Source organism: Phoca vitulina, unplaced genomic scaffold (assembly GCF_004348235.1).
Source record: "Phoca vitulina isolate PV1807 unplaced genomic scaffold, GSC_HSeal_1.0 scaffold35, whole genome shotgun sequence".
NCBI lineage: Eukaryota > Metazoa > Chordata > Mammalia > Carnivora > Phocidae > Phoca > Phoca vitulina.
In genome coordinates, this window is record NW_022589738.1 from 18484235 (window position 1) to 18759686 (window position 275452).

The 275452-nt window shown below is 43.2% G+C and overlaps 2 protein-coding genes, 1 non-coding gene and 1 pseudogene across 5 annotated transcripts; 1 reads left to right on the forward strand and 3 right to left on the reverse strand.

Moving 5' to 3' along the window:
• The first annotated feature begins 58593 nt into the window (after positions 1 to 58593).
• On the forward strand, positions 58594 to 110551 carry CHST7 (carbohydrate sulfotransferase 7). 2 transcript variants are annotated; one of them, XM_032426455.1, is made up of 2 exons: positions 58594 to 60301; positions 110041 to 110551. In XM_032426455.1, the coding sequence occupies exon 1, from the start codon at positions 58797 to 58799 to the stop codon at positions 60255 to 60257; it is 1461 nt and encodes a 486-aa protein (XP_032282346.1). In that variant the 5' UTR covers positions 58594 to 58796; the 3' UTR covers positions 60258 to 60301; positions 110041 to 110551. The 2 variants fall into 2 exon arrangements, with proteins under 2 accessions (XP_032282346.1, XP_032282345.1); XM_032426454.1 differs by lacking the exon at positions 110041 to 110551 and adding an exon at positions 83562 to 84640.
• LOC116645962 lies at positions 79991 to 80309 on the reverse strand (annotated as a pseudogene).
• Positions 85080 to 217087, reverse strand: SLC9A7 (solute carrier family 9 member A7). 2 transcript variants are annotated; one of them, XM_032426452.1, is made up of 17 exons: positions 216723 to 217087; positions 158682 to 158881; positions 155232 to 155309; positions 149600 to 149676; positions 146629 to 146741; positions 136554 to 136659; positions 136092 to 136233; positions 134266 to 134371; positions 132719 to 132807; positions 132513 to 132626; positions 129749 to 129860; positions 125708 to 125861; positions 116622 to 116681; positions 112464 to 112527; positions 102905 to 102987; positions 95037 to 95142; positions 85080 to 91211 (listed from the first exon to the last, which is right to left on the reverse strand). In XM_032426452.1, the coding sequence occupies exons 1-17, from the start codon at positions 217045 to 217047 to the stop codon at positions 90960 to 90962; spliced, it is 2181 nt and encodes a 726-aa protein (XP_032282343.1). In that variant the 5' UTR covers positions 217048 to 217087; the 3' UTR covers positions 85080 to 90959. The 2 variants fall into 2 exon arrangements, with proteins under 2 accessions (XP_032282343.1, XP_032282344.1); XM_032426453.1 differs by lacking the exon at positions 116622 to 116681 and having other exon boundaries at positions 216723 to 217085.
• Positions 217088 to 273635: 56548 nt separating this feature from the next.
• Positions 273636 to 273739, reverse strand: LOC116646193. The gene has a single exon (XR_004302090.1). It is a non-coding gene; the product is annotated as a U6 spliceosomal RNA (small nuclear RNA).
• Positions 273740 to 275452: the final 1713 nt, after the last annotated feature.

Genomic DNA, 275452 nt, shown 5'->3' on the forward strand with positions numbered 1-275452 from the left:
CCCTTCAGCTCGTCGCAATAAGAAACGGTAGCGGCGCCTGCTGCGGTCCTCAGCGGCACATGGGCGCGGCCATCTTGGGGGCGGGGCCGTTCCCTGGGACCCGTGCCCTTCCCAGGCCCAGGGGTCAGAGAGCAGCAGTCCGGCCCAGGCGGGGGAAGTGGCCCCGAGGAGGGTCTGGTAGCCGGGCTGGAGGGCCGGTCACACCCACAGACGAGGAAAGCCCGCTGCCTCATTCTCCTGAAATAAATCGGGTTGCTCGCGTTTCGGGGACCCCGGGCGTCCTGGGAGAGTGGTTTTGCTTTCTGACGACACTGCCTAGAGAACGAGAGAATCTTGGTCTCTGACAGTGGCAGCCCCTGGTAGCTTGGCCTGCTAAAAAAGCCTGCAAGTGCCCTTGAGCAACGTGTGTGTTTCCGTAGGGTCTGGGAAAAAGAGGCCAAGTGTGTGCTGCCCTTGTAGCTGCCTGGTCACCAAGCAGAACCCTTCGGGCGGGGCGTGGTCGGCTCTCAGCTCAGATGCACCCAATTCCTTCTGAGCTAGAGCCAGCAGGTGCCACGCACTGTGAGAGAAGCCTGTGACAAAAACCATCATGCAGTCCACCAGACACGTATGGAGGCTTCCATTTGGAACATACTGCTCTCTCCCTGTCCTTCCCTTTCCCCTCTATGAGTTAACGAACATTCCCCGGGTGGTTTGGATGATTCGTAGCCCAGATCTCCGGCGCAGAGTTCTGGGAAGTGACTGTCCAAGCCTTGAGTAGGAGTCCGGGGAGAAGAGCCCGTTCTCCCTCAGGCGTGTGAGTGAGTACTGCTCCCCACTGCGAATGCATTCTTCGTGCGTTTGTAAGTGATGGCCCGGCTTAGAGATGCTACCTGTTTGTTTCTAGAGGAGAGGTGACCTGCTAATCTTCTTTTCGGAGATCACTATCAGGAGGCAGGAGAAGGTTAGTAGAGTTAGTATGCTAGTGTCCCAGGGACAATTGAGAAACCCCCAGTTGCAGAAATACCTGGTCTTTGGCCCTGGTGGGACTCTCCCCAGATCCTGATAAGACAGGGACAGGTGCTTGCCGAGAAAGAGAAGACCTAACGGTTTGGGTGGGGCCCGGGGAAGGACGCAGATTTGTTAGTCATACAACGCCAGCATTTCTAGTGTGACTTTGTCGTTTCGGAACTGAGAAACATGCAAGGTGTTCTTCCAGTCTATCCTCTGCCCGGGCTGTTCGGATGTATTAATCCATAGGGGAGAAGGCTTGTCCCCACCACCCTCTGGCCCCTCGGGTCATAGCTGAAGACCACCTGCCTAAAGGGCTGTTGTGACTGATGTAGGGTGCATCTTAGAGCCCCCAGGATTTAGCCCAGGGCAGGCTCCCGGTCTGTGGTGGCGGTTTACATTGTTTTCTCATACACACTCGGTAACGTGCTGGTGCCATTGCTGTACCTTCCCATAGTGTGGGCTCCCCCTTTGCCGCCTCCTTGCGCGAATGTGCCCGTGCCCGGTTCCAACCTTACCCAGGATTACCACTCATACTCAACTGAAAACATTTTTTCCGTCGGCCACTAAGCCTTCTAATTAAGTGAAAACGAATTGTAAAGGGTAAACCTAGGAGGCCTGGATTGCTCAAGGCCCGTCCATGCCCCCGAAAATCCCATTTCAGGAGGACTGGTCCTTGTCTGGCTCCTGGGAGACCACCACTAAGCCCCTGTCACATTCTGCCTAGTGGGAGGGTTTTTGTGTTCCAAACATCGCTGTTCCAAGTTGGCCCGGTGGTTTATGCAAACAGGGTGACTTACAGTGAACATCTGGTTATGTCTGCGTGCGGCCTCGGGCCGTGCTGTATCAGTTTGACATCTGGAGGGCTGTGGCCTGAGTAGCTAAAGTCCTCACAGGGATGCTGCATGCTCGCAGAACCTCCAAGAAAACCCCTGGCCCCTAGGCCTGGGTGAGCTTCCCTGGCTCGCCGAGCTTCGCAGGTTTGGGCGCACAGCAGTCCTGGCCGACTTAAGCGTTGACCGTGGGACCCCTTTGGGAGGAAACGAGTGCCGTGTCATGCCTGGTTGCTACGGGGCCTCCCCCCTGCCCCTTTTCCCTTTACTGCTTCCACTCTGCACACTCTCCCTGCAAGAAGTCCTAGCCGCGGATCAAAGCGCTCAGAAGGCCTCCCGGGCCTCAGAAGTAGAACCGCTCTTCTGAGGCACGAGTCCTGGGGAATCCTCAAGCCTGCGGGTGGTCTTGGAGACCCGCGTTGCTGCAGATGCTCAGATGGCTACCCGCTCCACCGTGTGTTTGTGCCATCCCGGGAGGTGGACCTTCTGAACCCAGTTCGACTGTGCCCTCAGCAATAGGCGGGTCGCAGCCCCGAGCAGCGACATCCGGAGGGCGCGGCTGTGCTTTTCCATCGCTGAGAAACAGAGGTCCTGGGTGCGTGCCCTGCCTGAGCAGGAGCTGAGCGAGCTTGCTTTCTTGCTGCATTCTGCCGAGGATCCCCGGTACCTGCCTCTTCCTGGAGTTCTTCCCCACAATGGCCCAGGTGACAGGCCTGGCAAACTATGCCTGGATGGTATTCTGCTCTTTGAACTGCATGAGTCGTTGTCAAGAATGGAAGGCCACTTGCAGGCATTCTCCTGGCTAGACCGCCCTGCCCTCTCTCCGACTGACCCTTCAGATTGCCACAGGCAGGAGCGGACCAAGAGTGAGTGGTGCTGCTATAGTCAGAAATGAAGGTCTTCAGGGCCAGTCCCTGTACTCATCTGTGCTTTATAGTCCCCTCCTCTGTTGAAGTCACTGTCTCCTGTGACTTTATCAGTTGTTTCTGCCAGACATCTTTTCAGTAGGTAACTTTTGGTGTAATACTGGTTCATGTAAGAAAGTTATTGCCTACAATCAAATAGATTTTTACATTTCTACCCGCTTTGGTTATCTCTATATGGGTTTCCTATTGATTAATGTTGAAGCACGGAACAAAATTCTTAATATCCATCTCTAGTGTGAATTTCCCATGCTAAGCCAGGGATGACCCATGAATTACAATTATTTTAATTTTATTTTGTTGTCTATAATAAATTAGCTGTTGATGACTAAAGTATAAGCTTTGGGTAAAAGATCATACCGTAGATTCATATTATCTCTATTTTATATGAATTCTCTCGTGCTGAGTAGGAGATGAACACATTCCTTCCTCCCTCCATTTATTACATTCATAGGGGTTTCTCCGAGATGAATTCTCTAATGCTTGCCAACAGTGCAACCATGTCTGTATTTGGGATTTCCCAAATATAATACATTTGTAGGATTCTCCCCAGCAAGAATTATCTCACATTGATGAGGGCAAAGTCATGTCTAAAGGCCTTTCCTCATTCACATCATTTATATATTTATATATATTTATTTCATTTATATTCATCTCAGTATGAATGCTATGATGTTGAGTAAGATGTGAGGATTGGCGAATTCAACACGTTTGCAGAATTTCCCTCCAATATGAATTCTCTTATGTTGAGTAAGCTGTGGGTATTGGCTAAGGCTTTTCCATGTTCCTAACTTTTTTAAAAAAAGATTTTATTTATTTATTTGACAGAGAGCACAAGCAGGGGGAGCGGCAGGCAGAAGGAGAGGGAGAAGCAGGCTCCCACGGAGCAGGGAGCCCGATGCGGGGCTCGATCCCAGGACCCTGGGGACCATGACCCAAGCAAAAGGCAGATACCCAACTGACTGAGCCACCCAGGTGCCCCTTCATGTTCCTAACTTTAACAAGGTTTCTATTCAGTATGAATTTTCTAATGCTGAATAAATTGTAATCCAGAACTAAATGCATTTGCGAATTGATTTAAATCGTAGGCTTTCTCTGCGCTCTCTGAATTCTCTGCATTCTCTGATGTTACATAAAGTCTAAGCATTACGTAAAAGTCTGTCTTTTCTCCAAAAGACAATCTCTGTCCTTGAGCAAACGAGTAGAATTCTTTTCACGTCCATTTCATTTCAAGGGGGTTTCTTTTGCATAAGCAGCTTGCTTTATTGTAACTAAATTTATTTGGGAATTTTTGATCATACGTATACTCTTGTGGTTCTCTAATTCCTTTTGTGAAAATGCTCTTGTTTAACAACCACTGACTTCAAATGGAAACCTTCACCAGTTACATTTGCCTCTTCTTTTCTCAGTGTTTTTCTTTAGTATGGATAACTCTCTTTTACCTGAAATGCTTCCCTTTTCCCCTCTGCTTCTCAAATTAACCTTTGCATTGTCACTTTTTTTTTCTGAAATGAAAATTGTGTCATTCTCAGCATGCATGGACCTCCTAGCTAGATACCGACTAGGGACTTTGTAGAATCTAGATTAGCCATCAGGTACATGTTGGTGATAATGAGTAAAATATATATACTAGGAAGAATGATGCACATCAAAAAGCAAAAATACAACTCTAAATAAACCTAAGAAGATTGCACATCATCTATATAAAAGAAAATAGGGGAGCCTGGGTGGCTCAGTCATTAAGCATCTGCCTTCACCTCAGGTCATGATGGGATCGATCCCCACATCGGGCTCCCTGTTCAGTGGGAAGCCCGCTTCTCCCTTTCCCACTCCCCCTGCTTGTGTTCCCTCTCTTGCTGTGTCTCTCTGTCAAATAAATAAAGTCTTTAAAAAAAAAGAAAATAAACTGTATTTCTGAATGTAAATGCAATACTGGAAAAACCCAATTGCCCATAAACCTAGTCCATGAATTTCAGGCAATTTGAATCAATATCCTCAGTAGGATGGAGGGCCTATAGGACAATCTTTATTTTAATTGGCAGGGAAAAAATATATATATATGAAAACAGCCAAGAGTATTCTGAGGATAGTTGTAATAAGGGAAGACTTATATTATACTCCGTTATAAACTACACTAAATAAAACGTGGCACACAAAAAAAATTTAAAAATATAAAACGTGGTGTAGAGCAGAATTAAAGAGATCACTGAAATAGAATAAGAAATCAGAATCAAGTATATGAAACACTAAAAGTCTCAAGTTTAGCTAACAAGAGTATGAAAAAATAAGAAATTGAGAGGGGAATTTGACTTACTATATATAAAGTTTCTATAAATTTACTTAATGCTAGGTTATAATGGCTGACAAAAAAGTAGAAGATGTCCAGTGTATATTCATGCATATATGGATAATAATATATGATAAAAGTGTTGGGTAAACAAAACCAAACTGGAAGCCATAAAGTAAATCCTAGACTTCATTAAAACATCTTTAAGGAAAACCTGGGTGGTTCAGTCGGTTAAGTGTCTGCCTTTGGCTCAGGTCATGATCCCAGGGTCCTGGGATCAAGTCCCACATCGGGTTCCCTGCTCAGCGGGAAGCCTACTTCTCCCTCTGCCTCTGCCTGCCACTCCCCTCTGCTTGTGTTCTCTCTCTCTCTCTGACAAATAAATAAAATCTTATAAATAAATAAATAAATAAATAAATAAAACCTCTTTAAAATCCAAAAGAAGGGGCACCTAGCTGGCTCAGTTGGTAGAGCATCTGACTCTTGATCTCGGGGTTGTGAGTTTGAGCTGAGCACCACATTAGGTGTAGAGATTACTTTAAAAAAAATTTTTAAATAAACATGGATATTTCTGATATCCAAATAGAACAAACATAAAAATGCAAAAGAGAACATATGCCACAAAAAAATCAAAAGACAAACTGTATATCGGGGAAAATATTTGCGACATTTGTGACAAAGAGTTAGTATCCCTGATAAACAATGTCCCCACAAACTCTTATGTAAAAGAGAATATACAAATAGAAAAATGAAGAATATGAAGAGGCAAATCACAGAACAAGAAAAAAGTTGTAATTATTTTGAAATTAGTTTTGTTTTTCTTTTGAATGGTACACTGTGTTTCAAAGGTGGAAGAAAGGAAGTTCATATTTGAGGGGGAAGTGTGATGAATCTCATATCCATATCTCTAACTCTGACTTTTTTCTAAGCTCTAATTCTACATTTCCTGCTGCCAACTGCACTTAATGCTTGGAAACCAAATTCACACCTCAAATCTATTAAGACCCAAACAAATTCATCATCATATTTTTAATCACATGGTAACATACAATCATTGCATTAAAATTACAGAGAAGAGGGTGCCTGGGTGGCTCATTCAGTTGAGTGTCTGCCTTTGGCTCAGGTCATGACCCCAGAGTCCTGAGATCAAGCCCCACATTGGCCCCCCTGCTCGGTGGGGAGTCTGCTTCTCCCTCTACCCCTGCCCCTGCTTGTGCTCTCTCTCTCTCTTATGCTCTCTCACATTTTCTCTCTCTCTCAAGTAAATTAAAAAAAAATTACTGAGAAGAAACTGGAACCCTCCTACTTTGCTGGTGGGAATGTAAAAAGGTATAGCCATTTTGGAAATCAGTTTGGCAGTTCCTCAAAAAGTTAAACATAGAGTTACCATAGGGCCCAGCAATTTCACTCCCAGGTGTATACCCAAGAGAACTGAAAACGTGTTCACACAGAAAGAAACTTGTACATGAATGTCTATAGCTGTGTTATTCCTAGTAACCAAAAGTGGAAATAAACCAAATGTCAATCAAGTGATGAATAAACAAAATGCGGTATATCCATACAGTAAAATATTACTTAATCATAAAAAGAAATGAAGTACTGATACAATAAACAATTATGGATGGACCTTGACAAAATCACAAGTGAAAAAAGCGAGACACAAAAAGCCACATATTCTATGATTCCATTAATTTTTTTGAGATTTATTTTTTTAAAAGATTTTATTTATTTATTTGGCAGAGACAGACACAGTGAGAGAGGAAACACAAGCAGGGGGAGTGGGAGAGGGAGAAGCAGGCTTCCTGCAGAGCAGGGAGCCCGATGCGGGGCTCGATCTCAGGACCCTGGGATCATGACCTGAGCCGAAGGCAGACGCTTAATGACTGAGCCACCCAGGTACCCCTTCTATGATTCCATTTATAAGAAATATCCAGAATAGAGGTGCCTGGGTGGCTCAGTCCGTTGAGCGTCTTACTCTTCATTTCGGCTCAGGTCGTGATCTCATGGGTCATGGGATCCAGCCCCACACTGGGCTCCATGCTCAGGAGGGAGTCTGCTTGAAGATTCTCTCCCTCAGCCCCTCCCTCCACGCGTGCGAGCGCGCATGCGCTCTCTCTCTCTCAAATAAATAAATCTTAAAAGAAGAAATATCCAGAATAGACAAATCCTTAAAGACATAGATTAGTGGTTGCCAGTGGCTGAGGGGAAGGGGAAATGGAGTGACTGTTAATGGTTTATTAGTTTGCTAAGGCCGCCATAACAAAGTATCACAACTGGATGGCATAAACAACAGAAATTTATTGTCTCACAGTTCTGGAGACTAGAAGTCTGAAATCAAGGTGTCACCAAGGCCTATGCTCCCTCTGAAGGTACTAGGGAAGGATTTGTTCTAGACTTCTCTCCTAGTTTCTGGTAGTTCCTTGGCTTGTGGCAGCCTAAATCTAATCTTCACTAGTATTCTCCCTATGTGTGTGTCTGTTTCAGTGTCCAAATGTCCCTTTTTATAAGGATATCAGTCATATTGGATTGGGGACCAACCCTACCCCTCTGTGAATTCATCTTAACTAGCTTCATCTGCAGTGACCCTATTTCCAAATAAGGTTGCTTTCTGGGGATTAGGGCCTTAAACATGAAATCTGGGGGACAAACACAATTCAACCTGTAACAGATGGGTGTGGAGTTTCTTTTGAGAGTGGTGAAAATTTTCTGGGAGTTAAGAGAGTGGTGATGGTTGCACAACATTGTGAATATACTAAAAACCACTGAATTGAACGCTTTGTAATGGTGAATTTTATGTTATGTGAATTAAATTTTAATTTAACAATTACAAAAACACACCTTAAATCTTCTGGTAAGGTCGTCTTTTTCAGGCATGGATATGCTATTATTCTCCACCACTTCTGTAGAATATAAGCCCCCATGAGGACAGGGATTTTTGTATATTTTGTACCTCAGTGCCTAGAATACTGTTGGGAACATAATAGATGCTCAATAAATAGTTGTTGAATGACTAGATAAATAAATGGGAGGTTTTATACCTTGTCTTAAATTTGTGCATTTGAGAAGTAATATCTTAAATATGTAACCCTTAAAGTTAATCTGCTTTTAGGGCACCTGGGTGGCTCAGTTGTTAAGCATCTGCCTTTGGCTCAGGTCATGATCCCAGAGTCCTGGGATCAAGCCCCTCATTGGGCTCCCTCCTCAGCGGGGGGCCTGCTTCTTCCTCTCCCACTCCCCCTGCTTGTATTCTCTCTCCCGCTGTCTCTCTCTCTGTCAAATAAATAAATAATAAAAAAATCTTTAAGAAAAATTAATCTGATTTTAAGTACTACAGTCAAACCAGTGCCTTAATTGTCTTCTCACGGCAGAAATCTCATTATGACCTTAATAGAGAGGGATGACAGGTCTAATCCAGGCTCATAACTGCACAGAGAGCTTTTTTAATGAAAAAAAAATTTCTCTGAGATGGAGTTTTTTACTATCTCCCATGTTCCTACTCTGTTAATAATTGCTTTTGGATTCCCATTTTCTCAACTCCCTCCTGCCTTTCATGTAGCCTCTCTGGATGGTTCCCCCATTGGCTGAATCCGACTAGAAACCAGAAGGCAAGAGAGCCTGATAGATGCAGAGGCCAGCCTCCTTAGACACACAGGCAGGATAGAGAAGGTGGTGAGTGGATCTGTAGAAGCAAAGAGAAATATCCAGCTCAGATATAAGGGGATAAATTTTCTGAATTGAATTGTCAAGCTTTGGAACCCTATGTTAATTGGTGAATTGTATAAAGTCTTCATGGATTTGGAAATGCCCTTCAATGTTATCCTTAATTGAGGCAAAGGGGGCCAGACCTTGAACCCCACATCTACCAGTTATTTGGAGGTGGACTGCCCTTGGAGATGGTACATAACTTTGGTCAGTAACTTTCTTCATCCTAGGGAAGTGCCTAGACAGAGACTCAGATGAGAGTTATTAGCTACCTGAGAGAATGAGTTACTTAATTCTGAAGGAGACATCTGAGAGGCACACTACTGCATATACTATATGCTTTATTACATTACTTATCAAGGCTGTATGATGCTTTTGAGATGGAGGGAATGGATGATGGTAGGAAGTAATAAAACTGGAGCTGGAGTGAGGGCCAAGGGAATGATGGAAAGAGAAGGCTAGAAGAGTTAAAGACTGAAGAACAAGTGATGGGTTCTTTAGACTTTCAGTGATCAATGAGATCTTTCCCTTACAGTAACCTCCTATGAGTGAAAATGGTGTGACTTCATATCCTCACCCACTGGAGTACATGGGCTCTATTTTGAGTCCAGATAAACAGACAAGAAGAAAAGCCTGTGAAAGGAACCTGAAGGAGAGAATTTTTTCTAAGGCAAGTTTTGTTTTGTTTTGTTCTCATCAGTCCCTCTCATATCATTGTCAAATGCCTCCGTCATCTAACACAAGTCAAGCCCTCGTCAAAAGGATGAATTCCTAGTTTGCTAAGGACTTTTATCATAAATGAATGTTGAATTTTTTCAAATTTGTTTTGCATCAGTGGATCTTATCAAGTCATTTTTTTTAGAATGTTAATATGATGCATTACATCAATAGATTTCTCCAAATATCAAACCTTCCTTGCATTCCTGGAATAAGATATATCTTTTTATATATTACTGGATTCGATTTGCTAATATTTAGTTGTGGATTTCTGTATCCCTTGTTCATGAGGGATACTGGTCTGTACTTGTCTGTCTGTCTTTCTTTCTTTTTGAAGATTTATTTTTTAAAAGATTTTATTTATTTGAGATAGAGAGAGACAGAGTGAGCACAAATGCAAATGAGAGGGGCAGAGGGGGAAGAAGAAGAAGAGAGAATCTCAAGCAGACTCCCAGCTGAGTGCTGAGCCTGACGCAGGCCTCCATTTCATGACCCTGAGATCATGACCTGAGCCAAAACCAAGAGTCAGACGCTTAACTGACTGAGCCACCCAGGCACCCCTAAAGATTTTATTTTTAAGTAATCTCTACACCCAACATGGGGCATGAACTTACAACCCCAAGATTGAGTCGCCAGCCAGACACCCCTATACTTTTCTTTCTTTATAATTAATTCAGTTGCCTGGGTTGCAGTGCTCACATCTTACATTTCCTTTCTAGGAGTTCCCAACATCCTTGTGCTGCTACCTCAAAGCAACTTCATGTCTCTTGCCCAGTTCCAAAGTTGTTAGACCAACACCATGTACCTATCTCTAGAGTTCCATGACAATTAGCCTCATGAAAAGGGAAGCCTAATTAAATGCTTTACTCAAAATGAATTTTCTCAAAACCAATACATAAAAAGTAGGAAATACTTTCAACTAGGTTTATAAAAAAAGATCTACCTGACCTACACTCTCTTTTCTCCCTATCACACATAAATAATCAATAAATAAAGCATTTATAAGGAATATATTAACAATGCTTATTTATGACACTGACAACATCTAGTCCAACTACCAGCCTCACTGGTACACAGCCAAGGGTTGTATTCATTTTCTTCTCCTTGGCATCAGTCTCTGTATTTCTCAGATCCAAGGGGTATTCTTCCATCTTGGTGATCTGGTCCTGTCTCAGTCAGACTGCAATGAGTTCCTTGTCTTCCTAAAAGTCATCGTGACACAGTGATTAAAAGCATGTGCTCTGGAGCCAAACTGCCTGAGTTTGAAGCCTGCCTCTGCCACTTATTAGTTGTGTGGTCTTAAGCAAGTTAATTAACCTATCCGTGCCTCAGCTTTCTCGTCTGTATCATTATAGGAATAATAAGTATACCTACTCCTTAGCGCTATTGAGTGGGGACTAAATGGAACTAATATCAATAAAGTACTTAGAACAGTGCCTTATCTGTATTTAGATAAGATCTGTATTTATCTAAATAAATCAGTGCCTATTTGTATTTAGATACAGAGTAAGCACCGTATAAGGGTTAGCCATTATTGTCAGTATTCCAAAGTGACTGAGATCCTCTTGAATTCAGTGTTGCTGGCCTTTGCCAACTTCTTCATGGGTCTATGATGTTCACTGACATTTTCCAGTCCTGGTTTCTCTTCATAGTAAATCTTTCTTCTGCCTTCCCAGTCCCCTGCCAAAAACAAAACTATTGGGACACGCAGTATCATCTTTCAGTCTTTTGATTCCCACCTGGCCATATAAGAATGGGTCTTGGGGCTGGAATACGTCCTTACCAAGTGGTGAAGAGCCCCATTCAGCCTGTGCTCATGTGAATATCTTTCCCTGTTGCAAGTTCAATGTATGTGCCTTTGTTCTGCTTAAGTATGTGTGTCATATGACACCTGGCCAACCCCACTGCTGGCCAACAAGGGGAAAGGACAAGAAGGGTGTTCATAGGCGAATTGCCCTGGTTCAGCTGTGGGGAGAGACCCGCTGGCCATGGGGGACCAACACCCACTACTGAAGCTGATCTTGCTCTGTCTTTTATCTATGTAAGAAACACGCTGTTCCATCCAGTGCTTGGCTGCATTGTGTTTTCCTTGGTGACTCCAATACCAAGATGTGGTGGACTGAGATGTTTGGAATTCTCCCCTGTGGTGGTAACTGGTGCACAGCGTTCTGCTCAACAAAAGCAAAGCAAAACAAAACAAAGCATCCCACTCAGGAAGTTCATTTGCAAGAATGACAGGTAGGCCTGGTGTCACGAACTCCTGGCATTAGTTCCAGTCGATGCCACCAGGAACTAAGTCACCCTAACCTGGTCATTGACTCTCCTTAAGGTTACTCTCTGGTGTGGGAAAACCAAAAGAGCAAGGGTAGAATGCATGTCTCAGGGATTGAACAAAAGTTAACTCAAAAAACAAGCAAAGATACATGCACCCATGTCCTTTCTGGAAATGTTCCTTTGGAAATGTGGATTTTCTTTTCTTTTTTTTTTTAAGATTTTATTTATTTATTTATTTATTTATTTATTTATTTAATTTTATTTTATGATGTTATGTTAGTCACGATACAGTACATCATTAGTTTTTGATATAGTGTTCCATGATTCATTTTTTGCGTATAACACCCAGTGCTCCATGCAGTACGTGCCCTCCTTAATACCCATCACCAGGGTCACCCATTCCCCACCCCCCCCCCAAAACCCTGTTTGTTTCTCGGAGTCCGTAGTCTCTCATGGTTCATCTCCCCCTCTGATATCCCCCCCTTCATTTTTCCCTTCCTTCTCCTAATGTCCTCCATGCTATTCCTTATGTTCCACAAATAAGTGAAACCATATAATAATTGACTTTCTCTACTTGACTTATTTCACTTAGCATAATCTCCTCCAGTTCCATCCATGTTGATGCAAATGTTGGGTATTCATCCTTTCTGATGGCTGAGTAATATTCCATTGTATATATGGACCACATCTTCTTTATCCATTCCTCTCTTGAAGGACATCTGGGCTCTTTCCACAGTTTGGCTATTGCGGACATTGCTGCTATGAACATTGGAGTGCATATGGCCCTTCTTTTCACTACATCTGTGTCTTTGGGGTAAATACCCAGTAGTGCAATTGCTGGGTCATAGGGTAGCTCTATTTTTAACTTTTTGAGTAACCTCCATACTGTTTTCCAAAGTGGCTGTACCAACTTGCATTCCCACCAACAGTGTAAGAGGGTTCCCCTTTCTCCACAACCTCTCCAACATTTGTTGTTTCTTGCTTTGTCAATTTTTGCCATTCTCACTGGTAACGTGGTATCTCAATGTGGTTTTGATTTGAATTTCCCTGATGGCTAATGATGATGAACATTTTTTCATGTGTCTCTTAGCCATTTGTATGTCTTCTTTGGAGAAGTGTCTGTTCATGTCTTCTGCCCATTTATTGACTTGATTATTGTTTTTTGGGTGTTGAGTTTGAGAAGTTCTTTATAGATCTTGGATACCAGCCTTTTGTCTATAGTGTCATTTGCAAAAATCTTCTCCCATTCTGTGGGTTGCCTCTTTGTTTTGTTGACTGTTTCCTTTCCTGTGCAGAAGCTTTTTATCTTGATGAAGTCCCAAAACTTCATTTTCGCTTTTGTTTCCCTTGCCTTTGGGGATGTGTCTTGAAAGAAGTTGCTGTGGCCGATGTCGAAGAGGTTACTGCCTATGTTCTCCTCTAGGATTTTGATGGATTCCTCTCTCACATTGAGGTCTTTCAACATTTTGAGTTTATCTTTGTGTATGGTGTAAGAGAATGGTCAAGTTTCATTCTGTATATAGCTGTCCAATTTTATCAGCACCATTTATTGAAGAGACTGTCTTTTTTCCATTGCGTATTTTTTCCTGCTTTGTCAAAGATTATTTGACCATAGAGTTGAGGGTCCATATCTGGGCTCTCTATTCTGTTCCATTGGCCTATATGTCTGTTTTCGTGCCAGTACCATGCTGGCTTGGTGATCATGGCTTTGTAATATAGCTTGAAATCAGGCAACTTTGTTTTTCTTTTTCAACATTTCCTTGGCGATTCAGGGTCTTTTCTGATTCCATAGAAATTTTAGGATTGTTTGTTCCAGCACTTTGAAAAATGCCATTGGAATTTTGATTGGGATGGCACTGAAGGTATAGATTGCTCTGGGTAGCATAGACATTTTAACAATGTTTATTCTTCCGATCCATGAGCATGGAATGTTTTTCCATCTTTTTGTGTCTTCTTCAATTTCTTCCATGAATGTTCTGTAGTTCCTAGAGTATACATCCTTTATCTCTTTGGTTAGGTTTATTCCAAGGTATCTTATGGTTTTTGGTGCTATTGTAAATGGAATTGATTCTCTAATTTCTCTTTTTACAGTTACATTGTTAGTGTATAAGAAAGCAACTGATTTCTGTGCATTGATTTTGTATCCTGCCACATTACTGAATTGCTGGATGAGTCCTAGTAATTTGGGGGTGGAGTCTTTTGGGTTTTCCACATAAAGTATCATGTCATCTGCGAAGAGAGCGAGTTTGACTTCTTCTTTGCCAATTTGAATAACTTTTATTTCTTTTTGTTGTTTGATTGCTGTTGCTAGGACTTCTAGTACTATGTTGAACAACAGTGGTGAGAGTGGGCATCCTTGTCGTGTTCCTGATCTTAAGGGAAGGGCTCTCAGCTTTTCCCCACTGAGAATGATATTTGCTGTGGGTTTTTCATAGATGGATTTTACGAACTTGAGGAATGTTCCCTCTATCCCTATACTCTGAAGAGTTTTAATCAGGAAGGGATGCTGTATTTTGTCAAATGCTTTTTCTGCGAGAGGACCATATGGTCCTTCTCTCTCCTCTTATTAATGTGTTATATCACATTGACTGATTTGCGAATGTTGAACCACCCTTGCATCCCGGGGATAAATCCCACTTGGTCGTGGTGGATGATCCTTTTAATGTACTGTTCGATCCTATTAGCTAGGATTTTGTTGAGAATTTTGGCATCCATATTCATCAGGGATATCTGTCTAAATTTCTCCTTTTTGATGGGGTCTTTGCCTGGTTTGGGGATCAAGGTAATGCTGGTCTCATAGAATGAGTCTGGAAGCTTTCCTTCTGTTTCTATTTTTTGAAACAGCTTCAGGAGAATGGGTATTATTTCTTCTTTGAATGTTTGGTAGAATTCCCCAGGGAATCCATCAGGCCCTGGACTCTTGTTTTTTGGGAGGTTTTTGATCATTGCTTCCATCTCGTTACTGGATATTGGTCTATTCAGGTTGTCTATTTCTTCCTGTTTCAGTCTTGGTAGTTTATAGGTTTCCAGGAAGGCATCCATTTCTTCCTGGTTGCTTAATTTATTGGCATATAATTGTTGATAATAATTTCTAATAATTGTTTTTATTTCCTTGGTGTTAGTTGTGATCTCTCCCCTTTCATTCATAATTTTATTAATTTGGGTCCTTTCTCTTTTCTTTTGGATAAGTCTGCTTAGTGGTTTATCAATCTTATTAATTCTTTCAAAGAACCAGCTTCTAGTTTCGTTGATCTGATCTGTGTTTCTGGTTTCTAATTCATTGATCTCTGCTCTAATCTTAATTGTTTCTCTTCTAATGCGTGGCTTAGGCATCATTTGTTGCTTTTTTCCAGTTCTTTAAGGTGTAAAGACAGTTGGTGAATTTGGGATTTTTCTATTTTTTTGAGTGAGGCTTGGATGGCTATGTATTTCCCCCTTAGGACCGCCTTTGCAGTATCCCATAGGTTTTGGACCGATGTGTTTTTGTTCTCATTGGTTTCCATGAATTGTTTAAGTTCTTTGATTTCCTGTTTGACCCAAACATTCTTGAGCAGAGTGGTCTTCAGCTTCCAAGTGTTTGAATTTCTTCCAAAATTTTTCTTGTGATTGCATTCCAGTTTTAAAGCATTATGGTCTGAGAAAATGCAGGGAATAATCTCGATCTTTTGGTATTGGTTGAGACCTGATTTGTGACCCAGTATGTGGTCTATTCTGGAGAAAGTTCCATGTGCGCTTGAGAAGAATGAGTATTCTGTTGTTTTAGGGTGGAATGTTCTGTATATATCTATGAGGTCCATCTGGTCCAGTGTGTCCTTCAAAGCTCTTGTTTCCTTGTTGATTTTCTGCTTAGATGATCTGTCCATTGCTGAGAGTGGAATATTGAGGTCTCCTACAATTAACGTATTGTTATCAATATGACTCTTTATTTTGGTTAACAGTTGGCTTATGTAGATGGCTGCTCCCATGTTGGGGGCATAGATATTTACAATTATTAGATCTTCTTGTTGGATAGACCCTTTAAGAATGATATAGTGTCTTTCTGTGTCTCTAACTACCGTCTTTAGTTTAAAATCTAATTTGTTTGATATGAGAATTGCTACCCCAGCTTTCTTTGGAGGTCTGTTGGCATGGAAGATGGATCTCCATCCCTTCACTTTCAGTCTGGATGTATCTTTAGGTTCAAAATGAGTCTCTTGTAGACAGCATATGGCTGGGTCCTGTCTTTTTATCCAGTCTGCAACCCTGTGCTGTTTTATGGGAGCATTTATGCTGTTTACGTTCAGAGTGATTATTGAAAGATATGAATTTATTGTCATCATATTGCCTGTGAAGCCCTCGTTTCTATAGATTGCCTCTGTAAATTTCTGTTCTATATCACTCTTGGGGTCTTTCTCCTTTTATAGAACCTCCCCTTAATATTTCTTGCAGGGCCTGCTTCGTGGTCACATATTCTTTCAGTTTCTGCTGGTCCTGGAAGCTCTGCATCTCTCCATCCATTCTAAATGAGAGCCTTGCGGGATAAAGTATTCTTGGCTGCTTGTTCTTCTTATTCAGTACCCTGAATATGTCTTGCCAGCCCTTTCTGGCTTGCCAGGTCTCTGTGGATAGGTCTGATGTTATTCTGATGTCCCTTCCTCTGTACATAAGGAATCTCTTCCCCCTAACTGCCCTTAAGATGGTTTCTTTGGTTCTAAGATTTGCGAGTTTTACTATTACATGCCGGGAGGTTGGTCTGTTTTCCTTGATATTGGGAGGGGTCCTCTCTGCCTCTAGGACATGAATGTTTGTTTAATTCCCCAGATTAGGGAAGTTCTCAGCTATGATTTGCTGAAATATATCTTCTAGTCCTCTCTCTCTCTCCAGCCCCTCAGGGATCCCAATAATTCTGACATTGGAACATTTCATGGCATCACTTATTTCTCTAATTCTGTTTTTTGTGGATTTTAAGCTGTTTCTCCCAGGCCTCCTCTTTTTCCTTCTTTTCTTTTAGTTTGTCTTCTAGATCACTAATTCATTCTTCTGCCTTGTTTACCCTAGCTGTTAGAATATCTAGATTAGATTGGATCTCATTGATAGCATTTTTAAGTTCTGCCAGTTCAGCTCTCATTTCTGCCCTTAGAGACTCCATGTTGCCATTAATCGATTTCTCCATTCTAGCTATCATCGTCATAACTGTTACCCTGAAGTCTGTTTCCAACATCTTGCTTATATCAATATCCATTAAGTCTGCAGGAGATGCCATTGTCTCTGGGACTTTTCTTTGTTGGGAGTTCCTCCTCCTAGTCATTCTGTTGAGTTGTGGTTGAGGGGATGTACAGTCAAAAATATCAACCACAATCCAGGCAAGGTGCACCCTCTTGACTGATGATCCTCTGCCCCCATAGAGATCCAGACATATAATCTTACATCTCAGGCTAATTTTGTGGGTGTTCAGAGTGGCTTGGTAGATATCTAGCTAAATTCAGGGGACTGGTTGAAACGGAGTCCCCACTCTTCTGCCATCTTGCCCAATCTTGGTAATGTGGATTTTCTGCAGAGTTATTGAGCGTTTCCTGGCTGGTATCTTGAATCCAGCCAGAGTCCTTGTAGGACTGACACTCATAACTGCAGTAGGAGAAGAGGAATTCTGTTATATTTTCTTGGTGGGTAGCTCAGGGTAATGAATTAATATTTATTGAGTGAGCATACACCTCTACTACACTACTGTGCCAGGTACTATGACAAACAAAAATCAGACAATGGGCTGTTGAGCATAAGACAATGCTCTTGCCATAGAGAGGCTTCCAGTAGAGCAGAGGGACTGGAACCTGTCTAATTTTAACAATGCTACATAAGCAGGAGGATAATAAATGCATTTCAGGGACTTGAGAAGAACAAGAGAGAATTTCCAACTGAAGTTGGAAAAGGCTTCATAAAGGAAGTGGCGTTTGAGGAGGTCATTGAAGGGTGGCCAGGGTTTAGCATGCAGAGATGGAAACGAGGGTAAGAGGAGGGAAGGGCACTGCAGGCAAAGGAAATAGCTTGAATAAAGTACAGAGATAGAAAATGAATGAAGGGCATATGTGTAGGAAATACTGAATTGATATCAAAGGAATGGGTATCAAAGGAATAGGGTGGAAAGATGGCTTTGACCAGCCAGATTTGAGAGTACTTAAATGCTGGACTAACTTGGATTTTGGTTTTAAGATATTGGCTACAACTAATGGATTAAGAGAGAGGCAGGCCAAATTGAGTGTTTCACTTTTTTTTTAAATAATTTTTTTATTATGTTACGTTAGTCACCATACAGTACATCATTAGTTTTTGATGTAGTGTTCCATGATTCACTGTTTTCATATAACACCCAGTGCTCCATGCAATACATGCCCTCCTTAATACCCTCATTGGGCTCACCCATCCCCCCCACCCCCCGCCCCTCTAAAACCCTCAGTTTGATTCCTGGAGTCCATAGTCTCTCATGGTTCATCTCCCCCTCTGATTTCCCCCCCTTCATTTTTCCCTTCCTTCTCCTAATGTCCTCCATACTATTTCTTATGTTCCACAAATAAGTGAAACTATATGATAATTGCCTTTCTCTGCTTGACTTATTTCACTTAGCATAATCTCCTCCAGTTCCATCCATGTTGATGCAAATGTTGGGTATTCATCCTTTCTGATGGCTGAGTAATATTCCATTGTATATATGGACCACATCTTCTTTATCCATTCCTCTGTTGAAGGACATCTCAGCTCCTTCCACAGTTTGGCTATTGTGGACATTGCTGATATGAACATTGGGGTGCATATGGCCCTTCTTTTCACTACATCTGTGTCTTTGGGGTAAATACCCAGTAGTGCAATTGCTGGGTCATAGGGTAGCTCTATTTTTAACTTTTTGAGTAACCTCCATACTGTTTTCCAAAGTGGCTGTACCAACTTGCATTCCCACCAACAGTGTAAGAGGATTCCCCTTTCTCCACAACCTCTCCGACATTTGTTGTTTCAACCCACAGAATGGGAGAAGATATTTGCAAATGATCCTACAGATAAAGGGCTGGTATCCAAGATCTATAAAGAACTTCTCAAACTCAACACCCAAAAAACATAATCAAGTCAAAAAATGGGCAGAGGACATGAACAGACACTTCTCCAAAGACATACAAATGGTTAAGAGACACATGAAAAAATGTTCAACATCATTAGCCATCAGGGAAATTAAAATCAAAACCACATTGAGTTACCACCTTACATCAGTTAGAATGGCAAAAATTGACAAGACTAGTGTTGCACTTTAAAAAAGTTAACCAGCTGACAAGAGATTCATTTTAGACCTAAAAACACCTGCAGATTGAAAGTGAGGGGATGGAGAACCATCTATCATGCTAATGAACATCAAAAGCAAGCCAGGTAAAAAGAAAGCCAGGTAGCCATACTTATTTCAGACAAACTAGATTTTAAAACAAAGACTATAACAAGAGATGAAGGGCATTATATTGTAATTAAGGGGTTTATCCATCAAGAATATCTGACAATTATGAATATTTATGCCCCCAACTTAGGAGCACCCAAATACATAAATCAATTAATAATAAACATAAGGAAACTCATTGATAATAATATAATAATAGTAGATGACTTTAACACCCCATTTACAGCAAAGGACAGATCATCTAAGCAGAAAACAAGGAAACAATGGCTTTGAATGACACACTGGACCAGATGGACTTAACAGATATATTCAGAACATTTCATCCTAAAGCAGCAGAATACACATTCTTTTCAAATGCACATGGAACATTCTCCAAAACAGATCACATACTGGGTCACAAATCAGCCCTCAACAAGTACAAAAAGATGGAGATCATACCATGCATATTTTCAGAACACAACACTATGAAACTTGAAGTCAACCACAAGAAAAAATTTGGAAATGGGGCGCCTGGTTGGCTCAGTCGTTAAGCGTCTGCCTTCAGCTCAGGTCATGATCTCAGGGTCCTGGGATCGAGCCCCGCATCCGGCTCCCTGCTTGGCGAGAAGCCTGCTTCTCCCTCTCCCACTCCCCCTGCTTGTGTTCCTGCTCTCGCTATCTCTCCCTGTCAAATAAATAAATAAAATCTTTAAAAATATTTTTAGGAAGACCACAAATACGTGGAGGTTAAAGAACATCCTAATAAAGAATAAATGGATTGGCCAGGAAATTAAAGAAGAAACAAAAACATACATGGAAGCAAATGAAAATGAAAACACAACAGTCCAAAACCTTTGGGAGGCATAAAAGGCAGTCCTAAGAGGGAAGTATATTTCAGTACAGGCCTACCTCCAGAAGCAAAAAAATTCTCAAATTCACAACCTAACCTTACACCTAAAGGAGCTAGAAAAGGAACAGCAAATAAAGCCTAAAGCCAACAGAAGAAGGGAAATAATTAAGATTAGATCAGAAATAAATGATGTAGAAACAAACAAACAAACAAAAAACACAGTGGAATGTATTAACAAAACTAAGAGCTGGTTCTTTGAAAGAATTAATAAAATTGATAACCCCCTAGCCAGACTTATCAAAAAGAAAACAGAAAGGACCCAAATAAATAAAATCATGAATGAAAGAGGAGAGATCATAACCAATACCATAGAAACTCAAACAAAAATAAGAGAATACTATGAAAAATTATATGCCAACAAACTGGGCAACCTAGAAGAAATGGACAAATTCCTAGAAACCTACAAACAGCCAAAACGGAAACAGAAAGAAATAGAAAATTTAAACGGACCCATAACCAGCAAAGAAATTGAATCAGTAATAAAAAATCTCCCAACAGACAAAAGTCCTGGGCCAGATGGCTTCCCAGGGGAAATCTACCAGACATTTAAAGAAGAGTTAATACCTATTCTTCTGAAACTGTCCCAAAAAATAGAAATGGAAGGAAAACTCCCAAACTCATTCTATGAAGGCAGATTACCTTTATTCCAAAACCAGACAAAGACCCCCCACAAAAACGAGAATTAGAGGGTGCCTGGGTGACTCAGTCGTTAAGCGTCTGCCTTCAGCTCAGGTCATAATCCCAGGGTCCTGGAATCGAACCCTACATCGGGCTCCCTGCTCAGCGGGAAGCCTGCTTCTCCCTCTCCCACTCCCCCTGCTTGTGTTCCCTCTCTCGCTCTGTCTCTCTCTGTCAAATAAATAAATAAAATCTTAAAAAAAAAAAAAAAAAGGAGAATTACAGGCCAATATCCCTGATGAACGTGGATGCAAAAATTATTAATAAAATACTAGCAAGTTGAATTCAACAGTACATTAAAAGAATTATTCACCACAATCAAGTGGGATTTATTCCTGGGCTGCAAGTTTGGGTCAATATTCGCAAATCAATCAACGTGATACACCACATTAATAAAAGGATAAGAACCATATGATCCTCTCACAAGATGCAGAAAAAGCATTTGATGAAGTACAACATCCATTCCTGATAATAACCCTCAACAAAGTGTGGATAGATAGAACATACCTCAAAATCATAAAGGCCATATATGAAAGACCCACAGCTAATATCATCCTCAATGGGGAAAAACTAAGAGCATTTCCCCTATGGTCAGGAACAAGACAAGGATGTCCACTCTCACCATTAGTATTTAACATAGTACTGGGGGTCTTAGCTTCAGCAATCAGACAACAAAAAGAAATAAAAGGCATCCAAATTGGCAAGGAAGAAATTAAACTTTTACTATTTGCAGACGACATGATACTCTATATAGAAAACTTGAAGACTCCACCAAAAAATTACTAGAATTAATACGTGAATTCAGCAAAGTTGCAGGATATAAAATCAATCTGCAGAAATCCATTGCATTTCCATATACCAATAATGAAGCAGCAGAAAAAGAAATCAAGGAATTGATCCCATTTGCAATTGCACCAAAAACAGTAAGATATGTAGGAATAAATCTAACAAAGAGGTAAAAGATCTGAACTCTGAAAACTATAGGACACTTATGAAAGAAATTGAAGAGGACACAAAGACACGGATAGCAGGGGAGCCTGGGTGGCACAATTGGTTAAGCATCCAACTCTTGGTTTTGGCTCAGGTCGTGATCTCAGGGTCAGGAGATAGAGACCTGGGTTGGGCTCTGTGCTCAGCGTGGATTCTGCTTGAGATTCTCTCTCCCTCTCCCTCTACCACTTCTGCTCATGCTCCTTCTCTCTAAAATAAATAAAGAAATCTTTTTAAAAAAATAAATGTAAAAGCATTCCATGCTCATGGATTGAAAGAACAAACATTGTTAAAATGTCTGTACTACCCAAAGCAATCTACACATTTAATGCAATCCCTATCAAAATACCACCAGCATTTTTCACAGAGCTAGAACAAACAATCCTAAAATTTGTATGAAACCACAAAAGACCCGAATAGCCAAAGCAATTCTGAAAAAGAAAAACAAAACTGGAGGCATCACAATTCCGGATTTCAAGCTATATTACAAAGCTGTAGTCATCAAGACAGTATGGTACTGGCACAAAAACAGACACATAGATCAATGGAGCAGAACAGAGAACCCAGAAATGGGCCCATAACTATATGGCCAATTAATCTTCAACAAAGCAGGAAGGAACATCCAATGGAAAAAGACAGTCTCTTCAACAAATAGTGTTGGGAAAACTGGACAACAACATGCAGAAGAATGAAACTGGACCACTTTCTTACACCATACACAAAAATAAGTTCAAAATGGATCAAAGACCTAAATGCAAGACAGGAAACCATCAAAACCCTAAAGGAGAACACAGGCAGAAACCTCTTTGACATTGGACATAACATTTTCTTACTAGACACATTGCCGGAGGGAAGGGAAGCAAAAGCAAAAATGAACTACTGGGACTTCATCAAGATAAAAAGTTTCTGCACAGTGAAGGAAACAATCAACAAAACTAAAAGGCAAATGGGAGAGGATATTTGCAAATGACATAGCTGATAAAGGGTTAGTATCCAAAATCTATAAAGAACTTATCAAACTCAATACCCAAAAAACAAATAATCCAGTTAAGAAATGGGCAGAAGACATGAATAGACACCTTTCTAAGGAAGACATCCTGATAGCTAACAGACACAAGATGCTCAGCATCAGTGAAATACAAATCAAAACCACAGTGAGATGCCGCCTCACACCTGTCATTGGCTAAAATTAACCACACAAGAAACAACAGGTGTTGGCGAGGATGCAGAGAAAGGGGAACCTTCTGGCACTGCTGGGAATGCAAACTGGTGCAGCCCCTCTGGAAAACAGTTTGGAGGTTCCTCAAAAAGTTAAAAATAGAGCTACCTTACAGTCCAGCAATTGCACTACTAGGTATTTACCCAAAGATACAATAATACAGATTTGAAGGGGCACATGCACCCTAATGTTTATAGCAGCATTAACAATAGCCAAACTATGGAGAGAGCCCAAATGTCCTTTGACTGATGAATGGATAAAGAAGATGTGGTATATATATACAATGGAATATTACTCAGCCAACAGAAAAATGAAATCTTGCCATTTGCAATTACATGGATATAGCTAGAGTGTATTATGCTAAGTGAAATATGTCAGAGAAAGACGAATACCATATGATCTCACTCATGTGGAATTTAAGAAAGAAAATAGATGAACATATGGGAAGTTGGAAAGAAAAAAAGGAGAGAGGGAAACAAGCCATAAGAGACTCTTAATGAGGGGGGTGGAGCAAGATGGCGGAGGAGTAGGAGACCTGGATTTCGTCTCCTCTCAGGAATTCAGCTGGATAGGGATCAAACCATTCTGAACACCTACGAACTCAACAGGAGATCGAAGAAAAGAAGAGCAACAACTCTCTGAACAGAAAAGCGACCACTGGGGCGCCTGGGTGGCTCAGTTGGTTAAGCGGCTGCCTTCGGCTCAGGTCATGATCCTGGAGTCCCTGGATCGAGTCCCGCATCGGGCTCCCTGCTCGGCAGGGAGTCTGCTTCGTCCTCTGACCCTATCCCCTCTCATGTGTTCTCTCTCTCTCATTCTCTCTCTCAAATAAATAAATAAAATCTTTAAAAAAAAAAAAAAAAAAAAGAAAAGCGACCACTTTCTGGAAGGTAGGACGTGCGGAGAAGTGAATCTGAGGCGATATTCGGGAGGATAGACGGCGGGGGAGGGGCCTCCATCGGCCGCTACCGGCAAGTGATAGAACCACGGAGCACAAAATCGGAACTTTTAGAGTCGGCTCCGCTGAGGGACGTCGCTCCGGTGGCTAAGTGGGGGGTGGAACCCTCGTGGAACAGTGTGGTCTCAGGACCCTCGGGGTCACAGAAAGACCGGGGGTGCCTGAGTGCGGCAGAGCTCCCAGGTATCGGAGCAGGGAAGCCGGCTGCAGAGACGGAGCCCAGGCGCGGGCTCTCAGCTCCGGGTGGCCATAAACCGTGATCTGCGGCATAGTCGGGCCACTGCTCCTCCAGCAGGGACCCAACAAGCGGCAGATCCAGGGAGACTCCCCTTCCTCCCCCAGGAGGAGCGGCGCGGGAGCGCACCGCAGGGATCTGCTGGGTTTGGAGACTCCACACGGGGTCGGGTGCCAGAGATAGAAACCCTCGGTCACAGGCTGGGTGAGCACGGAGTGCGGCCGGAGACCGGGGAGACGGGAGTGACTGGTGGCTTTTCTCTGGGGGCGCACTGAGGAGCGGGACCCTGAGTTCTCGGCTCCTCCGGGGCGGAGACTGGGAGGCCGCCATTTTCACTCTCCGCCTCCAAAGCTGTACGGAAAGCTTGCAGGGAACAAAAGCTCCGGAGAGCAAACCCGAGCAGATTACTTAGCCTGGACCGGCAAGGGCGGGGCAATTCCGCCTCCGGCAAAGACATTTGGGAACCACGGCAACAGGCCCCTCCCCCAGAAGATCAGCAAGAACAGCCAGCCAAGACCAAGTTCACAGATCAATGAGAACGGCAGAACTCCAGCGCTAGGGGAATACTGCACGTAGAATCCATGGCTTTTTTACCATGATTCTTTAGTCTTTCAAAGTTAATTTTTTTTTTAAACTGTCTTTTTTTTTCTTTTTCCCTTTTTCAACCAACATCTTATCAATCCCTTTTTTAAAAAAAAAAATTTTATTTTTCATTTTTAGAGTCATATTCTATCCCTTCATAGTAGTTACCCGTATTTTTGGCATATATATATAAGTTGTTCTCTCTTTAAAATTTTGAGATAGTTTCTTCTAACAGATCAAAATATACCCTAAATCTCTATTGTATGGTTTTTTTCTACTCCCCTGCCTGATCACATTCTCTCCCTTTTTTTTCTTTTTTTAAAATCCTCTTCTTTCTTTTTTCAAACAACTTCTTATCAATTCCTTTTATAAAATTTTTTATAATTTCCATCTTTACAGTCATATTCCATCCCTTCGTCATATCAACCCTTATTTTTGTACATATATAAATTTTTCTTTCTTTAAAATTTTGGGAGGCACTTTCTTCTAACAGACCAAATACACCCAAAATCTAGTGTGTGGCACTGATCTATATACCAGCCTGATCATATTTGATCACATTCTGTTTTTTTGTTTTGTTTTGTTCTGTTTTTGTTTGTTTTTATCTTTATCTTTTTCTTTTCCTTTTTTTTTTCTTTTTCTTTTTTCTCTCTTTCCCTTTCTTTTCCCAATGCTTCAGGTCTTTTCTGATTTGTTTAGAGTATATTTTCTGGGAATGTTGTTACCCTGTTAGCATTTTGTTCTCTCATTAATCTAGTCTCCTCTGGACAAAATGACAAGACGGAAAAAATCACCTCAACAAAAAGAACAAGAGGTAGTACCGACTGCCAGGGACCTACTCAATATGGACATTAGTACGATGTCAGATCTAGAGTTCAGAATCATCACTTTAAAGATACTAGCTGGGCTTGAAAAAAGCATGGAAGTTATTAGAGAAACCCTTTCTGGAGAAGTAAAAGAACTAAAATCTAACCAAGTAGCAATCAAAAAGGCTGTTAATGAGGTGAAATCAAATATGGGGGTGCTAACTGCTAGGATAAATGAGGCAGAAGAGAGAATCAGTGATACAGAAGACCAAATGATGGAAAATAAAGAAGCTGAGAAAAAGAGAGATAAACAACTACTGGATCACGAGGGCAGAATTCGAGAGATAAACGATACCATAAGCCGAAACAACATTAGAATAATTGGGATCCCAGAAGAAGAAGAAAGAGAGGGAGGGGCAGAAGGTATACTGGAGCAAATTATAGCAGAGAACTTCCCTAATTTGGGGAAGGAAACAGGCATCAAAATCCAGGAAGCACAGAGAACCCCTCTCAAAATCAATAAAAATAGGTCCACACCCCGACATCTAATAGTAAAACTTACGAGTCTCAGAGACAAAAAGAAAATCCTGAAAGCAGCTCAGGAGAAGAGATCTGTAACCTACAATGGTAGAAACATTAGATTGGCAACAGACCTATCCACAGAGACCTGGCAGGCCAGAAAGGACTGGCAGGATATATTCAGAGCACTAAATGAGAAAAATATGCAGCCAAGAATACTATATCCAGCTAGGCTGTCATTGAAAATAGAAGGAGAGATAAAAAGCTTCCAGGACAAACAAAAACTAAAGGAATTTGCAAACACGAAACCAGCCCTACAAGAAATCTTGAAAGGGGTCCTCTAAGCAAAGAGAGAGCCTAAAAGCAACATAGAGCAGAAAGGAACACAGACAATATACAGTAACAGTCACCTTACAGGCAATACAATGGCACTAAATTCCTATCTTTCAATAGTTACCCTGAATGTAAATGGGCTAAATGCCCCAATCAAAAGACACAGGCTATCAGATTGGATTAAAAAACAAGACCCATCGATATGCTGTCTGCAAGAGGCTCATTTTAGACCCAAAGACACCCCAGATTTAAAGTGAGGGGGTGGAAAACCATTTACCAGGCTAATGGACACCAAAAGAAAGCTGGGGTGGCAATCCTCATATCAGACAAATTAGATTTTAAACCAAAGACTGTAATAAGAGATGAGGAAGGACACTATATCATACTTAAAGGGTCTATCCAACAAGAAGATCTAACAACTGTAAATATCTATGCCCCTAACATGGGAGCAGCCAATTATATAAGGCAATTAATAACAAAAGCAAAGAAACACATCGACAACAATACAATAATAGTGGGGGACTTTAACACCCCCCTCACTGAAATGGACAGATCGTCTAAGCAAAAGATCAACAAGGAAATAAAGACTTTAAATGACACACTGGACCAAATGGACTTCACAGACATATTCAGAACATTCCATCCCAAAGCAACGGAATACACATTCTTCTCTAGTGCCCATGGAACATTCTCCAGAATCGATCACATCCTAGGTCATAAATCAGGTCTCAACAGGTACCAAAAGATTGGGATCATTCCCTGCCTATTTTCAGACCACAGTGCTTTGAAACTAGAACTCAATCACAAGAGGAAAGTCAGAAAGAACTCAAATACATGGAGGTTAAAGAGCATCCTACTAAAGAATGAATGGGTCAACCAGGAAATTAAAGAAGAATTAAAAAAATTCATGGAAACCAATGAAAATGAAAACACAACTATTCAAAATCTTTGGGATGCAGCAAAGGCAGTCCTAAGAGGAAAGTATATAGCAATACAAGCCTTTCTCAAGAAACAAGAAAGGTCTCAAGTACACAACCTAACCCTACACCTAAAGGAGCTGGAGAAAGAACAGCAAATAAAGCCTAAACCCAGCAGGAGAAGAGAAATAATAAAGATCAGAGCAGAAATCAATGAAGTAGAAACTAAAAGAACAGTAGAACAGATCAACGAAACTAGGAGCTGGTTCTTTGAAAGAATTAACAAGATTGATAAACCCCTGGCCAGACTTATCAAAAAGAAAAGAGAAATGACCCAAATCAACAAAATCACTAATGAAAGAGGAGAGATCATAACCAACACCAAAGAAATACGAACAATTATAAGAACATATTATGAGCAACTCTATGCCAGCAAATTAGATAACCTGGAAGAAATGGATGCATTCCTAGAGATGTATCAACTACCAAAACTGAACCAGGAAGAAATAGAAAACCTGAACAGACCTATAACCACTAAGGAAATTGAAGCAGTCATCAAAAATCTCCCAAAAAACAAAAGCCCAGGGCCAGATGGCTTCCCAGGGGAATTCTACCAAACATTTCAAGAAGAATTAATACCTATTCTTCTGAAACTGTTCCAAAAAATAGAAATGGAAGGAAAACTTCCAAACTCATTTTATGAGGCCACCATTACCTTGATCCCAAAACCAAAGACCCCATCAAAAAGGAGAACTACAGACCAATATCCCTGATGAACATGGATGCAAAAATTCTCCCCAAAATACTAGCCAATAGGATCCAACAGTACATTAAAAGGATTATTCACCACGACCAAGTGGGATTTATCCCTGGGCTGCAAGGTTGGTTCAACATCTGCAAATCAATCAACGTGATACAATACATTAACAAAAGAAAGAACAAGAATCATATGATCCTCTCAATAGATGCAGAAAAAGCATCTGACAAAGTATAGCATCCTTTCTTGATCAAAACTCTTCAGAGTATAGGCATAGAGGGTACATACCTCAATATCATAAAAGCCATCTATGAAAAACCTACAGCAAATATCATTCTCAATGGGGAAAAACTGAGAGCTTTCCCCCTAAGGTCAGGAATGCTGCAGGGATGTCCGCTATCACCACTGCTATTCAACATAGTATTAGAAGTCCTGGCCACAGCAATCAGACAACAAAAAGAAATCAAAGGCATCCAAATTGGCAAAGAAGAAGTCAAACTCTCACTCTTTGCAGATGATATGATACTTTATGTGGAAAACCCCAAAGACTCCACCCCAAAACTGCTAGAACTCATACAGGAATTCAGTAAAGTGGCAGGATATAAAATGCACAGAAGTCAGTGGCATTCCTATACACCAACAACAAGACAGAAGAAAGAGAAATTAAGGAGTCGATCCCATTTACAATTGCACCCAAAACCATAAGATACCTAGGCATAAATCTAACCAAAGAGGCAAAGGATCTGTACTCAGAAAACTATAAAATACTCATGAAAGACATTGAGGAAGACACAAAGAAATGGAAAAACGTTCCATGCTCATGGATTGGAAGAACAAATATTGTGAAGATGTCAACGCTACCTAGAGCAATCTCCACATTCAATGCAATCCCCATCAAAATACCATCCACTTTTTTCAAAGAAATGGAACAAATAATCCTAAAATTTGTATGGAACCAGAAAAGACCCCGAATAGCCAGAGGAATGTTGAAAAAGAAAAGCAAAGCTGGTGGCATCACAATTTCAGACTTCCAGCTCTATTACAAAGCTGTCATCATCAAGACAGTATGGTACTGGCACAAAAACAGACACATAGATCAATGGAACAGAATAGAGAGCCCAGAAATGGACCCTCAACTCTATGGTCAACTAATCTTTGACAAAGCAGGAAAGAATGTCCAAGGGAAAAAAGACAGTCTCTTCAACAAATGGTGTTGGGAAAATTGGATAGCCACATGCAGAAGAATGAAACTGGACCATTTCCTTACACCACACACAAAAATAGACTCCAAATGGTTGAAAGGCCTCAATGAGAGACAGGAGTCCATCAAAATCCTAAAGGAGAACACAGGCAGCAACCTCTTCGACCTCAGCCGCAGCAACTTCTTCCTAGAAACATCGCCAAAGGCAAGGGAAGCAAGGGCAAAAATGAAGTATTGGGACTTCATCAAGATAAAAGGCTTTTGCAAAGCAAAGGAAACAGTCAACAAAACCAAAAGACAACCGACAGAATGGGAGAAGATACTTGCAAATGACATATCAGATAAAGGGCTAGTATCCAAAATCTATAAAGAACTTATCAAACTCAACACCCAAAGAACAAAGACTCCAATCAAGAAATGGGCAGAAGACATGAACAGACATTTTTCCAAAGAAGACATCCAAATGGCCAACAGACACATGAAAAAGAGCTCAATATCGCTCGGCATCAGGGAAATCCAAATCAAAACCTCAATGAGATACCACCTCACACCAGTCAGAATGGCTAAAATTAACAAGTCAGGAAATGACAGATGTTGGCGGGGATGCGGAGAAAGGGGAACCCTCCTACACTGTTGGTGGGAATGCAAGCTGGTGCAGCCACTCTGGAAAACAGTATGGAGGTTCCTCAAAAAGTTGAAAATAGAGCTACCATATGATCCAGCAATTGCACTACTGGGTATTTACCCCAAAGATACAAAAGTAGGGATCCGAAAGGGTACGTGCACCCCGATGTTTATAGCAGCAATGTCCACAATAGCCAAACTGTGGAAAGAGCCAAGTTGTCCATCGACAGATGAATGGATAAAGAAGAAGTGGTATATATATACAATGGAATATTATGCAGCCATCAAAAGGAATGAGATCTTGCCGTTTGCAACGACGTGGATTGAACTGGAGGGTATTATGCTGAGCGAAATAAGTCAAACAGAGAAAGACATGTATCATATGACCTCACTGATATGAGGAATTCTTAATCTCAGGAAACAAACTGAGGGTTGCTGGAATGGGGGGTGGGGTGGGAGGGATGGGGTGACTGGGTGATGGACACTGGGGAGGGTATGTGCTCTGGTAAGCGCTGTGAATTGTGCAAGACTGTTGAATCTCAGATCTGTACCTCTGAAACAAATAATGCAATATATGTTAAGAAAAAAAAAAAAGAAGAAGAAGATAGCAGGAGGGGAAGAATGAAGGGGGGAAATTGGAGGGGTAGACGAACCATGAGAGACGATGGACTCTGAAAAACAAACTGAGGGTTCTAGAGGGGAGGGGGGTAGGAGGATGGGTTAGCCTGGTGATGGGTATTGAGGAGGGCACGTTCTGCATGGAGCACTGGGTGTTATGCACAAACAATGAATCATGGAACACTACATCTAAAACTAATGATGTAATGTATGGGGATTAACATAACAATAAAAAGAGACTCTTAATGATAGAGAATAAACTGAGGGTTGATGGAGGGAAGTGGGCGGGGGATGAGCTAGATGGGTGATGAGTATTAAAGAGGGCACTTGTTGTGATGAGCACTAGGTGTTGTATGTAAGTGATGAATCACTGAATTCTATTCCAGAAACCAATATTGCACTGTATGTTAACTAAAATTTAAATTAAAGACAAAATAAAATCAAATTAAAAGTTAATCAGCTGACATGTAGACCAAAGGAACAGAATAAAGAATCCAGAAATAAACTTTCACATTTACGGTAGTTGATTATCAACAAGGGTTCCAAGACAAGTCAACGGGGAAAGGAAATTATTCTCAACAAATGGTGCTGGGAAAACTGGTTATCCATATGCAAAAGAATGAAGATGGGTTTGTATCTTATACTATAAACAAAAATTAACTCAAAATGGATCAAAGACCTAATTATAGAGCTAAATCATAAAATCTTAGAAGAAAACATAATGGGAAAGCTTCATGACATTGGGTTTCTCAATGATTTTTGGATATGACATCAAAAGCACAGGCAATAAGAAAAATTAATTGGACGACATCAAAATTTTAAAAAGCTTTTGTGCATCAAAGGACAATATTAACAGAGTAAAAAGGCAACCCACACTATGGAAGACAATCTTTGCAAATCATATATATGATAAAAGATAATATCCAGAATGTATAAAAACTCCTATAGCTCAATGATGTCAAACAAACAACCCAATTAATAAATGGACAAGGAACTCAAATAGACATTTCTGTAAAGAGGATATACAGATTGTCAATAAGCATGTGAAAATATACTCAATATCACTAATCAGGTAAATAGAAATCAAAACCACAATGAGATACCATATCTTACCCATTAGAATGGCTATTATAAAAAAAAAAACAAAACAGAAAATAACAAGTGTTGGCTAAGAATGTGGAGAAATCAGAACCCTTGTGCATTGCTGGTGGGGATGTAAAGTGATGTGGTTGCTGTGGAAAACAGCATGGTGATTTCTCATTTAAAAATTCAACATGGATTACCATATGATCTAGCGATCCCACTTCTAGGTGTATACACAAAAGAATTGAAAGCAGGGACTCAAACTGACATTTGTACACCATTGTTCATGACAGCATTATTCACAAAAGCCAAAAGGTGGAAACAACCCAAATGTCCCATCAGCAGATGAGTAAACAAAATGTGGTATATACACATAATGGAATATTATTCAGTCTTAAAAAGAAATGAAATTCCAGGGTGCCTGGTTGGCTCAGTCACCTTAAACGTCTGCCTTCGGCTCAGGTCCTGATTTCAGGGTTCTGAGATCGAGCCCCGTGTTGGGCTCCCTGCTCAGTGGGGAGCCTGCTTCTCCCTCTCTCTCTTTCCCTGCCCCCACCCCGCTCATGCTCGCTCTCTCTCAAATAAATTAAATCTTTAAAAAAATAAAAAATAAAAATTAATGAAATTCTGACACATGCTACAACATGGATGAATTTTGAGGACATGATGTTAAGTGGAATAAGCCAGACACAAAAGGATAAATTCTGTATGATTCCACTTAAATGAGGTACCTAGAGTAGTCAAATTCACGGAGCCAGAAAATAGAGAAGTGTTTTCCTAGGGTTGAAGGGAGGGCGAAATGAGAAGTTATTGTTTAAGAGGTACAGAGTTTCAGTTGGGGAAGGTGAAAATTTTCTGGAGATGGATGGTGGCGATGGCTGCCTTACAGTGTGAATGTACTTAATGCCACTGAACAACGTACTGAAAAATGGCTAAAATGGTAAATGTTATGTATATTTAAACATAATAAAGAAGTTAAGCTGGCAACAGTGTGGGTGCGGAGAGAAACTTGAGACAAGTAGTTCTGCCAGGAGGAAATGGCCATGCTCCAGATTTGACACAATGAAATCTGGACTACAACCATCTGAATGCAGAGAGGAACCCTCTGGTCCTGATGGATCAGACTCAGAAATTCTATGTTGGCGGATTTTCACTCCTGCCCACATTTCTCAATCTGAAAACATTTGGAGGCTGATGTTTGGACATGTAATATTTGTTCACGGCTGTCTGGTGAAGGAATAGTCTGAAGTCAACCCACACATGATTACTTCTGCTTCCTGGACTGGATTTACTTTTGACTGAAACAACTTTGACTCAAAATTCCAAGTGTTATCATCACAGTAGCAAAAATGTGTTAAGCAGCTTCACTGAGGTATGATATACATTCTGTAAAATTCACCTGTTTTAAGTTTACTTCTTCCTTTCCAATCAATATGCCATGTATTTCTTTTTCTTGTCTTATTGCCCTGGCTAAAACATCCAGTACAATATGGAATGGAAGTGAGAAGAGTGAACATCCTTGTCTTGTTCCCATTTAGGGAGAAAACTCTCAGTCTTTCACCGTTAATTTGATGTTAGTTGTGGTTTTTTCATAGATACCTTTTATCAGGTTGAGGACGATTCCTTCCATTCCCAGTGTGTTGAGTGGTTTTATCATGAAAGGGTGTTAGATGTTGTCAATTTTTATCTGCATCTATAGAGATAACCATGTGGTTGTTGGCCTTTACTCTGTTAATATGGTGTATTCCATTGATTAATTATTGTGTGTTAAATCACAAACTTACATTTCTGGGATAAATTCCCACTTGGTCATGACATGTAATCCTTTTTACATATTGTTTGATTTGGTTTGCTAGTGTTTTGTTCCAGGTTTTTATGTGTGCCTGTGTTTATAAAAATATTGGTCTATAGTTTTATTATGATGTCTTTGTCTGCTTTGGGTATCAGGGTAATACGAGCCCCATAAAATAAGTTGGGAAGTATACCCTACTCTTCTATTTTTTGGAAGAATTTCTGAGCTGTTCATTCTATAAGTGGCAGAATTCACCAGAGAAGGCATTTGGTCCTGGGATTTTCTTTGTGAGAAGTTTTTTATATTACTAGTACTAATTTAATCTCCTTGCTTTTTATAGGTCCCTTCACATTTTTTATTTCTTCTTGAGAAAGTTTCAGAAGTTTGTGTCTAAGAATTTATACATTTTGGGCACCTGGGTGGCTCAGTTGGTTGGGTGACTGCCTTCGGCTCAGGTCATGATCCTGGAGTCCCTGGATCGAGTCCCGCATCGGGCTCCCTGCTCGGCAGGGAGTCTGCTTCTCCCTCTGACCCTCCCCCCTCTCATCTGCTCTCTCTCATTCTCTTTCTCTCAAATAAATAAATAAAATCTTTAAAAAAAAAGAATTTATACATTTCATATCAGTTATCTAATTTGTTGGCATATAATTTTTGTAGTGTTCCTTTAAAACATCCTGTTTCTGTAGGATCAATAGTAAAGTCCCCCTTCCATTCCTGATTCAATAATTTGAGTTTTCTTTCTTCTTTTCTACCTAAAGGTTTGTCAATTTATTGATCATTTCCACAAACTAACTTTTGGTTTGGTTGCTTTCCTATGATGTTTTTCTGATCTCTATTTTATTTAGTCCCCTATTAATGTTTATTATTTCCTTCCTTCTACTTGCTTTGGGTTTCATGTGCTCTTTTTTTTTTTCTAGTTTCTTAAGGTGGAAGGTTAGGTTGTTGATTTGACATTTCTCTGGAGACTTCTTCTCTGACTTGTGTGTTATTTAGAAGTGGGTAGTTTCATCTTCAAATATTTTAGGATTTTCCAGCTATCTCTGTTTTTGGTTTCTAGTTTAATTCCACTATAATCAGAGAGCATACATCACATGATTTCTATTCTTTCAAATAGGTTAAAGTGTTTCTAGAGCCCAGTATGTAGTCTTATCATGGTGAATGTTCCATATGAGCTTGAGAAGAATGTGTATCCTGCTGTTGTTGGATAAATGTCAATTAGATTCAGTTGATTGATGATGCTATTCATTTCAGTTATATCCTTACTGATTTTATGCTGGCTGGACCTGTCAAGCATTGATAGAGGAGTGTTACAGTCTTCAACTATAATAGTGTATTTATCTACTCCTCCTTGCAGTTCTATCACTTTTTGCCTCAGGTATTTTGGTGCTGTGTTGTTAGGTGCATACACATTAAGGATTCTTATTTCTCCTTGTTCTGAAGTCCACTTTGTATGAAATGTATATAGCTACTCCAGATTTCTTTAAATTACTGTTAGCATGGTATATATTTATCCATCTTTTATTTATTTATTTATTTATTTATTTATTTATTTATTATATTCAATTAGCCAGCATATAGTACATCATTAGTTTTTGATTTAGTGTTCAACATATCCCTTTATTTTTTAGAAATATTTTTTCGTGGTAAAATACATATAATGTAACACTTTAACCATTTAAAAGTGTACAAGTAAGTAACTTTTAGTACATTGAAAATGTGCAAACATGACCACTATCTACTTCCAGAACTTTTTCATCACCTGAAAAGGAAATCCCATACACACTAATCAGTCACACTCCACTCCACCTTTCCCCTCAGTTCCTGGCAACCACTAATCTGCTTTCTGTCTCTATGGATTTGCCCATTCTGAATATTTCATATAAATGGAACCAATAACATATGGCATTTTTGTGTGTCTGGTTCTTTTCACTTAGCATGATGTTTTCAAGGTTCATCTGTGTCGTACAATTTATCAGTACTCCATTCCTTTTTACAGTTGAACAATATACCACTGTATGGATAGGCCACATTTTGTTTATCCATTCCTCAGATGATGGACATCTGGGTTGTTTCCTCCTTTTGACTATTGTGAATAGTGTTGCTATGAACATTCACATAGAAGGGGTGTGTTTTTTGGGCACCTGTTTTCAATTATTTTGGGTATATACTGGTCTTAGTCTGCTCAGGCTGCCATAACAAAATACCACAGCTGAGATGGCTTAAACAAGAGAAATTTATTTCCTTGCAGTTCTGAAGGCTGGAAGTCTGAGGTCATGGTGCCAGCATAGTCAGTTTCTGGTGAGAGCTCACTTCCTGGCTTGTAGATGGCCACCTTCTTGCTATATCATCACATAGCCTTTCTTCATTGCATGTGTATGGAGAGGGAGAAAGAGAGAGAGAGAGCTTTCTGGTATCTCATCTTGTAAGGACACAAATTTTGTCAGACCCCACCCTTATGACCTCATTTAAAGCTAAATACTTTCTTAAAGGCCTCATCTCCAAATACAGTGATGTGGGGGGGGGGGTGGTTTAGAACTTCAACATATTAATTGGTGTGGGGGAGGTGGGACACGAACATTCAGTTCATAACAATACTCAAGAGTAGAATTGCTGGGTCATATGGTAATTTTATGTTTAACTTACTGAGGAGCCACCAGACTATTTTTCACAGCAGCCGTAACATTTTACATTCCACCAGCAATATATAAGGGTCCCAATTTCTCCACATCCTCACCAACACTCGCTATTTTATGTTTAAAAAAAAAAAAAGATTAACCATCCTAGTGGGTGGTAAGTGGTATCTCATTATGGTATTTATTTGCACTTCCCTAATGACTAAGCATGTTGGCATCTACTCAATTGCTTATTGGCAATTTATTTATTTTTTTTTTAAAGATTTTATTTATTTATTTGAGACAGAGAGAATGAGAGAGAGAGAGAGCACATGAGAGGGGGGAGGGTCAGAGGGAGAAGCAGACTCCCTGCCGAGCAGGGAGCCCGATGTGGGACTCGATCCAGGGACTCCAGGATCATGACCTGAGCCGAAGGCAGTCGCTTAACCAACTGAGCCACCCAGGCGCCCTTGGCAATTTATACATCTTCTTTGAGCTATATCTGTTCAAGTCCTTTGCCCATTTTTAATTGGGTTGTCTCCTTTTGGTAAAGTTTAGGAGTTTTTTTATATATATATTATGGATAAGAAAACTTTATCAGACATATGATTTGAAAATACTTTCTCCCCTTCTGTGGGTTGTATTTTCACTTTCTTGGCTGTGTCCTTTGATGCACGAAAGTTTTAAATTTTTATGAAGTCCTATTTATTTTTTATTTTCTTGCTGTGCTTTGCTGTCATACCTACGAAACCATTGCCAAACTGTTATGAAGATTTGCCCCTATGTTTACTTCTAAGAGTTTTATGATTTTAGCCCTAATATTTAGGTTTTTTTATCCACTTTGAGTTAGTTTTTGGATATGGTGTGAAGCAGAGGCAGTTTCACTCTTTTGCATGTGGATAGCCAGTTGTCCCAGCACAATTTGTTGAAAAGCCTGTTCTTTCCCCCATTGAATGGTCTTGGCACACTTACCAAAATTCAGTTGGCCATAGATGTATGGATTCATTTTGGACTCTCAATTTCATTCTGTTGATCTATATGTCTATCCTTATCTGCATTGTTTTTATTGCCATGGCTTTGTAGTAAGTTTTGACACCAGGGAATGTTAGTCCTACTATTTTGTTTCTCTTTTTCAAGACTATTTTGGCTATTCTTGGTCCCTTGAAATTCCATAAGAAACTTAGGAACAGCTTTCTTATTTCTGCAAAAAATAAAAAGGCCATTGGGATTTTGATAGGGATTTTACTGAATATAAGTATAATATGAGTATAAATTTCTTTGGTTGACTATTGCCATCTTAACAATATTAAGTCTTTAAAGCCAAGACATGAGACATTTTTCCATTTATTTAGGTCTTCTTTTTTTATTTTTTTATTTTTTTTTAAAGATTTTATTTATTTATTCATGAGAGACAGAGAGAGAGAGAGAGAGAGGCAGAGGGAGAAGCAGGCTCCCAAGGAGCAGAGAGCCCGATGCGGGACTTGATCCCAGGACCCTGGGATCATGACCTGAGCCGAAGGCAGACGCTTAACCATCTGAGCCACCCAGGCGCCCGAGGTCTTCTTTTTTTAAAAGATTTTATTTATTTGAGGGAGAGACAGAGACAGAGACAGAGAGAGCCCAAGTGGGGAGAAGGGCAGAGGCAGAAGGAGAAGCAGACTCTCCACTGAGCAGGGAGCCCTACGTGGGGCTTGATCCCAGGACCCCCAGGATCACGACCTGAGCTGAAGGCAGAAGCTTAACGGACTGAGCCACCCAGGCGCCCTTATTTAGGTCTTCTTTAATTACTTTCAATGTTTTGTAGTTTTCAGTGTACAGGTCTTTCACCGTTTTGATTAAATTTATTCCTGAGTATTGTATTCTTTTGATGCTACTGTAAATGGAATCCTTTAATTTCCTTTTTGTATTTTTCACTGCTAGTATATAAAAATACAACTGATTTTTGCATGCTGATAATGTGCCCTGCAACTTTGCTGATTTTATTAGCTCTAATAGCTTTTTTGTGTGGGGATTCTTCAGGATTTTCTCTATTACAGGATGATGTCATCTGTGATTAGAGATAGTTATACTTTTTCTTTTCCAATTTAGATGCCTTTTATTTCTTTTTCTTGCCTAATTGCTCTGGTTAGAATTTCTAGGACAATGTCGAATTGCAGTTACAATAGGAGACATCCTTCTCTAGTTCCTAATCTTAGAGGGAAAGCTTTTAATATTTCACCATTGAGGAGGTTGTTAGCTGTGAGTTTTTCATAAATGCCTTCTATTATGTTAAGGAAGTTTTCTTCTATTCCTGGTTTACTGACTATTTTTTTTAATAATGAAAGGGTGTTGGTAATTTCAAATGCTTTTTTGCATCCATTGAGATTATCATGTGGTTTTTCCTTCATTCTATTATTGTGCTGTATTACATTGATTGATTTTCTTATGTTGAAACATCTTTATGTCCCTGGGGTAAAACCCACTTAGTCATGGTGTATAACCCTTTTAATATGTTGCTGGGTTTGGTTTGCTAATATTTTCTTGAGAATTTTTAATTTATATTCATAAAGGGCCTTAGTTTGTAATTTTCTTTTCTTGGAGTTTCTTTGTCGGAGTGAATTTGGAAGTGTCACTTCCTCTTCTATTTTTGGAAAAGTTGGAAAAGGATTAGCATTAATTCTTTAAATGTTTGATAACACTCATCAGTGAAGCCATCTGGTCTTCGACTTTGATGGAAATTTTTGATTACTGATTGAATCACTTTACTTGCTATACATCTGTTCAGACTTTTTTAATTTCTTCTTGAAACAGTTTGTTAATTTCTGTTACTAGGAATTTGTGAATTTCATCCAGGTTATCTAACTTTTTGGTACAATTGTTTATAGTATTGTTTTACAAAACTTTTTATTTCTGTAAGGTCAGTAGGAATGTCCTCATTTTCATTTCAAATTTTAGTTATTTTCATCTTCTCTCTTTTTTTCTTCTAGTCTAGCTAAAGGTTTGTTAATTGTGTTATTTTCAATGAATCAATGTGTAGTTTAGTTGATTTTCTTTACTGTTTTCTCTTTATTTTATTTATCTCTGATCTAATCTTTAGTATTTCCTTTCTTCTCCTAGTTTTGGATTTCACTTGGGTTTTTTTTTTACATTTTTATTTAAATTCCAGTTAGTTAATATACTGTGTAATATCAATTTCAGGTGTACAGTTTAGTGATTCAACACTTCCATACAGCACCCGGTGCTTATCACAAGTGCTCTCCTTAATCCCCATCACCTATTTCGTCCATACCCCCACCCACCTCCCCTCTGGTAACCATCAGTTTGTTCTCTATAGTTAAGAGTCTGTTCCATGGTTTGCCTCTCTTTTTTTCCCCCTTTGCTCATTTGTTTTGTTTCATAAGTTTCACATATGACTGAAGTCATATGGTATTTGTCTTTCTCTAACTTACCTCACTTAGCATAATACTCTCTAGCTCCATCCACATCATTGTAAATTTCATTCTTTTTTATGGTAAGATTTCATTCTTTTTTATGGCTGAGTAATGTCCCATTACACACACACACACACACACACACACACCCCACACCTTCTTTATCCATTCATCAGTCGATGGACACTTGGGCTCTTTCCATAGTTTGGCTCTTGTAGATAATGCTGCTATAAACATTGGGGTTCATGTATCCCTTTGAATGAGTATTCTGTTATTCCTTGGGTAATACCTAGTAGTGCAATTGCTGGATCATCAGGTAGTTTTATTTTTCACTTTTTGAGAAACCTCCATACTGTTTTCCAGAGTGGCCGCATCAGTTTGCATTCCCACCAACAGTGTTAGAGTGTTCCCCTTTCCCCACATCCTCACCAACACCTGTTGTTTCTTGTGTTGTTGATTTTAGCCATTCTGACAGGTGTGAGGTGATATCTCATTGTAGTTTTGATTTGTATTTTCCTGATGAGTGATATTGAGCATCTTTTCACATGTCTATTGGCCATCTATATGTCTTCCTTGGAAAAACGTCTATTCAGATCCTCTGCTCATTTAAAAATGCAATTAAAATTGGATTATTCTTTTTTGGGTATTGAGTTTTATAAATTCTTTGTATATTTTGGATACTAACCCTTTATCAGATGTGTCATTTGCAAATATCTTCTCCCATTCTGCAGATTGCTTTTTAGTTTGTTTATTGTTTCCTTTGCTGTGCAGAAGCTTTTTAGTTTGAAAAGGCATCCAAATCGGCAAGGAAGAAGTCAAATTTTTACTATTTGCAGATGACATGATACTTATATAGAAAACACAAAAGACTCCAACAAAAAATTGCTAGAACTGATACACGAATTCAGTAAAGTCAGGATACAAAATCGATGTATAGAAATCTGTTGTGTTTCTATACACCAATAATGAAGCAGCAGAAATGGAAATTAAGGAATCAATCCCATTTACAATTGTACCAAAAACCATAAGATGATCTAGGAATAAACCTAACCAAAGAGGTGAAAGACCTGTACCCTGAAAACTATAAAACACTTATGAAAAAATTTGAAAAGGACACAAAGAAATGGAAAGACATTCCATGCTCATGGATAGGAACAAATATTGTTAAAATGTCTATACTACCCAAAGCAATCTACACATTTAATGCAATCCCTATCAAAATACCACCGGCATTTTTCACAGAGCTAGAACAAACAATCCTAAAATTTGTATGGAACCACGAAAGACCCTGAATAGCCAAAGCAACCTTGAAAAAGAAAAGCAAAGCTGGAGACATCACAGTTCTGGATTTCGAGTTATACTACAAAGCTGTAGTGAGCAAAACGGTATGGTACTGGCATAAAAATAGACACAAAGATCAATTGAACAGAATAGAAAACCCAGAAATAAACCCACAACTATATTGTCAATTAATCTTCAACCAAGCAGGAAAGAATATCCAATAGGAAAAAGATAGTCTCTTCAACCAATGGTGCTGGGAAAACTGGACAGCTACACGCAAAAGAATGAAACTGGACCAACTTTTTTACACCATACACCAAAATAAATTCAAAATGGATGAAATACCTAACTGTGAAACCTGAAACCATTACAATCCTAGAGGAGAACCAAGGCAGTAATGCCTTTGACATCAGCCATAGCAACTTCTTACTAGATCTGTCTCCTGGGGCAAGGGAAACAAAAGCAAAAATAAACTATTGGGACTTCATTACTTGCTTTTTTTTCTCTGGTTTGTTAAGGTGTGAAGTTAGGTTATTGATTTGAGATCTTTCTTTTTTTTTAAAAAAGATTTTATTTATTTATTTGACAGAGAGACAGAGAGAGAGCACAAGTAGGCAGAGCGGCAGGCAGAGGGAGAGGGAGAAGCAGGTTCTCCACTGAGCAGGGAGCCCGACGTGGGGCTCAATCCCAGGACCCTGGGATCATGACCTGAGCTGAAAGCAGATGCTTACCCGACTGAGCCACCCAGGCGCCCTGAGATCTTTCTTTTTTATTTTTTTATTTTTATTTTTTTTAAGATTTTTTATTTATTTATTTGACAGAGAGAGACACAGCGAGAGAGGGAACACAAGCAAGGGGGAGTGGGAGAGGGAGAAGCAGGCTTCCCGCTGAGCAGGGAGCCCGAGGCGGGGCTCAATCCCAGGACCCTGGGATCATGACCTGAGCTGAAGGCAGTTGCTTAACTGACTGAGCCACCCAGGCACCCCAAGATCTTTCTTTTTTATTTTATTTTTATTTTTTTTAAAGATTTTTAATTTATTTATTTGACAGAGAGAGACACAGCGAGAGAGGGAACACAAGCAGGGGGAGTGGGAGAGGGAGAAGCAGGCTTCCCGTGGAGCAGGAAGCCCGATGCGGGGCTCGATCCCAGGACCCTGGGATCATGACCCGAGCTGAAGGCAGACGCTTAACGACTGAGCCACCCAGGCGCCCCTGAGATCTTTCTTTTTTAATGTAATCATTTACAGGTACAAATTTCCCTCTGAGCCCTGCTTTTGTTGCATCTCATAAAGTTTGATATGCTGTGTTTTTAGTTTCATTTAGCTCAAAAATATTTCCTAATTTTTCTTGTTATTTCTTCTTTGATCCATTGGTTGTTAAATATCCACGTTTGTGAATTTTTCAGTTTTCCTTCTGTTATTAATTTCTAGTTTCCTTCCATTGTGGTTTTAAAAGATATTTGTATTATTTTAATCTTTTTTAATTTATTGAGATTTGTTTTGTGGCCTAGAATATGGTTTATCCTGGAAAATGTTCCATGTACACTTGAGAAGAATGTGTACTCTTCTGTCAGATGGACTGTTCTGTAGATGTCTGTTGGGTCTAGTTGGTTTAAAATGTTCTTTTTTTTTTTAAAGGTTTTATTTATTTATTTATTTATTTGACAGAGAGAGACACAGCGAGAGAGGGAACACAAGCAGGGGGAGTGGGAGAGGGAGAAGCAGGCTCTCTGCTGAGCAGGGAGCCTGATGCGGGGCTCGATCCCAGGACCCTGGGATCATGACCTGAGCCAAGGGCAGATGCTTAACGACTGAGCCACCCAGGCACCCCTAAAATGTTCTTTATGTCTTCTCTTTCCTTGCTAATCTTCTGTCTCATTGCTCTATCCATGATTGAAGTGGGATATTGAAGTTTCCAACTATTATTTCCCCTTTCAATTATATGTCTATTTTTCCTTTCAATGTTCTCAATTTTTAAACAGATTTTATTTTTAAGTAATCTCTACACCCAACGTGGGGCTCGAACTCACAACACTGACATCGATTTAATTTACTTATTTGAGAGAGAGAAAGAGAGCATGAGTGGGGGGAGGGGCAGAGGGACAAGCAGACTCCCCACTGAGCAAGGAGCCCAATGTGGGGCTCGATCCCAGGACCCTGAGATCATGCCCTGAGCCGAAGGCAGATGCCACTGAGCCACCCAGGTGCCCTTCAATTTTTGATATATATATTTTGGGGCCCTGTTTTTGAGTGTGTATATGTTTATACACACTATATCTAATCTATAACACACTAATCTATATCATCTTGATTGACATTTTATCAATATATAATGCCTTCTTTGTCTCTTGTAACAATTTTTGACTTAAACTGTATTTTCTCTGATATTAATATAGCCATCTCATATCTTTTGGTTACTATTTGCATGGGATAACATTATCTAACCTTTCACTTTCCCCTATATGTAAGGTTTTTTAAAAAATATTTTATTTTGGGGCGTTGCCTGGGTGGCACAGTTGGTTGAATGTCCGACTCTTAGTTTCAGCTCAGGCTGTGATCTCAGGGTCATGACATTGAGCCCCATGTCAGGCTCTGCACTCAGCGTGGAGTTGGCTTGAGACTCTCTCCCCCTCTCCCTCTGCTTGTCCCTTGTGCACCCTCTCTCTCTCTCTCTCTCAAATAAATAAATAAATAAACAAATCTTTTAAAAAGAGATTTTAATTTTTTTTATCTTTTTTTTTTTTTTTAAAGTAGGTTCCATGCCCGGTGCGGAGCCCAAGATGGGGCTCAAACTCACAACCATGAGATCAAGACCTGAGCTGAGATCAAGAGTAGGATGTTCAACCAACTGAACCACCCAGGTGCCCCAAAGATTTTATTTTTAAGTAATCTCTATACCCAACATGGGGCTCAAACAATCCCAGAGATCAAGAGTCACATGTTCCACTGACTGAGCCAGCCAGGCACCCCTGGTTTTTTTTTTTTTTTAATCTAAAATGATTCTCTTGTAGATAGCATATTGTTCTGTCATGTTCTTTGTTTGTTTGTTTGTTTGTTTTTAGCGGGGAGAGTGGCAGTGGGAGAGAAAGAATCTTAAACAGGCTCCCTACTCCACTGTTTTCAATGATGTTACTCCCTCTAGCATTAAAAAAAATTCTTTTAGGGGCTCCTGGGTGGCTCAATCATTAAGCGTCTGCCTTCAGCTCAGGTCATGATCCCAGGGTCCTGGGATCGAGCCCCGCATCGGGCTCCTGCTCAGCGGGAAGCCTGCTTCTCCCTCTCCCACTCCCCCTGCTTGTGTTCCCTCTCTCGCTGTCTTTCTCTCTCTCTCTCTGTCAAATAAATAAATAAAGTCTTTAAAAAAAAATTCTTTTAGTTCCCATTTCTGTGGTGATATTACACATCTGGTCTCTCTGTTGTGTAGTTTTTCCATTAGAGCTTTCTCATCATAAACTTTAATCATACTTCTTTTCCTGATAACAACTTTATTTTTTTATTTTATTATGTTATGTTCGTCACCATACGGTACATCATTAGTTTTTGATGTAGTGTTCCATGATTCATGGCTGATAACTTTACTGAGGTATAATTTATGTACCACATAATTCACCCATTTAAAGGTGTGATTTAATGGTTTCTAGTATGTTCACAGAGCTGTGCAAAATCATCCGAAATTAATTTTAATACAATGTTATAAACACAAAAAGAAATCTTGTACCCTTTAGCTGTCACCCTCCCAATACCCCACTCCCTTCCCCAGCCCTCAGCGACCACTAATCTGCCTTCTGTCTTTATAGATTTTCCAATTCTGGACATTTCATAAAAATGGAATCATACAATATGTGGTCTTTTGTGACTGATTTCCTTCACTTAGCATAAGGTTTTCAAAGTTCATCCATGTTGTAACATGTATCAGCAATTCACTTCTTTTTATGGCTGAACAATAGTCCATGTATGAATATACCACATTTTGTTTATCCATTCATCAGTTGATAGACATTTGTGTTGTTTCCACTTTGGGCTAGTATGAATGATGCTGCCATGAATATTCATGTGTAAGTTTTTGTGTGAACATACATCTTTACTTCTTTGGGGTATATACTTAAAAGTGAAATTGCTGAGTCAAATGGTAACTCTATGTTTAAACTTTAAGGAACTGCCAGAATGTTTTCCGAAGTGGCTGCACCATTTTACATTCCCACCAGGAGTGTATGTAGCTTCTGATTTCTCCATATCCTCATCAACACTTGTTAATATCTGACTTGGTAATAGCCATCCTAGTGGGTGTGAATTGATATCTCACTGTGATTTTTGTGTTTCCCTGAGAGATAATGATGTTGAGCGTCTTTTCATGTGCTTATTGGACACTTCTATATCTTCTTTGGAGAAATGTCTATTCAGATCCTTTACCTGTTGCCTTTATTTTTGAAAGATAGTTTTTGCTGGATATGGAATTCTCATTGACATATTTTTTTTCTTCTGGCACTTTTTTTAAAGTAAGCTCTATGCCCAATGTGGGCCTTGAACTCAAGACCCCAAGATCAAGAGTCCCATACGCTACCAACTGAGCCAGCCAGGCTCCCCATTCTTCTGGCACTTTGAACACATCATACCACTGCCTTTGGCCTCCACTGTCGAGAAGTCATTGTGAACCCTTTGTATGTGATGTGGTTTCCTTGTACCTGATGAATCATTTTTCTCTTGTGGCTTTCAGGATTTCATCTTTGGCTTTTAATGGTTTGAATATGATGTGTTTAGGTTTGGAGCTCTTTGTGTTTATCCTACAGGGAATTCATTGAACTTCTTGTGTGTGTAGATTAATGATTTTCATCAAATTTGGCATGGTTTTAGCCACTATTTCTTAAATGTTTTTTCTGCCCCTCTCTCTCTTTCCTCTCCATCTAGTCAATGTCCAGAATCCCGAAGTGGTTGTTTTTGCACCTTTGTCAGTTTTATCATTGCTTTTTGAGGAAGGGATTTGTTGAGTTTCTCACTAAGCCATTTTGGAAGTCCCGCCTCTACAGTAGCTGATTTTAATAACTAATACTTCCATATTAAGTGCTAACTACGAACAGCTGAAAATAGAAGGCCAGTGGTCCTGAGAAATAGCCGCTTGTTAAAACATTTTAAGGGAGACTTGGTCTGGGATGCCTGGGTGGCTCAGTCGGTTGAGCGTCTGCCCTCAGCTCGGGTAGTGGTCCCAGGGTCCTGGGATCGAGTCCCGCGTCGGGCTTCTTGCTCAGCGGGGAGTCTGCTTCTCCCTCTGCCTACAGCTCCCCCTGCTTGTGCTCTCTCTCTGATAAATAAACAAAATCTTTAAAAAAAAAAAAAAAAAAAAAAGGCGACTTGGTCTGAATTGCCCATTGGAGAAAGCATATCTTCAAATACAGTGGTGAGTAATATTTGCCTATGTGATCTGGTAATTCTTCACTGGCTGAACTAGTATAATCATCTTGCTAAAAGCAAAGTTATATCATTCTAAGTAGTTAATCACGTTGACTAGAAATAACAGTCACACAACAAAGTTGAATTGTACGTATTTTCTTCCTCCAGCAGATGGTGACATTTTATAGAGTATGGATAAATTGTCCAGCTGAACCAGCGAGCTAAGTGACTAAAATAGAATTGTCTTTATTTCATTTCTCCTTTATCTATATCTTGAACTCCTCTACAAAAAAAAAAAAAAAAAATTCATCAGGAAGTTACATCTGTAACAGGAAACTAAGAACAATAAAAAAATCCTGACTAATACAGACAGTAAAAATTTTTGACTTCTTCAATGCCTAGTTGCATAGTGTTTTTACTAGATATTTTCTCATTTGGCATCAGGTCACATCAGCCTGCCTATATACAAAAATTGAACAGTGAGGACAAAATGCTAAAGGGGGCAAATCTGTCTTTAAATAATGTCCACCTTTGATTTCTCTTCATTTCTTTCTTCCATGCAGCCCCCTCATCCCTCTCTGTTTTCCAAATAAGTTCTTTAGAATTATTTCTCCCTTCTTTTAAGTTCAACACATTCATGTTTGCTTCCCTAGTTTCTAACCTAGAGTACAGCATCTAATTTAAATTCCTTCTTTGGTGTATGTAATTAGTAGTTTCCAATTAATGTGCTAGCTATACCAGGGGCATTAAATTCATGAGTTCACACCAAACATCAGTTGAACATCTATTATGTTTCAAGTTTAATTGCAGAGCTCCGAGTCTGTCTAGTAAGGGAAACAAACTCGAATGATGTGTAAGAGGTATTTCAGTGCAAGTTTGCACAAAATTCCATGGGAACTCAGAAAATGAATTATTAATTCTGTTGAAGGAACTTTATATGGGGGCTTCAACTCTGAGTGGGATATCATAGACTGAGATGTGCAGAAAGGGCATTTCAGGTAGAAGGAACAACTTGAGCTCAGATTTAGAAGTGTCAAACTATTAGGCATTTTTGCTGAAACTGGAATAGTCTGGGTAGAGTGTGCAGCATAAAACACACCACGTGCCAACAGAGCTGGAATGGAGGATGGAAGAGAATGAGGAAGGAAGTGGGGGGAAGTGAAAACATAGAGATAGGTTGAGGCCAGACTGTGAAACCCTTAGAAGGCATGCTAAGGAGTAACGTCAGCACTATGAAAACCCTTATGAGGTGTGCTGAGTATGGACTTGATCTTGTAGGCCTCAGAGAGCTGTCTTATAAAGGTGTGGAGGTACTAAAAGATGAGAGCGGAGAGTCCAATTAAGAGATGATGGATCATAGGGCGCCTGGGTGGCTCAGTCGGTTAAGCGTCTGCCTTCGGCTCAGGTCATGATCCCGGGGTCCTGGGATCGAGCCCTGAATGGGGTTCCCTGCTCCGCGGGGAGTCTGCTTCTCCCTCTCCCTCTGTCTGCTGCTCTGCCTACTTGTGCTCTGTCTCTCTCTGTCAGATGAATAAATAAAATCTTTAAAGAAAAGAGAGATGATGGATCACACAAAGCTAGAGAGGAAAAACACAGTGTGGATTGATGAATGGTGACATCTTGCAGGGGGAAAAGGCTAATGATGGAGGCATAGTTAAGAGAAATTCACATGGTAGACTGTATGGGCCAGGGTGAACGACTGGATGTGGAGCCTGAGCAAAGGGGAGGCATGCACAAAGATGACAGTGAGCGGTCTAATTCTGGCATCTTGGTGTGTAATGATTGGATTACTCAAAACAGGAAATTCACGAGGATAGTAGATTTATGGAGGGTTGTAAAGAATTTGGCTTGGGATGAAAAGAATTTGAGGTGCCTGGGAGGCATCCAGGTGAAGGTGCTGAGAAAGAAATGGAAATGAAAGACTAACTGGAGTTCAAGAAAGAAAGCTGAGGGGCGCCTGGGTGGCTCAGTCAGTTAAGCATCTGACTCTTGGTTTCGGCTCAGGTTTTGATCTCAGGATCGTGAGATGGAGCATGGAGTCTGCTTGAGATTTTCTCTCTGCCCCTCCTCCTGCTCTCTCTCTCTCTCTCTCTGATAAATAAATAAATCTTAAAAAAAAAAGACACTCTGTCCAGAAAATGTTTGTTTGCTGATTTGTGTTTCTATTAGAAAATACAAAGGGACCATGAGTCATAATTGAATTTCAACAGAAAGTCACCATTTCTGCCCTTTGGGAGATAGTAAAGAGGATTGAAAACTCTGGTTGTCCCTGCTGTCTGGATGGTGTTGCCCTCCCCTGCCCCATGTCTTTGGGGTCCGCTTGTTTGTCTTTTCATTGTTTTTTTTCTCTATAGTAAAGCACCTTGCACAGCGCCCACCCTCCATCCCTAAACTGCAGTTAATTGATCTGTCATTAAAAACAAGGCTGCTCAGGGGCACCTGGGTGGCTCAGTCGATTAAGCATCTGACTCTTGATTTCGGCTCAGGCCATGATCTCAGGGTCGTGAGATCGAGCCCCAGTTGGGCTCCATGCTTAGCAGGGAGTCTGCTTAAGATTCTCTCTCTCCCTCTGCCCCTCTCCCTCCCAAATAAATAAATCTTAAAAAAAAAACAAACCAAGGCTCTCTGTTCCAGCCTCTTCTTCTGCCATATCCCTAATAAAATATGGAGGCCCCTCCCTGAAAAAAAAAACTTTGAAAATGTCAGAGTGTGGTGGATACTGTCCAGATTCTCCTTCAGGAATAAGGAAAATGTTCCCCAGCTGCTGGGAGTGGTGCCCACAGAAAGCCCTCAGCTGTCAGCCTCCTCAGGGATTGCCTTGGCTGAAGAGAGCAGCCTCACCCAAAGTTACATCCCTCTACGGGTCAGCCTGCATCTAATAACTGAATGACATGGGGCCTGTTCCCCCAACTTGGGACAACTCTGAATAGCCGTTACATCTGCAAAGGTCCCCATGTGGTAAACCAAAAGTGTTGCTGGGGTCCTATTGCAACCCAGCTTCTCCCTCCGCCCAGTCCTGCATCCTTCCCTTCCCTTTAACAGGTGTTGATCTCAAGAGCCCTCTCTAATAAATCTCCTGGCTGCTAATCTCCATCTCAGAGTCTGCTTCAACAGAGAAGTCAGCCTATAACAGAAAAAAAAAAAAAAAAGTAATGGGAATTCCCTCAGTGTCTCTTCAGACAGTAGGGGCACTGGACTTTGTGATATGTCTGAGGAAAAAAAATCTTCCCTAGACCTAGGCAAGACCCAGAGCAAAAGGCCACTCTCTCCTACGGTCTTTGGCAATAGTAACATAATTCACCTCAGACAACTGCTCTGAGAGTTGACCACTGGCTTGAGCATTTACTTTGTAAAGGTAGTGATGGGGGGTGAGGCAAGGCTGTGATAATTCTATACATTATTTATTTATTTTTTATTTATTTATTTTTTAAAGATTTTATTTATTTATTTATTTATTTGACAGAGAGAGAGATAGTGAGAGCAGGAACACAAGCAGGGGGAGTGGGAGAGGGAGAAGCAGGCTTCCTGTCGAGCAGGGAGCCCAATGTGGGACTCGATCCCAGGACCCTGGGATCATGACCTGAGCCGAAGGCAGACGCTTAACGACTGAGCCACCCAGGCGCCCAATTCTATACATTATTTATTAGCCCTTTGGACTGTTTACTGCAGATTATCATCTGGCAGACTCTGAAATGGCTATTATCTTGCTGGAGTTTTATGAAGGATCATTCTTAGGACCAACTTCTGTGGAAGGAAAGAGATAGGAAGGTAGTAGGATTGGGCCAAGAGACAGGTGGGGCTATGATGCAGTCTCAGCTGATCCTGTAGGGAACTCTGAAGGTGGGATGGCCATTTAGAGCTGTCTGAAGTTGAAGTGAGAGGGCTGGGGTCTTACAATCCTGCGTTAATCAGTCACTGGGTGTGGGCCACGCCGAGTGGAAGCATGACTTTAGGTAAGGCAGGTCCTTCAGCTTAGGCAATCCCAAAGGGGGCCGATACCTGAGGGCTGTCTACCAAAAGCACTCCTAGCAGCTGAAGTAAAAAGTGGCCTGAAGGGGGATTTGAGCGGTTCCTTATTATATCCACCACCCTGTTTAAAAAGTGAGTAACCACAGCAATCCCCTTTATAAAGCAAAAGTTGCAAGAGATGCAAAGAGAAACTGATGTAAATTCACTAATGATAGGAAGCTTTTAACATACCACTTTCAGCACAAGGCAGATCAAAGGGACAGAAAGTAAGTAAGAATACAGAAGACCTAAATGACAAATTAATAAGGTATATAATTGTGGCTATATCAAGCTTGGCACCATGATAATTAAGAATACAACCCCTCCAGTGCACATGACACGGTCATAGACATTGATCACACATTAAGGCACAGAAGGAGTACCAGTAAGTTGTGTAAGATAGAACTATTACAAACAACTTTCTCTGATCATAATGCAATAAAACCCAAAATTCTACCTGGAAATTTAAAAATCTGTTAAAGAATTCTTGGGAGGAAGGGAAATAAATAATGAAATTAGGGAATTTTAAAAAATAATGCTAATGAAAACACTACATATCAGAAATTATTGGATATACTTAAAGAAGTGATCGGAGGAAACTCCATACCTTTAGACATTGTTAGCAAATGTCAACAAATAAATAATATCAATATCAATAAAGATGAAAAAATAACAAAATAAAAAGGTATGGACTAAATTCCCAACTTAACACCAGAAAGAGAACAGCAGAGTAAAATAAAAGCATAGGGAAGGACAAATAAAGATAAAAGCAGAAATTAACGAGATAAAAAAGAAAAACAGTGCATGTTTTTACATCTACCTAGTAAGCCAGAGTCCTGTTTTCTTGAAAAAAATTAATGAAATAGACAAACCACTATTGTACTGACTAGTATCTCCAGTTTAACATTAAACAGTTGTGGAGGGATCGTGGATCACTACATCAAAAACTAATGATGTATTGTATGGTGACTAACATAACATAATAAAATTTAAAAAAAAACAGTTGTGGAGATAATGGATATCCTTACCTTGTTCCTGATCTTAGCAGAAATTTCTCTAGTGTTTCAAGAATAAAAAGGGTGGCAGACATATACAAAATCAGAAATGACATGAGGGAAGTGATCACTGAAACACAAGAAAAATTTTAAGTCGTGAGACCTTTTGTAGACCTCTATGCAAATAAATTTGAAAACATAGATGAAATGGATAATTTCCTAGGAAAACACATTTGTTAAAATTGACCCCATTAGAGAGACAAGGACTAAACAAATCAGTTTCTCTGAAGTTATAAAAGAACTATCTCACAAAAAAGCATTGCCCCATATGGTTTTACAGGAGAAATTTGCCAAACATTTACAGACAAGATTGTCCAAATAGTATATAAGTTATTCCATGGCTTGGAAAAATTAAGGAAAACCTGTATCTTCTTTTTAAGACACAAGTATAATCTTGATACCTAGACCTTATAAAGACAGCATGAGGGGTGCCTGGGTGGCTCAGTTGTTTAAGCATTCGACTCTTGATTTTTGCTCAGGTCATGATCTCAGGGTCGTAATGTCAGCACCTTGTCAGTCTCCGTGCTCAGCAAGGAGTCTGCTTGAGATTCTTGCTCCCTCTCCCTCTGCCCCTCCTCCACTCACACATTTTCTCTCTCTCTCTCTCAAATAAATAAATAAATCTTAAGACAAAAACAAAAACAAAGACAGCATGAAAAAGAAAATTACAAACTAAATTACTTATGAATATTGATGCAAAAATACTAAATACAAAATAAGCAGACAGAATCCAACATGACGTTAAGTAAATGATACTCCATGTCTAATTGGGATTTGCTCCTGAAATGGAAGGTTGGCTCAATATTATGAAATGCGTTAACATAATACACCATATTAATATATCTGAGGAGAAAAATCATATGATTATCTCCTTTGGTGCTAAAAAAATGCCTTGACAAAATTTAACTTTCTCTCCTAATGTTAAAAACACACAAAAAAATAGAAATTGATGGATACTTCCTTCACATGATAACATATGTATGTCTGAGTGTATACACCTTAATCCTAAACCTAGCATCTTACACAATGAGAATCACTAGGAGAATTTTTGCTAAGATCAGGAACAAGGTAAGGATACCCATTATCTCCATGACTATTTACCATTAAACTGAAGGTATTAGCCAATAGAATTAGATGAAAGAGATTAATTAGTGACATAAGAACTTGAAAAAACAGAAGTAAAACCATTTCTATTTGCAGGTGACATGATAATACACCTGGAGACCCTTACAGTCAATAATAAAAACTAACTCAAACAACGAAAGAATTCAGTAAGTTAGCAGGATATAAAATTAACATATAGGAATCAGCTGCCTTATGTACACAATAACCAGGTAGCAGATGTAATCTTGGAGAAAAATCCATTTACAATAGCAACCAAGAAGATAAAATACTTAAGAATAAATTGAACAAGAAATATCCTAATCTATACCATGAACATTTTAAAACACTCCTGAAAGGCACAAAAGTAGTCTTAAACTAATGGAAAGTTATTCCTTTAGCACGGACAGGACAAGCCAATGTTTTAAAGATAACTCTCCTCCCTAAGTTATTTTAAAAATTTACCATGCTCTCAATAAAAATACCTATAAGCTTCTATTCTGGACCTAGACAAGTTGATACTAAAGTTGTACGGAAATATTAATTTGCAAGAATAGCTAAGTGGCCTAAGTTTCTTGAACTGGTTAAAGCTGGTCTCCTCTCTTAGGCTGGAAAGGTCTCGAGAGCAGGGACAGGGACTGTTTTTGTCCCCATGTGTCTCCTCAGCCTAGCACAACCCCAGCACGTGATTGCATTTGATGCATATTTTTGAATAAATATCAAGATATGAAAAAAAAATGCAAAGGAAAGTTCCAGCCACTTTTGAGGGAGTTTGTTGTCCAGGCCCAGGGTTTTTAAAGTATTAAAGACGTGATTTTAACACCCCTGTTTATAATGTTCGAAACCTCATGAAAAACAGAAAAGGTACCAGAATAAATGAATCAAAAGGAATATATATTTTTTCTTTTTCCCAGCCTAAACCCTCATTTCTTCCTCAACGGAGCCTGCAGATTCTGCCTCCTCAGGCTCTGTCCCTCTCTTCCTTTCCCACTGCTATCCACTTCCGATTCTCCTCTCCTTCTGTCCCAGTAGGTCTTCCTGCCTCGACCCCCATCCACCAGATCACAGCAAGATGGTTTTTGGAAAGTCATTGTGGTTGATATTACTTACTCCCTCAATAAAAATAGTCAGTGGTTTGCTTTCAAGGACCAAATGTTTAAAAAAGTGCTTCCTCCCAGCAGTCAGGCAGACAACAGATACCTATTAAGCATCTACTATATGCTCAACACCATCACAAGCTCTTGCATTCAAGACCCCTAATGACTCAATTTACAAGCCTTCATGATTGTCTTCAAGACCAGTTGGAAGCCATGACGGATTCCAAGCCGAGGAGTGACATGACAGAAATAAACCATTGATTCCAAATCAGAGGAAGGCAGGGGTGCCTGGGTGGCTGTCGGTTAAGTGCCCAGCTCTTGATTTTGGTTCAGGTCATGATCTCAGGGTCGTGAGATGGAGCTCTGCTCCACATCAAGCTCCGAGCTCAGTGGGGAGTCTGCTTGAGATTCTCTCTGCCCCTGCCTCCCCACTCTCTAAAATCAATAAATAAATCTTTAAAAAAAATCAGAGGAGGGCAGAGTAGAAACAGAGACAGGTTAAGCAGTTTTTAGAGACAGGACAGAGGATGGTCACCTGGGCTAGGGTGGTAATACTGGCAATGGAGAAAAATGAATGGATTAAGGGGACATGATAAGGTAAAACCAACCTGACCAAGGAGAGGTCTGGGCAGGAAATGTCAATCTGGGCTTATTGAAGGAAAAGGGTCTAGGGCTGAAACTGAAGTGAGAAGAAAAAGGATCTAGGGCTGAAACTGAAGGAATTCTAATATTTTAACATTGAATGACCAAGTGGAGGAGGATGAGCTTCCTGCAACAGCAACAGTAACTCATTTTTGAAGCTTACTTCATCTCATGCACTGTTGTTGGCTCTATCTATCTATCTAGCCATCTTATAAAATTTAATTCTTCCAAGAATCCTGCAATAACCCTACTAGTAGGATCACGGTTTCACAGAGCCTGGTCTCCCAAACGCTTTGCTCTGAAGGTGCAGCTCTGAAATGGGAGGAGAATGGGACCAGTGTGATGTCCTAGAAATTGAAAGAAGAGAATTTGGAGGCGGGAGCTGTCAAGCGTCAGGTGCTATGGGAAGGTCAAATAAGATGAGACGGGAAAAGGTCCTCTGGATTCAATAACACGGAAGCCACTGATAAGCTTAGAAAGGGCTGTTTATGTAGCAATACGGGGCCGGAATCTAGACTGGAGTGTGCTGAGGACTGAGTAGGACATGAGAGCAGGGAGAGAACAAGTAGAAACAGCTCCAGCAAGAAGCTGGCCTGTGAGGCTCGGGCAGAGGAACCCGCGGCGGTGGGGCAAGGGCACGGCGAAGGGCCCGGCAGAAGGATGCAAGTCCGGGCCGGAACCCAGCCAGGCTCCGCATCTGAGCTGTACACTTGGGCCTGGAGCGGTGGCCCGAAGGAGGGGGCGGTCATTTTTTCAAGGTGGTCAGCCCCGTTTTTGAACTTCATGTGCCTGGAGAGGACACCTTCTGATTCCCATAAAGGTGTCAGCAGCAGTTGCGCTAGAGGAAGGTGGGAATCAATGGGATTTTTTTTTTTAAGATTTTATTTATTTGTCAGAGCAAGAGAGAGAGAGAGAGAGCACAAGCAGGGGAAGTGGCAGATAGAGGGAGAAGCAGGCTCCCTGGCTGAGCAGGGAGCCCGATGCAGGGCTCGATCCCGGGACCCTGGGACCATGACCCCAGCCGAAGGCAGACACCTAACTGACTGAGCCACCCGGGCGCCCCGGGATTTTTTTTTTTTTTTTAAGAGAGAGAGACTTGTAACTATGTTCAGTTCGAACTGGTGAGGATACTCTGGTTGAGAGTATGTGATTGAATTAACAGGAAGGAGAAGTGGTGATGGATAGCCGGGGCTGGGGCTTCTTCTATCGTCCCAGAAAGACAAAAAGGGGTAGCAGGTCTACTAAGTTAGGTGTGATAGAAATCACTTTACAGAAAACACCTTTTTTTCTTTAACTGAAGTATAGCTGATACACAATGTTACATCAGTTTCGGGCGTATGACACAGTGATTGACAACTCTTACATTACACTATGCTCCCCATAAATGTAGCTACCATCTGTCACCATACAACACCATTACAATACCATTGACGATATTCCTTTTGCTGTGCCTTTCATCCCTGTGACTGATTCATTCCATAACTGGAAGTCTGGACCTCTCAGAAAACAACTTTATTTCTGATTGAGCTTTCTGCTGGGCTGGTAATTTGCCTTGGTAATTCCTAGGGTTTCTCTACAAATAGGGCTGTATCATAGATCTGGCATCTTGGGATCATTGGGTTTGGGGCCACATAGTTGCCCCTGAGATGTCACCAACACTGTCCCTGTGATCCTTCTGCTGCCTCCAAGTTGCGTCTGGGGCCCAGGAAGGTTCGGGATAGTGCCTCTGTCAAGGTACTATCTGTCAGATAAACCATATAGCCACTTCTTGAGTTCTGCTCTTCTCTGACTCGTTGCCAGGAAGAAGGGCTCAGGTGATCTCTGCTGTGGGGCCCATAGCTTTCACTCTCCCTTCAGCCACCCCCAGCCTAGGGGAGGAGCCAGTGGAGTGCTGCTCTTTCCCTCAGCTTCTCCAGGACACTTCGTCTAAGCCCTCACACCTTCTTTGTATCAGCTAGCTTTTGCTGCATAACAACCACCCCCAATTTAGTATCTTACAATACACATCTATCATTTCTCACAATTCTGTGGGTCAGCTGGGTGGTTCTTCTGACCTGGGTCAACTCGACTGGGGCTGGAGAGTGTAGCATTTTTCTTTTCCAAGTGTGGTCCTCAGAGCTGCAAAGCCCAGGAGCTTATTCGAAATGTAGGTTCTCTGGCCCCACGCTGGGCTTAATGAATCCGTTTCTGCATTTTCGCAAGACCCCCAGGTGGTTTATGTATACATTAACTTTTAAGAAACACTGGTCTCGGCTATCCTCTCTCACCTGTCTGCCAGTTGGCAGGCTGTGTGGTCGGCGGGGGGGGGGGGGGGTGCTCAGCTGGGACAGCTTATTCCTGGAGCCACGTGGCTAGCCCAGGCTTCTTCAACTGGTGATCCCCGGGTTCCCAAGGGCAGCGGGAGGGCAATCCCCACGGTGGAAGCATTTTCCAAGCCCCCGTTTGTGTCATGTTTACTACTGTCCCATTTGCCCACGCAAGTCACGAGGCTGTCCCAGAGTCCGTGTGGGTAGGCACTGCCAGAGGGCGGCGAGGGAGGAGGGGGAAATTTTGTGGTTATTTGAAAAACTGACCACACCCTCCACGACTGGAGTTTTGGCTTCTGGAAAGAAACACCAGTGCCTTTTTTGCATTCTGCTCAGCCACATCCCCTCCCTTCAGGTGCACAGAGAGCCTTCTACTTGTTTTAAAAGAGGAGAGGAGGGAAAGTGAAAACATGGGGAAGGAAAAAGTTATAGCTTAATATTGGAAAGTAATATCCCTGCCACAAAGGAGAAGATGGGTACAGAGGTAAGTGGATATATGGCTCTGACAGTGGAAAGTGAGAAATTGCCTAACAGTTTCATTTTCTCTACGAAGTAGGAGGTAAGTTCATCTGTTGAAAACAGGGAGGCGGGTGCAGAGAGGGTTGTCAGAGGTCTGGGGAGAGCAGAGCTGGTTTGAAATCGTCATCATGGAACCTGAGACTGGGAATGGACATGAAAAGTATAGGATTTCAGGGACCATTTGAGGTGGATGATGATAACTTTATCTGTCCTGTGGGGAAAACTTCCTGCAACAGTGTTTGCAGGCAGGGAGAAAGCCCAAAGCAGGGTTTAACAGGGGGATGTTGCTAAATGAGTAATGAAAAGACAAAGTCAGGGAACTTAGGTTATTGGCAGAACTGTTATTAAAATAACGGTCTGGGGTCTCTTCGCCAAATATGAAAAATTAAGAACAAAGTGGCGGTAGTGGTCAATGAGGTTGGAGAATAGAGAGGATTTGAACAAGTGGCCGAAAGGCCAGAGAATTGTGGACAGATGGCAGGATGCTTCAGCGAGTGATTTCAGAAGTGGGGTAGTTTCTGTGATGAAAAAGACCGGAGATCTTTGTGGAGATGTTCTCATTTTTCCCATTTGAACACCTTCCCCTGGTGGAGAGGAGTAGATTTGCTTTCTATCTTCTGTTAACCTTACAACACCTTCCTCTAAGGGGGTGTTCATTATCCTGTTCATTATCCCTGCTGAAACAGAGCAAAAATTATCTTTTTCCGTTCTCTTTTGGACTTCAGCAACTTTAAGCTTAATCTGCCTCTTGGACTTCCTGTCACTTTTTCATCCAACCTTGAGTACATATCCCTGCTTATGGGTCCTTTTAAACATTGAGCTCCTGAGAAAGTCCACCATCCTACCACTCTAGTTCTGTAAATGTCTTAAAAAAAAAAAAAAAAAGATTTTATTTATTTGTTTGGGGAAGAGAGAGAGAGAGAGAGAGAGAGCGCACAAGCAGGGGGGAGGGGCAGGGGGAGAGGGAGAAGCAGACTCTCCGCTGAGCAGGGAGCCCGATGTGGGACTCGATCCCAGGACCCCGGGATCATGACCTGAGCTGAAGGCAGACGCTTCACCAACTGAGCCACCCAGGCGCCCCTGTAAATGTCTTTTTGCTCACGTGTCAGAACAGGCTAGGTTATGCGGTGCTAACAAACGACACCCCCCACCCCATCTCACACAACGACAGGAGGTACGGAGGTGCTAAAAATTATCTGCATTTTACAAATGAGTAAACTGATCTTCAGGGTGTCTAGAAATGTGCATAGCCCTCGGCGGGCAAAAGCCCTAAGGGAGGCAACACTTGAAAGTTCACATTGATTGCCCTGCGTGAATGCATCAGCGCTTCCAATCCCTCGGGTCCACCACGCAATGTGCAACTGCGTATCTTTATCTTAGCGGAGGAGTTCTCCCACCCAGAGCTCAGTGACACCCCCCCGGGGCTGATGGGGGCGCTGGACGTGGATAGGGACCAGGAGCCCCGCTCTCAAGAGGATGGAGGCGAGCCTGCCAACGACAGAGATGACCAGGCAGGGGACATAAAAACAGGAGAGGCGGTGGAGTCCTCCGGGTGGGGTCCGTGTCCAGTCACTGGGTACATTCCGTACACACGAGCCCCTCCCTAGCTTGAAGTCGATTCATGAACACTTGACTTCACGACGGAGGGGTTGGGGAAAGGTGGGGTCTGGCTCGGTGCACCCCAACCATCGTCCCCACCCCGCGGCAACCCCGCCCAGATCTGGCGGAGCCGTGGGCGATGCCGGGCGGGTAAAGAGGCGGGGAGAAGCGGCGAGGTTGAAGGCGGGGCGGGCGGCGGCCAAAGCAGCCAATAGGCGACTCTGCAGCGGCTGAGCCGGGAGAGGGCAGGGGCGCCGCCACCAGCACCACCGCCTCCTAAGTTCCCCCTGGTGGATGCACGGCCCGGTCGGTCGCTCCGCTCCTCCTCCCCCCTCCCGGCGCAGAGGGGCCCGAAGAGGCCGGAGGAGCGGGCTCAGGACGGGATTTCTGAGGAAGGGGAGAGGACGGGCGCCCCACCCGCTCGGAGGGTGGGGGGCTCGGTGAACGATGAAGGGCCGGCGGCGGCGGCGCCGGGAGTCCTGCAAGTTTGCGCTGCTCTTGGTGCTGTACACGCTGGTGCTGCTGCTCATCCCCTCCGTGCTGGACGGCGGCCGCGACGGCGACAAGGGCGCCGGGCACTGCCCGGGCGTGCAGCGCAGCCTGGGAGTCTGGAGCTTGGAGGCGGCGGCGGCGGGCGAGCGCGAGCAGGGCGGGGAGGCGCGGCCGGCCGCGGAGGGGGACGCGGGCCAGCCCCCCCGGCCCCCGGGCAACCTCAGCGGCGCCGTCGGGGAGGCGGTGTCTCGCGAGAAGCAGCACATCTATGTGCATGCCACCTGGCGCACCGGCTCGTCGTTCCTGGGCGAGCTCTTTAACCAGCACCCGGACGTTTTCTACTTGTACGAGCCCATGTGGCATCTATGGCAGGCGCTGTATCCGGGCGACGCCGAGAGCCTGCAGGGCGCGCTGCGCGACATGCTGCGCTCGCTCTTCCGCTGCGACTTCTCGGTGCTGCGGCTGTACGCGCCGCCGGGGGACCCCGCCGCGCGCGCCCCGGGCGCAGCCAATCTCACCACGGCCGCCCTCTTTCGCTGGCGGACCAACAAGGTCATCTGCTCGCCGCCGCTGTGCCCCGGCGCGCCCCGTGCCCGCGCTGAGGTCGGCCTCGTCGAGGATGCCGCCTGCGAGCGCAGCTGCCCGCCCGTGGCTCTACGCGCCCTGGAGGCCGAGTGCCGCAAGTACCCGGTGGTGGTCATCAAGGACGTGCGCCTCCTCGACCTGGGCGTGCTGGTGCCCCTGCTGCGGGACCCCGGCCTCAACCTGAAGGTGGTGCAGCTTTTCCGCGACCCGCGGGCCGTGCACAACTCGCGCCTCAAGTCCAGGCAGGGGCTGCTGCGCGAGAGCATCCAGGTGCTGCGCACCCGCCAGCGGGGCGACCGCTTCCACCGCGTGCTACTGGCGCACGGCGTGGGCGCTCGGCCCGGGGGCCAGGCCCGCGCCCTGCCCGCCGCACCGCGCGCCGACTTCTTCCTGACCGGCGCGCTCGAGGTGATCTGCGAAGCCTGGCTGCGCGACCTGCTGTTCGCGCGCGGCGCGCCCGCCTGGCTGCGGCGCCGCTACCTGAGGCTGCGCTACGAGGACCTGGTGCGGCAGCCGCGCACCCAGCTGCGCCGCCTGCTGCGCTTCTCCGGGCTGCGCGCGCTCGCCGCGCTCGACGCCTTCGCGCTCAACATGACGCGGGGCGCGGCCTACGGCGCCGACCGACCCTTCCACCTGTCGGCGCGCGACGCCCGCGAGGCCGTGCACGCCTGGCGCGAGCGCTTGAGCCGGGAGCAGGTGCGCCAGGTGGAGGCGGCCTGCGCTCCGGCCATGCGCCTGCTGGCCTACCCTCGCAGCGGAGAGGAGGGCGAGCTGGAGCCGCCCGTGGAGGAGGAGAAGCCGCTTGAGACCGAGGCCGACGGCGCCACGTAGCCCCTGCCCGCCCCCCCCAACGCGCGCCCCCGGGACGGATCCGGGTAAGGTGGCCCCGGGCGGGTTGCGGGCAGGGAAGGGTCTTTGGGGAGCTCAGACCAGCCTGCAGGGGGAAGGGGTGGGGGGTGGATGCCGTCCCAGATCTCACGCTGGCTGAATAGATCCGAGCGGGTGGGAAAGCGCGGCTGGTAGAATTTGGAAGAGACTCGTCGCGATCGCCAGCGTAGCCACCTGCCCCCTCAGAGGAGGGCCCTGAGACGAGCGGGGTTAAGTTTGGCTGAGGCGGAACCCAGGTCTCCGCACTCCCGGTCCCCCCGGTGAAGTAGGAGTTAAGGTCGGTCACCTGTTGGGAGACTGGGGCGAGGAGAGGGAGAGAGAAGAGGGGCAGAGGAGGGAAGAGGTCTGAGGAGAGTGAAGAAGGTTCGGGAAACAGTCATCATGGAACTTGAGACTGGAAATTGACATGAAAAGTATCTGATTTTGGGGGCCATTTGAGGCTGATGGGTTTTATCTTGACACCAATCTGTTCCCGTGGGAAAACTGTGCAACAGTGTTAGCAGGCGCGGAGAAAGCCCAAAGCAGGGTTTGGTGCAAAGTTATCGACTCTTATCCTCCCTGCCCCTAATCTGTTTCACACTTACTCTCTGCCTCTGTTTCCCTAAAGCGCAGCTCCAGGCCGTGCCTTCTAAGTTACCAAGCATTAGGTGTAGACAAGGCCTTACTCGCGACGGTTTTTGCACACGTGTGTGTCTCCTGCTGTGGGCTAGCCGCATCGAATGGACTTTGCTTTCCCCTGGCTCATGGAACATCTCCCTGCCCCCATCCCCCTCCACGGCTGGCGTTGGCAGGATATTGGACCATATCCCATTCACATCAGGTCACAAGAGCTGCCTAGTCAGCTTCCTCTAGTGCCGACAAGACCCGAGGGCTGGGCTTTCTGCACCTTGCCCCATCCCTCTGGGAGAGGGAATCTTAGAGTGGCAGAAACAGCTTCAGCTGTGGAAAGACACCCCCCCCCTCCCAGTTTTTTGTGTCCTTTCTCTATAAAGCATCCATCCGAAGATGCTAAGATGGGGCGTAAATGACCTCGGCGTGTGTTCCGTGTCTGGGTCCGTGTCTGGCCTGTACTTTGTTCTGTACCATGCTGACCTTAGGAGTCTAGTTAGCGGTATGGGAACGCGTTTTCCCAAACTCTGTGTGACTTGGAAGGGGGGCAGGCTTCTGCCCTGTGCAGTCCAGAGGAGGAGGAAAAGCCGGGCCGGGTGGGCGGAAGTGACTTAAGTTTCCATTCATTATTTTATAGTGTAATCCAGTATTCCCCTGGGATGAAGCTCTGAGGACAAAGTTGAAGATGTTAATGAGGATGGATTTGGTTGTTGTTTCATAGACCAGGGCTGCAGATGCTTTCGGAAGCTGACTGATTTTTCTCCCAGTAATCAAGGGGTTTTCGTGGTTGGTTTCTGTAATTGCTAGGAAGTCTGCGTTCTTTCCTGATTTCCAGAGCAAAGGAAGGTAAGGCACAGGGTGACTTGTCACATCTTAACAAAAACATCCTTTCATCTGCTAATCCTGTTTTTGCAGATGTAAGTAGCATAATGGCCCCTCACCCTCCCTCCCAGGCCTGGGGGAAAGCCTCTCTGGGACGAATTCTGCAGCATTTTTATGGCTTTAAGAACTGACGACCTCCCAGAAATCTTCATTGTTTTTATTTTTTACTAGCATTTGCTGAGCTCAGACTGGGGTGAAGTAAGAAAGAGAATAGAGAGGAGGGTAGAGGGTACAATCTGCATCCTTCCCTTAGGAAGTTAGAATCTGGGTGCGTGACATTGGTGCCGCTGTTCCGAAGGCCAGTGAGGCTTCCTTTGCAGGGCTGCAGGGACATCTGGGAGCAAGCTCTAGGCTCTTTCCGTACGTTGGTGACTGAGCCCTTCTTCCCACACTTCTGCTGGAATTATTGGGCACTTACCATGTCGCCATCAGCCAGTGGATTCATCATAATGCGTGTATTCCTGGTTCCTAGAAAGATAACCTTACTGATCCACTGAGGGGTTGCCAAGAAATCTGCCCCACTCTCCTCTGCGGAAGGGGATGGATCCCCCTGTGCCGCGCGCCGAGGTAAGCATTGTACAGGTGTCATTACTTTGACCTAGCATCGGTTTTACAGATGAATCCAGGACTCAGAGCTCTAGGTCAGGTAACCTGCCCAAAGTCACACCTGGCCTGGCGAGGGTGGGGCAGCGTGGGTGTTAGAGCCCGGCGCTCAGCATCTCTCCTTACCCGGCCCCCTTCGTGTCCCCTCGCAGCACCTTTGGCACCTGGGCCAGGCCAAGAGGCTAGGCTGGGGTGGAAAACACACTTAGCCTTATTATGCATAAGCTCCAGCTGCTGAGCGAATCAATAAAATACCCCTGAGCTGCCGGGAGCACCTGCGCAGGAAAGCCGGAGACTCGGCAGCCGCCCTCCCCCGGGCTGGCCTTCCCGCGGGGCATCATCCACACCCGGTAACTGAACCCACGACGGGAGTTGGCTCCTTGGTGAGTCACAAATACAGCAGGTGGAGTTGCTGCACAAAGGAAACTTTATTTGCATCAAATAAGATCATGGGCAATAACTTCCAATAAGATCACTTCCAATAAGATCACATCAAATAAGATCACGGGCAATAACTCCCCGAGCAAGGGTGAATGGGTTCCTTTTGTTTAGGGTTAGGATGAATATTTAGGTAGGGGAGCCTTGGGATCACCTGTAGAGGCGGGCATGAGGCCGCGCATGCGCCTTAAGGACACCTGCCTATACACACCTGTTATGTAAGGGAGGCTTGTGCTCCTCCTTGGGCGGAGATCTTGGTATTACAACGAGGTACAAGTAGTTGTCGGTCATTCTAGAGGTCACTCCGTGGTCATCGGCACAGGTGCGAGTGGGGCTGGGGGCCGGTTATGCTCAAAGTGGCCTAGGCAGTCTTGTCTGGCTGGAGGTCTCGTCGGGGTGGTCGCTATAGTTCGAGGGGTGTTTTTGGTCTCCATTTGCCTGAGTTAAGAGAGAAGCCTGGAAGAAGAGCTTAAGGAAAAACGTGGGACAAGGGTCAGTGAGTACAAGCAGGTGGCATTCAACGTCAGGCCTCGGGGGTCTAGCTGGTGACACCCCCAGCCCAGCGGGGGGGTGCTGCCCCTGAGTTAACCAGATCAGCTTATGGCCGGCGCATACCTGACAGCCAGGATATGGCAGGGAAGGAGTCAGGGCACCATTCTTCAGGCCTGGGTGGGGACCACAGCACCCTAAACCGAGTCACCAAGGACTCAGGCCCTTTGCTGTCTTTGCCACCTTCTTGGCTTTCCTTCAGCGGCCTCTCCTCCCGCTGTCACAAGATGGTAGCCTCAGCTGCAAGCATCACTTCCTCACATAGCTATGCAGGGCTGTTAAAACGCAGGAAGGAAGGAAGCTGGTTAGTGAGTAAGGAAGGGGCGGAGGAGTTTTCCCTCGTGTGTCTCGCCTTCAATCTGGTTATAAAACCTTCCCAGAACCGCCCCCCCCAGCCGACGTCCTTTTATTATTTCTCACTGGCAGGCACTCGTTCACATGGCCCGCACGAGCCCAGTAATCGGCAAAAGGGAAAACGGGATGGTCAGTCATTGGCTTAGAGCCATGGTTCTCAGCCCTGGCTGAGCATTACATTCACCTGAGGGGCTTTTTTTTAAATTAATGTCAGTGCCTGGGCTCCACCCCCCAGGGATTCTGGTTTCATTGGTCCGGGGTGGGGTCCAGGCATTGGGATGGTCCAAAAGCTCCCCAGGTGATTGTGCGGGCCGGCCGAAGTTGAGAACCGCAGACCTGACCAGTCCTGGTCCGTCGCCCGGGCGGGTTTGTTGCCCCTGGAATAAGATCCAGGTGGGGGCCTGGAGGGCTGTGGGTGAGCAGCGAAGTGTGTGCCACTGCATTTTATGTAAAGGAACTTGGAGCTGTGAGGCTCCAAGCAGCTGGAGGGTGTTAATATGGAAAGGGAAAAACTGTCTTCAATTATCCACGGCTCCACTTATCACCCTCTCACATTCCTTTAAATGCTTTGCTGTCCTGGCTTCTTACCTAATAATCCATCATTGTACACACTATCCAAACAGATGGATGTGCTGTCCTGTCCTTTTCAGCATGTCTCCCCTTGACCTCCCCCTGGGGGAGGCCCCAAGATTTCATCCCGGTAGGCATTTAAGACACCTTGGTCTTTGTCCTTGACAAGATAAATGGACCCCCCCCGTTTTTAAAGATTTTATTTATTTATTTGAGAAAGAGAGAGAGCATGAGAGGGGAGAGGGTCAGAGGGAGAAGCAGACTCCCCACTGAGCAGGGAGCTTGATGCAGGACTCGATCCCGGGACTCCGGGATCATGACCTGAGCTAAAGGCAGTCACTCAACTGACTGAGCCACCAGGTACCCCAGATGGACCCTTTGAACGAATTGAGGAAAGGAGGTAAGTGCACTGTAAACTAATAACCCAACGATCAGAAAGCTTTCTTTCTAAGGAAACCATCCAAACAGAAAAAGAAATGACCAGCTACCACCAAATCCCCACCAAAGCGTTTTCAAAGTCGTTCCATCTTAATCAGGATACTATGCCCCAAACGGCTTATGCATAAATATCACTCAAAGGAGAACCTCTTGCCTAAACACAGAACAGGCATTCGTTAAACACTGTCCCCACATAGAATTTCTCATTCAACAAAATCCATTTAAACCCCTGGTCAGGGGTGCCTGGGCGGCTCAGTCAGTTAAGCGTCTGCCTTCAGCTCAGGTCATGATCTCAGGGTCCTGGGATCAAGTCCTGCATCGGGTTCCCTGCTCAGTGGGGAGTCTGTTTCTCCCTCTCCCTCGGCCCCTCCCCCTGCTCTCTCTCTCTCTCTCTCTCTCTCTCAAATAAATAAATAAGATCTTAAAAAAAACTGCCGATCGTAAGTCGAGGCAGGTGTTGTATTCAAGCCAGAGGGCTGGAAGTTAGGATGGGGTATGTTTTTTTAAAAAACACACCCACATCCGGGGCGCCTGGGTAGCTCAGTCGTTAAGCGTCTGCCTTCGGCTCAGGTCATGATCCCAGGGTCCTGGGATCGAGCCCCACATCGGGCTCCCTGCTCGGTGGGAAGCCTGTTTCTTCCTCTCCCCCTCCCCGTGCTTGTGTTCCCTCTCTCGCTGTGTCTCTCTCTGTCAAATGAATAAATAAAAAAAAAATCTTTAAAACACACCCACATCCAAATCCTATTATCCCCTTGTGGGGTTAGTGCTGCCTTTGATCAAGACGTAATTGGAGCTCCTCTGTGGGGCTGCCTTCCTGGGCAGGACCCCCTCAGTTGCTGGTGGATTTGGTGTTTAGGGAAAAATCAAGACTCCTCCAGTCTGGTGAGTGAGGCCAGGAAGGAGGCTGGCCCTACCAAAGTGAGGTGTGGCCACGAGATAGTTACAGAGTCATTCCTTAGGGCATAGGAAATCAGTTTTTATGTTAGGGGGTGGGAACCCAGGCTTTAGGCCTGACTCTCTTGGTTACTTCTTGATTGACAAGAAGTATCTTGTCAATAGGCAAGCCCCTAAACCTTTTTGACTTTAGTGTTCTTGCCGGTAAGAACGGAAGTTAAGAGGATTCTGGGGTTTCTTGGAGCTAAGGGGAGGTGACGTTTATTGCATGCCTGTCTTGAGCACTGTGTTACTCGTTCCACGCGTGTTGTGTGGAGTTAGTCCTCATCGCAGGTACATGAGGTACGTAGCATCCCCGTTTGCAGATGGCGAAACAAACCCAGAGAGGTTGGGTAATTGTCAAGGCTAACACAGCCAGTGGATTGAAATCAGGTGCTATGTTGAAACTAGCACCCCCACTTTTTTTTTTAGAAATAATATAAACACATGGTGGAGAAAGAGTTTAAAAGTTATATAAGGATATAAAATACCCACCCGTCTTACTTTCCAGAAGCAGCCACATATATTTCCTAGAAGAAATAACATTTCTTGCGGTATTTGTCTAGAAACGTTTTCTGCAAATTCAAATGTATTTTGCCCTCTTTGGGATAGTTAAATCTTTTCAATTTTAATTCCTTAAAAATGTTTAATTGAGATAGAATTGACTGAGGACATCGTGTTAGTTTCAGGGCCACGGCATAGCGATTCCGTATTTGTGTTATTGTGAAAGGATCACAGCCTAGTTAACCCGTCACCGCGTGCAGTTACCATGTTTCTCCTTGTGATGAGGACTTTTAGGATCTACCCTCTTACCAACCTTGAAATATGCCATACAGTATTATTAACGACAGTCACCGTGCTGTACACCACATCTCCATGAATCCCTCATTTTAGACCTGGAAGTTTGTGCCTTACGACCCCCCTTCACCCGTTTCTCTCCATGAGTTTGTTTTTAGATTCCACATCTAAGGAAGGTCCTACGGTATTTGTCTTTCTCTGACTTATTTCATAGGCATAATGTCCTCAAGGTCCCTCCAGACTCCCACAAGTGACATGATTTCCTTCTGGTTTATGGCTGACTGATAGCCCACTGTATATAGACGAGCCAAGTTGTCTCTGTGCATTCAGCCCTTGATGGGCGCTTGGGTGGCTCCCACGCATTGGCCATTGTGAATAATGCTGCAGTGCACGTGGGGGAGCAGATCTCTTTTTGAGTTAGTGTGTTTGTTTCCTTTGCATAAGTACCCAGAAGTGGAATTCCCGGATCACATGGCAGCTCTATTTTTAATTTTTTTGAGGCACCGCCACACCATTTTCCATCAAGTGGCCGCACCAATTTCCATTCTCCCCATTTGTAGGCAGTCGCGGTGCTTGGCTGTACTGGATTTCTGCTCCTATCTACTCAAGTCCAGAAACCTGATAGCGACGATGAGATTATCCAAAATGTGACTTTGAAGAAGGTGGTGAAGAGAATTCACAAGTTCCAGATTCTCAATCACTATTTTGGTTTTTTCTTTTTTTAATATTTTATTTATTTATTTGCCCGAGAGAGAGAGAGAGAGAGAGAAAGAAAGAGAGAAAGAGAGAGAGAGAAAGCACAAGCAGGAGGAGTGGCAGGCAGAGGGAGAGGGAGAAGCAGACTCCCCGCTGATCAGGGAGCCCGATGCAGGGCTCGATTCTGGGACCCTGGGATCACGACCCGAGCTGAAGGCAGATGCTTAACCCACTGAGCCACTCCGGCGCATCTAAATCACTGTTTTGGAGAAGTACTTGAAGTCGGTCAGGCGCTGCGGAGAACACACCCAGGGAACTTGTTCGCTGCTTTCTGGCCCCCTCACCACCAGTTCCTGCCCACCGGCCGAGGGCCCGAATAGCACCTGTGTTTAAAGAGTCTCCGGACGGACTGCATTTAACAACTAATAAGGGCATGTTTTTCTTTCCGTAAACCAGTTAGTTAGATTTTTAGGAACTTTTTCAGTATTTCTGTGCCTGTTAAAGAGGGGAGGGGAGGTTGCTCTAAAACTTTAATTTTCAAAAAATGTGGACTTTTTCTCAACTAAAATTGTATATGCTCTTTGGTAATTTGAAAGTCTGAGAATACTGGCTGCTGCTTGTTGCCATCCTCTTCTCACAAAATTATTTTCCATTTTTCTATGGAATGTTCCAACAGCTAACAGTGTCTAAAGTGCTGCCGAGCTCAAGCATTTGTCCTTTAGAAGGATCGGTAATGTTTAGGGAAAGATTTATGGGCTTAAGCCTGGAACTGAATGCCTGCTCACTGTAATAAATCTGTACCTGTTCATACTAAACTTAGTGATGAATTATTGAGCTTTTGCTTAGGGGTTTTTCTGATGGTCTTTTATGAATAATCTTTTCTAAGGCACTGTTCCCTTGCCTTTTTTGTACCAGTGTTTCAGAAAATAGTGGACTCGATTCCTCTGCTTCCACTAAATCCAGTTGTGACAAAATCTTATTTGTGACGTATGATCTAAAGGTTATAGAAATAGGGGCGCCTGGGTGGCTCAGTCGGTTGAGCGTCCGAGTCTTGATTTCGGCTCAGGTCGTGATCTCAGGGTCGTGAGATCGAGCCCCACGTCAGGCTCCGTGCTCAGCGGGGACTCTGCCGGAGATTCTCTCTCCCTCTTCCCTCTGCCGCTCCCCTCCTCTGAAAAATATAAATTAAATAAAATGTATTTAGTTTTTTAAAAAAAATAAAGGTTACAGAAATAAAATAATGAAACCTAGTAAAACACCATAGGAGTGTATTATAACATATTTAACTAGTTCCTAGTCCCAACATTTCATTGCTACATTTTTAATAGTGTCGTGTGCACACATGTAAGTATCTCTCTGAGAAAAACAGCTACAGTAGGGTGACCCTTATGTGGCAAAGGGTGGTGTACATGTTTTGCATTTTGAGAGGTGAAGTTCTTCAAGGTTGTACCAGTGTTCAACTCCCCGCAGCTGTTTCTGGGAGTGTCTGTTTCCCAGACTTTCCCCAGCGTGGATTTTGCCGAATGGTTTCATTTCGGCTAGTGTGGTGGGTGGAAAAGCGCTTCCTCCCCGAACCCTGCCTCTCTCTGACCCCACAGCGCGTCTCAGACGGTGAAGGAGCGCCCATACCTTGGGTTGTGGTGACCAGGATGCCCAGCTGAAATCGCCTTCTTAGCCCTCCTGCAGCCCCCGTGTATTTGGCAAGCGGCATTCCGGTGATCCTTTTGAAGGACTGGATACACTTTGAAACAAAAACGATCACCTTTTTATGAAGCCACACTGATGCCCGCCGGCGGCTTTAGCAAGCTCCTTGTTCGGATGGCCTTCTGGTGCTGACGCCGGGGGTCGTACCTGTGGACTGGAGCTTCCGCTATTTCAGGACACTCTCACTGGGGGAATGTGGCTGATTTTCAATAAGGTTTAACCCTTGCTCCATTTTTCTCTGTGCTCCTGAGAGCCCTCTTCGTAGTCTGGGGTGGGGGCGGGGGTGGGGGGCAGAAGTGCCCATTTGCAGTTGTCGAGACAGGATTCAGAGGGTTTTCGAGGAGGTTTTTTTTTTTTTTTTTTTTAGCCTCGGCAGAGATTTTCTTCCCATGAATACAAATGTAATATAAATAGTCCGCGCGATGCTTTTAAAAAACATTTATAAGAACCTGGCTTAAAATTCCTCAGTCTGCCTTTTCTCAGGCTGCCCTCTGCCTGAACAGCCCAGAGAAGAATAGAAACTAAAAAAGCTAAGCTGGTCTCGCTTTTGTGGCCCCGCTGGCCCAGTTGAACAAGGTGACTTAGAAATGAACCCCTCTGTGCCTCTCTGCCAGGTCTCCTGGCTCCTCAGCCTCTTACCCCGGAGTGGAGCTGAAGGAATCTGCTCTGTTGAAAGAGACATTTCTGCCTCTGTGCGGTATGGGATCAGCACAGTAAGGACTAAGAAACAGCCCTGGCCCAGGTTCAAGAGCACGGGGAAGTGGAGAACCGTTTGGGAGCTGAACAGGAAGCAGTCTCAGTTGGAGAAAAGTCGCAGAGCTCAGTGATGCCTTCATGAGAATTGGAGCCCTTCAGCTTTGCTCCCCGCCCCCCCCCCCCCCCCCCCAGCCTGCAGGCACCACGCCAGCGTCCGGGTGTGACATCTGCAGCTGGCCTCGGTCACATTAAAGACCGTCGTGCGGGATGCCGAGCAGAAACGGGCATCAGCCGACAGTGGATAGTTTTCAGTTAGGGGGTTAAGAGGCGGTAAAGGACGACCACCACATTTGACCTGGAGGACCACCGTGTTCAGGGTGAACAGACTCCCCTCCCCTGAAATCAACGCGAGTGGCAAGGAGCTTTGCCGTAGAGCGACATTCTGGACACAGCCACTGAGGCAGACGGGTTTTTGCGCGTGGAATGGAAGCCCTTTCTGTTAAGCCTTTCAGGCAGGTGTTCAGAGGAGCCCCAGAAGGCACAGGGCGCGCCGTGAGGACGCAGGGCAGTCCCCGGGCCCTGCCAGCGAGAGGCCTCAAATCTGGCCTGACATGCAAAATGTCTAGAGGGCCAGTTGGGAGAGGTGAATGTTGTGTGATGGATGTCCCTTGGTCATGGCAGCCAGCAGGCTGGAAGCAGAGAAACCAGCCGTAACAGAAAGTCAGAAATAGAACAACGACAGAATCATTTGTGAGGTATGGGGAGCAGGTAGGGGCTCGAGACTGTGCGTTCTTTTGTAGAGATGACAAACTGAGGGACGGTAGGAGCAGCCCCCACATGAACTTGGGGGGCTAACCGAAGCAGTTCTTAGAGAACATACAGCTCAAGGGAGCAGTAGGGAAAAAGGCCCCAGAGCTTTTGAGGTCACTCTCCCCCCATGACTGAGACCAGGCTTGACGGGAGAGGGCTTGTCACGGCTGCAGAGAGATTATGGGAACCGTAAGCCAAAAAGACTAAAACCAAGATAATGTTTTTAAAAATAGGACTTCTGAGACTCTTAACTCTGGGAAACAAACTGAGGGCTGCTGGGTGGGTGGGGAGGTGGGTGGGGGGCTGGGGTAACGGGGGGATGGGCACGAAGGAGGGCACGGGATGGGGTGAGCACTGGGTGTGATACACAACTGATAGTTTAGTGAACACTGCACCTGAAACTAGTGATGTACTATCAGTTGGCTAATTGAATTTAAATTAAAAAACCAAAACAGACAAAAATAGGACTCCTTTCATACAGCCCAGAGCTGGCATATGTTGAATATTCGGATTTTAAGAGCAATAAAAATAGATGCTGTTTCTTGCTCTAATAAAGGGTATCACCAACAGGGATGTAATAAAGGAAAATAATACATTTTTCAGGTTCTGCAAACAATTGTTGACTTTCTGTGCACTCTGCCCCCCTCCCCCCGCCTCCCCCAGCTAGGGATGGCAAGGGGGACTGTTTTGCAAAGAAGAGATATGGTTGGCTGAAAAGAAAGAAGCACACACAAACACACCCTGCCAAAGAACAACAGAATTCCTAGCATTATTGAATGCCTTTTAAATTTATTTTTGTTCTATTTTTATTTCTCAGCAAAGGGAAAGTGAAATAGTTTCGAGCTCCAGAGAAATTCATGCCCTGGTCCTAAATATGGCAATCTCTGGCGGTCCTGCGGGCCCGGGAGAGGACTGGTTTACCCGCTCCGATCTCCCATGCCAAAATGAACCTGCTCTCAGCTGCTGTGCCATTTGCTTTTTAAAGATATATTTATTTATTTGGGAGAGAGAGAATGAGCGAATGAGCAGGGGTGGGGGGTGCAGAGAGAGAGAGGGAGAGAATCTCGAGCAGACTTCCCAGCTGACTGCAGAGACCCACCCCAGTGACCCCCTCCACCCCCCAACCTTCATCCACTCCATTAACCAATAGCCCCTGTGGGAGCCAGAGGGCTGCCTGAATGACAGATCCAAGCTCCGGCACTTCCTAGCCCCAAGCCCCCACTAACTGGGGCTGCCCCCACTTGGTAGATGACAAACATCTGCAGGTGGGCGATCAAATGCATATTATAAGATACTGACTCAGTTCCTTTATTTGAGTCAGGAACGACTTTACTCACAAAAGCAATTATGTATGCCAATTAAAATTATACCTCGGAGCAGCTCAATAAAAGGAAAAAACAAAAGCCAACTAAGCAGACTCAGCTGTTTCCAAGTTTCATAAATACTGGTTTGGAGCATATTCATTTTGATCTCGAGTGAGCTCAGAAACTTGGGATGTTTTTCGCTGGGGGTGGGCATGATCAAACTGGAAGCATGTTATTATTTTATCCTGTCCTATTGAGGAAATATAATGGCCATTTAATTTTGGCCCTGGCTGACTCTGGGGCTTGACCAATGAATGACTCGCATGGGTTGAGGTTTTCCTTGGATTTCTGGAGCAGAGAAGTGAGTCCTTTTCTCTCCCTGTGAGCGGCGAGGGGGTGGGGGGCAGCTCAGCTCCACCTGGGCTGCCCAGGTCCCAGCAAGTGGCTTCTCCCCTAGTTTCTCCCCCTGCTCCCCAGGCAAGAGTTCTGTTTGTGGGTTTTTTCTTTAACTCCGTTTTCACCTGAAGTGAGAGTTGTTTTAAGTAGTAAGTATGACTAGTGCAAATGTACTGGTAACACCCCCCCCACTTAATTTTTCACACGGAAAGTCTGGAAATAATTTATAACATTTATGCTATTTAAGTGCATTTCTAGGCAATTTGGGGGGTGCGGTTGCATGAGCTAACTAAATGTTTCCTATGACATTTCGCTTGAGAGTCACAGTGAGGGAATGCCCGCACTTTGACATTTCTGGGTTTTCAAGTATTATTTTCACATTATCCCCAAGCAGCTCCCTTAAAAAAGAAAAAGAAAAAAAAAACAACCCAACAACTTGATGGCCCCATTGTCGTAAACACTGTCAGTCATTTCCGTTTTCCTTAGCACCGCATTTCACCGATTTGAGGTGAAAACAGGAAGGTTAAGAAAGCTTCGCGGGGGTTAACAGATGATCTTGGGCAGGAACCTCATCCCCAGAGGGTGGGGCCGGGGGAGGATGTTGGGAGAAGCCCCCGCGAGGAGCCGTGGCCGCCGAAGAGGAGGCTAACCCCCGTGGCTCGGCCCGCTTGTCCTGGAGTGGGGCCAGGAGGAAGGCCGTTACAATGGGCTGGAGAGCAATTCGCCCGCGGTAACGGGCCCGGCTGAATACCCGGAAATCTCAGCCCAAGCCCCAGGGCCCGGCCCCGGCTTGGAGCATCTGCGAAGCGGCTTTCGGCCGTCCACGCCGGCTGCCTCACCTGGCACAAGTGTGTGGGCAGCGGCGGGGGGCGGGGGGGGGGGACCTCCGGAGGCGACGCTGAGAAGCACTTGCAAGAAGGGCGGCTGAAAATCTCCAAGTGCAATTGGAGGAGGGAAGTGAGGTGTCCGTGTAAAGCTGGCAGATGCCCTCGGAGGGGCTGGGACGGGGGCCGGGTTCCTGCCTCCCAACGGGGTGAGGGAGGCCGCCGAGAGCGGCGGGGCTGCGCGTTCCTCCGGGCGACTCGAATGTTCTCAAACTTGAAGGCCAGCAGGAAGGCGATTCTTCCTCCTCCCCCATCCCGGCCTCGAAGGTCGACAAAAGTGTGATTAAAATGCCCCGAGTGTCTTCCCGAGTTACTGCACCGTAGCGCCCGGAGCCTCCGCCGAGCCAGCTGCCTGCGGGGCGCAGTGGGGCTCCGCTCCCTTGGAGGGCAGCCAGGCTCTCGGTCGGGCAGCCCGCCGCCTTTAGGGCCCGGCTGGTCATTTCAAGACCAGGGGAACTGTAGCAAAGGAGGTCAGATACACCCAGGTCTTTGGAGTATGACTTTGAATCTTTAAGTACATGATCGGTTTTGTTGTTGTTGTTTTAAAGTGCAAGCGAATTTGTGAATTGAGTATTAAGGAAAGACTTCACGTGAAACGTCAATGCCACCTATTTTGAAAACAACCCTTTTCGTGTGCTTCACCAAACAGTGATATACTGAAATCTCTAGAATTCTGTAAATTGATTGCACTAAGACTTTTATTATCTGTTTTCTGTTATCATACAGGATAGGTCTTTTTATTTTTTTTAAAGATTTTTATTTTCTTATGAGAGAGAGAGCACAAGCAGGGGGAGGGACAGAGGGAAAGGGAGAAGCAGACTGCCACCTGAGCAGGGAGCCCAGACGTGGGGCTTGATCCCAGGACCCTGGGATCATGACCTGAGCCGAAGGCAGATGCTTACTTAACCCACTGAGGACCCAGGCGCCCTTAATCTTGAGATTCTTAAAGATTCTCAGCAGTGTGTAGGGTAAGCCTCCTTCCTTGTCTTGGCTGTTATAAATGATGCTGCAATGAACATGGAGATGCGTATATCTTTTTGAGTTAGTATTTTCATTTTCTTTGGATAAATACCCAGAAATGGAATTGCTGGATCTCCTGCTTCTCCCTCTCCCTCTCCCTCTGCCTGCTGCTCTGCCTACTTGTGCTCTGTCAAATAATTAAAAAATTTTTAAAAAATCTTTAAAAAAGAATATCCAGAAGGGTCTACACTCATTTCAGGTGCTGGAGGCAGTAGCAAACATTTTTATTTTCCCCAGATTCTGGGTAAATGGGAATTGTTTCAACCAAGAAGTTTAGTAGCTTCAAATTTAATTCTTCATTGTCAAACGCCCAGCAGCTGAAAAAAAAGGGGGGGAGCAATGCTAGGTACTTGGTCACTGTAGCTTGCTGGTAAACCAAGGGTCTGGTTTTTAAATTTGCCCACAAAGTTGAATACTTCATAGCTTCAAATGAACAGGGCCCCAAAGTAGTACGAAGAGTGAGATCTGGAGTGAATTAAAATTTTAATCCTGTATCTAAGACACTGGGGCTTAAGAATTTGGGGGAACATCACATTAAGAATTCATGGGTATGCTTATGTTTTAAACGCAACCCAAGGGGCACCTGGGCGGCTCAGTCGGTTGAGCATCCAACTCTTGATTTCCGGCTCAGGTCATGATCTCAGGGCTCTCTGTTTGGGCTCTGCGCTCAGTGGGGAGTCTGTTTAAATTCTCTCTCTCCCTCTCCCACCCCCCCACTTTTGTGCACATACTCTCCCTCTCAAAAACAAAAACAAACAAACAGAAAACCAAACAAAAAAACCCAAAACCCACAACCCGAAATAATGAGAAAATGTTAGGAAATTAACTGAGAGGTTTTTTAGGTTCTACTTGGGGGGCTGTAGGCTCCATGGAGGCAGACGTCAGAACTGGAAGGTATATGCTGAGCATCCCCGCCCTGGTTCAGTGACGTTCAGGAACTCTGGGAGGACAGGAAGCCATTTCCGGCGTGAAGAAAGAAGGGGCCTTGTCAGGTTGCTGCGGGCACACTGTGGGCTGCCCAGCTTGGATTAGCGGGACTTCAGCACAGTTGTTCACGGACCCCCGAGAGGCAGTCACAGAGTTTTCAGAGCTCCTCTCCTCCCACCTTCTCCAGCCGGTGATTTGATTAAAAAAAAAAAAAATTGAATGTGAGTGAAAAGCAGCTTTCAGGTAGAGAAAATGAATTTTTAAAAAGATTTTTAATAAAAGGATTTAGAGAGCACTTTGGGGTCCAGAGGTCGGGCTGGTACTATATCTCCATAAACGGGACATTTGTCAGGACATGGGCTCTGACCAGGCACCATTTCGCACTTGGCGAGCTATTGACAGAAAATCGTCCCGAGTTACTGCCACGTTGTTGCTGGTCTTTAAAACAACCCAAATGGAGAGCTGAACACATGGCACAAAGAAACGGTGGCAGAGGACCATTTTTTAAATTCGAAATAATTATTGACTCCTAGGAAGTTGCAAAGACAGTAAAGGGAGGTCCAGAGCATCCTTCACCTAGCTTTTCCCAGAGGTCGCATCTTTCACGTAGGTCACTATCAACACCAGGAAGTTGACCTTGGTACGACCTATAGACCCCAGTTTTCAACGGTTTTTACATGCACTCATTTTGTGTGTATGTGTGCACACAGACCTGTGGAACCTGGTCACGTATAGATATGTGTAAACACTACCACGATCAACATACAGAACTGTTCCACCAGCATAAAGAAAATCTCTTGGGCTACCCCTTTATAATCATAGACCCCACCCCATCCGACCTTTCCTTGGCAAACATTAAGCTCTTCACCATCTCTATAACTGTATAATTTCAAGATTGTTACATAAATGGAATCATGCAGTATGTGACCTTTTGAGGTCATCTGTTCTCCGCAGAATTCTCTGGAGGGTCGCCAGGTTGTCACGTGCATCGATAGTTCATTCCTTTTCATCGCTGAGTAGTACTCCATGGTATGGATGTGCCACAGTTTGTTTAACCGTTAACCCACTGAAGGACATTTGTGTTGCTTCCAGTTTTTAACTATTACAAATAAAGCTGCTGTGAATATCGGTGTATAGATTTTTGTGTGGACATAACGTTTCCTTTCTCTGGGATGAACGCCCATGAGTGCAATTGCTAGATCATATGGTAAATATATGTTTAGTTTTTATAATAAACTACCCAGCTGTTTTTGAGAGTGGCTGTACCATTTGACATTCCCACCAGCAGTGTATGAGAGATCAAATTTTTGTGCAGCCTCACCAGCATTTGGTATTGTCACTGTGTTGTGTTTTAGCTGTTCTATTAGGTATGTAGTGGTATGTCCTTGTAGTTTTCATTTGCGTTTTCCCAATGGCTAGTGATACTGAACATCTTTTTGTTTGCCTATTTGCCATCCCTCTCTCCTTTTGGTGAAATGTTGGTTCAGGTGTTCTGCCCATTTCCTAACTGGATTGTTTGTTTTTTACTCTTGAATTTTGAGAGTTATTTATATATTCTAGATAAAAATCCTTTGGTAGATACGTGGTTGCAAATATTTTCTCCCAGTCTGTGTCTTGTGTTTTCATCCTCTTAACAAGATCTTTTGCAAACCAAAAGTTTGTAAATTTTGATGAGGTCCAACTTAACAATTTTTTCTTTTGTGGACTGTGCATTTTCTGCTGTGTCTAAGAACTCTTTGCCTAACCCTAGGGTCCTGAAGACTATCTCCTATGTTTTCTGATAAACATTTTGTATGTTTTGTCTTTCCTTATAAATTTTAGGATAAACTTATCTCTATATACATTTAATTCTATGATTCATTTTGTGTTAGTTTTTGTTTAAAGTGTGAGATTTAGGTAAAAGGTTAGTTTTTGCCTGTGGACGTCTAACTGCTTCAGCACCATTTACTGAAAAGACTGTCATTCCTCCAATACATTGCTTTTTCATTTTTGGTCAGAAATCAGTTAGCCGTACACATAGGTAGGTCTATTTCTGGGCTTTTACTGCTCCATTGATCTATGAGTCTGTCCTTCCACCAATACCACACTGTTCTGATTAATGTAGTTATATGTATCTTAACACTGAATAGAATGATTATTCCAAATTTATTCTTTTCCAGAAAGGTTTTAAGCTAGTCTAGTTTCTTTGCCTTACCACATAAATTTTAGAATACGCTTGTCTATATCTACAAAAAGCATTGATAGACTTTGATAGGAATTTTCTAAAATCTCTATATAGGTCAATTTGGGGGAGAATTGACATCTTTACTATATGGATCAATTTGAGGGAAAAATTGACATCTTTTACTGTTGAGTCCTCTGATACATGAACATGGTTATGTGTCTCTATTGATTTAGATCTTGTTTGATTTCTTTTATTGGTGTTTTGTAGTTTTTAGCACATAAGTCCTTTACTTGTTTTGTTAGATTTATATCTAAGCTTTTCATTTCTTTTGAGTGATTGTAAATAGTATGAGTTTTAAAATTCAGTTTTAAAATGTTCATTTCTGGTATATACAAATCATATAGATATTTAATATTGATCTTGCATCCTGCAAACTTGCTGAATTCACTTGTTAGTCGTGTGTGTGTGTATTCCCTGGGATTTTCTATGTATATAATCATATCACCTGCAAATAGGGACAGTTTTATTTCTTCCTTTCCTGTAACCATGGCTTTTATTCCCTTTTCTTGCCTTATTTCATTGGCTAGGACTTCTAGTATTATGTTGAATAAGAATAGCAAATGCAGAGGTCTTTGCCTTGTTCCTGATCTTGGGGGGTGGGAAGGCATTCAGTCTTTCACCATAAAGAATGAGGTTAGGTGTAGGTTTATGTAGAATTTTTAAAAATCAAGTTGAGGCATTTTCCTTCTATTCCTAGTTTGCTGAGAATTTCTATTCTGTATTTCTATAATAGAAATTCTAACATCTGAACAGATGTTAAATGCCTTTAACGGATGGAAGTGCTTTTTCTGCATCAATTGATGTGATTGTGTGATTTTTCTTCCTTAGCTTATTAATATGGTGGATCACATGATTGATTATTGAAACTGAACCAGCTTTGCCTTCTGGAATAAACCCCACTTAGTCATGATATATAAATTTTTTCACATATTGTTGAATTTGATTTACAAATACTTTGTTGAGGATTTTTGCACCTAAGTTCATGAGAGATATTGTTTTCTTTTTTTGGTATTTGTCTAGTTTTGGTATCAGGTAATACTGGCCTCATAATTTTGTGGAAGAGATTGTGTAGAATTAGTGTTAATTCTACTTTAAATATTTGGTAGAATTCTCCATTGAAAGTATATAGGCCTGGAGATTTCTTCTTTGGGAGTTTTTTAACAATTAATTACATTTTTAATAGCTATCTAACTTCAAATTATCTACTTCATATTGGATGAATTATGGTAGTTTGTGCTTTTTGAGGAATTGGTCCATTTCATCTAAGCTGTCAAATTTATGTATGTAGAATTATTTTTAGTGTTTTTTATCCTTTCAATGTCTGTGAGTTCTGCAGTGGAATTCCCTGTTTCATTGCTGATAATAGTAATTCGTGTCTTCTCTTTTTTTGTTTTTAGCCTTGGTGTAGAGATTTATCCAAGTCTTAATCTTTTCAAAGACCCAACTTTTTGTTTCGATGATTTTTCTCTATTGTTTTTCTGGTTTCAATTTTACTGATTTCTGCTCTTGTTTCCCTCTGATTGACTTGTGTTTATCTTCTTCCAGTTTCTGGAGGTGGGTGTTTAGATTATTGATTTGAGACCATACATCATTTGTGTCAGCATCTAATACTATAAATTTCCCTCTCAGCACTGCTTTGGTTGTGTCTCACAAATTTTGATATGTTGCGTATTCATTTTAATTCAATATATTGTTGTTTAATATTCCGTGGATTATTTAGAATTCTGTGTGTTCTTTAATTTCCAAGGATCTGGAGAATTTCCTGCTATCTTTCTGATATAGATTCTTAGTTTGATTCCATCATTAGTGAACACACTCTGTATTATTATTTCAATTCTTCAAAATCTGTTCAGGTTTGTTTTATGAACCAGGATATGGCCTGTGCTGTGAATGTTCCATGCATGCTTTAAAAAAATGTGTCTCGGGGCGCCTGGGTGGTTCAGTCAGTTAAGCATCTGCCTTCGACTCAGGTCATGATCTCGGGGTCCTGGGATCGAGCCCCAGGTCAGGCTGCTTCTCCCTCTGCCCCACCCCCCACTCATGTTCTCTGTGTGTGTGTGTGTCTCTCTCAAATAAATAAAATCTTTAAAAAATGAACGTGTTTCTATTGTTATTAGGTTGAGTGTTGTATAAATGTCAGTTCGGTCTTGTTTGGGTGATGGTATTATATAGTTCCTTCTATCATTGTTAATTTTCTGTCTAGTAATTCTATTAATTGTTGAGAGAGAGGTATTAAAGTTTCCAAGTATAAATGTGGACAGGTCTACTTCTCCTTTCTGTTCCTTCAGGTTTGCTTCAGAAAATTGGAAGTTCTGTTGTTTGCTGCATATGTAGACATTTTGGATTGCTACGTCTTGTTGGTGGGTTGAGCCTTTTTACCATTATGTACTCTCCTTTGTTGTCCCTGGTAATTTTCTTTGCTCCAATGTTTATTTTATCTGATATTAATATAACCGCTCTTCTTTTTTCTGATTATTTTGAGAGAGAGAGAGAGCATGAGGGGTTGGGAGGGGCAGAGGAAGAGGGAGATCGAAAATCTTAAGTGGGCTCCACACCTAGCACAAAGCCTGATGAGGGGCTCAGTCTCATGACCCTGAGATCATGACCTGAACCAAAATCAAGAGTCAGATATTTAACCGACTGAGCCACCCAGATGCCCTTTTTTCCTGATTTTTTTTATTGAGATATAATTCACATACCACAGAATTCACCCTTTAAAGTGTTTGATTCAATGGCTTTTAGTACATTCAGAAAGTTGTGCATTGATCACCACTAATTCCTGTTTTTCTGATTATTGTTTAAAAAATGGAAAAACCAAAATTCAACTTTCATTCAGTAAATATCCTTTGGTCCTTATGCAGTTTTGTTGCAGAAAGTGAAGCCCGTGATTTTAGAACAATGATAGCAATTTATCAACCAATCAGTTTTCACACAGTTTCAATAATCGTAGCAATTTCTTTGAACTGCCTGTAGAAATTCTGAAATTGTCATTTCAAAGGACTTGTTCTTTACTTGGCCTGAATGATCTGCCACTTTTAGCATCACTGCAACATAAGGACACTTAGTGATCTGCAACTGTCTGAGCTTACAACCATGCCCAGTTTCAACTGCAAACCTATAAGCTGGTTGGTGACATCAGACTTAGCATATGGCAGTAGCTCTCTAGACCCCTTCATGACAAGTGTCCAAGACTCACACCACCAACTCCTCTTTCAATTCATGTTTATATGGCACATTCTTTTCATCCTTTTACTTTCAACCCACCTATATCATATTTGAAGTGAATTTCTTGTAGACAGCATTTTGTTGGGTCGTGTTTTAAAGCCATTCTGCTGGTCTCTTTTTGTATATTTGTGAATTTAGACCATTTATATTTAATGTGACTATTGATCTTATAGGGCTTAAATTTGCTATTTTTAAAACTTGATTTCTGTTTGTTCCCTCTGTTTATTGTTCCCATTTCCCTGTTTGTGTTTTCCTGTGAGTTTTGTGAATAATTTTAAGAACTTCATTTTACCTGCAGCATTTTAAGGTATTTTTGTTTGTATGCTTATTTTAGTGCTTTCGCAACTAATCGCAATCTACTGGTCTCAACATTTCACTACCTCAAGTGGAAGTATACAAACTTCATGTCCCTTTAGGTTCCTTTATCCTGTCCTCTTTGTAATTCTCTAGTATTTTTTTTTCTATATATGTTGAGAACTACGTCATACAGTGTCATAATTTTTGCCTCAACTATCAAATATAATTCTTTAAACTCAAGAGGATAGTCTGTTAAATTTACTCCTATTCTCTGTTGTTCTTTCTTCATTTGTGATGCTTTGTTTCCTTCTTTTATCATTTCCTTTCTGTTGGAAGAACTTCCTATAGTGGTTCTTTGTACTACAGCAGTTCTGTTAGCAACACATTCTTAGTTTTCCTTCATCTGAGAATGTCTTTATTTCACCTTCATTCCTGAAGGATATTCTCGTGGAATATAGAACTCCGCATTGGCGATTATTTTCTTTCAGCACTTGCAAAGTATTGTGCCACTTCCTCTGGCCTCCATGTTTTCAGATATGAAATCCACTGACATTCAAAGCCTTGTTTCTGTAAGTAATGCATCAGTTCTCTCTAGTTGCTCTCAAGATTTTTTTGTCTTCCCTGAAGTTGGATTATGCTGTATCCTGGTGTAGATTTCTTTGTGTTTCACTCAGCCCCTTGAATTTGTAGGTTTACATCTTTTGCCAAATTTGGGAAATTTTCAGCCATATTTCTTTGAGTACTTTTTTAAGCTTCAATCTCTTGTCCTTCTCTTTTTGGAACTCTGATGAAATGAGAATAGGTCAGTTATTGTAGTACCACAGGTCCCTGAGGCTCTGTTCATCCTTTTTCACTCTATTTTCTCTCTGCTATTCATATTAGATAATTTCTATAGCTGTCTTTTCAGATTCACTAATTCTTTACTCTGTCATCTCTATTCTGCTATTGAACCCATCCAGTGAGGTTTTAAAATTTTGGTTATTGTACTTTACAGTTCTAAAATTTCCATTTGGTTCTTTTTTATATATATATTTCTTTGCCAAGAATTTCTATTTTTTAATTTGTTCCAAGTGTGTTCCTAATGGCTCACGGAAGCATACTGATGAGAGAGGATAATTTCAGAATCTGTGTTGTTTCAGGGTTGGCTTCTGTCACTTACCCTTTCTCATTCAAGTCAAAATTTCCCTGGTTCTTGGTTTGACAAGTGATTTTTTTTAATGGTGTCCTGAATATTTGGGATACATTTGAATCTCTGAATTTTATTTAGATCTTCTCTTTTAGCAGGCCTCCAGCGACACTGCTGGTGGAGGAAGGGATGCACCCCTGGTTACTGCCAGGTGGGGGTGGGACTCTAGAAGTCCTGGCTTCCCGCTAGTCCTCTGCTGACAGGAGGGGGGGGGGGTTGTGTGTGTGGTGCTTCGTTTCTGGCTTCTAGGCTGACCCTTTCCCCTGTCCTTTGGCTAGAGATAATGGGCTTTTCTTGGGGCTTTTTGGTCGGTGACCATTTGCACATCTGGCCTGCTGGCATCTTCGGTGTCTATTCCAGGATATGGGGGAGGCAGAAAGAAAACTGAGGGAACTCACAGGTCTGTTGTCCCTCATTTCCCAAGGTCTGCAGTCAGTCCGCCTTCTTTTCCCCACCCTCCAGAGTCTTATCTTTGCCATATGTATCATGTTTGGGGATTCTAGTGACACTTTGTGGAAGGAATAAGGAGAAATGCATTTGCTCCATCTTATCTGGAACCAGAGTTAGCCCTTCTGGAACTTGGTTTTCATTAGACTAAATTCTACTGAAATCTGACATGGTGGCTCTTTCTCTATGCAAATAACCTGCACTAACAATACTAAAGGTTCATAGAAAGGCCTCGGGGCATTTGTGCAATTAGCTGTTTAATGTGAATCTTGACTGCACACTTTCCATCATCTTGAAAATGCTTCTTCCCCAAACTCTGCATCGCTAGTCCTCTTGAGCTGATGGACAGTTTCACCGCATTAGAAAATAACGTCCAGCTTGGCACAGAGCACAAGAGGAAGGGTCACAGGAAAGCAAGAACCTGGCGGGGGAGCTAGCACAGACATGCCGAGTCGGCCCGCCGTCCTGCGGCTTCCGTACGCTGACACGAGCAGTGTGTCTTAATGAAACAAGAAAACCGTTCAGATGCCCCAGAGGTAGGAAGCTGGGGTTCTTGTCGCTTACAGGCAGCCTCCGCTTTACGAAACAGCCGACCATCGTTGGCTCGTGATTCATTTGGCACATGTGACCCAGAGCGCAGAGCCAAGGAGGGGGGGTTACACGGTCAGTGCCTGAAGGTACGCCCTCGATCCCAGCTCTTCCCCCCACTCGGCCCAGCAGGTCTCAGAACGTTCTGTTCTCCTCACCCGCCCCCCCCCGCACCCCAGCAGCAGTTGCAGAAAGCGCAGTTATCCTGGCAGAGGTGCCCCCATCTTTGTCCCATCTTTATCCTCACCAAATCCCTCTTGGGTCGCATTTTCTCCGGGCCTGTCCTCACAGAGCAGAAATGACAGTCCCTGATTCGGGATGGACTTCCAGCCCCAGAGGATGCAGCTTCGAGAAGGAAGATTATATACAGGCTTCTTGGGGCGCCTGGGGGGCTCAGTCGTTAAGTGTCTGCCTTCGGCTCAGGTCATGATCCCGGGGTCCTGGGATCGAGCCCCGCATCGGGCTCCCTGCTCAGTGGGAAGCCTGCTTCTCCCTCTCCCACTCCCCCTGCTTGTGTTCCCGCTCTCGCCGTGTGTCTGTCAAATAATAAAATCTTAAAAAAAAAATAAATAAATGAAGAGGCCTTCCATTGGCAGAGTGCATCAGGCTTTCTATCTTGGGCTTTCTGTGTTCTGAGGTTCAAACCGTGCTTTGTCCCTTCCCTTCCAGGTCAGCCAGCACGCAGCGGGGCACTCAACATGTCACCCCAGCGCGGGGGAGGCAGAGATGGGGACTCGGCTTGGGGACCACCCGCTGTGCAGCTCTGCGGAGCAGGAATGGCACCAGCTATTAAATGACGGCCGACACATTGGTTGAAAGGAAGTTTCCAGTAAGGAAGTGACAGTACGATGGATCATTAGAGCCGTACAGTAGGAAACGCTTGCGTCCCCAGCCTGCACCTACCTCTGCTGGGCCTGTTCCAACGCGGTGTTCTCAGAACGCAGAGGAGACGCGATCGCGTACCGTGTCCCAGCAGCAGCGGGTGCCTGGACAAATCATCAGTGTGACTGAGGGCCAAGTGCAGTCCCGTGTACCTTGATTACATTACTTAATATTAAATAAGAGGTCTGAGTGCCACTAGTTTAAACCGGACTCGTTCAGCTCTTTTTCAAAGAGCTCCCCCTATACCTGCCCCTAAACCAATTTTTAAGAAGTGATTTCTCTCCCTGGGGTGGGAGAGCCCTAACGAGCTGACACGAATTTTCGCTTGCAAGTTCTTCTGTCTGGTGTTTTTGTAATTATACTATTAAAGGACTCCGGAGTCAATGTTAATGACAAGATTCGTTTTGTTTTGCTAGGATGATTTTTTGATGACGTTCAGTTGCGTGGTTCGGGGAAAAGCCAGTCTGCCTACAAAGGAATTCATGAAGACGATCAAGGAAACTGTATTGAGTTCAAGAATCTTAGCAACTATCCAACACTCAAAGTCTGTTCACCACTGTTGTAGGCCAGAAGTTACCACACAGACCAGATTTAAAGTGTTTCTCTTAATCCCAAGGCACATTTAAATAATCTCAGAAGTCTGCTACTGTGATTTTTAGACCCTATTTTGAAACTCAAGTTTTTCAAGCACCTAAAGCAGGGTTTGGCAAAATCCTTTGCTGTAGAAAGTCAGATGGTCCAGGCTTTATGCGCACATTGCTGCTCACTCCTGTCACAACTACTCAGCTCTGCACGAAAGCTGTCGCAGACATTATGCAAATGAAGGAGCCTAGTGTATTCCAATAAAACTTTATTTACAAAAATAGGTGCTGGGCCGGGCGCCTGGGTGGCTCAGTTGGTTAAGCGACTGCCTTCGGCTCAGGTCATGATCCCGGAGTCCTGGGATCGAGTCCCACATTGGGCTCCCGGCTCAGCAGGGAGCCTTCTTCTCCCTCTGACCCTCTCCCCTCTCATGCTGTTTCTCTCTTTCTCTGTCAAATAAATAAATAAAATCTTAAAAAAAAAAAAAAAAAAAATAGGTGCTGGGCCGGATTTGGTCTGGAGGGGCTAGCTAGCCTTAATTTTTGTGGGTCCTGGATCTAGGGGAGCTGGAGAGCAATAGTTTCCACCCAGAGAAAAAACCTCCCAGTGAGGGAAAGAAACAGACTAAGAAAAGGATCGCACTGCATTCTTCCTACTAACAAACAGACGATATTTTAAAATGCAAAAGAAGATTAGCTCAGCCAGTTAATCTTTTTATTTTGAGTTTTGTAAAAAAAAAAAAAAAAAAAAAAAGCTTTGGGAAGAAATGTGTTAAATATCAGTCAACGGCAGGAAAACATGTAGCTAGCTTTACAATATCAATCTAAACATATACACAAAGGCGAACATGAAGTAAAATGCTAGGGTAAGGTAGCACTTTGGGGGCCTAACTGCAGTTTTCCTTAAGGGCACATAAAGGTTGCTGATAACTCCAAGTCTTCACTTTTTCACAGTTCAACATACTTTTATTTCATATAACGTGTTTATTTATATAACATACTATAATGTTAACTTTATAAAACCACCGGTTTGCTACTGATGAATGGACATAGAAGACAAAATTCTCCCCAATTACATTATGTGAGCTCTCTGTAAAACGTTCCCCAGAAGGGCATATCATCCCAGGTTAAATTCATCCTATCCTATTTTTAAAAATTGCTTTTTACCTATTAAATGGATCTTGGTGGCCTCTTCCCATTTAATCATGTTATGGGACAGAGTGAAACTTCCTAAGAAGGACCAGATGCAGTTTATGTAAAAAATCAAAAGTCAACCTACGAGGAGGTGGTCCGGCTCTGAAGTCGCGCTTTGAACAAGTGATTTCAGCGATAAGTCCCAAATCCCCAGACGTGACCCCCCACACACACCCGGAAATCATTCCTCTGCTTCCCCAAAGCCCACCCCCAAATGTCCAAGTGCTGGGACAGTCACCCAAGAGCCGGGACAGTCACCCAAGAGCCCTGGGGCCTGTCTTTCAGTGCTTTGGACAGCACATGTAGAGTTCTTCGTGCTGTCCAAAAGCCCCTGCGGTCTGAGTTCCTCCCGCATCCACCAGCCCCTGGAAGTTTCTCCTGACCCTGACACGGGGCAATTCCCTTAACCCTTTCTAAAAGGCGGCCGTCCTGAAGAGAAGGAGGCCTCTCTCCGGGGCTCTCCTGTGCATTTCAGGGCTTTTCAGAACGCGGCCGGACAGGCAGACCTTCCTTATCTTCTCCCAGGCTCGTGTGGCAGACGACCGGCAGCCCGCGTGTTCCGTGTGGGCCCTGGTTCTACCCCGCCTTACAAAAATAAAACTAACATCAAAAACTTTGGTTTTGCTCTTTACGAGTTCTGCTCGCACTGCGTGACGAGACATGTTTGTTCGTTTAAAAACAAAAACACACACCAAAAGCCCTACTTATGAAAATTAAAACTGGGTAAAAGGGGTTGATTTCTAGGTCTGGTTTTGAAAAGATTGTCAAAGAGCCTATTTGCTTTTCCTAGAGACTAGCATCGCTTTCTGGAGTGTTCCTCTGTATACTGTCCTTACTGGGTTTTAGAAAGGCGGAAGGTCTCTTCAAGGTACCAGAGTGAAAGCAGCATTCAGATGGGTTGCTCCTAAGTCTGGGCCACTAGATTTCCTTCAGCTTCACTGTAGCCGAGTACAGCATCTGACACGTGAGGAAAGACCAACAGAAGACACCAGAACTCAGTGGTACCGCTTTGATGCACGTGGACAGACGCACTCCTACACGAACTCATCTACAGAATCAGCATCGAGAGGCGGGCGTGAAACTCGTCAAGTTCCCCATTTCTGAAGTGGACTAAGAAGTCACATACTTACTGAATCAGCAAGCTGACTTTCCAGAAGCCCTCGTTCCAGATGACATCTTACAACAGATGGGCAAAGCAGCTTGGTGGTGCACCTCTGAGAACTCACAACGGGTACCAAGCTAGGGGCCCGAGGGGATGAGTCTTCCCTCTGTTGAGCTGCTCGGTGGCCTCGCCCGCCGCCAGTCTCCCCTCAGTGCATCAGTGCCGTTTCCACGTTTGGAAATGGTTCTGTTCATATTAAGGTACCTGACACGGTGACATGGACTTCCCCTGCGGGCAAAGAGAAGGAGAGAGAGACCTGGGGGGCAGGGGGGTAGGGAATGTGTGTGTCATGAAACAGCTCTCTAGTCTGGAAGGAAATCGCCCTCGACTGACATGTTCGTGGACAGCTGAGAGAACCTTTTTCATGTTTTCTAAAGAGACTTCATTTGTCCCCCAAACCACGGAGGACATTTTCAGGTCTAGAGAGCACAGCCTGAAAGCTCCTTGCTGTTTGCCTGATGAGACATTTGCTGTCGCAGTGTGGGTTTTGGGCTGCAAGGCGTCGGGGCTGGTTTGGCCGCCCCAGGGAGTACCCTGGATGGGCAGAGGTCATGGAATCGCATCTGCCCTCTTCCTCTATTTGCAGCCTCATTTCAGTGGCGCAGATTTCCTTCTCCAGGAGACAAAGTTCAGGTCTCCTTGTAGTCCCCAAAGAGAATATGAAAAGGCACGGCTGGAGTCCGCACCGCCCCGCTGCCGGCCCCACGCAGAAGTCTGCCGACACCACTGTCTCGTGACCTTGAAGTGGTCATGGGCTACCCCTTACCCCGAGGCCTCTACTCTGGGCATTAAATGGGCCCACCCCTCTCCTGAGGAGTCCAGCAGGGATTTGGGCCTGGGGACAAGCTAAGTGTGACAAGAAAGCAAGCTGACTGGACTGCAAAGGGGACTCCGTTTAATCCCAGGTTATACTGAAAAGACAGCTTCTCCAAAGCCTTCACACTTGATAGTCAGCTACTCTGTTAAGACCCAACCCCTTTCTTTCCACGAAAGGGGGCAAAGAGGACAGTTTTTAACCCCTCGCCCCGCAACAACCCAATCCATCCACTCAAGTCACCCGTCTCTCCCTTTCCTGCATGAAGGTGTTCAAATGTGACGTTTTTGGTTGTACTTTACGGAGTATGTTCTAGAGTTCTGCAAAGATGATGTGCATGAAACTCTTTCACAGCTGTCCGGGCTGTATTGATTGATCAACACTCGGTTTGTTCCAGAGGACTAGCAATGAAAGGAAACTTAGTTTGCTAGGCCATTCTTTAAGGTTCCAAACAGGGTCCGCTGCAAGTTCTGGACTAAAAGGCTCTCAAGCCTGGCTGCCCACTAGAATCCCTGAAGATCCACAACAGAGCATGGAAGCCAGGCCCCACTCCAAACCTACTGGGTATGAATCTCTGAGCACAGGGCCCTTGCACTGATATTTAAAAGAAAAAAAAAAAAAAAACTAGCCAGAGAATCCTACTGTGCAGCCAGGGTTGAGAACCTATGCTCTAGAACATCCAGCTCCGAACCCTCATCCCCCCCACCCAACCCGGAACGGGTATGTTTAAGAGGTTAAATTGGATGCACTCAGCAGTTTCAATCTGATTTATGCCAGACTGACAGCAAAGAGCCTTGAGTTAGATGGTTTGGCAGCTTTGTGACACCTACTTTTCCCCTCTCAGCATAGGCATAAAGCTTCTAGAAGGTGGAAGCATTTCGATGAACAGACTCCTTTCCTGGGACCCCCTGGTAAGGTCAGGATTATTCTCCGTATCTTGCAAACAAAAATTAGGACCACAGGTCGTGACTTACTCCGACCCACTGAATAAAAAAATCCAACCAAATAACTACAACCCTAGCAAAATTTTGATCTTGGCAAATCTCCATTTACTTAGATTTAAGTAGGTCCAAATAAAACTTTTGCGGTCAAGACTACAAGACCCTTTTGGGAGAAAACACAACGATCTATGGATTGACTTAGGACGAGGCTGGAGAACTCTGGTTATTTTTCCTCCTCATGAGGGTAATTTCTTATTAATTTGCTGAAAGCTTCCTGGAAAACCAAAATGACAACAAAGCCTTGACTTGAATGAAGAGAGGGTGGGTCCTACCCGGTTGGCTCTTTTCAAGAACCCTGTCAGGGTTTTTCTGTTAGCTTCTTCCCTCCAAAATGAAGTAAGTAAGCAACATAAGAGGTAAGCAAGGCTTTATAAAGACCCAGCCAAGGAGCTGACCAGCCTATCCCTCCACCTCTGCAAATAACAGACACACACAAAAGCCTCCTCACCTTTCGAGTTTATAGGCATGACTGGTCGTTACTGAGATTAACTCTACTGAATAAAACCTGTGCTGGTTCTGGGCACATCTGCCAAGCCTGAGAGCCGCTCTCTGCACTCTGACCCCACGACATAATGACCTCCCGTCCAGGGGCTCTCTAAAAAAAGCTGTTTCTCTGGCTCTGGCTCAGAAGTTTTCATAAGTCCTTCACCAGCCTAGGGAATTCGGAGGCTCATGGGGTTAGATGGGTGGTTTAGCTCATTTACAGAGCCCACGGATGCCCATGATAAAATCAAAATGGACTTTAGGGTACATAGAAAGGAAAGAGGGGAATAAAAATCATTTAATTATATTATCTCGAACCATACAAAACTGCCATTTCTGTTTTTGAAAGCTGGTTCAATATCGGCAATTTCATATGGCTCAACTTAATTTTTGCCTGTTTTGCACAAATTATCAATTCAAAAAGCAAAGTGTAATGTCTTATCTAAATATTAACCATTAAAAATGTGAGTTAAACAGATTAAATGGCTGGTTTCATTATGGGTGTACTCGACTGGGCCACTATTCTGTCTGCCACAAGAAGAAAAATGCCCACATTTTATGAAAGCATTTTTTTTTTTAGAGATTGGGTTTTCAAATACACCAGCACTGAAGCATAGAGACACAGGGAGAATCTCAAACTTGGTTTCCAAGAGCTCTCTCAGTATTTTAGCTACCGCAGGCGTGGGCAGTTAGAAGAGCTCACCCAGAGAACCCCAACTCAGAACCTACATTTCAAACCATGCTCACATGTTAGGCTGGTACAAGCCTCCCCAGATACCAAGAAAATGACCCTTCTCTACATGGCACTCAGTGTTAAGACATCTGGATTCTTAATCTTACAGCAGACGGAACTGTCCACTGGACTGAATAATGCTCAATTTTCCATTGACTTGCCTCTCATGCCTCACCCGGCCACGGAAATCTCATGCATTTAGTAGCTCAAAGTTTGGACTTCTACTCGGTCTTTAGAACAGTATCTTGTGTTTTGTGGTTAATTTTTTTGCAGTGTGGGTTTTTTTTCCCCCTCTGAACACTAGCCTATTGCCTTCTAGGCTCCTTGCTGCTCTCTCGTCCCCAGATAGAAGCATCCCACAAATTTTGGTGTTATTCCTAAACCCCGCAGTAGGTATCTCCGTGGTAGCCCTGAAGAACTGACTGATTTTTGTCATCAGTCTCTAAACAGTTTCTCCTATCCTCGGATTAATTTTAAAAACCCAACAGTAAAACACGATTTTGCTTTTGGTTTTAAACATTTCAGTAGCTCCTTCTTTCTGGAGATTTCCAGAGAAGGAATTCTAATTCTTTCCCCATGTTGAAATGCTCATGGATAGAGTTCCGATCTTCAATCAGGAAACCCAGGTAGTGCACAAAGTCCAGAAGCCTGATCATGTCAGATGATGGTCCTGCAGCCCTCGGTGCGAGGGCCTCGGCGCTCAGACTGCTTCCTCCTGAGTTCTGTCCCCGTGACCACGGGCTTCCCATCATTTTCGGAGGTCCAATCTCAGCTGCCTGCCTTCGGGATCCTTCGTCTGGCCTGCTCTCCCCGCCCCCACCTCGCTATTCCTGCGGCCAGCTAGGTTTGCACTGCTGTGTACGGACCTGAAACCTCTCCTGGGGGGGCCTCCCCACACCTGCCGCAGCTTGCTCGGACTCTGCAGGTGAATGAGTCAGACCGTTAAAGCATGCTATTTGTTTGTTTGACTCTGAACAGCACTACTATGTGAAAAAGTGGGAATACGTCTGCGTTTGTCTTGATTGAGAGACACTTAAGCCCCACCCTCTGCCTCTTGGGTTAAACTTTAAATGTTAAGAGAGCTTCAGACCTCAATAAAACAGAAGCATTAGTTCCACTCAGTCAGTGCCCCGAGTTGGACAAGCCTGGGGCTTGCAGCCGTCCTCACTGCACCCCCATCTCGGCAGGCTGGGGCTGGGTGGGGGGGACGCGACAAGTCACGCATTATCCTCCAGGGGGAACACTAGGCGCGTGCCCCGGCTCGACACCGGCTGGTCCCCTGCTCCCAGGGCTCGGTCCAGCACCTCCTCCGAGCTGCTCTTGGTTCTCCGGCTGCCCTCGAGGCTCGTGGAGGCTGTGTGGGAGCCTGAGGAGCCGTTCGCAGTCACTGTGCTGTCCCCGTAGGTCAGGGTGAGGTCGCCCTCGGTCAGGATGAAATCCGAGTCTTCCTCTCTCAGCGGCTCTTGGTTCTGAAAAGTGCAACGAACGACAGCGGCAAATGGGAGACTGATCTCCTCTAGGCTGGGAGCCAAGCCCAACCTCAACTGCTCACCTGAAAACTGGGGCCCGTGAAACCCGCCTGCCTTGAGCCTCCAGCGTGGATACTGGATGCCAAGTGTCCAGGGCTATTCAAGGGAAGGCACCGTTGCCCGAAGCAAGGCTTCGAGGCCCAGGAAGCAGTTCTGATTTTAAATGCCTGACGGCTCGGGGTCAGTGACAAAAGGGAAGAAAGGGAGGCCAGCCTGGGCCTTCAGCTTCCCAACCCTCAAAAGAAGGAGGGGGAAGGTCACTGGGCAAACATGCAAAGAGGTTTCTCGGGCCCCTCTCTTTTCGGGGCAGCTCTTCTGAGAGGGCCTCCCGCCCCACAAGAACCACCCTAAACCCACCCGGTTTGCATCTGAACTACTCTTTATCCTAGTCAGCAACGGAGGGACAGGGGACGCATAATTAGGATTGCCTTCCTGTCCCCACGGAAGGACCCCGACGGGAAGCCCTCTGGTAGATGCAGTGAGACATCGAGAGGGAAGGGGCACCTTCTCGACCACGTGTTTCGGGCCCGCCAGGGCGGTCACAGGAGCTGGCGACTCACCCTCCCCCCTCCCTTCTCCTGGGTCCGAGGAGGAGGCCTGAGCGCAGAGAACCTGTGGAATGTGCCCCAGGCGGCCCAGCTGGTAGGAAGCAGAGGTGGGGTGTCTGCTGCCTCCGGACTGGTTCGGCCCACAGGAGGATGTGAACACTCCCCGGGTCAGGGAGAGGACCGGCCGGCAGCTCATGCTAAGCTGCAGCTGCAGCAGAGCGGACTGAGCAGGGCCAGGCAGGGCGGGAGCCGAGCAGCAGCCTCTCGAAACTTCCAGACCGCGGGGAGAGCTCGGGAAGCAGCGCGGGGTCAGACACAACCCTTCACCCTCTAATGGGTTTCACCAGCAAAACAAGGGGCGCTTGGCTCCCCTCCTGCCCCCACAGCACGTCTGTCAGGCACGGTTCCAGAGTGCTCCGGCTAAAGTGCTCTTGCTCTCCTATTGCCCATCTGGTCTTCAAAGTGCTTCTGGAGTCCTGCATTGTCTATGCGGCAGGGTGTCCTCGGTGCGGGGCACGGAACCCGCCTCCCCGACAGCCTCCTACCCCCCCCCCCGCAACCCCCACCCCCAGTCACGCTGTCCAAGGCCACGGGCAGATTCTCCCTGGCATGCCTGCACCCCCCTCTAGGTGAGAAACCAGCAAAGCACGGTGGCCGCCTCCTCTTCCTGGTGCCCTTCCCTGAGGGGCTTAAGCCACAGCAGGTGCTAGAGGAAGGCCTGTTCAGCGCCCAAGGAGGACGCGTGGGTCCGCCGACCTCCTCCTCCCGTCCCAGCCTGTCTGTGTGCGCTCACTGGTGACAAGCTCAAGCCTGCTTTCTGCATCACTCCTCAGTGATGTCGACTTCTCCACGCTCCAGAGCATGACTCCTCTTAACCCAGCACTCGGGCTTTTTTTTTTTTTTGACAGGCGAGCACGCAACTCTTGTTGCTTGCGGCCTCAAATCCTCACTGGAATGAGGCAGCGTGGAAATGTGCAACCGAGTAAGAATCCTCTACTCAGGCAGAGCGTAATTCCAAAACTCACTCCAAACTCCCCAAATTCCTCCTCACCATCAGTATTTAGAAAGTCCCGAGGCTCCATCTGTCCCGCGATCGTTTTCCTAACAACAAATGAGATCATGTTCCCTGTTTTAGCACGTTCCATTTCTCCTGTGCCTGCGAGCGCTAAGTAATAATGTCAAAATACCGCAGCCAGGGTTCTTAGTTCCCCCTTTTCAGGGGGAGACTCTCCTGGCACGCATTATACTCTTTCGAGGACAGAGAGGAATGTGAAGCAACTGCTTGGAGGGAAATGCTGCAAATGTAGCCACGCCCCCTACTGCAGCCCAGTTGAGGCCCCCCCCCATCTCCCACCTTCCCCCCTACACCAGCCCGTGTGTGGCCCACGCTGGCTGACCCGAGGCAGTGGGAAGCAGGGCTCAAATTCACCGACAGGAGAAGGCAAGATTGGATGTTGACCCATTCCATTACGAAACTCACAAGCCCGGACAAATAGTACCCGAAACAAGGACATGGTAAAACCCAGTGGACAGGGATTTCCAAATCAGAGCTTAATGAACGTGATACGCAGATGATGAAACCGACCCACTTCCTCGAATTCTAGATGATAGGATTGACAAAAGTTTTGTTAAGCTGGAGGTTTGTAAAATTATGCAACCAGCTGTCCCCTGAAGGCTGCCGTGAAGATGCTGTTGAATAACCCTGCAAACGTGTGTTGCAGGAATGTGCCCATTTTAAACAACCAGAGGTCACTTTCATGAACGGAAGAACCCTGTTTTCTAGGTGGATATCCAACCTGAGTGGTTTAGAGTTAGTGCAAAGAGTGAATAAGGAACATCTTCAACATGGCCCAACTAAACCAAAAGTACAAACGCCCTCTAGGTGATGGGTGAGAACCACAGAGTGTCGAACAGCCACGCGAGAGCGGCCCGGCCCGAGACCCTCACTGGGCTCCAAACCCCACCGGGGGCCCCTCCGCTCTCTCACCTTGGGCTTCCTCAATTAATTTTTCAAAGACTCTATGCTCCCACTCTCTCAACAATTGCAAGCCTCACTGTGTCTGCAGCTGACTGAGACCCTGGTCAGGACCCCAGCCCAAAGTGACAGTGGACAGATTCTTGCTTCTTGACCAAGTCGTCCCATCTCTGATGAGGCTGTTCCTTAGCATGCCAGACCCCAGCGCCCCCCGCCCAGCCATGCCCCCTGCCCCTCTGTACCACCTGAACGCAAACAATCGTTCCCAAGGCCGCTGCCCCGCCCCGTTAGAACTGACCTGGTCAGGGGCCGTCTCTCCCAGCTCCGGCCTTTGCATTCTGCTTTCTCAACGCTAATCAAGTCAATTGCAGGTTATTTGCGAATTCTCTGAAACCTGCATTAGGGTCTCAGCTCTGCCAATTACTAATCCTAGGACCTTGGCACTTTCTTCCTCTGTAACCCGGCAGTAGCTGCTTATTTACAGTATGGCCAAGAGAATAAACTTGGCCTTTGTGAGCTGTAAAGCTCTACACAAATTTAAGGAGTTCTTCTCTCCTAGGGTATAATGGTTGTGTTCGTGACCGGATGATGAGGGTGGCAGAGTAGAGAGGCAGAAGGGCCTTTTCCCTCTCCTCCAGGCCTTCTATGTGGGTAGCTGCTTGTTCTCCCCACCCTTTTGCCCAGCAACCCACATGAGGAGCTCGCAAGTCAGTCCCAAAGCTCAGATGTCCACCAGTGTGGATATTCTTTTCATACTGTGCTAAGTCTGAATCTGAAAACGGCAAGGACCTAACCATATCAATGTAAATAGAGCATTCACAAAAAGAATCCTCACATTTGCTAAATGCTTTGTGGTTCACAGTGTTTTTCTCTACCTTAGCCTTTAATCTCACAGCCAGCCTGTACAACTAGGCCCACTTTACAGACAGGAAAACCAAGGCACAGAACACTTAAATGGCCTCAGGGCTTGGCTTTGAATCTAGTTGTTCGGATTCCAAATCGAGTGTTCTTTATACTACACCACAGCTGCAGATGTGACGGGGCCCCACAGCCCGGGTAAAAGGTTTCCCTCTTACTGGGCAAAACAGATCAACATATGTAAGTTGGCCATTTCTAATCATCTTATTTAGAGATGCAAAACCCGTGGATTTGGAGGCTTGCGAGCAACAGGTTTCCTCTTCCTGGGGCAGACACTCCCCAGACCCAGTGAGCAGGACAACGCCCCTGACGCGCCGTACTTACGTCGTACACCTGGGGACTGGTCAGACACCGAGCAAGCAGGCCACACCAGGCTGGGAGTGTGGTGGTCAACGGGGGGCCACTGTGTGTGAGGATGGGCTTCAAGTAACTTTAAAAAGAGAATTAAGGAAAAAAATGTCTGCAGAGAAAACACACACCCAACACAACGTGTTTAGAAATCCCCCAGAGTAAATCAACCAGGCTGCTACCCACAAAAGGCCTCCTCCCCCGCATTTTACCAGTACGATACAGAAAATCCTTGGGGTCTACAATAATCTGAATCAAAGATTAAACCATCCTGTCATCCTTAAGCGTTCACTGTTAACTCTCAAGTTGGCGGTTCCCGCTTTTCAGGCAAAAAGAGTATTTGATTAATTAGAGCATCCTTCTCCCTTCCTTGTTATGTTGAATGAGAATTTTGGTTTCAATCAACATTCCAGCTTTGGACACACAACCAGCTCACGCCTTGAAAACAGGAGACAGCGTATCGGCTTCTCAACCTCGACACTACCGACATTGGGTGCCAGGTCATTCTTGGTTGTAGGGGACTGTTCTGCCCTGTAGGGACAGTCTACCCACCAGATGCCAGGAGCACCCCCGACCCCTCTCCCAGGTGTGACAACAAAAATGTCTCTAGACGGGGCACCTGGGTGGCTCAGTTGGTTAAGCGACTGCCTTCGGCTCAGGTCATGATCCTGGAGTCCCTGGATCGAGTCCCGCATCGGGCTCCCTGCTCAGCAGGGAGTCTGCTTCTCCCTCTGACACTCTCCCCTCTCATGCTCTCTCTCTCATTCTCTCTCTCTAAGAAAGAAAGAAAATCTTTTTTAAAAAAAGTCTCTAGACATTGTCAAATGTCCCCTGAGAAGCAAACCTGCCCTCGGTTGAGACCACCACTCTAAGGTGAAGGTCAGCGGCCCTGGGAGCTCCGGATTTGTCAGTCTGTGGATATCTGTGCCGTCAAATGCATGAGCCTATGTGGGAAGCACCACGAAGCACGCGCGCATCATGATATGACAGCGCCTGGACCGTTTCTGGTACCCACAGCCCCAGCAATATGGAAAAGGTGGAGACTCACACAGCCACCTCCACGGCGGAAACGGCCAAGAGAATTTAAAGGAAGGTGAGGAGGTATCCTAGTCATCTGTGTCCCAGACGATGACTGCTCTGAGCACCATCAATATTTACTGCTCAGCACAGGAGAAAAAAAGGCTTCTTCTCTGGGAGGACACGGAAGGAAGACCCTGGAGTATCCTTCTTGTAGGGAATTACTCCATGATGGACGAGGTGTGGGCTCTGCTGAACCTCTTTACGAAACCGAATAAGCCCCCTCTGACCACTGTCCTCCAACCACATTTCTGGGAATGGCCCCTGCTGGCCCATCGGCTACTTTGAGTCTAGCTGTGAAGCTGACAGCAAGGCCGGATTCTAGAAGGACTAATACACAGGCACATGGGAACCCCAAGGCTACCTTTCAGTGGCCTGCCTCGGGTAGTTCAAAGCCAAGTTCTCACAGTCCCCAAATACAAAAGGCCCTCTAACTACTTCTTTAAAAGAGAGAAGAAAGCTATTTACAGATAGATTTTTAAATATGCAAGTTCTTTGAAGGGCCAAAATGAAATATCAAGTCTCTGTCCCATCCAGTTGTTCCGGTAATTACCACTACAACTTCACCAAAGACCTTTTTTTTTTTTTAATTGAGGCATAACTGACATACAATATTATTTTCGTTTCAGGTGTACAACGTAGTGATTTGGCTTTTGTACCTATTGCAAAATGATCACCTCAATAAATGTAGTTACCATACAAAATTAATACAATATTATTGACTATATTCCCCATGCTGTACATTATATCCCCATGACTTACTTATTTTATAACTGGAAGTTTGTACTTTTTTTTTAAGATTTTATTTATTTGAGAGCTAGAGAGAGAGAGAGCATAGGGGGGGAGGGTAGAGGGAGAAGCAGACTCTCTGCCAAGCAGGGAGCCTGATGCAAGGCTTGATCCCAGGACGCTGGGATCATGACCCGAGCCGAAGGCACTTAACCGACTGAGCCCCCCAGGTGCCCCAAGAAGTTTGTACTTCTTGGTCCCCTTCACCCATTTCACTCCACCAACCTCCTTCCCCTCTGGCGACCACCAATCTGTTCTCTGTATCTATGAATCTGGATTTTCTTTGTTTTGTTTTTTAGGTTCCACATTTCAGTGAAATCAGTGTAGCATTTGTTTTTCTCTGATTTATTTCACTTAGATAATAGCTTCAAGATCCATCCATGTTGTCACAAATGGCAAGATTTCATTCTTTTTTATGGCTGAGTAGTGTTCCACTCTGTGTGTGTGTCTACACCAGGAGAATAAGTTTTTTCTCCTATTTCTTGATTTATAAACTTTAGTCAGAGGCTTTTAACTCCCTCCTATGAAGGATGGTACATTTAATTCATTTATACTCCTGCCTCTTCAAGTTTTTCCTAATTTTGATTACAATTAATTTTATACTGCAGATATATAACATTTGCATTCCATTTTATAACTGATAAGTAAATCTTCTATACTTTGTCTATGAATTGAGTCTAAATGTTAAAAACCACTAAATAGCATTTGTAATAATATTGTTATATGAATATTATTCCCTGTAACCAAGTAGAGTGGTTAGAACATTATTTTTTTTAAGTAGACTCCATGCCTAGCGTGGAGCCCAATGAGGGGCTTGAAATCATGACCCTGAGATCAAGACCTGAGCTGAGATCAAGAGTCAGACACTAGGGGGTGCCTGAGTGCCTCAGTCTTAAAGGTTAAGCGTTCAACTCTTGATCTCAGCTCAGGTCTTGATTTCAGGGTTGTGAGTTCAGGCCCTGTGTTGGGTGTGGAGCCTACTTAAAAAAAAAAAAAAAAAAAAGAGTCAGACACTTAACCAACTGAGCCACCCAGGTTCCCCGTGGCTAGAACACTATTAAAAGAAATGTAATACAGTGTCATTTAAACTTTGTTAGTGAGAAGAGAAACCTGAGTGTCTTGCAAAATACAAGATCTTCTTTTAATTTTGTTTTGATCTTGTTCACTTCTGGGTTATAAAAAATGACTTCTTCATTGTTGTCCCCTTAGTTGGATCTGATTTTGGTTTTATCTGATCCTTATGTTGTTGTTGGTTTCCCCCCTCCTTCTTAGAGAGTCTGCACAGTGCTAAACTTCCTCAACTCTCGCATGTCTGAAAGCCACCCTCCTTTTTTTGCCCACTCAGCTTGGGTGTAGAATTCTAGGCTCAGACTTTTTCTTTTCATCCTAGAACTCTGACAATACTACATGGTATTCTAACATTCAATTTTGTTAATGCCCCCTCGGATTCTTTCTCTTTAAAGGCTGCCAGTCTTTCTCTTTGGAAGCCATGAAGAGTCCTGCTTTTCCTCTTTAGTTATGGAATGCTCCAATGTATCCATTCATGCTACTCACACCAGGTGGGCCCTCCCACTCTGGAGACAAGAATCTGCCCTTAGCCAAGGGATTTTTTTTTCTTCCATTATTTCTTTGGTTCTTCTTTTCCTCCATAGTCTCTATCTTCTCCTTTTAGATTCTGTTAAAGGACTCTGGACCATCTGGCTCTGACCTCTTCATCTCAAAACTCTTCTCTTGAACATCTCTGACTTTGTGCTCGAATTCTTACAGGTTCTTTTTTCCTCAGCTTCATCTCCCAGATCAACAGTTTGGTTTCCACCATGTAATTAAACTATCCATTACATTTTGGGGCTTCATTTCAGAAACTTTATGTTTAATTTCCCAAGTTTCTTCTTGTTTGCTTACTCCTTTTTCTAATAGCCTGTTCTTACATTGTCACTGGAAAAGCCTTGCAACTCTAAGGCTTTTATTAGAAAAATTAAAAAACAAATATTTGGCAGGGCACCTGGCTGGCTCAGTTGGTAGAGCATACAACTCCCGATCTCAGGGTCATGAGTTAGAGCCCCGCATTGGGTGTAGGGTTTACTTAAAAAAAAAAATATATATATATATATATATGCATATATGTACGTGTACATATATAGGACATGCAGGTACATATATAGGAATGAATTACTTTGGCATGCCCCCCATGTCTTCATTCAGTTTCTCAGTTCATCAAGCAGGTGGGGAATCTGACCACGCCAAAGTTGGGTGGGTGGGGGGGGAGGTTACTCTAGGGAGAAAATTCTTTGGTGGCCTCAAGATCTGTTTCTCTCTCAAGCCCTCCCCAGGTAGTATGTCTATTTTCTTTAGAGAGCTTCGGCCTGAAGAGAAAATGAACAGCTACCAGTTGATCTGTGGACACAGGGGGTGCCTGGTGCAACTGTTACGGACAACATTCTTTAATACATCACCTAGACAAACCGGCTCAAGACTCTCTTTGGTCTTGGGCTATGGTTTTCTCTGCTACAATTCCCTCTATCTTTGGTCTTGCGAGTACTCCAAAATATCTCTTTTGTGATTCCAAGGAGGCCCGGGAACAACGAGAGAGCTATGTGTGTGTGCTGAGCCTCTTATCTTAAACTGGAAGCCCATTTTTTCCATTTTCAGGCTTGTTCAGTGAAGGAGGTACCACACTTGCTCTTCCTGGCTTGTGGGGATCATTCCCATCCAGCCAAACCCTCTTGTGATGCAGCCAAAGCCCACATTTTCTTGTTTGATCATCTCTGGAGCTATAGAATGAGCTGTGGGCACCTTCCTCATCTAATTCTTCAGACACTTTATGCCTGCTTCTGTTCTTAGTTTCTCTCCTCCAAACTAAACAAGTAGAAATCCTTGTCACTAAAATTTATATTCAGAGACTTCAGAGATCACTCCTGTTGCTCTTTGAGGAATAATTTCTTCCCCACTCAGCTTCATTGAAGTATGACTGACAAATAAAAAACTGCATGTATTAAAGGTGTAGGAGATGTTTAGATACATGTATATTGTGAAATGATTACCACAATCAAGCTAATTAACATATCCATCATGTCACACAGTTACCATTTTTCTGTGTGTGTGATGCAAAGACTTAAGATCTACCCCCTTAGAAAATTTCTAGTATACAATACAGATTATTAACTATAGTCACCATATTGTACATTAGGTTTCCAGAACTTATTCATCTTACAACTGAAAGTTTGTACCCTTTGACCAACATCTCTCCATTTCCTCCACTCCCCAGCCCCTGGCAGCCACCATTCTATGCTCTGTTACTATGAGTTTGACTTTTCTAGATTCCACCCATAAGGAAGATCATGCAGTATTTTTTCTTTCTGTGCCTGGCTTATTTCATAGCATAATGTCCTCCAGGTTCAACCACATTGTCCCAAATGGCTGAATTTCCTTCATTTTTAAGGCTGAATAATATTCCACTATATACACACACACTCGCACACATCTTTATCCATTCATGCACTGATGGACACTTAGGTTATTTCCATATCTTCGTTACTGAGAATAATGCTGCTATGAACATGGGAGTGCAGATATTTTTTTGAGATAGTGATGTTATCTCCTTTGGATATATACCCAGAGGTGGGACTGCTGGATCATATGGTAGTTCTATTTTTAATTTTTTGAAGAACCTCCATACTGTTTTCCACAGTGGCTGCACCAATTTACATCCCACCCAACAGCATATAAGTGTTTCCTTTTCTCCACATCCTCCCAACACTTGTTATCTTTTGACATTTGGTAACAGCCATCCTAACAGATGTGAGGTGAGATCTCATTATGGTTTTGATTTGCATTTCCCTGATGATTAGTGATGCTGAACAACTTTCCATGTATCTGCCAGCCAAGTGTATGTCTTCTTTGGAAAAATGTCTATTCAGGTCCTTTGCCCATTTTTTAATTGGGGTCTTTGGGTTTCTGCTGTTGAGTTGTAGGAGTTCCTTATATAATTTGGATATTAACCCCTTATCAAATATAGGATTTGCAAATATTTTCTCCCATCCCACAGGTTATTGTCTTTTCATGTTGTTGATGGTTTCCTTTACTGTGCAGAAATTTTTTAGTTTGATGTAGGCCCCTTTGTTTATTTTTGCTTTTGTTGCCTATGCTTGTGGTGTTAAATCCAAAAACTCATTGCCAAGACCAATGTCAGGAGTTTTCCCCTATGTTTTCTTCTAGGAGTTTTATGGTTTCAGGTCTTGCATTTAAGTCTCTAATCCATTTTGAGTTGATTTTTGTGAGTGGTGTAAGACGGGTTCCAGTTTCATTCTTTTGCATGTGGATATCCAGTTTTCCCAACACCATTTATTAAAGAGACTGTCCTTTCCCTATTATGTATTCTCAGCACCTTGGCTGAAGATTAGTTGATTGAACATGTGAGGGTATTATTTTTGGGCTCTGTATTCTGTTCCACTGGTCTGTGTATCTGTTTTAATGCTAATACTATACTATTTTGATTACTATGCTTTTGTAATATAATTTGAAATCAGCAAGTATGATGCCTCCAGCTCTGTTCTTTTTGCTCACAATGCTTTAGCTATTCAGGGTAATTTGTGCTCCATACAAATTTTACAATTGTTTTTATTTTAAAAAACACCATGAGAATTTTGATAGAGATGAACTGAATCTATAGATTGCTTTGAGTAATATGGCAATTTTAACATTAATTCTTCCAATCTATGAACACAAATATCTTTCCATTTATTTGTGTCTTCTTCAACTTCTTTCATCAGTGTTTTTTAGTTTTCAGTGTATAGATCTTAACCTACTTGGTTAAATTTATTCCTAAGTATTTTATTGTTTTTGATGGTATCATAATGGGATTGTTTTCTTTTCTTTTTTTTTAAAAGATTTTATGTATTAATTTGAGAGACAGAGCATGAGCAGAGGGAAGGAGGCAGAGGGAGAGGGAGAAGCAGACTCCCCGCTGAGCAGGGAGCCTGACGCGGGACTCAATCCCAGGACCCTGAGATCATGACTCAAGCTGAAGGCAGACACTTAACCAACTGAGCCACCCAGGGACCCTGGAATTGTTTTCTTAATATCTTTTTTGGATAGTTCATTGTTAGTGCATAGAAATGCAACTGGTTTTTGTATGTTGACTTTATATCCTCTGACTTTACTGAATTTATTAGTTTTAAAACAGTTTTTTGGTAGAGTCTTTAGGGGTTTCTATATATAAGATCATGTCATCTGCAGGGGCACCTGGATGGCTCAGTTGGTTAAGCATCTGACTCTTGGTTTCAGCGCAGGTCATGATCTCATGGGTCCCAGATCAAGCCCCCCATCAGGCTCCACGCTCAGCGGGGAGTCCACTTGAGATTCTCTCTCTCCTCTCCCTCTGCCCCTCCACCCTCCCTGTGCTCACTCTCTCTCTAGTAAATAAACCTTTAAAAAAAGATCATGACATCTGCAGAGACAATTTTAATTTAAATTTAATCTGCAGAGACCATTTTAATTCTTCCCTTCTGATCTGGAGAATCAAATTTCTTTTTCTTGCCTACCTGCTCTGGCTAGGACTTCCAATACTGTATTGAAAAGAAGTGGCAAGAGTGGGCATCCTTCCAGATCTCAGAGGAAAGCTTCCAGCTTTTTGTCATTGAGTATGATGTTGGCTGTGGGCTTGTCATATATGGCCTTTATAATGTTGACATACATTCCATTTATACCTAATTTGTTGAGAGGTTTTCTTTTTATCAGGAAAGGATGTTGGATTTTGTCAAATGCTTTTTCTGGGGGAGTCTGGGTGGCTCAGTCAGTGAAGCGTCCAGCTCTTGATTCTGGTTCAGGTCATGAATGATCATGGCGTGTGGCCCAAGAGAGGACTGACTGTACTGGCACCAAGCACACATCCTCCTTACTCATCAGAAGCCGTTCACTGACAGTAAGAGCATTTCATCGTCCATGTTTCACAAATACAGGGAAGCCACCGAAAAGGATACTTGTGGTCAAAGCTGTACCACAGCCTGAACAGCCACGCACTCTCCTGCTTTGTCCGGTTTCCTCTGGCAGAATCTGGACCATCCTAGGAACAAACAAGGAGACAGATGTTTAGTTGCAGAAAAGGGATTGAAATGGGGTGTGGGGGGGGGGAGGGGAGGGGGAAGCTTCTTTTTTAACCAATAACTTTTAGAGATTTTGAGCTCAGAGTCAAACATCCTGTATCACCAAAGTTTCAGATATACTGGGAGGGACTACCTTGAAAGAAACCAAATAAATCCAAAAGGCAGACAAATCAACCCCCAAAGTAAAAAGGCTCGGTTATGTCTGTGGACAGATCAACCCAGTGCAGTACAAAATTTCTTTTGGCATTCTTATTGTAATTTTCCTCAAAGTGCCTTTTAGCAGATTGACGACGCTAACATAGTGTAGATCCTAACGGGCCAAAAGTTATCTATAGGGAATATTAAAGAAGGCTTCTATAAAACCAACTTTCCAGGCCTCCCCAAAGTTGGCCTGGGGAAGTCACACTTGGTCGTTCCCTGACGGCTCAGCCTCGGGCTCTTGATGGTCCTTACGGAGGCACCTACATTGCCTTCCAGGTGGTGCAGTCACTCGTTGCCCTGGCAGCTTTAGGAAGATGGGGGCAGTGAGCAAGGGAAATGGGGTCAGAACTAGCATTTCTATTATTTTTAAAGACTCATTTATTTCTTTGGAGAGAGCACATGAGTGGGAGGGGGAGAGGGAGAGAGAGGGAGAGAATCTCAAGCAGACCTCATGCTGAACATGGAGCCCCAACGTGGGGCTCAATCTCATGACCCTGAGATCAGGACCCAAGCCGAAACCAAGAGTCGGACGCTCAACCCACTGCGCCACCCAGGGGCCCCGCATTTCTGTTATTTCCGCTGCCCTCAAGTGGTTATTCCTCCCATTCCTTTCCAACTCAAACGTCCCCGTCATTTAAATGGCAAAATGACTTGCAAAATCAAACATTCATTTGAGGCTTGGGCCATCTGCTCTGTGCAAATAGTATAAGCAGCGCAATTACTATTAAAGAGCGGACGGACTGTGGCAATCGGAAGGCGTTGCTGGAGTTCTGCGTCGTCGGATGACAAGCCCTGAAAGTACAGACTGCTTGGGAGGCGCAGTCATTTTTGCCATCACCCCCTGGAATGGTACAGGGAGAGGCAAGTCTACAGGCGAGGTGCCACTGACGACAGCCAAACGCAAGATGAGCCACAGTTCCAAGGAGCTCCACACCGCTGCGGGTGTGAGCCCCACCTGTGACTGAGATAGTGCGGGTCGGTCAGAGTTCTCCGAAAAAGGGGAGCGCAGGGACAAGTAAAAGGAGGGACATTAGCAAGCACTATTTAAATTTCTAATGTTTCCAATAACAAAGGTTATTTTTACAAACAGAGTCCCTAGGGTATCTGAAGGATATTTAGGGACACATGTGGAAATGGCTTGGTTAAATGAGCCCTTCTGGGGATGAGGAAATTAAAAAAAAAAAAAAAGAGAGAGAGAGAGAGAGTTCCCAGAGACCAACTGCATTTCATATTTTTATAAATCTTGTGGAAGAAAGAGGGCACAGAAATGTCTCCATCTGCAGAGCATGATCGTTCCTTTGGGTAATTAGTTGGTGACCTAATGCCAAATTGAGGGAGGTTTCCGAATGCCCCTCGACTGAGTGGAAAAGTGGTAGGTGAGCATTCCTTTTTTTTTTTTTTTTTAAAGATTTTTATTTATTTTTTGACAGAGAGACAGCGAGAGAGGGAACACAAGCAGGGGGAGTGGGAGAGGGAGAAGCAGGCTTCCTGCTGAGCAGGGAGCCGGATGTGGGGCTCGATCCCAGGACCCTGGGATCATGACCTGAGCTGAAGGCAGATGCTAAACGACTGAGCCACCCAGGCACCCTGGTACGTGAGAATTCTCAGGGGCAAATATCTTCATGGAAAAATTAAATGGTTCTTTATAAAGTGATAGGCTCTAAGCTCGTGGCTCTAAGTGCCTGTAGAATCTTACCAAAGAAGAAACTAACACGGTGACACACCTCATCAGGAAGGATACTGTAAGCCATCAGGCACAAGACAAGTCCCCCCAAGTCAATTGCATCTGCTCCTCCCCTGAAACAGCAATAAAAACGACAAACCCCGACTCTATCGTCCTAACCTCCGCCAAACCTCAATGTGATATCATCACCTGGAATGCTTCAGTTCCCGCCACCTTGCCTCTACAAAGCTACAGGAGATTTCAATAAGCCCCAAGAAGGACGATTACAATGAGGAAAGCAAAGGAAATGTTTCTTTTCGAAGGCAAACTAACAAAAGGTCTTCACAGGCGACAGAGAGCTGTGCCTGCAGTCCACAAATAAGAAAAAGGGACCTCAGAAAGATAAGAAACTAAAAGACAGTCCCGAAAGGTTACCAGGGGTAAATTCTGAGCAAATAAAAAGTGCAGCTTCATAACAGGGGTGTTCAACAACTTCTTATTCTAAGAGATGGTGCCAGAAGCATGACTAGGTACAGGAAGAACATGGAGAAATCCACATAAGGTGGCTTTGGAGAAATCAGGGAGTATCTGTGGAATGGGACTGATTTTTTAAGCTGACCTGGAAGACAACCAAAGCTGCTTGCCGACGGGATTTGGGGGCCCCCTTCCTGCTCCAGGCAGTCTAGGGCAGAGCAGGGGTCAGTGTGGGTGCAGGCTGATCCTATAATAGGCAGCCCCCTTCCCAGGCTGCATGTGCAGACCCTTGGATTTCCATTCAAGCGCTGCCCACAGAAAAGGTGGGGACCTGCTCCCCCAAACCTGCATTCCCACAGGAGGGTTTATGCCCCATGTCTTTAGCTCAGGCTGCTTTTAGAACTTGGAGCATCCTTTCAGACGGTCACCTTCTCCCACCTACAACACCTACCTGGCCAATCCCTATTCATTTTTCAAGGCTGGGTACAAGGTTGGCTTCTCTGAGAGATGTTTCAAAGGCAACAGAGCATGCCAAGAGGTATAGGTATGAATATCACAGGCTTTCTCAACAAAGTATGTGGGTCCAGATCCTAGCTCTACTCCTGGCTGGGCCACTGTCTTGCAGTATGACTCTGGGCAAGTTTAAATTGAGATGTAATTGACATATAACATCGTATCAGTTTCAGTTTACAGCATAGGATGTGTTGGTTTGATATATTTCTCTGTTGCAGTACGATTACCATGGTAGCATGAGCTGCCACCTGTTTCCCTTCACATAATTCTCATTTCTTTTTTTTGGTGAGAACAATTAAGACCTACTCTCTCAACAACTTTGTAGTTTATAATAGAGTACTGTTGACTATATTCACTATGGTGTGCATTAGATCTCTAGAACTTATTTATCTATTAGCTGCAGGCCTGTACCCTTAAACATCTCCCCAACTCCCCTAACCCCCAGCTCTTGGTAACCCCCATTCTACCCTATGTTCTTATGAGTAACACAAGGGATTTTTAAACTTTTTGTTGATATTATTAATAGGGAAGCCCCTTTAAGAAAATATCGCCGACTTTCCTTATCCCCATATTTCAAGGATGTAACCATGAGTGTATATATTTTTTTCTGCATTCATTAAGCACCTACTGTGTGCCAGGCACCATGCTGGGTGCCAGAAACACAAAGAGGAATGAGACTAGCACTTGCCCCTCAAGGAGCACATTTCCAGAGGGCAAGACATAGATACGGATACGGTGACATATGCGAAGAAGACAAAGAAAGCAGATTAAAGAACTGAGGAGTGACAAAAGGTCCTATTTTTGGAATATTTTTTCTAGAACTAATAAATAATGATTTCTGGGCAGATTTATATTTCATTCCATTCTTATTGTTAAAAGATATAAATTTTCAAAGTTAAGGTCATTACAGTAATGAGAGCAGCTTATGGTATTTTTCAGAGATGGAGCAGAATACTCCCTTCTGCCCCCTCCCCGCCCCACCGCAAAGATTTCTACGTCCTAATCCCAGGAGCCTGTATGTTACGTTACATGGCCAAAGGGGCTTTGTAGATGGGCTTAAGGTTTTCCAGGGGGACCGATGCAATCACACAGGCCCTTAAAAGTAGACAAGGAGGGCAAAAGAGTCAGAGAGTTGCAGTGGAAGACGAAGCAGGAAAGATGCAAAGTGTGACAGGGACTCGCCCCACTGTTGCTGACTTTGAAGACAGAGGGGGCCATGAACCAGGAAATGCAAGTGCTTCTAGGACAGGAACTTGACCCTGGGCGAACAGTCAGCAAGGAAATAGGACTTTAGTTCTACAACCACATAACTGAATTCTACCAACAACCAGAATGAGCCTGGCAGTGGGTTCTCCCCCAGAGCCCAACCTCGCCGACACCTTGATTTTGGCCTTGAAACAGAGAAATCAGAGGAGCCCACCAAACTTTTAACCTACAGAATATAAGACCGGTGTCTTAAGCCACTGAGTCTGTGGGAATTTGTTATGGTGGCCCTAGAAATCTAATGCAGAGCAAAAGAGCAAGTAAGTGATGTGACCCAGTTTGTGCCTTTCTTTTTCCTGTCCCTGGAATGGTGGAGCCAATGACTCTCAGAAGGGAGTAATAACAGGTTTTAAAAACAGGGAATCAAGAGCTCCACAATGCCTACTCCAGGGTTTTTCAAATTGTGAATGGGCACACGACCCTCGTGGGAAACCGTTAAAATGCGGGTTCAGAGTCAGTGGGTCTAGGTGGAGCCTGACAGTCTGCATTTTTGTAAGATCTCTGGTGATGCCCAGGCTGCTGGTTCGTGGGGACACTCAGGGCAGCAAGGACAGATCTACTGATCTCACCTCTGGCACTCTCGCCCTTACCCGTCCCCTTCATCACACTGTTACCACACCCTTAAGGATGGAGGTTCATGCGTCTTGTCTGCAGATGTAGCCCCTGAGCCTGAAAGATTGTCCAAAATATAACAGGTGCTCAGTAAGCATTTGTCAAATGCATGAATAAATTAATGTGAATTTTGCATTTTTTATTTTTAATTTTTTTAAAGTTTTTTTTAAAGATTTCATTTACTTTTTTTTAAAGATTTTATTTATTTGACAGAGAGATACACAGCAAGAGAGGGAACACAAGCAGGGGGAGTGGGAGAGGGAGAAGCAGGCCTCCCGCTGAGCAGGGATCCCAGGATCCTGGGATCAAGACCTGAGCTGAAGGCCGATGCTTAGCGACTGAGCCACCCAGGCGCCCCATGAATTCTGCACGTCTAAGAAAAAAAAAAAAAAAAAGAATAGCCAGCAGGGAATTCAGGGACCAAGGTGGGGGAGATCAGAAGAACAAAAAAGAAAAGCATGGTGGTAGGGGGTAGGGGGAGCAAAGAGGAGGAATTTGAGAAAAGGCCCTTTAGCAACTGTTTGAAGTCAAAGATTTAAGTGACTGGGTATCAGATTTCAGCCTGGAGAAAAACTGAGGGAGGACCCAGAAAGTTATATGTCAACGCAACTATAAACAGCTGATTTTCTGTGTGCACGCGCGTACTTATGCGCGCACACATGCACACACGCACCACAAGCCCAGTGGTTTCCTTTCCTCCACATTCCACTAATATCCTGCTTGTGACCCGGTCCTGCTGAGATGATAAAGCCAGGATAAATTCGGTTGCGTGCTCCTAGCTACTCCAAAGCAGCCCCATCATGAGTGCTCTTCTTCTTCTTTTTTTTTTTAAAGATTTTATTTATTTATTTGACAGAGAGAGAGACAGCGAGAGAGAGAACACAAGCAGGGGGAGTGGGAGAGGGAGAAGCAGGCTTCCCGCGGAGCAGGGAGCCCGATGCGGGGCTCGATCCCAGGACCCTGGGATCATGACCTGAGCTGAAGGCAGACGCTTAACGACTGAGCTACCCGGGCGCCCCGATGAGTGCTCTTCTGTAAACTTGGGGAAGGAAGTGAATGATGTGTCTGTCTGGCATGAAAAGGTCCCCCTTGAATGGGGTGGGAGGCCACCCCCAAGCCCAGGCAGCCTGCCTCCAGCTGGGCTTGTTTTTGTTTTGGTTGCAGAGTCACCAAGACCTCTGGAGAAACAAAGCAACTGAGTTTTTTGTTTTGTTTTGTTCTAATGAGTCAAACTTGCCAGGGACATGAAGCTCAAGTCTGCCCACAATATTCTTATGCTTCCCTCACATAAAGTCAGAAGTTCTAGCCAAAAGCTCCTTTCCTTCCCCCACATGAGCTATTATTCTGTAGCTCTGTAGCCATAACTCTTAGGCTTCTAGACCCCACGAGGAAAACCATGCTGTCCTAAGAAATTCATTCCCATTAAATATCACTTTCCTGTTTGTTTTTAGGGAGCTCATTTAGAAAATGAGGTAAAGAGAACTGCCCTTTCTTTTCTGATGGGGAACAAACATCTGGACTTTCAGTTTCATGACATCACTGAGCGTGTGACCTGGATCTATTTCAGGGGAAACTGCAAGAACCCAGGATTTTACCCAAAAACGAGAAGCCCATTTATTTCTCTGTTTTATTGTTGCTCATGACCACCGAGTGCTCCCAGCCCTGCTGTTAGTGGCTCACTGGACCGAGAAGGTCTGGCCAGGAGGACTGAGAGATATAAAGCCCTTTAAGTACAAGGGCATGAGTCCTTTTTAAGAAGGTGCCCTGGGAAACCAAGCTTGAAGTTCGCCTTTTTTTTCCCCCCAGTCTGACAGCAATCTTGAAAGACTTTCACGATGCCAGTGGAACTGATTCCGAGGGCCCTCTGCAGGACTGTGTGCGAGGCTGGGGAGGAGGGAGGTTATGGGGAAGCCATGACACCAGCTCCTGGCTAGGGCTGGCCACCAGGTGCCACTGGGAGTCCAGCAGAAGTCACCCCCAACTGCACATTCACAACTGGCCCAAAGGGCCCTCCAGGGAGCCATCCGGAGACACCGATGACCCCCCCAGGCCCAACTAGGGAGGTTTCAGGGAGCACTGTCTTAGCTGTCACTGTGCAGACTAAATGCACTGCTCGAACCCTTAGCACTTAGGACACGCTGCTTTCCCAAACATCTCCATGGAACAGTGACAGCAAGCTTGTGACTTAGTTACAAGCCCTGTGTCTCCATGTGAAGTTCTTATGAGATGAATGGTGAGTTCGGCTACAGGAAAGCAACCAAACCATTTCATGCGTTTCCTTTTACAGATGCTTCAATCCAGAGGCAGCAGCAATTACAGACAGACAGACAGCAAAAGGGCCGGAGGTGTCTGACTGGTCTGGAACTGACAAGATGACATCCGTCCAAACCCTGGCTATCCAGCTGGAATCAGCTTGTTTTTCTTACAAAATTCATCTGGACCAGCTGCGGTCCTGGGGAGGAAGCTGTGGAGTAGGGCAGTCGTATCCTAACAGAGCCCTTCTTTCCCTTCCAGTGAAATAAAGACAGGTCACCCAGGTTTTCTCAGGGTGAGTTTCAAGATCTCCCTGTTAGACTCTAAATTAGCTTCCAGGTGCACAATTTCCGAGCCCTTGGTTTCTAAACTCCTTAAATCCAAGCTAGAGTCTGATGGCAACTTTTCAAAAAGAATTTCTCATGGAAATCACAAGTTCCCAACACAGTGGCCGCTTCTAATACAATCTCAAAGGTCTTCCGGGGCACTGTTATTCCTGTTTTAATATTTTATTTTTAAGTCATCTCTACACCCAGCGTGGAGCCCGAACTCACAACCTCGCGATCAAGAGTCGCGTGCTCTTCGACTGAGCCGGCCAGGTGCCCCTCTGGAGCACCATTAAAGTGGACATCCTATCATCTCCAATGAAGCTCATTGAAAACTCTTCCTAAAACATCCCGCTCTTTCAGAGGTCATGGCTTTGTGTCCCTTAAGGGGCACTGCCCCCAAGATGCGACCACCCTCAAAGAGAAAGAAATCAGGAAAAGCTGTAGCGGTGCTCCCCGGCCCCGCAGAGCGCCACCGTCTGCGACACCTGTTCAATCTGAGTCAGGGGCTGGAGTCATTTAGACGGTCCTCTGGCATCTGACATATGTAGACTGGGTTTAGGATGGAGAGCAATTCCAAGCTGACTGGAGAAAAACAAACGCCCGACACAGTGTCATGGACCACGTGCATGCGTGTGGTCAGTAAGGCTTTCCGCCAAGCTGTTGCTTCTCCCGCCCCCACCCCCCACCCCCCGTCTGCCCATCAGATGCCTGTCGAGTGCCCCCAGGTGCCAGGCACTGTGCTCAGCACTTCGGAGGCCATCCTGCACAAAAGAGTTCTTGACTCCGGGGGCCCATTAGTAACATTTGGGTGACAAATTTCTGCTCTTAGCATAAGCCCTCCCTCCCCCACCCTGCCCGCCCAGGAAATGCCGGCCTCGGGAAGGAGCAAACCTGGGGACGTAACAATGGTCACGTGGCAGCTCCAACTCACGTCTGCCACTTGGCTGATGCTCTTCCCACAAAGAGGTTGTGGTCTCTCTCTCCCCTCCTGCTGAATCTGGCCTGGCTCGAGCAACTCAGTGTGACCACCGGCAAGTCACAGAGCTGATGCCCTGAAAACTTCAAGGCCGGGGCAGAAAGGGCGATGTGGCTTCCACCTTGCTTGCTTCGGTGCTGGCTCTGGGAACCCTGAGTCACCGGGGAAGAAGCCCAATGCCCCCAGGTGCCAGACGTACGAGCCAATGAGTCTCTGGACGACCCCAGCCCCCAGCTTTCTGCTTGGAGCAAAGGCAAGCTGGCCCTATCGTGCCCTTTCCAAACTGCTGACCTAGAGGATCCGTGAGTGAAAGAGACTGTTGCTCCCTTCCCTCTGTTTGGTGCAGGTGGTTATGCAGCAACAGTAACGGGAGCAGATGGCAAAACCGCAGGCCAGAACGTTCCTCTGTGCCCCGCAGACTCCATCGGGATTCTCTGCAGCAGCGGGGCCTCTTCCCTGCTCAGGGCTCCTCTGATCACAGCCTCTACAGCTTCCCTCCCCAGCACACTGTCCCAGGCTGTCACTGCTGCCACCACCCTGCCTAAGCCTTAGGGGTTCGCCTGGCGGTGACCTTCCGCCCCTGGGGGTGGAGGGTGAGGGCCCCTGCTCTGCCATTCCTGGGCTTGAGAGGAACTCGGCTGTAGAGGATCCCAGGCCCTAGAGGAGCAGGAGGGCCTGTAATCACCCACATCCTTCCTTTCTTCCTCAGATTCCCCGGGCTGGAGAGTCAGACCCCATCCCTCTCCTTCCCCTGCCTGGGCACCACTGATAGACTCTGACCCAGTGACAGTGAGCCAGTCACCAACGTATCCAGTCTATCCATTCTTGGAAGGCAGGCAGTCAGGGACTTAGCTCCAACACTCTTCCTGGCTGGCCTACTCCCTTAATATGTTGTTTTAAGAATGCTGACTCTGGGGTCAAACCCCAGCTTCATCACTTTCTAATCCTCTGACCGTAGATGACTCACTGAGACTCTCCAACTTCAGCTTCTAATCTGTAAAATGGGGATAGCAGGACCTACCTCATAAGGTTGTTGTCAAGCTCATGGTGAGGGAATCCATGTAAAGATGCCTGGCCTATAGTAAGTGCTCAATAAATTTTAGCCCTTTATCACAGTGTCTTCCCCCGGAAGAAGCATCTCTTGTGACTTACCCCTTGTAAGACTTGAAAGCTGTCGTTGTTGGGTGGTGGGTCCTGATCTGGGTCAACACCAACTCTGTAAGTCAGCAGGGAGAAAGACAAGGAGAAAAATGGAGAGTATTAGCTCGGACCATGGCAGCCATGCTGGCTGAAAGCAGCCAAGGGGCCAACCATCTTCCGGAAGCGGAAGGAGTAGTTAGCTAGAAGAAGAGGAAGGCTGTCATGCAAAAGTTGTGAGAAAGAGGTCATGTTCCATGTCAGATCCCAGGGGGCAGGAGAGGCAAGTGGTGCTTACATCCTATTTGAGGTCGCTGGCTGGCGACTGTCCTTCTGCCTTCCTGCACCAGACGGTCCCAGTTATCCAACCATGGGTCTCGATGCCCCACGCCTTTTCCTTTCTGCTGCTTCCTCACGTCTGCCCTGACCTGCTCTTAATTCCCTAAACTTCTGTTCCGACATTTTTCATATATCCAGGGCGGTGCCGGAAGAATTTATAGTGAACATTTTGCTGGAGTTTATCGCGTATCTATCCACTTCTCTACCACCCATCGTACTTTTTAGATGCATTCAAATAAAGTTGCAAACATCAGTACTTGTCCCCTAAATACTTGAGCATGCATATCATTAACGTTTTGTCCTGGTGCCCCCACATCCTCCCACAGCAGAGATGACCTGAGAAGTGACACTTTTAAGATCAACAACTGAAGACAGAAAGAAAAGGCAAAGTGGCAAAATCCACTTACAACAAATCCCATGCTTTGACTAGGGTAGTTGTCTTGGCTTAGTAACACACCAACTGTTGTTTTGTGCACCTGTTAATTCTTCATCCCTGTACCTTCCTCGCTCTGAGGAGGAGAACTGTGACCTTGATCACAGGGGGGTGGGGGAGAAAACAAAGAGGCCAGGAAAATTCTCTGTCTTCCCACACTCCCTCCAGTGTTGCAAAGACCTATAAACAGAACACGATTTCTGGCAGGTCTGACCCGAGCTGGGAAGGGAGGTGCCGAATGGCCTCAGCCAAGAGTCTTTGGCCGTCCGGTACCGGGGTGCTGACTCCAATGAGTAGACAGCAGACTACAAAACCCCACGTGTGTGCACCTTACTTTTCTTCCTCTCCCTCCCTCTTTCCTACCTATGATGCGCAGGTTATTTCTTGAAAAAAGAGACTAATAGAAAAGGAAAACAGAAGACAACACAGATGTGCCTACCCTCCCAAAGCCAACCTCTACCCTGTCTTATTGCAGGTTTGTCAAGCACTAACCCAAGGTGTGCGTCCCTGGAAAGGGGGAACTATGGAGGGAAAGGAAACAGATAGCCCGTATGTTGCTGAGGGCAAAGTTTAAAACCACAAGACGAATTCATATATTCAGCAAATATTTACTGACTGCCTATGATGTCAGGTACTGTTCTAGTTAAAATCTAGCGTACCTGACACCAGATTTCCTCCCTGCGGGCCTGGGGTTTGGTAGGATCTTCGTAGTGAGTTCGATGGACTTTGCTATGTGTCCAGGGACTGCTTCCAGGCTGGAGATTCTGAGGGTTGGAGGCTTGTCCTCATAACTGGACATTATTCAGGGATCTTTGAACAACAAATCTCACAGAGATTTTCTTGACATGAAATCCATCCAATTCAGGGGCCTTTCAGGGCTGCCCCCAAAAAGTCCCACCAGAGCCTCAATGCATCTGAAGTATCAAAGTGTTAAGAGGAGAGGTCACATATGAAATTCCCAGCTCTTGGGAATTTTGAGCCCTCACTCGTTTTAGAGACTCTTAACACACATTCCCCAGAGAAAAGTCCTCTATAGGGTAGCTCGGTCAGCATTTGTAAGATCAACAGCTAGGAATCCAATCTTGGGCCTTGTTCTGTGGGTTCTATAGCAGCAGACTCGCTTACTCAGATGAGCTTCCCAGTGCAGACACAGAGTGCCGGTTACCCCAGTGTTTCTCGGACAGCCTACCAGAATGCCAGGTGATACAGCAGCCCTCGACCTAGCCACAAGGCCTGGCCAGATTGTGGGGCAGGAGCAATGAGATTATGTGATCTGAAGGGCATGAGGCACAGTATGGCCAAGAATATGGCAGTCCAGGTCTGCCACTAATAATCTCTCCTTTCTATACTGTGAATTTTGAAATAGGTGTATAGCCTTCGTAAGTGGCTTCCATGCCAGCAAAGATAAAACAAGTTGACTTTACTGTCCTAGATGAAATAGGAAGACTAGGGGTAGGAGAAAAGGTTAAGAATGCCCTGTATTACAATAATGAAAATAAAACCAAACATGATAAAAGCTGCCAAATGAAATTTAGCCCCCTCTATTCTTTTAACTAATTTCTATTAAAAGGAAAAAAAAAAAAAACTTTGGTTAACAAGAATTAAATTTTGTTCAACCAGAACTGCTTAGGAAGACTAGGTTGTGACTATTTTCATTCAAGTTCTGGCAATGTCGGAGGAACTCATCCATTTATCCTGGGTCTGTGTGGCCAGGCCAGAATTCAAAACAACAAAGCACAAAACGGTGAAATAACTTGATACACTCACAAAAGTAGGGCCACCCTAACCTCATCTCAAACTCGTAATGTTCAACATTTTGTCTGGGAGAACTTGGGAACGATTCTAGACCCACGCTGTCCAGCAGAACTTTCCAGATCTGCGCTGTCCAACGTGCTAGCCACGAGCCACAAGTGGCCAGCCACTGAGCAGTTGAAAAATGTGGCTAATGTGACTACTGCTGTACTTTACATTTCATTCAGTTTCACGCCAAGTGAGAAAATAAAGCAATCAAACTAATGTGCTCATTCTGGAATGAAAAAATATAGAAAGAACATGAATAATTTCCCTTCTGGTATGAGTGTAAGTACATTCTGATTAGCTGCCATCTAAAATGCCATGAAATCTCAGGAATTTTAGAAGTGTTCTACTTCAATTGATAATTTTTCAAAAATGTGAATGGCTGAGGCCCTAAATAATTGGAAGACTATGCAACACACACCTACATGTAAAACCCTGAACACCAGATCACGGTCTGAATTCTCTCATGTCCCAAGTGTAATAACTTGTACTGTGCCCAAAGGACCTTCCTTCCTGAAGGTGGGATATTTCAAAAGAAAGGGTTTCCTCTGCCACCTACCTGCTACCTAAAGTCAGACCTCCAAAAAGTGAATGTGTGTGTGTGCGCGCGTGTGTTTTAAACAGTAGGAAAAAAGTGTATGATTAACACAACATAATAAAATAAAATTCAAAAAAAAGCGTGAACCCAGGGACCTTAAGAGCTTCCATTACTTAGACACACATCGTTAGGGTACATCTGGAGCCTGGTGCTATGGCAGCGCCTATGGCTGGTGAGCAGCATCGCTGTTCTCTCCACTGCCCTCAGACAGTGACGTACTTTGATGGTGGCATGAACAGAGCTCAAGCCTGTTCTGCACTGATTTATCTACCGGCACTGAGAATCAGGCCAGGAAGAATGCGTGCTGATAAAGACGCAGAAAGGACAAAAGAAACATTAAAGTCTTTGTTCTCCTGCCCCCCACTGCCCCCCTTAAACCTAATCAAATCATAAACTTGGGTGGACACTGAGAACCCAACTGCATTACAAGAGCCTTTATCTTGTTTTTTTTTTTAAAAAAAACAAAACTGTTTTTGTATCTTCTGATTCACCATAAGGTACGAGGACACAATTACATACTTTAAAAACTACTCAAAGAGCACTGGTGCTTAATTAAGATGGTATGAGCCCTACCCCAGTCATGGCAGACATATCAAATCCTAAGTCTCTTTATGAGTTTGAAAAGCCTTGTTTACTAGACCATAAACAAGACTTTGTGGAAAAAGTATCTGCGGCTCTGAAAACGGACTGCTCTGGACTCTAAGCTCAGTTGTCTAAGAGGGGAGACACTTGCCAACTCCGGCTTTGGTGTTGACACACACTGTCCAATATGCGGGGACAGAGAACAGGCTCTGAGGAACACCGACACAGCAATCAACCCAGAGACAGGGTGGAAAAGCGGTTAGACTTGACCTGACCTCTTGCCCCTTTGGCTGAAAGGGGCAGGGGGTTGGCGCACACAGGAAGGAAGGAAGAGACGAAACGGCATAAAGAGAAACATGTCAGGTTAGAAGGAGGAGAAAAGCCAGGCCCAGTTAATTTGTTTCTGAGGATTTCCTTGTGTCACCTGATGTACCGCCAGCGGTGCTCGTTCTGGTCCTCTTCGGACAGCTCCTCGACGCCAACTCTGGGCAGCAGAAGAAGGGAACGTGAGTGTGACGGGGCGCACAGGGGAGCCGGGAGCTCTGGGCACAGCACCTGGACCACGCCCATCAAGGGAGAGGTGGGCTCCCTCTGAAGAGAGATCCGTACCCTCTCTTAAACTGTCCCCATTCTCTAAAACCCAGAGAGGCAGAGAGGCTGCTAAATTTAAATTTAAAGCAGCCATGTTAGGAGCGAGGCCAAGTGAGGATCAATTGGGAATGAAGGTAAGCCTCTCAAAATATCATGTAAGGAAATCAGGAATGCATGCAGCTCACGGAAAATGATTTTATACAATTTTTTCAGGAATTCACCTGTTTCATAGAGCAAGGTACATCCATACGAAAAATAGAAAACAGAGTTGTTACTAAACACGTATCTGAAGTGTTTACACATACTTTGACACATATTTGACAGAAAGAGCAAAAAGCACCATATTGTTGAAAACAGCAACAATACTTAAGAAGACAAAGATGGCCTTTTTTTTTTTCTTTTTTCAGACACAAGTAAACCATGTTGTCTAAGGGTTCCTGAAGGTCAGGAACCCAACTTCTGCTATTCTCTTTCTCTTGCGCCTTAGAGTTGACACGGTCCATTTTCACCTGCCTTAACAATTTCTGGGTTGTGTTCAGGGTGCATTTGAACTTTGCCATCAAACTAAGAGCAGGGTTTCACAATGTTGGCACTACTGACACTTCGGGCCCTGGCCTCTACCTACAAGATGCCACCGGCAACCCCCCACGCAGTTGAGGCAACCCCAAATATCTCCAGACATTGCCAAATGGCCTCTCGGGGGCAAACTGCCCTCAACTGAGAACCACTGCACTTAGATCATGTATTCTCAGTTGGGGGTGGTATTGCCCCCATGGGTGTGAAGATTGGTTCTTGTGAGGCAAAAAGTTAGGTATTACAATGGTTTCTAGCCCTCTAAACCGTGATACTACATAAACAAGCATATAGCAGATCTGTGGTATTAAAATTTCACTGGAAGAGGTAATGGGGGGGAGAACATTTTTGAAGGGCTCCTTGGGGGGGGGACAACAGTGAAAATAAGGTGGAAGAACACTGTGCTAGACAATGCCCAACTTCTCATGCTACTGATATCCCCTGGAATATGCAAGCGAGAACGAGATATGCTTCTTAAGGTGGTACTTCAACAAGTCACATGCTCAGAATGTGACTCTATATTTTACCATACTATTGAAAAATTGTAACACATTCCAGAAAAGCAAGCTGGACTCCATTAATGTAAGATTCACTGATAATAATAATAGCAGTAGTAGCACTACTGATGCTATGATTAGTAATGATAATATAATAATATTTTATTATATATGATATATATTATATATAATAATTAACAGCTAGGGCGCCTGGGTGGCTCAGATGGTTAAGCGTCTGCCTTCGGCTCAGGTCATGATCCTGGGGTCCTGGGATCGAGTCCCGCATCGGGCTCCCTGATAGGCGGGGAGCCTGCTTCTCCCTCTGCCTCTGCCTCTCTCTCTCTCTCTGACTCTCATGAATAAATAAATAAAACATTAAAAAAAAAAATTAACAGCTAAAAGATCCTAAATGCTTACCATGTGCCAGATGGGACATTTCTTTCTTTTTCAGATGGTACGTTTAAAGAGAATTCTTTATCACATTTATTTATCATCACATTTATTTTATCCTTACACTATCGTCCCCATCTAAACTGGTGAGGAAACTGAGTTGAAGAGGCTAAATAAGTTGCCCAAGGTCACAAAGGTAAAAAATGGTGGAACCAAGACTGCGGCTGAGGTTCTTAGACCCCAGAGCCCCAGTTCTTCACCTCACAGTATCCACCTTTTTTTAAAGATTTATTTATTTATTTGAGAGGGGGAGGAGGGGGGAGGGGTAGAAGGAGAGGGAGAGAGAAACCCAAGCAGACTTCATGCTGAGCACAGAGCCCAACAAGGGGCTTGATCCCTCGATCTTGAAATCACAACCCAAGCCGAAACCAAGAGTCGGACGCCCAACCAACTGAGCTACCCAGGCGCCCCAGGATCCACCCTTTGATTACACGCTGGTGTCCTTAAACTCTTTTAAAATATCCAGTTACAAATGCTATTACATAAAGAGCTCAGGGCTGCTCCCTGCCTTTTTTCTTCAAGTTATCTGGCAAAGAGCTTTGTCGTAAATTCTCAGTCTAACAGGATTATACTGAGCAGAGTGTCCTCCTTGTCCTGGAGTGTTTGCATGACTGCGCTGTGGGGTGTGAAGGGTGCCTGTTCATCTGACTGCCTGGGCACGTGCCATTCCGCCCCCACCATCACCACCACCTCATGTGTGTGTCACCTGAAGCTGGGGGCGCCAAAGAGAACGGCCACCATGCTGCCCAAATGTGCTCTGGACCCATACAAGGCTCCTCTGCTGAAATAATCCTGTGGTCATTTTCTTAAATTGCCAAAATTACGTCCTTTGTGAATAACAACACCTGCTCAAGGGACTAAGAAAAATATGTAGTGTGTGCATTAACAGAAAACAATTTGAGCGTCTTGCCATCATGTTTTAAAATATCAGTCACAACATACCAATTTTAAAAAGATACGTTGGATTTCTGGAAAGCAGGGACCTGGCTTTGGATTTAGGTCACATCCATTTTTATTTTATACACAGACTAGAACATAGCCATGGTTAAAAATCACAACTAACTCTTCATTATTTATGGTGGAACTTGGAATCCTACCCTGGGTTTCTGACTTCTGAGCAGCTACTTAACATCTCATAAGGGCCTCTGTCAGTAGCCTGGAGAAGTAAGGATCAGGTAGGTATTGATTTTACTTAGGGTGTAGAGGTCAAAACACCACACTGAACTTCAGGGGGTTTCTGAAGAAATTTAGAATAAGAAACTGGTTCACATAAATGATTCATGGTCATGAAGTAACATCAGAAACCACAGGCCAGAAAAACCAATGAATCTCATTACTTTATTTCCAAGGGAATTTCTTTCATGTAATCTCTATAAATGTCAGTTTCTACACTTACGTAATCACTATTTATACATATGTGGAAAATGCAACGCACTAACACCATATGTATTGTTTACCTATTTGCTTCATTACGCTGTCTGGGTGGAGTTGGACAGAAAGAAGGAAAGAATAAAGATAGGAGCAGAAACCAATGAAATAGAAAACAGAGAAACAATATAGAAAATCAGTGAAATAAAAAGCTAGTTCTTTGAAAAGATCAATAAAATTGACAAACCTCTGGCAAGACTGAAAGAAAAAAAGAGAGAAGATACAAATTACCAATATCAGGAATGAAACAAGGAGCGTCACTATAGATCTCACAGACATCAAAAGAATAATAAAGTAATGCTACAAACAACATAAATGTGACAACGTAGATGAAATGGACCAATTTCACAAACTACCACAATTCACCCAATATGAAACAGATATTCTTTTTTTTAAAAGATTTATTTATTTATTTGACAGAGGGAGAGAGAAAGAGAGCATGTGAGTTGGGGGGGGTGGAGAGAGAGAGAGAAAATCTCAAGCAGACTCCCCGCTGAGTGTGGAGCCCAATGAGGGGCTCGATCCCATGACCCTGAGACCATGACCTGAGCTGAAATCATGAGCTGGATGCTTAATCGACTGAGCCACCCAGGTGCCCCATGAAACAGATAATCTTAACAGCCCTATAACTATTAAAGAAATTGCCTTTACAATTTAAAAACTCTTGAAAAAGAAGTCTCCAGGACCATACGGTTTTACTGGAGAATGCCATTAAACTTTTAAGATGAGTTAACACCAATTCTATACAATGTGTTCCAGAAAAGAGAAGAGTAAGGAACACATCCCAGCTCATTTTGTGAGGCCAGATTACTCTGATACCAAAAATAGACAAAGGCAGTGTAAAAAAAAAAAAAAAAAAAGAAAGAAAGAAAACTGTAAACCAATATCCCTCATGAACACAGACCACAAAAATCTTTAACAAAATAATAGCTAATAGAATTCAGCAGTATGTAAAAAATTTATACACCATAACGAAGTGGGGTTTGTTTTAGGGAAGTAAGGCTGGTTCGATATTTGAAAATTAATTTTAAAAAGTGGGGGGTGCCTGGGTGGCTCAGTCGGTTAAGTGTCTGACTCCTGATTTCAGCTCAGGTCATGATCTCAGGGTCTTGAGATTGAGTCTTGCATCGGGATCCACGCTGGGTGTGGAGCCTGCTTGAGATTCTCTCTCTCTCTCTCCGCCCCTCCCACCCCCGCTCATGTATGCACGCTCTCTCTCTAAAAAAAAAAAAAAAAGAAAATTAATCAATGTAACCCACCATATTAACAGGCTAAACAAGAAAAATGTGATCATATCAATAGATACAGAAAAAGGATTTGATAAAATTCAATACCTGTTTATGATAAAAACAAAAACTCTCAAAAACCTAGCAATAGATAGAAATTCCCTCAACTTGATGATGACGAACATCTACAAAAACCCTACAGCTAATATTACACTCATTGGGGAAAGACTGAATGCTCTCCCCTTAAGACTGGAAACAAGGCAAGGATGTCTGCTCATGTTACTGTTACTCAACATCACACTGAAAGCCTTAGCCAGAGCAGTAAGTCAAGAAAAGGAAATAAAAGGCTGGAAAGGAAGAAATAAAACTGCCTCTGTTTGCAAATGATGTGATGGTCTATGTAGAAAATCCCAAAGAAGTTACAAAACAAAACCCTCCTAGAACTAATAAATGAGTTGAGCATGGTCACAGGATACAAGATCAACATACAAAAACCAGGGCGCCTGGATGGGTCAGTTGGGTAAGCATCCAACTCTTGGGTTCAGCTCAGGTCATGATCTCAGGGTCATGGGGTCGAGCCCTGCATCAGGCTCCATACTGGGCATGGAGCCTGTTTAAGATTCTCTCTCTCTCTTGCCCTCCCTCTGCCCCTCCCCCTCCTCCCTCTCTAAAAAAAATACGAAAACCAATTGTATTTCTGTATCCTAGCAATGAACACATGGAGACTGAAATTAAAGATAGAATAATATTTATAATTGCTCAAAAAAGAAGAAATACTTTGATGTAAATCTAACCAACCATGTACAGGCATTGTGTGCTGAAAACCATACAACAGTGATGAAGGAACTCAAAGACAATCTAAATAAATGAAGAAACATGCCACGCTCATGAACTGAAAGACTCAACATGATAAAGATGGCAATTCTCCCCAAACTGATATATAGGTTTAACACAATTCCTGTGAAAATTTCAGCGAGATTTTTTTTTTTTTAGAGCTAAACAAGCTTATTCTAAAAAATATATGGAAAGAAAAAAATTAAAAAAAATAAAAAATAAAAAAAAAAATAAAATATATATGGAAAGGAACCAGAACAGCTATGACAAATTTTGAAAAAAGAATAACATGGGAGGGCTGGTTCTACCTGATGCTAAAGCTTATTATGTAACTATAGTTATCAGGACAGTGTGGTACTGGTGGAGGGCTGAACGCATTCATCAGTGGAGCAGAACAGAAACAGACCCATGTGTATACAGCCAACTGATTTTTGGCAAAGGAGCAAAGTAATTCAATGGAGTAAGACTATTTTTTTTTCCTTTAAGATTTTATTTATCTATTTGAGAGAGAGATGGAGCACAAGCAGGGGGAGCAGCAGAGGGAGAGGAAGAAGCAGGCTGCCCGCTGAGCAGGGAGCCTGATGCGGGGCTCGATCCCAGGACCCCGGGATCATGACCTGAGCCGAAGGCAGACACTTAACCGACTGAGCCACCCAGGCACCCCAAGACTAGTCTTTTTAACACATTGCCAGAACAACTGGATGGTCTTAGGCAAATAGAATAAGATAAAACCTCAACCTAAGCCTTGCATCTTATATAAAAATTAACCCAAAATGGACCACAGACTTAAATGTCAAGCAGAAAACTAAAAAACGTTTAGAAGATAACACAGAAGAAAATCTTCAGGACCTAGGGCTTGATGGAGAGTCCTTAGCTATAACACCAAAGGCAGGATGCATAAAAGAAAAAATGATAAATGGCACTCCTTCAAAATTGAAACTTCTGCTCTATGACAGACTCTACTAAAAGGATTAAAAGACAAGCTACAGGGCGCCTGGGTAGCTCAGTTGGTTAAGCAACTGCCTTCAGCTCAGGTCATGGTCCCAGGGTCCTGGGATTGAGCCCCACATTGGGTTCCCTGCTCAGCGGGAAGCCTGCTTCTCTCTCTCCCTCTGCCTGCCGCTCCCCCTGCTTGTGCTTTCTCTCTCTCTGTCAAATAAATAAATAAAATTTAAAAAAAAAAAAAAAAAAAAGACAAGCTGCAGCCTGGGAGAAAATATTTGCAAACCACATCTCTGACAAAAGACTAGTATCTATAATAAATAAAGAACTCTCAAAACTCAATTTAAAAAACCAAAACAATCCGATTAGAAAATAGACAAAAAGTCTGAACAGGTGTTTCACCAGAGAAGATATATGAATGGCAAATATGCACACGAAGAGATGCTTGACATCATTAGTCATTAGAGAAATGCAAAGTAAGGCCACAGCGAGGTATCCCCACACACCTATTAGAACAACTACAATGAAAAATAGTGGCAACACCAAATGCTAGCAAGGATGTGGAGAAACTAGATTTCTCCTATACCCAGTCACACACATCGTCATTTCCTGAGCCCTCACTGTGCTAGCTGCTATGGTCTAGGTGTTATCTACATGTTACATCAATATTTCCACAACAGTACAGTTGTTATATTTGTATATACAGCCGTGTGCCTCAGGGAAAGCTACCCACACTCTCAGTTCTGGATAGGACAGTTTTCATGGCCCAATTTTGAAAAGGGTTACCAGAAGTGCAAAAAGTCACAAGTCAACTCTCCCCTCTTGGTGGGAAATTATTTGGTCCTATATATGTGTGTAGTGTGTGGGAGGGCTCATAAACTAGCATGAAAAACAAACATGATTTAATCAGGCTCTGAGGATCTAGGGTGCCTCCTGAGAGACCAAATAGGAGCAGAAAGTAATCTCAGAAGTCAATCTTGAGATTCTTTTGTTTTTAAGATTTTATTTATTTATTTGAGAGTGAGTGAGAGAGCAAGCATGAGCAGGGGGGTCGGGGGAGGGGCAGAGGGAGAGGGCAAAGCAGGCTCCCCGCTGACCCTGGGATCCTGACCTGAGCCAAAGGCAGATGCTTAACGGATGGAGCCACCCAGGCGCCCCTGATCTCGAGATTCTTAAAGATTCTCAGCAGTGTTCAGGGTAAGCCTTTTTTTTACCGTTATTCTAACACAGAACAAAGATGGTACCATTGTATGTGTCAGGTTTAGAGCCAAAAATCTGTCCATTTTCTTCTCTAGGTTCATATTCCCATGATGAATTCGTTTCCTCAACACAAATCTTGAGATTCATATCAGGAACTCAAAGTTCTGATCATCCCAAATTTCACGACACAGAGGCAGTCGCTAACACCGTCAACCTTCTCAAAGGTGGTAGAGCACAGTAGTTCAGACTGTGGACTGGGTGGCAAGACTGCCAGGCCCCAAATCCCTGCTCATCCACCTAAAGCTCTGTGATCTGGGCAAGTTATTGCTCTGTGCCTCGGTTCTGTCAACTCTACAATGAAGATAATAGTAGTAACTCCTCCATAGGAATGTTGTGAAGATTGTCTTAATATAGGTGTGGCATCTTGTACAAGGCCTGCCTCACACAAGTGTTAGCTATCATGTGACTGCCACTGATCAGCCCCACGTAGTAGCTTCTGCAGACCCACAAGGATGTGAGGCTGAGACTTGCTAGCCTGGAAATGGTGCGGCTGGCAGAGGACAAGCCCAGGAATCCCTGCTGTCATCAAGACAAAAGTCCCTGATGGGGTTGGGAAGGGGGGGACGGGGCGGGGTGAAGACTGTTCTTTCCAATTCCAGTTTTCTCCCAAATTTCAGTACCCCCCCACCCACCGACTCTAAGGATGACTACGAGATCTTCATAGGTTCTCTCTCCTCCAAGCTAGGTATGCTCTGCAGCTGTCAGTCTGGGGCATTCTATACTCCAGAGAAGGGAATGTGAACTGAAAGCCAGCGGAGAAAGGAAAAAAAAAAAAACAACCAAAAAACAAAAAACACGGTGCCACCTTGTGGCTTCTCGGAGAATTCTTCTTCACACCCACGCACGCCCGGAGCCCTGTCACATTCTGATCACGTTCATCCTCCGCAGACCCCACACTGAGGGAGGTGGTGGGGGCGCCTCCAATGAGGCAGAGCACACACACTGGGAGCTGAAGGGGCCTGCAGAAGATCTGACGGCATGCTTTCACTTAATATTAGGGGAAACTGAGGCCCAAAGACAGGAAGGGCTTGCCTTGAACCAGAGCCAGAGTTAGGCTCCGGGACTCCTGTCCTCTGTTCTAGTGTCCTCCTTATCCTAAGGTGCTGGAGCTCGCCAGCACCCCGTGGTATTCAAACGCTCTTAAAAAAAAAAAAAAATCAAATTTAGGTCAGCGCTCTCCGTGCTGACCCAGCTGCAAAACCACAGGCAGGGGACGTCAATGAGGCTATAACAAATGAGGGTGACGCAGGAAATGTCACCTCTTTTGTACGCTCGAGCAAGAAGAGACAGAGCAAACAGTTTCCTCCCAGAAACAAAACCCTAATTGTCTCTTTTCATTTCTAGCGGATGAGCCTGTTTCGAAGGCTGGAGTTGTGATTGCAAAGGAACATGAAATGCCAGGCGTTGCTGGCAGTTACCATCTGTTCTCTTGCCTGCAGCCTTAAGACTTTGGAATTCCTGCCCTAGTGTCACTGTTCTAGCAAGGTCCAGGTGTTTCTAAGGCCTTGTGTTTTCGCACTGACAGAAATTTTCATGCCCACCTTTTTTTTCTTGTGGAAAAGTCAATATTCTGAAGTGTTACTTACTGCTTTTTATTTTCAATCCCACCCCCAAACCAAACCCAACCCCGTAAGAACCTTCCACTCACTAAGCTGTCTCCGCCCCCCCCCCCGTGTTAGTCGCAAAACTGGCCGCGGTTTCAAACCTACCTTATGTTAAGCCATGACAGCATGGGGGTCGTGCCTCCACCAATGATCCAGACAGTGAAGAAGACGATGAGGAGCGTGGTTGTGAACATCATCTGGCGAGCATAGGATGCGGTGTCTCGGATGGCCAGCGCAAATGCCATGGCCCCCCTGAGGCCTGTGGGGACCGAAGAAGAAGATTTGGTTCTAAGGCCAAATGACAATGTGTCCTCGGATCCACTGCTGCCACTCGGGGCTAATAAACTGGATCCGCGTGTGCTGCGGGAGTCACACTGTCTTATTCAGAAAGGAGAAACTTACGGGAATACGGTTTTCTCCTGTTGGAAGTTTTCATTTGTAAAATACCCCAAACGTAATGAGAAAAACACCGCACTACCTTGTATGGCACGTTCTAGGACAATAGCAATAGTTCTCCAGCTAGTAACACGAAGTAAAAAGAAATGTAAGTAAGAAATAACAACATAAGCTCTCCAGGTCTGTGATCCAAGCACTATACAGTCATTATAAACTGAAGTAACAGGCTAGGTATGAATATGGCAAGTGCATATTTGTGGTTTCTGTGCCATGAGCCACAGAACAGTTCAGCAATTCCTCAGCAAAGCCACACAGAGAAGTAACAGTATAACCTGATCGGTATCAGGGGCTGGCAACTTTTTCTGTAAAGGGTCAGATATTAAATATCTTAGGCTTTATGGGGCAAGGAGGGAAAATCAAGGATACTGTGCAGGTACTGACAGATAAGAGAAAAAACAAATTTCCACAAAATCTTATCGACAAAAACCAAGAGTGGAGTAATTAATAACCGAGTACAATTTGTGGTAATATAGGTGGGATTAATTAATGAAAACAATGGGATTCTTGGGGCGCCTGGGTGGCTCAGTTGGTTAAGCGTCTGCCTTCGGCTCAGGTCATGATCCCAGGGTCCTCGGATCGAGCCCCACATCGGGCTCCTGGCTCAGCGGGGAGCCTGCTTCTGCCTCTCTCCCTGCTCATGCTCTCTCTCTCTCTCTCTATCTCTGTGTCTCAAATGAATAAATAAAATTTAAAAAAAAGAAAAAAAGAAAGAAAACAATGGGATTCTTTCCGGAGGAGGAGATTTCACTTAATTGGATTTCAAAGTTAGTGTCCCCTAACATCACACAGACTGTAGATGCCCATCTGTAAAAGCCATCGTTAGCCATGAAGTATATGACAACAGGGCCCAGGGACTGTACCCACATTAATGGGTATTAAGATTAAGCACCAAATACTTACAGTGAGTACAGCATAACCTATAGAGAAGTCGAATCGCTATGTTGTGCATCTGAAACTAAGGTAACATTGTGTGTCAACTGTACTAAAAAAAAAAAAGAAAAAAAAACCTGCGAAATAGAAATTAATGTAGTTAAGTATATTCTTACTCACCTTTAATTTTAAGAGCGTATGTTTTTTTTAGGAGCATATGTTTTGATCTACATCGTGCAACACTCACAAAGGAATTGAAACAATTGTGAATATTTTTAATATATATTCACAAATATTTGTTCTTCTTTTATGTGAGTTCTCATATTTTCATCTTGTATTAGATTTTACTTATGTTATATTTAATAAAATGTTGTTTGTTTAAAAAAAAGATTAAGCACCCACATTTTAATGTTTGCCTTTCTAAGCTCTTTTGTTCCTTCTTCAAAGCAAGCTCATCATTTGTTTTATAGTAAAGACTGAATCCATGGTCCTTAATAGATACGTGGTGTGAGTTCCTGTTCACCGAGGGTGGGGAGGATGGGGGGGATGGGGGGGTGGGGGGGCAGACTACAATGACTGTGTACATTGTATGAGAGAATGAAAAGTTATACCCACTATATCTGTTTGTATAGTTTCCTACCTTTCCTGATAATTTTGCAAATTCACTAATCTGAGAACTTCACAATTCACTACAGAATGATTCCAAAAAGTGACATGAAAATACAAAGTTAACGTTTTCTATCACTCGGTGCCAGGGAGACACTTATGCACATCTAGACCACCCAACAGCCAGCTTTGTCGACGATCAATATTTAAGCCTCTAAAGGGATGCTGTCTCAAAGAAGAAAACTTGGGGGTCGGAGAGAGACACTGTGTGCTCCATTTGTCTTTATTTTATTAGGTAAACGCTGTGAGCAATATGATAGAGAAGCCTTGGGTTTTTCATCACTCTGAAGAACTGAGTTCCTTTCCATGGTGAGGTTGCTCCCGGCAGGAAATAATTTTTACAGGAGATATCTTTAAACAGCTCTGTGTACTTCTCGGTCTTTTAGAACAGGAAATAATGAACATACTTTAAGTTTATCCAGGTGACTGAGTTATCTCCACCTGGTCTTGCTCTTTTCCAGCAACACTTTCTTGATATGGAAGGAGGATCTTCGCGTGACCTCCTCAGAAACCTCTAAAGCGGCCCAGCTGCTCTTGAGGCAAGCCCAAATGCTTTGGCACAGCCCTGGGGCTTCTCTGTGGTCCAGACTCCAACAGTGGTTCTCAAACCACCACCAGCGGCAGCAGCTGAGAATACGTGAGAAATGCCGATTCTTGGCACCCAGCCCGTACCTGCAGAATCACTCTGGCAGTGGGGCCCGGCAAGGGGCTCTAACCAGCCCAACAGGTGGTTCTGATGCCGCCTGAAGGCTCACAGCAGCCTAGATGCAAATTTCCCGTCCAACCTCACCCTCTTTCTGCATTAGCCCCTGTGTCTTACCGCGAAACCACGCTGCTGCCCTTCCTGGCAAAAGCCACCCCTGGCAATGCTCTCCTGCTTGTCCAACCTGCTGCCTCGTGAGACCCACGTCTGGCAAGCCCAGGTGGAAGGCTGCCCCCCTGGTAAAGATGGCCCCAGGCCCTCCTCTTCTCCACCCTGATTCCAAACCTTTTATGTGCAACGTGTCACCCTCTCTCCAGAGGAAGCTAGCTCTTTGCACACCTGCCTCCCCCACAGTGGACTGGGAGCCCTGCAAGGAGGCGGTCTCTGTCTCCTCCAGAACCCAGAACTGTGGCTTATAAAAAGAGGATGCTCCATGAACATCTGCCAGAGGGAAAGGCTGCCTATTTCAGTGCAGTTGTAAGCAAGTACTACACAGAGCAACCGCTTCGCCAAGCAGTGCCTGTTGCTGAGTGTTCAGGAAGACTCTGAGGCCCCCCGAGAACTACGACGTCACAGTCAAGGGCTGCTACTCCCTCTGCCTCTTGTGCAGCCCCACCCCCCCCAAGAGGACAGCGGTACCTTTAAGGATCACTGTGGCCTTCTGCCCCACTATCTCCTCCCTCTGCTCTGCAAAGACCCTCTGACTTGGGTCTCGTCTATAATGCCTGACGCTTACTGCACCGTCAGCTCCTGCCAACTGCTCTCTCCTTCCTTTACCTCCGCATATTTTACTGTCCTTTGTCCCCTCAGTGGCTTCTGCATACTTCTCAGCTTTATGGTGGAGAGGGGGGCATCTGGGAGACAGCATGAATCAAGCAGAACTATCACAGCGTTAACTTCCGGTTTGGGGCTCATCTTGTTTATGCAAGTGGTTTTTTGTCGTTGTTTTTTTTTAATGCTTCAGAGAAAGTTGGAGCTAGGAGGAACCTCAACTCAATTAGCTCAATTTTATTATTTTACAAGAGTGGATACCGCAGCTGGGAGGAACTGAGTGACCTGGCCTGTGTTCTTTCTCATTAAAGGCCTACTGCCCTCCTAGTTTTAGGTCTGGAGCCCTTCTGGAAGATTAAGGGTTATGAACATCTATCAGAAAATCATCAAGCACTTTAAATACTTAAATATCTCCAGGTCCCACAGGTGGTAAAGATAAAAATGAAGATGTGGATATTTTAAGGGAGAATGTTCACATTTGGTAGTTTAGTTTGCAAAATCAATATTAACTCTAACATGTACATCAGTCTACTCAGCATTGCAGGGGATACAAAAGAACCAGGAATTTGAACTTCTGTCCCTTTATGAAACTTATTGATGATATTTTAATCATGCTAACATTCCTGCCGAATAAAGCTCATTTTCTTTACATGTATGGTTTTGTTTTGTTTTTTTTTTACCTGAAAACATCATCATGTGTTGAAAGTTCCAGCCAATCTTATGCCTTCTGCCCAAGTTGAGGAAGAAGGAGAGCGGGTAGATGTGTGCAGCTCTGCCCAGGAAGATGGCGACCTGACCATCGGGCGGAGGTTAAGGAACCAACAGGTTTCCAGAATGGCACCTTCCCACGGCCTCTGGTGGAGCAGAGAATTTTAGGGATGCTCTGACACCTCACGACCAGGAGATAACCTGCACAAAGATCAGGAGGGTTGCATAAGGCAGCCAGGCTGTCCAGGCTCCCTCGAAATGCATCTGAGCAACAAGTGGGGATTCAACTAGACAACTTTCCCAACCTCCTGGCTCCCACCAGAGGTAATTTCTAACCTGTTAAACGTGTGCTGCTGTAACTTCTTTTTTTTTAAGATTTTATTTATTTATTTGACAGAGAGAGAAACAGCGAGAGCAGGAAAGCAAGCAGGGAGAGCGGCAGGCAGAGGGAGAAGCAGGCTCTCTGCTGAGCACGGAGCCCGATGTGGGGCTTGATCCCAGGACCCTGGGACCATGACCTGAGCCGAAGGCAGACGCTTAACCAACTGAGCCACCCAGGCGCCCCTGTTATAACTTCTTGATTTAATTACTCTGGTGTGGACCAAGTCTGCCATCTCTCTAAAAATGAGTCCAGAAATAAGCTCAGGCACCGTGGCAGGGGCTGGGGGGTGCGCTGAGAGGAGCAAATAGTGGCTCGGGTCCCGTGAGAAGGAAAGTCACAAGAAGAAGGAAGGCCTAACCTCGGGGTCAAACGGTGAAGAGCAAGTTTCCTGGGTACGAGCTCATAAGCTTCAGCCGGAAGCCAACAAGGAGGGGCCCGACGTGACGAGGAAGCCGCTACAAGTGAGAAGCTTCGGGGGGCGCACTGAAGCAGCCTTCCTATCCGTCACAAGACTCAATGGGAGGGGGAGACTTTTCTACCTCAGAGGCTCAAATGCCTTCCGGAGGGGTGAGGCATGGAGACAGGGGCGTGCGGAAGGCGCCGAAGTCAGGGAAACGTCACTTGCGGAGTCCGGACGAGAGCCCAGCGGAGCGCGGAGCGCGGCCCGCGGCCCTGGGCACAGCCCGAGCTGCAGCCATCTCAGACACAAGCGACGGTGGGACTGTCTTCTGCCTGCCCCGGGGGTACAGGACTGACTGTTTTTCTGCTTTTAGCTGGCTTCCGCCCCCGGCTCTGTGTTGTGTTGTTTTGTTTTGAACAGAAGGAAACAGGTAGTTGCTTAGGAAGCACATTCTATCCCAGCAGCCATGCAAAGGTCGTCAAGTGGGTAGGCGGCCTTCGGGATTCCCAGGGGGCCCGGCTGGCCCTCCCAGCAAGGCCCTCCTCTGTAAACAAGGGCTCCCGGGATGCCGTGCTAGGAGTACAAATCCACAGGTCATGCAAGGGCTTTCTGAATCGAGAGCGATAACGCCGATCCCCCAGATTTTTAGCTGTTCATCTGGCGAGTGTGCAAATCCAACAAAAAGAGCCCCAGGTGAAGCGGAGAACACTCTAACCGGAAGGCCTCCACAAGGCAACAGGCCACGGTCACTATCAAGCTGCTTGCTGAGTGTCTCCTAGTCCTGCACCATAAATGAAAAGCCCAGAAGAGAAAAACATTTTTTTTTTTTAGGTTACCCATGAGGCCTGAGAAAAGGCAAGAGTAAATGCCCAGCAATAAGGGACGCCGGCTCAGTATTTTGAAATCTAGGCTGAGCTGGACTGCTACTGTTCCAAGCCCCAGAGAAGTTCACTTCGATGAAAACAATAGGATATGAGGCCAAGCGAGCAAAACTCTGAGCTCTCGATCCACTGCTGGGCATTCACGTGCCTCCTTTCTTGAGAGAAGCCAATCCCTAAAACTGTGTCTCTCTTCCAAAAACTGCACTCACAATGGAACTAAGTCAGGGAACCAAGTATTTTTCCATTTTGTCTTTTCTTCCTCTCCTTTTTCTTTCTTTCTTTTTTTTTTTTTTTGGAAAAAAAAAAGGAGTCTTTTCCACTGTGATCTATCACAGCACGGACGCTCCAGTGAAAGCGTGCTCACTGCCTACAGGCTTCTCTGGGCAGCGTGAGGAAGGGCTGCCTGCCCCAGTGTGCAGTCGAGAACAAGAGTAACAGAACCTTCAGGTCTTCCAAACTGGGAACCTCCTGGATTGGAATTCATAGAGCAATGAAACAAAAATGATTCTGGGACTGACACAGTTGCCAACTTGTAGATCTGCTAATAAGAAGGGTGCTTTACGGGGCACCTGGGTGGCTCAGTCGGTTGAGCGTCTGACTCTTAATTTCAACTCAGGTCATGGTCTTGGGGTGCCAGGATTGGGTCCATGTCGGGCTCCGCACTCAGCGCAGAGTCTGCTTGTCCCTAACCCCCCCACCCCCGCTCCTCCCACTGCATGCATATGCACATGCGTGCTCTTCTCTCTAAAATAAATGAATAAATAAAATCTTAAAAAATAAATAAAAAGAAGGGTGCTCCAGAAAACAAGCTACCACCTGCCAAGCACCAGTGTAACAGAAAAATCATCTTACACAGAACACACCGAGAGGACAACCTTAGATCAAGGCTAATCCTTAAATCAAATACATTTAGCTTTACGAACCCCGTAAACCTTCTTGTTCTCATCATGAAAACACCACCACGAACTAGCGCTGGCTCAGTCACCCACCCAAAACAGAAATTCTTCTTATTCTAGCTTCCCCAGCAGTGGTCACCTGTCCACAGAGAAAACGGTAGAACCAGAAAAGGATACAAAAGCTCCAATGATGAACACGGGGCTGAAAACGTGCTTCTGGAAGGTAAACAGTGCCAGGCCCATGTAGGAGAAGATGAAGTTCTCTGCCAGGAAGTGTAACACCTCAAAGAGCTGCACAGGATGGGGAAAGGAAGCCGTAAACCCTGTGGGTCTCCTCCCTTGTATTCACAGGTAACTCGTGAGGACCCAGAGCTCGCTCTCACCTGCTTTGTTCGACTTCTTGATTCCACCGACAGATTGTTGTAGGTGTAATGAGCCTGTGTGATCCCGCAGAAAAGGACAGCCACAACGCCTGGTGAGAGATTTTTTTAAAAAGAAAGAAAAAAAAATCAATGGAGAAAAAAAAAAAAGAAGCTGGAAAAAAATCCCCGCTGAAACAAAAACAAGGTAGGCAAGCCCAACATGTACAACTTCCCGACTAGTTTGGAAAGTTTCCTATTGCTGAAAGCTCCCTCACCCCCACCACTCATATCAACCTTTCCTTCTTCTGACTGCCTTCCTTCAAAGCCAAGGTCCCTGACTTCCCTTCTTGCTCCAGTTTTAAGGGCATTCTCTCCTCTCCTCTAAACTCCCACTGATTTTGGCATTTAGCATTCACTCTTTCAAAGAGGCTGTGGGGCACCTGGGTGGCTCAGTCGGTTGAGCGTCCAGCTCTTGATTTTGGCTCAGGTCATGATCTTGGGGTCGTGGGATCGAGCCCTGCGTCGGGCCCCACACTCAGCGGGGAGTCTGCTTGAGAGTCTCTCTCTCTCTCTCTCCCTATGCCCCTACCCCCCCACTCTCTCTCTTAAATAAATGAATCTTTAAAAAAAAGAGGCCATGAGGGCCCATCATATCCTTTTGTCATATTCCTCTCTGTTCTCTGTTCTTAGAAGCAATGAATTTAATTGCAAGCAAATGCTTTCTATTTTTGCATGGTCTAGGGCTTCAGACAAAACGGATCCAGAGTACTGTGCCATTTATCCAAGCCTTGGTTACCTTGGTTTCTGATTAATGGTAACCATTTTGTTGTGCAAGACAACTGACGCACCTGGACTGTGCCTATACATTTACAGGTAATTGCCAAGTTTTAAAGAAGTGGGGTATTTTATAATGCTGCATACAAAGATATGTTGCAGTATTTTGAAAAGAGGATAAAAGGGCTTCCCAACTACCTGGATTATGTATAGCAATTGTACTTGAGTTTTCTAGTGGAAAAATTCAGTGATTTTTTTTTTTTTGATGAGAGAATGTGAAGAACTAAAACCACAAGTTTACTCACACTAATAATACATGAAATTGGCATCATAAAAACATAGTATTGAAAAACAATGATTAAATAGACCAGAGCCAAAACAAGGACAAACTGTGTTCACATTCATCTGAGTTGATACAAAGTTACCCTTACAAGGATACAGATTTTGTCTGTTGTTTGTTACTGTTTGTGAGAGAAGCAGTAATCTAGGGGATGATACAATTAAGAGGTTAATAAATTCAGTAACCTTTGCAGCTAAACATCTGCTTACAGTTGGAATGAGTACTCAGAGACAACTGAGCCTGAAACAATAAATTTCATCCTTTAAAAACGTGTAGCTCTGGGAAACAAAATTATTCCTAAGGTGGAATACTAGCCTTGCCCAGCAATCCTCCATATGGACGCTCTGTGAGCAGTGTATCAACTCCATGCGGCTGTTCCACGAGCTCCCCTCCAGCTCGCACAGCCCCGGGCTGCAGGGAGGGAAAGGGTAGCCCAAGGGTAGTGAAAACCCACCTGTGAACCCACAGGCTTCTGCCAAAAGGAAGGTGCTCCAGGACATCAAGAAGAAGAGTGCCGTCTCCAATAGAGGGAAGCAGTGCAGCTTGGTAAACTTGGTCACGTGGGCCCCTGTCAAGGAACTTGGCTCCGGGAACAAGTTATCGGGGCTACCAAGAACCACACATGGTGAGCCCAGGATCCCCCCTCTTCCCTAAGGGTGATCCCTTCCTTTCAACTCTTCTTTTGGGGGCCCCAAAGCTGCTGCTCGGTTTTTAAAGTAACAGAAACTAAGTTTTCGAGTAGAAACAAGGTTTCCAAGGGCTGGGAGAGAGGAGAAAGGGTGATATTGTTTCTGTTTGGGATGATGAGAAAGATCTGGAAACAGTGGGGACGGTTACACAATGTGGATGTACTTAATGCCACTGATTTGTACACTTAAAATGCTTAACATGGCAAACTGTGTTGTATGTATTTTACCACAATTTAAAAAAATAATAATGTGACATACCCAAAGCCATTTAATTATACACTTCAAATGAGTGAATTGTACGGTATGTCAATTTTACCTCAATAAAGCTGTCTTTTAAAAAAAATGGAGCTTTCTAAAGCAACCGGAAATAGGTTTTCTGTGCTCCCTGCAATGCCCGTGGCTCTGAGGGGCTCGGTCTTGGCCTGAGGGGTGACTGGCAGGTTAGTTCTTGCAGTGCAGGGGGTGCCTCAGGCAGGCCTGGGGAGGGAGCCTAGGCCCGTGAGACTCTGACCTCTGTGGACTGCTATGACCTGAGTCCAACAGCAGGTGCCTCATGAATGCATGAGAAATGAAGAAATAAAATGCACAACTCCAGGGGCTGGTGCCACTTTCGGGGACCAGAGAGTCCCCTCGTAACACTGCCCTTCCACAGTGGGCCAGCATGGAACCATCTCACGCGTGCTTTCACCGAGCAGTGCAAGCCCCCAGAGCATCACAGGGGCCTCTGTGGAGAAAGCAGCTGGGTCCATGCTGTCCAGTATGGTAGTCGCTAGCCACGTGTGGCTACTGAGCACTCGAAATGGGGCTAGTCCGAATTGAGAGATGCTGGAAGAGCAAAATACGTGCCACGCTGCAAAGATTTATTATAGAAATTGCGGGTATAAAATCTCCGTGATAATCTGTATACTGATTGCAGGCTGATGACGTGGCTGGCATCTGTGGCTTCCGTGACATCATACTAGATGGCAGGGATCTAAATGCCATCGAAAGGACAGTTGACGAAGGGCTCGGCACACCTGTCGAGGGGTGGCCTGCCTGTCCCACACTTTGCTTTAATGTCGGTTGGTTGGATTTTTAACTAAGTGGGATACAATCCTTCACTTAAGGAAGGCCACCTCGTGGTAATTGCCACTGATGGCCCCAGGTAGTTACGGCCACGTTAGCCCGCGTGGCCCACAACAGCCGAGGGCAGGCTTGAGGCTCAAGTACTTCCCAGCCTGCCCCCTCCTTAGCCTCCCGTGCGGCGGCCCCTGCTCCCCAGCCTCCTCCTGGCTCTTTCCCCTGCTTCCAAAACCAATGTCCTCCCCCAGCTGGTTCGCCGGAGGGAGAGAATGCAAAGGCACATGCTAGAGTCACACTCCCAAACATTTTCTCAGACTCTTAGTTAGCTACGTACTCGACTGTCATGTTTCACCAAAGGGCCACATTTCAGGAGTTCCCCCCCCCCCCACCCCAGTGGAAACATCGATTTAAGATTCATTTCTGGAAAAAAAAAAAATCATTTCTGAGAGGAAGAACCGAGACCTCGTTCTTGCAAGTGTACTAGCACACAATCCTACCCAGGCGGGGGCAGAAACCACAAAAAGGATATTAGAGCAGTCACAACGCCCGTCACAGCTCCCATGGTGAAAGAGCCACTAAATATACCTAGAAAAATGCCCACTGATTTAAAAAAGGCAGCAGCATCAAAGGCATGAGTGTTCAGGCCTGCTGGCTGGTAGGCAACAATAGACCTGGGGTTTAAAAAGAAGAGAGAGTTAAAATAGAGCACGCTGTTGTTATACCGTGGTACCTAAAAAGATCGGCAAACGGAGGTATCTACACTCTGCCTAGCACTCCCCGTGCTGTAGGCCTTTAACCTGCTGCCATCAGCATTCAGATCGCCGCCAAGTGGACAAAGCAACATCACTTTATCAACAGAACTGATAAACCTCATTTAGAAAAACACCCAGTTCAATCTTTAACACTTTTGAGAGAAGCCTCTGAATTGAGCCCAGAGCATGCTGGAAGCCAGAGGCTCTCTTCCCTGGGCAGAAATACCGTTGTTACTTACGAGGACAGGACAATGGCAACAGCATCATTTAGGACGCTTTCCCCAAACAGAAGTGCGTAAAGATCCACGTCTGCGTGCAATTCGTTAAATATTGCCAGTACAGTCACTAAAAATGGGCAGGAAGCATATCAGTTAGTTTCAGCCTAAGCCACTGGTGACAAATGTATAGAGGCGATTCCTACCTCTGGCGGGACAGGGTGGTTTGGGAGACAAATGAAACGAAACGAAAGTGACAAATCTTCCTGATCTGAATGAGGTCTGATAGGAGGCTCGGTTCTAAGAACACCACAGGGCAACCCTGCGCTCTCCACTGCAATGCCATCACACTGGGAAAAGACCTCTGTTACAGAACCTTCAAAAATAATCACACTGAATGTGATTTGGCCCCACTGGCAGACTGAAATCTCTCTGAAGGCAGAAACCGTTTTCCCACTGACCCCTGTGTTCCCAGGACCCAGCACAGGGTCAGGGCACCGAGAAGGCTTTAACAAAGGTCTGTGAAATGATGAAAGTCTTCTTTTAGGACAGACCAGACATAATTCCACGTCTCTTCGTCTTCACATTTCTTAGATATTGAAAAATCAGCTGTTCTCCAGATGAGCAGTTCTCAAACTTTTGGTCTCAGGACTCCTTTATACTCTTAAAAGCCACTGAGGCCCCTAAAGAGCTGTAGTTTTTGTGGGCAATAGCTATTGATATTTACTGTATTAAATAAAACAAAAAATTAAATATTTATGCATTTAAAATTAGGAATAAACCCTGTCATATGTTAATGTACTTATTTTTTAAAAGATTTTATTTATTTATTTGAGAGAAAGAGAGAGCGTGTGCGAGTGAGCATGAGTGGGGGGAGGGACAGAGGGAGAAGCACACTCCCCGCTGAGCAGGGAGCCCGATGCAGGGCTCGATCCCAGAACCCCGAGATCATGACCTGAGCCGAAGGCAGATGCTTAGCCGACTGAGCCACCCAGGTGTCCCTTTACATATTTTTAATGAAAAATAATTATATTTTCCAAAACAAAAAAAAGTGAGAAGAGAGCCATTTGTTTTACAGTTTTTCACATCTCTTTACTATCTTGATTAATGGGAGACAGATGGTTCTCTTATCTCTTTCTGCATTCGACCAACAGACAGTCAATATCACATGTTATGCAGCCTCTGGAAAACTCTACTCCACTGCACATTCGTGAAAAACTGAAAGTAAACAAGACAAATAATGGGGGCGCCTGGATGGCTCAGTCAGTTGAGCGTGTGACTCTTGATTCTGGCTTAAGTCCTGATCTCATGGGTCGTGAGCTTGAGCCCCACATCGGGCTCTGCGCTCAGCAGGAGTCCGCTTGGATGTTCTTTCCCTCTGCCCCTTTCCCTACTCACTCTCTCGCTTGCTCTGTCTCTCAAAAATAAATAAATATATTTTTTAAAAAGACAAGTAATGTATTACTATTATTATTGAATCATTAAATTAGTTTGGACCTTATGGTCTCCCTGAAAGCATTTTGGAGTTTCTCAACTTCGGTACCACTGACATTTTGGGCCAGATGATTCTTTGTTGTGGGCGGCTGTCCTGTGCATTGCAGGATGTTAAGCAGCATTCTTGGCCTCTATCCACTAGATACCAGTAGCACTGCACACTCCCTGCCAATTGGGACAACCAAAAATGTCTCCAGACATTGCCAAATGTCTCCTGAGGGGCAAAATCACCCCGCAGTGAAGAACCACTGTTCTAAATATGTGCATGCAGGCAGGCTCCTCTCCACACTCACGTCCAACTCCCTTCTGCTTTGTTCGTTTCTACCATAAGGACCTGAACAACTAAAAACTTGCCTCCCCAAGTTCCCCTGCAATGCGTGTCACCTCTTCCTGCCTGGAGGAGACTGGGGAGGCTGGATGTATCCCAGTCATCTTGCCTCCACCAGGCAGCAAATGTGTATCTGAAACACAAGGGCAGTGCCCTGGAAAGACAGAGTGCCCGGATGCCCGATTGTAGAGGGAGCCCTGGTACCAGCTGAGGGCCATCAGCTAAGACAGACAGCTATTTGTTTAAACTCACGTTCGCCAGGTTGTTCTGCTATTGGCAACCAAAGGCATTACTAACGGACACAATTAGAAAACAAAACCAAACAAATATTTACCTTTGTGAGTTATTACAAGCCAACCCCTCTTGTAGCCATCACCCAGTTCAGGCAACGGAATTTTGCCAGCCCCCCTGGAAGACCCCCTCTATGTTGCATCCTAATTTCAAGGCCCTTCCTTCACCCAAACGTAACCACCAGCCTCATTTTATAGTAATCGTTTTTCCTGCATTTCCTTACAGCTTGATCATCTAATGTATACTCCCTGACACTACTGCTTGGTTTTGTCCATTTTTAAATTTAGTTTTTGAAATGCTTTTTTTTTTTTTTTTTTTAACATCTTGTTTACTGCCTGGATTCCTCGTCTGTTCCTTTCTGTCAGCTCTTTCCACAATGCCTATCGTTTACTCCTCTCATTTCTAAATTTTCCAGTCCTGATGTATACAGTTCTTTCCTAACTTCTATCATTTTCGGAGTTTTTTTTTTTAAAGATTTTATTTATTTGAGAGAGAGAGAGCGCACAAGCGAGTGAGCCAGGGGTGTCGGGGGGCGGAGAGGGAAGAGCAGAGGGAGAGGGACAAGCAGACTCTGCGCTGAATGCAGAGCCCGATACGGGACTCCATCCCATGACCCCGAGATCACAACCCACACAGAAACCAAGAGTCCGATGCTCAACCAACTGAGCCACCCAGGCACCCCCTGAATTTCCTTTAGCTTCTACTGGAATATTAGTAATATTCTGCTTTGTACCCTATTTTGCTGATGTTACTTAATTATATGCAACTTTATTATTCAGAGGGGCTATCCTCATTTTTTCTTACAATATGCTTGCATGAAGTCCGATCTCAATCTACTTCTGCTGCTCATTTTAAGTGAGGTGGGGAGGGGAAGACCCAGACTAGCTTTCCTCGTTTCATGGCTCTAGGGCTCCCTCTGCTGGTTTTACATTGAAGTACTGAAAATGTGGCCTCTGAGTGTAGCCACCCCCTCAATACTCATGAAATCTACTTCCTCTGGTCTCTTCCTCCATTGGTATCTGAGCTTTCTTTCTCCTCTAATGCCCTGTCACTGCAGGGTCTGTGGTCCTTAGCAGTTTATTTTTAGGGAGTGGCTCTGTCCTTCCAGAAAGGTTTTCGCCAGGTATTTTTTGAGAGCCCTGAGGGCTCGGGCCACCTTGGCAGCCTCGCACCTCCTCCAATGTCCTCGTTGTCACCCACAGATTGGAGCCTGTAAAGTGCCTCCCAGCTTTAACTGTTGTTATCCGATATGCCTACAAAGTTCTTTACTCCAAGTGGGGACCCCTCCTTTTGAATGTGAATACTTGGGGGGAAGTTCCCTGGCAGTCAAAATGATCAGAGGGCCCCCCTCTTCTCCCCTCTGTTTCCTCCCGCACAGCTGCTGTATCCTACCCCTGAGTCTCGCCACTGCTGGTGGTTTGACCCCAGCAGATAATATTTGGGGACTCATAGGTACTCTGTCAGCTAGCTGCATTTCTGTGTTTTTTCTTTCGCTGCCCTGCTTCCTCCATTTCTGTTAGGGATTAAGGAAAATTCTAAAACTACACTGTCCCCCTCATGCTTTCCTTCTCAAAAGTTTAATTCATTTATTGAGAGGAAGCAAAGAACAATTTGGATAGGACAGATGTTGACTCTATCATGAGGCTGCTCCATGTAATTACACATCCACTGCTCAAATCACTATGGGGAGCAATGCCAGAAGCTAGAGTTCCTGGAGGGCACGTCATCTTCATAACACAAGACACAAGGTCAGTCTCTTTCACCCATCCTTAAATACAGCTTATCAGGTAACACAACAGGAAAAACCTTTAGGGATTTGGCTAAAAAATTCTTATTTTCTGGATTATTTATTACATAAACAGTATCTGGGGTGCCTTCCAGAAAACTTGTGAGGGTAAATTTTATCTGTCAAAGATGAATGGATAAAGAAGATGTGGTATATATATACAATGGAATATTATGCAGCCATCAAAAGGAATGAAATCTTGCCATTTGCAATGACGTGGATGGAACTGGAGGGTATTATGCTGAGCGAAATAAGTCAATCAGAGAAAGACATGTATCATATGATTTCACTGATATGAGGAATTCTTAATCTCAGGAAACAAACTGAGGGTTGCTGGAGCGGTGGGGGGTGGGAGGGATGGGGTGGCTGGGTGATAGACATTGGGGAGGGTGTGTGCTATGGTGAGCACTGTGAATTGTGTAAGACTGTTGAATCACAGACCTGTACCTCTGAAACAAATAATACAATATATGTCAAAAAAAAAAAAAAAAAAAGAAGATGATAGCAGGAGGGGAAGATGAACCATGAGAGACGATGGACTCTGAGAAACAAACTGAGGGTTCTAGAGGGGAGGGGGGTGAGAGGATGGGTTAGCCCGGTGATGGGTATTAAAGAGGGCACTTTCTGCTTGGAGCACTGGGTGTTATACGCAAACAATGAATCATGGAACACTACATCAAAAACTAATGATGTAATATATGGTGATTAACATAATAATAAAATTTTATCTGTCAACTTGACTAGGCCAGGGGGGCCTCAGATATTTGATTAAACATTATTCTGGGTTTGTCTGTGAGGTTGTGGATGAGATTACCATTTGAATCAGGAGACTTAGTAAAGCAGATAGCCCTGCCCAAGGTTGGCGGGACTCATCCAAGTCAGTTGAAGGCCAAGTAAGGAAGAATTTGTGCTTGCTGCCTGTCTTTCAGCTGGGACAATGGTCCCCTCCTGTCTTTGGACCCAGACTGGAACTACACCATTGGCTCTCCTAGTTTTCAGGCCTTTGAACAGCAGATCTTGGGACTTCTCAGCCTCCATCATTACATGAGCTAATTCTTTATGTTCACTGAACCTCTTCTCTTACTTTCTTGCTCTCTCTCTGTACACACACACACACACCTATTTATTCTGTTTCTCTGAAGAACCCAGACTAATATAAAACCTTTATTCTAGTAGTTTATCATTATGTGACATAAGAATTATCTTGTTTGGGGGCACCTGGGTGGCTTAGTCGGTTAAGCATCTGACTTGGCTCATCTTGAGGGTCCTGGGATAAAGCCCCTCGTCGGGCTCCCAGCTCAGCGGGGAGTCTGCTTGTCTATCTCCCTCTCCCTCTGCCCCTCCCCCTGCTCGTATATGCTCGCTCTCTCTCAAATAAATAAAATCTTAAAAAAAGAATTATCTTGTTTTAACCCAATGTTGAAGAAAAACTAAGCATGCTAATAATAACAACAATTACTAAGGACTAACCATGAAGCAGGCACTATGATAAACATTTTACTTAGTCCTCATCCCTAGGTGGGTAGTACTATCATTTCCCCTAATTCAGAGATGAGAAAACAGGCCCTGTCTGATAGGCTGCTTTCTGCCGCAGCATCAAAACTCCTAAAATCTCAGTGGTTGAACCCAAGCGAAGTTTTAGCCATTACTCATATGACATGTCTGCTGGGGGTTGGCACCGGAAGTCTCTGGTCACATCAGTCACTCGGGGACTCCAGACTGGTGGAGGCTAATCTCAAAGAACAGAGCACAGGGCTGGCAGCCCAGGAGACATAGGAGCCCAGGACTTTATCACAGGGTCCTGGCAGGAAAGAGATAACACCCTCCAACTGAGCAATTTGAGAAGTATTTAGTGAAGGGATTGTTTATAGAAATGTGGGCAGAGTACGGGAAAACCACAAGAGAGAGGACAGTACGTGCCGCTGAAAACAGGGACTATCCTATACTATCTCTAAGCCCAGAGGGTCCAGAGAAGGCGAGGCTGCCTGAACCAGGAGCTGTGTAGAGAGGGTCACCTGATGGGATCTATGTCCTTTGATCAAGGGACACAGGCAGCCCACAAGATCCTGCATCTCCACCCTCCTTCCAGTCTTCCACTGGTGCTCCCCTGTGGACAAATCCAATGGGAAACCAGAAGGCAAAGGAACCTTTGAAATCTTCCATACAAATCAGCCTCCTGGCGCCCAAAGGAGGGCGGAGAAGGGTAGTGAGTAAATCTGGAGGGGAAAACAGAAGCCAGCCCACATAGCCACCAATGGGTTATGAGAACTTAGCACACAGCCAAGTCCAAAGATTTAGTGAAGCGGGGGGTTGAGCGCCATGATTTTCAAGAGCCCTTTTGACTTTAAACACCGTTTTCCTGAAATACTACAATTAGCAGTAGTAAAACAAAACAATAATGTACAGCTAACTCACTTACCTATGACAAGAAAGGCTAGCTTATACAGTTAATACTAATAATAATTAACACTTAACATGGCCCCGGTCTGAATTTGGCTGCTCTGACTTCCAATTTCTCATTCTCCCTGCCCATCACTTTATAAATCAAGGCAGGGACCCCCATGCACCCCTCCTGAGCCAGCCTGTGCCTAAGCAAGAGGAGCAGCATGGGTGCGGACAACCGGAAGATGACGGAGGGGGTGACAGACTGGGTGAGTGGCTTCTCAAGGTGGAGAGTAAACGGACTGCTCCCCCCACAGTGGGACCCTTGAAATCAGGGAGAGCAGGGTCCCAAGGGCTGTCTCTAACCGGACACGGACTAAGAAATGACAATTAATTGACTGAAGACCTCTGGTATAGGCATCTAAAAAGTAGTGGGGGAAAATAAAATGGCAGATGTAGGAAGAAGGAAAATTCAAGAACCTGAATTTGCTCATTCAACGAACGAACTTAGCCTGAACACTTCATCTGTGTACTAAAGAGCACTTAGCACTGGCAAACACTCAGTACAAACTGGCAAGTATTGTTATGTACAAAACAGGCTTAACTCAAGAGCTGTGGGAGCGAGTAAGTGAAGGAGTAAGGGCAGAGTGTGTAGGCAGGTGGCTTACTGGAACTGAGTCTCAAAGGACAAGCAAGAGACTGAGCAGCCTGGGTGATGCAACTAAAGAATTACTCTCTGACAAGACCAATCACAGATTCTGAAGCCTGTGAGTAGGCCTGATCGACTCAAGGGGTGTAAAAGTGACAGAATTAAAATGAGAGGAATCAGTTCATAATGGTTCACGGGAAGGAAGAGCAACTCATTTTCTCTGGTAGCTGCTAGAGATGCGCTCTGGGTGGGAAATGTACATTGTCCTTTGCTGAACTATGGGTCCCTCTAAAGTAACGGTCCACGTGGCACCCTTGACACCAGAAGGGAGATGGCTGCAGGTCACAGAACGGCCTACACCACCCCACACATATGGTGTCCCCTTCCACGGCAAGACCGGAAGACTGGGGTCTCGAGCCAAATATGATGTAATCAGGGACAAGGACTCGGATTCCTTCATATCAGTCAAGACCGCTACATATCCTGATACTGGAATTTTGGTTTGATGCACCAGGCACGAGAAGTCAATTTGGTCTTATGGTCCCTTCTAACTCTGCACTTAAGTTTTTATCTCTTTTATAGCCCAAGTTTTCAAATAACAGATTTTTAGGAAGCTGGTAAAAGACTTTTAATTTACAAAAACAGTTTACATTTCAGAAAGATTTCCATTAAAAAGCAGTTAAAGTTAATGTCCTGGTGTTTAATAAGTTTAAACTTTCAATTTTCTAGAACTTTCATTTATATAAAACCCTTACTGTGCCAATCTTCACAGGCCAAATAACAATGGTGTGTCATGGTGATGCCTTCCATTAATTTCTACCACAGCATGGATACATTAAAGTGAAGTAAACAATTAGGAAGATAATCTGAAAAAATAAGCCTTTCTATCCAATTAAATGAAGCAACACTAATAGGTCAGAAAACAGTATCAATGAACTTTATATTACACTAACCTCCCTTTGCTTATTGGTGGTAGTAGTTTAAGAAGTTAGTGATAAAGTTACAGATGAGGGGGCACCTGGGTGGCTCAGTCAGCTAAGCATCTGACTCTTGGTTTTGGCTCAGGTCATGATCTCAGGGTCATGAGATCAAGCCCCACATCGGGCTCCATGCTCCGCGGGGAGTCTGCTTGAGATTCTCTCTCTCTCCCTCTGCCCCTCTACCACCCCCTTGAAATAAATAAATCTTTTTTTAAAAAGTTACAGATGAGTATAGTTAGTAATATATTTTCAGAGAGACTAAACACCTTTCTTAGACTTATGCTGAATCTTTTTCTGAATAGACACATATTTGGAGATAGTCATAGACATTGTAGTATGAAAATAATAAAGCTATTTTTTGGAGTGCTCTTTAGAAACATGCTTGAATTAAGTGATGACCTGTTAGTTATTTATTACTATTTCTTTAAAGATTTTATTTATTTATTTGAGAGTGAGAGAAAGATAGAGAGAGAGAGAGCACATGAGAGGGGGGAGGGTCAGAGGGAGAAGGAGACTCCCTGCTTGTTCCATTAATTTCTTCCTGGGACTCGATCCCGGGACTCCAGGATCATGACCTGAGCTGAAGTCAATTTGGTCTTATTTCCCTTCTAACTCTGCACTTAAGTTTTTATCTCTTTTATAGCCCAAGTTTTCAAATAACAGATTTTTAGGAAGCTGGTAAAAGACTTTTAATTTACAAAAACAGTTCTCTCCACTGTACCATGCCTCGTGGGAGCCCTCCAGATCAGTGCGATGATAGAAATGTTCTCTGTGGGGAGAATCTTAGTATCTTTAAAATCATTACTGTCCAGAATGTTAGAGGGCATCATAGATGTTGAGAAGACCTTTCCACCTCCACTACTGGGACAGCACCCTCTCTTTCTCCGTAAGTTCTTTGCTGACGATGTCCTCTCAATGGTTGACATCAGAGGAAGGAAGAGCTGTAACTATTTTATGTGAACTGATTTAATTATAGGTTCCAACTTGGAAAAGGGAGGGTTTTCTTGTTTGTTCTTGAGCTACAGAGCAGGGCGGGCATATAATAATTCCACTTTTAAGAAGTGGCTCGACTGACACTCGAAAAGTACAAGGTAAGAGATTTATGAATAGGAACCAGGTCACAGTGTGCTGTTATGCGGGAACACTGAGCAAAAAAGGAGGTTACAAAGGACAGTACATTCACTGCAGGTACCGGTGTGCACTTCCACTAAGAAAAGGTCTTGTTTAAATGAAATGATATGATTTCCTAAATGAAGGAGAAAGCACCACACCGAGGAAGAAGACGGGCTAAGTGTAAAAATTATGGCCATATTAGACATTCTAAAATGAAAGACAACAGGGAAATACAGGCAGAAGCAACCCAAGTGTCCGCTGTGGACAGATGCGTAAACAGAATGTGGTGCAGGTGCAGGGGAATATTACTCAGTCTTGAAAAGGAAGGAAGCTCCAACACCGTGCTAGCACACAGATGAACCACGAAGACACTACGTGGAGTGAAATAAGCCAGACACAAACAAACACCATATGATTCCACCTTCTATAAAGTAGCTACGGTAGTCGCACTCAGAGACAGGAAGAAGAATGGTGCTCACCGGGGGCTGGAGGGAGCTGGAAATGGGGGACTTATTGTTTATTGCATACAGAGTTCCAGTTTCGAGAAATGAAAAGGTCTGGAGGCTGGTTGCATGACAGCATGAAGGGAGTTGACACTGCCGAACTGTACACACTTACAACTGATGAAGATGCTAAAATTTGTGATGTATTTTTTAGCACAATACGAAAATAATAAGGGGGCGCCTGGGTGGGTTAGTTGGCTAAGCATGTGCTTTCGGCTCAGGTCATGATCCCGGGGTCCTGGGATCGAGCCCCACGTCGGGCTCCTTGCTCCGCGGGAAGCCTGCTTCTCTGTCTCCCCCTGCTTCTCCCCTGCCCATGCGCACATGCACACACGCACGTCCTCTCTCCCCCCTCAAATAAATAAAATCTTAATAACAAAAACAAAAGGGAAATGCACACCTTTCTTCGAAAAGCCCTCTAACTCTGTTAGACCACTTCCTGATCTCTTCCTCCATCATTCCATGCTGACTCTACAATCTCCGTCTACTGCAACCAAAGTCGCTGGTTGCTCTGAATGTTTTAAGACTGAAATAATGGAATGCCATGGTGACAAAGCCAAATATGCAAAATACCTGGGTCAGTGGCAGAGATAATCGCTCCAAAGAAGAGACAATCTGTGTAGTAAAATTTATCCGAGAGCTGCCCCACAATCTTCATGAGCTTCACCACACCGTACATGAGGTTTCTGTAAGGAGGGAAGATAAACTGTGTGAGAAGAGAAAACGAAAACCCTCCTGAGTAGGCTGGCCAATGTGCAAGCAGCGTAGCCCGGAGTACTGTGCACTGCAAGGGTGCTCCGTGAAAACCCTGGGCAGCTGTTGTCATTGGGCGCTTATCAGGAACACGTGCAAATAAGACTTTGGCACCAAGTAATGGTTCTCAGTCAACGCCATCTTGCTGAAACAGGTGAACACTACTCCATTGCTTAAAATCGTGCTCACTTACCACTATCAAGTATGGGCCTCGATTAGCAACAACTTAGGCGTCTGAAGCAGCTGGGTAATGGAGGAGAAGGCAAGGGAAGGGAAAGACCGCTTCACAGTGTGTAATCGGTGGCTTGTACAAAACGGACAGGATTCTAAGGCAGTGTGTTTAAAGCTGTGGAAATGAGCATGCGCTGGACGAGCTAGAGAGGAAAAACAGATACGGGCAGGCCACGGAGGTCCAAGTGACCAACCTTCTCTGCCAAGAATTATTTCAAAAAAAAAGGGAAAAGGAGCAAAACACTGTAAACATCCTAGTAGAGTCTCAGTGTACCCATCGGTATAGGGGGGCCTCTCATTCTCTGCAGGGGTTAAGGCAGGCCAGCAGGGGCCCTTCTCGTGCCATGCAGGGTGTGACATGGTCCAAGACAGATTCCCAAGTTAAACAGTTCCACTTGGCTGGGGCACATTTCCTACCAGAGAGCTTAGAAAATGGGAGTGAGGAGTGTTAAAAGGCCTAGTACATGTCACTAAGGGTGTGTGTGTGTGCGCGTGCATGCGTGCGTGTGTGTGTGTGTGTGTGTGTGTGTGTGGTGGTGGTGGTGGTGGCAGCTGCAGGGGTTAGGGGAATAAAAATAACGACAGAATAGATTCACTGTACCCTACAGCTAACACTCTAATAATAATATTCTTGCCACTTAAGGACCACGCCGTGGCTCACCTGCTCAACTCTGTATCCCGGGCACCGAGAACAACAGACTGACTAAGCTAGGAGCTCAGGAACTGTTTCCAGAATGGAATTCTTTGGAGAATACATAGCTAGAACTCAGTGCTTCCCTACTGTGGGCCGGGCTCTGTTCCAGACACTTAAACAGTTCAATTTCGATTCCCAGTAACTCTGTGAGGCAGATGTGATTTGCCTTTTGTTGCCTGTTGAAGGCTTCTTTGCCCTTCCTTTCAGACATTTCCTGAAACTACACCTGCTTCTCCATTTCCTTCGACCACAAATAGACTTGGGCGCGGGGCTGCTCTCTGGCAACCTTTTCCCATCTTGCCACCAATACCGGTCAGCTAACCTGTCACTCTTCAGTGGCTTGTCTCTCTTAAAGGACAAGTCCAAGCCCCTCCTATTTGGGTGACTCAAAAGGCCCTTGGCCTTTTATCTCCTCCAGCTTTCCTGCTCATTTTTTAAAAAGTAACTAAGGTCCGTACTTTGCTCCAATTTCCTTAAGCTTTTACCTAATGTCCCTTTTCTGTTCCAGGACGCCATCCAGGATCCCACACGACACTTAGTCATCATGTCTCTTTAGTATCCTCTTGGCTGGGACGATCTCTCCAACTCTCTGTGGTTTTGATGACCTTGGCAGTTTTGAGGAATAGCGGTGGGGTATTTTGTAGAACGTGCCTCAATTGGGACTTATCTGATCATTTTATTTTTTTTCCTCTTCTCACGATTACACCGAGGTAATATGTTTTGGGGAGGGAAAGGGCCATTCTCATCACAAACATCAAGGGTGCAGAGTATCAGCGTGATTTACCACTACTGCTGCTGATCTTGATCATCTGGCTGAGGTGGTGTTTGTTGGGTTTTCCCCACTGTAAAGCTACGCTTTCCTCCTCCTTTTTCCCTGATGTCCTCTGTAGGAGGACATCACTAGGCACAGCCCGCAATCAAAGCGGGAGGGGGCATAAGCTCCCTCTCCTGTGGGGTGGGGTGGGGGGGTCCACATAAATTATTTGGAATTCTTCTGCACAGGAGATGGGTTACTTCTCTGCCATGTATTTATTCATCCAATCATTTATTAACATTGGTAGAGACTCAGATGTTTACTTTATAGTTTGGGTCCAGTACAATGTTATTTATTTTGTCGTTCTTTGGCCATTGGCCTTAGGGGAGCCTTCAGGTTGGCTCTGTGTCTCTTTGACACGCCCCAAGTCCTTTTGTTTGTTTTCTGGGCGCTTCCTTACTTCTTGGCACTATGATATGCTCCATTCTTATCTTGTATATTTGCTGCCCCAGCCCTAGAATCGGCCATTTCTGCAAAGTGCAGGAACCAAGATCTGGGGACTAGGTGTAAATTTTTTCATTTTAATTTACCTTAATCTTAATTTAAATAGCTACACATGGCTAACAGCTACCACGCTGCACAATGTAGCCCTAGATCTTAACTGCCATCATCATAAACATCGAAATCCTGGACTCTGGTGGTTGTCAGGGGTTGGGGGTGGGGGAAATGGGGAGATGTTGCTCAAAGCATACAAACTTCCAGTTAGAAGAGTAACAACTTTGGGGATCTGAGGTACATCATGGTGATTGTCGGTAATAATACTACATCATATACTTGAATTTTGCTAAGACGGTAGGTCTCAAACGTTCTCATCACAAGAAAGAAATGGTAACTATGTGACAGGATGAAGGCAGTAGCTAATACTAGGGTGGTAATGATTTTGCAATTTATAAATATATCAAATCAACACATTGTCCACCTGAAACTCACACAATGTAATATGTCAATTGTATCTCAATATAGCTGGGGAAAACACTGGACTCTGCGGGCCCCTGTGGATCTCATCTCTTTGGAAAGTATGTTAATTTGATTAATGACAAAGAGTAACTTACCCAATAATGAAGCAGGAAACGGCAGTCCCCAAGAAAGCATAAGCCAGAATAGACCCAAGATTTCTGAAAAAGTGTCTCTGGATAAAACAAAAGGGAGGAATCACATTGTGATTTCTGATACTGAGCATAAGAAACACAACAAAAGTCTCTTAAAAGTGAAACTTGATTTACGGCTTCCATTATAACAAGTAATAACTGAAGTTACTCCGGAATAAAGCTATTTAGCTATAAACATTGTGGTTTTAAAATATCCCTAGTCCTATTAATCACTGAGCAAGCAAGCAAGGGCTTAGTAAATTTCAGAGAAAACTACTCTGATTATATTAAGTTACACTGAGAAAGTGTATGTGAGTGTGAGTGTAAGAGTGTGTGTGTGTGAGTGTGTGTGTGTGTAAGTAGACCGATCGTTTTCATAGATCTAACCCAAACTATTTTACTCTTTTACTCTAGTGATTCAGCAAGTCACTTCCAGGTCTAGTGTACCTTAGAAGATCATTACAGATAGAAGTTTGAAAATGATGAAGCATGAAAGTGCTGCCTAAGGGGCTTTCTGCTTAATTCAGCATCAGAAAACTGTGCTAAGTATCTGGCCTCATGGCATCTGAAGTGTCTCCTGATATTCTTCTGGATTAATCTTTGGAGCCTGGGAAAGAGGGCCAACAGAGATGGAAGTGGATAAATGTAAAATAGGTAGTTCCATGTAAGATGGGCAAATTTATAAGTTTATATATATGTATATAAGCATATATACTTATACCAACATAAGATCTAGCAATTATTCAGAAAGAGATGGCAAAATTGCAATCCTCTCAATGCTTCTGTACATTCACTGGTTACCTTAACACACACACACACACACACACACACACACACACACACACACACACACACGAATTTACTTCTCATAAAGTCATTAAGCCTGTGGGATATTCTGATGGGGAAAATCCCTGTTCCTGGGACCCTAAGGCACAGTTCTTACTCCTCAAGGCACAGGCTGTTCTCATTGGACAATCAGAACTATTTCACAAAACCAGATAAACAAAAACCCCAAAACAACCTAATATGATAGGGGCCGGGAAGACTTTATTTAAAAATTTTAAAAGGCGAGGCACCTGAGTGGCTCAGTCGTTAAGTGTCAGCCTCTGGCTCAGGTCATGATCCCAGGGTCCTGGGATCGAGCCCCGAGCCCCGCGTTGGGCTCCCTGCTTGGTGGGAAGCCTGCTTCTCCCTTCCCCACACCCCCTGCTTGTGTTCCCTTTCTCGCTCTGTCAAATAAATGAATAAAATCTTAAAAAAATAAAATATAAATAAAATAAAATAAATTTAAAAGGCAAGAGAGTCCCAGTGTGCCAGCTGAGCGACATCAGGGAAGGACAGGGTCTAGGAAGAACTCAGCATGGATCAAGTAGCCACCAGGAAATGTGACCACACAGAGGGCTGTGGGTATCCTCTGGCCAGCATTCTAAGCAGACAACCTGAGGCCTTAGCTTCAGCCTTCCCCAGTGCTTGGCCCTCCCTGAGGCTGTGAAGAAGGTGTCAAGGAATGCCTAGTGCCCCTAAGCCACCTGCTCAGAAGAGAATCCTTCAGGGGCTTGCCACACCAACAGTCACCAAATGAGGGTGCTGCCTCTATATATTATGGACATGTTATGTTTGCCTTTTAAGTCAGTCACTGTCCCCAGTCTTTTTTAAATGTATTTATCCACTCGTGTTTCAAAAAAATTAGATTTCAGGAAAAAAAAAAAAAGGAATCAACATCTATGAGCCTAATTGCCTTTAAAAGCTCAATCAAGGGCTTAAATCAGGGAGGGTTAGGAGTCCATCAAGATAGACGTGAGACCAAGGAAACTCATGTGAAGTATCCAGGAACACATTTTAATCCCAGAATTGCTTTACCTTGCCATTCGGCTCTCTTTTAGGTAAACCATCTCTATGGTTGGTTTGAATACATTAAGTAAATTCATATTCATATTTGCCAAAACAAAAAATCAGGAATATAAGAGCTGTGGATTCTCCTCCTGGAAGGTTAGATCTCAGGGAACGTGGGCTGCCGAAGATCTGGTAATGCTTGTGGGGCCCCAGGGAGGAAGGGGGTCTGCGAGCTGGGCAGCCCAGCTCTGAGCTCACAGCTGCTCCAGAGCCTGCACATGACAGGCGGGTCTCAGGGTCGTATGAGAGGGATGAGTTCGGACTAGAGCCTGGTGGAACCTTTATTATCCCTGTGCCGCGCTCGAGGGCATCTTGATTTTAGGGCGTACTGGATTCGGGTCCCCGGGGTGGGTGTGGGAGGGGCGATGCAAAGTGCACCCTTTGGTGCGCTTGTGCGATGTCATGGGCTGGAAGGAAGTGGGAATGAGGGAGGTCCGGGACCAACCCGGAGAGGAGAGCCCACGTGTTAGTAAAATGATGGGTCTGTGCTTCAGATTGCGTTTGCAGGTAGAGCTGACTCTGAGCCCTAGTCTGTGGGCCTGGGGAGAAACTAGATATTGCGGGTGGTCGAGGGGTCCAGATGTGGGGGGATCAGGTGTGCACTACAGCTCCTGGGCCTGCCGGGGGCAGGACGGGCCGGGAGACCTGGGTGTAGGTGCGAGGCAGGTGAGGGCGCACCTCTAGCAGAACCAGCATCATTAAGATGCCTTTTCAGCTGCACTCTGGTTGTGCAGGGGGGCGGGGGGCCGCAGTGCGCAGGCGCAAGTGTTGGCTGCACACAGAGCGTGCTGCTTTTCGCGCTCATCAGTGGCGTGGCGAGTCCCCGCGCGGAGAGCCTGGGCACAGACGCCAGACCTCCACCCCCTCCACGCGGCCACGGCGCCGGATGCGCGTCTTTGCCCGGGCCCGCCCACGTCGGGAGGAGCGGCTCGGCGTCAGTGCGGACGTCGGAGAAGCCGACTCCACGCTGCCCAGTGATTCTCTCGTGGTCTCATTTGTCTCAAGCGATTGTTCCAGCGCACACGTGAGGGTGTTTTCAATCACAAATTTGTTTGAAAAGGAACGAGTGAAAATATTTTAAATGGGCAACGATAGGTGTTTGAATGATTTGTGATAATGGACTAGGGCCTTTGAAACTGTTCTCTTAAATGTGTATTTCTTGATAAAGATATCTTTGACCCATATAAATAAAAGCAGTTATCACACACACACACACACACACACACACACAAATTAGGAATATAAATCTGCCACTTCAAATACACCCATAACATATTCTAAAATGACACACACATACATACACACACAATTAGCCATTGCCATTCATATTTGCTGATATGAACTGGAATTTTACACCTTGAAAAGAAAGGTGGACCAGGTCACTTATTTGTGTATTATTACACCAAGTGCTCGACTCTCGACTTCACAGTTTACAAAGTACTTTCACACAGAGTAGCCCATCCAATTCTCACAAAGGTGCTCTGGGGACCACTGTGCATGAGAGGCATCTAAGGCTCGAAGGTGTGGAGTGAGCCGCCCGGAGTCACGCATCTGCCAAACAGCAGCACCAGACCTGGAAAGTGGGTCTTCCGAGCGCAGGGCATTACACTCACACCAGCTACCCTTCTCGACTCCTACCACATCCTTTTAGGGAAGAAAGTACGGCACCTCCTAGTCCTAGTCCTGGCTGCTAGTGGAATCCTAGGTCTTTCATCTTCTTCTTAATTGGCCAGTCACGTGTGGTTGCCACGGCCATGACTGGTTCAGTCTCCCCTACTTTTCCCTCTCCGTTCCAAGCCAGCAAAAAGAGACAAAGGAGATGGCGTGCCCTGGTAAAGGCTTCAAGAATATGAGCCTAAAACAGATCAGGATGAGAAGGTGCACCATTCTAAGACTTGCATTTCTACTCCTCCTCCCATTCCTCACTGGGTAATGTTACCATGAGACACAGAGCCACAGAGCCAGAGAGACCAAGAGAGAGTGAGCAGCGGAAGAAGTGTGCAGAACATGAAGGCACCTACAGGTGAATTCTTTCCCTGACAACAGGCCCCACAAGCAAACGGAGCTGTAGCACAAAATCAAAGCTAATTCCGATGATATTTTTTCAAGTTGGGAAAAAAAAAAACAAAGGCCTGTGTCCACATGACAACTATAGGTGCGTAGGTCAAAGGGTCTGAATATATCTGTTTCCATACCCGCAGTCAAGTGGTGGAATGGTTATTACACATTTAATTGATGGCAGCTTTAATCACAGATGGCAAAACCATCTACAAACCAACTATTTCAGTGCCACCCTAAAGATTATTTAAAAAGGAAAGAGACTGAACTGCTAGCAGACAGCCCGAAAGACTGGCACTGCAAAAACAACTTAAATTGCTAACTGGCAAAGCCTGTTATTTGTTTTTCTTCTGGGAAAATGAGGCTGACAGAGGGAAGGCTCTGCAGAACCTAAAGTGTTTTTCAGCCAGTAGAATGGCTTTCACAACCAGTGATTTGGTCTCATTTTAAAGCAACTATGACCTTGATGATACATTAAGATTAGTTATTTAAGATATCACATTAGTCATCACCCATTTGATCTGATAAGGAGTTCCCAAATTCTTCACTTAGATAGAGAATAACATTGCTTATACCCATAAAATCATCTCCTATCTGTGACGTGTCAATAGCTGACATATAGATTTAGATACTTTGACAACCCCATAGAGTAGGCAGGAAAAAGATACATCTTTTGGTACAGAAAACCTAAATCCGGAGGGAGAGTAGGATAGATAGGTATAGCTTTTTTTTTTTTAACTTTTAATTTTGGAGTAATTACAAATTCACAGAAATTGCAAAGATAGTATAGAGGGGTCCTGTGTACCTTCACTTAAGTTTTCTCCACCGGTTACACCTTATATAACCATAGTACAAGATCAAAACCAGGAAACTGACATCGGGACAAAGTGTGTGAATAGTTCTGTGTCATTTTATCGTATGTGTAGATTCATGGATCCACTGCTGTGATCAAGATGCAGAACTGTGCCATCACCACCAAGACCTCCTTTACAGTCACACCCCCCTCACCCCCAACATCCCTAACCCACGGCAACCACTAATTTGTTCTCCATCCCTATACTTTGGTCATGCCTAGAATGTTATATAAATGAAATCATACAGTACGTGACCTTTTGAAGTTAGATTTTTTTTTTACTCAGCATAATGACTTTGATGTCCATCCGAATTGTTGTGTGTATCAGTAGTTCCATTTTATTGCCGAGTAGTAGTCCACGGTATGGCTGTGTGTTTAACCGTGCACCTACGGCAAAACATTTTGGTTGTTTCCAGTTTGGGGCTATTACGAATAAAATGCTATGAGCAATTATGTACGGGCTTTTGTGTGAACGCAAGTTTTCACTTCTCTGGGAGAAGTCCTCAGGAATGAAATTGTGGGGTCATATGGTAATTTCAACTTCAGCTTAGCAAGAAACCATGAAACTGCTTTCCAGAGCGGCCACGCCAGCTTATATTCCTACCGGCGACATAGGAGCACTCCAGATTTTAAAACAGAGCTGAATCACTGATGATTAGACAACTATAATCTCTGAGTGGGTGCAGAACACAGTAATAAGCAATGTGGGAGAAGGGAAAAACTAGAAAATTATGTAGGTACTTTAACACAGAGATCCCCATGCTTTAAGAAATACTGGCAAAAACCTCTTACCTTCTTTAGACTGTAGCCAGCGTGGAAAATAATTGGAGGCAGAAGGATGTTGAAAAAGACCTCTGGATCAAACGTTACCTGAAAGTTTAAAAAGAAAAAAGTCGGGGGGGGGGGTGTGTGTGTGTGTGTGTGTCTGACTGGCTCAGTTGGTACAGCAAGCAACTCTTGATCTCAGGATCATGAGTTCAGGCCCTGAGTTGGGCATGAAGCCTACTTAAAAAAAAAAGAGAGAAAAGTCAATTTCTAGTTTAATACCAGTTGGTGCTATAATATCTGCTTAATATTTTCAGCCACTGACTAAAGTTTGAATATTCAAAGCAAATAAGATAAATGTGAAAAATCGTGGACTCGTCACAAGAGAGATGCCACAGTTCCCCCTGTGGACGGCCATGTTCTTCTCCATACAGCACTCTGACTCCTGCTCTTCGTGTGTTGTTTAATATATATTAAGAAATAACAGTTGGGGCGTCTGGGTGGCTCAGTTGGTTAAGCGACTGCCTTCGGCTCAGGTCATGACCCTGGAGTCCCTGGATCGAGTCCCGCATCGGGCTCCCTGCTCAACAGGGAGTCTGCTTCTCCCTCTGACCCTAACCCCTCTCATGTGCTCTCTCTCATTCTCTCTCTAATAAATAAAATCTTAAAAAAAAAAAAAAAAAAAAGAAAGAAAGAAAGAAAGAAATAACAGTTCAGGGGCGCCTGGGTGGCTCAGTTGGTTAAGTGTCTGCCTTCAGCTCAGTCATGATCCCAGGGTCCTGGGTTCGAGCCCCACGTCATGCTCCCTGCTTGGCAGGAGCCTGCTTCTCCCTCTCCCACTCCCTCTGCTTGTGTTCTCTATCAAATAAATAAATAAAATCTTAAAATAAAAAAGAAATAACAGTTCAGTGCAATTTTGAGGACTCACAGAAAGCTTCCGGCCAACATTTTTTAAATGAGAAATAAAAACATCTTGATTTTTATCAAGCCTTTATAAAGGGTCAACTGCAATAAAAGATGCTGTCATGATTCTTTATTAATTTTCTGGATCCTCCCACAGAACCACTTATTGACACTGTTCTACTGAATTTAAGTCTCTTTTGAGTGACCAGCCTTTTGTGAGACCTGATGTGGCCTGGATCAGTGTCGCCAACAATGCTAGCAGCTTTCTCAACATCAACGTGAAAATTGGGGGGCTTTAGGGGGACTGAAATTACTTTGTAGGCTCGATACCCAGAAATCACTCTGAAACTATTAAGGAGCAAAATCTTATCACATCCAGAAAAGAATTAAGCAGTCTATATACCTCCCAAACTTTTTAAAGAATTTGTTCATGTTGGTAGATTGATTGGCTCTTACTGAAATTAATTTTAAAGCTTCACTCTAATTATTAAAAGTCAACTTAGGGGGTGCCTGGGTGGCCCAGCCGGTTAAGTGTTCGACTCTTGATTTCAGCTCAGGTCATGATCTCAGGGGTCATGAGATGGAGCCCTGTGTGGGGGGACTTAAGATGCTCTCTCTCCCTTTCCCTTTGCCCCCCCCCCCCCACTCTCGGTCTCTTAAAAGAAAAAAAAAAGTCAAGTTAGCATTTCTCCTTAGAAACTGGAAATGTTAACCAGCCTAATTAAAAGTGAAATGGTTCTGGGGCGCCTGGGTGGCTCAGTCGTTGGGCGTCTGCCTTCGGCTCAGGTCATGATTCCAGGGTCCTGGGATCTAGCTTCGCATCGGGCTCCCTGCTCGGCGGGAAGCCTGCTTCTCCCTCTCCCACTCCCCCTGCTTGCGTTCCCTCTCTCTGTGTGTGTCAGTCAAATAAATAAATAAATCTTTAAAAAAAAAAAAGTGAAATGGTTCTTGCAAATTACATTTTATTCGATCTTCTTGCTGAAGACAGGAGTAGTGTGAAAAACAGGGAACGTCAGAATGAGAAGGGGCTTTGGACGAGACTCAGTATGAGGACGCTGGGGCCACAGTCACGTGGGAACCAGCACGAGAGTCTCCTGCCACCTACTCCAATACTGTGCATCAAGCTGCCTCAGCCCGTCTCTTCGCCCCTTAGCCAACAACAATGATCTCAGCCTTGTCTGCTCTCCCACCTTTGCTTCGTGCAGCAAAGTTTAAACAGAAGGGATGTGAATCAACCTTTTCCTAAAGGTAACAGGAGTGAAAGTCAGCATCACCTTCTATTATGATTTAAAAGATGGAAATGGGTTGGGTTCTTTTCCCTTCTCTCCCTCCCCCCCGTCCTATCCAGTACAGACTCAAGCTGCCATTTCAAAACAGCCACGAGCATGGTGATTACACTGAATATCTTTCTCAGTTGCATTTAATTTCACAAATGTTTATGGAAATCCCAGGCATTCTTATGAGGGGTTGAGAGAGACGAGTTCACTAGGACTGCCTTTAAGGACACAGAGAAGATGGGCATTATGCTCCTGGTTGAGAATAATTTTCCTTAAGGATTAGGGTAGATCCTAAAAACAGTAAGAATTTAATTTGCAGAGCACAGGCTACACCCTGCCTTTGACCGCAAGCCTTCGCATGCATTCGCCTTGTTCTATATGAAAAGAGACTCCCCACAACCTGGATTGCCCAGAGCTTAGACAGAAGCCTCCCTGCTGATAAGCCTGGGTCTACAGAATAAGAGACTATATGTGGATAAATACAGATCTCTTGCTTCTCTTGGAAATCACCCGAGTGAAGAGATATATGATCCCTTGGTCGTGTATTTTAGCTACCCCCAATGTCAAATGAAAAACAGTTATTGGACTCAAATTCTAAGACAACAAGGTATTTCCCCTCCAAAGATTCATTAAGCCTTTGGCATCACTCACCAATGAGAATGGGCACTAAATAAGTATATGTAGAATACGGCAAAAGAACCAGGAAGAACTAAGACTTACAATCGGGAACACTGAATAAATGAGCTTAAAGTGAAACCGATCTCTTTTTTTAAGATTTTTATTTATTTATTTGAGAGAGCAGGAGTGGGGGGAGAGGCAGAGGGAGAGGGAGAAGCAGACACCCCGCGGAGCAGGGAGCCCGACTCAGGGCTCGATCCCAGGACCCCAGGATCACGACCTGAGCCAAAGGCAGACGCTTAACTGACTGAGCCACCCAAGTGCCCAGAGTGAAACCAATCTTATTTTAAGAAAGAAACAACCCCATCCTTAAACCATAACAAGAGACATCGTAAGGAAGAGATGGGCATGGACAGACAGGCTGAGTGGTGACGTACAAACCACGGCACAACATGGCGGCCCACGTCAGCTCCTGACCCTAACGAAGTTGACAGGCTCAAGTTTACATCTGGTTCTTTCTTCTCCTCATCATAGCCCCAATGCTTCCTAGCAAAACTGGGAGCCAGGAAGGTACCCATGCTCCAGGAGTTTGCAAGGATTTCTCTCCGCAAGGCAAAGATAGAATCAGGAAGTCAAAAATCATGTCAGGACCCCAATGGCTGAGTGTTCCCCAGCTCACCTTCCTCAGCATGTCATTCTGCTCTACACTGTTGATCTTGCCGGGGCTGATTTCTCCTTTCAGGGTGTATTCAAAGAACTTCCCGCTGACGTTCACCAATAAGGTGCTGAAGGCCCTGTCTTCCTGAGTACAGCTGAGTGACTTGTCATGACCGCTGGTGGCAGGGGTGCCATACCTCAGGATCACCCCAACGATGAGCCCTGAAACAGAGTGCGGGGGGGGGGGGGGAGACAAACCATCAGGCCTGCAGGACAGAAAGCACGGACATAATGACACGGTGGATTTGCAACAACTAAGAAACGCAGAAGTAATCTTAGAGCCCAGGCATGAAGTGTGTATTTTAGGAGCAGCTGCATGGTCCTTCTAAAGGGTTAACCTCCTCCAGCACGAGTCCCTCATCCACCAGGAGGACGAGGTAGGACAGTACCTCTCCTGGTTATCATGGCACTGAGTATTTTTCCCAAGTGATCGTGTCTCGTTTCTCAGGCTTCTGGTGGAGGAAGATGGAATGATAAGAAGCAAAGTCGTTTCTGCCAAGGACAGCACAAAGCAGAACTGCTGAGCTTTGATCTGTACCAGCAACAGCCCTCAGGCCAGTCCTGTGGACATCTGCCAGCAAGGACCAGGCCACAGAATTTCTAGCTCCTAAAAATGCAACTTGCTTTTTGCCACACACCCGAGGAATGGGAGTGGCGGGGGAGACAGAAAGAAAAGAAATGCTTTTGTTTAGATCATTGCAAGTACTGGGTATCATGCAGGAAGTAATTATATCCCTCGGGGAGCTAAACATCACAGTGCAAATGTGTATGATCATGGTTCCAGGACTACAGAGCTGTCTTCTTAGGGCTGTGGCTACGAGTCTTTAGGTCTCATTCCGGTCTTAGGTGGGGTTTCCCATTAGGGAAAAAAAAAAAAAAAACTCAGCAAAACTAGGGATAAGCATGTGATTCCACAGCGAAGGAGTGTTGCTCCCTTGGTCCTGGACAGAAGGCCCATATGCTACAGTAAAAGTGAGTGATATGTGAAGAAAACATAAATCGCCAAAAGACACTTTCTACAGTTCTGAGGAGGAAGATTTCTGACTTCTCTCTACAGTCAGTTCTTTGCTAGCGGTATTAAAAGACAGAATGCTAAAAATGTTCCCCATCTCATTTTGCCATTAATGGAGCAAGTTCCATGAGAAAAACAAAGTTCTACGTTTACTATATTCTGTGCATAATGTTCTATAATGTCTCTTATCACCAAGACATACGAGAACTCACAAGACATTGTTGAAGAACAATATGTGAAATCTAGAAAAATAGTTTTTTTAAAAGATTTTATTTATTTATTTATTTATTTATTTATTTATTTATTTATTTATTTAACAGAGAGAGAGAGAGAGAGGGAGAGAGTACAAGCAGGGGGAGCGGCAGGCAGAGGGAGAGGGAGAAGCAGGCCTCCCCGCTGAGCAGGGAGCCCGATGCAGGTCTCGCTCCCAAGACCCTGGGATCATGACCTGAGCCAAAGGCAGACACTTAACCGCCTGAGCCACCCAGGCACCCTTACAGTTCTTTTTTTTCCCCCAAGATTTTATTTATTTATTTGATATAGAGTGTGAGCACAAGCCTGGTGGGGGGGGCAGAGAGAGAGGGAGAATCAGACTCCCCGCTGAACAGGGAGCCCGTCAGGCTCGGTCCCAGGACCCCGGGATCATGGTCGGCTCAGGTCATGATCCCAGGGTCCTGGGATCGAGTCCCGCATCGGGCTCCCTGCTTGGCGGGGAGCTTGCTTCTCCCTCTCCCTCTGCCTGCCTCTCTGCCTACTTGTGCTCTCTACCTCTCTGTCAAATAAATAAATAAAATCTTTTAAAAAAAAATACAGTTCTATAAGCCAAACTCTGTGTCTGTACTGCATTATTATTATTATTATTATTATTATTATTATTAAAGATCTGTATTAACAGATACTTGCAGCTGGTTGACCTTTGTCAAAAAATAAATTGTAAAAGTTCATTACAAATTAAAAACGAGGTTCTTAATAATCTCAAGCAGATATAATAACAGTTTTAAAACCTTTAAAGGTTGGGGCACCTGGGTGGCTCAGTTGTTAAGTGTCTGCCCTCATTCAGCTCATGATCCCGGGGTCCTGGGATCGAGCCCCACGTCGGGCTCCCTGCTCGGCAGGAGGCCTGCTTCTCCCTCTCCCGCTCCCCCTGCTTGTGTTCCCTCTCTCGCTGTCTCTCTCTGTGTCAAATAAATAAATAAAATCTTTAAAATAAATAAATAAATAAATAAATAAATAAATAAATAAATAAAACCTTTAAAGGTGTAGAAGAAAAAGCCAGCCTTTAAAGAAAAACATGTTGATCGTTACAAAAAAAAAAAAAAGGATATCGTCTTTAGGGAAAAAATAAAAACCCCATAATGCAGATCGTTCGGGTCATCAGGTTACGGGGCAAGCACTTGAGGTCTTCAGCACCAATCTTTTGTTCAGATCTTATTTGCTGGCATTTCATATTCATTTCTTCTTGTTGGGTGACTAACCGGGATGATGTCAGAGATGGTAAGCTAGCACTTAGTCTCTCCCTGCTCAGCCTCAGAACGGACTTCCCAGCTGCGGCCTCTCGGCCATCTTGCAGGTCAGGGTTTCCTGGGTGTCTGTGCTGGTAACTGAAGTTGGGGAGGTCCCTACACTGAGGTGGCTGCTGACCGTGGGTCCCTTCTCCTTGATTTTCCTGCTCCTCTTCATGAGAATCGCAAGTTTCTAACCCTGATGGACAGTCTGTCTCCCTGGTCTACCTTGTTCTCCTGTACCCTGGTTGTCAGTGCCCTTCTCCCTTCTCCCTACACAGGAGGCTTGGAAGACTCTGGTCAACACTCATAGGGTCTCTGTATGGAGTAAGGTGTGCACTGCTGGGCCTGGCATCCTCTTTCTTTCCCCATGATTCTCCACAACATTTGCTGCCTCTGCACCCTTTCCTCTGTCAGGAACATCGAACCACAGTTTCTCTAGCCTCTGCATTGGGAAGGTGCTTCCTGGGGTTTCTTCTTTATGGCAGTCTAGTGGACAAGTATATATCGCTTGGTGTCATTCCTGTGGATGAAAACAGATTTGTTTCTGACACTGAACCATTTTACTATTCTTTACACTTTTGTCACGATGACCTTCTTGTCCCTGCCGGTGGGTCACCACTCCCTCCACCCTGCCCACGGAGCCACGTTGGGTGGTGGCAGGGCTGAGGAGGGGTGGCAGGAGGCTGCTGGGCCTCAGCCCTGCTGCTCAGGGTCACAGTGCTGGGGATTGTGACCAGGGCTGGCTGTGGCAGCCGCAGCTCCTCCCTGGGCAGGATGGTGATGAGGTCGCCAGAGTGGGGTTCTGCTCAAGGTTCTCTGGGGTTGCTCTCAACTCCAGATGGAGCTCGTATTGGTTTTCATTATTATTATTATTATTATTATTATTATTATTATTATTATTTCTTCACTCCCTGGTCAGGCAATTATTTTTTCTTTTTTTTTTTTTTAAAGATTTTATTTATTTATTTGAGAGAGAGAGAATGAGAGAGAGCACATGAGAGGGGGGGAGGGTCAGAGGGAGAAGCAGACTCCCTGCCGAGCAGAGAGCCCGATGCGGGACTCGATCCAGGGACTCCAGGATCATGACCTGAGCCGAAGGCAGTCGCTTAACCAACTGAGCCACCCAGGCGCCCAGGCAATTATTTTCTGATCAAGTTTTACATGACAAGAGATGATTCCATAGCCCTTCAACACTCATAAGGCAGGATGACCTGCAGAGTCTGAAGGCTACCTGCCACACGATTTCACTTTAATGTTTCATCAGGAAATCAAAGTAAATCATTTACAGAAGATTATCCTCCTCCCAAATCAATAGCTGCTTCCCAGAACTCAGGGTTTCTTTGCGGTATTACCTCATTGTTACTGGAGGTAACTAGAAGGTAAATCATGCTACCACAGGGTCTTCACAATGACTACTACTCTAATGAAAGATGAGGCATGATACTGTCATTTAGAATAGGAAATATATTTGATCTTTGTCCCAATTTCCAGATACAGAGCTCCTAAAACCCTTGGAATGGGGGAGTGCCAAGTGTCTTTTTGTATGCTAATAAGATGACTGGTGGTTGGAGGCTCCTGCATTATCCTCAGGATGGGAGCTGGTTGCCAAGGGAATGAACTTCATGATTACAGAGTTGAAAAATTAAACCCCGCCCCAAAACTCCAGGTACGGGAGAGGGGCAAGAGGTAGAGTTAATCACTAATGGCCAATGAGTTAATTTAACCATGCCTAAGTAATGGAGTCTCCATAAAAATCCCCAAAGTATGGGGGCTCAGAGAGCTTCTGGGTTGGTGAACATGTGGAGGTGTGGGGAGGGTAGTGCACCCAGAAAGGGCGCGGAAGCTCTACACTCCTTCCTTCATACTTTGCCCTATGTATCTCTTTCATCTGGCTGTTCCTGAATTATATCCTTTTATAATAAACCCACAATAAAATAAGTAAACTATTTTCCTGAGTTCTTTGAACCACTCTACAAATGACCGAACCTGAGGAGGGCGTCGTGGGAACCTCTGATGTGTAGCTGGTCGGCCAGAAGCGCAGGTGACCACCTGGGACTTGTGATTGATATCTGAAGTTTGGGGGGAGGGGTCTTGTGGGACTGAGCCCTTACCCTGTGGGAGCTGATGCCATCGGCAGGTAGTGTCAGAATGGAGTTGAATCACAGGACACCCAGTCACTACCCATTAGAGAGCTGGAGAACTGCTTGGCATGGGAAAATCCCCACACATCTGGTTACAGAAGTGTTGGGTATGAGTACTGTATAAAGGGGAAACAGGAAATTTTTTCTTATAGGAGTTTTATATTTGCAGACAAATTCCTCAATTACAGGAAATGCCCTCGTATTCTCCTCTCTCCAGTAACCATCACCATCATACTAGAAGTGCTATTAACTGATGAATATTGTTTTTATATACTGATAAAACGTTTCCCTCCCTACCTGGGCCCAATGCACCCATTTTAAAGATGGGAGACAGTGAAGGTGATGCTGCTGCCCCCTTGTGGGAAAATGTGGCAACATAAAACACCACAGCAAAGACACAAGGTCAACACCGTCCTGATAGTTTTGACCAAAATGATACCAAGCAACAGGATACACTGCTAACTCAAGGCAGATTTTGAGTTACTCCTCAAGCATCTTAGATTCATATTTATTATCACTGTAGTTCATGGCACAAAGAAACAGAGTCATCGGAAAGAGTAAGATATTAGGGCTGTGGAGGTGCATTTTGGTAAGAAAAGGATAAAGGTGTACAAAAATCATGAACGGCATATTTTCATCTGCTAGATCTGGAAGACATCCTCTGATGGGGAACTGTAAAAAGGTCCTAACTATAAGGAATTAAAACAAAACATTAAGTTTCTTTAAAAGCTCAAAGAAGTCAGTATCCATGCAAAAAAAAAAAAAAAAAGATGGAGATCAACAGAGGCATCGAAGATTTTACAGATCAACATCATAGCGTTCTGGATTACAAAGAGAAATAACCTATTATGTATGTGGGCCAGAAACGTAGCACATAAGATGTCAGCTGCTGAAGAAAAAGAATCACTGACTTCACACGTATCTGACTAATATCAGGGAAGAATGTAGTTTCAAAATCTTACAGAAAGCAAAGATGGATGAAATTCCTTTGACATCTGACAGGGCTTAAGATGGTGAACTCCAAAGATGCAAAAATTCAAGACTTTTTCAGGAAAAAAAAAATTTAAGACTGCTTCACCATGGAGGTACTAAGACAACTCACTTCGCAACTGTATTAGCATATTGGGCTGATGGTGTACAACTGCCAACTTTTCTAATTTTTAAAAGGAAGACCAAACCTCTCCCCCCATATACAGTGGATATATATGCTCATCCAAAAACTGGTGGTATGAGGAAGGAATTTAATTATGGACATTTGTGACTGAAGCTGTTGGGAGGACAGTTGAACAAGTCGACACTCAGCTAGCTGTAATTCTAGACTGCCATCCACCTGCTGTAATATTTAGATGTCTCTATTAATAAGCCTTTGTTAAGGAGTTGGGGAATAGGTACATGGATGCACTGTTCTCTAAGGAGGTTTCACTTCCACTATATGAGCAATTGGGAGTAGAGGATCACCAGTTCCATCTGGCTACTACTGTGGGCTTGTTTACAGCACACAGGGGTTGTTCTGAGCTCGAAAGCTCCATCTGAAATTCTGAGAAAAGAAAGCACCCCGTTCCACACCCAGTTACACAGTGTGCGATGAAAGTGAATCTAATTTTGAAACATTTCCATTTGTAATCACTTCCTATTTCCTACTCTCAGCCCCAGGCAACTACTGATCTACTTCCTGTCTCTATAGATTTGCCTTTTCTGGGCATTCCATATAAATGGAGTCATAACATATGTAGTCTTTTGTGTCTGGCTTCTTTTGCTGAGTGTAATGTTTTCAAGGTTCATCTGTGTGGAAGGAAGGTATCAGTACTTCATTTCTTTTGACTGCTGAATAGTATTCCACTGTATGAATATACCATATTTTGCTTATCCATTCACCAGTTGACGAGCATTTGGGTTGTGTCCACTTTTTTGCTATTATGAATAATGCTGCTCTGGATATTTGCATACAAGTCTCCATGGACATGTTTTCATTTCTCTAGGGTAGATACCCAGGAGTGGAACTTCCGGGTCATATGGTAAATCTATGTTTACTATTTTAAAAAACTGCCAAAATTTTTTTCCACTTGGGAAACTGTGTACCTTGAGATTCACCCAAGTAGTGAATTAACACTCCTTTTGACTGTTGACTAGTACTCCATTGTATGAATATACAAAAGTTTCTTTATCCATTCACCTGTTGAGGGATAGTTGGCTTGTTTCCAGCTGTTAGCTATCACAAGTTAAGCTGCTTTGAACACCCATGAACAGGGTTTTACATGAACGTGTTTTCATTTCTTGAGTAAATACCCAGAGTGGGGTTGCTCAGTCATAGGGCAAGTGTGTGTTTATTAGAATCTGCCAAGTCATTTCTCAGAGTTACTATGCCATTTTGTGACAACCCCTTTCCCCCAAGCAGTGTATGAGAGTTCTAGTTGCTCCACATCCAGTAACTCTTGATAATACTCCAGAAAATCTGTGAATCACCAAACAGCCAGCCTGGGAGTAATGCTACCCTGATAGAGGATGACTTTGATGAAAGAAAGAAACTGAGTCCATAGCTCTTTAAGATACAAGTTCTGTCTTGTTCCGACCAGTATATGAGACACTAAAATAGTGAAAATCAAGCCCATCAGGCAAGAGTTCGCCCTCCCATCCAATGCCCCTCTTCTCCAGCAGCTGGCATTCCAGAGATTTGACTAAGACCAAGATGGAACACGTTTTTGTGATTCAAAACCACCATCAATTATAAGTAGCTTCCCCAAATCTGGAATGTCACAGTTGGGAATAAGAAGAAGAAATGATTTTAGGTCTTAGATATCTGCTTAACAACACCAGACATGGGAGAATTGTTATACTGTCCCATGAAGCTCTTGGGTGAGCCACCACAAAAACCCTCCCATCCTTGCTGTGCAGCACTTCTCCACACATGACCATATACCATATAACCTTCTGACGATCTTTACAAAAGGAAGATCCTCACTCTAGTGTAGAATGAAAGACTGGAAAAGCCTTTCATTGAAAACTAGGACCAAGGAGGCAGACTTGGGCTCCATGACTGAACTTTCAACTAGAGGAGTCCAATACGGTACCCAAGTGTAGGTTGATTACACTTGCCTCATTCTAGGTGGGGCCTATGCTGGCTCAACACTTCCAGGGCTGGAGGGATTATTTCTGCCTAATCCAGGATTACAGCCTCAGGAATCCCATTATTGCCACACCCTTAAACCACACTCTCCAAGCTCTGCCACTAATCAATGAGACATTTTGACCTGGTTCCTTTATCTCCCAATTGGTTCAAAGTTCTGGTAGGGAACAGAGAGTATCACTAATTCAACCCCTCGAACACCAACAGTATAGATAACCACCCATATTCTTAAACACATTTTCTTCAAAATGCTTTTAAAATAAAATCCACAGATATGTTTGAGTGGAAGATAATGGGAAGCCAGCAAATTCCTGGATTAGGTCTAGGGACCTTTCAAATTATAGTATTGGTTTTCTGTTTTAGACCAGGTATATGATTTATTTGTTTCTGCTTCACACTCTGCCATTTTCCAAAATCAAGGATAATACCACCTGTGGCTGTCATCACTCAACACATTTTAATTGCTGTTTTGTGTATTTCCGCTTCAATTACACACATTAATCAAATTCAAGTCAACTGCCAAAGGACTACAAAGGTTACCACAGTGGATTATCACCCACTTTCCTGACCTGTCTGCCACTCCTTAAAGGCCCAGCCAAGACTTTCAGATGATGAACACCAGCTACCCTTTGACACAAATTAATCAATCTTTCCTCTGAGCTTCTGTCTGGAATTCTCTCCGCACTCTGTCTTCCCTAATCATCCTCACAGGGTTAAGCCCTACTTATCCTTTAGGTCACAATATAGTTATCACTTCTTCCAGGCAGGGAAGCCCTTCCTGATACCTCAGGACTGGACTGGATTCTCCACAATCAGGGCTGCCCTCGCAGAATTCCACATGAAAGATGCTCCGTGGAATTGTTCAGGGCACAACCTATACAACCGTATGTGGCTGCCCTGCTCACCATGCATCTCCAGAACACAGTCTCTTGTTATCAGAGCAACAACTGCACTGCACTGTGAAGGCCTTTTAACAGCCCCTCCCTCATCCCCAGGGCTAATTCTCCCAAGGGCAATGCTCAGGGAGTACTCACCAGCCATTCCTGCATCTGACCCACCACAGCCACACAATAAATGACAGTAGACTATGGGCACATTAGCCAGTAGCCATCTGTTAACAAAGAATTACCTTATGTGAGTTATAGGAAAAGACACTTAGTTCTGAACCCCAAGAAAGCAACTACTTATTTTCAACCTCTTACCTGCCACAAAATGCAAGGGTACCCACATTTATTAGCCTTTAGAATTTGGCCCAAATTAATGAATACACTTCAAGCACTCTCACCGGTTAAAAACCTTCCAGTGGTTTTTATGAGGCATATTATAGAGTCTACCCTCCTAGAGGCTCTGAAGTTCAGTAGCACTGCAAATAAAGGGATGCACTAATCGCAGTTATCTTAGAGAGCCACGAAACCAGAGCACACAACAGCACCTACCTTTGCTGCTCTTAGTGACCGCAATTACTAAGGGATGGCTGAGCCTTAACCTGAAATGCGAAGCTACAGACACACACGAGTGACAAGGCAGGGTTTTCATAACACATGGGGAAATCAATGAACAGAAACAGAACCGCACTCACCAAAGTTTTAATTGATGACGGTGTATTTTTGCAAATTAAAGAAAACAAAGCCTATTTAAGAATTCACCTGAATTCAAAGACTAGCAACCAAAATAAATTATCTGCTATGGGCTGAACAGTGTTCTCTCAAACTTCCTATGTTGAAGCCCTAACCGCTCCGCCCCTCCACGTGACTGTAATTTGGAGATAAGGTCTTTGAGGAGGAAATAAAGGTTAAGTGAGGTCATAAGGCGGGCCCTCATCCAATAGGATGGGTGGCCTTATAAGAAGAGGGAGAGACACCTGCTTCTTCTTCCTGCACACGCGTGCACAGAGGAAAGGCCATGTGAGGACACAGCGAGAAGGTAGCCGTCTACGAGCCCGGAAGAGAGGCCTCCCCGGAACCCAACTATGCTGGCATCCTGATCTTACACTTAACAGCCTTCAGAATTGTGAGAAATAAATTTCTCTTGTTTAAGCTACCCAGTCCGTGGTGTTTTGTTAATAGCAGCCCGAGCTGACTAATAACACTATTTCTGAGAAATTGCAGGGGGCTTCTCTAGACTGCCAATAATAGCCTTGCAGCTAACTCACACCCGACCTCACAACTAGGAAACCTTTCTTTTACAGATGGAAAGTTAAGGTCCCACTGCTCTAACACAAGGTCCTTAACCGCTACTCCACAGACGGTTTTTGTCTGTCTTTCCTTTTCCCATACTACCACCACGATGACTCTTCTTAATCTTCCAAAGGAGACTTTCCCCAGATTGCCCTCCCAGCATGAACTCAGACTTTTGTAGAAAGTATTTTCGGAGCGCCTGGGTGGCTCAGATGGTTGAGCATCTGTCTTCGGCTCAGGTCATGATCCCCAGGTCCTGGGATTGAGCCCCATGTCGGGCTCCCTGCTCTGTGGGGAGTCCGCTTCTCCCTCTCCCTCTGCTTCTCCCCCTGCTTGTGTGTGCACACTCTCTCTCTCTCAAATAAAAAAATAAAATCTTTTAAAAAAGTATTTTCCTAGGGCACTAGCCAAGAAACTACCATACCTCTGTTCTCTGTGATCAGAACTGATGGAGCCAGACAAAAGGTTAATTTTCATTAATGCTTTTAAAACATCACCTACTCAGGAAGATACTGAAATGTGTTGTGTTGAGAAATTTAATCAGAGGCACACAATACATAATTTTTAGCTCAGATGATCGTTACAACAATTCTAAAAAAGGAGGAATTTAAATCGATGATGACCTATACTAGTAAGTTAACTATGGTAAGACTACAAAAAACTTTACTATGAAATATATCCGCTACCCAAAAATAGAACTACATATAGGGGATAAAGAGTAATATAATTGGGAAAGAATATACACAGGGGGTTCAAAGGTACCGGTAATTTTGTTTCTTAAGCTGGACAGTAAATACAGAGGTGTTTATTCCACTTTTTAAGTTATCTACACTCTTTTGTATATTTAATATATTTCACAAGACTTTATCAGGCTAAGAATGGTCTACCAGACCTCTAGGTGGCTATCACTCAGTTTGATCAACAGCGTCTTACCAAGAGAGCTAAGCACCCTTTATATTCTTCCCAATCAACACCTGAACTTGCCCTCACCCCACCCCCTGGAAACTGCTACCCTGAACTGGGTGTTTATTATGCCCCTAGAGTCTAATTGTGGATCTGTGTTATTTCATCTTCTATGTTTTTGAATTATGTGTGATACGAATTATTCGGTGACTTGCTTTTTTCCACCCCCCAATGTGCTTATGAGAGTCATCCGTGTTCACATGCGGCTCTGGGTGCATCACGTCTCACTGCTGTGTCGTGCTGGGGCACGTGGATGTAGTTTCCTTCTGCTTTTCTGTACCACTTTCTGGATAATTGCTTCAGATCCTTTTGTCTGGTTTGCTAATTCTCTCTTCAGCTCTTTATCCACTGAGTCTGTAATGTCAATGACTGGTTTTCACTTCTTGAAATTCTATTTGGTTCTTTTCCAAATATGCTGGACTTTTTGTTTGCTAACAGAATCTGAACTAAGAGGTAAATATGTTTATGACCCTCAGCTCTGCACTCTGGGACTACTCACTTATTCCAATCGGCTTCACGGGATGGATAACAACACATTGTTATAAAAGGCCTAAGTGCCTCTTCCAAAGGGTACCGGCTAAATAAATTGTGGTCCCTTCATATAACGAAGTCTGTAGCCATTATACTAAAAAGAATGCAGCAGTGCTACATACAATGCATTAAGTGGGGGAAAAAAGCAAGGTGCAGAATGAGTTGTATAGCACACTACCTTTCGCATGGGAAATGAAAAAACAAAATCTACCTCAGGTTTTTAAATGCAGCAAAATTCCCTAAAAGGATATCCACACGAAGGTGTAACACTGGTATCTCTACGGAAGGGAACTGAGTTAGCCGGGGATCAGAGGAAAGATAGGATTTAATTTTCACTCTGGAGCCATTTGAATTTTCTACCGTGCACAATATATATATTTCCTGTTAGAAATCAAAACGATAGCTCAATACTGAAGTAAGCCAGGCCATTTCCGACCTCTCTGCTCTCGGCACATGCTGTCCACACTGCCAGGTCTGTCTCCCAGTTCCCACCGTGCCCTCCCCTGTCTACCTGGCCATTTCCTATTCACCTGCAGGACTCATCCGAAACCGCACCAGCTTTGGCACAAATTAGCTGGTGCCCACCTAACTGTTATTCCATGTCTGTCCTCCCCATGATACTGCAAACTCCACTGAACCCAGCGTGATGTCTGGAACGTGGTCATCATTCAAGAAATGTTTGCTGAAAGAATGAAATCATGAAAACCGAAAACTATAATTTGACAACAAATACCATTAATAGATTATACACAGACGGAACCATCAGTTCCCCAAACTGTGAACATAATGCCCTTTTCCCCCTGCACCATATGTTTAAGTTTTGGCAGGGAACAAAACAGCATCTGAAAAGATTACTTTCCTATTTTTGTTGCAATTTCTTGAGTCATGAAATTGGTGTCTGGGAAGTATCCAAAGTCAATAACCAGAGTCGACATTAATGACACATCAAGAAACACTTCACACCATATTCCCAACAAAATCTTTTATGTGCTTATGAGAGCAGAATAAAATGTAACTATTCACTGGTTTAAGTTTGACCCGGCTCAAAACTATATCATATTTAACGGCCTACTTGATAAAATTATTTTAAAACAAAACACACGGTGGAGAAGCTATAATAGAAAAGCTGAGGGTGCCTGGCTGGCTCCGTCAGAGGAGCATGCGACTCTTGATCTCAGGGTCATGAGTTCAAGCCCCACGCTTGGTGTAGAGTTTACTTAAATAAATAAACTTAAAAAAGAAAAGACAATCTGTTGTTCATCCTTCTAAGAGCTGGTACTGAACAGGCGTATGCTGCATTCCAGGAGGAGAGGGCTTTGGGCTGGGTGCTAAGGAGGCATGGAGAACCTGCCCTCCTGAGCCCCCTACCAACACCACACCCACCCCCGCCAGCCTGGGAACACATAACTAATTATAAAGCCAGTCAAATTGTGACAAGCACCATAAAATAGAGGCAGAAACAGGTGACATAGTAGGGAACAGAAAGAATCATTCTTTTAAGTGAAAAAGTAGTTGAGGAAAACTTCACAGAAAAGGTGACTTATATCCATATAATACCATACCAAGACAATACCATAATAGTATTGTCTCGACTTTCCTATTTTTGTTGCAATTTCTTGAGTCATGAAATTGGTGTCTGGGAAGTATCCAAAGTCAATAACCAGAGTTTGAAATTTTCCATAATAAGCAATTTTTCAGTACAGAACTTAATCCACCCAACATGAAGATTTAAAGCAGGGATTCCGGCAACTGTAGGTCCAGCACGATCTTCCCGTCCCCACTCCAGAAACTTACCTCCAAATCTCCCGAACACCCCTAACTCCGCAGGTGCAAGAGGTAACTGTCACTCCTCCCTGTGAACATCGTTTCTCTCCCCATCCCTGTCCCCATCAAAGCCGCTTCCCTGTGAGTCAGCCCCATGTCAGTCGCCCACAGGCAGGCACCTAGTTCTGCACCGTGGCAACCATTCTTCTCACGTGGATTTTTTTTTTTTACTAGCCTCCTAGGCCTCCTCGCAGTCACCTCATGCTCCTCGGTGACCTACCTCAAAACCACCACAAGGTCGAGGAAAAGAAAAGGTAAAAATGCTCCTAAATATAGCCGGCTATCTTCTCAACGTCTTGCCACTATATTCCCTGCCACTTATTTTTTTCCATGTTTTTAAAAACAAAATGCCCACATCTTACCTAAACCAACAAAAAACAATGTTCAGCTCATCACTTGCCAAATATATATTGAGAACTGGCTCGATGTATAAGACCATGTCAAGTGCTAAAAGGAATATACCAGAAATAGCGCACAATGATTCCTGTCCTCTGAGAGCCCATAATCCAGTTGAAGGCGAGTTGTGCAAACAAAAACGCATCATGTAGACAATCCATCAACCATCCTTCTAGTTATAGTACAGTAGTGGACGTTCACGTTCTCAGGGGAATCATCAGTCAAATATTGTGTGAGCCGGGAGGTTACCACACCATCTGGTTGGTTGCTGTTGACAGGCCAGTGTAACAGAAAGGAAAAGTCTGTTGCAAAATGCACTGTGAAGAATAAGGCAGTGGAATATGGTGAATAAAAATATATAAATGAGGCAAAAGGGGAAGACAAGTAAAAGAAAACACCAAGGCTTTGAGCTGAGGTGGCTGGTAAGGTATGGACAGCATTTACAGGAAGTGAGAATGTCCAGTGGGAAAGCTGGGATTAAAAACGGAAGATGCTGGGGCGCCTGGGTGGTGCAGTGGGTTGAGTGTCTGACTCTTGGTTTCGACTTGGGTCATGATCTCAGGGTTGTGGGATCGAGCCCTGCGTCAGGCTCTGCACTCTGCACAGAGTCTGCTTGAGATTCTCTCCCTCTGGACCTCCCTCTGCTCTCGTGTGTGCGTGCGTGCTCTCTCTCTCTCTCTCTCTCATACATAAATAAATAAATAAATACATACATAAATACATAAATAAAGAAAGAAAGAAAGAAAGAAAGAAAGTCTTAAAAAAACCCAGAAGGTGCTAACTCTGTCATCACATACACTGATTTCAGAGTATGGCACATTCGGGGTGGAAATGGCCCAAATGATGAGGACATTTGCGTCCAAGGAAGAGAATGGGATAAATTTGTACCCAAGGACAAAAAGAGGCCTCTTTTTCACTTGTCTTTTCTTGGAACTTTTGCATTTTGTACCATGATATGTATTATCTTATCAAAAATTCATTTAAATAAGTTATGAGTTTCAGGACTGTATTATAGAAATTACAGTCAAGACTACATATAAAGACCTGCAAAGCAGCTATGTAAAAATGGTATCTGAAGCCATGGACCAGGCAGTGAAAGAAACCTATCGGATCAAGAACTAGACTTTGGGCAACTCTGCACCTAGGCAAACAGAATGAAAGCAGGGACAGCTGGGTAGCCAGAAGACCCTCCTATGTGCCAGGAAGAAACTCATCCAAAAATACTACCAAAAGCATCATGGAATGCACCTGGAATGGGGGTGGGGGCAGACATGAGGGTCCCCAAGAATTAAAGGTAAGAGAATGAAGGTTTTCCTCAGACAGCCAGCAAAACTGCCATATTTTAGATGTGACTGGCAAATTACGGGAGTAAGCTAGAAGATTAGCGGTTCGTGTGCCCCAAAAACCCTGGGAATCCCCAAACTGCAAAGTGACGCAGTTGGAATGCACCTTAGATTCATTTGGGGAGAATCCAGTGCACGTGTGGTAGCCAGTTTGGAAAAATAATGTGAAAAGAAGAAGAAAAGCAAATCTCCCAAGGTCAGATGGTAAGATGACCCGTGTGACCACAGTGCCCGACCTAAATCAGTTAGGTGGTGGTGGGCGGGGACAAGGCTGTCCCTAGGAAGGAGGCAGACCCATCAGTCTTTTCCAGTCTAGACAGAAGCATATCACAACCAATTGCTTCTGTCTTTACCCTGTCCTCTAAGTCACCTTCTGACAACAACTCGGGGTCTACACAGAGGAGTCTGCTGCTTGTCTACACGGAGAAAACAGTCTACTTTGTCTGAACTCTGCACTCTGGTTAGGTTCAGACTCTCTGAGCCTGATGAATTTGAGCTTGGCCCCGAGAGACAGAGTCACTCAGGCTGCTGACAGTTTCGGCTTTTGAGTGGATGACATCACTGTCTAGAGTCTGGGCCAAGGTACATGCTACCTGTGTGGCCCCTTGCAGCCTGCCGGCCTTCTGGCAACATGTGTGCCACAGGCCTTAACAGCAAACTGCCAAAGTGTCTGTCTTCCCCACTCCGTCTCGCGGCTCCCTCCTACAGTGACCACTACGGCTGTGTCCTCCATGGCTGTCTGACGGGGGACCGGATAATACCAGTATGTCCTCCAAACGCAGTCACTTACCTCAGACAGGGACAAAAGTCATTGCTAAAAGCCAGCAGGAAAGAGCTTGGCGTGAGCACTCACAAAAATCTCACACGTGCCGACATCATCATCCTTCATCACTGCCTGTCCTGGTCGGACACACAGGAGACAGAGAAAGCCGGCTGTACTCTTCCTCTCCCTCGTTCCGTCCCTTCCCTCTGCCTCTGCGGCGCCCACCCCTCATGTCAGCCACTGGGCAGTCCAAGGCTGGCTAAATCTACATATCCACAAATACAGAATAGTCTTTTGCTTCTTTTAAACTTCCAGAAACAGCATCATGGGGCATGGGGAAACAGGTTCAGCTGCTGGAACCAAGACCAGAATACCAGGGGCTTACCTGAAGCATGAGCCCATTTTTTCTCTCCCGTAAGAGTCAGAGCAGAAAGGTTCCTGGGATGAGATGGGGGGCCCCCCTGTCCTCCTGCTCTACTGTCCCCAGGCGTGGCCCTCCCCATCAGGCCCACATTGCAGGGCAAGAGAATTGAGAAGGGGACAAGGGAAGGCTCTCCCCTTCCCTTTATGGAGAGCGCCTCTCAACTGTGCACACGACTCCCACCCCACCCCACCCCATCCCACCCGCCAGGACCTGGTCTCACGGTTGCATCCCACTGCAAGAGAGGCGAGAAAAGAAAGTCTTCTTTCCAGGAAGCCATTTCTCCTTCTAAAAGCCCACTCCTATGGAAGAAATGGAAAGCAGATCCTGGGGGACAAGTGGCCTTCTCTGCCACGTTTACTGGGTGGATTGCGCTGCCTTTCCCTTCCCCTCCCCCCACTCAATATTACGTTTTTGAGAGCTACCCATGTTCAAAACCTAAGTGCATGCATGTTCACTGCCGGTCAGTGGCATGTTGTGCTCCTTGTAAGGGCTTACAGGACTGATTTTCTTTACAATTTAGGATCTACAGTCTCAATGGGGTGGATGCATGCACCACATTTATTAAACTGCTCCCCTATCGTTAGACCCCCGGGTCTTCTGAAGACACTCTACTTACAAAGTGTTTGGATCGCATCCAGAGCAACGTTCAATCCGTTAAATGCTAAGCTATATGGATCAGTCTCAGGTACAGGCTGGTTGTTTGGTAAAGCCTTTAAAGTCCCCTACAGCAAGCCAGCTAAAAGAGAAATTGATAATATTAAACTACATAGGAAGAGGAATGAAGTGTATGATCCTCCTTGACTCTGTGATTGTAATAAAGCATTACAGGCCATGCTGGGTTTCCTGACAACCCGAAAGAAAGCCTTGGGTGCTGTTTGAGTCACATCATCTGATAGAAGGAAATAAACCAGTTGAGAGAAATAAATGTTTGCTGGATCCTCATTCTAAAACAAATCTGTCTCAAGGCTCAATTAGCTAAAAAAAGAAGATAATGACGTCTTTAACAAACAGCTATATAGAAAATGTCCAAGGCTTCTCCAGGAGGATGTTTTCCTTGGTTGACCCTTAACAAGTAGAGGACTTATCATTAAAATATTTTAGTTAGAGGGTCAGGTTAGCACCCAGGCTCACGTCGGTGTGGGATTCCTGCCCGGAAGGGGACACCCAGGAGGATGTCAGGAAAGGCTGATTTTCCCCAGAGCCTCGTGGCTTCCCAGTGGTTCGGTATTTTTGGAGGCATTACTATTAGTGACTCCGGTATTATTAGGGGATTTTCCTCTCTTCTGTAGTTAACTGAAGGTTCCAAACCATTTTGGAGAAGTGAAAAGATACTGGTTCTTTTTTATGGCTCTGAAATACCCAAATATAGTATCTTCTTTTCATTTTTACTCATATTTGGTAGTTGTTTTTTTTTTTTTCTAAACCACAGTTACAGTACACCACCCCAGTGTTGTTTGCTTCCTCCTACTGCTCTAATTTGCCCCAAACAGCACAAGTATGTTTTAGTACATTAAAATAATTTCAAATCAATCCATGCAGAATAAGAAATACTTATTGAATATCCACTTTATTCTAAAGGTTTTACCTATAACATTATCTCTTAATTTTCACCGTAACTTTATGAGGTAGGGGTTATTTTACAGTACTTAACAGTGGAGAAAACTAGATCTTTAAGAGTAAATAACCTGCCTGAGGTCACATAGCTGATCGGGTCACAGAAACTATAGGATTCGAACTCCTTTACTTTAATTCCAAAGCAAGAGTTCCTTCTGCTATTTCCTGATGCCTCCCAGATGACAAGTGAATTATAAGATTTTGCTCAGCTTTACAAATAATGTGTGCGCCTACTATAGTGAACCCCTAAACCTTCCCTCAAAACATGCGACCCTCTATAATCTGGCCATAATGAATGCATCCCCCCCCATTTTATTTCCTAATATGCTCTACAAGGACCACCCCCCCGCCCCCGATCTGACCTGACAGGTTTCATCATTGCCTCCACACTTACAGACCACACACTTATTCAACAAATGAGTTTTTAGCTTTTACTATGTCCCAAGCACTGTTCTAATCTCTGGGGATATGTATCTGTGAACAAAACAAACAGAAATTCCTGCTCTCATGGAACTTCTTTACATTCTACTGGGTGGGGGGGAGGCGGGGGAGAAACAAGAAATGAAATAAGTAAATTACATAAGAAAAGAACACGCTAAATGCTATGGCAAAAAAAAAAATATATACATATATATAGCAGAAAAAGGGTTAAGAACAATAGCGTGGGGTGGAAGGCTGAGATTTTAGAAAGAACCGACAGAAACTCTAGAACAGAAAAACATGATCTTAGAATCTTATTTCATTTTCAAGTTCAACAGTAGACTAGATTATTAGATACAGTGGAAGAGAGAACTGTAAAACTGGAAGATAAGTTTGTTAAAGGAGAGATTCATTCACCAAGCAAATTACTTTTTGCATCTAGTATATATTAGACATTGTAGATGCATTTACTTTACTTCTGTACTTTCACAAAATTTCTTTTCACTTGGATTAACCTCAATTTTCTAAAGCCTACCCAAGTTCCTTGTTCACATCGATATCTCATTTCTCTAATACCCTACATATTAAAATAATCAGTAGTCATTTTCATCACAGATTAGCCCAGTTCTTAAATTATTCCATATCCCTAACTAGACTGTAAACTCCTTGAGAATTAGGTCTATAGATTTCTTTTATATCTATACCCATGTGGAATAGCATAGTAGCAGACATACAATAAACAGCTGAATGCCCCAACCACTCTAATTAGCTAATAATTTCGCCTTGGGCGAAATTGCTCGAGCCCTCCTGGACCTCAACTTTCCCTCCTGGCAGCCAAGGTCAATGAGCTCTATTTGCAAAGCCAGAACTGACAGCTCTGCTTCAGTGAAGTTAAGTTGGTGAATTCCTGCCTCAGTTCGAATCTCTGCTTCTCAGTTACTAGTTTGATGACTGTGGACAAATTACCTCTCATACCTCAGTTTCTTCTCTTGTAAAGCAGGTGTGTTAATAAGAGTACTGGCCTTGTAATGTTGAGTTAATATTTGTGGAAATATAAGAGTCATGGCTTAGAATCCACTCACATCAAGAGGGAAAAAAACCACCAGAAGCTCTGAAATAAATGTGGACAATAAAGAACCAATGGGATCAAATGTCTAATGGTATTGAACACATGTAAAATGCCCTATCAGAATAGATAACTATAAATGCCTCCCACTATCTGCTTTCTTCTCATCCTCTAATCAATCCTACCTGTCATCAAAAAGTCAAGAAAAAAATTCCTTAACATTATCTTTAAATTACTGTCACTACACCAGTCTAATTTTCTAAAGTTCAACTGAATATTATACTAAGTACATCAATGGACTAATGGTATTTGGGCGGATGATTCGGGCTTAACCACAGTACACATTATTTCCTGGTTCTCATTTTTGTCAAAGGATAAATTTCAAAGAGTCAAAAACAAGATTCTCATAAAAATAGTGAGCAGATGTCAAAGCTATTTACTGCTTAATTAGGAAACGAGCAGAACGGTAAAGCTGGTTCCAAGGAGGAAAGGAGGGACCAGTATATATGGCCAATGGAAGAAAACATGCTGAAAAAAGATTGCTAAGTTAGATTTTAAAATACTGATTTCTATGGTCTGAATGTTTGTGTCTCCCTACCCCAAACTAATATGTTGAAATCCTAATCCCCAAAGATGATGGCATAGGAAATGGGGCTTTTGGAAGGTGCTTTAGTCATGAGGGTGGAACCCCTCATGAATTGGATTAGTACTTTATAAAAGAGGTTCCAGAGACACCCTGAGCCCCTTCTTCCACATAAGGATATTACAACAATGACAACACCAAACCAACTTGACCGGTTTGGTATATTTATAGCTGAACAGCTTTTTCTCTATAATGGTTCGAGTGCACTTGGTGCCTGGAGATGGTCACAATGTTGTTAATATTTATGATCGTTGATGTCAAAATAGGAGTCCAGTGATAGAAGATTTGGTTCTGGATTGAATCAAAATTTGTGAAGATGCCATCATCCTTGGTTAGTTAAGAATGACAAAACGTCACATAGAGTGTATTTTTTAGTCTTGAGAAATCTTTATATGTACATTACTTAGTTGTTTTTTTTTTCCTGGTAAAAAGCCCTCTAAGGTAGGCAGTGCACTTCTGAGCATTATTTTGTGAATCAAGCTGCTGAAATCTAGAGTTAGTCAGTGGTCTGCTCAAGTACAGGTGTGTACTGTGGGGTTAAACAGTGACCCTGAACCAACCTCCAGACTCCTTAGCCAGTGAGCATACACGCGGACCTGGATGCACCACATACCCCGGGGCTAACTGGTAAAGTGAACCTGTCCGTGACCTTGGAGGACTCTGCCTTCCTAGAACATCTAGTAAAGAGGTTTGTTTTCAGAGCACCTAAGCTTATCACCAGTGGAAATAATCCGAGAAAGGGCTCCCTGTTTCCTGCATTACTCAGCCACTAGATGCTGAGAGTCCTGCGATGACTAAGGCAGGCTCCTGCTCAGTAAGACAAAAAGCTCTAGCCCAGAGCAGAGGCAGGTGCTCTGAAAGCATAGAGGGAGGAAGTAATTACCTTGCCCAAATCTGCTCTCAAACTCCCCACTGACTCACCCTGAGAAACACTTGAAATATAGAGCTCTAAGGACTCAAAGCCTATTGTGAAAGCACTACTTCTCGTTCAAAATATCCAGCAGCAGCAAATTGGAGATCTAAATGATTTACACCCAAACAGGAAGGGATGACTCTGATATCCATAAGCAAATAATTCCCAAGTGACTTTCAAATGCTATTTGAGGCTATTTTGATCATTTCGTTTTTCAAAGTTTACTTTTCCCTTTCTCTCTCTCTCTCTCTATTTTGTTTCTGATTCCAGTTCCTTGATGCTTTGGGAAGGGGAAAATCACCTTGTCCTAAAGTCAGTTGGCTTCCAGATAAAGCCAGAAACCTGATCAAAAGGATGAGGGCTGCCCAGGACAGAAACAAAACAAAAACCCTAGGCTTGGTTCTCATCCTGGACATCTGGTCACATGAGCTATGCAAAAACACAGTCACCAGAATAATCTAATTGCATTTTCCCACAGAAATAATGAAATAATTGGGAAGGGGGTGTCACATTCTTCAGCACTGCGAACAGGAGCTATGTATAAAATAAAAAAGCAAAGTTGTAACTGCAGCCTATATTCCTGGAAAATGCTCAAATCGTTCTCCAAGTGCTATAAAATGGACACATATATTATTGATATGAATTATACAAAGGGTCAAACGACTACAAGTTCCATATAGTACCACAAAATCACTTTAATATTTCATTTAATTTCTATTGTGTTTGGATAATAAAGTATTTTAATGTCATTAAGAAAAAATTTGCTGTTCAAAGAAATCTAAGCAGTCCTTTTAAACATCCTAATAAATACTGATATAGGGTCATCCCAAATTTTCACTCTCCTTAAAAATAAACTTTAAATATTATTCCAACTGGTTAAAGTAGAAACACAAATCCAGTTAAAACATCAATGAACACAGTAAGACAAAGGACAAAAGAAAAGCTGTAATCAAAAAAGTTATCTGAGGGAAATCATAGAAAATAAGCTTAAAGCTTTGTGCATTTTTCTGACAAGAGCAAAATGGAAAACACGAGAATAAACAGGAGTTTCCTATTCTAGCCTAAGTGTTGATAAATCACAAAATTACTCTGTTGGTCCTGTGCTCTAAGAAGATACCGTCTCAGGGTTTTTGTAGAAACTGGGGAGAGGGGAGTCACACCAAAGGTCAACAATAGCTTTAAGAACATTTTTCTCCAAAATGCAAAGGCATTCCACAAATAAGTAGCCCTCAGAGAAAACTAAAGGCATGTTAGTTTGGTTCTATACGGGCAATTCTGTGGATGGAATATTGGAGGGCAATATTATATGGTCCAATCTATCATTTCCTGATGTTTGGGCTAAAATTATTTTTTGAAGAAATAATAAGTAATATATTCTCTAAGAACATTCCTTTTGCAAGCACCAGTATTTTCAGCGAGGCTTCTGACCTGAGCAAGATGAATGACTAACATGACTACGGTCATTACTGAGGACTTCATTATCTGGTCATTTCAAAGCTCTACAAAGCTACACTTTCCAGGTGTGTCAGTTGTAAAGCTATTTGCTACAAAAAAAAAAAAAAAAAAATCAAAAATCTTGCCTGCTGAAGAGAGGTTCTAAAATCACAAACAAGATTTTCCTCAGAAAACAGCTCCAGTTCAAGCATTTGCACGATTACCTCATTCTAGCACAAAAGCTTGGCACCACCAAGCACCACGTCCTTTCCTTTCCCGGTCCTGCCAACCCTACCTCCCAAGCATTCTCCCTACTCATCCCCAATCCAATTTACCATCTTTACTCTGGTTCAAGTCTCCTGCCTGGACTTTCCACAATAATTTCTTAACTGTCCTCCCTGCATCTCACCAGGTTTCCTAATCATCCATTCTCCACCCGACTAATTTCTCTGATTCACATAAATAACACTAGTCGTGCCACAGCCCTGCTTAAAATTCTGACGTCACTGCCCATGGAAACATGGCATCCAAGGACCACAAAGACCTGGCAAATCTGCCCCTCTCTCCAATTTCACGTCTTACCATCATCTGCCCCTCACACATAAACACTCATCATCTTCAACACTTCAGAGTTCCCTGTGCACACCTTACTATCATCGTGGCAATACTGTCATCCAAGACCTCCCTCACAGCATTGGCAGAGAATAGAAAAGAAAAATGAAGACAAGAGAAGAAAAGAGAAAAGAAGAGAACCTCAACTATTGGAGCACATCATCCAAATAAACCCTGGGGATCTCTGAGATGATCTGTCAGAGCAAAAACCACCTATACATTTAGACTGACAAGTCTATATCCTGAATTCCCACAGCACAATCTCTCAAAAACAGTGGTAGAAAGCATCACATGAGTAGATGGTAAAGGTGAGCTCTCCTGGTACAAGGAAATCCAAACTAAAGAATAAATGGCCTGAACAAAGGACTTCAAATCACCCATTCCCACAAGACTGATCACTTCTGGTCCAAATTCATACAACGATAATAACAAAGGTTCAAAAATACATTTTCTGGGGGCGCCTGGGTGGCTCAGTGGTTAAGCGTCTGCCTGCAGCTCAGGTCATGATCCCAGGGTCCTGGGATCGAGCCCTGCATCGGGCTCCCTGCTCAGCGGGAGGCCTGCTTCTCCCTCTCCCACTCCGCCTGCTTGTGTTCCCTCTCTCGCTGTGTCTCTCTCTGTCAAATAAATAAAATCTTTTAAAAAAATACATTTTCTGACTGTATTGATGATCTTTGTGATCCTATCTGAAGATATAGTTTGATTTAACTTTGATTGGTCTTACAAAATTCCAGGAAACAGTTTTTATTCATAGTAGAGTTTTAATATAGTAATCTGCTTAGATTCAAGTGCTCCAATAGATAAGGCTCTTTCCATTTCTAAAATTAAGCCATTTAATGAGAATTGCCAGAAAGAGACTTTACTGATTAATTCTCCAGAATGGCAGAGAACACACGAGGCATGTTTCCACTTTACCACTCTAATCAGCCAGCAGAACAGTGAAATTTTCAAAGATGCAAATGTCATGTTGTCCTGGATAGAAGTCAGAGCTGCAAGAGAAGAGACTGAGGGAAAAGGGCACATCCCTCAGCCTCTGATTTCTCTGGCTTCCAAGCTAGAAGTAAATGATTCTCTTTTTTTTAAATGTCACCCATTAAAAAATAAAGAAATAAAAAAATAAATGTCACCCATTAAGCTTCCAAGACATAAATTAAGTTTGCCTCAAAATTCAATTTCCTGCAGAGTCATCTTCAGATGCTGCACAGTTTTAAGTGGTTATAATGATCACAACACAGCGTGGCTTCCAAAGCAAAGGCCCAGGATTGAGAGAGAAGACCCTCCTTTCCACATCTCACCACCAGCCCACCGGAGACTTATCGAGACTCTCCTGCAACCAATATTTGAGCAATCATGAACAAGGCAATCAAGGGGCTTGCCTTCACGGGCTTTATGAGCTAGTGAAGGTAGGGAGGAGAAGAGATGATGATGTATTGTGGTAAGTGCAGTTAGTGGAGGCAATTGGTGACATTCACCAGTGAGAAGCATTTTTTTTTTCAACTTTGCTTCCCACATCCTCAGTCTCAACATATAACCTCATGGTTTGAACTATTAATTGTCCAAACACTAGATTAAACATGGGTTTACATTCTAGTCTAAGGGTTGATAAATCAAAAATCTATTTCTTTAAAGATTTATTTAGAGAGAGAGACAGAGAGAACACGAGCAGGGGGAGGAGCAGTCTTTCAAGCGTACTCCCTGCTGAGCGAGGAGCCCATGTGGGGCTTGATCCCACAACCCATGAGATCATGACCTGAGCTGAAACCAAGAGTTGTATGCTTAACCAACTGAGCCACCCAGGCGCCCCCTAAAAATCTATTTTGATGATCCTGTGCTCTAAGAAAAATTTGCCTGTTTTTTTTTTTTTTTTTTTTTTTGCAGGGGGGTAACTGTGTACCAGGGTCAACGATATCCTTAATAGCACTTGGCCCCAAAATGCAAAGGTGTTCCACTTGCATAGAAGTAGCCTGTGAATATGGGTTTTGAAACAAACATAAAGCCTGAACTTGGATTTTCATTATGTTTTAGAATCGTTACTGCCTCAATGCTTAAACATCTGTTTAAGCCCTCCTATTAAGGGAGAAATGCCTGTTTATGGTTTTTGTAAATATAAAAGCAGTAATCTATGGCTTTTAAAGAACCACTTTGTTTCTGTGATGATGCTTGTTAATCTAGCTAATAGTTATTTCCAGAAAAATGGAGCACAATGCAGAGTAACAGAGTTTTTCATGCACAAGTAAGAACTGTTTCCTCCCCAAACCATAGTTACTTGAATTATTCTAAGGTTAATTGTAAAAACTAAAATTCTGTGAAGAAAAGAAAAAGAGTTTCATCAACCCCATTTCTGATGCCTGATTTAGGCATTACACATAAAGAACTGGAGTATTAAAGACAGCAACCAGATGAGAGATGGATGCTGATCACAGTCTTCACAGGCACCTATTCCAATAAAACCATGAAACATGACCTGAGGCAGATGATTTGAGAGCTCCAAAACTTCCTGTGTGACAAAGGCAGTCCTTTGTGCCAGCAGGTCACTGCGACAGTGGGGCTGTAATTCACTAGATGCCACACACACACGTTCTGTTGTGGGCTCAAAGCAGAGGGGTGGGGGAAACCTCCAGAAGATTCGTCCCTAGTAAGCAGGGTAACCTTCTGTCATTTTAGGCCGCTGCATGGAAACAACTGATACGCACAGCTTCGGTCACAGAGTGGGACCTGTCATGCTTCATTTGATACAAAGTAGGACGGTGAAAATAACAACAGCTCGCTCAGTGTATTTCAGCTGTCTCTGCTCAGCCAGCAATGTGAGCAAGCTGGTGCCCTGTGATAAAACATCAGGCTGCTGACAATGTCGACCTAGAAACCGAATCACTGCTTTGTAGCAAAGAATAAAAATCATGATGAGAGAGCTATTTCGATCTACCCACCCAGCAAAAGAAGGAAAAATAAAATACATAAATCGTGACCACACGTAACTGGGAGACTTCACATAAGAGGTAATGTGATAGTTCATGTATTATAAGGCTTGTCCCCGAAAAGGAACAATTTGCTTTCTTTGCTATGAATAAAGGGCCTGGGTGGGACAGCCCGGGTGTTAACATTGAGAATTGCTTCCAAGAAAGGGCCAAAAACTATGACCAAGTAACGTCTGAACCCCTGAGCAAGCCCCAAGTGCACGCCCATTGCTCAGACCTTTGCCTGGGCTTCCTCCCAAAGCAAACTCACTCGCTCCCCTCTGCAAAGGCAAAGCAGGAGACTGCGGGGACATCACAACTGCGAGCCCTACAAAGGCTCTAAAGACCCAAGAGGAGGGGGAAATGTGCCTTCTGATCCCAGGAATTTTGAAGATGGGCCTGTCGCAATAGCGGGGGACGGGGGGTCAACAGATGTAAAGTGGGGTCCTACAACTGTAACACGGGGGCTTCCCTGGTAGTGGGACGGGGAGGCATACAAGCCAAAGGGGAGGTGCTCTCCTCACTCAGGCAGTGTTTTAGGAATCCGTGCTCCCAGACACTGCCCAATGACATGACCCTGGGGGGCTGTCACCTGCATGAGCGTTCTGAATCAGTGACCAACAATGACATTTTTTAAAAAAGATTTTATTTATTTATTTGACAGAGAGAGAGAACACAAGCAGGAGGAGTGGCAGAGGAAGAAGCAGGCCCCCCACTGAGCAGGGAGCCCGATGTGGGGCTCGATCCCAGGACCCTAGGATCACGACCTGAGCCGAAGGCAGATGCTTAACCGACTGAGCCACCCAGGTGTCCCCAACAATGACATTTTTGAAAAGAAACTATTCCACTCCTTTCCTACAAGGAAGAATGCGGACAGAAGCTAGAGGAACTGGAAGGGCTCAGAGCAGGGATACTGGAGCCAGACTGCCCGAGTTCAAATCTGAGCCTCACCACTGACTAAGCTACTCCACTTCTTTGTGCCTTGCCGTTCTGTAACCAGTAAAGAGTTGGTATGAGGAATTATTGGAGGAAATAAAGTACCTGGAATAGTACTTGGCATATATCAAGCACTGTTAAATTTTTTAAAAAATTAAAATGTTCACACAACTAGGAAGAGCCCCTGGCCCCATTTGGACCTCTCACCAGAGCTACAGCTGGAGTTCTGGTCTCCCTTCTGCCCTACACTATCTGCTAGAACTGCGAGCAGGAGTCTCAGTGCTTTCCACCGACGCAGATGTTCACCTCTCACCTTCTCACTGCTATAGCCCCGATTCTGGTTCCCATTCTCCCCCACGCAACCTCTCTAAAGGCATCTCCCCAACTTGTACTGCTAACCTTTCGCTCCAAGCCATGATGGGTTCAAGCCAGCAACTAGGCTCCCAGGACCCAAACAGGTTTTCAGTTACTATAACATGTACTCACCTTCAGAGAAGGATACAGGACTGGAAATACATGGGGGACAGAAGCTCCATCTCCATGGGGAGCACAGGAGCCCCCCAAGTACGCAGCTTGATGATACACAGAAGCCACAGCCCCCTTTCCCAGCAATTCTGTACACCACCCTCAGGCAGGCCAAAAGCCCACACACCAATTCATAGCTCCCCAAGCCAGGTGCAGCTTCCATACAACAACTGAGGCAGACAGAGTATGGCAGACCAAGGTCATTCTCAGGCGGGCCTAAATCCACCCAAGCCTCCACTCACAAATGGCAACCCAGTTCCTGATGAAATAGCAACTAAGGCCCACAGTCTGTTCCCTGAATAGGTTTCCTGTATTATGTCCTACAGCTGATTCCCACATGCTCTAACCTCAGCCACACAGCCGGACCCGGATTTTGGCGCACTGTACATACTTCTGATCCACTCAGTGTATCAACTCATCAGGGGCAGAAACCTTTTCTTTGTTTCTTCTTCCCATACGTGGCACCCTAGCATACTCTCTTAAATACTAAAAAAATCAGCAAAAACATTAACTACATTTAAGCAACTAATAAAGGTGAGTCACAATTATTCTGCTACAGTGAAGGAAAGTTACGCAATATTCAAAGTCTCAATTACCTGCACAACAGTGAGGACACACAAGAAATGTTAAAGACCACAGGCCTCATCCAAACCCCTCTCACACTTCCCAGAGGAGGAAGCAGCAGCCCCGGAGGGATCATAAAGCTCATTTCTTAATAACCCCTTCCATATCGCGTTCCCATAGCAGTCCCTGTGAATAAGGTCTGTATCCCTGTACAGTAAATAGTCACAAAGGCTTGAGTATTCAATATGGCTTAATTTTGTGAAAATCATGATTGGGCTCACTTGGGTCTTTTATGGGAAGATTGAAATCTCTAATAGACAATACCAAAATAAACACACACACACACAAAAACAATCAATGGGGGGGGGGGCTGGGCAAAGCAGGTGAAGCGGGGAGGGAGATACAGGCTTCCAGTTATGGAATGAATGAGTCACGGGGATGAAAGGTCCAGCATAGGGAATACAGTCACACACAGTCACTGGTCTGGTACTAGCGTCGTATGGTGACAGATGGTAGCTACCCTTGCGGGGAGCACAGCATAAGGTATAGACTTGTCCAATTGCTATGTTGTACGCCGGAAACGAATATAATGTTGTGTGTCAACGATACTTCAGTTAAAAAAGCAATCAATATAAATTAGGGATATCCCAAAGTTTGACGTAGACAAAAATCAGCTTTGGTCTTCAGAAGTAACTGAATGTCTCTTGCAATGTCATGTTTGGTATTCCTTAACTGTTCATGACCAATGGCTACGTGATGGTATCACACGTGACCAGCGTCACAACATGAGTAATACAAACAAGGCATGCCATTTGTGCTTACTATTCAGTCTATTTATAACTTGGGAGTGCACATTGCCTTATGTGTTTTATGTGTAGAAATTCTATCACTCTCTTGAACAATGGATCCTTTATCATTCTAAGAAGAAAGTACTGATTAATGACTGTGAGAGCCATTAATTTTATATACAAAACAGTTAACTTATTAAGAATGTATTAAGATTGACACAAAAAATACAAACCATAAAGGAAAAAACTGATAAACTGGACTTTATCAAAATCTAAAACTTCTACTCTTCCAAAGACAGTGTTAAGGAAATGAAAAGACAAGCCACAGGGAGAAAATACTGTGAACCACTTATCTGATAAAGGATTTGTACCCAGAAAATACAAAAAAATGCAGCCCAATAAGACCCCCCCAAAAAAAGATTAAAAATGGACCAAAAGTATGAACAGAGCACTATGGAAGGTATACAGATGGCGAATAGGCATAAGAAAAAATGCTCCACAGCAGAGGGGTGTGGGGGGGGATGGGTGAAATAGGGGATGGGGATTAAGGAGGGCACTAGTCCTGATGAGCACCGGGTGTTGTATGGAAGTGTTGAATCACTCTATTGTACACCTGAAACTATTATACCACTGTATGTTAACTATACTGGAATTTAAGATACAATTTTATTATTTTTTTTTAGAGAGGGAGAAGAGGGGTGGGGCAGAGGGAGAGGATGAGGGAGAACCTTAAGCGCTGGGCTCAGAGCCCGACATGGGGCTCGACCTCATGACCCTGAGATCATGACCTGAGCCGAAATCAAGAGTCAGATGCTTAACGGACTGAGCCACCCAGGCACCCCCTAAAATACAATTTTAAAAAAAGAAACAAAAGATGCTCCACATCATTAGTCATTAGGGAAATGCAAATTAAAACAACAATAAAAATACCACTTCACACTAGAATTGCTAAAATTAAAAAATTTCTAAATAACAAAAGTTGGTAAGAATGTAGAGCAATTGGAAATTTATGCACTGCTGCTGGGAATGCAAAAATGTTCAGTCCCTTTGCAAAAAGGTTGCCAGGTTTTTATAAAATTAAACATACACTTACCATGCAACCCAGAAATCTCTCTTGGGTATTTATCCAACAGAAATGAAAACACATGCCCACACAAAGATGTGTAGGCAAATGTTCACAGCAGCTTTATTTATAATACCCAAAACTGACAACAACCCAAATGTTCAACGAATGGGGAATGTGTAAGTAAACTGTGATACATCCACACGGCGGAATACTGCTCAGCAATACAAAAGGAACAAAGTATTGATAACACACGACAACATGGATGAATCACAAAAGTATTACGCTAACTGAAAGAAGCGAGACACAAAAGGTTACCTAAGATATGATTTCAGTTACATGAAGTTCTAGAAAAGGCAAAAGTGTAGTGACAGAAAACAGATCAGTAGTTACCAAGGGCTAGAGTAAGATGACGGCATGAGGACTTTTCGGGGGGATAGAAACGTTCCAGATCTTGACGCTGGTGGTGGTCACGTAAGTGTATACGTATGTCAAAACTCATCAACCTGTGTACTTAAAAGGAATGAATTTTATTGTATACATGGTACACCTCAATAAACCTGGCTTTTAAAAAGGAGTATGTCAAGAAATAAGTAAACAGACAGTGAATATTTGAATGAATTCATGAATTAAGAGTGCAATCACTAAGAAAAACAATATATCTGTTATTTAGACATCAACAAATGTCTAAAACTTTAACAATATAAGATAGAATAATAGATATTTGATTGTAACATAATTCTAATCTCTGTAGAATTGTCTGGCGCAATACCATTCATAATATCACAAAACAAACTTTTAGAGTTGCATTTAATCTGTAGTTCTCTCTCTGGTATTACACTCACATGACCTTAGGAACTCCCATGCAATCCAGCAGCTGAGAGTGCTGAGAAGTTATGCTCTGTAGTGTCAAACTTTAAAAATATGACTACTGGGGCACCTGGCTGGCCCAATCAGTAGAGCATATAACTCTCAATCTCACGGTTATGAGTTTGAGCCCCACATTGGGTGTAGAGATTACTTAAAAAATAAAATTTAAAAAAAGCAATTAACAAATAAAAATACGATTACTGACATTTATTTTAAAGATTTTATTTTTTTTAAGTAATCTCTACACACAACATGGGGCTTGAACCCACAAACCTGAGATCAAGAATCACATGCTCCCCCCACTGAGCCAGCCAAGTGCCCCTACTGACATTTTTAATAAAATTGCAATTAATTATGAATTCCTGAATAAAACTGCAATTTTATTTCTCTCAGAGGTTCACTCTAAGCTGGTGATGTTTTGGTTTGGTCTTGGCCAAATACTGATTAACACTTGCCATTCAACAAGTAGGCAAAACAGTTATTCAGTGTATCCTTAATACAAGTGATCAGTCTGTTAACTTTCAGGGTTTCAAGTTCTGGTTCATGATCAGCCAGCCTCCACCAAACCAATGTCAAAATACACTCTGGGTTCAGCCTCCTCTGTCTTCAAGCACCTATGATAAATCCCACCATTACCAACATCTACACTAGAAACCCTAATTCATTTTCAGTACTTTGATTTTTTACATTAATTTTCAAGCTACTTCATTACAAGGCAGAAATACAGTAAAAAGCATTCGGCAATTTTCAGGAAATATCCTGGGCTATTAAAATGAGATTAAAGCAAATAAAAAAAAATGTGGCTAAGCAAATTTAAGAGAAAAGAAACCCAGAACAACAATACAGTTTAAAGATATAATGGACAAGAAAACCTCATTTATAATAGTAACAAAAACATAAAATATCTAGGAATAAGGTTTACCAGAAATGTGTAAAACTTAAGAGGAAAACTCAAAAACATTCCTGAAGAACGCAAAAGTCCTGAAAAATGGAAAGGAACATGAAGCCCCTGAATAGGAAGAATCAACACTGTAAAAATTTTTCTTCCCACACTGATTCCTAAATCCAGTGCTCTTCCAATAAAAATGCCAATAGGCCTTTGGACAGGAACGAGACAAGCCAATTATAGAGTCATCTGTAAAACTAAGCACACAAGAAGAACCAAGAAAACTTGGGGTGGGGGGGAATGAGCCATGGGGGGCATTAGCCCTACCAGATTTTAAAATACTCGAAAGGCCTCAACCGTTGGTACTAATTAATATTTGGCACAATATTAATATCGGTGGCATTAATTCATGAATAGAGGCATACCAATGGACCAGCAGAGAAAGTCCAGAAATGCATACAGGTATTTAGTATATGATAGAGAAGGCATCTCCAACCAGCAGGCTCAATACAGACTTTTTATTTTTTATTTTTTTTGTACATTTTATTTATCTGACAGAGAAAGACACAGCGAGAGAGGGAACACAAGCAGGGGGAGTGGGAGAGGGAGAAGCAGGCTTCCCGCGGAGCAGGGAGCCCGATGTGGGGCTCGATCCCAGGACCCTGGGATCATGACCTCAGCCAAAGGCAGATGCTTAACGACTGAGCCACCCAGGCGCCCCTGGGGAGTACCTTTTTAATGATGAAGTCCAGATATCTTAAAAAAAAAAAAATTGGAAAATTTCAACTACTTGACAGCAACAACAAGCTTGTAAGAGGGAGAAACACATAAAGGCTTTTTTTTTTTTTTTTAAGACAAATTGAAAAAATAAAATTGCAACTCATCACAGATAAAGGGCTAATCTCCCTAAGCATAAAAAGTATAAAAAGCTCCTAGAATCAAGAAAAAGACAAGTCTGTAGAAATAGGCCAAGAATATAAATACATAATTCATGGAAAAATACAAATGGCTCTTAAGCGTTTGAAAAGATATTATTTATAAGAGCAATACAAATTAAATCAACACTGAGACCACATCCTTATCTCTCAAATTGACAAAAATCCAAAAGTTTGACAACAGACCTTGTTGGCAAGACATTGCTGGTAAGAGTGAAAAATGGTACAACTTCTAATAAGAATCTGGCAATATCATCCAAAATTGCAAATGTATTTACCTTTTCATCCAGCAATCCCACTTCTAGGAATCTATCCCACAGAGACAACCACACATGGATAAAATGGTCAGGTTTATCCGGTGCACTATTGTTTGATTACAAGAAGACTGGAAACAACCCTACAGTCCATCAACAAAGGACTAAATTATGATACCTCCACACAACAGAATACCTTGCAGCTATAAAAGAAAAGAATGAAGAAGACTTCTTTGATCTAATGTGGCAACACTTCCAGGACAACTTGAAAAGCCCAGGTACACTATAGGACACTGTACTATAATCCCTCATGCAGAGAAAGGTGGAAATTAGAACATATATTTGTATTTGCTTTTATTTAAGAAAAGAAATACAAGATCAAACAATTAACTAACAAAAGTGGTTACTACAATGTCAAGGAGAAATGGGTAGAAGGGGATAGATAGGGTATACCTTTTTCAGTGTGTCTCTCCTAAATTTGCTTTTATACTTGTACCATGTATCCAAAAAGAAAAAAAATATATATATATATAACACATATATATTTATATGTAAATATATATATACATATACACACACATATATAAGACTCAGGAAGGGCAAAAACAGGCAAGACTAAACAATATATTATTAAGGGCTATATATACAGGTTATAAAACTAAAAAGACTATTTGGATATTTACCAAATTTCTTTGGTGGTTGTTCAGTCCAATTTTAATTCCTTTGAGGTCAGAGAACATTCTTTGTATGATTTCAATCTTTTAAAATTTAATAAGGACATTTTTTATGGCCAAGCATAGAATCTATTCTGCAGGATGTTCCATGTGTGCTTAAAAAGAATGTATATCTTGCTGTTGTTTTGTTCTATAAATGCCAGTTAGGAGGTCAAGCAGGTTGATGATGACGTTCAAATCTTTTATAACCTTCCTGACTTTTTATCTAGTTGTTCTTTCAATTATTGGGAAAGGGGTACAGAAGTCCCTATCCATTATTGTTGAATTGCATATCTGTCTTTTCAAGTCTGTCAGCTTTTGCTTCATGTGTTTGGGGGCTCTGTTTTTAGGTGTGTATACCTTCACTTTTTCATAATTTCTGTATCTTTCTGATGGCATTATAAAGTGTCCCTCTTTGTCTATAACAATACTTCTTGTCTTAGAGTCTGTCCTGATATTAATATAGTTACTCCAGTGCTTTTATGATTAGTGTTAGCTGGCATGTATTTTTCCATCTTTTACTCTGTGTGTGTGTGTGTGTGTGTGTGTGTGTGTGTGTGTTTTAACCTAAAGCACTGCTTCTCAGCTGGGAGCAATTACGCCCCCCATGTGACATTTGCAATAGCTGGAAAAATTTCTGGTTATCACAACTGCATGGCTACTACTGACATATTATAAAGGCCAGGAATGCTACTAAATACCCTACAACGCATAGGATACCCCCTCAACAAAGAATTACCCAGTCCGAAATTTCAACGGTGCCAAGGTTGAGAAACGCTTACCTAAGGCGTGTCTCTTTTAGACAGCATATAGTTGAATCTCAGGGTTTTTTATTTTTTTTGTAGTGTGACCATTTCTGCCTTTTGACTGCAGTGTTTCATCCAGTCACATTTAATGGTTGGATTTATGACCGCCATATTTGCTATTGATTTTCTAGATGTTTCATGTCATTTTGGATCTTTGCTACTTTTCCACTGCCTCCTTGTGGGCACACGCATGCATGTCTGCACTTTCTCTCTGTGTGTGTACATATCTATATCCGGGTGTATGTATAATTTCAATTCCTTTGGGTTTTCTTTCACTATATTTTTGAGGGGTTTTTTTTTTGTTTTCATAGTGGTTGCTCTAGGGATTATAATAGTCATCTTCATTCCAGTCTACTTCAGTGTGATGCTAATTTAATTCCAGTAAGGAATTATTGAAATTGGGGCCCCTGGGTGGCTCAGTCGGTTAAGCGTCTGCCTTCGGCTCAGGTCATGATCCTGGGATTCCGGGATCGAGTCCAGCTCCCTGCTCAGCAGAGAGCCTGCTTCTCCCTCTCCTTCTGCCCCTCCTCCCCACTCGTGCTTTCTCTCTCTCTCGCTTGCTCTCTCAAGTAAATAAATAAAATCTTTAAAAAAAAAAAAAGGAATTATTGAAATTGAAACTTTCTTTGATCCTAGCTCCATTTTCACATACCTCCTTCATGCTAGTATCTTAAAATGTCATCTGTATATGCTACAAAGCTAACAGAACGGCATTATAATTATTGTTTAATTCAATTTTATGTCTCTTTAAAAGTTTAGAGAACAAAAGGGAAAAATGTATATACTTATGCAGTTTTTTATAGTTACCCATATATTTACATTTTTCCAGTAGTCTTTATTTCCTTGTGTGCATTTGAGTTGTTGTCCAATGTCATTTCCTTTGAGCCTAAAAGACTTCCTTTAGTATTTCTTTTAAGGCAGATCTGCCAGAAACAAATTATTTCAGTCTTTGTTTATTTGGGAATATATATTCACCTTCATATTTTTTTAAAGATTTTATTTTTAGGTTAGCTCCACACCCAATGTGGGGCTCAAACTCACAACCCTGAGATTAAGAGTCACACGCTCCACAGACTGAGCCAGCCAGGAGCCCCATCACCTTCATTGTTAAGAAAAAACAACTTTGATTCCATGAAATTCATCCAATTTAAGTGTACAATTCAATCTTTGTTAGCAAATTTACCAAGTTATGCAACCATCACCACCATTACCCCAATAAGATTCCTTGGTACCCACTTACAGTTAATATCAATTTCCACTCCCAGCCCCAGGCAACCACTAATATATTTTCTGTTTCTGTATTTTTTTCCTAAATATTACACTTAAATGGAATCACACAGTAGGTGTCCTTTTGTGTATGACTTCTTTCATTTAGCATAACGTTTTTGAGGTTCATCCATGTTTTAACATGAAATCAGCACTTCATTCTTTTTAATTGCTGAATAGTGTAGACAGTCCTGCATGGTACTGGGAACCACAAAAATGACTATACAGGCTGAAAGCATGAAAAGCAATCTTGGGGCGCCTGGGTGGCTCAGTCGGTTAGGCATCTGACACTTGATTTTGGCTCAGGTCATGATCTCAAGGTCGTGAGATTGAGCCCCACGTCCACACTGGGTGGCTTAAGAGTCTCTTTCTCCCGCTCCCTTTGCCCCTCCCCCCACTGCCTGTGTGCATGCACATGCGGGCTCTCTATTTAAAATTAAAAAAAAAAAAGGAAGAATAGCAATCTTAATAATCAATGGGAAAAAATATAATTGTCCTGTGGTCTTTAAAAAACTTTGCCGAAACATTAAAGACTCTTACTCTGGCTATAAATGTAAAGAGAAAATGAAAAGATAGTAAAACTAATATTTATTCAGTGCACTGTAAAACATCAGAAATATTGAGAACTAAAGCTATTTCTTTGGTGAAAAAAATACATATTGAGTAGTTTGAACAGTGCTTGCTTTCTTTTTCTTGTCCTATAACTTACAATACAGAGCAAGCATCTTTTCTATGCCATGGCAAATGGCCATACTCCTTCCTAGGTTAGGATCAGCTTCCGCACTATATCCTAGGCACTTTCAATGTCTTGAAATATCTCTAAGATGGTCCTTCAATCCGAGGAACTCTTTTTTGCTGGCATCACTTCCTCTGAAACCTTCATACTTTTCATCACAACCACTTGGCTCATTTACATCAGTAAGTTCCCCTTCTCTAAGTTCTTCTGGCTGTGTTCTAGAGTTTCGCAAATGGTGGTGGCGTCAACATTTCTGCTATCAGCTATTTCACCTCAACAGCTGACGCTTGAACAACACAGGCATTGGGGCACCGACCCCCGCTGCAGTCAAAAATCCAGGTATAACCTCTGACTCCCCCAAAACGTAATAGCCTACTGTTGACCAGAAGCCTTACTAATAATGTAGTCCACTACGGACTAACACATATTTTGTATGTTATACGCATTATATACAGTATTCTTACAACAAAGGAAACTAGAGAACAGAAAATGTTATGAAGAAAATCATAAGGGGGCACCTGGGTGCCACGGGGAGCCTGCTTCTCCCTCTCCCCCCTCCTTGTGCTCTCTCTCTCTCGTTATCTCTCAAATAAAGAAATAAAATCTTTTAAAAAAAATCTTATTGGCTTATATGACATCCAGCAGTGTCTGTCCTGGGTAAGCAAATGCTCAAGCCCTATTATCCCCCACAGCGGCTCCTGTATGTCTCCTGATTTGGGGTTAGCTGTAGGCCCTGAAATCTGTTTTCTGTTGCATTCAAGAGAAGTCACGGGTTTGCAATTTGTCCAGCTTTTTTCTTGTTGTAAGGATGGGAGCTCTACGGTCTGCATCTCGCAGGTGAAACCAGAAGGCTGTTTATCATTTTTCAAGTGTACTTGTATCTTATATTCAGCCCTTTCCCACAAAGATTAGGTATTTGAAATACTGAAAAACCCATGTCAAGCAAATTACAACGCACTAAGTAACAATTTGCTGAACGTTTCATTAATCAGATAAACATAGAGAGATGGGAAATTCCTATAGTATTAATATCTAATCAAGGATTCTGATCAGTTTGATATAACTGATTTTCTTACCTGACTTGCTATAATTCCAATGAAAGAAAGAACTTGTTTTCATAAACTTATATGTTCTTGTAACACATAAATACTTGATGCCCATTTGGCCTTTTGAGGTAGAGGAAAATGCTCAAACCTGCATCACACCTTTGCCCTTATGTCACTGGCCCAATCAGGCCCTCTATACCAGCGGAGGAGACTGAGAACACAGCAGGTGCTTAAGTGACCTACTCCCCTAAAGATGTCCTCTTTTACAGAAACCCAACTCTAATTAGGATTTTCCAAACACTACCTGAATTATAGAAATTGAAGAGATACTGCTACGAAACTAAATAACATGATTCAGAGAGATAAGCACCCTTGACAGGCAGTTTCCCTGGCTGAACTCATCAAAAAAGGGCTTAGATATCCTAGGGTATCACTGTTAAGGTGGCCCTATGAAAAAAAGACATTGTTACAGAAATATCTACCATCTTGCTTACAAATATTAATATGTACGTCAAATCATAACGTCAATTATACTATACAAAGGGCACTGATAGGTAAGCTTCCAAAATAGTCGATGTGGGTTTTTTTTTTTTTTTTTAACACATATACTTCAACATTTCAAATGTGAACGACTGTTTATCATAATTACATCATCCCATCCTTTAGGCATATATTACCACAGCAAATCCAGCCTGTTCCTCAACACCTAGCTTCCTTCCCCCCAGCATCTGCTGAGAGGGATAGTGGTTCTTTTGAGCCTGACCACACAGCTTTTCTCTTCCCTTCGGGGCCGTATCCAGGTATTAGATACACTGCACACCAGAATAGGCCTTTAATTTGAGCCAGGGTCACCATGCCAGTCCCGGGCTTCTGTGCCCTCAGATCCATTTTCTGCCCTTTCGTGCTCTGCTACATTGGCAGGGGACAGGGTGGGGAGGGAAGGGGTAACCCCAGTAAACTGCAGTTCCAGGCCCCCTTCGAGGTGGCTTCCAGTGAGATTTGTCCAATGGGCAGCACGGTGAGAGACTGGAGTGGGAGAGGACAGACGCCAGGGTATCTCCATCTCTTTGCTGCAGGAGCATGTGCTTGGGCTCTCTCCCTCTCTCCTTCTGTCCCCTCAGTCCCTGCCCCCTCTCAAGTAATGGCCACGTGATCTCCATGGCTGAAGCTGCCACCAGTTAGCCCTCTCTCCCGGTCCCCTGTCTCACCAGGCAGCAGTTCCCGTCCCTGCCAGGCGACCTCATTCCTGGGCTCTTGTAATGCTACCTTCTCCCTGTGTCAGCCCTAGGGGTGACAGTGGCTGCCTGCTGTCGCTGAGCCCCAGGTTGCTTCAGTGCACCCTGTTTGGCTTTTCAGGTCTTCCAATGCCTTGGTTCACAGTTGCCCCCTACTGAACTACTTGCCTCTTTTTTCCTGAGTGGACGGGGAAGACTTCATTTGCCATCAGAGCTCCACCCTTTACCAGATTTCCCCACAATGGATCAAAATCACTACAGATGACCATCCTGACGGTGTCTCTCTTCAGTGCCATCACAAACACTCCACAGAACACTGCCACTGAAAGGAGACTATTCTCTCATTCATACCACTGAAGAGCATCACTCGGACTCATTCACAGCCTACTCTGCTAATGAATGCAACTGTTTCTTTCCCCCGTTCTCTCAACAGCAAAAATGTACAGAAGCCAACATATTCCTAGACTAGGACAGTTCATGGTAGACTTGTTGTAAATGTGTGTCTGTGTGTATACAAACACACGTAACTGCATAGACACACAGACACACATATAAAGTCCACAGTGCAAAAAGATAAATACCAAAAGACAGAGTGTATGTGAATGGGGGTTACAATGACCAAAAAACAAAACAAAACAAAACAAAAAACAAAGACCAAAACTCCTTTATGAAATGAAGGCTTCCACTTCCAGACAAGACAGAGAAGCAGGGACTGGGTTTATCATCATGCCTGAAACAAAAACAAAGAAATACATGAGATGATGGCTTTCAAGACACCAGACATCAGGCAATGAAGAACTGATCCCTGAGAGATGGGGAAAAATGGGGTGAGTGCTATGATTGCTTCAATTTACTGCCTTAACAGAGTTTCTAAGCCACAAAACAGGAAGGGGAAACTGGGACAAAGTCTAGCCAACTCCCTAAATTGACAAAGCTGAGAGTCTACATACAAAGGCAGCTAGAGTTCATGGGACAGAGGACCAGCAAGGAGACCTAAATAGAGAATCCTGAAGATCTACAGAGGGTCTCTCCCTCAGGTATTCAGGAGAGATCAGCATATGCAGATGAGGAGAAAGAACAATCTGAAAGGATTAGGGAGAATGATACCTGGCTACAGGGACAGTACCTGTCCTCACTAGCCAGAATGGAAAAACTCACAATTCACAGGACATTTGGGTAGAATAACCAGGATGGTCTTGCCTCGGTCATGGGAATAACCAACCAGCACTGCTCCAGACCTACCTAACAAATCATGAAAGCAAGACTCCAAAGGATCAAAGTATTTTTTTTTAAAGATTATTTATTTATTTATTTGACAGAGAGAGAGAGACAGCGAGAGAGGGAACAGAAGCAGGGGGAGTGAGAGAGGGAGAAGCAGGCTTCCCGCCCAGCAGGGAGCCCGATGCGGGGCTCGATCCCAGGACCCCGAGATCACGACCCGAGCCGAAGGCAGTCACTCAACCAACTGAGCCACCCAGGCGCCCCGGATCAAAGTATTTTCAAGTCAAGTTAACTGCATCTAGGAACAAAGTGCAAGATGATTTTTAGGAATACAAACACGTCCAGCATCTAACAAGGTAAAATTTACAGTGTCTGGCATCCAGCTAAAGATTAGCAGACATACAAAGAGGCAGGAAAATGCAACCCATAATTGGGAGGATAATCAATCAATCAAGTGAAACTGACCCAAATTTTAGAAGTAGCAGGTAAGGAAGGGCATTAGAACGATTATTGTAACATATTCCATAGGTTCAAAAAGTTAAGCAGAGATATGAAAGAACTTCTGAGCATAAAAACTATGTCTAAGATGAACAATATGGTGGATGGGGGGGTGCCTGGGTGGCACAGTTAAGCCTCGACTCTTGGTTTCAGCTCAGGTCATGATCTCAGGGTCGTGAGATTGAACCCCGCCTCGGGCTCCGCACTCAGGGCCAAATCTGCTTAAGACTCTCTCTCCCTCTGCCTCTCCCCCCTCAAATAAATAAATAAATCTTTAAAAAAAAAAATACACTGGATGCAATTAATGGCAGATTAGATATTACAGGGAAAAAAAAGATGAGTTAAGTCCATGGCAAAAGAACCATCCAAAATGAAACTCATGGAAAAAAATAATCTGAAAATATGAAAAGGCACCAGTGAGCTGTGTAACAACTTAGAAGTGGTCTAATATACAGGTAACTGGAGCCCCTGAAGGGGAAAAGGATAGGAAAAAAAATTTGAAGAAATAATGGCCAAAATTTTTACAAACTTAATGAAAACTATAAAAATATGCACCCCAAAAACCAAATGAATCCTAAGCGCATGAAACACAAAGAAAACTACACCAAGGTACGTTATAATCAAATTGCTCAAAACCAGTGATAAACAGAAAATCTTAAAAGTAACCAGAGGAGAAAGACGTGTTACATACACAGGAACAAAGACAAAGCTGACATCACATCTCTCATCAGAAACAATATAAGCAAAAAGATGATGGAGCAGGAAATGGAGACAGGAGAAAAACAAACAAACAAAAAAATGAATCTAGAATTCTCTACCCAGCAAAAACATCTTTCAAAATGAAGGTGAAATAAAGACATTTACACATACATCCACACACAAAAGTAATAAATCTAAAAAACTAATGATTTTAAAAATAAAAGAGTGTGGATGAAGCTAAAGAAACCTCAGGAACACAAAAAGCTACAGTCACTCGACACCACATGTTATTCTGCAGGAAAAGGTTAACATGATAGGCCTGATGCTGTGATCTCTAGGAGGGCCAGCTTGCATGATTGATCCTTGCAATAGCCCGTTTGAACTTGGTGCGTAGAATACTCCCGATGTCAATTGATAAGGTTGTTTTGTGTGCCTAGGACACTGAATTCTGCCATACCAGCCCGGCTAAGTTGTTTTTGCAAATGTGATTTATGGCAAACACCCGCTTTCCTTCTGGGAGTCAGAAATTTCAGTAAGAGTCCTGATCAGCCCTTACTAAAAAAAGTCGGAGTCTTAAACAAGCTTCCCTAGGCAGAAACGCGGTGCACGTGCAGCTGTATTTAACTGCTGGAGGAGGAAGCTTGTTCTGTGAAACCCTACCCCGAATCCTCTAAGAGAAAACTTTGGAAGCCCACATCTAGAGTCTTCCAGACTCCATCCAATACATCTTTTTCCCTTGCTTATCCTGCCATTTATTCTTCACTGTAATAAATCATAGCTCTGACTATATATATCTCTGAATCCCATGAGTCTTTCTAGCAAATCACCAAATGTGTGGGCAGTCATTGGATGCCCAAGCAGTTACCAAATATAAATAATACTTTAAATTTTAACTCTTTCTTCAAACCCTTTCTCTGGACCTGTACTGCCTATTCTTTGGCCTCCTCTAGAATCCCAAGCAGTGTCTTATCCGTTGTAGTCATGAACATCCGCATCAGGTCCGCAAAACAGCCCCGTATATCACACTCGAGTTTCAAGTGGAACTCAGAGCCTGGTGTAAAAGTTACAATTAGATTCAGCAGCAAATAACAAACACCTATTTCTCTCTCACTTGTAAGGTGTCTGGAAGTATTCAGTCCAAGTCTAGCATGGCAGCTCTATGCTCTCAGAGATCCCAGCTCCACCTATCTTACTGTATTGCTAGAAGTGTCTTCCATTCCCAAAGTTACCTCTGGATCCAATACGGCTGCTGGAGCTCTAGCCATAACATTCACATTCAAGAAAACAGAAGGTGTGGCAGAAGAAGGGTACATTCTCTTCCTTTTATAGATACTTTGCACAAATCCCACACAGCACTTCCAGTCTTCAGCCAGAAGTTGGTCATATGACCACACCTAACTATGAGAGAGGCCAGGAAATACAGCGCTTTCATTGCATAGAAATATGCTGGGCTAAAACTCATGGTCCTGTTAGAAAGATGAAAGGGAGAATGATTATTGGGAGGTACCTGGAGTCTCTGCTACACTTAGTTTTCCACTCAACACAAAGTTATCTGTGAATCAACTTTTTTAATAACCCAAGACAGTTTGAGATAAATGTGTCTTTACCCAAAATGTGTTTTAGAGGTAGCTGGGGGTGGGTAAAGAAGAGATTTGTTGAGTATAAACTTAAACTCTATGTATGATCACTTACACCCTAATTAGAATTTTCTCTTTCTGGCTTCTTAGCAAAAGCATGTGATAGGAGCCCACAATAAAATTTAAAGGACTACTTCAGGACTTTTACTCTCTTAGTAACATGGTACACAAATTTAACAAAACACAAGACTTAACACTGTTTTTCCCCCAGAGATCACAGTGTCTCTGAAAATATATAGAATCTAATTTCTTAGAAGCACAGTGTGGTGAGGAATGTCAGCAAAATGATGGAGTAGGTAGCCACAAACTCCGGTTCCTCACAGAAACATCAAAAAATAAGCAGAAACTGTCAGAACCAACTTTTCCAGAATTCTGGAAAAAACCCAAAGGTTTACAGCAACCAAGCAAAATCTCCTTCCTGAGAAGGCTGAGATACTGGACATAATAGATAAAACTTTAAATCAACTATCTGAAATATGCTTAAAGAGCTAAGGAAACCATGAACAATGAAATAAAGGAAACCAGAAAAATGATGTAGAAACAAAATGAGAATACAATAAGGAGACAGAAATTATAAAAAGGAAGCATTAGAATTCTGGAGCTGAAAAGTACAATAATTGAAATAAAAAACTGACTAGAGGGGCTCAATGGCATATTTGAGCAGGCAGAAGACAGAATTAGCAAATGTGAAGATAGGACAATTGCAATTATCAAGTCTGAGGAGCAGAAAGTAAAAATAATGAAGAAAAGTGAACACAGCCTAAGGGACCTGTGGGACACCAACAAGAGGACCAATAATGCATTATGGAAGTCCCAAAAGAAGAGATCGAGAAAGGATTGGAAAGAATATTTGAAGAAATAATGCCTGAAAACTTCCCAAATTTGATAAAATGCATTAATCTACACATTCAAGAAGCTCAACGATCTCCAAGCAGGATAAACTCAAAAGATGCACACTGAGACACACTATAATGGAACTGTTGAAAGGTAAAGACAAAGAAAATCTTGAAAGAAGCAAAGAGAAGTGACTTGTCACATACAAGGGATCCTCAAGAAAATGAAATCTGATTTCTCAGCAGAAACCTTGGAGGTTAGAAGAAAAGTGAAATAACATATTTAAACTGTTGAAAAAAAAAATTGTCAACCAAGAATTTTGTACCTGGTAAAAAGCTATTTTTCTAGAATGAAGGAGAAATTAAGACATTTTCAGATAAACAAAAGCTAATGGAGTTCCTTATGAGTAGACCTGACCTATAAGAAATGCTTAAGGAGTACTTCAGGCTGACATGAATGACACCAGACAGTAACTCGAAGCCATATGAAAAAATAAAGAACACTGGTAACACAAGTAAATGTAAAAAAACTTTTGGTTTATAACTCTTCTTTTTTTATATGATTAAAAAGGCAATTTCAGATAATAATTATAAATCTATGTTAACAGACAATGTATAAATATGTAATTTTGACAATAACAATATTATTCCTTTCCCTAAAGGAAGAGAGATGTATAGGAGCAGAGTGTGTATACTACTGAAACTAAGTTGGTACTATTCAAAATACATTACTAAAAGTTTAACATGTTAAGGGAAATCTCCAAGATAACCAGCAAGAAAATAACAATATACAGAAAAGGAAAGAAGAGGATCAAAACCATACACTATAAAAAATCAACTAAATACAAAAAAGGCAGTAATGGAGAAACTGAGGAACAAAAACCACATAAGACATATAGAAAGCAAATAGCAACATGGCAGAAGTGAGTCCAGCCTTATTAGTAATTACTTTAAATGTTAATAAATTCAGCTTTACAATTAAAAGTCAGAGATTGACAGAATGGGTAAAAACACAAGAACCATCTACATGCTGTCTACAAGAGAATCACTTTAAATACAAAGACACAAAGAGGTTAAAAGTAAAAAGATGGTTAAAAAAATAGCCTATGCAAATAGCAACCACAAGGGAAGTGGGGTGGCTATATTACCTGACAAAATAGATTTTAAGTTAAAAAAGTATTACAATGGACAAAGAAAGATACATATTGATAAAATGTTCAATCCATCAAGAAGGTACAGCAATTATAAACATATACATACCTAAAAATGGACCCCTGAAATATACGAAGCAAAATCTGACAGAACTAAAGGAAGAAATAGTTCTATAATAATAGGTGGAGGGGCGCCTGGGTGGCTCAGTCGTTGAGCATCTGCCTTTGGCTCGGGTCATGATCCTCAGGGTCCTGGGATCGAGCCCTGCATCGGGCTCCCTGCTCAGCGGGAAGCCTGCTTCTCCCTCTCCTACTCCCCCTGCTTGTGTTCCTGCTCTCGCTATCTCTCTCTCTCTGTCAAATAAATAAAATCTTTAAAAAAAATAATAGGTGGAAACTTCAATAACTATCAATAATATATAGAAAAACCAGACAGAAAATCAATAAAGAACTAGAGGACTTGAAGAATACTATAAACCACTGGACCAAACAGACACATACAGAGCACTCTGCCCGCCAAGAGCAGAGTACACATTCTTCTCAAGTACATATGTAACATTCTCCAGGACAGACCATAACTTAGGTCACAAAACAAGTCCTAATAAATTTAAAGAGACTAAAAATATACAAAGTGTCTTTTCTAATCACAATGGGATGAACTAGAAATCAGTAACAGAAGGAAAACTGGAAAACTCACAAATGTGTGGAAATTAAACAATGCACTCTTAACCAATAAGTCAAAGAAGAAATCATAAAGGAAATTAGAAAATAATTTGGGAAAAATGAAAACAACATAATGTACCAAAAGTTATCAGATGCAGCAAAAACAGTGCTCAGAGAGAAATTCTTAGCTGTAAGTGTCTACATTAAAAAAGAAGATCTCAAATCAGTAACTTAACTGTATACCTGAAGAAACCTAAAAAAAAAAAGAAGAGCAAACCAAACCCAAAGCTAGAATAAGGAAGGAAATGAAAAGATTAGAGAGGAGATAAATAAAATAAAGAACAGAAGAAAAAAATCAACAAAACCAAAAGTTGGTTCTTTGAAAAGATCAACAAAACTGACAAACTGTAGCTAGGGTAACTAAGAAAAAAAGAAAGAAGACTCAAATTAATAACATCAGAAATGAAAAAGGGGACATTACTATCAACTTTACAGAAGTTAAAAAGATTATAAGAGAATACTATGAATAACTGTACACCAACAAATTGGGTAACGTGGGTGAAATTCACACATTCCTACAAACGCACAAACTATCAAAACTGACTCAAGGAGAAACAGAAATTCCGAATAGACCTATAACAATAAGGAGAGTGAATCAGTAATCAAAAACTTCCCAACAGAGAAAAGCCCAGGACCACATAGCTTTATTGGTTAATTTTACCAAACATTTAAAGAAGAACTAACAACAATCCTTCTCATACTCTCCCAAAAAATTGAAGCAGAGCAAATACTTCCTGACTCTATAAAGCCAGCATTACCCTGATATCAAGGCCAAATACACGACAAGAACAGAAAACTACAGACCAACAGTCCTTATAAATACAGATGCAAAAATCCTCCACAAAATACTGGCTAACCAGATTCAGCAGCACTTTAAAAGAATTATACACCATGATCAAATGTAATTTATCCCAGGAATGCAAGGTGGCTCAATATATGAAGGTCAATCAGTGTAATATACCACATCAACAGAATGAAGAAAAAAACCCACATAATCACCTCAATTGATGTAGAAAAAGCATTTGACAAAAAGAATACCTTGTCATGATAAAAAAAAAAACCAAAAAACAGTAAACTAGATATAAAAAGGAACTTCCTCAGGGATGCCTGGGTGGCTCAGTCTGTTGAGCATCTGCCTTTGGCTTGGGTCATGATCCTGGGGTCCTGGGATTGAGTCCCGCCTTGGGCTCCTTGCTCAGCGGGGAGCCTGCTTCTCCCTCTGCCTGCCCCTCCCCCAGCTTGTACACGCGCACGCATGCTCTCTCTGACAAATAAATAAAATCTTTTAAAAAAAAGGAACTTGCTCAAAGTGATAAAGGCCATATGTGAAAAAACCACATCTAACATCATACTCAATGGTGAAAAACTGAAACCTTTTCCCCTCAGATCAGGATGAAGACAAGGATGCCCACTTTCATCACTTCTATTCAACACAGGACTGGAAGTTCTAACCAGAACAATTAAGCAAGAAAGGGAAATAAAAGGCATCCAAATTAGAAAGGAAGAAGTAAAACTATCTGCATTTGCAGATGACATGATCTTATACATATAAAACTCTAAAGAATCAAAAAAACTGTTAGAGAAAATAAACAAATTCAACAAAGTTGCAGGATACAAAATCAACACCAAAAAAATCAGTCATATTTCTATACACTAGCAATGAACAATCTGAAAAGGAACTTAAGAAAACAATTTCATTTACAATAGCATAAAAAGGAATATTTGAAAATAAATTTAACCAAGGAGGTGCAAGAGTTGTACACTGAACTACAAAACATTGCTGAAAGAAATTAAAGACCTAAATAAATGAAAAGATATCCATGTTCATGGACCGGAAGACTTAAAATCATTAAGATGACAATACTACCCAAAGCAATATATAGACTCAATGCAATCCCTATCAAAATCTCAATGGCAGGGTGCCTGGGTGGCTCAGTCAGTTAATCGTCTGCCTTTGGCTCAGGTCATGATCCCGGAGTCCCAGGATTGAGTCCCACGTGGGGCTCCCTGCTCAGCTTCTCCCTCTTCCCTTCACCCTGCTTGTGCTCTCTCTCTCTCTCTCTCTCTCTCTCACTTTCTGTCTCTCTCAAATAAATAAAATCTTTAAAAAAAATCTCAATGGCAGAAATGAAAAAACTCATCCTAAAACTTTTATTGAAAATTAAGGAACTTCAAAGAGCCAAAATAATCCTGAAAAAGAACAAAGTTGGAGGACTCACACTTCCTAATTTCAAAACTCACTACAAAGCTACAATAATCAAAACGGTGTGATACTAGTATAAGGACAGACATATAGACCAATGGAATAGAATTGAGAGCCTAGAAATGTGCCTTCATATCTATGGTCTACTGATTTTTGACAAGGGTGCCAAAACCATTCAATGAGGAAGGGACAGTTTCTTCAACAAATGGTGCTGGTATAACTGAACATCCACATACAAAAAAAAATAAATTTGGACCCTTACCTTATACCATATATAAAAATTAATAGAGACCAAAAACCCAAATTTAAGAGCTAAAACTATAAAGTTCTTCAAAGAAAACACAAAGAGAAAACTTTATGGCATTGGATTTGCAAAGATTTCTTGGATAGGATACCAAAAGCATAGGCAACAAAAGAAAAAAAAATAAAGTTAACTTCATCAAAATTAAAGCCTTTTGTGCATCAAAGGACACTATCATAGAGTAAAAAGGCAACATGAACTAGGAGAAAGTATTTACAAATCATATATCTAATAAGAGATTAACATCCAGAATACATAAAGAACTCCTACAACTCAACAACAACAAGAGACAACCCAATTTAAAAATGGGCAGACGACCTGAATGAACATTTCTCCAAAGAAGATGTACAAACAGCCAATAAGCACATGAAAAGATGCTCCACATCCTTAGTCAATAGGAAAATGAAAACCAAAACCATAATGAGCTACCACTTCACAAGTACTAGGATGGATACAAAAAACAACAACAGAAAATAACAAGTATTGGAGAGGATGTGGAGAGACTGGAACTCTTGTGGTGGGAATGTAAAATACTGCAGCTGCTGTGGAAAATAGTTTGGCAGTTCCTGAGAAAGTTAAACATAGAATCACCATATGACCCAGCAATTTTACTCCCAGGTATATACTCAAAAGAATTGAAAACAGGGGCCCAAACAGATACTTGCGTATCACAGCAGCATTATTCATAATAGCCAAAAGGTGGAAACAACCCAAGTGTCCAGGAACTGATAAATGGATAAATAAAATGCGGAATGGAATATTACTCAGCCATAGAAAGGAATGAAGTTCACATACATGCAATGACACGGATGAACCTTGAAAATGTTGTGCCAAGTGAAAGAGTCAGATTCAAATAAGTCAGGACTCAAAGTGTATGAATACTCTTATGAAATATCTAGAATAGGCAAATTTGTAGAGACAGAAAGTAGATTAGAGGGTATCAGGGAGTCGGGGGAGGAAGGAATGGGGCATTATTGTTTTAATGGGTACAGAGTTTGAAGTGATAAAAAAAATTTTTTGGAAATAGTGGTGTGATGGTCACACAATTTTACAAATGCCATTAATGCTAGTGAATTGTACAGTTAAAAATGGTAAAAATGGAAAATTTTGCTACATTATTTTGCCACAATAAAAAAATTTAAAAACCACCATGTGGCTTATCAGCTAAATACACAATTTTTTGCAAACGTATACTCACTTATCCCTTCGTTCTCCTTCCTGAAACAGCTTGCTGTGATTCAGGCAGATGTTTTCACACATACAGTTTTCCTTCTCAGAAACTTCACAGCCAGCGTGAATCTGAGGCATGAGAACTTGAAGGATCTTTAATGCTAAGCAGTGTTACCAGCACCTTATTTTTGTTAGACAAAATAGAATCCATTAAGCAAATATTTCCATGGCACCTACTATGTGTCTGGCACTATTCTAGAGACAGAAGAGAGCAGTAAACAAAAGATGGATATGCCTGCCTACACTGCCATTCAGGCTGATGTTCTCATGGATTTCGGAAGCGCTCTCGACATCGAGACAATGACATGCCTGGGAGAACCAGCATAGGAAGAGCAGGGAAACCTGGGAGCTCGACAGGCCAAACTCCACCTGCCTCCCCACCTCTGCGATAGTGACGTCTAGAGATTAGAAAGCTTTTAAGCACCTGCTCCCACCTGAGAAGGCCTGGCACAGCCACTCTGAACATCCTTTGATGGTTTCTCTGGGTTTTCCCCGGTAACAACTGGTAGCCTTCTGCCATATTGTCTTGGTCAGGCCAGCTCTAACAAAGTACCAGAGACTGGGTGGCTTATACACCACAGACATTTCTTTTTCTCACAGTTCTGGAGGCTGAAAGTGCAAGATCAGGGTAGGAGAATGATCAGGTCTAGGGAAGTTCTCCTTCTGGGATGCAGATTGCTGACTTCTCATTGCATACACACATGGTGGAAAGAGAGCTCTCTGGGTCTCTTCTATCAGGGCACGAATCTCATTCATGAGGGCTCCATCTTCATGACATAATTACTTCCCAAAGGCCATAGCTCCTAATACTATCACACTAGGGCTTAGGATTTCAATATATGAATTAGGGGAGGCCCAACCAATCAGTGCATAACACCTTTGGGATGAAAACAAACAGGTATTTTGGCTCTACTTGGATCCAAGGGCCCGAGGCCAATGTAGCGTAGGAAAATCCAGTCTTCCAAATTGGCCAGCCTCACTCCTTGCAGTGGTACATTGGAGTTTGGAGCCAAAGCCCCAGCAAATAATAAAAAGGAACACTTTGCTTTAACTTATACTCTGGGCATAGATTTCCCTCGGAGACCCCCTGGAACCAGGTCATAGGGGCAGGATTCAGATTCTGCTCTCTCCTGGCCAAACACATCCTGAACCATATTGATCTCATCGTTTAGTAGACTCCCACTTACCAATCTCAGACATAATGGCCCTAAATAAATGTGCTGCTAAACCTAACTTTCAATTTCTTCATTTGGCAAAATGGGACCAACGATACAGTCTTCATACATTTGATGTGAAGGTTAAATGGCTTGAAGTATGCAAAATACTTAACACAGTGCCTGGCTGTCATAGCAGGTACTCAAAAACCAGTTGCTGTTTTTCTACAATTATTTAATTACAAGCAACATGGTGAATATATTTAAAGGGTGAAAACAAATATTCTACAGCAATGAGTTTCAAATTTCAACTTAAAAAACAAAAACAAAAACACCACAACCCTACTAGGGGCACCCGGGTGGCTCAGTCGGTTAAGCACCTGACTCTTGATTTCGGCTCAGGTCATGATCTCAGAATTGTGAGATCAGTCCCCACCTCGGGCTCCGTGCTCAGCACAGAGTCTGCTACATATTCCCTCTGGAGCACTCCCTTTGCCCCTCCCCCTGCTCATACTCGCTCTAAATAAATAAATAAATAAATAAATAAATAAATAAATAAAATCTTAAAAAAAAAAACAAACCTGCTAATGTACTGAAACACAGATTTGTGAGTCCCACTCCGAGATACTTAAGTCTGCGGCCAGACCCGCTAGTTCTAACAAGCTCCCGGGTGATGCTGACAAGTGTATCGAAACAACTTCACAAACTCCAGATGAATATACTGTCCTCAAACTGGATTACTTACAAAATTTAGTTTCTCATGAACAACAACAAAACCGCATGCAAATCCCACAACTTCTCTTTTCTGGATTATGTGTGACAAAGGATTCATCAAATACTGCATCAGAGATCGGCTTAGCTGCTCTCCAAACCTGTTCCTCTGCCTCCAGCTAGACTGTATTTCCCTGCCTCCATTCCAGTTAGATGTGGCCTCATGACCAAGTTCTGTCCAACAGAAGCAGGCAAAGCGATGTGCAACACTTTTAGGCTTAGCACAAACTCTTCCCCATGTGATCCTCTTTTCCTTTCCTCATTCACTGGCTGGGGAGGGAGGGGTCCAAGGCCCTAAGGGATGTGGAAGCCACAGGATGGAAGGCACCTGGTCCCTGAGTGAGCACATGGCTCTTGCACTGGCCCATGACATGAGTTACAAATGAACTTTTCTTATGTTAGGCCACTGAAATTTGGGGCTGGTCTGTTTTAACAGCCAGCATTACCTTAATACAAATATCCACACTGATGAAAAGCCAAGTAGCATGCTTTAACCAAAAGAGAAAAGCCTCCTAACACCTATTCTCTTGCAAGTGGAATAGAGGCAATTTTTCAAAAGATATGTGAGCTTTAAAATCAAACCAAAAAATTAAAATTAAGAAGGCGTTACTGATTCTCAAGTCATGAAAGCCTCACATCAGCTCCTATAAACTAATGTCAAACAGCATTACTCAATGTCAGCATTTAAGGAGAATAACAGGTTGTATACGTCCTTTCAGGGAGGAAGTTTAACAGGTTACCAGCTAACAGGTTAACAGGGAGGTTAACATCTTCCCCAATCTTCTATATAAATAAAATTTTCAAAACATACGAAAAAGTTGAAAGATGAATAAAGAGCACACCCTTTCACCCACCACCTAGATATACGTGGTGTGTGTATTTTTTTTTTTTTTTGACTGAACTTTTTGAAAGTAAGCTGCATGCGTTAGGACTCATACGTTTGACCCCTGAATACTTTAGCTTACAACTCCAATTAATATGTACATTCTCCTGTATAACCTCAATTATCTCACCTAAGGAAAATAACAGTAATTCCCTGATGTCATCTAACATCAAGCCGGTATTCAAACATCCCTGATTGTCCCCAAAACATTTTATAGCTTAGTTCCATGAACCAGGAACCAGTCAAGTTTCCTGTGCTATGACTGCGTATGCTTCTTTGGTCTCCATTAGCTTAGAACACTGGCTTAGTCTGGTCAGGCTGCTAGAACAAAATACCGTAGACTGGGTGGTTTAAACAACCAACATTTATTTCTCACGGTTTTGGAGGCTGGGGAGTTCAAGATCAAGGTGCTGGCAGATTCAGTGTCTGATTAGAGCCCTCTTCCCAGCTTTGTGGATGGCTGCCTTCTCCCTGTATCCTCACATGACAGAGAGACAGGGAGCTTTGGTCTCTTCCTCTTCTTAGAGGGGCACTAATCCCATCATAGAGGCTCCACCCTCGTGAGCTCATCTAAACCTAATTACCTCCCCCAAACCCCACTTCCAAACAGCATCACCTTAGGGATTAGGACTTCAACAAATGAATCTTGGGAGGTACAATTCAGTCCATAACAGACACTTAACCTGTCTTTTTGTTTCCCTTGACAGACTTCTTGAAGAAACCAGGACGATGGTCTTGTAGGTTACCCTGTGTTTTGGATATGTCTAATTGTTTTCACATGGTATTTGATAGCTTGTTTCTCTATCCCCTGTATTTCCTGTAAACTGGAAGATGTGCCTAAAACCTCAATTCAATTCAAATAAAACATCTGGAGGATGAATACCACATAGGTGAAGCCATATGCTTCCTACCGCATCTCAGCAGGAGGCATGTACTACTAGATAGTTAGTTCCACAAGGAGCAAGGATAAATTTGAGGACTTGGATATAAGATGGTGACTGCTGGACCTCTCCACCATAAAGATACCTTCTTTCCTCTGCGAGAGGCAAGTGATCTGTGGCGCGATCCTCGGCACCGTTTAAGTACCATGTACCCCAACAACCTCTCACCTACGGCTTTGGAATTCATTGAAAATCCTTGTCTCCATCACTGAGGGTTGTGAAATGGTGATTTTCGACTTAACATCATTCCAAAAAGATTACCTTCTGAAAGTTCTAAGAAACACTTTCAGGAAATGTCACTTTCTCATTTTAAGATTCATTTTACTTCCATTTACTATTTTTAAATAACTGCAAGTTTTCTTTATGCCTAGACATTCCTTTAAAAAGAACATCTTAATATCCAAGGAAAGTGCTAACACCTGTGTTCTCTTAGTTTTAATGTATTTTTTGCTACATGAAAGTTGCTTTATTTTTCAACAAAGTTTCCATTGCAAAAGTAATGTGTGTCATAGAAATTTCAAGCCATTCAGAAGAGTACAAAGGGAAAAAAGTAACACCTCCCCTCCCACTCTCGCAACAAATGGTTCTACAACAGCAGGATAACCACTGCTAAGTAAGTTTGTATCTGCTTCCAGAGAAGCATAAATCATATATAAATGTGCGCACATGTTTATGTGCATACTTTACATAATTTTTAAAGAATAAATGAGATGATACTATGTAGACTATTCTGCGCCTTGTCGTTTCTCCCCACAACGGCGTGTGTGGGTGGCTGCACACCTCTTTTTTACCAGCTGCATAGTATTCCTTGGCAGGAATGCGCTGTAACTTAACCAGTCCCTTCTTGAGTATTGCCCCTTGCTTCTGGGACAACAAATATTGCCATCTATGTAACATGCTAGTATAAGTATTTTGAAGGACACAGTCCAAGAATTGAGACTGCTGGCTAAAAGAGTAGGGTAGGTATGTTGTAAATTTTTTCTAGGTATTAACAAATAGCCCACCCCACCCCACCCCCCAAAAAAAGTCAGTGCCGCTCATCCCCACTAACTGAATGCTGATGCATTTTTAAATTACAGCAGACCTTTACTGAATGAGCCTCGAGTAGCAAAGCTGGCCAAAGAATCACAAAGTCTAAAGTGAGAATGAGAACTAGTACTTACCAAGTGTTTATCAGTCACTGCACTTGAGCTTTACAACATCTCAATAATACACTAATCCTGTGAGGTGAGTGACACTGTCCCCGTTTTTTGAAAAGAGGAAAGCGGGGCTCAGAGAGCTTACCCAATGTTATGCAGCTTTATAAGTAACAGAGCCAGCATCTGAACCCAAGGGATGTGGTGCCAAAGCGAGCTGCCCCAAACTGGGGCCAAAGTGAGGGGCTCTTAAAAAAACAAAAAAGAGGACTCCCAATTAACCTTGGTTAATAGGGTGGCTCCAAAATGTTCGCTCACACAGAGGCCCAAATGTTCACTGTATGCTACTTCAAAGGGCCATATTTCCCCTGTGAACCCCCTCTCAGGCCGCGTTTAGCAATTCAGCCCCGACAAAGCAACAAGGAGCCCACAGTCCGCGGGACCCGGAGGGGCTGACCAACACATACTTGGAAAGCTGATAGGCGTGGAGGAAGCGAGAAGCAGGTGGTGGGCTGCCAGGGCCAAGCGAGGTATTTTGGACCTGTATCAGCTGTCACAAAAACAGTACGGGGAAAGTGGGACTAGCGCACACACGAGAGAGAACCACAGTGAACTGACACAGTCCGTTGATACCACCTTTCCCTGCCTCCAACACCTGCTATTTCTGCTGCACAGATTTGCTGGGCCCAGGAACTTTCGGAGGGCACTTAGTCACGTACAGGGGCAGACAGCTGGGAACTCCCTGCCCTGACGAAACAGGTTGCCAGGTAAGCTCCCCGTCCACTGCTGTGCGCAGCTCCCATCACAGGGCGGGGGGGGGGGGGGGGGGCGCTGCTTTCAACATCCCTGGAGGAGAGTCTGGTCTGTGGTCACCGGCCCTTACAGCTACCTGGGTCTGTTGTCAGGGAGGAGTGCTTATAACTGTCCCTTGCCATTTAAATGTTGAGCATTCACAGTGTGTCTCTTACTGTCCTTGGGTCCTCTGCATCTAAGCAAGCGCTTAAGATGGGATCTCTCGGTGTGCGTCACTCCTAGTAAAACACCAACTCTTCGCCGGGGATAGTGAAATAAAAAGGACGAAGGGAAAGGAAGGAAAATCTCTTTCCCCTTTCCTGTTTGGTCTCCATTCCAGACACAGGGCTCCAGAAGTTCCATGGGTACAATCAACAGTTGAAAGGTCACAGAAAATGGATAACATAATATAGTTTAAAATGGGGGAGAAGTGGGCATCAAACTGGATTTGAGGAGCATCTTAAAATGCCATCACAAATGCCACAGAATGGAGGCGAGGACACACCAAGAGGTAATTTGGCTTCCATAATTCAAAAATCGGAAAGCACAGAAGGGTATATGGTGATGTTTCCCTCCCACCTCATGTCACAGCCCACCTAGTTCCTCTCCAGCAAAAAAAAAAGCCAATGTTACTAGTCTACTGACTGTCCTTCCAGAGATATTTTATACCAGCAAACTTATATAATCACAATTTATTTTAATATGGCTATATAGTTACTTATCATAACTTATTATAAATATTAAAGCTTTCCCTTGCAGATTGAAGCGCCACTTAAATATTTTTAAAGGGGCAGAAATTAACATTTTTTTAAATTTCAAAGAGTTTTGAAACTTGCAGTTGAACTCTTCACTCATAAAAACTTACCAACATTTAAAAATGAAATTGTTTACCTCCAGAAATTAAGTTGGGCACCCGACACCCAGCAGATACTTAACAAATGTTTCCTTAGGTCTTTTTGTCCTTTATTACTCAGAGGCAGCAGGACAATTACTCACTTCCTCTACTGATATCAAGAAATGAAATCTGTTTTCTTACTATTATTAACAAAGAGAAGTCCTGAAAATCTGTACTATATTCGCTTAAGTGTTCAAAGATTTTCATACTGAATTTTTAAAAATCAGAATCCCTATCCTGATAGCCCCCAAGAAATAATGAATAATTATAGCTAATCAAATGACATTAGAATTCAAACGAAGGGTGTGTGTGCGCTAAAACAGAAGACTAGATATCCATGAGACAGAGAACTGTTTTCACAGTTACAGGCAAAATATTCACATCAAAATATTAATATCTGGCAGAACCTCGGACATTGCATATTGACAAACTAAATTTCTTAGTATATTTCAAAGTAACACTAAAACTGAAAATGACACAGAATGTTATGAGATGATGTTGCCTTTTCTGAACAATCATCAATCAAACCAGATTTCAGTACCACAAAATGACACGGTACACTGCAGCAGGGCCCCAATGACTAAAAGATTGAGATGAGTTTAAAAAGTACATAATCAGCACAGGAAAATTCCACTACTGTTTGTAGGCCTTAAGATAAAGGTGACTGAGCTCCTAAGAACATGGAGTACTCCCTCAGAAAAAAAATATTTTTAAATCTTCATTTTCCATGCGCTCGAACGTGTATTTATGAGCCTGTCCAGTCTACCTTCTAGAAGTATTCCACACTGTGCTTTAATGAAATGGATCTAGAGGCTATAAAATAAAAATATTTTCATGGTTATCTATAGGCATAGAAGGGTAGTCTTCATTTGCATTCTCTCATAGTCAGCCACCTGAAATGACAACATGCTTCAACTCCCTACCCTGCTAGCTGCTCAGTAGGCCTCCTAGCTTACCTGCAGCCTTGGCATGAGTCATTTGTCACCCACCGACACAAACCACAGAGCTCAAGAGTGGCCAGGTATCGAGGCCAAAGTTTGAATTCACATCTGTAATTTGCAATAACCATACTCAGTCTTAGACCTGGTCCTGTTTCAGTGACAGATCTGTTTAGGTCTCTACCTCTTTAAAACTAGAGGAATCCTGACAGCACTTTGTAACCTTGAAGGCCATGAGCCTGGGCTGTCAACCACCGATCAAGAGACCCGAGAAGCAAGGCCCAGGGCCAAGGGTAATTTTCACATTAAAGATTCAGGTTTCTGCTTTCCATCCTTTATCAGGGAACCCTGAAGGGAAATTGAATGGAGAGATCCCTCCAGTAAAAGTGATGAAGTAAAACGTTCCCTACTGGGAATAGTCATGAGGTGGGCTCATCTATTTCCCATATGAGGATGCCCACCTGGGCCTTAACTCCGCTGAATTCAATTCAAAAAGAGAATACCTGTTTCTACTTTGGAGTCATAATGGGAGGGGGGGTGTGTGGCGAGAGGGATGATTCAGATTATAGCTAACTGACATCCATGTAATAACGGAAGATTTGTGCTGACCACTCTGCGCGGAACACAGCGTGTGTCATTAAATCCAGAAAAGGAAGGTGGCATCAGCCCACCCTTCACAACAAAAGAACGGCTGACTCCGGAGTTAAAACCACTCACTACTTTTCCTCTTCATCCACTTATAAACGGATCTTCAAAGTCACGTCCATGTTAAAATCTGAAGAACACAAAAGCTCCTCTTCCCTTGGAGAAGCCAAGTACCCGGGTATAACGTCCCACCTGGACAGAAGAGCGGGAGGCGTGCCCATATACCCGACTAGGCCCGATCACGGCGGTGGACCACTCTGGATCCGGGACCACGCTCACCTATCACAGCGCTTCAGGCTCCGACTTTATTAACAAGACACCCGAGAACATAGATCTCAGAAGTGGGCGCTCACCCAGGTTGACCATGGATGTGTGGCATCCATCAGGCCCCGGCCGCCCATACCCAAGCCCAGAAACCCTAAGCCCTCGCCCCCACCCTCACTGTGGCCTGCTTCTTGGGGTGACGCGGTCCCCAGGGTAGTCACCCGCCGCGGCACACAGACCCTGTTGAGCTGAACTAGGGCGGAGGTGGGGACGGGGGGCGGGTGCGGAAGCGCGATGCGGGGGGGTGGGGGGGGCGCAAAACAGAACCCGGCGGACAGAACCAGGCCACCTCTGTGCCTTTCATTTTCCTGGCTCCCCAATTAAGAAACGTCGAAATGGGCTGGAATTCTTTTTAACGGTAAGAGAAAGCCAGAAAATGCAGACAGTTGACCTTGGGAACCAACCCCGCGGCAGCGGGAAACGGAAAAGAAACACGTTGGCAAGTGAAGGGGGAGCGCAGCGCAGAGCGGGGCGGGGTCCGGGGGAGCGCAGCGGCCGGGCGGCCGGAGGGGTGTCGGGGTGGTGGGCGCGGTAGGGGGTGCTCACCATAGATCATGGCCAGCCCCGTCTCGTGCAGAAAGCGCACCCGGCGGTGCTTGAAGAGCCAGATGGTGAGGATGGTGAGCGTGAGCAGCAGGATGAAGGTGAGCAGGCTCACGCTGTCTTGCCGGTGGCTCTCCTCCGCCTCCTTCTCCGTGGCGAGCTCCTCCATGGCGCTGCTGTCCTCGGCCGCCGCCCCAGAGGAGGCCGCGGCCGCGGCGCGCAGCCCCCGACCCAGCAGCAGCGGTAGCAGCGGCAGCAGCAGCAGCCGCGGTGGCAGCGCCCGGGCCGCCCGTCCCGGGCCGAGGCGCGCCGCGTCACCAGGCTCCATGGTCCCCAGGGCCGCCCGCGCCTCCTGCGCGCGGGGGACCAGCAGCCCGCGCCGTCGGCGGGTTCCCGCGGCGCCGCCGACCTGCCCGGGTGGCCGCTGCCGCCGCAGCTCCTCCCCCCGCGCGCGCCGGGCCGGGGCTGCGCCGGGAGCCGCGTGGAGGAGGGGCGCGCGCAGTGCGCAGGATCGCCAAGCACCGCCCCCCGCCCGCGCACCTGTTCGGCCCCCAGCCGCGCGGCGCAGTGCGGACCGCGCTCCCGGCCGCCGAAGCCCACGCGGCGGGGGCCCTCCGACTCAGGGGGAGCGGCCGTCAGCCCCGGGCCTGCCTGCGCTCCTCGCCGGGTCCCGGCGTACCTGGCCGGGCCGTCTGGGGTCGCGGGGCCCGCTTCCTAATCGCGACGCCAGAGGTCGCCGGTGCCTGGCAGGAGCGTCAGCTTGGATTCGCGCGCTGGGGGATCTCGGATCCTGTCTCTGGGGCCACCGCGAAGTGTTCCATCTCAGGCCAGTGTGCGGCTGTCCTGAGCCCAGTAAAACGGGGGGGGCAGGGGAGGCGGGGGGCGGGGCCTGGGGGAAGCGAAGATTCGCGAAGCAGCGTTGCCGCCTCCACCTCTCTTTCCACAGCTCTCACAGTGCCTTCCAGCTTTCAGGGCCTCCCAGACTCTACCAGGCTTCATTCAAACCTCTGCTCTAAGTCTGTCCCGAAGTGAGGACTGATAACGGGTTGGAATGGGGTGCAAGCGTTAAAATAGCTCCTTCACCACTTGGGGACTAGACTGACTTCTTATTCTGGACTGTGTAACTAGCCCTCTTGGGGAACAGGGTTGAACCAGAAGGAACTGAACACTTGCCATTCCTGCTAGATGAGCAGCGCGGGGTGAGGGTGGAGATTACCCTGGTGGCCCTTTTATGTTGACCTTATGGTAGCCCAGGGAGTCTTTGGATGATTCTTAGGACAGCTCTGGAAAAAAATTATAAAGTGGACTCTGGAGGATAACGCCTCTTGGAACAATTCCTCAGGAACTAGAATTTTCATTCCAACTTGTTCCTCTGGTCAAGGAAGAAAAGAGATCGGATTCTTTTTTTTTTTTTTTTTTTTTTTTTTTTTTAAGATTTGTTTTTATTTTTAAGTAATCTCTACACCCAACATGGGGCTCGAACCTATAACGCCAACAACAAGAGTTGCATGCTCTACCTAACTGAGCCAACCAGGCACCCCTGGAGTGACGGAATTCTCAATCACTGAATTCCCAGTGCTTAACCCTGTGCTCATAAGTTTATTGAACTGCTCTGAAATTCATATTAACGATTCATGTTTTCTCTCCCAGAGGAGTTTGCATTTTTAAGAGAATTTCTTGAAGAAAGCTAAGCTTAACTAAAAAGAGTAAAGAGTAATAAGAATAGGGTAGGGATGGCATTAGGTAGGAAGAATATTTGGAGCACTGCAGCCTTCCTGGTTCCCCTCTAGGTGAACACTCTGCCAAGCTGCTTAGTACCTTCTTTAAAGCAGGGAAATCTCTTCAAGATTTTAGCTAACCTTGTTCCCAATTCGTCCCGACTGTACCCCAGCCCTTGCAAAAATCCATATATCTTGAAGTTCCATGCAGGTTCCCAATGAAATTGCAAATGCCAAAAACCTGGATAGTCACAGAGAAAGTTATACAACAACAAGAAGATGATCTAGTTTCTGGAGATACACTAAAATCCACGTTTGCTGAAAGCTGGTTACGCTGATCATTATATTTAATATTACACCCTCTTGGGTTCCTGTAAGTCGAGGACAGAACTTCTCTCTGCAGACTTCTTAGTACTTACGGCAGATCATATTTTCAAACAATGCCCACAACCGTATTTCCAATTGCACCTGCTCTTCCAGAACTTGCCACTCCCCCATCAAAGGGTGGTATCTGTGTTCCCTCTCCCCTTGAACTTCAGTGGACCCTTGTGACTGCCTCAAAGAATACAATGTGGCAATAAAGACTGCAAAACTTGTGAAACCAGGTCATAAAAGACAATCTAGTTCCTGCCTGACTCACTCTCACACTCTTGCTGTCCACTCATTTTGGAGCCCTGAGCTGCCATGTAAAAAAATCTAGACTACAGTGAGATATCACATCACACCTGTTAGAAAGGCTATCATCAAAAAGACAAGAGACAGCAAATGTGGACGAGCCTGTGGAGAAAAGAGAACCCTCATGCACTGTTGGTGGGAATGTAAATTGATACCGCCACTATGGAAAACAGTGTGGAGGTCCGTCAGAAAATTAAAAATAGAACTACCACATGATCCAGAGATTCTACTTGTGGGTATTTATCCAAAGAAAGTGAAAACAGGATCTCAAATATATATCTTCATTCCTATGTTTATTGCAGCATTATTCACAATAGCCAAGATAGGGAAACAAGTGTCTGTCAATAGATAACTAGATAAAGAAAATATGATGCACATATATATATATAGAGAGAGAGAGATTGAGATATATAGATATAGCTCTATACACACACAATGGAATATTCAGCCATGAGAAAGAAGGAAATCCTGCCATTTGCAACAGCATCGATGGATCTTGAGATCCCATAACTCAGTGAAATAAGTCAGGCAGAGAAAGACAAATATGTATGACCTCACTTATACGTGGGATCTAAAAAAGCTGAACTTGTAGAAACAGTAGAATATTGGTTACCAAGAGCCGAGAGGTGAGATAAATGGGATATGTTAGTCAAAGAATACAAACTTGCAGTTATAAGATGAATACATTCTGGGGATCTAATGCACAGTGTTGCGATTACAGGTAACAATTCTGTAGTATATATTTGAAAGTTGCTAAGAGTGTAGATCTTATATGTGGTCACCACAAAGAGAGGAATAGTAATTATGTGACAAGATGGAGGTATTAGCTAAAGCTAAGGTGGTAGTCCTAGCGCCAAAATGTAAGTATATCAAATCAACACGCTGTACACCTTAAGCTTACACAATGTTATATGTCAATTATATCACAATAAAGCTGGAAAATTTTTTTTAAGATTTTATTTACTTATTTGACAGAGAGATACACAGTGAGAGAGGGAACACAAGCAGGAGGAGAGGGAGAGGGAGAAGCAGGCTTCCCGCCGAGCAGGGAGCCCAATGTGGGGCTCGATCCCAGGACCCCGGGACCATGACCTGAGCCGAAGGCAGACGCTTAACCATCTGAGCCACCCAGGTGCCCCAAAGCTGGAAATTTTTTAAAAAGAAATTGATCTACCTTGAAGCTGCCATTGCTGGAGAAACCACGGAGAGACAACATAGCCATCGAGACAAACACCACAGGAGCGACAGCTTTTTTTAGTGTTCCTAGCCCAAATACCCCACACCTGAATGAGTGAGCCTTCAAATTATTTTATTCCCAGCCACCATCTTATGGTAAGCGTATGAGAGACTCCCAAGGAAGAACCACCTAGCTGAGCCTAATCAATGCCTGAATCTATGTGATGACCACACAATGATTTATGTTGTTTTAAGCTACTAAGTTTAACTGTGATTTCTTCCATAACAGTAGATAACCAGAAGAATATTTATGCTATAAAGAGATTGCCTCAGGTAGAGTATGAGAAGATTTGTCCCAAGTATTCACAAATCTACACCAAAGAAAATGCTCAATTATCTATACATGCTTATATATGAAAACTAACCTATGCAATACAGGGGTTCTGATTCCAGTTAACACAGAATAATCACACTCAACCCATTCTCTCCCACTGAACAGGATGCGGGGATCAGTTATTTGAGGACTCTAAAAATATCAATTGTACCAGGTAAATTGAGGCAGAGCACCAGAATTTGAAGTAAAACAACAGGCAGTGAGTTTATAATTTTTTCCCTCCAGTAGCCACTGGACTGAACTAAAGGCAGTCCAAGCCCAGAAGGGGACATTGACATGGACAGAGGGAGCACCAAGAAGAGCAGAAAATAGACCTCCTAATGTTCAGAGAGAGTAGGGAAGTACACCAATTTTTCTTTTTTCCATTCTCTCACACCCTTGCCAATAGGCAATCCCCCATTGTGGCTGAGTCAACAGTGACAATGGAGGGAGCAGTGCTGCCAAAGTAACTAAAATGTTGAGGGAGGGGGAAACCTTCCTCTCTGGTTTGGAATAACCATGGTCCCAAGTCAGTGGAGGCAAATGCCCATTGATACACCTTTTTCTCTCTCTCTCCTTCATCCTGCTGCTTGGCTCTGGAGCCAAGCCATGGGTGAAGTTGCAGGAAGTGCATGCCAGAGAGAAGTAAATAAAGACTCAGATTTCTTGCCAAAGGATTGAAAAGAGGAACTCCAAGGAACTGCAAAGTCCCAGCAAGATTTTGGAGAGGGAGCAACTTGGGAAAACAACCCTATAGAGTTTATGAGCTCCTAAGTTCACCCTAACCTGCATGTGGATCTTATCCTAAACAGCATACCAAAGACTGTGAAAACCGAACTAAGAAACAGATCACCACCCAGATCTGAAACTAGCCACTGGATAAAACACTTGTGGGGCAAGTCAAAATAGCACTGCAAAATTTTTGAAGACTGAATTGACTTTGGAGCCATGATCCACAAAAGGCAGGCCAGAACTTGTGATCTGGACCCAACCATGTTGACTACAAGCTAAAACAAAAATATGAATACTCCTGTATAAGATTAACACAAGACACAAGGCCCCATCACATAATATTAAAAATGTCCAAGATATGGGGCACCTGGGTGGCTCAGTCTGTTGGGCGTCTGCCTTCAGCTCGGGTTGTGATCCTGGGGTCCTGAGATCGAGCCCCACATCAGGCTCCCTGCTCAGTGGGGAGTCTGCTTCTCCTCTCCCCCTGCTCCTTCTCTCTCTCTAATAAATAAATAAAAATAAATTTTAAAAAATGTCCAGGATACAACCCAAAAATTATTCAGCACATGAAGAACTATGAAAATCTCAACTATTGATTGCCTATTGAAAAGGTAATCAATCAAAAGACACCACTGCTGAGATGAAACATGACACAGATGTTAGAATTATCTAAACAAGACTTTAAAACAGCTATTATAAAAATGCTCCAACAAGTAAGAGCAAACAATCTTGAAATGAATGGAAAGGTAGAAAGTCTCAGCAAAGGATTAAAAGATAGGGGGTGCCTGGGTGGCTCAGTCAGTTAAGTGTCTGCCTTTGGCTCAGATCATAATCCCAGGTCCTAGGATAGAGCCCTGTGTCAGGCTTCCTGCTCAGTGGAGAGTCTGCTTTTCCCTATCCCTTTGCCCCTCCCTCCGCTTGTGCTCTCTCTCTTTCTCTCAATCTCGCTCTCTCAAAAAAAAAAAAAAAATCTTTTTTAAAAGCATTAAAAGATAAAATAAGGACCGAATTGAAATGTTATAACAGAAAAAATATAATAACTAAAATTTTAAAGGGATTAGATGGGCTCAATAGCAGAATGAAGATGAGTCAGTATATTTGAAGATAAATCAATGGAAATGATCCAATCTTAGCAACAGAGGGGAAAATTGAGAAGTAAATAAAATATCCACATGCTCTTGTAGGATAATAACAAAATGTCTAACATTCATGTCTTTGGGGTCCCCAAGGCAGGAGAAAGTGTGATGCAGAAAAAAAAAAAAAAAAAAAAAAATATATATATATATATGTATATATATGTGTGTGTGTGTGTGTGTGTATAAAGATAAAATAACTGAAAACATTCCAGTTTTACCAAAGACATAAACCTAAAGATTCAGGAACCTCAGCACACTCCAAATAGGATAAACTCAAAAGAATCAATGCCCAGACATATTATATTCAAACTGTGGACAAGAAAAACAAAATATGTTTGAAACAGAAAGACAAAAAATGGCACATTGCATTTAGGGTAACAGCAATTCAAATGACTGTGGATTTCTCATCAGAAACCAAGAAGATCGTAAAGAAGCACACAACACTGTTAATGTGCTGCAAGAACTGTCAACCCCAAATAATACATCCAGCAGAAATAGCTTTCAGGAATGACAGTGAAATAAAGACATATTCCAAGGGAGGAAAACAGAGAGAATCCATTGCCAGAAGACCTACTATAAAAGGATGGTGAAGATAAGTTCTTCTTTTCACCAGTTCTTTAAAATATGATCTTTGACTGAAAACAAAAATTATAAAAAAAGAAAACAAAAATTACTACATGGTCTAATGGAATTTTCAGCGTATGTAGAGGTAATACACAATCACAACATAAAGGGAAAAGGATAAAGGGACCTCCATATTAGTTTGGTTTTCATATTCCACTTGAATTGGTAAAATATCGATTCTAGGAAAATTATAAAAATTTAAGTATGTATATTGTATTCCCTAAAATATACAAAGAGATCAAGTAAAAACACAGTAGATAAATTAAATGGAATACTAACAAATGTTCAATGAATCCCAAAAAGAGGCAGGAAAGGGGAAGCAGAGGAACACAGAACAGAGGGAACAAACAGAAAACAAGTGATAAAATGTTCGACCTAAATCCAAACTTATCAATAACCACATTAAATGTAAACAGTCTTAACAAATCGATTAAAAGAAACGTCATAATGGATAAAAAAAGAAAAAACCCAGGACCCCAAAATGAGTGCTTACAAGAAACTCACTTCAAATACCCTGACATAGGTGGTTTAAAGTAAAAGGATGAAAACATATATGCCATGTAAAAAAGTAATAATAGAGAGGTAGAGTGGCTTTATTAATATCAGACAGGTTAGACTTCCCAGCAAAAAAAAATTACCAGGAGTAAAGAGGGATATTACATAATAATAACAGATCTGTTCACCAAGAAGATATTACAATCTGTATTCATTTTCTATTGTTGCATAACAAATTACCACAAACTCAGGTAAATTGTGACCTAAAACAATGCACATTTAGTATCTCACAGTTTGTGTACATTAGAAGTCGTGGAACAGCTTAACTGGATTCTGTCCTTCAGGGAGTCTGCAATCCAGGTGTCTGCAAAGACTGCAGTGTCATCATAAACTTGACTGGGAAAAGATCCACTTCCAAATTCATTTGTGTTTTGGCAGAATTCATTTCCTTGCAGCAGTATGACCAAGGGCTCTAGATTTTTGCTGGCTGTCCATTGGAGGCCACTCTCAGGTATGAGAGGCCATCTTTAATTCCTAGAAGCTGGCTGAAGTTCTTTGCCAAGTGGGCTTCCTCAACATGGCCGCTTACTTTATCAATCCAACAAAGATGATCTCTCACTCTGGTCTGCTAAGAGAGTCTTACATAATGTGACATAATTATGGAAGCAGCATTTCATCCTCTTTGCCATATAACATAACTTAATCAAGATCATGACATCCCATCACCTTTGCCATATTCTACTGGTTAGAAGCAAGTCCCAGGTCCTGCCCCCATTTGATGGGAGAGGATTACACAAAAGCATGAGCATCACGAGGTGAGTTCACTGGGACTCACCTTCTTAGGGACTGCCCACGACACAACCCTAGATGTATCTAATACCAGAGCTTTAAAATACATGAAGAAGAAGCTGACAGGAATGAAAGGAGAAATAAGCATATCCACAATTAGAGTTGGAGATTTCAACACTCCTCTCTCAATAAGAGCTAGAACTAACAGACAGAAAATCAATAAGGATATAGAAGATCTGAACAACACCATCAACCAACTGGATCTAATTGACATTTATATAACACTCTACCCAACAACAGCAGGATACCCATTGTCTTTAAGTGCACACGAAACAAAAGTCTGAAATCAGTTTCACTGACCTAAAGTCAAGGTGTCTGCAGAGCTGGCTCCTTTTGGAGGCTCTAGAAAAGAATCCATTTCCTTGCCTTTTCCACTTATGGAGCTGCATTACTTGCCTTATGGCTCCTTGCTCCATCTTTTATTTTTAAGATTTTATTTATTTACTTGAGAGAGAGAGCATGAGCAGGGCGGGGGGAGGGAGAGGGAGAGGGAGAAGCAGACTCCCCACTGAGCAGGGAACCCAATGTGGACCTTGATCCCAGGACCCCGAGATCATGACCTGAGCCGAAGGCAGACTCTTAACCGACTGAGCCACCCAGCACCTCCTCTTTTTAAAGCCTCCATCTATTTTTTAAGATTTTATTTATTTATTTGAGGGGGGAGGGGGCAGAGGGAGAGGAAGAGAATCTCAAGCAGAGTCCACACTGAGCACGGAGCCTGATGCAGGGCTTGATCTCATGACTGTGAGATCATGACCTGAACCGAAACCAAGAGCAGGATGCTTAACTGACTGAGCCATCCAGGCGCCCCTCCTTCCTCCACTTTCAAAACCAGCAGTGTAGCATCTTGCTTCCATTGTCACACCTCCTACTTCCTCCTTTGACCTTCTTGCCTCCCTCTTTTAAGGACTCTTGTGATTACATTTAGGGTCCACTCAGACAATCCAGGTAATCTCCCCATCTCAGGATCCTTAACTTAATCACATTTACAAGGTCCCTTTTGCCATTAAAGTAATATATTCACAGATTCTGGAAACTAGGACAAAGATGTCTTTTGGGAGGCCATAATTCAGCATACTACATATACTTATTGAAGAAATTGGGGGCACTGGGTGGCTTAGTCATTTAAGGATCTGACTCTTAGTTTCAGCTCAGGTCATGATCTCAGGGTCTTGAGATTGAGCCCCATGTTGGGCTCCATGCTCAGTGTGCTGTCTGCTTGTCCCTCTCCCTCTGCTCCTTACCCTGCTCTTTCTCTCTCTCTCTCTCTCTCAAATAAATAAATAAATAAAATCTTTTAAACAAAAGCAAACAAACAAACAAATTGAATTTGTCATAGAAACGTTCCAAAAAAGAATTCCACAGGCCCAGGTGGTTTCACTGGTGAATTCCACCAAACATGTTAAGAAGAAATAACACCAATACCACACAATCCCTTCTAGAAAATGCAAGAGAGTGAGCAATTATTTTATGAGGTCAACACTACCCTGATACCAAGACAAGAGAGTTCAAGAAAAGAAAGCTACAGGCCAATATCTCTCATGAACTTAGAGATAAAAATCCTCAACAAAATATTAGCAGATTGAATCTAAAAATGTATAAAATAAGTATGGATTGCCTGGATGGCTCAGTTGGTTAAGTGTCTGACTCTTGGTTTTGGCTCAGGTCATGATCTCAGGGTTGTGAGAGCGAGCTCCCTGTCAGGCTCCACACTCAGTGGGGAGTCCACTTGAGATTCTCCCCCTGTCCCTCTGCTACTCCCCCCACTTGTGTGCCCATGCACATGCGCTCTCTCTCTCTCTCTCAAATAAATAAATAAATAAAATCTTTTAAAAAAAGAAAAGACGTATACACCATGAGTGGTGTTTATCCTGAGACTGCAAGGCTGGTTCAATGTGAGGCAATCAGTCAATGCAATCCACCATACTAACTGTCTAAAGAAAAAAAAAGCACATGATCATGTTGATGCAGAGAAAGCATTTGACAAATTCAACACCCACTCATGATAATACCTATGAGCAAAATAAGAATAAAAGGGACTTCCTTAACCTGATAAAGAGCTCATTAAAAAAACACACCAAAAACACTACAGCTAACATGATTCTTAAGATTAAAGACTGAATTCTTTCCCCTAAGATGAGGGGGGGAAAAGCAGGAAAGTCCACCATCATCACTCCTATTCAATGTTGTATTAGAACTCCTAGCTAGTGCAATAAGGCAGGAAAGATAAATAAAAGGCACACATGTAGCAAAAATCAAGTATAATTTTAAATGGAATATTGGGGAAAGAGAAAAACAAAAAAACCAGAAGGAACAAAAAGGAAAGGAAGGAAAAAAGAAGAGTTTTCAAGGGATATTAGAAAATTTCTCCTATTTACAGATGATATGATTATCTAGTTAGAAAATCCCAAGGAATCTATAAAATCCTAGAACTAATTAAGTGAAGTTAAGCAAGGTCTCAGGATAAAGGTCAGCACACAAAAATCTTATCATATTTTTATATACTAGCAATGTGTAATTTGAGGTGAAAATCTTTTAAATATGTAATTCACAATACTAGAAAAGGAAATACTTAGATAGAAGTTTAACAAAATATGTACTATATGCTGAAAACTACAAAATGCTCATGAAAGAAATCAAACAAGACCTAGACAAATGGAGAGACCTACCATGTTCATGGATTGGAAGGCTAACCCTAGAAAACGTGTTAATTTTCTCCAAAGTGATGTACAGATTTAATGCAACTCCCATCAAAATCCCAGCAGGATTTTTTGTAAATCTAGACAAGGGAAATCTAACATTAATAGGAAAGTCAAAGTAACTAGGATAGCGAAAACAATTTTTAAAATGAAGAATAAAATTGAAGACCTCCTACTATCCAACTTAAGACTCACTATAACGCTACTAAGTATGAAGCAATCAAGACAGGGTGGTATTGGTGAAGGAATAGATATACAGATCAATGTAACAGAATAGAGTCCAGAAATTGGTCTACACACAAATACGGTCAGTTGATTTTTGACAAAAGTGCAAAAGCAATTCAATGGGGAAAGTACATTCTTTTCAAAAAATAGAATTGGATGTTCATATGAAAAAAATTAACTTAATTGACAACTAGGCAAAAGACTTCAACAGACAAAAGAGGATATGTGGATGACAAATAATGATGTGAAAAGAGTTAACATCATTAGCCACTTAGGAAAAGAAAACCAATGCCATGATTACAGCCTACTAGAATGTCTTAAATAAAAATACAGACAAGACCAAACAAAGGTCAGAATGCAGACTGGTGTAGCCACTGTGGAGAACAATTGGGCAGTTTCTTATAAAATTAACATGCATTTATCCATAAGAGCAAGCACCCCCACTCGTAGGTATATATTCAAGAGAAATAACATGTTCATACAAAAACCTGCATATGAGTGTTAATAGCAGCTTTATTTATACAGGTTTTCCCTGCTATCCAAAAGTAGAGCATTTCTATGAAACCTTTATAAGCTGAAATGACATAAAGTGGAGAAGCAGTTATCATTAATTTATATGGAAAAAAATTTTTGAGCATTCTCAGACCCAAAGAAATAACCTCTCTTGGGCTTTTCTGATACCTTACGACACATCTCGCTAATGGATGTACAAAGTAAATGGAGATAAAGCACAGATGCTCAGAGATCCAGTTCAAAGATCTAGCGGCTGGATGCTGAGACGCTGAGTGTAGTTCCCAGGGAAGGACCTTGCGGGACCACTCTTGCTGCTCCGGGGTGCAAGCTTCCTCTATAATGGCTCCCTGCAAAACAATGCTTTTCACCTTTTTTTCGTAAAAGTAAAAATCCTCTTTGGATTTCTTCCAAAGAGGAAGAAAACAGGCACTAATGTAGGTCTGCCATAAAAGTGAAGTTGCTTGATGAGAACTTTTGAAAAGCAGGGGATACCTGTACCAGCCCCAAGCCGGAAACAACCCCGATGTCCTTCAATGGGTGAAAGAATAAACAAACTCTAGTCCATCCTTCTGATGGAATACTGCTCCACAATAAAAAGGAATGAGCAGTTTGACGTACCTAATAACTTGAATGAATCGCAAAGGCATTATGCGGAGTGGAAGTCAGTCTCAAAGGTTGTATGCCATATGATTCCATTTGTATGACATTCTTGAAGAGACAAAACCATAGTTATGGAAAACAGATCCGTCATTGCCAGGGGTGAGTGAGAGCAGGAGGGTGTAATTTTAAAGGGAGAGCACAAGGGAGGTTTTGGGGGTGACAAAACTGTGCTGCATCCTGACTGTGGTGGTGGCTATATGACTCTACATGTGTCCAATTCAGACAACTGTACAAGACCAGCGCTCCAACCCCTGAGCTATAGAGCCTCAGCCAGGTAACTGTACATTAAAAAAAATACATTTTACTAGATGTTAATTTGAGTGATTTCTTCCTGAAATATTTTTTAAGATGTTATTTATTTATTTTAGAGAGAGAGAGAGTGTGTGCACGAGCATGCAAAAGCTCGGGGAGGAGCAGAGGGTAAAGGATAAGTAGCTCTGTGCTGAGCGTGGAGCCCAATGTGGGGCTCGATCTCATGACCCTGAGATCATGACCTGAGCTGAAATCAAGAATCGGAGGCTTAACCAACTGAGCCACCCAGGCACCCCTCCCTGAAATATCTTAACGACCCCTTTGGTTGCCCTTGGACAGTCTCCAATTTTATGTTAGTTTGAGGAGGTGGTGAAGGCCTCAAGAAGTCCCGTAGAGCTATGTCCTGAGGTCAGTTACCCTGGAATGTGGCAGCATGTGGCAGGAAAGGAAGGCTGAAACCTTAAGTTTAGGCACACCCACAGGTTCCACCAAGTCTATGGGCATAAATCTTAGCACCGTGGCTAGGGGCCCGTTTTTCTAGAATTGGAAATCAAGTGTCCAAATTTAGCTCTATGATCAGTTTTCACAAATAAACTGGAGACTTACTCCTTTACTCAGGATTTAGTAAGAAAAACAAAAACCACTTTGAGTACTTCCAACAACAGCACCGTAACGCAGATAATTAGTGATATGGGTGATAGAAGAATGGGACACCAAATAGGGAGCATGATGTACCCCCAGAGAGCAGTGAGTGGAAGACCCCAGGCTGGACAGACAGAGAAAGGAGGGGTTTGCTAAATGTCCAGGGGGTCAGGGGCGTGGAAGCTGGAACCTTGGCGGGATGTCCTTCTAGTTTCTGCCGATGGGGGGCTGTCGTGGGAGAGCGGAAGGCAATAAGAGGGGCTGAGGGCTTCCTAGCAGGAGTAGTTCGCTCCGACCTCCAGTTCCCTTTAGATCTTCCAGAACCAGCTTCAGCAGCAGCAACCAAGCCTCTTAGGAGGCCCCCAAATCAATTCCACTGGGCCTCTCCTTTGACTGCCCGGGTTCTGGCAACCCCACCTCTCCCCTACTGTGTTCCTTGCCCTGGTGATAGTAACTGCTTCTTGCCAGTATTCTCTCTGGGTTAGCTCACAGTTGCTTTTTTGGCTCTCTCATTTCTCCCCTAACCAATGTAGCTGATCCCTCTATCACACCTCCTCTGGTGTAACAACTATGGGTTCTGTTCTCCTGATTGGACCCTGACTCCAGTCTCTGGAGACTCGCAGTATAAAGTTAGAGGGCTGGGGTTCCTGGGTGGCGCAGTCAGTTAAGCGACCAACTCTCGGTTTCAGCTCAGATCGTGATCTCAGGGTCATGAGATCGAGCCCCGAGTAGGGCTCTGCCCGCAGCTCAGAGTCTGCTTGAGTTTCTCTCTTCCTCTCCCTCTGCCCCTACTCCCCCGCCAAATAAATAAATAAATCTTAAAAAAATAATAAAAATAAAAATAAATAAAATCAGAGGGCAACCAGTGGTATGGCTGAGTTCCTCGTGTTTGTTTTGCCTCTGTCTGGAATCGTGCCTGCATTTTGAGGATAAAATAAAAATTCCAAAATGTGGTACCTGAGGCCTCTGGGAGACTTTGCTGGTGGTCCCCCATATGTCCAATTCCCTTATCCTTCTGAACACAGGGAGGATTGCAGCTTTCACTTCCCTGAAGTTTGCGGTGCTTCTTTGACTCACGTTGGCCAGTGAAATGAGGAAAGGAATGAGCGTCACTTCTGGGCAGAAGTATTTAAGAGCAGGTGCATGATTATCTGTGCTGTCTTCCCCTGCAGCAGTGAATCCTGAAGCCTCAAGTTGCGATCGGAATATTGTAAGACAGAAAAGCCCATGTACGACGTGTAGTCTAGAGGCAGTTTTTTTTTAACTTTGGGGCTGTTGCCACAGTAAAACGTCACCTGTCATTAAAATCAAAATGACAAGAAATACCAAGTTTTGGTGAGGATGTGGAGAAAAAGGAACCCCAGCACACTATTGGTGGGAATGTAATGGGTGCAGCCACCGTGGAAAAGAGTATGGAAGTTCCTCAAGAAATTAAAAGTGGAAATACCATATGATCTAACCATCCCACTACTGGGTATTTACCCAAAGAAAATGAAAACACTAATTCAGAGGGATACATGCCACCCTTATGTTTATTGCAGCATTATTTACAACAGGCAAGCTATGGAAGCAGCCCAAGTGTGCATTCATAGACGAATGAATAAGGAAAACACACACACACACACACACACACACAGAGGAATATTATGCAACCATAAAAAGGATGCGATCACGCCACTTGAGACAACATGGATGGAGCTAGAGAATATAATGTTAAGCGAAATAAGCCAGCCTGAGGAAGACAACTACCATTTGATTCCACTCATAAGTGGAATCTTTAAAGAAAACGAATAGGCAAACAAAAAGCAAAATCAGACCTATAAATACAGAAAAAAATTGATGATTGCCAGAGGGGAGGAGGGTGAGGGTGGGCAAATGGGTGAAGGGGAGAGGCAGCTCCAGGCCTCCAGTTGTGGAATGAATAAGTCACAGGAATAAGAGGCACAGAGTAAGGAATACGGTCAATGATAACTTAATAGTGACCTAACGGGACAGATGGTAGCTACATTTAGATAAACTTGTCAAGTCACTAAGTTGTACACCTGAAACTAATGTAACATTGTGTGTCAACTATACTCAAAAAAATAAAAACCCTAAGCCTATCCTGACTAGTACATTTGTGACTTGTCCCCTGCCTACCTCTCTAGATTCATCTCTGGCGATGGCCCCTACTATCTCACTTTCCCCAAGTGTCAAGAAATCTTAACACCTCTGGGCTGTTGCGTATGCTTCCTCTTTTTGTAGTACCGATCATTTTGCCCTGGCACCTGCTGTTAGTTGTTGAAGGCCCAGTTCAGATGCTACCCACTCCAGAAAGCCTCCTTAATCTGGGTTATGTCTGTTTTCCAATATTTTCCCCAAATACCCGACGTACACTTGTGATGTGACCCTTCCCACGTTGTATCGCATTACCTGATTATTTGTTGATGTCCCTGCTTTACATTACGCTCTTTGGAAACAGGGGTTGAGTCTTTCTGTTGTTTTTGTTGCTGTTGTATTTTTTTTCAATTGTTGCTTTTTGGATTTGTTTAGCTCTTGCTAACCAATGCGTTGAGCACAACGCCTGGTACACAGTAGATATTCAAAAACATCTGTTGAATAAATGATTCAACGTATATAAATAAAGCAGAGGTTATGTTTTTTTAATGTTTAGCTAGATACCTACAATGCCATTTAATTGGAAGTTATTTTGTGAATCCTATATTTTCCTGAGGTACCTCTTGTGGATTCTTGATCATCTACTTTACTTAGAATTCATATCTTCTTATTTATCCTTTGCTTTTGTCCAGTGTCTTTTCTGCCCCATCTTAACTTTTGCTGCTCGGTTTCTATGGACTATCAGCTGCCAAGAACCACTTACAATCTCTGTTGGTGAATATATATAGTTAAATTTCAGTGCAGTCCTGGAAAACTGAAAGGATTTAAATATCTTTTATATATTTAATGCTACAATATCCCAGTAATGTGTTCCAAATTAAATAAAAGATACCTTTAAATATAACATGACAGGTTTGGGCTTTTTTCCAGCTATTTTATCATCTTCAAATCAGAGTGCTTCATTCTTTATTCTAAATCCCAGGACCAAAAATGCCTCCTGATTCAATTTCAAAATACAGTCTCAATGAAGATTCTCTGGAACAAAAGCAAAGTCATTTCCAGGCACTCCTAGTTTTGTTTCATGTTTCTCATTATCCACACTGAGATTCCTCTAAATGTGAGTCATTTAAGCAAAGCTTTGGGAAACCTCCAGATTCCTTTTTAATTATCTTCAAGTAATCTGAAAATATTTAAGCAAATACTGGAGAGAATACCCTTATTAGCGAGATGTTTTAAAATCACAAAGACCTTGTTAGGAGCACAAGACACTCCTTAAAGCGTTTCTTAACAGCTCAGGTTTGTCCCTTCTAGCTGCCTGTTTCCATCTCACAACATTAAGCAAAATGTAGGTATTGCATTTTTTAAGCTCTTTTTTAGCATCCTCCCAATGTGGGCTTCCAGCCAGGGCTCCCACTGCAGTGCACCACTCTGCGAGTTGATGACAGCTAAGGTTGAACAGCCCCTGGGGAACCTTGGTGGATGCGTTGACGACCGTAGGCATAAATAGATGATCCATTTCTTTAAGCAAGAGGGGCATAGAGACACGGGAAGATCCAGGCGCTCTTGCTTTCGTGCCTGTATGAAGTCGAGCAGACTATAGGTTTCTGATTCCATAGCCATGTTAGAAAAGTGCTGTCTTGGGGATGCCTGGGTGGCTCAGTCATTAAGCATCTGCCTTCGGCTGGGGTCATGATCCCAGGGTCCTGGGATCGAGTCCCGCATCAGGCTCCTTGCTCAGCGGGAAGCCTCCTTCTCCCTCTCCCACTCCCCCTGCTTGTGTTCCCTCTCTCGCTGTGTCTCTCTCTGTCAAATAAATAAATAAAATCTTAAAAAAAAAAAAAAAGGAAAGAAAGAAAAGTGCTGTCTTAGACTCTAGTTGGAGGTTGGCCACAGTCTAGCTTAGGAGCCCCCTGCAGAGGCATCCTCCTTCTCTCCGTGGCAGCTGTAATTTTTGCCTCTGATGGGTCTAAGGGAAACTGATCACTGAAAAGGAACTCGGCGGATTCATTAGAAATACTTCTGCTGGAGGTAGCAGAACACCTGTCTCCCCGTGGCTGAGGCAAATAGGCATTTCTCTTTCTCGTGTAACAGGAGTGCTCTCTGTAGGAAGTGGCTAGGGCGGATTCGATGCCTCAAGGATGTAAGGACTCGATCTCTGCATAGCTGAGCATTTGTGATGGAAAGACAAGTACCACAGCTCCAACCATCAGGCCTACGATCAGAGCAAGAAAAGGTGGAAGGACCCCTTCAGCCCAGCAGTTTCTGCTTGGGTCTCGGGGCCCGGAGCTTGAGCGGCTGCAAGAGAGGTTGGGAAAATAAGGAACAGGTTTGTCATGGTTGGCTGAGGGCAGTTGTGAGCCTGGGCAGGGTACCTTGCTGCTTCAAAGAAAATGGAGGATCCATTAGCTATGGGGAAGGGTACTTAGACCAAGGTCTTGGTACTTATACCAACGTTTGTGTCTGCAAGAATACTTGGGAACACTATAGACACAAGTATAAGGCAACCGATTTTTGCTGGGGCCTTTGTTCAGAATGTGGCATGGAGTCGGCGGCGGGGGGGGGGGGGGGGGGGGTACTGCACCTGCTAAGAAGATTCTCCTCTTGCATTCAGCCATAAAAAGGAACCAATGCAAACATGTGCTACAACGTGGATGGACTTTGAAAACATGCTAAGTGAGAGAAACCAGACACATGTGGTATGATTTCATTCATATGAATTATGCAGAATAGGTGAATCTATAGAGACGGAACACACATCGGTGGTTACCAGGAGCTGGGGGAAATGGGGAATAGAAAGTAACTGCTTAACAAATTCAGGGTTTCCTTTTGGGGTGATGAAAATGTTTTGGAACCGGAGAGAGATGATGGGTGCACAACATTGTGAACATACTGAATGCCACTGGATTGTCCATTTAAAATGGTTCATTTGAGAACCATGGAACACTACATCAAAAACTAATGATGTAATGTATGGTGATTAACATAACATAATAATAATAAAAAAATAAAATGGTTCATTTGAAATAAAATAAAATGGTTAATTTGGTATTATGTGCATTTCTCTCGGCTTCTGAAAAAATGAAGCCCAGCTTTGTGCAAATAATCTTTATACAGTGTTTATTCAAGCCCAGTAGTTTCAATAAATGCCACTTATTTGCACTTACTGCAGAGATAACGAACTAGTCAGCCTTCAATATCCCCTTCTATCCTTTTCTTCCTTGGTAACTGAAACCTAGTCAATGTGCCCCGCTAAAAAACAAAACCAAAATACTACATTTCCCAGCCTCCCTTACAGCGACGTATGGTCATGGGGCTAAGTTAAACGTTCAGTGAAATGTGAGTTGAAGCATTGGGTAGGTCTTCCAGGGAGGATCCTTAACAATGTATGATGTTTTGTCCTTCCTCTTTTATTTTCTTTCTTCCAGCCTGGAAAACAGACTTGAGGCCTGGAGCATCACCTGCCATCTTGGACCATGAGGTGACCTCGAAGATGGAAGCTATATGCTGAGTACAGTAGGACAAAAAGAGAAGAGACTGTGTCCCCAGTGACATCCAAAGATCCCATACCATTCATGGACAGCCTACTTTCAGATGTCCTTTACCCGAGAGAAATGGGAGAGAAAATTCTACCTTGTTATTTGTTAGGGGGAGGAGGTTGTTGTTTGCAGCCAAACTTACTTGTAACTGATACAGCAGCATAAAGTCCTTCCGACGATTCTTCATTCTTTAACTTATTTAAGATAGCACAGCCCAGAGTGCGAGTAACATACTCCACTCCAAGGTAAGAATGGACCCACTTACAGGGCTATAGCCTAACAGGTGCTGCTGCCACTTACCTCGTCTGTCCAATGGGTACACCAAGTGTACATTTCTATCGAGAGACCTCAGAGGTCGCAGATTAGCCAAACCCATTCCATAAGCATGTTTTGATTAACCAGCTCGTTTGTTTATTTTATTACTAATACTGTTGTCACTATTTTTTTCTATTTACTTGGTATATTTGCATTATGGTGAAGGGGCACACACTCTCCAGTCTTCCATGATCCACCCACTCTGTATTTTCTCAGACTGAGTGCTTCACATAGGTACAGAACCTACTGGGCTCCTGAAGGCATTAATGAGAACTACCCTTTGAAATGAGTCTTTCAACCTGGGACTTTACAAATAATGGAAGTGGAGAGGATTCGAGAATGTTTCAGCGTGCACTATGCAATGATTCACTAACAATGAACTGAAAGATGAATGTATTGATAATAGGCAATGAATAATATACCCCATGGCTCCAATGTTCATTTCTAATTTCTCTCCATTAAGAGAAAGCCTTAGGATGTGATTAAGAAGTGTTTCTCTGTCCCGTTGGACTTGAATTCCAACTGCGTTAGAGTCAGTGTTTTCCTGTACCTGGACTTCAAGGATTTTCAGTCTGTCTTTATCAACTCTAGACTGTTCACTTATTGGGGTGTCTGGGTGGCTCAGTCAGTTAAGCATCGGACTCTTGATTTTGGCTCAGGTCACGATCTCGGGGTCGTGAGATTGATCCACATGTGGGGCTCCACACTGAGCGTGGAGCCTGCTTGGGATTCTCTCTCTCTCTCTCTCTGCACCCCCACCCCACTGCTTGCACGTGCGCTTGCTCTCTCTAAAAATAGATAGATAGATAGATAGATAGATAGATAGATAGATAGATAGATAGACTGTTCACTTATCAACTATAAGTCCAGACTTCTAACTACTGTTACTTCCCAGTTGCCGCTGAATGGATTGTACAACCTGGAACAGAAGTTGGTCCCACTTGAACAGAAGCTCTTTGAGGCCAGAAATCTTGTCTGTCTTTCTCACCACCGTCTCACCAACACCAAGCATACAGGGCCTGGAGCAGAGCAGTCACCCAGGGCCTCAGGCACACTTGTGCAGGTTGTTTTCAAGAGTGCTGGCCAAGGGGAGAGAGCAGGGTAGCCGGGATGAAACCACGGCACCTCCTGCTCACCAACGGTGCACCCCGGTGGGGGCTACTTCCATTTGGAAAAGGGGGCCTTTTCTAATTGTGCAAAGGTCCGAGGGTGAGCACTTTTGTGTTCCTTGTAGAGTGGCAACAGTTCCGAAAGGCTCTCAAAACATACACACTCCTTCTGTGAGCAATCTGGAATTCAGGCCACAGCCTCCGGCTGCCCCAGGAAAAACTATTGTGTCCCCTGCATCACAGTGTTCTGCTTAGCCGTGGGACAATTTTTAGACTACCTGATGTGGATCTGCAGTTGATCCATTTGTAAGGTGAAAAAGAAAACCACTGAAAAATCTATGTCCCCGGGGAACTTTCCGAGGTGATAATAATGTCCTCTATCTGGAGCAGAGTTTGGGATACACAGGTGTATGTATTTGTCAAAACTCATGGAATGGGGCGCCTGGGTGGCTCAGTCGTTAAGCGTCTGCCTTTGGCTCAGGTCGTGATTCCAGGGTCCTGGGATCGAGCCCCGCATCGGGCTCCCTGCTCGGCGGGAAGCCTGCTTCTCCCTCTCCCACTCCCCCTGCTTGTGTTCCCTCTCTCGCTGTCTCTCTGTCAAATAAATAAATAAAATCTTAAAAAAAAAACAACAACTCATGGAATGGTCCACTTAAGATTTGTGCATTATTATCTTGTATGTAAATGTTACCTCAAGGGAATAAATTGAACTGTAAGCAATATTACAGTTAACTTTATGCAAACTTAAATATTTAGGAGGAAATGCACTGATGTGTGCAAGCTGCATTGAAATTCAGCACGCATTGCATGGAGCACTGGGTGTTATATGCGAACAATGAATCATGGAACACTACATCAAAAACTAATGATGTACTGTATGATGACTAACGTAACATAATAAAATTAAATTAAATTTAAAAAATAATAAGATTGAGTGATGAATGGGTAAAGAGAGAGATGGCTAATGTCATTCATCAAGTGCAGTAAACTATTAATTATAGAATCTAGGTGGTGAGTCTATGGGTGTTTCCTGTAAAATTCTTTCAAATGCTCTGTGTTTGAAATTTTTCATAATGAAACATTGGGGAGAAAAACGCTATGCCCCATTGTAGCAGAGGAGATTATTGTCCCCACTCTTTACTCCCTCCCTTTATTGAAATTAGATCTTCACGCCCTTTGCTATGTGACTTTGTAGGGACTCCCAGTAAAGGAGGGAGAGTAGATTTCCTTGTGCCACGGGGGTTCAGAGTTGGTCACCTGACTCGCTTCTGTGGATGGGGCGCTAGTGGACCTGACATGAGCAGAGGCACCAAATGTGCTCATTCAGTTTAGGGCATCCTGGCCCTTTGCCATTGCCATGAAAAGAAAACATGACCCATGTAGCTGCTATTATCAGAATTAAATTAAATTAAACCTGCAGCCCAAGGCAGAGCTGCCTAAACCAACCCTGGAGCCTGCAAATGAGAAATAAACACTTGTGCGCATCACTAAATTTGGGGATTGTTTGTTATACAGCATTACCACAGCCGAAACCTAATTACCCATTATATTAATTCTGGCATAGAGGCCAAATATTTTGATTGGAGAAACGGTTGCCCTTATCAAAATTCAGGGTCCTAATTCAGTGTCTGAGGGACCTATGGCCTGTCTGAGGGACCAGTGGTATCATGGTAAGAGGCTGGGGCATGGGGGGATTAAGGTTGACATGGAAGGGTTCTGGAAAGGACTGAGGCTGGGGCAGGTGCTTCTAACTGAGGCAACCAAACAGGAGGACAAACCAGGCCAGGTTCCCTCAGAATATGCTATGCTGTCTCTTTGGTTACATTTTGGGGACAAACATACATTTTCAGTGAAACAAGTGTAACGGCTCTCTGAAACTGTGGGCTGTGGAACAAGTTTGAGCTGAAAGAGAACTTAGGGAAGATCTGCATTTACGTAATTTTCCAGATCTGAAAAGTGAAGGACACAGGTCATTTACCTATGCTTGCACAGATAATTGGTGGCAAAGCCAGAATTAGAGCCTGGGCCTCACTGTGTGACTCAGCTCCCAGGCTGTCCAGGAAAAGCATTTAGCTAAATGACAGAGACTGCTTAAGAAGACCATAGGTTCTTACTGAAAACTCAGTTGTTATTTCTTTGCTCACCACTTGAGCCTGATCTGATATTTTGCTCTTTTTATTGGAGGGAACGAGAGCTTTCTTTCTAACAACTTTTTTTTTTTTTTAAGATTTTTATTTATTTATTTGAGAGAGAGAGAACACAGAGGGAGAGGGAGAAGCAGACTCCCCACAGAGCAGAGAGCCCAACGCAGGGCTCAATCCCAGGACCCTGAGATCATGACCTGTGCCGAAGGCAGACACCCAACCGACTGAGCCACCCAGGCGCCCCTCTAACAATTGTTTATTACTTATTACACACACACACTCACAAAGGCAGCGAGGACTAGACCCTGAGTGACTATGCTTGGTGAGGGACAGTTAGAAAGACACAGCTGACCAGCTTGAGGTTTGAATCCTCTTACACTCTTGCTACTCAAAGTATTGTCCGAGGACCAGTAACATTGGCATCCCCCTATGGAATCCTGGGCTCTATTCCAGATTTGGGGTGTTGTCATTGTTGTTATTTACGGTGTTCTATTAGTTTCAGGAGCGCAATATAGGGATTCAACTATTTCATACATCACCCAGTGCTCATCGTGACAAGTGCTCCCCTTAATCCCCATCACCTGTTTCACCCATCCCTCCACCCCCTCCCTTCTGGAAACCATCAGTTTGTTCTCAATAATTAGGAGTCTGTTTCTTGTTTGTCTCTCTCTTTTTCCCTTTGCTCATTTGTTTTGTTTCTTCAATTCCACATATGAGTGAAATCATACAGTATTTGCCTTTCTCTGCCTTATTTCACTTAGCATTACACTCTCTAGCTCCATCCATGTTGTGGCAAGTGTCAAGATTTCATTCTTTTTTGTGGCTGAATAATATTCCATTCTCTATATGTACCACCTCTTCTTTATCCACTCATCAATCAATAGACACTTGGGCTACTTCCATTATCTTGGCTAATGTAAATAATGCTGCTATAAACATAGAGGTGCATATATTCATTTGAATTAATGTTTTTGTATTCTTTAGGTAAATACCCAGTAGTGCAGTTGCTGGATCATAGGGTATTCTATTTGTAACTTTTTGAGGAATCTCCATACTATTTTGCACAGTGTCTGCATCAGTTCACATTCCCACCAATAGTGCAAGAGGGTTCCATTTTCTCCACATGATCGCCACCACCTGTTGTTTCTTGTGTTGTTGAATTTAGCCATTCTGACAGGTGTGAGGTGATATCTCATTGTGGTTTCGATTTGGATTTCCCTGATGGGAAGTGATGATGAACATCTTTTCACATGTATGTTGAACCCCTGGATGTCTTCTTTGGAGAAATGTCCCTTCATGTCTTCTGCCCATTTTTTAATTGGATTATTTCGTTTTTGGCTGTTGAGTTTTATAAGTTCTTTATATTTTGAATACTAACCTTTTATTGGATGTGTCGTTTGCAAATATCTTCTCCCATTCTGTAGGCTGCCTTTTAGTTCTGTTGATTGTTTCTTTGCTGTGCAGAAGCTTTTTAATTTTAATGTAGTCCCAATAGCTTATTTTTGCTTTTGTTTCCCTTGCCTCAGGAGACATATCTAGAAAGAAGTTGCTATCTGTTACTGCCTGTGTTCTCTTCTAGGATTTTTTGGTTTCAGGTCTCACGTTTAGGTCTTTCATTCATTTTGAATTTATTTTTGTGTATGGTATAAGGAAGTGGTCCAGTTTTATTCTTTTGCATGTTGCTGTCCAGTTTTCCAAACAGCATTTGTTGGAGAGAATGTCCTTTTCCCATTGGATATTCTTTCCTGCTTTGTCAAAGCTTCATTGACCACATAGTTGCTGGTTTATTTCTGGGTTTTCTATTCTGTTCCATTGATCTATGTGGCTATTTTTGTGCCAGTACCATACTATTTTGTTCACTACAGCTTTGTAATAATAATTTGAAGTCCAGAATTGTGATGCCTCCAGCTTTGCTTTTCTTTTTCAAGATTGCTTTGGCTACTCAGGGTCTTTTGTGGCTCCACACACATTTTAGAATGGTTTGTTCTAGCTCTGTGAAAAATGCTGGTGGTATTTCAATAGGGATTGCATTAAATGTGTAGATTGCTTTGGATAGTATAGACATTTTAACATTATTTGTTCTTCCAATCCATGAGCATGGAATGCCTTTCCATTTGTTTGTTTCATCTTCAATTTCTTTCATCAGTGTTTTGTAGTTTTCAGAGTACAGGTCTTCCACTTTTTTGGTTAGGTTGATTCTTAGGTATCTTACTACTTTTGGTGCAATTGTAAACGGGACTGTTTTCTTAACTTCTCTTTCTGCTCCTTCATTATTGATGTATAGAAATGCAACAGATTTCTGTGCATTGATTTTGTATCCTGCAACTTTACTGAATTCTTTTATCAGTTCTAGCAGATTTTTTTTTTAAAGACTTTTATTTTTTGGAGAGGTTGTGGAGAAAGGGGAACCCTCTTACACTGTTGGTGGGAATGCAAGTTGGTACAGCCACTTTGGAAAACAGTGTGGAGGTGCCTCAAAAATTTAAAAATAGAGCTACCCTATGACCTAGCAATTGCACTACTGGGTATTTACCCCAAAGACACAGATGTAGTGAAAAGAAGGGCCATATGCACCCCAATGTTCATAGCAGCAATGTCCACAATAGCCAAACTGTGGAAAGAGCCGAGATGCCCTTCAACAGATGAATGGATAAAGAAGATGTGGTCCATATATACAATGGAATATTACTCAGCCATCAGAAAAGATGAATACCCAACTTTTACATCAACATGGATGGGACTGAAGGAAATTATGCTAAGTGAAATAAGTCAAGCAGAGAAAGTCAATTATCATATGGTTTCACTTATTTGTGGAACGTAAGGAATAGCATGGAGGACATTAGGAGAAGGAAGGGAAAAATGAAGAGGGGGGAATCGGAGGGAGAGATGAACCATTAGAGACTATGGACTCTGAGAAACAAACAGGGTTTTAGAGGGGAGCAGGGAGGGGGGATTGGTTAGCCCAGTGATGGGTATTAAGGAGGGCACGTACTGCGTGGAGCACTGGGTGTTATACGAAAACAATGGATCGTGGATCACCACATCAAAAGCTAATGATGTATTGTATGGTGACTAACATAACATAATAAAATTAAAAAAAATAAAACTATGACTGAGAGCTCCAAATAAAAAAAAAATAAAGATTTTTATTTATTTTTTGACAGAGAGAGAGACAGCGAGAGAGGGAACACAAGCAGGGGGAGTGGGAGAGGGAGAAGCAGGCTTCCCACTGAGCAGGGAGCCTGACGCGGGGCTTGATCCCAGGACGCTGGGATCATGACCTGAGCCGAAGGCAGACGCTTCACCGACTGAGCCACCCAGGCGCCCCAGTTCTAGCAGGCTTTGGGTGGAGTCTTTCGGGTTTTCTATATAGAGTATCATGTCATTTGCAAATAGTGGAAGTTTTACTTCTTCCTTACCACTTTGGATGCCTTTTATTTCTTTTTGTTGTCTGATTGCTGTGGTTAGGACTTCCAGTACTATGTTGAATAGAAGGTGAGAGTGGATATCGTTGTCTTGCTCCTGACCTTAGGGGCAAAGCTCTGTTTTTCCCCATTAAGGATGATGTTAGCCATGGGTTTTTTCATAGATGGCCTTTATTATGTTGAGGTATGTTCCATGTGCATTTGAAAAGAATGTGTATTCTGCTGTCTTAGAATGGAATGTTCTGAATATATCTGTTAAGTCCATCTAGTCCAGTGTGTCATTCAAAGCCATTGTTTCCTTGTTGATTTTCTGTTTAGATGATCTGTCCATTGATGTAAGTGAGGTGATAAAGTCCCCTACTATTATTGTATTATTATCAATTAGTTCCTCTATGTTTGTTATTAACTGTTTTATGCATTTGGTTGCTCCCATGTGTGATGCATAAATATTTACAATTGTGATATCTTCTTGTTGGACTGTCCCCTTTATTATTATGTAGTATCCTTCTTTGTTTCTTGTTAGTCTTTGTTTTAAAGTCTATTTTGTCTGAAATAAGTATTGCTACTCCAGCTTTCTTTTGACATCCATTTGCATGATACATGTTTCTCCATCCCCTCACTTTCAATCTGCAGGTGTCTTTAAGTCTAAAATGAGTCTTTTATAGGCAGCATATAGATGGGTCTTTTTTTTTTTATCCATTCTGTCACCTTGTATCATTTGATTGGAGTGTTTAGTCCATTTACATTCAAAGTAATTATTGAAAGATAAGTATTTAGTGCCAATTTTATTACTTGTTTTGTGGTTGTTTCTGAAGATTTTCTCTGACCCTTTCTTTTCCTGTCTTGTCTTTCTCTCTTTCATGGTTTGCTGATTTTCTTTGGTGATATATTTGGATTTCTTTCTCTTTATTCTTTGCATGCTTATTACTGGTTTTTGATTAGTAGTTACCATTAGGTTTATACATAACCTCTTTTACTTATAGCAGTCTATATTAAGTTGATGTTGTTTAAGTTTGAACCCATTCTTTTCTCTTTTCCTCCCCACATTTTAAGTATATGTTATTATATTTTATATCCTTTTTTGCAAGTTCCTTGACTGATTTTTTACAGATATATTCATTTTTACTGTTTTTGTGTTTCCTACCCTTATACTGCCATTTTTGGTCTCTCCTTTCCACTCAAAGAGTCCTCTTTAATATTTCTTGCAGGCCTGGTTTAGTGGTCTTGAACTCCTTTAGTTTTTGTTTGTCTAGGAAATTCTTTATCTCTCCTCCTATTATGAATGACAGCCTTACTGGTCAGAGTATTCTTGGCTGCAGAATTTTCCCCATTCAACACTTTGAATATATCATGCCACTCTCTTCTGGCTTGCCAAGTTTCTGCTGAAAAATCTGCTAGCTTTATGGGTTTTCCCTCGTAAGTTAATGGCTTCTTTTGTCTTGTTGCTTTTACTGTTTTTTCTTTATCACTATATTTTGTGAGTTTAATTACAATATGTCTTGATGTGGGTCTGCTTTTGTTGATTTTGATGGAAGTTCTCTGTGCCTCCTGGATCTAGATACCTGTTTCCTTCCCCAGATTAGGGAAATTTTCAGCTACTGTTTCTTCAAATAAATTTTCTGTCCCCCTTTTTCTCTCTTCTTTTTCTGGGACTCTTACAATATGAATGTTATTACGTTTGATGGAGTCACTGAGTTCCCTAAGTCTATTCTCGTTTTGTGTAATTCTTCTTGGAGTATTTTTGTTATGCAGCAATAGGTAACCACAACACAGTTCTCAACCTTAGCTACACTCCAAACACCTCCCCTTGAGGATGAATTAATTAGTCAGGGGTGTAGCCTAGGCATTGGGACTTTTTAAACCTCCCCAGGTAATTCCATTCCTCAACCAAGGTTGAGAGTCTCTACTCCTTAAGGTATTATCTGTATGATCTTAGACATATCACTTCTTTCTGCACTTGTCTCTCTGATTTCATAAACTCAAAATGGGTGCAATTACTTTTACACCAGAATCACTGGGGTAGCTTCCAGATATCTGCCTGTCCCCTTGCCAGGAAGCTACCTAATCAGCTCTTTTTCTTTAAGCACATATTTAGTTTCTCTGTAATCCATGAGGGTCTCATAAATTTTGATGTTGAAACAGACATTATAGATTGGCTGACTCAAACTCTATTTTCTCTTTGCCTACCTCTACAGCTAAGAGTAACCATGTGACGTATACAGATGATTTCTAGTTTTTCTCCTTCCACTTCCTCCTTTTCCTTACTGGAATGCAGATATGATGGCTGAAGGCACAGTAGTCCTTTGCAGCCACAAGGCAAGGAGCATAAGGATCAAAGCCTGCATACTAAGGATACTGGGGCAGAAACATGGGAAGGATTGCATCTCGATAGTATTACCAGATGGCTTTATCGCTACTCGGCTGGCTACTAGTTATATGATGTAGTAGCCACATGAAACTATTTAAATTTTAATTTGAATTAATTAAAAAGAAATTAAATTAAATTTTCAGCCCCCCTCCCCATTTGCACTTAGCCCAATTTCAAGTCCTCAATACCTACACGTAGCTAGCGGCTAATATGTTAAACAGCCGGAGTTTTAGAATATCTCATCAAGAAATCTCTACTTGACGGGTGCCTGGGTGGCTTAGATGGTTAAGCATCTGCTTTTGGCTCAGGTCATGATCCCAGGGTCCTGGGATCGAGTCCCGCATCGGGCTCCCAGCTTCTCCCTCTGCCTCTGCCTCTCTCTCTCTCTCTCTCTCTCCCTGTCTCTCATGAATAAATAAATAAAATCTTTAAAAAAAAAAAAAAAAAGAAATCTCTACTTGACAGCACTGGCCTAAAACAGCCCCAGCTGATACAGTGTATTTTGAAAGGAGCTCAGGAAAGAAAAGGGTGGTTTTTAAATCATATTCCAAAGGCAAAATTGTGTGCATTTCCCTTTAAGAGCTAAGTTTGTTTCTGACTAAAACTGAAACTACAGGGTTTTAGTCTGTTCCTCTTTTCACCAAAAACAAGCCATGAGACTCAAGCCATGCCGAATTCTTCCAAACCAACCATATTCCACAATCTCTCAGAGCCAGGAAAGAAAAATGTCACAGCAATTATTAGAAGCAATAGCCAGACCTGGAAAAAGAGCAAAGTGCTGCAGAGATACACATGAAAAGCAGGAAATAATGAACCAGAACAAAACAGAGTTGATCTCTATTCTACTTTCCAATAAACATCCTTGAGTGGCATATAATGGGCTTTTGGAGCTACCTGATTTTTGGTATAATCAGGTAACTGGCGGATTTTTATGGCTTAGAGCCCTCAGAGAGGTTTCTGCATCATAGGCGTAGTCTCACAAAATTAACTGCCATAGCTTCACATTTTGTGGGCATCTGTCATCTGGATGTGTTTTCTTACTACAATATTATAATATAATACCGTAATAAGAGATTGTAAAAATAAATAAATAAAACAGGAACAAAACAAGAAATCTCATGTCCAACTATTATTTGTTTGAATCTTTACTTCTTTCAGTTTTGCTTGAACTGACCAAGATAAGCTTCCTCTAACACCGTCTGTGCCTTAAATTCAGTGTATCCATGGTTGGGAAAAAGCCATGTTTATAATCAAATGCACACACACTGGTTCGCATAGAACATCACTCCTTTAACACTTCCATAGATCACTCTGTGCTCATCACAACAAGTGCACTCCTTGATCCCCATCACCTACTTAACTACCTGGAATTGAAATAAAAATTTAAATTAAAAAAAAAGAACATCCCTTCTTCATGTGTAGCCTTCTACTTGATTACGCATGGATGAGTGTAAGATCAGCCCTGGAAAAAGTGTGTCTTCTGCCCAAGTTTCTTCCTTCCCCATATTCAGCCACACAGATCATGAAAGAAGTATTATCAAAGTACTCCTCTTAACTCTCCATTTCACCAAATACTGAACTATCTGGGGTCAATCATATATATGTTTAACTATATATGATAAATATATATATGATAATATATATGATAAACTATAGTTTATAGTGGCCATTAAAGTTTAATAGAATCAGTTTCAGTAATTAACATCTTTTCTCTAAACATAGAGTGTGTTGAAGGTAAGTACCCACATATCAAGGAAAACCGATGATGAGAGTTGCAAAAAGCTAACACCAATGAAAGCTATAAATAATTGGTTTCTCTATACAGTCACTATTTTTTCATTGACTCAGGAAATATTTAATGAATTTCTCCTATGTACAAGTTCTGCAATTAAGTTAGTGAATTCAGTGAGTCAGCGCCCTGCCGTCAAAGGCCTTACCATTCGTTTTGTTTTTTTTTTTAGGTCATGTTAGTCACCATACAATACACCCCCAGTTTTTGATGCAGTGATCCACGATCCATTGTTTTCGTACAGCACCCAGTGCTCCACGCAGTACGTGCCCTCCTTAATACGCATCACCAGGCTAACCCATCCCCCCAACCCCCGCCCTTCTAGAATCCTCAGTTTGTTTCTCAGAGTCCATAGTCTCTAATGGTTCATCTCTCCTTTCCGATTTCCGCCCCCCTTCATTTTTCCCTTCCTTCTCCTAATGTCTTCCATGCTATTCCTTATGTTCCACAAATAAGTGAAACCATATGATAATTGACTTTCTCTGCTTGACTTATTTCACTTAGCATAATCTCCTCCAGTCCCATCCATGTTGATGTAAAAGTTAGGTATTCATCTTTTCTGATGGCTGAGTAATATTCCATTGTATATATGGACCACATCTTCTTTATCCATTCATCTGTTGAAGGGCATCTCGGCTCTTTCCACAGTTTGGCTATTGCGGACATTGCTGCTATGAACACTGGGGTGCATATGGCCCTTCTTTTCACTACATCTGTGTCTTTGGGGTAAATACCCAGTAAGTGCAATTGCTCTGTCATAGGGTAGCTCTATTTTTAAATTTTTGAGGCACCTCCACACTGTTTTCCAAAGTGGCTGTACCAACTTGCATTCCCACCAACAGTGTAAGAGGGTTCCCCTTTCTCTACAACCTCTCCAACATTTGTTGTTTCTTGCCTTGTCAATTTTTGCCATTCTAACTGATGTGAGGTGGTATCTCAATGTGGTTTTGATTTGAATTTCCCTGATGGCTAATGATGATGAACATTTTTTCATGTGTCTGTTAGCCATTTGTATGTCTTCTTCAGAGAAGTGTCTGTTCATGTCTTCTGCCCACTTTTTGACTTGATTATTTGTTTTTTGGGTGTTGAGTTTGAGAAGTTCTTTATAGATCTTGGATACCAGCTCTTTGTCTGTAGTGTCATTTGCAAATATCTTCTCCCATTCTGTGGGTTGCCTCTTTGTTTTGTTGACTGTTTCCTTTGCTGTGCAGAAGCTTTTTATCTTGATGAAGTCCCAAAAGTTCATTTTTGGTTTTGTTTCACTAGCCTTTGGAGATGTATCTTGAAAGAAGTTGCTGTGGCCGATGTCAAAGAGGTTACTGCCTATGTTCTCCTCTAGGATTTTGATGGATTCCTGTCTCACAGGAAATGTTGAAAAAGAAAAACAAAGCTGGGGGCATCACATTGCCCGATTTCCAGCTATATTACAAAGCAGTGATCACCAAGACAGCATGGTACTGGCACAAAAACAGACATACAGACCAGTGGAACAGAATAGAGAGCCCAGATATGGACCCTCAACTCTATGGTCAAATAATCTTCGACAAAGCAGGAAAAAATATGCAATGGGAAGAAGATAGTCTCTTCAATAATTGGTGCTGGGGAAATTGGACAGCTATATACAGAAGAATGAAACTCGACCATTCTCTAACACCATACACAAAGATAAACTCAAAATGGATGAAAGACCTCAATGGGAGACAGGAATCTACCATTCTTTCTTCTAGTCATCTTTTTGTTTTTTAGTTTCAAGTTTTTATTTAAGTTCTAGCTAGTTAACATATATGGTAAATTTGGTTTCAGGTGTAGAATTTAGTGATTCATCACTCACATATAACACCCAGTGCTCTACAGAACAAGTGCCCTCCCTAATGCCCATCCCCCATTGAGCCCATCCCCCACCCCCTCCCTCCAGCAACCCTCAGTTTGTTCTCTATAGTTGAGTCTCTTATGGTTTGCCTCCCTCTCTCTTTCTTCCCCCTTCCCCTACGTTCATCTGTTTTGTTTCTTAAATTCCATATATGAATGAAATCATACAGTATTTGTCTTTCTCTGACTTATTTCACTTAGCATAACATGCTCTAGCTCCATCCATGTTGTTGCAAATGACAAGATTTCATTCTTTTTGATGGCTGAGTAATATTCCATTACACACACACACACATACACACACACACACACACACACACACACCACATCTTTATCCATTCATCAGTCAATAGACATTTGGGCTCTTTCCATAATTTGGCTATTGTTGATAATGTTGCTATAAAATCAGGATGCATGTGCCCCTTCGAATAAGTATTTTTGTATCCTTTGGATAAATACCCAGTAGTTCAATTGCTGGATCATATGGTAGTTCTACTGTTAATTTTTTGAGGACCCTCCATACTATTTTCCAGAGTGGCTGCACCAGCTTGCATTCCCACCAACAGTGTAAGAAGGTTCTCCTTTCTCCGCATCCTTGCCAACATCTGTCATTTCCTGTGTTGTGAATTTTAGCCATTCTGACAGGTGGGAGGTAAGACCTTACCATTCTTTATAGGTCAGGACCCTTCCGCTCCAGCCACAAATGGCGGCTTTCCATACAACCATTGGCAAGGCTGGAATGTCACACAGGAAATGAGCAGAGACCAAGGGAAGCAAGGCAGCCAGAACAGGCCAAACTGCATCCCCAAACCATCCAGCAGGAGCACCCCTGCTGCTTCCTGTGACTCCTGGAGGCTGCAGTTTAGACCGTGACCATGGGGTCCTGGTGTCTCATTAGCATGGTTGCCCTGGAGACTGGATGTTGCTGCCGCCATCACCACCACCAGCAGACAGGTTCCTCACTGTTGTTAATTCTTTACCTTTCCAGCTTTCTGGGCACCTGGGTGGCTCAGTCGGTTAAACATCTGCTTTCAGCTCAGGTCATGATCCCCGCATCCGGCTCCCTGCTCAGTGGGAGGCCTGCTTCTCCCTGTCCCTCTGCCTCTCCCCCTGCTGTGCTCTCTTCCTCTCTCTCTCTCTGTCAAATAAATAAATAAAATCTTGAAAAAAGTTCTTTGCCTTTCCAGCTTCCAATACAAAGTGCCATGCAGATGTGTTTTATTCGCTCAGGCCAGGTCACATGCCAGCCCCCTAGCTTCAAGGAAGGCAGGCAAAGCACGCACCAACTTTTCTGATTTTACAATGGAAAGTGAGCTCCTTCAAAAAATTTATAGGACGAGCAACAAAAGTAGGGGGTTCAGATATTGGACAATGTGACAACCAAAAATCCATTAAGTGAGCTACATATAAAATAAGGGGCATTCAAAGGAAGTGAAGATTACTTCTGGCTGGTGCGGTGGAGAAAATTTGCTCTGAACGATGATTTTTAAGGTGAATCTTATGTATGATTTGTATTTGGGGAGATGTGCAGAAGAACATTACAAGTGAAGGGGCAGCATGAGCAAACAAATACACAGAGTTGGGAAGATGTGGAGGCAGGAAGTGACAGTATTTTATTCCATCAAGTGTTTATTAAACATATGCCATGTGCCAGGCACTCTGTTTGGCACTGGGGCTAAGATGTGAAAGGCACACTCTTTGCCCTTAGGTGTTCACAGTCTAGCCGGCAAGACTACATGAAATTGCAATGCTTCTGCAACAGAAAAGGTAACAATCAACAGTGGAAAAGCAGACTATGGAATGGGAGAAAATATTTTCCAACTATCTAATAGGAGATATTATCCAAATGTATAAGGGGGAGCACCGGGGTAGCTCAGTCGGTTAAGCAGCTGACTACTGATTTCGGCTCAGATCATGATGTCAGGGTCCTGGGATCAAACCCCTGCATCCGGCTCTGGGTTCAGCAGGGAGTCTGCTTAAGGATTCTTTCTCTCCTTCCCCCTCTCTCTCTGCCCCTCCCCCTGCTCGTGTGCTCTCTTTCTCTCTCTCTCTCTCAAATCAATAAATAAATCTTTTTAAAAAAGAAATATACACAATGCATAAGGAATTCCTTCAACTGAATAGCAAAAAAAAAGAAAGAAAAGAAAAGAAACAAATAACCAATTAAATGATGGGCAAAGGACTTCAATAAGCATTTCTCCAAAGAAGACACACAAATGACCAACAGGTATATGAAAAGATGCTCAATATCACTCATCATCAGGGAAGTGCAAATCAAAATCACAATGAGGTTATCACCTCACACCTGTTAGGGAGGCTATTAACAACAGCAAAAGATAACATGTGTTGACAAGGATGTGGAGAAATTGGAACACCTGTACCCTGTTGGTGGGAATGTAAAATGGTGAAGCTACCCTGGAAAACAGTAAGAAGGTTCCTCAAAAAATAAAAAATAGAATTACCTTATGATCCAGCAATCCCACTTCTGGGTATATACCCAAAAGAGTTGAAACCAGGATCTCGAAGAGATAGCTGCACTCCCATGTTCATTGCAGAATTATTTACAGTAGCCAAGGTGTGGAAACAATCTTAACTGCCCATCAATGGATGAATGGATAAAGCAAATGTGATATAAACATACAATGGAATATTATTCGGGCCTAAAAAGAATTAAACCCTGCCATGTGTGACAGCAAGGATGACCCTGGAGGACATTATGTTAAGTGAAAAAGCCAGTGACAGAAGAACAATACTGCATGATCCTACTTATGTGAGGTGTCTAAAATAGTCAAACACATAGAAGCAGAGAGTAGAATGGTGGTTTTCAGGGGTTGGGGGGAGGGAGAAATGGGAAATTATTGTTCAATGAGTGTAAAGTTGCAGTTATACAATATGATTAAGGTATAGGGATTTGCTTTACAACATAGGGCCTATGGTTAAAATTACTGTATTGTGCCCTTAAAATTTTGTTAAGAGGGTAAATCTCATGTTAGATATTCTTACCACAAAAAAACCTTTTAAGATTTATTTATTTATTTTTAGAGAGAGTGAAAGAGAGAGAGCACGCTAAGGGGAGAGAGAGGGAGAGAATCTCAAGCAGACTCCCCGCTGAGTGCAGAATCCAAGGCAAGGCTCTCGATCTCACGTGCCCGAGATCATGACCTGAGCCAAAACCAAGAGTCAGACACTCAACCGACTGAGCCACCTAGGCTCCCCCTACCACACACAAAAATCTTAATACCCCTGGATAAGTGCTCTATCCAGGGGAGGACTCACAGACCAGGGCTACAGACCAGCATGAAGGGAATTATGGAAGGCTTCCCCAAGGCAGTGGGTTCAGTGTGTGAAGCCAGAATTAGCCAAATGAAGAAGTGGAAGGTGCGGGTGTACTGAAGTTTGGAAGAACTTCCTGGGAGAAGGAATGGCATTGTATCAGTTTGGTAGGACGACCATAACACAATGCCACAGACTTGGTGGCTTAAACAATAGACATTTATTATCCCACAGTTCCGGAGGCTGGAAGTCCAAGATCAAGGTGTCGGCAGTGGAATTTCTCCTGAGGCCTCTCTCCTTGGCTTGCGGGTGGCTACCTTCTTGCTGTGTCCTCACATGGTCATCCCTCCATACCTATCTGGGACCTAACCTCCTCTTCTTACAAGGACAATAGTCATATTGGATTAGAGCCCAGCCACATGACTTCATTTTACCTTATTTGCCTCTTCAAAGGCTCTATCTCCAAATACAGTCACATTCTGGGGTCCTGGAGGTTGGACCTCAATGTGTGAATTTGGAGGGGGGGTGCACAATGCAACCCCAAACAGGCATTACCAAAGGCATGGGGGTGGAAAATACAATTATGCTTGGGCAACTGCAGGAAATTACAGTGAAAGATAAGACATAACCGAGAAGTGTGGGTTTTGCCCAAAAGTGATGAGAGAACGTTGGGGAGCATTATAATTGGGTCATGGTTTAGAAAGACCACTGACTGTGGTGGAGCCAAAACTGAAAGCCAGGGAGTCAGTTTTATCGATTAACGTCTTGCTGTGGAAAGAACTACCCCAAAACCTAATGGCCTCAAGAAACATATTTTTTTATCTCACAACTTTGTGGTTTGGCAACGTAGGCGGGGCTCAGATGGGCAATTCTGCTGATCTAAGCCAACTTCGTAGGAACATGGCTGGGCTCGTGCATTTACTGTCAGCGGCTGGGGCGGCTGGGGGGCTGGCTGGTCTAGGATGGCTCAGATGAGATGGTTCATCTCCGTTCCACATGGGCTCTCATCCTCTTGCAGGCTAGTCTGGCTTTGCCCCCATGGCAGCGGGGTAAGTGTTCCCGGAGCAAGACACGAAGCACACAAGTTCCCTTGAGTCTCACGCTTGAAATTCACACAATGTTGCTTCAGCTGCACATCAAGTCTCACGGCTGGCCCAGGGTCAAGGACCAGAGAAAGAGAGTCCATCTCTTGATGGAGTGAGCAGCAATTATTTGTGGCTACTACTGCAATGCACCACACCAGCCGGGAGATAAGCGTCTGTAACTCCGAAGGAAATAAATGATAAGAACCGAACCAAATGAATGACAGCGAGGATGCATGAGAGACCGACTTGGGAGAAGTGACCGGACTTGGTGATTGTGTGGGTCCTCTGGCTCCGGCTTCGGCAATGAAGAGATAGTAACCCTGGCTCAGAGAGCAACAGGGCCACGGTGAAGGAGCCGTCCACAGACCCCGCACCGGAAGATGAGAAGAAAGAATAAATGTTGCCTTGTTTTATGTGTTCTAAATACTTTTTCAGGGCGCCTGGGTGGCTCAGTTGGTTAAGCTACTGCCTTCGGCTCAGGTCATGATCCTGGAGTCCCTGGATCGAGTCCCACATCGGGCTCCCTGCTCGGCAGGGAGTCTGCTTCTCCCTCTGACCCTAACCCCTCTCATGTGCTCTCTCTCATCCTCTCTCTCTCAAATAAATAAATAAAATCTTTAAAAAAAAAAAATACTTCTTCAGTGGCGCCTGGGTGGCTCAGTCGGTTAAGCGTCAGCCTTCGGCTCAAGTCATGATCCCAGGGTCCTGGGATCGAGCCCCGCATCGGGCTCCCTGCTCAGCGGGAAGCCTGCTTCTCCCTCTCCCACTCCCCTGCTTGTGGTCCTTCTCTCGCTGTGTCTCTCTCTGTCAAATAAGTAAATAAAATCTTTAAAAAAATAAAAAAATACTTTTTTAAGTGAAAAAAGTGTTTTTTTGAATTTTAATGGTGTTATGCGGTTTGTGTATTAATATTTCTCTTATCCATATTGCACCACCAAAGGTTTTTGGACCATTTAGCATCACAAGCCAAATGGCACAGTCCCCTTTCTTAAGCTATTGTGAAGATGGTTCTTTTCTTTGGGTCTTATTTCTAGCCCTCAACTATGGAAAGCCTCAGAATTTAAACTAATTGAGAAAACACCCACCTCTTTTAAAAAGTTATCCTTTGATGCACAACCTACGCTTACAAATGCCTCCCTACAGCTCACTGGGGTGCTTACCAAAGCCATAGCTTTAAACCTCCCAGTCCCCATCAATAGCTTCCCAAAAGTCCCCTTTCCTGTATACTTCCACAAAGAGTAGCTTCTTGAAAACGTAATCATGTATGAGTATGTATTTGTTCACTTACCCTTTTTTATTTTTAATCAATATCGGATACCAAGAGTTGTAAAAAAAAAAAAAAAGGCATCAAATGGCATCATTTGGAAGATGAGTGGGAGGAGCAGCTCTGATGGTCAAGTTGACCGCATCGTATCATCAAATGTGTTCAGATCAAGCTCGGCTGCAGGTCTAAATTCTTGCTCTTGCACGGACAGTCTTTACAGTTTGCTGTAATCATGAAACACCGTGATCTGCTCATGAATGAAATAAAATGACAGAAATAATGGAGAGCAGACCTCTGGGTAGCAGTTTTCTGTTATGCCAGCAAACGATGACTTTCACGGTGTTTTTAAGTAGCAGAGAAATATAGAAGAGGTATGTTTTCCCTGTTTCTTCCTTTTCCTAAAAATGCCTACCATTTGTTCCTTTGCCCGCGCCTGTGTGTGTCTGGCTCCTTCTCATCCTCCCAGTCTCAGCTGACGTGTCATGCTCATGAAGAGACCTTTCCTGACGACGACCCTATCTAGACACTACTCCGGTCCTACCCTGCCAGGTACTTTCTATTACAGTGCCTTGTTTAATTCTGTCTCAGCAGTTTTACAGTCTATGGCTATCTTGGTTTGGCTTATTTATGTGTTTTGTTTCTTCCATTATGATAAAATGCAAGATTTGAGATCAAGAGTAGTGTCTCTTATTCCCCTCACACAGAGCCCAGCACATTCTAGGTGCTCAATCTGTATTTATTAAATGACAACATACTCTTACCTCCATGGCTGGAGGTAAAATACAAATGAGACCCTCCCTTATGTGTTCTTCTTTTTTAAGTTCTGTAATATGAGTTTAGAAACACATATTGAAAAGCTTAGGGGGGGGCGCCTGGGTGGCTCAGTCAGTTAAGCGTCTGCCTTCTGCTCAGGTCATGATCTCGGGGTCCTGGGATCGAGCCCCGCATCAGGCCTCTTGCTCAGCGGGGAGCCTGCTTCTCCCTCTCCCACTCCCCCTGCTTGTGCGCATGCTCTCTCTCTCTCTCTGTGTGTGTCTCTCTGACAAATAAATATATAAAATTGTAAAAAAAAGAAAAGCTTAGGAAAGCTTTTGATATTGAAGATGTGATTAAACACTGGAGTGATTTACTAATATGGTAAATATTTACTGAGCGTTCACTATGCCTTTGTATGTGTTAACTCATCTAGGGGATGGTGAAGTAGGTGTTATCATTATCCCCATTTCACAGATGAGGCTGGTGAGGCACAAAGAAAGTAAATAATTTGTCTAGGGTCACACAGATAGTTCATAGTATAAACCAGACTTAAGGTCAGGTGGTTTAGCTTTAAAGACTGTGTGCTCTTAACCACTATACCATAGTTTCTTTAAGATAAATCTACCAGTCCCTTTAAAAGGCCTGCTCTCTATTTGTCTAGTATAAATCTGCTTGGAGACAGGAGCTAAATAAATATTCTATGAAGTTCCCTCCCAGCCCTATGAATTAGTAAATGTGCTGCCATCTGAAATGAATTTTAAACATCAGTTCCTGTTTCTTTATATGGAGAGCCAACTTGAACCAAGCAGTGAAAATTAAAGCTCCAAAAATTTGGCTACACTATCCAACCACATGTCTGAACCAGTCAAAGCAGTGTTCTCAAAATATGCTACATTGGGCATATCACCAAAGGCAGAGCAGCAGAAGCAAAAATCAACAAGTGGGACCACCTCAAACTAAAAAGCTTCTGCACAGCATAAGAAGCAATTAACAGAATGAAAAGACAACCTGTGGGATGGGAGAAAATATTTGTAAACCATTGATCTGATAAGGGATTAATATCCAAAACGAATGAGGAACTCCTATAACTGAATAGAAAAAAAGCAAAGACAATCTGATTTTAAAATGCGCTGTGGACCTGAATAGACTGTTTTCCAAAGAAGACACACACGGCCAACAGGTACATGAAAAGATGCTCTATATCACTCATCAGGGAAATGCAAATCAAGACCACAACGACATCTCACCTGACACCCATTTGAATGGCTATTAAAAAAGACAAGAGATAAGAAGTGTTGGCAAAAATGTGGAACACTGGGGCGCCTGGGTGGTTCAGTCGGTGAAGCGTCTGTCTTCAGCTCAGGTCATGATCCCAGGGTCCTGGGATTGAGCCCCGCATCGGGCTCCCTGCTCAGTGGGGGGTCTACTTCTTCCTCTCCATCTGCCCCACCCCACCACTCGTGCTCTCTTTCTCAAATAAGTAAATAAAATCTTTATTTAAAAAAGAAGAATATGGAACATTGTTGGTGGGAATATAAATTGGTGCAGCCACTGTGGAAAACAGTATGGAAGCTCCTCAAAAAATTAGAAAATGGAACTACCCTATGATCCAATAATCCCACTTCTAGGTATATATTCAAAGGAAATGAAATCAGAATCTCAGAGAGATATCTACACTCCCATGTTCATTGTGGCATTATTCACAATAACCAGGACATGGAAACAACACAAGTATCTGTCATTGGATGAATGGATAAAGAAAATGTCTTATATATATACATATATATGACATTTAACATTCTCTTTATATATATGTATTTTATTTTATTATTCTATGTACTATATAATATTATTCAGCCATGAAAAAGAAGGAACTCCTACCATTTGCAACAACATGGATGGATCTTGAGGGCATTATGCTAAGTGAAATAAGTCAGACAGAGGAAGACAAATACTGTATGATCTCACTTATATGTGGAATCTAAAAGAGTCAAACTCAGAAACAGAGAGTTGAGTGGTGGTTGTCAAGAGCTGGAGGGTAAGGTAAGATGTTGGTCAAAAGGTACAAACTTACAGTTATAAGATTAACAAATTCTGGGAATCTAATGTACAGCATGGTGGTTATAGTTAATACTGTATTATATACTTGAAAGTTGCTAAGAGAATAGATCTTAAATGTTCTCACCACACACAAAAAAATCATAATGATATAATGAAGGTGTTAACTAAGCTTATTCTGGTAATCATTTTGCAATATATATGTGTATCAGCTCATCATATTATAACCTTAAACTTACACAATGTCATTTGTCAATTATAACTCAATAAAGTTGGGCGGTGGGGAGGAAGAATGATTGTTAATCAAGACACTATCATACAATCCAATTATTTTTTAAAAAGAACTATGCTTTTTACGTTGGCGAGGATGTGGAGAAAGGCGAACCCTTTTACACTATTGGTGGGAATGTAAGCTGGTGTAGCCACTATGGAAAACAGTATGGAGGTGCCTCAAAAAGTTAAAAATAGAGCTACCCTATGACCCAGCAATTGCACTACTGGGTATTTACCCCAAAGACAAAGTTGTAGGGAAAGGAAGAACCACATGGACCCCAATGTTCTTAGCAGCAATGTCTCCAATAGCCAAACTGTGGAAAAAGCCGAGATGCCTTTCAATAGATCAATGGATAAAGAAGATGTGGTCCATATATACAATGGAATATTACTCAGCCATCAGAAATGATGAATACCCACCATTTACATCAACATGGATGGGACTGGAGGAGATTATGCTAAGTGAAATAAGTCAAGCAGAGAAAGTCAATTATCATATGGTTTCACTCATATGTGGAACGTAAGGAAAAGCACGGAGGACCATAGGGGAAGGGAGGGAAAACCAAATGGGAAGAAATGAGAGAAGGAGACAAACCATGAGAGACTCTGGACTCTGGGAAACAAACTGAGGGTTACAGAAGAGGGGGGTGGGAGGAAGGGGTAGCCGGGTTATGGGTATTAAGGAGGGTACGTGTGGTGATGAGCACTGGGTGTTATATGCAACTAATGAATCATTGAACACTACATCAAAAACTAATGATGTACTATATGTTGGCTAACTGAACATAATAATAATAATAATAAAAGAAATATGCTGCAAACTATCAGCAAAATAAGCTGATTTTCTTAATTCTCTTATAGGTTCAACACCTTCAATGGATAAATAAAAATGTTTATTCCTTTCAGGAAACAAACCTTATCAGATGGGCCCTTATCAGTCATCTATTATCATATAACAAACCACCGAAAACTTGGTGGCTTAAAATTATCATTTATTCAGGGACACCACGGTGGCTCAGTCGGTTAAATGTCTGCCTTCGGCTCAAGTCATAATCCCAGGGTCCTGGGATCGAGCCCTGTGTCGGGCTCCCTGCTCAGCAGGGAGTCTGCTTCTCCCTCTCCCTCTGCCTCTCCCACCACCTCTCGTTCTCTCTCTCTCTCAAATAGAAATAAAATCCTTTTATAAAATAGTTTATTTAGTATAAACAAACCTGGCAGAGATTATGTGACGTGAAATAAGCCAGTCACAAAAAGACAAATATTGGATGATTTCACTTACACAAGGGATCTAAAGTAGTCGAATTCATAGAAACAGAAGATAGAAGGGTAGTTTGTCAGGGTCTGGGAGGAGGGGGAAATAGGGAGTTGTCTAATGGGGACAGAATTTCAGTTCTACAAAGTGAAAAAGTTTTGGAGATCTGTTGTACAACAGTACTTAACACTACTGAACTGTATACTTTAAGACAGCAAATTATACATTTTTGTGGTTCTTAAAAAGATTTTATTTGTCAGAGAGAGAGCGAGCACAAGCAGGGGAGAGCGGCAGGCAGAGGGAGAAACAGGTTCCCTGCTGAGCAGGGAGCCCGATGGGGGACTCGATCCCAGGACCCTGGGATCATGACCTGAGCCGAAGGCAGATGCTTCAGCGACTGAGCCACCCAGGCATCCCATACATTTTTGTTTTTTACCACAATTAAAAATTAAAAGGTTATTATTATTATTATTATTAATTTCTTTCTCACAGCTCTGTGAGGTGGCTGGAATTCAGCCGGCGGCTTTTCTACTAGTCTTGCCTGGGATCTGTATGCAGCTCTGTTCATCTGGGTTCTTTGACCTCTAAGGGTGGCTGGGGCTGGAACCTCTAAGATAGCCTCTAATCAATCATTCAGTCATCTAGCCTGGATTTCTTTATGGCATGGCACACTCTACCTGTCCTTCCCACCAAACCCAGCTGTCAATCCTGGGCAGACTGCATGGGGCAGTTATTTCAAGACTCTAAAAAGTAAAAAAAAAAAAAGAGAGAGAGAGAGAGAGAGACTCTAAAAAGTAAATGAGAGTAGGCACTTTAAGGAAAGGTCAGAACTCAAATTATCATTGAACCAGTGGTGTGTTTACTGTTTTGTTTTTTGTTTTTCCTCTTTCTGGCATCCCCTGTCCTGAATTTTCTTTTTTTTTTCTTTTTTTTTTTTTAAGATTTTATTTATTTATTTGAGAGAGAGCAAGAGTGAGAGATCACAGAGGGAGAGAGAGAGAAGCAGGCTCCCCGCTGAGCAGGGAGCCCGATGTGGGCCTCGATCCCAGGACCCTGGGATCATGACCTGAGCCGAAGGCGGATGCTTAACGACTGAGCCACCCACGTGCCCCCCTGTCCTGAATTTTCAAAGCAGCCTAAAACCCATAAGTGGGCTTTAGCACTGACAAAGAGAGCTCCGAAAGGAGTGCTCTAGTTCAGGCTTGAGGGGTGGGAAAGGAGTCTTCCGAAATTCAAAGTACGGAAATCTTCAGTTATGTTTTTCTTTTTCTTTTCTCGGTTCTTTTGCACCCAGCCGGAAAGCAATGCTATGGTGGCAGTTATAAGGTTTCTACACTTCACTTGAAAGAAAACAATATATTAATTCCAGGTAGTGTGGTGAAAGTGGGCGTTCTTATCTTGTTTCTGATCTTAGGGGAAAGCATTTAGACTTTTTTTTTTTTTTGAAGATTTTATTTATTTATTTGAGAGAGACAGAATGAGAGACAGAGAGCATCAGAGGGAGGAGGGTCAGAGGGAGAAGCAGACTCCCCGCCGAGCAGGGAGCCCGATGCGTGACTCGATCCCGGGACTCCAGGATCATGACCTGAGCCGAAGGCAGTCGCCTAACCAACTGAGCCACCCAAGCGCCCAGCATTTAGACTTTCACCATGAGGTGTGATGTTAGCTACAGGGTTTTCTGTGTGTGTGTGTGTTTGTGTGTGTGTTTCTTGTGTTCCAGATATGCTGAGAGGTTTTTGTTTGTTTGTTTGTTTGTTTTTTATGAACAGATGTTGGATTTTGTCAAATGCCTTTCTGCAGAAATTGATAAAATCATGTGTTTTTTTCTTCTTTCAATATGATGGAATTCACTGATTGATTTTGAGTACTCAATCAGCTTTGCATTCCCAGGATAAATCCCATGTGCTCATGGTGTATAGTTCATCATTTATCAACAAATAGGGACAGTACTGGAAGTCCTGCCAAAGCAATAGGCAAGATAAATATTTAAAAGGATACAGACTGCAAAGAAAGAAATAAAACAGTTTCTATTTATAGACAACATGATAGTTGTCTGCATAGAAAATCCCAGAAAATCCATAAAGTGACTTGTAACTAATCAACGAGTTTAGCGAAGTGACTCAATACAAGGACAACACACACACACGCACACGATCAATTCTATTTTTATATACTAGTAATAAACAATTGCAAATAAAAGTTGAAAAACCAGTACCATTTATCATTCACCATGATCAAGTGGGATTTATCCCTGGATGCAAAGACGGTTCAACATACACATCTGAATAAATGTGATACATCACATTAATAGAATAAAAAATAAAAATCATATGATCATTTCAATAGAAAACACATTTGACAAAATACAACATCCTTTCATGATAAAAATTCTCAACAAATTGGGTATAGGAGGAACATATGTCAACACGACAAACCCACAGCCAACATCAAACTCAATGATGAAAGTATGAAAGCTTTTCCTCTAAGATCAGAAACAAGACAAAGGTGCCCACTCTCACCCCTCCTATTCAGCATAGTACTGGAAGTCCTAGCTAGAGCAATCAGGCAAGAAAAAGAAATAAAAGCATCCATGAGAGACTCTTGACTCCGGGAAACAAACTGAGGGTTAATGGAGGGGAGCTGGGTGGGTGGAAGGGGTAACTGGGTGATGGGCATTAAGGAGGGCATGCGATGTGATGAGCGTGGGGTGTTATATGCAACTAATGAAGCATTGAACACGACACCAAAAACTGATGATGTACTATATGTTGGCTAATTGAATTTAAATCAAAGAAAGACGTTTTCTATTTAAAAAAAAGTCTCCAAATCAAGAAAGAAGTAAAATTGTCTTTGTTTGCAGATGACGTGATCTTTTTTTTTTTTATAAATTGTTTGTGCTTCTCAAACTTTAATGTGCAAAATGGAGATCTTGTTAAAATGCAGATTAGGCACTGGGCCCAAGGTTCTGCATTTCTTTTTTTTTTTTTTTTTTTTTTTTCAGATGACGTGATCTTATATGTAGAAAATCCTAAAGACTCCACCAAAAACCTGATAGAACTAATCAACGAATTCAGTAAAGTTGCAGATACAAAATCAACCTGCAGAAAACTGTTGCATTTCTATACTCTAACAACGAAACACTTGAAAAAGAAATATGGAAAATAATCCTGTTCATAATAGCCTCAAAAACAATAAAATACTTAGGAATAAATCTAACCAAGGAGGTGAAAGATCTGTACATTGAAAACTATAATCCTTTTTTTTAACACCTGACCAACAAATGAGTTTATTTGATCACCTTCTTTCTTTTTTTTACAGTTGTTTTTTTGATGCTTGTGTTTATTCATTCGTTTACAAATATTTGCTGATAATCCACCATGTGCCAGGCACTGTTCTGAATCCCGGGGCCGGGGGGAGCGGGGGAAGCTGTGAACTACAGCAAAAAGTCCCTGTTTTTATGAACCTCACATTCTACTGAGGGAGACAAACCTTATGATAATATAGGTAGTGATCAGTGTGGCAAAGAGAAGTAAAGCAGGTTAAAGGGACAGAAGGGAATGTGGGGCTGAAGGTGAAATAGGCAAGGAGGGGCTAAGGAGAGCAGAAACCTGCAAAGAGGGAATGAGCCATGCCAGGTGTTCTGGCAGACGTACCAGCGAGTGTGAGGCTCTGAAGTCATATCTGAAGCAGCAAAGAAAACCAGTGGGTCAGGAGCCGAGTGAGCAAAGGGAAGGGTGGTCTGAGAGGCCGGCACACCCCATCATGGTGGGCCCCAAAGACCTTGGTGAGAACTTCGGGGGTTTTTTAACATTTTTTTAATTTAAATTCAATTAATTAACATATAATGTATTACTGGTTTCAGAGGTAGAGGTCAGTGATTCATCAGGCTTATATAACAGTGCCCATTACATCATGTGCCCTCCTTAATGCCCATCACCCAGTTACCCCAGCCCCCCACCTCCCTCCCCTCCAGCAGCCCTCAGTTTGTTTCCTATGATTAACAGTCTCATGATTTTTCTCCCTCTCTGGTTTCATCTTGTTTTATTTTTTTCCTCTCTTCCCTTATGATCCTCTGTTTTGTTTCTTTTTTTTAAATATTTTATTTATTTATTTGAGAGAGAGAATGAGAGAGAGAGAGAGAGAGCACAAGACCAGGGAGGGTCAGAGGGAGAAGCAGACTCCCTGCTAAGCAGGGATCCCAATGTGGGACTCGATCCCAGGACTCCAGGATCATGACCTGAGCCAAAGGCAGTTGTGTAACCAACTGAGCCACCCAGGCGCCCCTCTGTTTTGTTTCTTAAACTCCACATATCAGTGAGATCATATGATAATTGCTTTCTCTGATTGACTTATTTCTCTTAGCATAATACCCTCTAGTTCTATCCATGGCATTGCAAATGGCAAGATTTCCCCTTTTTCATGGCTGAGTAGTATTCCATTGTATATGTAAATAAATAAATTAATATATATATATGCCACATCTTCTTTATCCACTCATCTGTTGATGGACATCTGGGTTCTTTCCACAGTTCAGCTATTGTGGACATTGCTGCTATAAACATTGGGGTGCAGGTGTCCCTTCTTTTCTCTATATCTGTATCTTTGGGGTAAATACCCAGTAGTGCAATTGCTGGGTCGTAGGGTAGCTCTATTTTTAACTTTTTGAGGAGACTCCATACTGTTTTCCAGAGTGGCTGCACCAGCTTGCATTCCCACCAACAGTGTAAGGGGGTTCCCCTTTCTCCGCATCCTCGCCAACATCTGTCATTTCCTGACTTGTTAATTTTAGCCATTCTGACCAGTGTGAGGTGGTATCTCATTGTGGTTTTGATTTGTATTTCCCTGACGCCAAGTGATGTTGAGCCTTTATTCATGTGTCTGTTGGCCATTTGGATGTCTTCTTTGGAGAAATGTCTGTTCGTGTCTTCTGCCCATGTCTTGATTGGATTATTTGTTCTTTGGGTGTTGAGTTTGATAAGTTCTTTATAGATTTTGGATACTAGACCTTTATCTGATATGTCATGTGCAAATATCTTCTCCCATTCTGTCGGTTGTCTCTTGGTTTTGTCGACTGTTTCCTTTGCTGTGCAAAAGCTTTTTATCTTGATGAAGTCCCAATAGTTCATTTTTGCCTTTATTTCCCTTGCCTTTGGAGACGTGTCTAGCAAGAAGTTGCTGTGGCCGAGGTTGAAGAGGTTACTGCCTGTGTTCTCCTCTAGGATTTTGATGGTTTCCTGTCTCACATTTAGGTCTTTCATCTATTTTTAGTCTATTTTTGTGTATGGTGTAAGAAAATGGTCCAGTTTCATTCTTCTGCATGTGGCTGTCCAATTTTCCCAACACCATGTGTTGAAGAGACTGTTTTTTTCCCATTGCATATTCTTTCCTGCTTTGTTAAGGATGAGTTGACCATATAGTTGAGGGTCCATTTCTGGGTTCTCCATTCTCTGCCATTGATCTATGTGTCTGTTTCTGTGCCAAGACCATACTGTCTTGATCATTACAGCTTTGTAATGAGCTTGAAGTCTGGGATTGTGATGCCACCAACTTTGATTTTCTTTTTCAACATTCCTTTGGCTATTCAGGGTCTTTTCTGGTTCCATACAAATTTTAGGATTATTTGTTCCAGCTCTGTGAAAAAAGTTAATGATATTTTGATAAGGATTGCATCGACTGTGTAGATTGCTCTAGGTAGCATAGACATTTTAACAATATTTGTTCTTCCAATCCATGAGCATGGACGGTTTTTCCATTTCTTTGTGTCTTCCTCAATTTCTTTCATGAGTGTTCTATGGTTTTCTGAGTACAGATCCTTTGCCTCTTTGGTTAGGTTTATTCCTAGGTATCTTATGGTTCTGGGTACAATTGTAAGCAGAATTGACTCCTTAATTTCTCTTTCTTCTGTCTCATTGTTAGTGTATAGAAACGCAACTGATTTCTGTGCATTGATTTTATATCCTGCCACTTTGCTGAATTCCTGTATGAGTTATAGCAATTTGGGGGTGGAGTCTTTCGGATTTTCCACATAGACTATCTTGTCATCTGCAAAGAGTAAGAGTTTGACTTCTTCTCTGCCAATTCAGATGCCTTTTATTTCTTTATGTTGTCTGATTGCTGAGGCTACGACTTCTAGTACTATGTTGAACAGCAGGGGTGATAGTGGATGTCCCTGCCATGTTCCTGACCTTAGGGGAAAGGCTGAGAGCTTTTCCCCCTTGAGAATGATATTCACTGTGGGTTTTTCATAGATGGCTTTTATGATACTGAGGTATGTACCTTCTATCCCTATCCTCTGAAGAGTTTTGATCAAGAAAGGATGCTATACTTTGTCAAATGCTTTTTCTGCATCTATTGAGAGGATCATATGGTTCTTGTCCTTTCTTTTATTAATGTATTGTATCACATTGATTGATTTGCAGATATTGAACCAACCTTGCGGCCCAGGAATAAATCCTACTTGGTCGTGGTGAATAACCCCTTTAATGTACTGTTGGATCCCATTGGCCAGTAGTGAGAGTTTTGGCATCCATGTTCATCAGGGATATTGGTCTGTAATTCTCCTTTTTGGTGGGGTCTTTGTCTGGTTTGGGGATCAAGGTAATGCTGGCCTCATAGAAAGAGTTTGGAAGTTTTCCTTCCATTTCGATTTTTTGAAACAGCTTCAGAAGAATAGGTATTAATTCTTTAAATGTTTGGTAGAGGGGCACCTGGGAGGCTCAGTCGTTAAGTGTCTGCCTTCGGCTCAGGTCATGATCCCTGGGTCCTGGGATTGAGCCCCACATTGGGCTCCCTGCTCAGCGGGAAGCCGGCTTCTCCCTCTCCCACTCCCCCTGCTTGTGTTCCCTCTCTGGCTGTGTCTCTCTCTGTCAAATAAATAAATAAAATCTTTAAAAAAATAAATGTTTGGTAGAATTCCCCTGGGAAGCCATCTGGCCCTGGGCTCTTGTTTGTTGGGAGATTTTTTTATTACTGCTTCAATTTCCTTGCTGGTTATGGTTCTGTTCAGGTTTTCTATTTCTTCCTGGTTCAGTATTGATAATTTATAATCTCTAGGAATGCATCCATTTCTTCCAGATTGCCTAATTTGTTGGCATATAGTTGCTCATAATATGTTCTTATAATTGTTTGTGTTTCTTTGGTGTTGGTTGTGATCTCTCCTCTTTCATTCATGATTTTATTTATTTGGGTCCTTTCTCTTTTCTTTTGATAAGTCTGGTCAGGGGTTTATCAATCTTATTAATTCCTTCAAAGAACCAGCTCCTAGTTTTGTTGATCTGTTCTACTGTTCTTTTGGTTTCTATTTCATGAAAACTATAACACTTCAATGAAAGAAATTGACGAAGACACAAACAAATGGAAATATATTCTGTGTTCATGGATCAGAAGAATTAATAACATTAAAATGTCCATATTACCCAAAGCTACTTATAGATTCAATTCAATCCCTATCAAAATTCCAATGGCATTTTTCACAGAAGTAGAAAACAATCCTAAAATGTGTATGGAGCCACAAAAGACCATGAATAGTCAAAGCAGTCCTGAGAAAGAACAAAGTGGGAGGCATCACACATCCTGATTTCAAACTATACTGCAAGGCTATAGTAAACAAAACAGTATGGTAATGGCATGAAAGTAGACACAGAGAAAAGTGAAACAGAATCAAGAGCCCAGAAATAAACCTCCACATATGCAGTCAACCAATATTTGACAAGGGAGCCAAGAATACTCAATGAGGAAATGATAATCTCTTCAAAAAATGGTGCTAGGAAAACTGGATTATCACATGCCAAGGAATGAAATTGGACCCATATCTTGCACCATTCACAAAAATGGGCTCAAAATGGGTTAAAGACTTAAATTTAAGACTTGACACCATAAAACTCCTAGAAGAAAATATAGGGGAAAAGTTCCTTGACGTTGGTTTTGGCAGCAGTTTCCTGGATATGACAGCAAAAACACAAGCAACAAAAGCAAAAATCAATAAGTGGGGCTACATCACACTAAAAATCTTCTGCACAGCAAAAGAAATAATCAACAAAATGAAAAGGCAACCTACAGAATAGGAGAAAATATTTGCAAATCATGCATCTCATAAGGGGTGAATATCCAAAATATATAAAGAACTTATACAACTCAATAGCAAAAAAAAAAATTAACCCAATTTTAAAAATAGGCAGAGGAACTGAATAGACAGTTTTCCAAAAAAAACATATGCATGGCCAACAGATACATGAAAAGATGCTCTGCATCACTAATCATCAGAGAAATGAACATTAAAGCCACAATGAGATACCACCTCACACTAGTTAGAATAACTATCATCAAAAAGACAAGAAATAACAAGTGTTGGGACGCCTGTGTGGCTCAGTCGTTAAGCGTCTGCCTTCGGCTCAGGTCATGATCCCGAGGTCCTGGGATCGAGCCCCGCATCAGGCTCCCTGCTCGGCAGGAAGCCTGCTTCTCCCTCTCCCACTCCCCCTGCTTGTGTTCCCTCTTTCGCTGTGTGTCTCTCTCTGTCAAATAAATAAATAAAACCTTTAAAAAAAAGAAATAACAAGTGTTGGTGAGGCTGTGGAGAAAAGGGAACCCTCTTACACTGTTGGTGGGAATGCAAATTGGTGCAGCCACTATGGAAAACAGTATGGCGGTTCCTCAAAAAATTAAATATAGAACTGTCCTGTGATCCAGCAATCCCATTTCTGGGTATACATCCAAAGGAATTGAAATCTGGATCTCTTAGAGATATCTGCACTCCCATGTTCACTGCATTACTCACAACAGCCAAGATATGGAAACAACTTAAATTTCTGTCAGTGAATGGATGGATAAAGAAGATGTGGTATATATGTGTATACACACACACACACACACACACACACACAAGCACGCACACTGGAACATTATTTACCCAGTCATTATTTCTTCCGAGAAAGAAGGAAATCCTGCAATTTGCAACAACTTGGATGAACCTTGAGGGAATTAATGCTAAAGTCTTGAGAACCAGGAACACTGGGGGTGGAGAACCAGGAACACTGGAGGGTGTCCCAGCTCAAACAATCAGGCAGGAAGGGCCAATTCTTCCTTCCTCCACTTTTTTGATCAATTTAGACCCTCAGTGGATTAGATGATGCCCATTCACAGAGGGAAGCGCAAACCACGTTACTGACTTCACTGATATAATTGCTGATTTCATACAGAAACATCCTCACAGACACACACAAAATAATGTTTAGCCAAATATCTGAGCACCTCATGATCCAGTGAAGTTGTTGTATAAAATTAACCATCACACACATCCACAAATTTTTTGATTCTCCTTCCACCAGGAAGTATGGCCTATGTCCCCTTTCTTTGACCTGGCATGGGCTTGCGATTGGCTTGTAACCAATAGAATGAGGCAGAAGTGATACTGTGTGTTTCTCAAACTGGGTAAGAAAATGCAACGCAGTTTCTGCCTTGCCCCCTGGGACACTAAGTTTAAGGCCCTGGCTCACCATGTAAAAAGTCAGACTAGCCTGAGGCCACTATGCTGTGAGGCAGCCCAGATCACATGGAAGGGTCACATAGCAGAGTTCTGGTCAACATCCTCACCTGAGGTGCCAGCCAACAGACAGATGTGTGAATGAAGATGCCTCCCTATGACTCCAGCCCCAGTCTTTCAGTCTTCCCAGCCAAGGCCCCAGACAAGGCAGAGCAGAGAAAAATCACTCTCACTGTGCTCTGTCTGAATTCCCGACCTATAAAATTAGTGGGCCTAATAAAATTATTATAATAAGCCACTCAGTTTTAGGGGTAATTTGTTAACAAGCAATAGTAACCAGAACACATGGGTTACAAAGCTTATTGTGATAAGTTCTCAAAACTGTCTGCGCACGCTTGCCGAATACGCTCTCCTGCATCTTTTGGCTCTGCAGGAACCTGGAAATGGCCTAGAGAAATTCTCCCTTTTGGAGAATCAAGGAGAATTCCTGGATTAAAAGCACAATTATTAAGAGTCTACTGTGTGCTTCGCTTCAAGAGGCAAGTACACGGCAAATGAATCAAGGTCATCCTTAAAAATCCAAGAGCAAAGATGTCTCAGAGAAGGGGGGACATCGGTCGTCAACCACACATATTTAGTTTCTGATCCCAAATACTGTGTGAATGTTTTACAATTTAATCTGGTTGGCATTAGGTTTTTGTTTATTTTTGCATTGACTGAGCCTAAAATACAGGTTGGTCCAGTTGTGTTAGTCATAAAATATATCAAGTGATCTTAGTTAAATAGTTTTAAAGCTCGGAATTTATTCCCCGGATAAGATAAACTCCTTTAGTTAATATTTCCAGATACCCTCGAGTGAGCAGTGCATATCAGTGTTTGAGAAATCCAAATGAAGGAAGTTCTTTTATTTTTGTAGCAGCTAAGGTAATTGATATTGTTAACAAACAGAAGAAGTGAGGAATTCTACATTAGGGTTTTTTTTAAAAGATTTTATTATTTATTTATTTATTTGACAGAGAGATAGCACAAGTAGACAGAGCGGCAGACAGAGGGAGAGGGAGAAGCAGGCTCTCTGCTGAGCAGGGAGCTCAATGCGGGGCTTGATCCCAGGACCCTGGGATCATGACCTGAGCCGAAGGCAGACGCTTAACCGACCGAGCCACCCAGGCGCTATATTAGGTTTTAATTTGAACGGACTTGTTGAATGGAAGGAACTGAACACCCCATCTCCAGCAGGCCAGGATGTACCCAAAGTGTCAGAGCCAAATTTTCCTGGTGTTCAATATGGCTACAATTCTCCGGGCTGGACTAATGAAAATTTCTACCTTATTACCCAGACTGTCACCCCAGCTAGTGTAATCAGATACTTCAGGGAAATTGTTGGAGATCTCTGGCAAGAAGCACCCCTGGAGGTTTCCACCTAACCTCTGAAAAGTTTGGGGGCCAGCCAATTCCGCACTCACATCAACTGTTTTCTTCCAAACCCCTGAAGTCATCAAGTTTTACCAAGCATGAAACCTGTATGTTGCAAACGTTCTTTTCCTGCTTGATGCCGTTGGCGATCTTCTCAGGAATACTGTGGCAAGACAAGCTGAGAGAAGGAAAACCTCGAAGAGGTATTCCCTATCATTCCAATCACTGGGGGACATTTGCTCTTGAGGTCAAAGGGCTGGACACATGAAAAGAGAAAATATGCATTGAGGCTTGAAGTGGCAGGAACTATTATCAGAGGGAAAACTAAAGCCAAGAGAGATAAGTAACCTGCCCAACTTTGAACAAAAGCACCTTTAATTATGAAGAGGTCCTGCTTCTCGGAACAGAGCTTATGAAAAATGGGGCACAGAAATAACAAAACATTTGAATACACAAGGCTGTAGTTACCAACTATCACATCCGAAGAGAAACAGAGGAATCAAGTAGATTGCGAACTGATTGCTTTGCTTCTTTCAACTTCCATTTCTGCCACCTGCCCACCAAGTCTATCATGTGTCCCTTTACTCCGTGTTAACCCTTTCACTCCCTGTGTTTCCTCCATGTAGCTCACCCACTTCCCTTTAACCCAGAGACCCACCCCCCCTCCATACTAGTTGTTAGGAGGACTTGACAAGGTGAGGTATTTCTGCAGTAGAACTGTGTAAATTGCAAAGTGCCACAAAAACAGACACATAGATGAATGGAACAGAATAGAGAACCCAGAAATGGACCCACAACTATATGGTCAACTAACCTTCAACAAAGCAGGAAAGAATATCCAATGGAAAAAAAAACAGTCTCTTCAAAACATGGTGTTGGGAAAACTGGACAGCCACATGCAGAAGAATGAAACTGGACCACTTCGTTACACCACACACAAAAATAAATTCAAAATGGATGAAAGACCTAAATGTGAGACAGGAAACCACCAAAATCCTAGAGGAGAACACAGGCAGTAACATCTTCGACCTCGGCCGCAGCAACTTCTTTCTGGATATGTCTCCTGAGGCAAGGGAAACAAAAGCAAAAATAAGCTATTGGGATAAAAATCTTCTGCTCATCGAAGGAAACAATCAAGATAAAAAGCTTCTGCTCATTGAAGGAAACAATCAACAAAACTAAAAGGCAGCCTACGGAATGGGAGAAGATACTTGCAAATGACCTATCTGATAAAGGGTTAGTATCCAAAATCTATAAAGAACTTACCAAACTCAACACCCGAAAAACAAATAATCCAGTTAAGAAATGGGCAGAAGACATGAACAGACACCTTTCTTTTTTTTAATTTTTTAATTTTTAACATCTTCATTAAGGTTTAATTGATGTAAGATAAGCTGAATGCATTTAAAATATACAACTTGATAAGTTTTCACATATTTATGAGTCAGTGAAAGCATCGGCACAACAACACAATTGCTTTAGTCTGCTTCTGCTACGAGATAGTGATTTCATTTCTTTGGATTATATACCCAGAGATGGATTGCTGGATCATTTGGTAGTTCTATTTTTCATTTTTTGAGGAACTTCCATAGATTTTTCCACAGTGAATGTACCAATTTACACTTCCAACTACAGTGCATAAGGATCTCTTTACAACCTCATTAACACTTGTTATCTCTTTTATTATTATGGTCAGTTAGCCACTGTATAGTACATCATTAGTTCTTGTTGTAGTGTTCAGTGATTCATTAGGCACGTATAACACCCAGTGCTCATCACCACACATACCCTCCTTAATACCCATCACCCAGTTACCCCTTCCCCTACCCCCCTCCCTTCTGTAACCCTCAGTTGTTTCCCAGAGTCCAGAGTCTCTCATGGTTTGTCTCCCTCTCTCATTTCTTCCCATTTGGTTTTCCCTCCCTTCCCCTGTGGTCCTCCGTGCTATTCCTTATGTTCCACATATGAGTGAAACCATATGATAATTGTCTTTCTCTGCTTGACTTACTTCGCTTAGCATAATCCCCTCCAGTTTCATCCATGCTGATGCAAATGGTAGGTATTCATGCTTTCTGATGGCTGAGTAATATTCCATTGTATATATGAACCACATCTTCTTTATCCATTCATCTGTTGAAGGGCATCTTGGCTCCTTCCACAGTCTGGCTATTGCGGACATTGCTGCTATGAACATTGGGGTGCATGTGCCCCTTCTTTTCACTACATCTGTATCTTTGGGGTAAATACCCAGTAGTGCAATTGCTGGGTCATAGGGTAGCTCAATTTTTAACTTTTTGAGGAACCTCCATACTGTTTTCCAGAGTGGCTGTGCCAGCTTGCATTCCCACCAACAGTGTAGGGGGGTTCCCCTTTCTCCACATCCTCGCCAACACTTGTTGTTTCCTGTCTTGTTAATTTTTGCCATTCTTACTGGTGTAAGGTGGTATCTCACTGTGGTTTTGATTTGGATTTCCCTGATGGCTAGTGATGTTGAACATTTTTTCATGTGTCTGTTAGCCATTTGTATGTCTTCTTTGGAGAAGTGTCTGCTCATGTCTTCTGCCCATTTTTTAACTGGATTATTTGGTTTTTGGGTGTTGAGTTCGAGAAGTTCTTTATAGATTTTGGATACTAGCCCTTTATCTCTTATGTCATTTGTAAGTATCTTCTCCCATTCTGTGGGTTGCCTCTTAGTTTTGTTGACTGTTTCCTTTGTTGTGCAAAAGCTTTTTATCTTGATGAAGTCCTAAAAGTTCATTTTGCTCTTGTTTCCCTTGCCTTTAGAGATACGTCTTGGAAGAGGTAGCTGTGGCCAATGTCAAAGAGGTTACTACCTGTGTTCTCCTCTAGGATTTTGATGGATTCCTACAGACACCTTCCCAAAGAAGACATCCAGATGGCTAACAGACACGTGAAAAGATGTTCAACAACACTCATCATCAGGGACATACAAATCAAAACCACGATGAGATACCACCTCACACTTGTCAGAATGGCTAAAATTAACATGTCAGGAAACGACAGATGTTGGCGAGGATGCGGAGAAAGGGGAACCCTCTTGCACTGTTGGTAGGATGCAAACTGGCACAGCCACTCTGGAAAACAGTGTGGAGGTTCCTCAAAAAGTTAAAAATAGAACTACTCTATGACCCAGCAATGCCCTATTATTTACCCAAAGGATACAAAAATACTCATTCAAAGGGGCACATGCACCCCAATGTTTATAGCAGCATCATCAACAATAGCCAAACTACAGAGAGAGCCCAAATGTCCATTGACTAACGGATGGATAAAGAAATGGAATATTACACAGCCATCAAAAAGAATGAAATCTTGCCATCTGCAACGAGGTGGATATAGCTAGAGTGTATTATGCTAAGTGAAGTCAGTCAGTCAGAGAAAGACAAATACCATATGATCTCACTCATATGTAGAATTTAAGAAAGAAAACAGATGAACATGGGGGTAGGGGGGAAAGAAAAAAAGGAGAGAGGGAAACAAGCCATAAGAGACTCTTAACGATAGAAAACAAACAGGGTTGATGGAGGGAGGTGGGTGGGGTATGAGCTAGATGGGCGATGGATATTAAAGAGGGCATTTGTTGTGATGAGCACTGGATGTTGTATGGAAGTGATGAATCACTGAATTGTATTCCAGAAACCAATACTGCACTGTATGTTAACTAACAAAATTTAAATTTAAAAAAATGTGTCTTAAAAAATAGCAAAGTGCCATTTAAATGTGAAGTATTATTTTTTTTTACACTAACTTGATGTCAACGGCCTGTCCTACCACCCTGCCTGGCATGGCCTACAACTCCTTAAGGATCAGAAGAGATGGAACCTTACTTACTATCTTTACCATTTTTAAGTATTTTTAACCTCGGTAGTGTTAAGTATATTCACATTGTGGTACAACCAACCTCCAGAACTTTTTCATCTTGCAAAACCAAAATTCTATACCTATTAAACAACAAATTCCCATTCCTCCCTCCCCTCAGTCGCTGGCAACTACCATTCTACTTTCTATCTCTATGAACTTGACTATTCTCGATACCTCATATGTGTACAGTCATACCGTATTTGTCTTTTTATGGTCGGTATTTGTGACCGGGCTATTTCACCTGGCATAATGTCCTCAAGGTTCATCCACATTGTAGCCTGTGTCAGAATTTCCTTCCTTTTTTTTTTTTTTTAAAGTAGGCTCCATGCCCAGCGTGGAGCCCAACGCAGGACTTGAACTCACGACCCGGAGATCAAGAGCTGAGCTGAGATCAAGAGTTGGACGCTTGAACCAACTAAGCCAGCCAGGCACCCCAAAATTTCCTCCCTTTTTAAAGCCAAATAATATTCCACTGTGTGTACACACCACATTTTGTTTACCCATTCATCCATTGACGGACATTTGGGTTGCTTCCTCTTATTCTTAGAGCAGATTAAAATCAGTGCCACTGCCAGGTCACACAAAAAGAAATGACCCCCACCCTTTCTAACCTGCTTCCTACTCTCCACTGTCACCTGCGTGTCACAGACTGACCCTCCTCCCGCTCTTTCTCCTATGCCACCGCTCCAGTGCCTCCCTTCCCCTCTTTGTCTCGCAGACTAGGGCAACTGAGGGCTCTGGACCCTTGTATTTTTGTGTTCAATATGGAAGGCTTCATGAATTTGCATGTCCTTGCGCAGGGGCCATGCTAATCTTCTCTGTATCGTTCCAATTTTTGTATATGTGCTGCCGAAGTGAGCACCCTTCATTGTATTTATTCTTTTTTTTAATACTCATTCAGATAAAATTGCCATATACAACATCGTCTCAGCTTAAGGGGTACGACATGTCGATTTGATACATTTATATACTGCAGTATGATTAGCACCATAGTATTAGCTAACACCTCTACCCCATCACATAATTATTTCTCCTCTGTGGTGAGAACAATTGGGATCTAATCTTTTAGCCGCTTGGAAGTTTATAATACAGTATTGTTGACTATAATCACTGTGCTATGTGGGCCCTTCATTTTCGATGCCAGACTCTAACCCTGGGCTTCTGGAAGACTCTGGCACTGATGTTTTTTGTTTTGTTTTGTTTTGTTTTGTTTTGTTTCTGCTGGGAAATGCATCATATCCTCTACCAATTCCCAGTAGATGCTGGTTCCTAGGCCCAAAGGTCCAACTGGGGCTTTTCCCTGTGGGTGAATTTTCCTGACATGGCCCCCTGCTGCCATCTGCTGGCTGTAGTCATCAATGCTCCTATGGGTCTGTGTCTTATTCAAAGGGTTGAACCTTTCCAACCCATCATCCATCCTGGGATAAGACTTTCAACTACTTAACTTTTTTCTTTCTCGTGTCTTACCTCTGTCCTGTTTTTAAAAGAAAGAACTTTTAGTGAATCCGTGTGCGGGTTACACCATAGTCTCATCTGCCTTGCCCAAATATAGAGAAAAAAAAAATCTCCTCTCCAGATATTTGCAAATGACATATCAGATAAAAGGTTAGTATCCAAAATCTATAAAGAACTTATCAAACTCAATACCCAAAGAACAAATAATCCAATCAAGAAATGGGCAGAAGACATGAACAGACATTTCTCCAAAGAAGACATCCAAATGACCAACAGACATGAAAAAGTGCTCAACATCACTCCGCGTCAGGGAAATACAAATCAAAACCTCAATGAGATACCACCTCACACCAGTCAGAATAGCTAAAATTAACAAGTCAGGCAATGACAGATGTTGGCGAGGATGTGGAGAAAGGGGAATCCCCTTACACTGTTGGTGAGAATGCAAGCTGATGCAGCCACTCTGGAAAACAGTATGGAGGTTCCTCAAAAACTTGAAAATAGAGCTACCCTATGACCCAGCAATTGCACTACTGGGTATTTACCCCAAAGATACAAATGTAGGGATCCGAAAGGACACCTGCACCCCAATGTTTATAGCAGCAATGTCCACAATAGCCGAACTATGGAAAGGGCCTAGATGTCCATCAACAGATGAATGGATAAAGATGATGTGGTATATATATATACAATGGAATATTACGCAGCCATCAAAAAACCCAAAATTTTGCCATTTGCAATGACGTGGATGGAACTAGAGGGTATTATGCTAAGTGAAATAAGTCAATCAGAGAAAGACATGTATCATATGATCTCACTGATATGAGGAATTTAAGAAACAAGACAGAGGAGCATAGGGGAAGGGAGGAAAAAATGAAACAAGATGAAACCAGAGAGGGAGACAAACCATAAGAGACTCTTAATCTCAGGAAACAAACTGAGGATTGCTGGAGTGGTGGGGGGTGGGAGGGATGGGGTGGCTGGGTGATGGACATTGGGGAGGGTATGTGCTATGGTGAGCGCTGTGAACTGTGTGAGACTGATGAATCACAGACCTGTACCCCTGAAACAAATAATACATTATATGTTAAAAAAAAAAAAAGTAGGAAGGGAAAAATGA

Coding starts and splice junctions, on each gene's coding strand:
- CHST7 (XM_032426455.1), top strand. CDS start 58,797: ATGAAGGGCCGGCGGCGGCGGCGCCGGGAGTCCTGCAAGTTTGCGCTG.
- SLC9A7 (XM_032426452.1), bottom strand. CDS start 217,047: ATGGAGCCTGGTGACGCGGCGCGCCTCGGCCCGGGACGGGCGGCCCGG. Junction 146,742..149,599: donor GTTTCCTGCTTCATTATTGG/GTAAGTTACTCT, acceptor CCCTCCTTACAG/AAACCTCATGTACGGTGTGG. Junction 132,627..132,718: donor CAAGAAGTCGAACAAAGCAG/GTGAGAGCGAGC, acceptor CATCCTGTGCAG/CTCTTTGAGGTGTTACACTT.